Raw genomic sequence first — 252652 nt, 5'->3', positions numbered from 1 at the left:
TATTCCTGAGTGCAGAGCCAGAAATGATCTCTGAGCACAGCCAGACCCGAAAACAACCCCCCCCCAAAAAAGGTGAAAAATAAAAACAAAGAGTTAGACCCCTAATGAGCATGTGTGCAAGCACTGCAGCTAGCAACCAGAGGGGCCTGAACAATAAATAGTACAGTGGGTGGAAGGTTTGCCTTGCTTGCAGGAGACTCCAGTTCAATCCCCAGCATCCCATATGGTCCCCCAAGCACCTCCAGGAGTAATTCCTGAGTGCAGAACCAGGAGTAACCCCTAAGCATTGCTGGGTCTGACCCAAAAAGCAAAAAAAAAGAAGAAGAAAGAAAAGAAAAGAAACGCAACCAAAAATACAAGCAAAAGAACTTAGACTTAGGTCAGAGATGTAGACCCCGTGGTAGAGTCAATGCTTTGCATGCATGAGGAGGCCCTGGGTTTGGGGCTAACTTGGGTTTTGTAATTAGAAAGACATGAATTTAAACCCCAGTTTTCCTCTTCAAAAGCACGGGACCTCTCACAAATCACGTGAATTCCTCTTCATCTGTAGATGGAGTTCTTTCCTTTCATTTACTTATTTATGTCTCAAGCATTTTTGAGCACCTGCTGTGTTTAATGAAGTCACTGCTTAGTTCCTTGGGTTTTGCTTTGTTTTGTTTTGGGGCTACACCCAGAAATGCTCAGGGGTTACTCTTGGAAGTGCTTGGGGGACCATATGGGATGCTAGGAATGAACCTTGGTCAGCCACTCCAAGGCAAACACCCTGCATGCTGTACTAACGCTCCAGCCCCACTGCTTAGTCTTGATTTGATTTTATTTTGTGTTTTGAACCATATCAGGCATCACTCCTGGCGGGTCTCAGGTTAGGGTGGGGACCATATGGGATACCAGGGATCAAACCCTGGTTAACTGTTCAAGGCAAGTGCCTTCCCATTGTACTATTGTTTCGGCCCCAAGGGTCACTCCTTGAAGGGACTGAGGGACCATAGGTGGTGCCAGGGATTCAATTGGGATTGACTGCAGGAAAAGCAAGCACCCTGCCTACTCAACTATCACTCTAGGCCCTGAAATCAGTATTAAATGAAGGTGGAGTCCCATTGACAGTGATGAAATGTCTTGGAACTCTTTCTGTTTTTTTGTTTTGTTTTGGAGCCACACCCAGCAGTGCTGAAGGGCCATTCTGGGCTCTGGGCTCAAGGGTTGCTTCTGAGAGTTCCCAGGGGACTATGCAGTGTTAGGGACTGAAACCAGCCCCCTGACCCCTGTATGTAAACCAAGGGCTCAGCCTGTGAACACTCACTCTGACCCAATACCTTTATTTTGGAACTAAATAAGATCTTGATGATGCTTTCACAAGACTAAATTTTCTAACCGTCTCAAACTTGTATCCTTTTTAAAAAAAATTTTTTTTTGCTTTTTGGGTCACACCCAGCGATGCTCAGGGGTTACTCCTGGCTCTGCACTCAGGAATTACTCCTGGCGGTGCCTGGGGGACCATATGGGATGCTGGGGATCGAACCCGGGTCGGCCGTGTGCAAGGCAAATGCCCTACCCGCTGTGCTATCGCTCTGGTCCCATTGACTTGTATCCTTTTAAAGTGTTTTTTTCTTTTTTGGGGGGGAAGGGGAGTGATACAATAGGTAAGGTGTCTGCCTTGCATGCAGCAGACCTGGGTTTGATCCTTGATATCCCATATGGTTTCCTGAACACTGCCAGGAGTGATTCCTGAGTGCAGAGCCAGGAGTCACCTCTCAGCATTTCCAGGTATGCCCTTCTACCTGCCCCCCAAAAGTGATTTTTTTAATAAAAAGAGTCAGAAGGATAATACATGGGTTAAGGCACTTGCGTTGCATGCAAATGACCTGGGTTTGGTCCCCTAAGCCCCTCCAAGAATGATCCTTGAACATGGAACCAGGAGTAGCCCCGAGCACTGCCAGGTAGCCCTGTCCCCAAATCCAAATTAAATAAGTAAATTAAATGGTTCCTTTTTAAATATATTTATTTATTTTTGGTTTGGGGGCCACATCTGCCAATGCTCAGGGCTTACTCCTGGCCTCTCACTCTGGGATCACTTCTGGAAGGCTCAGAGGACCCTGTGCAGGATGCCAAGGATTGAACTTGGGTTGGCTGTGTGCAAGGAAAGCACTCTACCCACTGTACTGTATCTCCAGCCCCTGAGGTGATTTCCTTTATCTGACGTGACTTTTACCTTAAATTCTTTAAGCTTCGGGGCTGGAGCAATAGCAGAGCGGTAGGGCATTTGCCTTGCACGTGGCCGACCAGGGTTTGATTCCCAGTATCCCATATGGTCCCCTGAGCACTGCCAGAAGTAATTCCTGAACCAGGAGTAACCCCTGTGTATCGCCAGGTGTGGTCCAAAAAAAGAAATAAATAAGGAAATAAATAAAAATAAAAATAAAGTTAATATGTAAAAATTTTTTTTTCTAAGGTTCTTTGGGGAAAGCAGAGATTCTGACAGCAGTCGTTAGAATGAGGGAGGATGGTGTTTCCAAAGAGGTAGCAATGTTTAGGGGGAAGAAGAGGTTGTTCTGTCTTTTCTGAAGGGAGCCTGTGGGCTATGAGGGCAGGGATTGGGAGGGAGAGAAAGTAAACCTAAAAGGTCACAGGATTTTGTTCTGAGATGAAATTCCCACAGATGAGCAGCTCTGAAGAGTGGGGGCAGGAGGGACCGAAGCGATAGTCCAGCAGGAAGGGCGTTTGCCTTGCACGCAGCTGACCAGGTTCAATCCCCAGCATCCCATAGGGTCCCCCAAGCACTGCCAGGAGTAATTCCTTAGTGCAGAGCCAGGAGGAACCCCTAAGCATCATCGGGTGCGACCCAAAGAAAAAAAAATAATAAAGTGGGGAAGGGGGACATGGGTCTCAGGACTTTGAAGATATGCTACAGTTCTTCCCTCCCAAGTGGAAATATTGCCAATCTGAAAACAGAGGTGAGGTCCCACTCAAGAACAGAAACGGGGGCTGGAGTGGCCCAAGACGCTGTGCAGAGCTAAGGTGCTTGCCTTGCCTTCTGCGGACCCTGGTTTGGATCTCCAGTGCCTCATATGTTCCTTCCACCACCAGCAGGGGTCACTCCTGAGCAGAGAGCCAGCAACTGACCGTTAGCACAGGGAGGTGTGGGCCGCCGTCGCCAATCCCACAAGACTGTCACCAAGGAGTGAGTGAGAAGGAAAGAAACGGGAAGCAAAGACTGAGTCCCAGAATCCTTCAATATTAAAGTGCCCCTAAAGAGGAGGAAGAAACAGCAGAGGAAAGACAAAAGATGGGGCTACCAAAATAGGAAAATTGAGCGGGGAGTGGGGCTGGAGTGATAATACAGTGGGTAGGGCATTGCCTTGCACACAGCCAACCTGCATTTGATACCCAGCATCACGCATGGGCCCCTGAGCACTGCCAGCTGCCAGGAGTAATAATTCCTGAGTCCAGAGCTAGGATTCCAAAATGCCAACCCCCCCCCAAAAAAAACAGAAAACAAAACAACAATAACAAAAAGATTGAGGAGAAGGGTGCCTGGGGAACCCCAGGGGAAAAAAATAACTAATGTAGAGGAGGTGTTTGTTTGTGACTCTAAGTTTGGAAAACATGAGGGTCAGTCATTGACTATTGGACTATTAGAGTAATGACAACCGTGGAAATAATAAATGGGGTCCACCAGCGAGTCCAGTTCTGATTGCTGGACTGGAGGACAGGGGCCAGAGAGATAGTATAATGGCTAGGGCGCTTGCCATGTATGCAGTCCAGCTGGGTTCAATTTCCAGCACCTCTTATGGTCCCCCGAGTGCCACCAGCAGTGATCCCTGAGTACAGAACCAGGAGCAAACCCTGAGCACCACCAAATGTGGCCCCCAAACAAACACATAAACAATAAGAATAGAATGTTAGCCTTCGAAGTTAGGGGACGTGGCTTCGGAGGCCTCATACATGCCAAACCTGTGTCAGGTCCTGGGTTCCATTACCAGCATCATTCACATTGCCCCCCTCCACCATACACACCCATTGACTGGGTGAGGGAAAGAAGTATCAAAGATAAATGAAGGATTTCAAGGTTTTGTGCTTATTTATTATTTATTTGGGTGTGGGAGCTGCACATGACATGCTCAGGGCTTTCTCAGGGCTTACTCCTGGCTTTGTGTCCGGCGATCACTGGGACCATTAGCGGTGCTGGGGATTGAACCCAGGTCAGCCGCATGCAAGGCAAGCATGTTCCCCACTGTGCTATCTTTTCTCCAGCTCTGAATAATTTTTTTTTTGCTTTTTGGCTCACACCCAGCGATGCTCAGGGGTTACTCCTGGCTTTGCACTCAGGAATTACTCCTGGCAGTGCTTGGGGGACCATATGGGATGCCGGGGATCGAACCCGGGTCGGCCGCGTGCAAGGCAAACGCCCTACCCGCTGTGCTATCGCTCCGGCCCCAGCTCTGAATAATTTTTTTTTTACTTTTTGGGTCTCACCCGGCAATGCACAGGGGTTACTCCTGGCTCTGCACCCACGAATTATTCCTGGCGGTGCTCAGGGGACCATATGGGATGCTGGGAATCGAACCCAGGTCAGCCGCTCGCAAGGCAAACGCCCTACCCACTGTGCTATCGCTCTAGCCCCAGCTCTGAATAACTTTGATCTGAGCACGTTTGGAATTGATCCCAGATACAGTAGGAAACCAAAGGGAAATGCTGAGGCTGTGGGGAGGGAGGGTCATGGAGGGACAAGAATTACTAGCAGGAATTAATCTAGCAGGTACTAGATTCACCAAGCTGGAGAGATAGTTGGAAGGGCTGGGGTGCTTGCTTTGCTCCATGGACTGGAGATGTAGGTTTGAGCTCTGGCATCTCCACAAGCCATCCCTGAGCCCTAAGTTGGGAATAGTCCCTGAGCACCCCCAACCCAAAGCAGAAACAGATGCTACATTCACTCAGGAGGAATCCAGGACCCAGAACCCGGGCCTGAGACAGGAGTCAGGGGCGAATCCAAGCCCCTGCGTTAGATAAAACACTAATTTGGGTGCTGGTCAGACAGCCTAGGTGTCAGGGTGCATGCTTTGCCTATGCAAGGCGCTGGTTTCAATCTCTGGTACTTCATGACCCTCGAGCTCTGCTGGGTAGAAAGCTGGAGGCTCCTGAGCACTGTCAGGTGTGGTCCCAGTGGCCTCCATCAGGGCTCAAGTACCAGGACCTCCCTGGCCTGTGCTCTTGTTGGCCCAGGATTGCTGGGACTGGCTCCTGGATACCCTGAGTACATCTTGGGAGGCCCCCACTGAAAAAAAAAATAGTTATCTGACTCTCCATTTCCTCCACCCTACAAAGAGGCCAGTCATGACAGGGTGCTGGAGAAAAACTCAGAGACCCAAAGTGCTTGCTTTGCAAGGACCAGGCTGCAAGCCCTTAGTTGGATGCCCAGTGCTGCCCACATGAGCAGCGCAAGGTACCAACAACGCTGCTGTCTGGGACCCCCAGCACCACAGTGAACCATGTGACCCCTGTGAACATCAGAGCTAGAGGTGTGCACCCACTGCCGCTCCTCACAGTAGCCATCAAGAGAAGGTAGGGGAGAATAATTCAGAGGGAATTATAGGGAATAATGACTCCTCAAGGTCCTCTTAGCACAGGGAAATTTGATGCAATATTGTTGGGGGTTCGAATATCCTAGAATCAATGGCATCCTCCCCAAAATCCATCCATGGTTCTCACTAGTCAGGGGACAGAATTTCCCTGCTCTCGGGACGGGATGGTGGGGGTGGAGGGGCGGGGTTCTTGGGGATGGTGGCGGAAGCAACCAGTCTGGTTTTTGTCGCTGTTCATTTTGGGACCACACCTGGAGAGCTTCCCAGGGTTCACTCCTGGCTTTATGCTCAGAGAACACTCCTGGCGGGGTTTGGGGGGGATAAATGAATGCAGTGTGAGGGAAGAACTGGGGTCTGCCACATGAATATCAAAACAGCTTACATCCTCTACAATCTTACACACACATACTTTTTTTCTTTTTCAGTTTTGTTTTTGGGTCACACTTGGCTATTCTCAGCGCTTACTCCTGGCTCTGTGGTCGGGGTTCACTCCTAGTGGGGCTCAGGAAACCACAGGGGGTGCCAGGGATCAAACCTGGGTTGGCGCAGAGAAGGCAAATGCCTGGACCTGCTATACTATTGCTCCAGCCCCTCTCCAAAGCCCTGTGCCATCCACTACCAGACTGTGCCCTGCATTGCTTCTCTCTATAACAAGTGAGCTCCTGAGGTCAGGAAAATTGTGATCATTTTGTTCATAAAATGCTGAGGCCCTGGTGCCAGATGCCTAGTAAGTGTTTAGTAAAGACGTGTCTAATGGATGCTGACAATTCATGTTTTGTTTTGGTTTTGGTTTTGGCCACACCTGGTGATGCTCAGGGGGTTACTCCTGGGTCTACACTCCGGAATTACTCTTGGCAGTACTTGAGAAATTATACAGGGTTTGGGGATCAAACACGGGTCATTAAGGCAAGCTCCCTACCTTCTGCACTATCACTCCAGCCCTAGGCCCAGCAGTTTTTACACGCTCAGTCATCACCAGTTAGTGGACTGTGAAATCAACCAGCGCTTTTTTTTGTTTTGTTTTGGTTTGGTTTTGGTTTTTTTTTTTTTTTTTTTGGGTCATACCCAGCGATGCTCAGGGGTTACTCCTGGCTTTGCACTCAGGAATTACTCCTGGCGATGCTTGGGGGACCATATGGGATGCTGGGGATTGAACCCAGGTCAGCCGCATGCAAGGCAAACGCCCTACCCGCTGTGCTATCGCTCGCTCCGGCCCCTCAACCAGTGTTTTGCAGAGACAAAATCAGGATCTGTGCAGTGTCCAGAGAGCTTACAAATGAAGGTCTAGGTGAAGAATGACGTCCTGAAACTCATCCCTGCTTTCCAGGAGGCATCAAACCCTGCCACAGGCCTCTCCCCCCACCCATTTTTTTTTTGTTTTGGGACTACACCCAGGGTCAAGGATTACTTCTGACTCTGTGCTCAGGGATCACTCCTGGTAAAGCTCAGGGGATCATATACAATGCTGGGAACCCAATCCGGGTTGTCTGCCCTCGAAACAAGCACCTTCCCACTGTGCTATCACTCCTGCCCAGGCAGCCCCATGCAGGTTATTTCTCTTGGTTGGTTGCTTGGGTTTGGGGTTGGGGACCATGCCCAGTGGTGCTCAGGGTTTACTCCTAGCTCTGTGCTCAGTAGCCAGTCCAGGATGTGCTTGGAAGACCCTATGCAGTGCTGGGGATAGAAGCAGTGTGAACTGTTGTAAAGCAAGCACCTTCCCTGATGCAAGATTTCTTCAGCCCTACTGCTGGTTCTATTTCTTTTCTTTTTTTCTGTTTTATTTTTTTCATACCCAGCAGTGCTCAGGGCTTACTCTTGCTTCTAGTCTCAAAGATCGCTCCATATACTGGGGACCATATGGGGTGCAGGGGATCTAATCTGAGTAGGCTGTGTGCAAGGCAAGTGTCCTACTCACTGTATTTTTGTTCTGACACCCCCTCCCCCCATTTCTTCCTGTGGATCAATAGAGCTGGTGTAACCTGGACCTACCCAGGCTCCCTTCTGGTTAACCCTAGACCGCCTGGATGGCTGATATTCACATCAGCTCAATTTCTCTGTCTGCTGGTTCCCACCCCAAAGGGTCTGATCTGCTCTGGTTTGGAAGTTCTCACCATACCCCAAGCACCCCTATAATTTCTTGCTGGCAGATGGAGAAACTGAGGCTCAGGTTGCCTGGCTGGGCTGCAAAGAGCAGTGCTGGGCGCCCACCTAAAGCTGCTTCTTTTTTTTTCTTTTTGGGTCATGTGCTCAGGAATTACTCCTGGCGGTGCTCGGGGGACCATATGAGATGTTGGGGATGGAGCCCAGGTCGGCTGTATGCAAGGCAAACGCCCTACCCGCTGTACAATTGCTCCAGCCCCTGAAGCTGCTTCTGAGCATGCCCACTTGGAGCATGCCCACTTGCCCCATTTCCCCCTGCCCCTCCCAATCTTCTCCCCACCTACACAGGATGTTCTTGGGGGACCAGCCTGATCTCTGAGCCAAAGGCAGGCTACTCCCAGACCTTCCAACACCCCAGCCGGCAGGACTGTTTTGACTCCCGTTCTCCAGACTGCTAATCAGAAGTTTGAAAACTTCCCCAAAGCCCTGCACCCCCATTTCATTGCCTCTCTCCAAACTTTGCCCTTGGAGAGGCAGCAAAGAGATCATTTAAGGACGGATCTTTGCGTAGGTTTAGATTCTCAGGCTTCATACTCTAACGGGGGATCCTGGGCCAGTCCTGTGCCTCTTAGTCTTTTTTGTTTTGGGGTCACACTCAGAGGTGCTCAGGACTTACTCTTGGCTCTGAGCTCAGGGATCATTCCTGGCTGTGCTCAGGGGGCCATCGGGATTTCGAGGATTAAACCCAGAATGGCCGCATGCAAGTGCCAGCTGTACTATTGCTCCAGCCCCCAATCCCTGTTTCTCAGGACTAGTAAGACCCTTGCCATGACTAGGACTGGGCTAGGGAGAAAAAGCAGGTTGAGATGTGCTTTGGCTCCAGGCTGATCTTGGAGGGGGTTCTTGTATCGCCCCTGCCCAGCCTAAGGTGGTCTCTTCCCTGAAGAGTCTTCGGTTGGGCTATTGGGGTGGCGTGGCTGATGACAAGGGGTGCACCAGCCCCTTCCACTGGCCTCTGATTGGGGCCCTGCAGTCCCCCAGGATTTGATGCTTAGAAAGCTGACGTTGGGTTGCTATGGCAATCGGTTTGGGGCGGTTGCCATAGCAGCAAGACTAGCCTAGGTTTAAAAATATCTAGGAGGAGGTTTGTGTTTGTGTGTGAGTGTGAGTGCGTGACCGACCATGCTGTTGTGTGTCCAAATGGGAGCACTTGGGCCAGGAGCGGGGAGTTGAGCTGGGGCCATAGACAGGACTGTGGAATGGGGTATGGGGTGCTGAGCAGGGCCTGGGGTTACATGTACGTTAGGTGTGTCTTGAGGGAATCTCGAGGTCCCACGCAGTGTGTGTGTGTGTCTGCGTGTGTGTGTGTGTGTGTGTGTGAAAGAGAGAGAGAGAAGTGATGGGCAGTGATGGTAATGTTTCTAGTTGTCCTGTCTGTGGGGAGGGCCTGCGGGTCCTTCAGTTATGCTCACATGTCATTGGTGTGTATGCATTATGTAACAGACTGTGTGGGCTCTGTGATCGTGTCCTCGTAAGTTGGGGCAGGGGGGGTGTGGCCATGGGTGGCGTTGTTTGGGCTCTGAGTCTCTGCCCCTGGGACAGTCTCCAATATTGAATACGTGTCTGTTTCCTCTGTATGTGACAGTCTGCGGTGTGTGCGCGCGCACACGCGCACGTCTGTGTGTGTGTGTGTGTGTGTGTGTGTGTGTGTGCCTGTGCACGCCTGTCCCCTCCTGCTCTGGGTCTCTATACATCAGTGAGTACCTCAGTAAAAGTAAAAGCCTCCAGGAGGATCTGTGAACCCTAGGGAAGAAACGGGGCGAACTTTGTGTCTATGGAGATGTTGTACCTGCGTGATGTGGACGAACGTGCCTCAGAGGCTCTAAGGTGTGGCTTTCAGACTGACCCTTGTCTCTGTCTGCATCCCGCTTGCCTCTTCCTGTCTCCATGGTAACCAGCTCCTCAGCTCTCTTCAGAAAGATGGAGGGGGAGGATCCAGACCGCAGTGGACCACAACCCCTTCCCATCCCCCTTGACTCTAGGGACAAAGAGGGGGGAGGGGACAGATGGGAGGTCACCCCATCCACCCCAGGCCATCTGCTACCCTCCCCATCTTGGGGACCTGAGAGTCAGGCAAGGGAGTGGCACGGAGCAGAGGGAGGAGCCCCCCAGCTGCTCCCACAACCCCCATCCTAGCCCCCTCTTGGAGTCTAATCTTGTCGCAGGCTAGCTGACCTGGGATGGAAAGAGTCTTTGGAGAGCAAAATGGGTGGATCCAGGAAGAGCGCCGGTTAGCAATGATCCATTTCTAGGAAGCCCGCCCCCACCCACCGCCCCCGACTTTTAGCAACTTCAGGCTCTGAAATTGGGTTCTCCCTGTGTTCACATTCCTGGGTCCTTGAATGAGCACCCTCCATATCTGGGGACCTCCAGCTGATCAGCCCAAGCTTGCGTTTCCTTTGTGTGTGTGTGTGTGTGTGTGTGTGTTTTCTTAAGGACACGAAGAGAAGAATAAGACATATCCTATAAGGGTCCAGAAAGCTTTGGTTTTGCTCACCCGGTGTTGGAGGCTGTGGTGACTGAACTTAGGAGGCAGTCCCTGAGCATTGTTGGTTAAATGGAGCCAGTTGTGTGTCAGGCTCGGTACCATATGCTTTCATTTCCCTTGGGTGCTCACTGAATCTCCCCCCCCACCCCACCGCCCCGGCTCTAGCAAGAACCTTCATGGATTCTTCAAAGGAAGGGGGACTGATTAGCAGGGAAAATTCTCAGCATTCTGGATCGGTGAAGGATTTCTAGTCTACACCAAGGGATGTCAAGGTGCTGAGATTCTGTCCTAGTCTGTAAAATGGGGGCGACTAAGAATACCTTCCGAGAACTTGCTCTGGGGAGTTAAATGTGATAACGTCGGTGAAATTCTTCCCTTAGAACCAGCTCGGGCACATAGTAAATGCTTATGAAACGTTGATGATGGATGAGGGCTAGGGAAGAAAAGAAAGAATCCCGGGTCATTTCCTCACGGTGCAGTGCGTGAGTATAGGGGGGTAGCCAACCAATTCTCCCAGGAGTGGGACGGGGCAGGGCCATCCCGAAGGGCGTGGTCCATGCTTCAAGGTCAGGCCAATAGGGGCTCTGAAGGGCGTGGCCCTGTCCGGCGTGGGCGTGGCCCTGTAGGTGGGCGGGGCCAGGCGCGGTGGGAGCCTCCGGGAAGATGCTCGGGCCAGCAGCCACCGCCAGCCCCGCCGCTGTAGCCACCCGCGCTGGCCGCCCCCCGGCTCCCCACTAGCGGCCGCTCCGCCTCCCCCGACTCCGGTCAAGGCTCCTCCGGCCCCCCGCCCCCAGCAGGGTCTGGGGGGCTCGGCCCTCTGCCCGGGGAGAGCAAAGCACGGGGAAGGTGGGGGGGTCTCGTGCCCCCAGAGCCCCCCTCGCAGTGGCGCGGCTAGTCTCTGATCTCGGTGATCTAGAGAGAGATCCTACCTCTTAGTTCTCCCCCGGCCCGGCCCAAGAGCCCCCCAGTTCCCTCCCATACCGTTCACATCCGCTTTCCAGCCTCTGTCAGCCCCCCCACCCCACCCCAACGCGCTCCCTCCCTCCTCCCCTCGCCGGGGCTCCCCCTCCCCCACCCGCCGCCGCCCCCTCCCCCTCCCACATCCCCTCCCCGGCCCCCGCCCCCCCACCATGAGGATGATGGCCGCCGGCGCGGTGCACGGCCTCTTCACGGCCTCCGCGGCCCCGCAGCCGCCGCCGCCCCCGCCGCCGCCGCCGCAACCGCAGCCGCCCCAGCAGCCGTCGCCGCCGCCCCAGCAGCCGCCGCCGCCGCCGCAGCCGCCGCAGCAGCCGCCGCCGCAGCAGCCGCCGCCCCAGGCCCCCCCCATGGAGCCCGAGGCCCCGGATTCCCGCAAGAGGCCCCTCGAAACGCCGCCCGAGGTGGTCTGCACCAAGCGCAGCAACACGGGAGGTGAGAAAGGGCTGCGGCGGGGCGCGAGGCAGCGGGCCCGGGGCCTCGCCTTTCTCCATCCTCCGCCCTGCCCCCCGCGGACGGCAGGTGCAAGGGCCCCGGGGAGGGGACGGGGCGCCCCTCCCCAGCGCGGGGACCGGAGAGGGGCGTCGGGGAGGGGGTCGGACGCCCTTCCCCTCACGCGCCGGGCCGGGAGCTTTGTCTGCGTGGAGAGGGGCTGGGGGGAAGGGGGGGTCAGTGTCCTTGGGGAGGGGCGCCAAGGATGGGGGGGCGTGGGTACCCCGGGCGGGCGTCTCTGTGTCCTTGAGGGTGTGTGTTGTGACCCTCTGGGCCAGGGGTGTTCCCCGGGCCGGCGTGTCCCGGCCGTGGGGGAGGGGAGGGCGGAGCGAGGCCTGTGGCCCCGGAGCGTTCCAGCCTGGCTCCCCCGGGCTGTCTTGGGCCAGGGTTGTCCCCGCGCGCGCGCAGGACGCGTGTGTGGGCCACGGGCTTGTGGCGTGGTGCGTGGGACCGAGCCTGGGGCAGTGCGTTGGGGGGAAAGGAGGAGAAGATGGGTGTGTAGAACTGGGTGGGAGAAGGTGCCGGCAGAGACGTACCTGCGTGGAAAAGGGTGCCTGGGGATTGGGGGGCCCTGTGTGTCCTGGGACGGGGACATTAGGGATCGTGGCCGTGACAGGGAAGAGGGGGTGTGTGTATGGGGAGAGAGTCAGGCCAGGTGAGAGAGGCTCCGTTGATCAGACCCTTGGCTGACAAGGGGCCGTGTGTGGCATGCCAGGGTGTGTGGGGGTCGCTGAGCGGTGGCTTCGACGGACTTTGACAGGCAGAGGGTGTGGGTATGCCTCCGGGGAGGCTGACCTATGGTGGGACACCCGGAGGTGTGCAGAGGTGACATCAGGGGGGCGTGTGCGATGGGGGGAATAGGGGGAGGTGCCAAGGGTGTGTCGCGGGGAAAAGGACAGGGACCTGAAAAAGGAACCCAGGGGGTGCCTGTGTGTGACCCCCAGGTGTGGGCATCTGTGTCCAGATGGGGCTGCCCAGGGGGCCCCTTACTGTGGCTGTTGAGGAGGTGTGCTGGGAATCAGATGCGCAGCATGCAGGGGCTGCTCAGAGCTGTGGGGTTTGTTGGGGTCCTCCGAGCCCAGCCCTTTGGCTGCCTGGAAGGAGGGAGACTCCAGAGCAGCCGGCCTCTCTCTCGCCTCTCTCTCCTGGCGGCGGGCGCTCACCTTGGCCGAAATCTTCGCTTCCTCCGGCCCTTTCCTCCGGATGGGGAGGGATGGGCTGGAGGGATGGGCTGGCCTGGGCACTCCTCCACGCCCTGTCTGCACAGGGAGCCAGAGCTTGGGGGAGACCCCCCAGCCCCTCCCCTTCACACAAGCCCAGTCTATTCCTCCCCTCTCAGTGCCCCTGCCCCACCAGGTGGGAACAGGAATAGGGACCCCCCTGGCCAGTCTCCCAGGGTATCCAGCAGAAATTGGAGGAAAGGGAAGTGGGGGGAGGGGTGGGAGGGAGTTTCCTGTCCTTTCTTCCTGCTCCCCCACCCCCAGTGCACACATGAGTCTGTCCCTGCAGATTTCCTCCCTCCACCCTGCCCCACTGCCATTCCCAGACCTGCCAGAGGTCCCTAGAAACCACGGGACCCAGGTTTCTGAGCCCCAGTTCGCTGGGGGATTCCATCCTTCTCTTAAAGGGGCGGAAGTGCTCAGGATCCCAGAATCTCCACCGCGGGGAGGCTGCCAAGGACAGTCCTGTCCAAGTACTTGGCACCGCCTGCCAGTCGGGTGCTGAGATATGGGTTAATCTCCCAATACAGCTCTCCTGAGAGCAGATCGGGGCTGCTGCTTCCGATGAGGTAGACGGGGTTCAGTAAAACGCCGAGCACTTGCTGAGGTCATGGAGGAGGGCTGAGAATCTGTGGAATCCTGGGGTTCTCGGCTTCCCCACTGTGCAGACTCTCACCTCTGGACTCTCCCATTCCCCTCCCGGGGCATTCATGGGGAAACTGAGGCCTGGAGATACACAGGGGATTCCCTTCCTTCCCAGAGACCCTCAGGGTGCAGAACTGGACCAGGGTTTGGGATGATCAGCCCCAAACTACAGGCTCCTTCCACTAAGGATGCCTGGGTACACCCCACCTTTTTTCTGAGTCTCATTCTTACCACGAGGGACAGTTGCCACCACCCTCGCGCTCAGTGGCATGCATGTGGCACTTCAGTGAGCTCGCGCTGCAACCTGCGTGTAAGAATGATCAGTTTTGGGTTTGTTTGTTTTTTTCCTTTTCAGGTCACACCCAGCAATGTTCCCGGGTTACTCCTGGCTCTGCACTCAGGAATTACTCCTGGCAGTGCTCGGAGGACTCTGGGATGCTGGAGATCGAACCCAGATCAGCCTGGTCCAAGGCAAATGCCCTACTCATTGTACAATTGCTCCAGACCCTTGTTTTGTTTTTATGGGGCCACAACCAGCATTGTCAGGTATCACGCCTGCTCAGGAGATCATCTAGGGTGCTGGGAATTGAAGCCAGGTCAATTGTGTGCAAGGCAAATGCCCTACCTGCTGTACTCTCACTCTGGCCCCAAGAATGATCAGTTCTTACTGTGGTTGACATTGACAGCGTGGCCCAGTGCCCAGCTGGATTATGGAGAATGCAGGGCAGGGGCGTATCTTTAAGCCCTAAGGACCCCATCCTGTGGCTCATCTTCCCCATGTAAAAGCGAGGCCCAGAGAGGTTCAGGAACTGGCCCCCAGTCAGTCAACCGACAAAACACAGCTAAGTGATGGCTTCCACCCCAAGGAACGGGGTCCATGGTCTAGGGAACACTCCAGAGAGCTTTACTTCCTGGTGGTTAAAATGGGGCCCTCAGGGGTGAGGGTCTTGCTCAGGGTGTCGAGGTAGGTCATGTGGATGAAACTCTTGCAGCTGCTGATGCAGGAGGGAGTGCTAGGATCTTCAGGGCACCGTGACAGGCAGGCAAAGGCCGTGGGGAGTACCACGGAGAAGGCCACGGAGTTGAGGCCACAGGAGGGCCATGGAGGAGGCCACTGGGCGTGCCTTGGGGATGGAAGAGCGTGCTGTGCCCAAGATGGCTTGGCTTAAGAGTTGATTGGAAAACCCAATTGGGAATAACTGGGAGCAGTCAGTGACCCAGTCTGATGGGACAGAAATGTCCCCCCAGAGTACAGAGAACTCTTTTCTTTCCTCTTTCTCTCTTTTTCTTTCTTTCTTTCTTTCTTTCTTTCTTTCTTTCTTTCTTTCTTTCTTTCTTTCTTTCTTTCTTTCTTTCTTTCTTTCTCTCTTTCTTTCTCTTTCTTTCTCTCTCTCTTTTCTCTTTCTCTCTCTTTCTTTCTTTCTTTCTTTCTTTCTTTCTTTCTTTCTTTCTTTCTTTCTTTCTTTCTTTCTTTCTTTCTTTCTTTCTTTCTTTCTTTCCTTTCTTTCTTCCTTCCTTGGCTTTTTGTTTACCATACCCAGAAGTACAGAGCTACTCCTGGCTCTGTGCTTGGGGATCTCTCCCGGAAGTGCCCTGGCTACCCTATGGGTACCCTATGGGATGCCGAGGATTGAACCTGGGTTGGCTGGCTGCAAGGCAAACGCCCTCCCCACTGTACTTTCACTCCAGCCCTGAGAACTCTCTTTTTTAAAAAAGCAATATTTATTCTATGTTTGGGGGTCCATACTCAGCAATGCTCTGGAGTTACGCCTAGCTCTGCACTCAGAAATTATCCTGGCAGTGCTCAGGAGAACCATATGGAATGCCAGGGACCGAATCAAGGTCTGTGTGCAAGGCAAGCATCTTACCCGCTGTAACACCCCAGCCCTGGGAATTCTTTTAATGGGTGGGGGTCTCCTAAGCAGGGCTCAGGGGGCCTGGGCACCCTTTCTGGTGATACTTGCCCGGCTCTGCATCCCTGAATGCTTGGTGCTCCAGCCTGGTCTGCAGTGCTGCTCAGATCCTGCTGTCTGTGGGATGACCAAGCTAACCCCTGGCGGTGCTTAGGGGCGGGGGCTACCTTGAGGTGCCAGGGATTGAATTTCAGTTCTTACATGAATAAGTCATGAGCTCCAGCTTCCAGCTCTCATCCTGTACCTGGTGAGAACTCTTTGAGGGGGGTGCGTGTGCAGGGACTCCTAAGCAGTGCTCAGGGAACCAGGAGAACCACTGAGCGTTTCATAGTCAACACAGTACTCAGTACTTGGTAGCAGGGATCAAACCAGGTTGGCCGCATACAAGGCATGTGCCTTACCCCTTGTATTATCTCTGTGTCAGTCCCCCCGACACCCCCCTGGCGCCCCCCAACACCACATGGCTTCGGTGGCTTCATTACCCCGACTCCCCATACTTCTCTTGTGCCCCTCCCCCCCGTTACCCCTGTATACCCAGGAATAGCAACTCACAAACATCCACCCCCAAGCATAACACAACCTCCAGGTCCCACCAGGTCCTGGTCCCAGTGCCCTTTATGGTACTTGCAGGCACATGAGGCAGTACTCAGGGCTCACTCTCATTGGTGCTCAGAGAACTATATGCGGTGCCGGGAATCGAACCAAGGTCAGTGACATGTGAGGCAAGCGCCCTACCTGCCGTCCTAGCTCTTGGAACCTTAGTGTCCCTCACTCTATTTTCATTTTTTCGACTTTTGGGGTAACACCTGGTGATGCCCAGAGATTCCTCCTGGCTCTGCTCTCAGGAATTACTCCCTGGCATTGTTCGGGGGACCATACGGGATGCTGAGGATTGAACCCGGGTCTCCAGTGTGGAAGGCAAACACCCTATCCACTATGCTATCACTGTCCGGCCCTGTCCTGTTCTCTTGAGGAAAACCAGTACCACAGGTGTGATGGCCCTAGAGAAACCGTCTCCTTTCTGGTTAATAGGAGGGAAACTCTGGCAAATAATTTCACTGCTCTGAGCCCCATCCCCCTCCTTTGCAAATGGGGCCCCTAAGAGCTAGCTCCCTGGGGGCTCTGTGTGGACTCTGTGGGTTTGTGTCTGTGAAGTGCACGGCTCCCAGCCGGGCTCGGGATGGTCCTGGAGGAACAATGGTTGTGGTTCTTATTACTGTTAGTTAAGGCAGGGGACACCACATCCAGTGGTGTTCAAAGCTTATTCCTGGTTCTCTGCTCAGGGACCCCTCGCTGTGGTGCTCAGGGGATTATACGCAGTGCTGGGACTGGACTCGGGGCGGCCCAGTGCACGGTCAGCGCCTTAACCCTAGTGCTATCCCTCGGGCCACGTTGTCACTATTCTTCCCCGGGCTGCTGAGGATGGCAGAGTTGTCTCGGCCGCCAGTGACCCTTCCTTCCCCAGAGGCCTTCCTCTCACCCGGAGACAGTGTCACAACTTCAGGGCAGGGTCACACCTCCACCATGGTGTCCCTGCACCAGCTGAGGTTGTATAGCATTTCTCACACCCAGCTGGGTGAGACCTCACGCGCTGACTTCACTGGCCCGGCGGGCCACGCCCCCGCCACGCCCCTGCCACGCCCACACCGCCTCCTCTTGGCTCTCTGAGACCCTGGTAACTGAGCACAGCCCGCAGACCCCTCTTGTCCCCCACCCCTCCAGAACACAGACCACGAGTCCGCCGCCCCCCCTGCACGAGAGCAGGCTGTCTGCACATTGCACCCCAACTCTGGTTCCCCCAGATAGACTGTCACTTGGAAACACCTCTACCCCACTGGCTCTGGACTACGGGTTAATGACCTCTGTGGGATGGGAACTACTTTCCAGGGGCCGTTCTATGGAGCGATAGCACAGCGGATAGGGCGTTTGCCTTGCACGTGGCCGACCAGGGTTCGATTCCCAGCATCCCATATGGTCCCCTGAGCACCTCCAGGGGCAGTTCCTGAGTGCGGAGCCAGGAGTGACCCCTGTACATCGCCAGGTGTGACCCAAAAAGCAAAAAAAAAAAAAAAAAGCAGATACCACAGAGATTCCAGGGGCCATTCTGAATCAAAAGCAACGCCCCAAATCTGACAGTGAGGTAGAATCGTGTTTTTGTTTAGTTTGGTTTTGATTTAGTTTTGGGGCCCCACCCGGCAGTGCTGGTGGGGGGGCTGTCACTATCAGGCTGTGTTCTGGGGACATTGCATGCAAAGCATGAGCTCAGCCCTCTGAGCCGTCTCCCTGGCCCCTTTTGTTTGTTGGTTTTTACTGGGTTTGGGGAACCACACCCAGTGGTGCTCAGGGGCTATTTTCAGTTAGGTGGTTTTTGGATTGTTCCTGGTGGGGTTCAGGGAACTGCAGGATGTGGGAGATCACAGTCCAGCATGCAGAGCCTGCTCTCCAGCGCTCCAAGCCACCCCAGATCCCCAGGTCCCCAGAAGCATTCATTCCTGAGGGGCTGGGGGCAACCAGAAGCAGAGGGGACAAGGTCACCTGTGCGTGGGAGCTGGAGTTGGTATCTTCACTTTGGGGTGGCCCTTCATGGATCACAGGGACTTCCAGGACTCTAAGGGGTTTGAGGGCAGGGGGAGGAGCAGGGATGATTGCCGGTAAGTTCTGGCTTAGGCGGGAGGCGAGCCTTGGTCTGGGTTGGAATGCCAGTCTGAGTCTGGGGGTTCCGCTGACGTGTGTGAGCTTCGGTTGAGGCCTGAGAACTCAAGGCCTGAGGAGGGGTGGGGGGCAGGGGGTGCACGTGGAAGGAAGTGCCCCCAACCGGGAGGACAGAGAGAAGATTTTTATTTTACTTCTTGTTAGACTTGGGGGTCACACTTGGCAGTGCTCAGGGGTTACTGCTGGCTCTGCTCTCAGGAGTCACTCCTGGCGGTTCTCCCAGGGACCCTGTGGGATGCTGGGGATTGAGCCCAGGTCAGCCTCGTGCAAGGCAGACCCTCCCTGCTGAACTATTGCTCTGGCTCGTCAGACAGGAGAGTCTAGAGAGTCTAGGACACCTTGGCAGCCACAGCAACATGACAGAAACCCCAAGTTCTGGGCTACTGTGGGCGGAGACCCCATTGCTCTCCTCCGGACCAGCCTGAAGAGCTGGGGACAGGGCCCCCCGAACACCCAGGGAGTGCTTTAGGAGTTCACAGCCAGGCTTGTTGCAAAAGGGGTCCTCCTCAGCAGTGCTCAGGGGACCCTGGGGCCATTCCCCGTGTGATCCTCGGCCCACCGGGCTGAGCACTTCAGTGCTCGGGTTAGAGCGTTTGGAGCTGTTCAGTCCCTGCAGTACTCAGGGGCTCTCCAGCTTACACCTAGCAGCTCTTGGGGCGGGGGTCCTTGTGGGGCTGGGGTTCAAACTCAGTGGTTCCTGCAGAGCACATGCCACAGACACATACCCACACACACACACACACACACACACACACACACACACACACACACACACACACCCCTCAACTACAGTCCAAGGACAGAGTTTTGGTTTCATTTTTGCATTGGGTTGAGAGCCACACCCCGTGGTGCTCAGGGGCTACTTGAGTCACTCCTGGCGAGGCCCAAGGAGCACTGTGGTGCTGGGGATCAAACCCGAGTTGCCCCCGTGCTAGCACGCACCTTACCCCCTGGACTATCTTTCTAGTCTCAGACAGGTTCTTCCTTTGGAGAGGAGCCACACCTGATAGTGCTCAGGGATCACTCCTGGCAGGTTTGATCCTGGGGGACCTGATGGCATGGCGGGGATTGAACCTGGATCAGCCGTGTGCGAGGCAAATGCCCTTGCCCCTGTACTATCGCTCCAGCCCCTCAAACTCCAATTATTCACAATTGTTTTTCTTAGTTTTGGGTGCCAGACCGAGCAGTATTTTGGGGCTATTTCCCTGCTCTGTGCTCCTGGCGATGCCTTTAACCGGATCACCCCCAGGCCTGCTGCGGTGAGGTTTGAGAACATTCCTAGACTTTCAGGGGTTTCACTGGGGGGGGACGCACGTGATGTAGTGCTAGAGGGTGAGGGTGGGGGGAGCCCAGGGCCTCACACACGTGCCTGGCATGTGCTACACCACTGGAGGGCCCTCCCCTCACCTCTCTGATGGCTTCGAAACGCCCTCTTGAAACAGATGTTTTTACGTGTTCAAAGTGAGTGGGTTAAACGCTTGATTTAATCTGTCTTTTTTCCTGCCACATCCCCAGATCCCTGAAACTAGGTGTAGCACTTGGTGGGGGTTGTTCAGGAGGTTTTGCAGAAGGGAGAGAGGAAGGAGGGAGAGGAGAAGGGAGTGCACACGAAGGAGACATGGGACCGGGGTGGGAGAGAGTACAGTGGGGAGGGCACCCGCCTTGCATGCAGCACCCCCAGGTTACATCCTGGGATTCCACAGGGTCCCCCGAGTACCTCTAGGAGTAATGTCCTAGCACCGGCTAGGTGGCCTATAGACAGACAAACAACCAAAACCAGATATCCAAGGACGCATGAATGGGTCAAGAAGCTGTGGTTTATGTTAGCACTGTCACTGTAGCACTGTCATCCCCGTTGTTCATCAATTTGTTCGAGTGGGCACCAGTAACATCTCCATTGTGAGACTTCTTGTTACTATTTTTGGCAGATCGACTACGCCACGGGGAGCTTACCAGGCTCTGCCGTGCGGGCGGGATACTCTTGGTAGCTTGCCGGGCTCTCTGAGAGGGACGGAGGAATCGAACCTGGGTCGGCTGCGTGCAAGGCAAACGCCCTACCCGTTGTGCTTATGTTACACAGTGGAATATTTCTATTTCCATAGAGCCATGAGGAAAGATGAAATGTTTCAGTGTGCCACTGGGTGGATCGAACTGGAGCCAAACAAAACAAAACAAAAACAGTGGGGGGGAGGTGGGGAGCAGGGAGTTTGAGGTATACCCAAGCGGGAGGTGGAGGAGGATTCATCTCTGTGAGAGAGAGCCCACCGACCTTAAGAAACAGGGGAAAGCAAGCCTGGGCAGGGGCTGGAGTGATAGAGCAGTGGGTAGGGCGCTTACCTTTCACGCTGCCGACCTGGATTCTATCCCCAGCCTCCCATAAGAGTCCCTCCAAACTGCTGGGAATGATCCCTGAGTGCAGAGCCAGGAGTAACGCCTGAGAACAGTTGGGTGTGTCCCCAAAGCACCCTCCCCACATAGACACCAAAAAAATATATACATATATCCAGCTTGGTCAGCTCCCAGGGTGAGGATAATGAAAGGAGGTTTCCCAATAGAATCCCAAACCCCAGAGATTCACTTCTCCCCACAGAACCTTCAGTGCCAGACACCGATGGTGAAAATCTTACTTGTATCAGGCCGGAGAGATAGTTACAGCAGAGATGGCACTTGCCCTGCACGTGACAGACCCTCATTCAATCCCTGGTACCCCATATAGTACCCTGAGCCCCACCAGGAGTGATCCCTGAATGCAGAGCTAGCAGTAAGCTCTGAGCACCACCAGGTTACCCGCCTCCCGCTCTGAAAAGAAAAGAAAAGAAAAGAAAAGAAAAGAAAAGAAAAGAAAAGAAAAGAAAAACCCACAACAGAATCTTGTGTGCATGATTCAATGGCTTGAGCACAGGGTTTGCGTTCGGGTGGCCCAGGACTCTATCATTGGCATTACAAGGTCCCCCAAGCACTTCTGGCTGTGGCCCACCCAAACCCAAATAACAGTAATAGTTGTGAGAGTGAGGATGAGGGCATCAGACATTTGTCAAATGTTTCTACGCCCTAAATCTGAGGTTTTCAAATGCAGCTGTATACACAGGCATTGTTGCATGAGGATAAGGGTTGAAACTGGGGCCAGGGAGGTGGCTTAGAGGGTGGAGAGTACAAAGCCCCAGGTTTGATCCCTGGCATTGCATGGTTCTGAGCACCATCAGGTATGATCCCTGCCCACCCAAAATTCAAGAGCCATTTCCCTGGCCCATGCAAAGTACTTGACAGTTCATAGTTGACTGAATCATCAGTAACCCTGAGAAGGTGTGTTAGCTTGTCCCCATTTTGCAGGTGGGCAAGTGGAGAGATCCAGAAAGGTTCCATGACTTGCTCAGGGCCACCCAGCCTGCCATGACAGAAGACTCACTCGGTCTCAGGCTGGTACTGCCTTGTCCTGTAGAAACCCTCAGACAGTACTGGGGGGAGCCCAAGAAAGCCAGAAATTGGATGGGGGCACCCCTAGTCTTCTTCAGAGGAAATAAATGTTTCTTGTATTCAAAAAGGACCAGGAGGTGGGCAGTGACGAGATGGTATAGCAGCAAAGAAGGTGTTTGACACTGCATATGTTCCCTCGAACCTGGCCAGGAGTGACCCCTGAGCACCACTGGGTGTGACCCAAAATCTAAAAAAATTTTTTTTAAAGAGATAGCAGGGGTGGGGGTATGGAGCGTGGAGCTACAGTGCAGCAAGCTGGGAGGACGTCTGCCTTGCATGTGGCTGACCTAGATTCAATCCCTGGCACCCCATCTGGTCGTCTGAGCACTGCCAGGAGTAATTACTGATGTAACAGCCGGGAGTAACCCCTGAGCACTGCCAGGTGTGGGTTTCCCCCTAGAAAAAAAGATACTGGGGTAAAGTTGTGAGGGGAAGGAGAGTGTCCCCATGCCATCTCCTTCCCCATATTTTTGTTTGTTTGGGGGCCCACCCAGTTGTGCTCAGGACTTACTCTTGGCTCTGCATTCAGGGATCACTCCTGGCCGGCTCGGGGGACCAGATGGAATGCCGGGGATCGGACCTGGGTCAGCTGCATGCAAGGCAAGCACCCTCCCCGCTGGACTATCTCTCTGGTCCCTCCCTGCTCATCTTATTGAACGTTCAAGTGGTAGAAAACTGAGCCTCCATTTCAGTAACAGGTTTTGGGGCAGGGCCGGGCAAGGGGTACCTCTGTGAGCAGGAAGGAAAGTGAGCTAGGAGCGGGAGCAGTGAGAATGAGTGATAGGAATGTGCCCTGGATGTAATGATCTTAATGGGCTTAATGGGTGGATGAGGAAAGTCTAAGAGGATTGAGGGAAGCTCAGAGCAACCCCTTAATTCTGCACCCCCCATGCCTCCCAGCCATATCCTCCCCCTCCCCCTAAACCCTCCATTTAACACCTCAGGAAATCTAGAACCTTTCATCTTAAGAGATCAGGTGGAGATGGGCAGAACACCCCCCACCCCCACCCAGTCAGTTGCTCCCTGATCCATTCTGTATGTTGCAGTAATGGAGGGTGTTGGGGGATTGTTTGTTTGGGGGCTACGCTGGGCTTGATGCCCAGAGAACTGTGTGGCATTAGGGATCGGACCCAGGGCTCCCACATGCAGATTCTGTCCACCAGTCTTTTGAGCTATCTCTCTGGCTCCTCGACTTTTTTGGGGGGTTTGGGCCACACTCGGTGGTACTCAGGGCTCACTGCTGGCGGGGAATCCCGTGCAGTGCCGTGGAATCATAGTAGGTTTGCCCATGTACAAGGCTACACTCTCCCTCTAGACTCAACTTTTTCTTCTAAGCAGATAAAACTTTTGTTTTGATTTGGGGCCACACCTGACTATGCTCAGTGACTATTCCCCCGTTCTGTGCTCAGGAGTCACTCCTGGCAATATTCAGGGGATCAATTCGGTGCTGGGGTTTTAGTCTAAGGTTGGCCACATGCAAGGCAAGCAACGTATCTCCTATTCTACTTCTTTGACTCATTAAATATCATCACTGTCACTGTCATCCCATTGCTCATTGATTTGCTTGAGCGGGCACCAGTAACGTTTCCATTGTGAGACTTCTTGTTACTGTTTTTGGCATATCGAATACGGCACAGGTAGCTTGCCAGGCTCTGCTGTGGGGACGAGATACTCTCGGTAGCTTGCTGGGCTCTCCGAGAGGAGCAGAGGAACCAAACCCAGGTCGGCTACATGCAAGGCAAACGCCCTACCCACTGTGCTATTGCTCCAGCCCACTCATTAAATAAATAAATATATATATAATATGTAAAATACACATATGTGTGTATATATATACACACACAAATATATATATATACATGTATATATATTTAGGAACTGGAATGATAGTACAGCACATGCGGCTGACCTGGGCTCTATCCCTGGCACCCTCTGTCCTCCCCTGAGTGGAGTGATCCTTCAGGAGTGATCCCTGAGCACCGCTGAGTGTGGCCTCCAAAATAAAACTATTCAGAGAAAAACAATTTTTCGTTCTTGTTTTGGATCACACCGAACTGTGCTTAGGGTTCCAGTGGTGCTCGGGGCCCTGTAGTCAGGGATTAATCTGGAGGGCTTGGGGGATCATATGGGGTGCCAAGGATCGAGCCTGGGTTAGCTGTATGCAAGCAAATGCCCTCCCCACTGTACTATCACTCTGGCCCATGGACAACAATTTTTAATGTCTCACATGAAACTCCAACATATAGGCTGGGGAGATGTCACAAAGCCCCCTGAGTTTGATTCTTAGCATCACATACTATCCCCCCCCCCAAGTACCACTTGCCGTAGCCCTGGCATCCCGCAGCGTAAGCAACAATGTGTCACCAGTTCAGACACTGAAAGGCCAACCTACACAGTCAGCACAGCCTGATGGAGTGTCACCGGACATATTCCCCAGGCCCCTTAAACACTGATCAGGAGCATGTGAACACCCCCGAGTGCACACACACACATGCATACACAACACAAACACACAAAAAGAAAAAGTTGTAAAACCACACAGTGGTCAGAGAGCCTCACCTTTCGTTTTTTGTTTTTGGGCCACACCTGGCAGTGTTCAGGGCCTCACTCCTGGCTCTGCACTCATCAATCAATCCTGGTGGGGCTCAGGGGACCCTGTGGGGTGCTGGAGATCAAACCTGGGTGAGCCACGTGCAAGGCAAGTGCCCGCCTTACTGTGCCTTGAACCAGCCTGAGGCTTCACTTTTGGGAGCAGAGTGGCCTCACTTCCCTCCTTTACCTCCCTGTAGTGGGCACTGCCAAGGGACTCCGACCCACGTGGCTCTCTCTGCTACATTGTTCAAAGGTATAAAATGATAAAATGGGGACAATCTCCTTCAGATGCTTGAGGAAAACTTTATTTAAGGAGGGCCTAGGAAACATGAGGGATGTTTTGGGAGAGAAGTTCAGGAATAGGAGAATGTGCAAAGGCCCTGAGGGTGTGTGTGTGTGTCGGGGGTGGGGTTCTGGAGAATAAGAGGAAATTGTGTCTAGAGCTCCTCCAGGAAGACGAAGACTCACTGGGTAGGTGGGTGGAACCAAATTGAATGTAAAGGTTCTTCTAAAGAGAGCACTGTAGCACTGTCGTCCTGTTGTTCATCGATTTTTTCAAGCGGGCACCAGTAATGTCTCCATTGTGACTGTGTTTAGCATATCGAATATGCCACGGGTAGCTTACCAGGCTCTGCCATGTGGGCGGGATACTCTCGGTAGCTTGCCGGGCTCTCCGAGAGGGACAGAGGAATTGAACCAGGTCGGCCTTGTGCAAGGCAAACGCCCCACCCGCTGTGCTGTCGCTCCAGTCCAGGCACTAGAATATCTATTCTGGAAGGATTTAGGACCAACTGTGTTAGAGGATTAGGTTAAGGCAGAAACATGGTCCACCAAGTAGGGCAGGCACAACAGGAAGGGCGATTGCTTGCATGTGGCCAACCTGGGTTTGATCCCCAGCACTTCATATGTTTCCCCCAAGCCCACCAGGAGTGATCCCTGAGTCAGAGAAAGAAAAACCCTGAGAATTGCTGGGTGTGGCCCAAAAACAAGCAGAAAAAGAGTTCAAGCACAGAATTTGCATGTGGGAGCCCTAGGTTTGGTCCCTGGCACCGCACAGTCCCCTGAGCACTGCAGGAAGTGAGCATTGGCTGGAGGGATGCCCAGGTACCCTCAAGAGGAGAAATAAATAGGGTCCAGGCAGATGATCAAATGGCCGGGGATCGTCCTTTGGCATAGCCCAGAGTCTTGGTTCTATCCCTGGTAATGCATGGTCCTATAAGTGTAGCCATGAGTCGCCCTGAGCACTGCTGAGTGTGGCCCAAAAACAAAAAAGGAAGAAAAGAAGATCAGGGTCAGAGCAATAGTCAGCAGGGAGGGTGTTTGCCTTGCATACAACTGACCAGGTTCAATTCCAGCATCCCATATGGCCCCCTGAGCCCCTCCAGGAGTAATTCCTGAGTGCCGAGCCAGGAGTGACCCATGAGCATCACCAGGTATGACCCCAAGCCCCCCCAAAAAAAATCAGTGTCAGTTGTGATCTCAAGGCTAAAATACCAACCCAGGGCTGCATTGCGTCCTGCACTGTCCTTGAGCCAGACGGTCCTTGACTGCCAGCGCAGAGGCAGTTAACAAAGAAGGGCCAAGGAGGAGCAGAATTGCTGCCGGTTCTGGAGCCCTGGGATGGCCAAGCGGTCAGTGGCCTTGCACGGTGGCCCTCTGTGCCTTCAGGTCCTCTTGGTCAAAGTGGAGGCCCTGGGACTGGCGTGGTAGTGCAGTGGGGAGTAATTCCTGAGTGCAGAGCCAAGAGCAAGCTGGGTGTGGCCCCAAAGTGAAAAAGTGGAGCTCATTTCCCCCCACCCCAACTCCCAGCTAACCCTGGAGGTTGGGGGAGAGCGTGTGACTGCATATGCGGGAGCCTGAGTTCCATCCTGACGCCTTCCACCACCACCCGCTGCACCCTGAGAACCTCAGCACCACGCCCGAGCACAGCCCTCACTTCTTCCCCTCACCCGTAGCTGCTTCCCCTGAGCATCATCACCTCTGGCCTGGATGTGGCAGCCCCTGCTCTGCACCCCTAGCTCTTGCTTGCACCCCTTGCTTCTCAAAGTCCACTCCCTTGGGTCCGTCAGAGGGATGGGACCCACACCAGTCACTTTCCTCTGCTCTGCACCTCCTGTACTGCCCCCAGACTTAGCATAAGAGCCTGAGATCGAGGAGAAAGGTGCTTGGGGGTGGGGTGGGCCACAAGCCTACCTTGTGTGGTCCTTCCCTCTCCCCTTCTCTCTCACTCAACCTCTTCATCACCTTCCAACCACCAGAGCTCACTCTACCCCAGGGCGTTTGCACTGGCTCCCTTCGCCCTCCGCAGTTGGGCACAGGTGTTAATAGGCATTCAGAGCATGGACCAGGATGGGCTATCTCAGACCTATCTCCTACTGGCTGTATGATCTTGAGCAGCTTCTTCACCTTTGTTTCCTCATTTATAGAATTTCTATAGGGGTGATGGGGTAAAGGATGCTAGTGATTCTGGGGCCTGAATGTGCATGCAGGAGCTCAAGCCCAGGACCTCACACCTCCAAAGCATGTGCTTGCCAGGTTGAGCCACCTGCCTGGCCTCAGAATGTTTCCCTCCTCTATTCTGTTTCCTATTGGGAGGGGTTGCGGACCACAACCAGCTGTGCTCAGGGAATCACCACCAGGAGCTTGGGGGCCCCTGTGCAGTGCTGGGACTCAACCACGGTCCACTGTGTGCAAGGCAAGCGCCTTACCTGCTGTACTATCTCTCCAGCCCTCTTGCATTCTTTCTTTCTTTCTTTCTTTCTTTCTTTCTTTCTTTCTTTCTTTCTTTCTTTCTTTCTTTCTTTCTTTCTTTCTTTCTTTTTTTTTTTTTGCTTTTTTTGGGTCACACCCAGTGATTACTCAGGGGTCACTCCTGGCTTTGCACTCAGGAATTACCCCTGGCCGTGCTCAGGGGACCATATGGGATGCTGGGAATCGAACCCGGGTCGGCCGCGTGCAAGGCAAACACCCTACCAGCTGTGCTATCACTCCAGCCCCTCTTTCTTTCTCTTTCTTTCTTTCTTTCTTTCTTTCTTTCTTTCTTTCTTTCTTTCTTTCTTTCTTTCTTTCTTTCTTTCTTTCTTTCTCTGTCTTTCTTCCTTCCTTCCTTTCTTCCTTTTCCTTCCTTCCTTTTCCTTCCTTTCTTTTCCTTTCCTTTCTCTCCTTCCTCCTCTCTGTCTTCTTTTCTTTTCTTTTTAGTTTTTGGGCCACACCTGGTCATGCTCAGGGCTCACTCCTGGCTCTCTGTTCAAGGATCATTCCTGGCAGGCTCAGGAGACCATATGAGGGTCCAGGGATCAAACCCAAGTCAGCCACATGTAAGGCCCTCCTTGCTAGGTACTATCGCTCCAGCCCGTCTTCTTTTTTTTTACAGTACTTCCCTTATATGGTCCGTGTTAAAATGACGAGCACTCTTCTTTGGGAAGTGCTAAGCTGAGTCAGAACTAGCAGAAGTGTTGGCTCAGCAGCGATGCTGTCCCCTGCATCCTTCTGGACGTCTGGCCCTGTCGCTCAATTTCCCTCCACAGCCACTTCTGTCACCCCACATCCTTTGTGGGGTTTTTTGTGCTTTTCATGCTAGGACATAAAACATACAGCTAGGCTCCATTAGAAGCAGGTAGCTGAACCCGCTCTTGGCGGAATCACTGTCACCCTTGTCTGCCCTCCTGGGGCAGGCGTGAGGTCTGTCTTTTCGGTGACTGTTTGGAGGAAGCGTTGCCAAGCATGTATCCTGGAGCTGGGGTTTGTGGCTAGGAGGAGAGAAGGATGAACAACATTTGTTCTCACTCTCTCTGGCATTTTGGGCCATACCTGGTGATGCTCAGGGGTTATTCCTGGCTCTGCACTCAGGAATTACTCCTGGTAGTGCTCAGGGCCATGTGGGATACGGGGGATCAAACTTGAGTCAGCAGTGTGCAAGGCAAGCGCCCTTCCCACTGTATCATCACTCTGGTCTCCTTCCTTCCTTCCTTCCTTCCTTCCTTCCTTCCTTCCTTCCTTCCTTCCTTCCTTCCTTCCTTCCTTCCTTCCTTCCTTCTTTCTTTCCTTTCTTGTGTTTCATTTTGTTTTGGGGCCACACCTGGCTATGTTCAGGAGTTACTCTGGCTCTGCATTCAGGGATCACTTCTGGAAGTGCTGGAGTTGGGGGCCTATAAGGTGCCGGGGATCAGACCCAGGTTGGCCACATGCAAAGCAAACAGTCTCCCTGCTGTACTATTGCTCGGGTCCTTCAGAGTTTGGTTTCTTTTCCTTACCCTTCTCCTCATGCTCCACTGTGTTCCCATGGCCCCAGTGGGGTCCTTGGTCCACTCCATGCCTGTGGCTCCCTGGCTGGTGGGGCGCATCCGAAGAGAGAGAACCCTCAGGGCTGACCGATCTCTCCGGTTGGTGTGCCCCGCAGAGGAAGGAGAATACTTCCTGAAGGTGCTGATCCCCAGCTACGCGGCGGGCTCCATCATCGGCAAGGGCGGCCAGACCATTGTACAGCTGCAGAAGGAGACCGGAGCCACCATCAAACTCTCCAAGTCCAAAGACTTTTATCCAGGTGAGTCCCAGCCTGGGTCCTCAGTGAGCAGGCAGGGCGGCCCCAAGGCCAGTGCTTACCAGTGGGTTGTGAGGAGGGGGGGCTTCCCTCCCCAAAGTGGACAGCACTGCCCTCAGCCCCAGGGCCCAAGCCTGGAGCAGATGGGTGGGGTGGAGGTAGGGCCAGACAATGGGCTGCTGCATATTCATGAGCTCATTTGCATGATGCTCTGGCAGATGTGCCCCTTCCCACACACCTGCCTCTGTGGGGCGGGGGAGGGGAAGGAGAGGCAGGAGGCAGGTGTCAGGGTGTCCCTTGGGGTTGGAGGGAGGCAGCCATCCGCATCGTGACACCCTCCCTTCCTGCTCTTTCCCCTTTGCGTCTGTCTGTCGTCCACCTGGTGGGGGGGAACAAGGCTTCACCCTGCATCTTTCTCTGAGTCCTGCTAAATCCTTCCCTCCTTCTCTCCACAAACACACTCTCTGCTCCCCCCATGTCTCTGCTCCTGTGCTTCTCTTTCCTCCTCTTCTCTCTCTCTCTCATCCCACTCCCCGTTCTCTCATTTTCCCATCTTTTCCTCAGTCATCCTCTCCTCTCTCTTTCTCTTTTCTCTCATCCTTTTTATTTCTTTTGGGGGGGGTGTTGGGGTCACATCCAGCGGTGCTCAGGAGTTACTTCCGGCTCTGCACTTAGGGATCACTCCTGGTGAGACTGGGGGACTGTATATGAGGTGCTGGGGATCAAACCTGCGTCGACCATGTACAAGGCGAACTGTTTTCTCTCTCTGACCCTCTCACTGTCTTTTTGACCAGGACATGGCAGCAGCCCTCCTGGGGTTAGTCTGTTCAAGGACACCCTCATTTCTGTCTGCTGTTGCTCCTCCGTCTCTCCCTTTGTTATTTCATCTTTCTCCAAAGTCTTGGTTCCCTCATGGAGAACCATCCCCCGCCCAAACCTGGCTCTTTTATCATGCCGGTTCTCCAGCTATTAAGTACACACACACACACACACACACACACACTTTGGGTCATTGGTCCTTGGGGTCTGTCTCTGTCTCCTCCCCGCCCCCCTCTGGAGACCCCTGCCTGAGCTTGGGCACCAGGAATCCCTGGGATGCCCCTGGAGCTGGTTTGAGCTCATCCTTAATCCTTTTGGATTATTCTAGGCCAAGCCCCAATGCTGTAGCCTGGCTCAGGACACTCATTTTTATTCTCTCTGTCCCCCTACTCCCCTCCCATCTCACTAAGCAGCTTTGGCAAGAGGTTTTATGGAAAAAACAAAGATCTAGGGAACAAGGCACGCGCGCGCACACACACACACACACACACACACACACACACACACACATACATACACACCCTTTCTCTTCCTGGCTCAGTTGCCCCCAGCCCACCCCTTTTGCCCCTGCAATACTTGTGAGCCCTCTGCTTGGAGCATTCCTTCAAAGACACTTGGTCCCTGGGGCTGGAGTGATAGCACAGCGGGTAGGGCGTTTGCCTTGCACGCGGCCAACCCGGGTTCGAATCCCAGCATCCCATATGGTCCCCTGAGCACCGCCAGGGGTAATTCCTGAGTGCAGAGCCAGGAGTAACCCCTGTGCATCGCCAGGTGTGACCCAAAAAGCAAAAAAAAAAAAAAAAAAAAGACACTTGGTCCCTCACCCCTAAGTCACGGTGTGTGACATGGACAGTGACATCCCCTCCCAGACCAGAGTCACACCCCAAGGTGAGGCAGCTGAGAACCCTGCTGAGGATGGGACAGTCTTTAGCTCTCCTGGGCCTGACTCTGTTTACACCCACAATGAGAGGCCCCCTGCTTCCACTGAAGATCCTGCAGACTATCTCAGAGCCCCCCAGCATCTTAGTGCTGTCCCCAATTTCCTGGGACCCACAGGAACCTGGAGATGTGACTGCTTGGGCCAAAGAGAGTATTTCCCTCTGCCCCTGACTGGCATCCTTTCACCCTTCCCGTCCTTCAGTGACCAAGACACCTTGGTCTATTTTTATTTTTTTGCTCTTTGGGTCACACCAGTGATGCTCAGGGGTTCCTCCTGGCTCCACACTCAGGAATCACTCCTGGAGGTGCTCAGGGGACCATATGGGATGTCGGGGATCAAACCAGGGTTGGCCTCATGCAAGGCAAATGCCTAACGCGCTGTACTATCACCCCAGCCCTCATGACATTCTCAGATGTCTGAAGCCTCCTGGGGAGATGGACCAAATGTCAGTGATCTGCAGCCCAGTGGGGTCAGCTCTGGGGCAGGGACGCCCCCAATCCCATCTGGGGAGGTCAGGAAGGAGAAGGTGCCTAGGATAATAAGAGTAAGCTAGGTCAGAAGCATAAGCAGGGCTGCGGTGATAGCTGAGGGGGTGTAAGGCCATAAGTTTGATCCCTGGCATGGCCAAGTATGGCCCCAGGCACCACCGGGCACCAGTAGCATTGCTTCCAGGGACTGAGCCTGGAGCTGCCTGGCTTGGTTGGCTGAGTCTCCCAAGAGTGGCCCCCCAGCACCATTTGGGAGGACTCTAAACCCATATTTCATTCATTCATTTATTTTGAGGCTTTCTAGGGGCCACACCAGACTGTGCCCAGGGCTTATTTCCGGTTCTGCGCCCAGGATCCTTCCTGGGTGGGTTTTGGGGGCATCATATGAAGTGCCAGGGATTGAAACCAGGTCGGCCACGTGCAAAGCGAATGTCCTGCTTGCTGTACTATACTATTGCTTGGGCCCCCGAAATTTATAGTTTTTAAAGACCCCAAGGGAACCAGAGCGATCGTATAGCAGGGAGGGGTTCTCACTTTGCACACAGCTGACCCAGGTTCAATTCCTAGCACCCCATATGGTCTCCCGAGCACTGCTAGGAGTGATCCCTGAGTGAAAAACCAGGAGTAACCTCCAAACATCACTAGGTATGACCCAAAAAACAAAGAAAAAGTGCTTGAGGAGTTGTGCAGGGGATGTGGCTCAGTGGTCTTACATATCCCGAGCTCGTGTAGTGCCCCGGGTTTGATCCCCAGCCCACATGCTTCCCACCCAGCACAGCCGGATGTGGTGACCTCTGCAACAATAAACAAAGGCCACGAGGGGCCCCTGGAAGGGGAAATAGCATGTTCAAAGACTGGGGGGATCGTTTGTTCAGTGCAGCTTATGCATAGAGAGCAGAGACTTGGGAATGATGACATGGGCGTGCCCTCTGCAAGCCCTGGGCTCACACACACACATACACACAGAGTCACACTCACACTTAACATAGACATTCACACATAAACTCACAAGCACATGTATCAACAGAGCTACACACACACTCAACCTACACACCCAACACACACATTCACACACATTCACATACAATACACACACTTGGTAATGCCGCACATTTACACACGATACACCCACATACATGCATTCACACATGATTCATGCTCAGATACACGTACATATGGATAATACACACGCACACATCCACACAAATGCATCACCGAGGAACACAGTATACGTGCAGGTGCATTTCCTACACACCTGCAAAAGCATACATGTACACATTTCCAACATCTGCACATGTGCACACACATTCTGCACACAGCCCCCGGAGCAGAAAGAAACCTGGATCTCTCAGCACCAGCTGAATGAACGTGGGCGGAGCCCCCACAACTCCGTGCCTCAGTGTCCTCAGCCAGGAGGCAGAAATAACAGCTCTGCTCACCTCATTGATGCAGCGCAACCAGAGGCTGGGACCTGGCGCTGGGTGTTATGTAAACACCAGCCGTTGTACGGGACATTTTTCCCAATTCCCTGGAACCCCTCCCCAAAACCTGTGTGTATGGCCCCCGGTTAAGAGCTCTGTATGCCTGCACTGGAGGGAGCCTCCAGAGGTGGCCGGCCTGGCTGTCCCAGGCTCTCCTTTGAGCCTTCCTCTCCCTTCACCCGGCCCCCCTAGTTCCCACCCTGACCCACACCCCTTCCTATTTACACCCAGACGCAGGCAGCAACTCGCTGACTCACTCTTGGCTCAGACTGAGCCATTGTTCTGGGGTGGGGGGAGTAAGAGTGAGGAACGGCAGCCTAGAGGAGATGGGGGGCTCTGTCAGCGGCACAGGTGACCCAGTGCCATGCTGACACCAGCTTACCCACTGAGAGGCAAGCGAAGGCTCAGGGCCATAGCACAGCAGGCTCTGCAGAGAGTCCCAGGGCACCAGACACTTAGTCCAGGTCCCAGACAGGACCATGAGGCTGGCACACACCCAGGTCTTTCAGACTCTGATGCTCACGGCTCTGCGCTGCAGACAGCCTGTCACCCGGGGACACACACACACACACACACACACACACACACACACACACACACACACACACACCGAGATGTGCCAAACACTCACCTTCCCCTCAGCCTGTTCTGGGAGAGCTGCCTCCAACCATGATACACTCACAGACACACGTCATACACTCAGACACACACTACATACTCACACTCTCACACAGTCACTCTTTCACACACACACACGCATATACACTTCTCCAGTTTTAACATGGAATCCTGTCATTGCGCACCATCAGTGTCCATTGCCAGACATCCGGGTGTCCACATCCGGGTACCCTTCACACTCACACATTCTCCAGTTCAGGCTCACAAGTGGTCTTCGTGGCTTTGATCATCACAGGGGTGCCCTCCCCACACCCCTCTGTAGGTCTTTCCAACAAACAGGGGGTCTGGCCAGCATCCAGACCAGAGTCCCAGCCAGGCTGCCATCCTGAGCTCTGGCTTTCCTGCACACACCAGAGGATCTGGATAGCCCTGGCCACACGGGTGCTCACCATTCTCCCAAACCACATCCCAAGCCACCTGTCACATTGTCACCCAGACTGTCCCGCATACACACATCACAACCCCATCCAAGTGAGCTTGTCTCCCCCCTGCCCACTCGAAGTAACAAGAAAAATGCCCAGATCTCCAGTTTCTTTCTTTTTTATTTTTTGGGTTTTGGGCCACACCCAGTGGTACTCAGGGGTTACTCCTGTCTCTGCACTTGGAGATCACTCCTGACAGTGCTCAGGGGACCATACAGGATGCTAGGAATCGAACCCAGGTGGGCCACTTTCAAGAAAAGCGCCTTACCCGCTATACCAAATTCTCCAGCCCCATGATCTCCAATTTCTGGAGAATTTACTGCATCGGCACCCACCCTCCCTTCTGGGTGCTCCCCCCATCCCCGCTCTTCCACGAATTGCCTTCGACCCTCTCTGCTCTTCCGCCAGCACTCGGCCAGCCCCGCCCCCTTATGGCCCTCCATCTGGTGGGTCCAGGCAGCCTCTAGACCTCTCTCCTGGCTCCCCCATCCCCCAGCCCTTCTCCATCCTCTCCAAAAGCCTAGAGGCCTTCGCTGCAGGCTTTCAGGAGTTGCCATGGCAACGGGGCCTCGTCCCTCGTCCCCCTGGGGGTGGGCTGAGGACCCGGCCAGCCAGACCGATAAGGGGGTTCCAGTTACTGTGGCAACCGCTGCAGTCCTGAGCTCTCCATTCTAGAAGGAAGGGGGGAGCGACCGAGTGAATGGTTGCCAAAGCAACCGGGAGCCAGCCAGCGCGGAGAAGAGGCAGCTGAGCCCTGTCTGCCCTACCCGGGCTGCTGTGGGCATCGCAAAGCACTTAAGCATCATTCTTCCATCCCCTGGGGTGGTTCTCGGGGAGGGCCATGAAGTGCAGATTGCCAAACAGCCATGCCACGCTCTCTCCCAGCTACCCAGCCTGGGCCTGGGAGCCCCTGCCAGCTGGCCTGGGGCTTCCCTGGTGATCTGGGGCCATCAGTCTGCTGTGTGGACCTCTGTTCTCTTTTCCATTAAACGGAGCCTCTCTCTCAAGAGTGTCCCCATTCCTGGAAGCTGGAGCAATAGCACAGCAGATGAGATGTTTACCTTGTATGTGACTGACCCGGCTTCTATCCCCGGCACCCTTTAGGGTCCCCTGTGCACCCCCAGGAGTGATTCCTGAGCACAGAGCCGGGAGTAAGCACTGAGAACCACCGTGTGTGACCCCAAAGCCAAGGGAAAGAAAGTGTCCCTATTCCTGCCTGATGTTTGCCCTTTCTCTATTGTTCAACAGGAACGACAGAGCGAGTATGCCTGGTGCAGGGCACGGCAGAGGCCCTGAACGCTGTGCACAGCTTTATAGCCGAGAAGGTTCGAGAAATCCCACAAGCAATGACCAAGCCTGAGGTGGTTAACATCCTTCAACCCCAAACCACGATGAACCCCGACAGAGCCAAGCAGGTCAGCGCTGGGTTTCAGTGGGACCCTTACTCTCAAATATATAGTCCTGGTTACTATTGTTGGGGAGACAGCCCAGGAAACTCTTGGGATGCGCTTGTGGCAGAGAATGATGGTCAATTAGGGCCGTGGCCCCTTATTTATTCCTCCATCCGGGAATTCTCTAAGTCCTCTCCTTCCATTTCACCCCATTGTCTCTGAGCAACCTGCTCCCATTTCTTGTACCCCCAGAAGTGACCTCAGTGACAGCCAGGCCCCAACCAAATGGGCCCAGCAATGGCCTCTAAGACTCCCTTTCTCTGGGAGTAAGAGCAGAGCCACCACAAGGGAGAAATCGGATTTTTCTTCACGGGAGAGAAGGTGGGGCAGGCGCCGCGCCTGCTTTGCCCTCTCCAGGAGAGAAGGAAAGAAGGAGGAGGGCAGCCCCTTGCCGGTTGCCTTGGTTACAGGGAAGCCGTGATGATGAAGGGGCGTGGCAGAGAACGGACCAATGGCTGTCGGGTCCTCTCCAGTTGCCATGGCCACGGTGCGCACGGGGGCAGGTGGGCTTGCAGCGAAGCCCCCGGCAGCCCTGCCCTGACCCAGATAGGGGGGCAGAGATGCGGGGGACGCATATCTGGCTGCGCACTCAATCCCCGTCCTGGTGCCGCGCAAGGAGAGGAGATGCCCCCAGCCCTTGAGAGGCACCCCAGAAGCCACAAGAGGGCCCTAGTGAAAGGGAGATGGAATATCAGGGAATCCTTGTTGCCCATGGGAGGGATTTAAATACCCCACCCCCAGCTCTGAGAGAAACGGTGGTCGAAAGCCCCTGCAAGAATGCTGCTCTTTGATTGGTGGGTCTCCCCAAAACGGCTGAGGGCTCTGGGCGGAGCGGGGCCGCTGTCCGTGGTGCTGAAGCGTCTGCCCGCCGCGGTCCCAGTCTCGTCTCCGCCTTGGGTTCCAGGGCAGCCTTGCCTCTTCCTATTGCCTTGGTAGCACCCACGAGGGGACAGGGATCTTCAAGAACTTGTACGTGTCACAGGGAAAATGGGGTCAACACCTAAGCCTGAGCCTCTTGCCCCTCCCCTTCTCCGCCCCACCAATCCACAGTGACGCTGGTGAGGAATGACAGAAGCAGGATTTGTTTCCCACCTTATCACTGGCAGGTTAGAGTTCCAGAGGTGAGGTGCTGAAGGGTCAGGCTCATGAGTGAGATGTTGAGTTGATTCTTACTCTGATGCTTCTGACCTGTGTGCTCCTAGACATGTAGCCCCCTGTGACCCCCCCCGGATGTTCCAAAGGGGATACAGATGAAAGTCTTATAAAGGGTCTCATAGCATGAGACTAGGGGGGAAATTGATAGGATGGGATGGAGGGTACAGGAAGTAAGCAAAGTCACACATGTGCCACAGTCAGAAAAAAAGGTTGAGAAATGTTGCTTTAGACTGATTTTTTTTGGTGGGGGGATTGTTTTGGGGGCCACACTTGACAGTGCTGCAGGCTTACCCTGGCCCTGTGCTCAGGGATTACTCCTGGAGAGGTTCAGGAGAACACATGGGGTGCCAGGGATCAAACCCAGGTTGGCTACGTGCAGGGCAAGCACCCTCCCTCCTGTACTATCATCCGGCCCTAGAATGAGTGATTTGGGGTTTCTCTTATCCCCAAACAAGAAGCTTCGTGTTAGCTGCCAGCAGGCAGTGGTGAGTGGCCTGGGATGTTTGAAAAATCACCCGATGCCTAGAAAGTTCTCAAGAAATGCTGTGATCCTGATGGTCCTTTGGCATGCAGAGACTCCCTGCCTGCCTCCCCGGGCTGGCTTTGTTACTCTGAGGTCCCTTTGCTTCTGTGAGCCTCAGTTTCCTTTTCCTGGCAGTGTGGACACAAGGCCAAAACAGAGACGAGAAACTGCAGTACCACTCAGGGAGGAAAGATGCCAGCTGGGGGCCCATGGGCCCACAGGGGAGAGACAGAGCCCTCCCCAGGGCAGCTGCTGTGCAGCTCTACGTTGCTCTGGCCCTTTGGGAACATGGACATGGTATTTCCACATCTTCCCAGTATCTTAAATGAAGCCAGAGACATTAGAAATCGACTGATAGGGTTTTATTGTTGTTTTGTGGGGGGTATTGGGGGGTTTTGAGGGGACAGAATCAAACCAAGGATGTGTGCAAGGCATGTGCCCTATCACTTGAAACACACCTGCAGTCCCTGAGATTAACTGCATAACTTCTGTAACTTTCACACGTTAGCCTTGTGCAGGAGCCCTGGTAAGCTCCTCTTTCATTCCAGCTTTAGTGTATGTGCTGCTAAAGCAAGCACCAGTTGGTTAACTTTATTTAAAAGCACTTTGTTGGGGCTGGAGAGATAGCACAGCGGGTAGGGCGTTTGCCTTGCACGCGGCCGACCCGGGTTCAAATCCCAGCATCCCATATGGTCCCCTGAGCACGGCCAGGGGTAATTCCTGAGTGCAGAGCCAGGAGTAACCCCTGTGCATCGCCAGGTGTGACCCAAAAAGCAAAAAAAAAATAAAAAATAAAAAAAAATAAAAGCACTTTGTTTCTGTGGCTTTGGGGGCCACACCCAGTGATGCTCAGGGATCATTCCTGGCTCTGCACTCAGAAACCATTCCTGGAGGTGCTGGGGAATTGAACCAGGTAGATTGTGTGCAAGGCAAGCGCCCTACCCACTGGACTATCTCTCCTGCCCCAACTTTTTAAAGACTTTTAGGGAGCCTTCTAAGTGGTACCCACAGGAGCTGGGATCCAACACTAACAATATTCAGCCAATCAGACCACGGGGCTAGGACCCAACGATATAGTGCCACCCGGGCCCTGCAGTGCCAGGATTTATCTCAGCCACTCTGGTATTTCTGGAGGCCTCCAGGATTACAGCTAGTGATGCTCAGAGGGGACCATGCTGCGGATTCAACCGGAATTGGCCACAGTGGCCTTGCATGCACGCTGACCCTCTATGATCTCCTTGAGCCTGAAGTGAATTGTTTATATTTTGTTTTGTTTGTGGGGGCACACCCAGCTGCTGAGGACTTACTCCTGACTCTGTGCTCAGGCATTATTCATGGTGGGGCTCAGGGAACCTAACAGGGTGCTGGGGATCAAACCTGTGTTGCCCCTTTCAAGGCCAGCTTCTTCCCCACTGTGTTACCACTCTAGCCTTGCTTTCACCATTTCTTGGGGAACACAGACACTTCCACAGGCTCCTTCTCAGGCTCTGTGGCCCAGGCCAGACCTCTCCTTCCTCCTTACGCTGTCCTTCCCTCCCCCTACTAGTTTGCCCAACATTTCCTGCCTGGGAATTTTTGTGTTATTGGGGATTTGAGAGGCTCTTTTGGTTTGGGACCCACACCCAGTGGTTCTTGGGGGCTACTCCTGACTCTGTGCTTGGGGGTTGCTCCTGGCAGTGCTCAGGAGACCACGTGGAATCTGTGATGAAACCTGTATGCAAAGCTGGCGCTCCAGCTCTTGAGCTAGTTCCCTGACCCCTGATGTCTTTTTTGCAGGGGTGGGGAGGAGGCTCGCTCAAGTGGGTGGACCCCCGTGATTCTTAGCTAACCGGGCCTGCCAGTCGGTTCCAGAATTCAAAGATGCCATGTTCTTTTTTTTTTCTTTTTGGGTCACACCCGGCGGTGCTCATGGATTACTCCTGGCTCTGCACTCGGGAATCACTCCTGGCGGTGCTCAGGGGACCATATGGAATGCTGGGGGTCTAACCCAGGTCGGCCACGTGCAAGGCAAATGCCCTACCCACTGTGTTATAACTCCAGCCCCGATGCCATGCTCTTGAAGTGCTGAAGTGCCAGGGAACACTCAACGCTCCCCCCAGGAATTCTCCAGGCCCCCACCCAGAGGTGCCACTTCTGGTTCTCATGCCGGTCACTAGCCTAGTTCCAACTCCAGTGTCCAGGATGTGCTTTGTAGAAGCGGCCAGACAAGGGCTGGAGCAGGGAGAGGACTGGGTAGAGGAGTTCCGTTAGCGATTGCGGGGTGACAAGGCCATTCAGCAGCTGTTCTCTGGGTGGATGTTAGTGTGTGGGTGGCCGCGGGGGAATCTAGGAAATAAAACGGAAGGTCTGATATTGTAGTGGTCAGGGAAGGCCTGTCTGATACGATGGGCGAACAGCAGCAGTGGAGTCTCTGCATTGGCTGGGGGTGGAGGGAGGCGACCACCCCAACTCACTGCCACGCCCACTCAATGTTACCATGCCCCCTCAGTGCTGCCACGCCCCCTCGGTGCTGCCACGCCTCCTCAGTGCTGCCACGCCCCCTCAACGTTGCCACTCCCACTTTTCCCTCATCCCATCCTTTCCCACGCCAGCCCTGCTCTCAAACTCAGAGCAGTTGTTTAGGACAGGGCTGCTGCTTTCAACTTGTTCCCATCAGAAATGTGAAATGTAGTGCAGTTGAGTGCTGCCGGAAACACTTCGGTTTCACGATGTGGTGGGTTTTTTTTTTTCTTTTTGGGTCACACCCGGCGATGCACAGGGACTACTCCTGGCTCTGCACTCAGGAATTACTCCTGGCGGTGCTCAGGGGACCATATGGGATGCTGGGAATTGGGGATTGAACCCGGGTCGGCCACGTGCAAGGCAAATGCCCTACCTGCTATGCTATTGCTCCAGCCCCCTCAATGTGTTGGATTTCGAAATCATTTTTCATTTTTGATCATTCAGAAACTTTTTACTGGGACCGTATGGTACAGTGAATAGGGCATTTGCCTTGCACGCAGCCGACCCGAGTTCAATCTTCAGTACTGGGTCCCCTGACCACCACCAGGAATGATTTCTGAACACAGGGCCAGGTGTCATTCCAGAGCATCGCTGGGTGTAGCAAAAGAAAAAAACAGAAACCTTTGGTTAAAAAAAGGAAAAGGGGTGGGGGAAGAAAAGTAAGTTGTCTGCCACAAAGGGAGACTGAAGACGTTGGTCCATGGAGGGATGGGTGCCCAAATACTGAATGACTGAAACTCAAGAAAAACTTTATGACTTTGGATTTCAGGGCGATTCAATTTTAAAAGAAAATTTTATTGTGGACAGATTTTTCCCCATCTTCGAGGGGGCCATAACCCACAGTTTTAAAAGTTTGGGTCGGGGCTGGAAAGTACTATGCCCACTGTACTATCCAGCTCTGCTTCCACTATTAGGAAACACGCTCCTACTCAAGCTTTTGCACGTGGCCAACCCAGGTTCAATTGTGACATCTCATATGGTCCCCTGGACTCTTCCAGGTGTGGTTCCTGAATACAGAGCCAGGAGTAATCTCTGAGCATTGCCGGGTGTGACACTGTAGCACTGTAGCACTGTTCATAGATTTGCTTGAGTGGGCACCAGTAATGTCTCCATTGTGAGGCTTGTTGTTACAGTTTTTGGTATATCGAATATGCCACGGGTAGCTTGCCAGGCTCTGCCATGCAGGCAGGATACTCTCGGTAGCTTGCTGGGCTCTCCAAGAGGGACAGAGGAATTGAACCCAGGTCGGCCACGTGCAAAGCAGATGCTCTACCCGCTGTGCTATCGCTCCAGTCCTGCCGAGTATGGCACCCAAAATAAATAGATAGGGTCATCAACTTGGTCCGTTCCCCATATGGTCCCCCAAGTATGCCAAGAGTAATCCCTGAGCACAGAATCAGGAGTAAGTTCTGAATACCGCCGGTGTAGCCCCAAAACAAAATAATTTTTTTTCCTCCAGGGTCCAGCTGGAGAGAGAGCATTGAGGTTAAAGGGCTAGTCTTGCATATAGCTGACCAGGATTCCCTGGTACCACATATGGTCTCCCAAGCACCACCAAGGGCCATTCCTAGCAAAAAACTCAGGAATAGCCCCTGAGCACCGCTGGTGTGGCTCCTGGCTCCTCCGCCCCCTCTCCCCCCACCAAAACAGAAGGTAGGGCCTAGGATATGGGATCTACCTGAAACCAAAGATGTTCCTATTTGATATAGTTTGTTCCTTTCTGTATCTGGGAGGACTCAAAATTTCATTGAAACTTATATATCAGTGTATTATCCAACATACTAAAATATTTGGGGTGGGGGTGGGCTCCACTAGGCTCAACTTGGTCTGACCCCTGGCTCGTGCTCAGGGGACCATGAGGTGTTTGGTATGGAAACTGCCTTCTGCGTGCAAAGCATATGCTTTTGCTCCCTGGGCAACTTCTCTGACCAGTGATTTGTTTTTAGAGTTTTATTGAGCAGTAATACACAGAGATCCAATGCCCCACTGAAAGCATGCCATCTGTGCCAGGCATGCTCTGTGGGAAGCCAGGGTGCTCTCTCTGGTACTGCCAAAACATAAATAAATCAAAAATAAACTGAAGTGTGCATATCAGTGGCTTTCATTATACTCAGAGCAGTGCCTCCTCACATCTCATCACTTCGAGAAGGAACCTCGTTGGGGCCAGAGTGGGCTGAGCATTTGCCTTGCATGTGGTGGACCCATGGGGGTTTGATCTCCAGCATCCCATAGGGACCCCCAAGCACTGCCAGGAGTAATTCACGAGCACAGAGCCAGGAGTAACTCTGAGTACTGTCCAAAAAGACAAAAGAAAAGGACCCTTCAGACTAGGATGGGACTCAGTGGCAGAGCATCTGTCATGTGTGTGTGTGGGAGACCCTGGGACCAATCCATGGCATCACATGTACAATAAAAAGAGACTTCGATGCTCTTAGCTCCCACCCTCAATGCTCCCAAGTCACCACCGCCCCCACCAACCTTCGTCCTGTCCCTATAGATCAGTCTTGTTTTGTTTCTGAGGGACACCTGGTGATGCTTGGGAGCTTCTCCCAGCTCTGCTCGGGGTCACTCCCATTGGTGCTCAGGGGAGAGCCATGCGATGCCAGGGGTCAGATCCAGCCCCACTACATACAAAGCCTGGGCTCCACTCTTTTGAGCCTAAAACTTAAATGTTTACCAAAGTAAGCAGTACCTCCCCCTGGCCGGGTGCTGTCGGGATGAAAGGGGCGGCAGGGCAGTAGCCTCAGAGGCAGCTCGGGGAGAGCCTCTTCCGTTGGTTCATTCATTCTTATTATTTCAAAAGGTAGATTTCGGGGCTGGAGCAATAGCACAGCGGGTGGGGCATTTGCCTTGCACGCAGTCGACCCGGGGTTTGGTTCCCAGCATCCCCTGTGGTCCCACAAGCAAGCATCGCCAGGAGTAATTCTTGAGTGCATGATCCAGGAGTAACCCCTGAGCATCTCCGGGTGTGACTCAAAAAGTAAAAAACGAAAAAAAAAAAGATGTCCAGGCTGAAGAGAGTATCACGGTAGGGCATCTGCGTTGCACATCGCCGACCTGAGTTCAATACCCAGCACCCGCAGTTCCCCCGACCATAGTCAGCAGTAAGCCCTAAGCACTGCTAGCTGTGCTTATCCCCCCGCAAAAGACGGTAGAGTTGCATGGTGGAGCTGAGTAATTTTTTTTCTGAAAAGGGGGTGGTAGATTCACCCACTTCTGCTTTGCATCTGGGATCTTCCATCCGTGAACTCTTAAGCTCTTCCAAGTCTGGCCCCTTCTGTTGTCACTCAGCACCAGGTTTGCCCATTTTGTCCAGGTGGGATCCTGAAATAGCACGTCATTTATTTAAACTGAACACCGAATGATATTCCTTTGTATGGGGCTGGAGAGATAGTACAGGAGATAGGGCCCTTGCCTTGCATGCAGCTAACCCCGGTCCAAATCCCCAGCACATATGGTGCTCTGAGCACTGCCAGGAGTGATCCCTAAGTACAGAGCCAGGAGTAAGTCCTGAGCACCACTGGATGTGGTCCCCCCCACCAAAAAAATTAAAAGGCAGCTGGAGAAATAAATGCTACTAAAAAAATCAGGGACTGAGGAGACGCTTGCCTTGCTCACAGCCAACCTGGATTCAAATCCTGGCACCACATATAATCCCCTAAGCACTTCCAGGAGTGATTCCTGCGCACAGAGGCCCCCAAAATGTGAATTGATTTTTTTTTTAAAGACTAGGACAGTAAGGTAGGTGTGCTGTGGCTCCTGTCACAGCATGTGACCATCAAGGGAAACCTCTGTCACAATCGGGCTGTCAAGGGAGCCGGTTTGCTTTCTTCCGGGTCTCTCTAATCTGCAGTGAATGTCTGTTTTCTCCTACAGTTCACCTTTTTTTTTTTTTAGAAATTTTATTTATCTTTTTTTCTTTTTGGGTCACACCAGCGATGCTCAGGGTTTACTCCTGGCTCATGCATTCAGGAATTACTCCTGGCGGTGCTCGGGGGACCATATGGAATGCTGGGAATCAAACCCGGGTTATCTGCGTGCAAGGCAAATGCCATACCCGCTGTGCTATCACTCCAGCCCCTCCTACAGTTCATCCTTTACATGCCGTGATCACTTTTGTTTTATTTGGGGCTTTGAATCACGAGGGTACCCAGGGCCTACTAAGTAGACCCAGGGGGTGGAAGGGTTTGTAGCCAGTGTTGTGGGGGACCATGAAGTGCCAAGGATCGAAGTCAAGGACCCTCACAAGGCACACAGAAGCTCTGTCACTGGGGGCACCTCCCCTGTCCGTCGTCTCGTCTTATATAGACACTGGTCTTCCTGGATTTGGACAACCCCCTCCCCCCTTCATGAACTTAACCTTTTCTTTTTTTTTCTTTTTGGGTCACACCTGGCAATGCACAGGGGTTACTCCTGGCTCTGCACTCAGGAATCACTCCCAGCGGTGCTCAGGGGACCATATGGGATGCTGGGATTTGAACCCGGGTTGGCCGCGTGCAAGGCAAATGCCCTACCCGCTGTGCTATCACTCCAGCCCCGAACTTAACCTTTTCTTTCCTTTTTTTTTTTTTTTTTTTTTTTTGGTGGGAGGGTTGGTTGGGACCACATCCAGAGAGACTCACGGCTTATTCCTGACTCTGCTCAGAAGTGATCACTGTTGGGGCTGGAGTGATAGCACAATGGGTATGGCGTTTGCCTTGCACGCAGACAACCTGGGTTTGATTCACAGCATCCCATATGGTACCTCGAGCACTGCCAGGAGTAATTCCTGAGTGCAAAGCCAGGAGTAACCCCTGAGCATCGCCGGATGTGACCCAAAAAGCAAAAAAAAAAAAAAAAAGAGCTGACCACTTGTTGGTGCTTGGGGGACTATATGTAGTGCTGGGAATCAAACCAGCGTCCTCCACATGCAAGGCAAACACCTTACCTGCTCTACTATTTCTCTGGCCCCACTTTGCTTTACCTTAATGAACTCTTTAAAGACTAGGTCTCTAGGGCCAGAGAGATTAGTGGGTAGAGCACTTACCTTACGGGCAGCCACCTCAGGTTCAATCCCTGGCACCACATATGGTCCCCCGAGTCCTACCGGGAGTGATCCCTGAGTGCAGAGCCAGGAGTCAGCCCTGAGCACTGCTGGGTATGGCCCCCATACCAGTGAAGACTCAGTCTCGAAGCATAGCCATAATCTGGTGCTAGAATTTCCCTGGAAGTAGCAGGAAATATCTAAGGTGACAACAGAGAGGTGACGGGTGACCCTGTCTCAGGGAGGACCAGGAGGATCAGGTCCCCTGAGCACCGCCAAGAGTGCAGAGCCAGGAGTAACCTCAAGAGCCAAAAGGGAAAAAGAAAAGCAAGACTCTGGGCCAGAGTGGACAGTACCTCGGGGGAGGGCATTTGCTTTACATGTGGCCAAGGGGGGGTTCGATCCCCGGCATCCCATATGGTCCCCTGAGTACTGCCAATAGTGAGTCCTGAGTGCAGGGCCAGGAGTAGCCCCTGAGCATCACCAGGTATGATCCAAAAAGCCAAAAAAGAAAAAATTGAAAAGTGAGACTCATGGTGCGTTATGCAGGCCTGGGGGTTCTATGTGGATGATATGAGCCCCGATGCTGGTTTGGAGTATGGATATGGAGGCTGTTCCCCGAGTCTGCCACTAACCCTTGAGAATTGAGTTCTGCCTGTCAGGGAGTTCTCAAAGGTCCTAGAAATAGAAAAGGGACCTGGAAGACCCCTGCAGGAACTTGGTGTCCCAGCCCTTAGACTAACAACATGGGAGAATTTATATGTATATTGGAGTGGGGGCCTTGGTGCTCACGTTCACTGGTGCTCAGGTGCTATTTCTAGCTCTGTGCTGGGGTGGGACACATGTGTTGGTCACGCCCAGTGGTGCTTGGGGGCCCATACTCCATCCCGGGGATGGAACGAGAGTCAGCTGCCTCCAAGGCCCAGGCTTCATCTTCTGTACTATCTCTCCAGACCTATAATATATATTTTTATTCTTTTTGGGGAGACTCTCAAGCAGTGCTCAGGGGATCCAAGGGCCCACCAGCCAAACAGTTTGATGCTAGGCCCAAAGAAGCCGTGCTGCATGGCCTTGTGCTCCAGGACCCTCAGGGCTGCAGCTGGGGGTTCTGGGGGACCACATGGTGTTTGGGATTGAATTTGGGTCCTTATGAATGCAAGGTATGGGCCCTGGCTGCTGAGCTAACACTCTAGCCCCTAAAAATACATATATATGTATATTTATAGAATTGTTGTAGGTTTTTGGGCCACATCCAGCTGTGCACAGTGCTTACTCCTGACTCTGCACTCAGGAATCACTCCTGGCCATGCTCAGGGGACCCTATGGGGTGCCGGGGATCGAATCCAGATCAGCTGTACTACCTGTTTTTTTGTTGTTGCTGTTGTTGTTTTTGCGGATGGCCCCACACCCAGCAGTGTTCAGACCTTACTCCTTGCTCTATGCTCAGGAATCACTTCTGGTAAGCTCAGGAGACCATATGGGTGCCCGGGATCACACCCAGGTCAGCTATATGTGAGGAAGCACCTTACCCGCTATTTTATCTCCCTGCCTCCTGGCCCCCATTTTTTTTTAGCCACATCCAGCAATGCTCTGGAGTCACTCCTGACTCTGCACTTAGAAATTACTCCTGGTGGTGCTCAGAGGACCATATGGGATGCCGGGCATTGAACCTGGGAAGACAGTATTCAAGGCAAGCTCCCTCCCAAGTTTTTTTTTTGTTTGTTTGGTTGGTTTTTGGGTCACACCTGGCGATGCACAGTGGTCACTCCTGGCTCTGCACTCCAGAATTACCCCTGGTGGTGCTCAGGGGACCATATGGGATGCTGGGAATCAAACCCGGGTCGGCCGCGTGCAAGGCAAACGCCCTACCCGCTGTGCTATCTCTCTAACCCCCCTCCAAAGTATTTTTAATTTTTATTTTAGTCAACAGAATTTTCTTCTCTCTCTCTCTCTCTCTCTCTCTCTCTCTCTCTCTCTCTCTCTCTCTCTCTCTCTCTCTCTCTTCTTTGATAAGGGAGTGATTTTGAGCCACACCTAGCAATGCTCAGATTTTACTCCTGGTTCTGCACTCAGAAATCATTCCTGGCCGTGCTCCGGGGACCATATGGGATGCCAGGGATCGAATCGCAGCCGGCCATGTGCAAGGCAAACGCCTCCCACTGCACTGTCTCTCCCGCCCTAATCACCGTGATATTCAGTAGTGTTAATCAGTGCTGTATGGTTTTGTGGTATGAAACTCAAACCCCAGGGCTTCACACCTACGGGCCAGTGCCCTGGCGCTTGCTCCTGCTCTGCTGCCCTACTATTGGCACCTTTTCCCCACTAGCAGGACCCAGCGGGGACTACCGGGAGGCTCAGATCTGGGGCAGTCAACACCCGGGAAACAGGACAAGGTTTGCAGACTCATCCCCTTGGACACTCACCACGCCTCGACCCTAAAACTCTTCCTCTCGCTCCCCACCCCACAGGCCAAGCTGATCGTCCCCAACAGCACGGCGGGCCTGATCATCGGCAAAGGGGGCGCCACGGTGAAAGCCGTGATGGAACAGTCGGGGGCCTGGGTGCAGCTGTCGCAGAAACCCGAGGGCATCAACCTGCAGGAGCGCGTGGTGACGGTGAGCGGGGAGCCCGAGCAGGTGCACAAGGCCGTGAGCGCCATCGTGCAGAAGGTCCAGGAAGACCCGCAGAGCAGCAGCTGCCTCAACATCAGCTACGCCAACGTGGCGGGCCCCGTGGCCAACTCCAACCCCACCGGCTCGCCCTACGCCAGCCCCGCCGACGTGCTGCCCGCGGCCGCCGCCGCCTCTGCCGCCGCCGCCTCGGGCCTGCTGGGCCCCGCAGGCCTGGCCGGGGTGGGCGCCTTCCCCGCCGCGCTGCCCGCCTTCTCGGGCACCGACCTGCTGGCCATCAGCACGGCGCTCAACACGCTGGCCAGCTACGGCTACAACACCAACTCCCTGGGCCTGGGCCTCAACTCGGCCGCCGCGTCGGGCGTCCTGGCCGCCGTGGCCGCCGGCGCCAACCCCGCGGCCGCCGCCGCCGCCAACCTGCTGGCGTCCTACGCGGGCGAGGCCGGGGCCGGGCCGGCGGGGGGCGCCGCGCCGCCGCCGCCGCCGCCCCCGGGGGCGCTGGGCTCCTTCGCGCTGGCCGCCGCGGCCAACGGCTACCTGGGCGCCGGGGCGGGCGGCGGCGCGGGGGGCGCGGGGGGCCCGCTGGTGGCCGCGGCCGCCGCGGCGGGCGCCGCCGGCGGCTTCCTGACGGCCGAGAAGCTGGCGGCCGAGAGCGCCAAGGAGCTGGTGGAGATCGCGGTGCCTGAGAACCTGGTGGGAGCCATCCTGGGCAAGGGGGGCAAGACGTTGGTGGAGTACCAGGAGCTGACGGGCGCCCGCATCCAGATCTCCAAGAAGGGCGAGTTCCTGCCCGGCACCCGGAACCGGCGGGTCACCATCACCGGCAGCCCCGCGGCCACGCAAGCCGCTCAATACCTCATCAGCCAGCGGGTCACCTACGAGCAGGGAGTGCGGGCCTCAAACCCCCAGAAAGTGGGATGAGGCCCGTGGCGCGCGCGCCCCCCTGCTCCCCGCCCGCCCCCTCGCCCTCCCCCTCTCCGCCCCCCGCCCCCCACTCCTGACCTCGGCTCGGCTCTTCCTGCGCCTCTTGGGACAGGGCTGGGGTAGGCCTGACTGCACCCCCACTTCTGGTAGCCATAGGCAGGATTGAGTGCTGGCTGGGGAGGGGGCCGGGAGGGACCCCCTTTCCAGCCCGGAACTGCCCCCTCCTCCCTCCCTCCCTCGCTTGACTGGGCCAGTTCCCCCCCCAGGGGCCCAGGTCTGTGTGATATTTGTATATATTGCATTTTGTTGATTTTAATAGAAAACAAAGCGTTATTTTCTCTTTCTTTCCCTCCTTTTTTTTTTTTCCAGGAAGGCTTTTTTGGGGTTTTTTTGGTTTTTGGTTGTTTTTTTTTTTCTTCCTTTTTTGGTTGTTGTTGGTTTTTTTTCCCTTCCCTTTTCTAAGATTTTGTTTCCACATGGGAGGAGGGGAGGGAGCCTCTGGGTCATCTAGAAGGGGTGACTTCCCCCAGGGCACCCCATCTCCCCCGCTTGGAGGTAGCAGAGGAGAGTAGCTGAGCTGGGGCATTTGGAGCAGGGCCCCAGGGTTCCCAGTGTTTCTCAGCTCCTCTCCTGCCCCCACTGCTGCAGGTACCCTTCTTAGGGGGGCGCTTTCACTCTTCTTGTCAGGCTGGGGGGGGCGGCATGGGGGAAGGTGTGGTGCCTCTGGGCTTGAGGCTGGTGGCTTTGGGATCGGGCCAGTCCCGGGGACAAGACTCTTGTGAAGCTGGAGCAACTTCCTGTGGCATCTCCTGGGGTTCTTTTCCTAGAGAAATGGGAACCCAGTGTCTGTCCCCACGGGGATGGCCCTAAGTCGTGCCCTTTTTCTGGGGTGCCTTCGGCACTTCGGATGTCACAGGAAGTAGTTTCCCAGGGGTGACCTCCTGGAATGCCAGGAGAGACAGGTACTTCCTATGAGGCCTCCAAGCGCCTTCCCTGAAAGTCACTTCCGCGACCTCCTGGAGACAGACTTCCGGTAGCGTTTGGGTCACTTCCGGTGATGCCATTGGAATGAAGCAGGCACTTCCTGTATTGGGTCCTGGCCCGCCCCCTGCGCTCCTCCTCCACCTATACCCCACCGAGTGGGTGGGTGGAGGGTCTTCCCAGGAAGAGAGTAAGGAGAGAGACCCCAGATTGTGGGTAGAGCCCACGGAGTCTGATCTCCCCAGTCAGGGATGGTGAAACTAGCGAAGACTACTGTAATGCAGCCCTCCCCCCCCACCCCGCCTTTCGTGTGCATGCTTGTGTCTGCGTGGCTTTGTCTCCTTGAGTCTGGTCAGGCCAGTGCAGGCCGGTGTTGGGGTTCGGGGAGCCACGGTCAGGTTCTCTGTGGCCATGGCATTCCCTGTGGTCTCAGGGGTGAGATTGGTTTGGTGGCTTCTGGCGAGCTGGAGTCCCAGAATGGCGTCTGCTGGATCAGAATGTTTTGGTGCTTTCACCATCGGCTCTGAGGATCTAGAATGTTCTGCTAAGAGCCTGTGAAGCCAGGCAGCCCCGCGAGATGGTTTGGGGTGGCTCCCGAACCACTGCGGCCGTGGTCAGCTCTACTGAGGTGATTTTTAGGATAGCTGAAACCCACCTCGATCCCCATCCATCTCCCTTCCCCCAAGAGACCACCTTTACTTTCTCCAACCCAAAGCAGGGCACACCCCACACCCCGTGTCCTGGTTGTCCATCATCAGCATCTCTGGGGGAGGGGTACCCCATGCCCACCCTCTCCCCTATTTGTCCCTCTCCTCGGTCTTCCAGACCCTTCTCTTCTCCCTGGCTTTGGGGGAAATCCAGCCTCCTCGTTTCTCTCCCCCGCGAAAAAAAGGAGGGAAAGAAAGCCAGAGACAAATCCCATCCCTAAAGCCCGGGGGAACCCTGCCCTTTGCTAGAGAGCCACCCCCAAATGAAAATGTGAAATCCCTAGAAAGCAATAGCCTTCAAGGTACCGTGCACTGAATTTCCCACCTGCTTTTCCTTCCCCCCCCCCCCCAGGCCTGGAGCTGGGGCACAATGGTGACTTTTTCCCATGCCCTTTGCACTTCCAGGGTTGGGGGCACAGGCCCCCGCCTCCCCCTCCCATCGCTGCTGCCCTGCCCCGATCTCCAGGCTGAACCTAGTTGGAGATCTGAGTGCCAAATCAATTCTTCACTTTGGACTTATCTTCTGCAGATGGGGGCGTGGCCCCCTGGGCAGCGTTTCCCTGCACCTCTCAAACTGACCGTACAGTATTTCACACTCTCCCCACCCACACGTGGGTGTTGCAGTATCTAGCTGGAGTAGACCCCCCCCATTACCCCTCACTCCCTGCCCAAGCCCCCAAGAGAAGGGGAAGAAGCCAGGGAGAAGACTAGTAAGGTCTGGGCCACAGGAGCTGGGGGCTGGATGGAGCTCATTTGCATCTCATTTGCATCCTCCCTGCCCTGGGCTCGGCAGATGTTTTGGCGGATGGGGTACCCCCTCATCTGAGTCTGGGTCCCATTCAGCGGGCTCCAGTACTCCTCTCACACAGATGCGTCTCTGGAGGCTGGGCCTCCTGGAAGGTTTTCCCTTGGGGAATCTGTGTGTCATACCCTCCCTGTCCATATTTCAGGGGACCCAACCCCACCAGCCAGGGCTATCTGAGAGGTAGTTTGCTAGCTCAGCGAGCTAGTTCGCCCACCATGTCGGTGGGTGCTGAGCCACACACATTTCCCCAAACTCACTCTCCTTTGCCCATCCCTTCTGCAATCGGACCTCAATGTTTTGTGCTACGGTTTGTCCAGAAGGGACGCAGGTGTGGAGTTAGGGATGGGGGATCATGGAAAAAGAAACCATCACCTCTTTTCGTCCCGCTCCTCGAGCTCCATCAGCCAATCAGATCTCAGAGACTGAATGGCCTCCTCCCAGCCTGCTCTCAGCACCCAATCGGTGCTTAATCAGTGTTTGCTGCATTGTTTCCCATTTATTCCCTTCCCATCTGCCCTCCAGCTCCCAACAGCCCCCCTTTTTCTGCCTCCCAAAAGACACCCCCCTTCTCTTCCTCCTGCCCCGCCCCTGTGGCCCCCTTTGTTATTTGTCCAGTCTCTGTCTGTGTCTACTCCCTTCTCAACTTTACCCCCCCCCAACTCCATTTCCCCACCTATTAAAAAAAAAAAAGTGCCAAACTTCCTTGGAACTGAGCCGCTCTGGGGGGAGGGAACCTCAGAGAGAAGAGGGGAACCAAGAAACCAGGACCCCCTCCCTCTGAGGAGACCCCTAAGAGGCATTGCAAAGGTCTGTGGACACTTAGCTCATTTGGGTGCCCTTCCTCAATTCCTCTTGCCCCAAGTTTTTCTTAGAATCTTTTTAAGAAAAAAAAAAGACAGAAAAAAAACCCTTTCCTTCAGCTAATCCCTAACCTTTTGGATCCCCCAAATTCCACCAGCCGGGGAGAACCCCAGTCACTTCCTTTGGACAAATCTATTTTAAAAACGGGGTGGGGGAATGGAAACAAACTCAACCCCTCCTCTGCTAGTGAGGGATGGTGCCAGCTGCATTCCAGACAAGAGCCCCCAAGCACTTAAGAGACGGGGTTCAATGTGCCAAATTCACCTTTCTCATCCCCCGTCTCAGAGGGGGCTCTGAGCCAGCCTCTCCCAGCTACCTTCTTTTGTCAGCCCCAGCCATCTCTGCATGGGCTGGGGCGGTGGGGAGGGGGGAGAGCCTCACTGCAATAACTATTAGGGAAGTAGAGGTGGACGTGCCATCTTGTTCTGCCCCACCGCCAGCCCCAGCTGGAGGTGGGAGTGAGTATTTTAGAGGGAATTGCTAGGAGTCGACTTGGAGCTGCTTGGGGCACCTGTATACTCAAAATAATACGGTACCACTTCCTTCTGGGTGGTATTTCTTCTTTCCCCTTGTACCCCAGTCCCTTAACATCCCCCCCACCCATCACCCCCATCTCTCACTTCCGGCTTGCTTTCTGGTGGGCGGCCTCCTGTTTAGAGAGTGGGAGGGGTTGCTGGGATGCTTTGGTGATGGTGTTGGTCAATTTCAGGTGGGCACTGGAAAGAGCTGTTGGCGGCGGGTGGGGGACAGGATCTCAGAGTGATGGAGAAGATGGAAATGTGGGCATCCAGGCTGCCCACGGGGGAGGGGGGTCCCCCACCCCCACTTGCTCCTGAAACTGGTGCTGGAGTTCGGTGGACCCCAGCTTAGGCTCTGGTGGAATTGGACCCCCCCACCGCTAGCCTTGTCAAGGCAACCCCAGGCCCCTGCCATTCGTGGTCTTGCTGCCACGGTGGAGAGGACTTCTGGGGAGCAGATGGGGGGGGCCCATGGCTTTGGGGGGATCTTCCTTGTGTTGAGAGGGAGACCCGGTGAGTCTAGATGGGGAAGTCTGCTGGTTTTTAACCCCTTCTCTGCCAGTCAAGGACACGCGAATCTCCCAGAGATAACTGGGGGGACCGTCTAACCCCCTTCCCTCCCCCCTTCTCCACCCCCTTCCCCCCACCCCCCAAAACCACCAACCTTTCATCTTCCAAGTGACTCCATCACCACTGGCCATCAGGAACTGCGGCCTCATTGCCCCAGCCCCACTCGACGTCAGACTCGCTCATCGAACTCTTTTTAATTAACCCTTTCTGTGTCCATCCCACGGAAAACTGTGTGTCCGGCAGGGGGCAGGGGGGAGGCGAGGGGCCAAAGCTGCCTCTCCTCCATCTCCTCCCTCCGCCCCTGCCTCCCCACCTGCACCCCATCCCATGCCCCATCGCCTCCCTCCCCTCTAGGGCCTCTCTTTCCTTTCCCCAGGAGAGAGACCCAGTAGAAATCTGCTGTTTGGCTTTGGACCTTTCAGAGACGGGGCCAGGGGCTCAGCCTCCTGCCCCTGGAGTGCATCCTCTGGCCCCTCTCCTTTCTGTGCCCACTCCCCACCCTTTCATTGTAAATACTCACTTTTGTACTGGGTTTGAGCCGGGGACGTGGGGAGTCATTTTTCGCCCCCTCTGTGTTGGCATCTCAAGGCCCCTGGAGGCATGGCCCACAGCCCGGTTTGATTTGGGAGAATCCCAAGGTGGGTCCCCTCACCTGTGGAGGGCACCCCCCCACCACTGCTCAGGACCGTGAGATAGCAGTATTACTGTTGGAGAGATGGGGTGCAAAGACCCCCCTCCTTGGCTGGGAACAGGGGAGAAGTGTGGAGACGGGTGGAGTCTGGCCTGAAGACTCCGTTTTACCCATCCCTGAAATGGGTTTTTCCTCCAAATTCCCTGAGGAGACTCTGAGATTGTGGGAGAGGCGGGGCAGTTCAAAACCGCCTAGATTCTCTCTCCCCACTTTCTGTGGGATGAACAAACGGGGGGGGGGGCAGGAGAGGAATGAGGTGGGGGTGGTGGAAAGGTGAGAAAGGGATGGTTTTAGAGAACCCATGGCTAAACCCCGGGGAGAGCTGCAGCTAGAGCCTCTTCCAGGCTGTGCGCTGTCTCTTGGACCCTTGGGGGACAGCAGGACTGCTGGGGGCCCACGGGCATCCACAGCTCCAGGAGAAAAAGGCCCAACCAAGTCCAGGGCTGGGCTCCTTGCCTGCTGCCCTGTGCCCATTTCTCGGCCCCAGACCATCGAGCTATGGCCATGCCTCCACTGCCTCCATCCAACCCCCTAACTGGTTCCTTCCATCTGCGACCAGCGACTCGCCCCCCACCTCCAGGAGCTCCGGCCGCCGCCCTCTCCCCCTCCCCGCATCGCCATGCCTGGGCCACGCCCACCCCCAGTGTCCGTGTGTGACCTAGCCGCACCATGTAATAGCTTCCATGGCCCCCACCCCACCCCCGGCCCCCCACCCCCTCCTCCCTCGGCGACTTCACCTTTTTTGCCGCGATAAACGCCATCCTAGCATCCGTGTCTAATGTTGTCTTTTTTGCTTGGACATCACACAATCCTTCTTAACCCATTCCCTTCCCTCGCCCACCTCTCCCCCCACCTCCACCCTCATCCTAAATTCTTTCCTCCCTTCCCCCCACCCCAGAACTCTGGGCACGTAGGGGAGGAGGGTGGGAGGGGGTGTGCCCCTGGACTCGGCTCCAAGCACTCTGGGCTGAGGGAGTCCCAGAGCTGGTGGGGGGGTGTTTTGTGTCTCCAGGAACAAGCTTGGGGGAGCTCCAGCTTGAGAGCAAGATCAACAAGATCGCCTCACCCCACACAGACCGGGTTCCACAACGCCCCACTTGCCCCACGCACAGCACTGCACCTGCACCCCCTGGGCCCAGGGGGGGCGTCAGTGTGGAGTTCAGTGAGGCCCAATACCTGCCCAGACTAGGTTTTAGGATCTCTGAGGAATGCTTTCAGGAGCTAATACTGTTACTTCTGGGGACAGAGTGGTGGTAGCATCAGAGACACCAGCCACTTAATGTTCCTGAAGGTTGCAGAGAAGCTTCAGGAACAAAGGTACTTGCCTTGTGCGTAACCAACCCCAGCTCAATCTAAAGCACCTCCTAGGGTCCTCTGAGTATGGCCAGGAGTGACCCCTGACCACAGAGCCAGAAGGAAGCCTTGAGCGCCGCTAGGTGTGGCCTAACCATACCCCACCCCACCCCCAAAGAAAATTAACTGAGCACTGCACCCAAGTTACTAGGCTGGAGAATACAAGGGGAGAAATACTTCCTTGCACACAGCTAACCCCAGTTTGATCCTGGCACCTCATGAGTATATGGTCCCCTGAGCACAAGGCCAGCAATAGCCCTGCACATGGGTATGGCCAGTGGCACAGACTATCCCCGGGTCAAATGTCAGGCAGGAGATAAGAAACCCACAAGGGTCAGATACTCCACGGGCAGAGTGCTGGTCCTGCAGGTAGACAACCCAGTTCAACTGCCAGCTCCACCTATGGTCCCTGAGCCCCCAGGCGTGATCCTCAAGTATAGAGCCTGGAGTAAATGCTGAGCATTGCTGGGGGTGACCCAAACCCACCCCGTCCCCCACAAAAAGAGGAACAGACACAGCAGATGTTTACCCCCAGCGCCAAGAGCACATTCCCCTGGTATGGATGGAGAAGGGCCCTTAGCCCAGAACAGGCCCTCCAGGGTCCAAGCAGCTCCAAGGTGTCGCCCCATCTGCCCAGGCAGGGGGGGGCACGGCTGGGCACACACCCTCTCACTTGGCTTCAGCCATGTTTGCTATGAGTTTGGGGCCCACTTACGCCTTGGGAGACTTCCCCTGCAAACACTGGCTCCAGGTCCTCTTTCAGACTTTGGGGTGCCTGGCAGAGGCAGGGCTCCCTAACCAGGCCTGGGCGGAGCCCCCCAGAGCCCAGTGGTAGTTCAGGCCTGGCCTCCAGGGTGCCCTGGACCTTGAACCCTGGCAGGAAATGGGCCTGCTGAGAGCCTGCCATTAGGGAGATGGCCGGGAGGGCCCCGGCAGGACAGCCCTTACAAGCAAACCAAGTATGAGAAAGATGGTTTAGGGTCCAGAGACAGGCGTGGGAGAGAAGGCCAGATGCACAGATTCCTTCTCTCCGGGGGGATCTCCATCTCCACCTGCAGAACACACCCTCCCCCAAGCTCTTCTGACCTTCTGGAATGTTCCAGAAGGATTCCACAGTCCAGTCACTTCATCGATGTCTGACACAGGGGAGATACTCTGCACAAGGTGGTCTCTGGAGAGGCCCCTCCCATCAAAAAATGACAAATGACAATGACAGGATGATAGAGAAGGTCGGGAACAATGGCGTAGGCTGGGAGAAAACAGGAGCCCAAGGCTATTCATTCATTCATTCCTTCATTCCTTCATTCAGCAGCATTTGGGCACTGATATGGTCTGGGGCCTAGGGCCATGGCAGTGTCCTTGGCAAGTGCCTGTCCTTCTCTTTACATGCCCTGAGCCACTGTCCCAACTCCTGGCACTTAGTAGTGGCTCCAATGGTCCCAGATGCCATGGGACCTGGCCTGGGAGTCTCAAGCATTGTCTGGAATTCAGCAACGTCAAGCAAAGGCATTTTCAGGAATCGTTGGAGATGCCGGGAAACTCGGACTTGGAAGGGAGTCGGGCTGTCAGCGGCATGGAGGTTACACTCTGCTGTGTGACTGTGGCAAACTCACCTGACCTCTCTGGCCCCAGGAATGGAAAGGAACAGAGACGGGGTGAGGATGCAGGTGAGTGGAGAAGGACTCCCAGGTCTCACAAACCCTCTTCTGGGAGGCACAGAATTTCAACTGGGGCGGGGGGAGCCTGCCATGAGGGTGACGAAGAAAGAAGGAGGAGAGGCCAGAGCAATAGTACTTCGGGGAGGGCACTTGCCTTTGCACACAGCCCACCTGTGCTCAATTGCCAGCATCCCATGTGGCTCCCCAAGCACTGCCACGTGTGATCCCTGAGTGCAGAGCCAGGAGTAACCCCTGAGCATCACCGGGTGTGACCCAATAGCACTGTAGCACTGTCATCCCGTTGTTCATCGATTTGCTCGAGCGGGCACCAGTAACGGCTCCATTGTGAGACTTGTTATTACTGTTTTTGGCATATCGAATGTGCCATGGGGAGCTTGCCAGGCTAGACACTCCAGGGTCCCCTGAGTACCACCAGGAATGAGCCCTGAGCACAGTCCGTGGAAGCCCTGAGTATTGCCAGGTGTGGCCCTAAACTCCAGAAATAAAGACATTAAAATTTAAAATAGGGGCCGAAGTGATAGTACAGCAGGGAGGGCGTTTGCCTTGCACACAGCCAACCCAGGTCACTCCCCAGCACCACATATGGTCCCCCCATGTATTGCCAGGAGTAATTCGTGCAGAGTGAAGATCCAGGAGTAAACCCTGAGCACTGCCAGATGTGGCCCATTTACAAAATAAAATTAATGAAAAGACAGAATAGAGGGGCTGGAGTGATAGCACACCGGGTAGGGCGTTTGCCTTGCACACAGCCAACCCGGGTTCGAATCCCAGCATCCCATATGGTCCCCTGAGCACCGCCGGGAGTAATTCCTGAGTGCATGAGCCAGGAGTAGCCTCTGTACATCACTGGGTATGACCCAAAAAGAAAAAAAAAAGATAGAATAGAAAAGGTGGAGAGGAAAAAAAAAGAAAGAAAAGGTGGAGAGGGACTGGCAAAGAGAAACAAACAGGAAACAAAGGTCAGAAACTGGATGGAGAGGGATAGAGAGTTGTCAGGCTCAGAAAATGAAAATACAAAAGCAGGTAAGAGAGAGAGTATGGCAGGAAAGGCACTTGGAGTGATCCCTGAGCACAGAATCAGGAGTAAGCCCTGAACACTGCTAAATGTGGCCCAAAAACCCAAGACAAAGATAAAAGAGGTGTTGGAGCAATAGTAAAGCAGCTAAGGTTTGCTTTGCACGTGGCTGACCTGGGTTCGATCCCCGGCATCCCATGTGATCTCTGAGTCCACCAAGAGTGATTTCTGAGTGCAGTCAGGAGTAACCCCTGAGCACCGCTGAGTGTAGCCCTAAAACCAAACCAAAACAAAACAAAGGAAAACGAAACAGTACAGGGCCACAGAGAGAGAGAGAGAGACCAGGGATAAGGCACTTGTTTGGCATCACTGCTGCCTGGGTTGGAACTGGAACTGCCTGCAGAAAAAAAGGGAAGGGCACCAGAAAGCACAGCAGGGAGGGCACTTGCCTTACACGAGGTCAACTTGGGTTGCAACTCAAGTAACCCCTGAGCATCACCAGGTGTGGCCCAAAAAGAAATTAAAAAATAAAAAGGGAAGTGAGGAAGGAGAAAGGGAGGGAGGGAGGAAGGGAGGAAGGAAGGGAGGAAGGAAGGAAGGAAGGAAGGAAGGAAGGAAGGAAGGAAGGAAGGAAGAAGGAAGGAAGGAAGGAAGGAAGGAAAGAAGGAAGGGAGGGAGGGAGGGAAGGAGGGAGGAAGGAAGGAAGGAAGGAAGGAAGGAAGGAAGGAAGGGAGGGAGGGAGGGAGGGAGGGAGGAAGGGAGGGAGGAAGGGAGGGAGGGAGGGAGGGAGGGAGGAAGGAAGGAAGGAAGGAAGGGAGGGAGGGAGGGAGGGAGGGAGGAAGGAAGGAAGGAAGGGAAGGAAGGGAGGGAGGGAGGGAGGGAGGGAGGGAGGGAGGGAGGAAGGAAGGAAGGAAGGGAGGGAGGGAGGAAGGAAGGAAGGAAGGGAGGGAGGGAGGGAGGGAGGGAGGGAGGAAGGAAGGGAGGAAGGAAGGGAGGAAGGAAATTCCCCATTTCTCATATGTTCCCCTGAGCACACCAGGGTTACTCCTAATTCCTGAGCACAGAGCCAGGATAGCGCCTTAGCCCTGCCAGATGTAGCCCCCAAACAAATAAAAAGGATGTCGAGGCTTTGGAACATGACTCAGTGTCAAGGGCACAGGCCTGTCCTGTGTGAGATCCTGGGCTCAATTTCCTATGCCACAAATAAATAAATAAATAAATATATCCAGTGAGACTTGAATATTAGATTAAACATTTTTTTTTAGGCTGGAGAGATGGTTCAGTGGCCTAGAGTATATCTGCTTTGCATGCAGGAGCCTGGCTTTGATCCTTAGTGCCCTAGGGTCCCCAGAATGCCATCAGGAGCGATCCCAAGCACTGTCAGGTGTGGACACCAAATCTCCCCTAAAAAATAAAAAATAATAGGGGCTGGAGCAATGGCAAAGCAGGTAGGGCATTTGCCTCATACTCGACCAACCTGGATTCAATTCCCAGCATTCCATATGGTCCCCCGAGCACCGCCAGGAGTAATTTCTGAATGCAGAGCTAGGAGTAACCCCTGTGCATCGCCGGGTGTGACCCAAAAAGAAAAAATATATATATATAAATCAATTTTGGGGCTGAAGCAATAATAGTACAGTAGGTAGGGCATTTGCCTTGCACACAGCCAACCCAGGTTCCATCCTGGCATCCATATGATCCTCCAAGCACTGAGTGTAGCCCTAAAACCCAAACCAGGAGAGATCCCTGAGTACAGAGCCAGGAGTAACCCCTGAGCATCATCGAGTGAGGCCCAAAAACTTAAAAAAAAAAAAGTGATTCCAGAGCACAGAATCAGGAATAAGCCCTGAGATGAGTCTGCCCTGCCCTGCCACATCCCCACACTCCCCCCAAAAAAGGGAAAAAATCTGAGGGACAATAATAAAGCCACAAGAGCAAGTCAGAGGTCCCAGACACCCAGGATTGGAAACCCTGAGTTGCAGCGCTCTCCCATGGCACCCAATGTGCCCCTGCCTCTCCCCTCTCCCTACCCCCCAGCCATCTTCTCTCTGCATTTCTCCTCTCACCATTCTTGCCCACTGTTCCCCCTTTCTGTTCCTCAGTTGCCCTCCCTTGGGAGACCCTCCTCGTTCCCTTCCCTTCTCTTTGCTCTCCGCTCAGCAAGTCTCCAACACCCGAAGGGGCAGGCAGGGGCTGGAGCAACAGCACAGCAGGGAGGTCATTTGCCCTGCACAAGCCAACACAGGTTCCACCCCCACCATCTCAGAGTGCCCCCCCGGGCACCACCAGGAGTAATTCCTGAACAAGAGTCAGGAGTAACCCCTGAGCACTGCTGGGTGTGGCCCCCCAAAAGAAAAGAAAGGGTCCTGGCCTAGCTCTTCCTTGGAAGCCAATGACAGGTGATGGTGGGCAGGTGGCCTGGCACAGAGAATGTTCTACCCTACCTGGGCCTGCTGATTCTGGCCCGCCCCATCCTCCTGTGTCCAGCAGTCCCGAATGAGTCCTCTCTCCTAGCACCCCGACTCCAGCCTTCTGGGGTGCTCTCTGGGACAGTTTCTGGCCACTGCTGGCACTCCTCTCTGCCTTAGTATACCTTCTGGGCTTCCTGGGGTGTCTCTCATCAAAACTTGGGTCCCGCCCTCTCCATCCCTGCCCCTCTCCATCCTTCTCCATCCCTACCTCAGTCTCCTGGTCTCTGTTGGGGGGGTTGAGGGTGTCTCTGGTTCACTTCTCTGATTCTGCCCACTTCTCTGATCCATCAGCCAAGGGGCACCAGAGCCTGCCAGAACAGACAGGGCACCCTACCTCAGCCCCTAGAAAGACACTGGGGCCCCCCCTGCAGCACCACGACGCCGAAGGTCCAGCCAGAACCATCCCACTCCCTTACCAAGCCTAGAAATTCAAGCTTCCCGCGAAGACATTTAATTGGTGGAAACCCCGCCGCACGGCATTCTGGGAGTTGTAGTTGTTACTGCACCAGCCTCTGTAGTAGCGGAAACCGGCGCGCTCCATAAACCTACACGGGATAAAGGCTGAAGGATTCATTTGGCACGTTTTCTCCCTATCCCCTTTCTTGCCTTGTTTCTTCTGTCTGGGGTTGTGGTTATGGTTTCTTTTATTTGGTTTTGGTTTGGGGACACACCCAGAGATGCTCAGCGGTTATTCCTGGCAGTGCTTGGGGGACGATATAGGATACTGGGCACCGGAACTGCATGAGCAACCTGCGAGGCAAGCGCCCGCCCCTCTGTACTCTCTCCAGCCCCTCGTGGTTATGATTTAAACCCTTTCGTCTCTGTGACCTCCTACATCCTCCTTATTTGTCATTGGCCAAGCCCTGTGATTATCTCCCACCTCCCTCCCAAAGTCCCATTCCCACTTGCAGCTGCTATATTGAGGAGTCGCCCTGTCCACTTTCATTACATTCTCAGATTAAACAGAGGCTCTAAACTGGCAGGCATGGAAAACAGGGGTGTCTCCGGGTCCCCAGATGAGCCATAAAGGGAACCCAAATTGCCATTTCTCAGCCCCTCTCCTTGCAGGTGGGACAATCCAGGTTAATATTCAGCTAGAGGGGCTGGAGCCATAGCACAGCTGGTAGGGCGTTTGCCTTGCACGCGGCCGACCCGGGTTCGATCCCCAGTATCCCATATGTTCCCCCGAGCACCGCCAGGAGTAATTCCTGAGTGCATGAGCCAGGAGTAACCCCTGTGCAATGCCGGGTGTGACCCAAAAAGCAAAAAAAAATTTTTTTTAATTCAGCTAGAGCTGCAGGAACAGAGGTAGATTGGAGGAGAGGAATAAACACCCTCCCCCCCCCCAGACTCCACTGGCCAAATGTAATTGAACACAATTCTTTTTTTTTTTTTTTTGGTGGGGGAGGATCACACCTTGCAGTGCTCAAGGCTTACTCCCAGTTCTGCCCTTAGGAATTACTTCTGGCAGTGCTTGGGGAACCATATGGGATACAAGGGATAGAACCCAGGTTGGCGGCATGCAAGGCAAACACCCTCCCTGCTGTATTGCTCCACCCCCTGAATACAATTCGTGTTGTCCACCCGGGCCTCCCCTGCTCCTTCTGCCAGGATATTACAACAGTTGGGAAAAGAGATCTCATCCTTTTCTAGAAACACGTGGTCATTCAAAAGGAAATACTGTCTTGAGCTCCTACCATGGGTCAGGCACTGTTGGGTACACTGGAGAACAGTAGAAATAATGAATTTCTGGAATGATAGCACAGAGGATAGGGCGTTTGCCTTGCACGTGGCCGACCGGGTTTGATTCCCAGCATCCCATATGGTCCCCTGAGCACCGCCAGGGGTAATTCCTGAGTGCATGAGCTAGGAGTAACCCCTGTGCATCGCCGGGGGTGAGAAAGAAAGAAAAGAAAGAAAGAAAGAAAGAAAGAAAGAAAGAAAGAAAGAAAGAAAGAAAGAAAGAAAGAAAGAAAGAAAGAAAGAAAGAAAGAAAGAAAGAAAGAAAGAAAGAAAGAAAGAAAGAAAAGATTTCCCTCTCCTGGGGAACTAATGCTCCACTGGGGAAAACAGACAATAAAGATCGATAAGTAACTATACCACACAGGAAATGATGCATTTCATGAAGAAAAATGAGGCAGAGTAGAGACACTGCAATTATCTTTGTTTTTTATGGGGCCACACCCCAAAATGCTCAGGGTTACTCCTGGCTCTGCACTCTGGTACTGCAATTTTCACTACTGTGGATAAATGGGCTTTACTCAAAGAGGAAAGGTGGCAGTGAGCAGGCAGACTGCAAATGCAAAGGCCCTGGGGTGAAAGTGCTATGGTACTACTTTTTTTTTTCTTTTTGGGTCACACCTGGCGATGCACAGGGGTTACTCCTGGCTCATGCACTCAGGAATTACTCCTGGCGGTGCTCAGGGGACCATAGGGGATGCTGGAAATAGAACCCGGGTCAGCCACATGCAAGGCAAATGCCCTACCTGCTGTACCCGATGGCTCCAGCCCCAATGTTGTTAGCCATTAGGGGTCTGGGGAAAACTTGGAGAAAAAAGCCTGAGGTGTGTTCCAACCTGGGCTTTTACAGGCTCCCTCTGGTGGCCATGTGGGGAAGAGTCACAGGGCATGGATACCAGGACAAGGTAAGAGGAGGAACAATTGAACCTTGAATGTCTGCGGCTTAGGGCAACAGTTGGCTAGTTTCTGCTCACACAACAGTCCAATGTGGAGGGGCCGGAGCCATAGTAGAGGGAGGGCATTTGCCTTGCATGCAGTCAACTCACCTTTGAGCCTCAGCACCCACCATGGTCCCCTAAGCTTGCCAGGAGCAATTCCTACTCATGCAGACCCAGGAGTAAACCCTGAGTGTGGGTGTGCGTCCCCCAAAACAAACAAACAAAAAATCAGTCTAATATGAGTCAAAAGCAGAGGTTCCTAGGGGCCGGAGTGATAGCACAGTAGGTAGGGCGTTTGCCTTGCACACGGCCAACCTGGGTTCAATCCCCAGCATCCCATATGGTCCCCCAAGCACCACCAGGGGTGGTTCCTGAGTGCAGAGCCAGGAGTAACCCCTGAGCATCATCGCCGGGTGTGACCCAAAAAGAAGAAAAAAAAACAAGCAGAGGTTCCTAACTGTGCAGGAAAGGAGTGTGTGCGGAGCATCAAAACACAGGGTCTGGGGGCTGAAGGCAATGGTGCACAGTAAGGCACTTTCCACGCAGCCAGCACAGGTTCATCCCATATGGTCTCCTGAGCACTGCCAGGAGTAAGCCTTGAGCACTTCGAGGTGTGGTTACCCCCAAAATACAAAACAAAACATGGGGTCTCATACATGCGAGACATACACTCCACATGTGGTGCTACTATTGGGCTCGAAGATGGCTGTGTGCTGCTGTCTCTGCCACAACTAACACAGGCTGCACAGGGAAAGGCCTGGAGAAGCCATTCCTGCCTACGTACCTGCCTTCCTGTCATCCTTCCTTCCAGTCTGCCTGCCTTCCGGCCTTCCCTCCTTCTCTCTCCCTCGCTCCCTTCCTTCCTGGGGCCATACCCACCAGTGCTCAGGCGCCATTCCTGATTCTGCTCAGGAGAGAGCACAGAGCTATCCTCAGGCGACCATCGGTGGTGCCAGGGATTGAACCTAGTAAGCTGCAAGCAAGTGCCTGCCTCCTGTACTTCCAAGAAACCTTTCTAACAATCATGGACCCCAAAGTAACCCGGGACCCCTCTGTTAACCTCCCATTCACAAACTGAAATGACCCTTTGCAGTGACACCGATGGGACGAGAGGCGTGAACTCACAGCCTGAAATCAGGGAATGATGCTGGAGGACTGTGAAGGGCAGGGGCATCCGAGTAACTCACAGCAGAAAACCTCCTGAAAAAGAAAAATGCAGGAGGGGCTGGAGCGATAGCACAGCAGGGAAGGCGTTTGCCTTGCACGCAGCTGACCCGGGTTCGATTCCCAGCATTCCATATGGTTCCATGAGCACCGTCAGGGGTGATTCCTGAGTGCAGAGCCAGGAATAAGTCCTGAACACTGCAGGGTGTAGATCCCCCCCCTCCACATACTCAAAAATAATAGAAGAGAGAAAGATCTAGAAGGATGGGAGTCAGAAAGATCCCCAAAGAGAGAAACCCAGGAAGGCTGGCAGGAAGTGGTGCTCAGAAGTCTGCCTCCTTCACTTTAATTGGCCTTTTCCCTCCTTCCCTGGCAGCAAGTGATACCCAGACAGAGTTCCTGTGTTGATAGAGGAAAGTTATGTCTGCTTTTCCTTCCTATTGTTTTTTGTTTAGTTTTCGTTTAGGGGGCACACCCAGCGGTGCTCAGGCTGCCCTCAGCTGAGTGCTTGGGGTACTTTCCTAATGGTTCTCAGGGGAACCCTGTCTCCCGTATGCGAAGCCTGCACTGCTGCCCGTTGGGCTCTCTCCAGACCCTCCTGAGGTTTCAGAGAAAATGAAAGGAAAGCCCCCAATTCTGACCACTGGCTTTAAAGAAAACAGCCCGGAACGCTTGCTTTCTTTCAAGCTATAGGTCCCAAAGACATAATTGTGCTTGGAGGATCATGGGAGCAAATATGCCTCATTTGACAAAGGATAACTCACATCACCCCAGGTGCCTTCTCTTCTCTCTGTTTCGGTTTTGTGAATCTGGTTTGTGCTCAGGGAGCACTCCTGGAAGGTGCCAGGGATCGAACTCAGGTCCATCGTGTGCCAGGGAAGCGCCCTATCCGCTGTACTATCACTCCAATCCCTGCAGCCAGGATGCTTCCTCACACTACATTCCCGTTCCAAGGCGGGGCGCAGCGCAAGCCCCCACCCGGCAGGAGGCGGAGCTACACTGAGAGAAAACGAGGCGTGGCCAGAAAGGACTGAAGGCGAGGAGTGGCCTTGGTGGGAGGGCGGGCCTGGGCGGGCCTTGAAATAGCGAAGAGGCGTGGCTAAGGAATCTGGAGCTTGGGATTGGACGAGGGCATGGGGCGTGGCCGCAGCCTTGAGCACAAGGTGAAGGGCGCAAATCTCAGTGAGAGTAAACTAATACTCTCCATTTAGCAGGGATGAGAGCCCCCCCCCCGCCCGTTATACCAATAGGTTTGCTTGGACATAAAAAACAGAAGAGGGCCAGAAGAGGGCCGGAGAGCCAGTATGAGGAGAAAGGCTCTTGCCTTGAACTTAATCAATGCTGATTCGCTCCCCAGCATCATGTGCACAGGGGCAGAAGTAGTCCCTGAGCACCAATAGGTGTTGGAAAGAAAGAAAGAAAGAAAGAAAGAAAGAAAGAAAGAAAGAAAGAAAGAAAGAAAGAAAGAAAGAAAGAAAGAAAGAAAGAAAGAAAGAAAGAAAGAAAGAAAGAAAGAAAGAAAGAAAGAAAGAAAGAAAGAAAGAAAGAAAGAAAGAAAGAAAGAAAGAAAGAAAGAAAGAAAGAAAGAGAAAGAATTTTAAATAAACAAGAGCGGACAGATCTGAGAGCATACGCTTGTTCTGGAACATAGGCTACAACCCTGTTTCTAACCTCTAGGGGGCTCCGCTCTCTGTTGGAGAAATCGCAGTCTTCGGGGATGGTGGAGGGAACCCCAAGGATGCTCTAGATGCCCTGTCAACTGCCCTTCTAGCACCCAACCTCATTTAAATAGGTCTGTAGATGAAAGTTCATATGAGTCCTGACTCCCGTTTGGGGTGCCTGTGTAGCATTACTGAGAACCTGCAGGTACAGAAGCTTTTGTGAGGCTGGAGTGGAGAAGTCCTGGAGAACCTCATATATCGGTGTCTGCCTCCTGTCTCTTCCTTCCAACTCTTGGGAAGTTGGGAACAGCCTTGGCTGAATCCAAGAAGTCAAAATTCTGCCCTTTCCACAGCTCTGTGTTCTGGACAGGGAGGTCTGGAAAGAGGATGTCAAAAAGCAACCCTGCAGGGTCAGAACATCACACAGAGCAGATAGGGAGGCCAGCTACTCCCAGCATGTCTGATTTCAGTCTGAAGCCTGAGAGATAGTATAGCTGGAAGGCTTCTTGCCTTGCACGTGCGGCTAATCTGGGTTTAATCCCTCAGCATTCCATATGGACACCCAAGTACCGCCAGAAGTAATTCCTGAGTGCAGAGCCAGGAGTAAGCATTGAGCACTGCCGAGTATAGCCCAAATGACAATCAATCAATCAATCGATCAGAACTAAAGCCAAGGCTAAGTCTGCACAGGAACCCACTAGTCTCTCTCACCTTTTGAGTCACAAGCCTCCTGAAACAGGAGTCATGCTCTGGCCTCTGAGCCTTTGTATTAACTGTCTCTCCTGCCCCAAGAAGTCTCTACCAGGCTCCCTCACCACCTTTAAGATGCTCCTCAAGATAACAGAGCAAGGGGCTGGAGTGATAGCACAGCGGGTAGGGCGTTTGCCTTGCACGCGGTCAACCCGGGTTCGAATCCCAGCATCCCATATGGTCCCCTGAGCACTGCCAGGGGTAATTCCTGAGTGCAGAGCCAGGAGTAACCCCTGTGCATCGCCAGGTGTGACCCAAAAAGCAAAAAAAAAAAAAAAAAAAGAAAAAAAAAAAAGATAACAGAGCAATATGGGGCTGGATCAATAACACAGCGGGTAGGGCATTTGCCTTGCACGCGGTCAACCCAGGTTTGATTCCCATTATCCCATATGGTCCCCTGAGCACCGCCAGGAGTAATTCCTGAGTGCATGAGCCAGGAGTAACCCCTGTGCATTGCCGGGTGTGACCCCAAAAAAAAAACCAAAACAGAGCAATAGTAAAGCAAGTGGGGCATTTGCCTTGCATACAGCTGACGTGGGTTCGATCCCCAGCACCATATATGGTCCCCTGAGCCTGCCAGGAGTGATCCCTGAGTGCAGAGCCAGGAGTCAACCCTGAACACCACCGGATATGAACCCCAACCCTGCAAAAAAGATGCTCCTCAAGGGATGATTTCTAAGCATAGAGCTAGGAATAAACTTTGCTCCCATCTCGGTGAGGCAGAAACAAACAACAAAAAATCGGGGCTATTAGGGCTGGGGTTATAGCTCAATGGGCTCAGCAAACAAGAGACCAAGGTTCAGTTCCTGGTATTGCATGATCTTCTGAGCACTGACAGAAGTCACCCCTGCGCATTGAGTTGGGAGTAGCCCCTGACCACTGCTGGGATGGCCTAAGCCGTCTTCGCAAATTAAAAAAGGCTGGAAGATCTCTGGTATGGAATGGTCCCTGAGCATTGTCAAGTGGCCCTGGAAGGTCAGAGAACTATCAGCATAGCCCAGTCACCCCTGGCACTACAGGGCCAGAACTGGCCTGTTGAGCCAAATATTGGCAGTGGGAACCCCACCCTCGCCAGCATCCTGAGCACTGCTTAGGAGCACCTCCCCAAAATAAAAAACAAAATAAAAATGGGGATATTAGAAAACTACTTGACAGGGTTGCCAGGAGGGTTTATCTTCTTTTGTTTTCATTTTTTGTTTGGGGCGGGGCACACCCAGTTGTGCTCACCAGATCCTCATCATTCTCCTGCGGATAATGCTCAGGAACCATGTGGTGCTGGGGACTGAACTGGGCATGCAATGCATACACATGCAATCTCCCAGTACCCTCCAGAGCGGTATGGGAGGCAGGGAGGCAGGGTTAGTTCTGGAAACACTCCCCATCGTGGCACTGGCTTGACAGTTCATTATCAAGCTTGGGGACCACCAGGGCTACACCGAACCCGGGGGTCACGCTGTGTCAGGGATCCAACTGGGGACTCACACAGGCTAGGCATATGCTCTACCACTTGGGCTATCATCCCTGTCATGCATGAGAAACCATGGTCTGCACTCTCGCCCACTTCCTAGTCACTCCAAGTGCTTCCTTCAGCGACTCAGAGAGTCCTGGCAGCTCCTTTATTTATTTATTTATTTACTTACTTAGCTTTTTTGGGTCACACCCAGCGTTGCTCAGGGGTTACTCCTGGCTCTGCACTCAGGAATCACTCCTGGCAGTGCTCGGGGGACCATATGGGATGCTGGGAATCGAACCCGCCGACCGCGCGCGCAAGGCAAACGCCCTACCCGCTGTGCTATCACGCCAGCCCCCTGGCGGCTCCTTTAAAAGTACCTTTCTCCCCACGCCCTTAGCCCTCCTTGTCCATCTCAGGGACTCCCACCCTTATAAGCTGAGTTCCTCCGGACCCCCAAGATGAGATGGAAATTCACAGTAAACAAGACCAGTCTGGGCTGCGGAGGATCGAGGATCCAGCGTGTGGGTGGAGTTCCACTGGAAGCCAGTAAACACGCACGCGCTGATGAATTTCTCATCAGTATCACTCCCCTCTGTCCAGCACAGCAATGCCCAGGGGCTCTTAGCCCCTTCAATTCCTCGCCCATCCAAAAAAACTGTGGAGGGTAGGGGAACTGTAACCCCCTCCGAAAGAATAAAAAAAGTCCTGGGGAAAAAAACAAGTTGGGGAATAGAAAAACATGGTATTTAACTGTACCTCATGGTGAGTTATCAAAAAATTTTAAAAAAAGAAAGAAAAAAGGAAAAAAGAAAAACATGGTATTAAAAGCAACAGTCTGGGGCTGGAATGATAGCACAGCGGGTAGGGCGTTTGCCTTGCATGCGGCCAACCCGAGTTCGATTCCCAGCATCCCACATGGTCCCCTGAGCACTGCCAGGAGTTATTTCTGAGTGCAGAGCCAGGAATTAACCCCTGTGCATCACTGGGTGTGATGCAAAAAAAAAAAAAAACCCTGAAAGGAAGAGATCAGAGACCCAGCCTGACCTCAGTCCCTCTCAGATACCTGGTTGAAGACCCTAGGTCTCTGGTCCTCATTCTGCCACATCCATCCTGGTTCATACGGGTCCCCAGGAGGCCTGGTCTTCCAGCACTGGGTCCTGATCCCGCTAGTCATCAAGTCTGTCCCACACCAGAGATGAGTGTCATCAGTTTTCTCTCTAAAGATCTGCCACACTGGGGCCAAAGAGATAGTACGGAGATTTAGGTACTTGTATGTGGTCAAACCAGATTCGACCCCCCCCCCAAGGGGTGTCCTCTCAAAAAATACCACCAGGAGTCATCCCTGAGCATAGACCCAGGAGTAACCCTGAGCACTTCTGGGTGTGGCCCCCAAACCAAAATAAATAAAAATAAAAGGGAAAAGCTGAGGCAGTATAGGAGCTAAGGTGCTGACCTTCATGCGGTAGTCCGGTTCCCTCCCCAGTGCTGCATAGGGTTCCCTGAGATCACCAGGAGTGACCCTCAAGCACATAACTGAGGAGACCCTGCGCATTACAGGGGGCTGACCTCCCTAATCAGTGTCACAGAGACCCCTACCCCTCCTGCTGTCCCCTTCCTTCCATCCCACCACACTCCCACCTTCTGCTAACCACTTTGGGGGAGGAAGGATGTCCAGGGTCAGGATCAGATCATCCCTAGCTCTAGCTCTGATCTCCCAATCACATCAGGGCGTCTTGAAGAAACCTCTCTCCCAAGCCCCTATCACTCATTTGAAAAACAGGGTTTCTTTTTTTTTTTTTCTTTTTTGGTCACACCTGGTGATGCACAGGGGTTATTCCTGGATTTGCACTCAGGAATTACTCCTGGCGGTTCTCAGTGGACCATATGGGATGCTGGGAATTGAACCCGGGTCGGCCGTGTGCAAGGCAAATGCCCTACCCACTGTGCTATCGCTCCAGCCCCGAAAAACAGGGTTTCTGATGGAGTTTCCTGTACTGGTCCTGGCTCTGTGCTCTGGGATCATCCCCTCAAGCTCGGGGGACCCTATGGGATGCTGGGAATCAAACCCAGGTTAACCGCGTGCAAGACAAGCGTGCTCTCCACCATACTGTCTCACTAGGCGGAGAAACACGTATTTGGTTCAGAGAAGGAGTGCATGCAGTGCGGGAGCCCATTCCATCCAGGGGAAGCCCTGAGCACGAGTGAGGGTGGATCCATAACAACCACAAATTTTTATTTTGTTTTGTTGTCATCCCTGGTGGTGCTCAGGGATCATTCTTAGAGGTGCTCAGGGGACCCTATGCAGTGACCAGGATTAAATCTGCTGTGTGCAAACCAAGTTATTTGCCCTTTGTAATATCTCTCTGGCCCCAAGGCTCTGGCATTCTGTGTTGGGTTGTTTTTGATTTTGTTTTTTTGGTTGTTTTTTGTTTTTTGGTGGGGGGCGCACACCTGGCGGTGCTTAGGAGTTACTCTTGGCTCTGTCCTCAGGAATTACTCCTGGCACTGCTTCGGGGACCATAGGAGATGCTGGGGATCAATTAAACTGTACTGTTACTCCAGCCCTACTCTGGACTCTGTGGAGGGAGGCTGGCCTCAGGCTGGAGCTTGGGAGAATGGATGGAGGGCATTAATAGTTGTGGCACTTGATGGCACAGATGGGGAAACTGAGGCCCAGAGTGGGAATATCAAAGGTCACAGAGCCCTTTGGAGGTCCAACAGGGCTCAGAGACTGAAGGAAGGATCTTTTCCAGCCCTGAGTGAGGGATACAGATGCTAGGGGCGTCCTGGGAAGGGAGCTGGCCCTTTAAATAGTAAGCTCCACCTTTGCTTAGAAGGGGCTTTGGGGGGAGTATAAAAGGAGGGGTGCAGCTCTCCTCTGCTCCAGAAGCCCTTCTCCTGCTGTTGCCCCAGGGGGGCCCCCAGCTCTGGCCTCTGTCTGACTGCCCCAGCCTGGGGACCATGCAGCTCCCCCCCTTTGATATGTGGAAGGACTATTTAAATTTGAACCAGGTGCTGGTGGCCCTGATCCATGCTGGGAGGCCAAGGCCAGAGGCCCAAAGGGTCGAGGAGGAGCCGAGGGCTGAGTCTGAGGCCCTGGGGCCGGCCAGGGGTTCCGGAGAAGATCTGGGTGCCCTCTGTAACTTCTGCAAACACAACGGGGAGTCGCGCCACGTGTATGCGTCCCACCACCTGAAGACGGCAGAGGGTGTGGTAGTGTGCCCCATCCTGCGGCACTACGTGTGTCCCCTGTGCGGGGCCACCGGTGACCAGGCGCACACCCTCAAGTACTGCCCCCTGAATGGGGGCCAGCAGTCTCTGTACCGCCGCAGTGGACGGAACTCGGCTGGCCGCAAGGTCAAGCGCTGAGGACCCCGGGGGGCCTCTCCCTTCCCACCTCTCCTGCTTCAAATCCCCCCCACCCCACGCCCCAGTCCACAGGAGCCTTCACCCTCCATCTCAATCCTGGGGACCCGCCGCACTGCAGAACCCTCGGGGGCCCGCTCGTGCACTGCGCAGACCTCAGACTCCTGTTTTGGAGTTTTCACGCTTCTGGGATGTGGCGGGGACAGTCGCTCTGCCCTTGGCGTCCACAGCCAAGGGGCGACTGTGTTCCGGCCAGATCACGACCCCAGTGTGGAACTCCACATTCGGGCGGCAGAGAGCAAGGCTGGCTCCGACTCTCCAGCCCCCCAAAGTTCAGGACCTCCAGGCCGGCGTTCTTCATGCTGTGATGTCATCCAAAGACCTGACTCGGCGACGATGTCACCACAGACTGGCTGGCGCCCTGAGGAGCCCTTCCTGGTCATCGGAGGAGAGAGGGATTTGCATAGAAGATGGGGCCTCCACAGACTTCTCAGGGGGCGGAAAAGCCTTGGGGTGAGCTGACCCCCTTCAGCTTCCAGACTGTGGGTCCCTGTTGGTTCTGTTTCCCCACATCCCTGCCCCCCAGCAAAGGGCTCCTTCCTCCCAGAGAGGGGCCAAGGGCAGGTATCCCTCAAACCCCCCAAATCATCCTTGTTTGTTCTAACACTTGTAGTTTACCTCCTCCAGCACTGAAGCCCATGAAACTCCTAAAAAAATTGCCAGGATGTGAATGGCAAACCCCCAGATTTTATTTTAGCAACAATTAAGAGCCCCAGCCAGATTTTTAGTTGTTTAGTTTGGGGCTCCAGGCTTAGGGGCACCCCACCAATACTGAGCCCTGGTGAATAAAGAGCATTTCCCGTTACCTTTGAAATCACTAGTGTTTTTTTTTCTCATGGGCCCCATCAGGAGGGTGGGGGGTGCCCATATTGGCCCCATCGCAGAGGAAAGCAGGGTTCGGAGCAGGAAAGGATCCTGAAGCTCCCGGATGGCAGTGCTCCCCTAAACATCCTCCCGCACTGATTCTTGAGTCTCTCCCCAGCCCCCACTTTGACCCCAGACACCCCCTTTTTTGTTTTTGGGCTACACCTGGCGATGCTCAGGTGTTACTCCTGACTCTGCACTCAGGAATCACTCCTGGTGGTGCTCAGGGACCATGTGGGACACTAGGGATCAAACCTTTGTCTGCCGCGTGCAAGGCAGGCGCCTTACTGTCGCTGGGGGCCCCTCTTTTTTGTTTTGTGGTGCCATACCCAGCAGCGCTCAGGAATCACCTCTAGCAGGGATCAGGCGATTGTATGGGGTATCGGATATCAAACCCGGGTCAGCTGTGTGCAAATCAAGTGCCCTCATCACTGTCCTATCACTTGGATGCACGAGCAGAGCCCTTTATCCAACCTTGCCCCTCCGGCAGGAATAGAGATGGTCTGAACTTATTCTTTGGGCAGTCTTTTAATTGAGGGCACCCAGGGCAGATGGAAAGTGACGGAAAAGCCCTCCCACACACACTTCAAGAGAAATACCCATGCCTGCTGTGTTGTTCCTCATTTTGCTAACATTTCCTGAGCACTGGACTGGAGCAATAGCACAGCGAGTAGGGCGTTTGCCTTGCACACAGCTGACCCGGGTTCGATTCCTCCGTCTCTCTCAGAGAGCCCAGCAAGCTACCGAGAGTATCCCGCCCACATGGCAGAGCCTGGCAAGTTCCCCGTGGTGTATTCAATATGCCAAAAACAGTAACAACAAGTCTCACAATGGAGACGCTACTGGTGCCCGCTCGAGCAAATCGATGAACAATGGGACGACAGTGCGACAGTGCTACCCAAGCATCATTCTCATTCCAGGTACCACTCAGGCTGAATGTGTGGTGTGATGGTGAGGGACAGTGGCAGCGATCAAGGCTGACCCCTGCCTTTGTGCTGCTGACTTTCCGGGGACACGGGGGTGCTCTGACATCAGTCGGTTCACACGTGACATGGGATCAGGTGGGTGGAGAGGGCTGTTCAAAGGGGCCTGTGGCTGAAGCAATAATACAGGATGTTTGCCTTACATGCAGCCAACCCTGGTTTGATCCTTGGCACCCTGTGCCCTGCCAGGGATGATTCTTACGTTCAGGGCCAAGAGTCATCCCTGGTCCCTGGTGCCAGAGAACCCAAACTGCTCCACAGACGACCAGTCGCTTCTGTCCTGTATCTGGCCTTTCTTGCCTACCGGAGACCACAATCCCAGCAATTATCTCCTGTTCCCTCAGCAGAACCCCCCCCCACACACTTCTGGGGACACCCAGCAACACACAACACACAGCACCTCTCCCATCTTCCTACGAAGTGCTGCCTTCCAGACAAGTCATTTTTCTCTGCCACTGTTCATTCCTTCCCCACCCGCTCACGGCCCCGCCCTGCCCTCCCCCCCACTCACTAGTCCAGGGGCTCTGTCCTCAATCTTCACTGGCCTTCACCTGCAGGCAGTGATTTTGTTGCTGCAGACCCTTTCTCTCTGTTGGATCTGACTCTCCCAGCTTCCCCTACTTGTCTAGCCACATTTCCTGCTCCCTTGCAGGCCGCTCTCAGAACCACAGTCTCAAGGACTCTTCTATCATAGTCCCATAGACTTACAGGCAACTGAGTCAGATCAGCACCAAACCTCTCTCAAGTCCAGGCAACTGCCCAGGCTGTTTATTTGGTGTGGATTTGGGGAACACACCCAGAGGGGCTCAGGGCTTACTCCTGACTCTGTCCTCAAAGATCACTACTGAGGACCCTGTGCAGTGCCAGGGATCGAACCAGGCTTAGAAGTGTGTCAACCCAGTGATTAATCCCTGAACTTTCTCTTTGATTTATTTTGGTGCTGCACTCAGCGGTGCTCAGGGCTTACTCCTGGCTCCGCACTCAGGAATCACTCCTGTTTTGTTCTCAGAGCACCATATGGGATGCCAGGGATTGAATCTGGGTCAGCCTTGTGCAAGGCAAGCCCCTTACCACTGTACCCTCACGCTGCTCCCATAATTTACTTTTATTTTTTTTAATTTTTTAAGTTTTATTAATGACAGGTAAGACATGATTCTTACCATAATGAGATCTAAGTATAAAATAAAATTTAATGCAATATATTTTATTTTTATTTATTTATTTATTTATTTTTTTGCTTTTTGGGTCACACCTGGCGATGCACAAGGGTCACTCCTGGCTCTGCACTCAGGAATTACCCCTGGCGGTGCTCAGGGGACCATATGGGATGCTGGGAATCGAACCCGGGTCGGCAGCGTGCAAGGCAAACGCCCTACCCGCTGTGCTATCACTCCAGCCCCAATGCAATATATTTTAGATTCTAAAAACTTACTTATGTAAATGAGAATTGGCATTTTGCTATATTGTATTAAATGGTTTTAATTTCCCTATTTGCATAGGTCAAAATCATATAGCAATCAAAAATTAGCTTTTACTAATTTATTTTCTGATAATTCTGTTTGCCATTTCTTTTTTTTTGCTTTTTGGGTCACACCTGGCAATGCTCAGGGGTTACTCCTGGCTCTGCACTCAGGAAGTACCCCTGGCGGTGCTTAGGGGACCATATGGGATGCTGGGAATTAAACCCGAGTAGGCTGCGTGCAAGGCAAACGCCCTACCCACTGTGCTATCGCTACAGCCCCTGACATTTCTTTTTTTAAATGTTTAAAAAAAATTTTTTTTTTTTGCTTTTTTTGGGTGACACCCGGCGATGCATAGGGATTATTCCTGGCTCACACAGGAATTACTCCTGACATTTCTCGGGGGGACCATACGGGATGCTGGGAATTGAACCCAGGTCGGCCGCATGCAAGGCAAGCGCCCTACCCGCTGTGCTATTGCTCCAGCCCTAAATGTTTAAAACTTTTTTTAAAAAATTTATTATTTTAATGTAGGAGTCACTGTCACTGTCATCCCGTTGCTCATTGATTTGCTCGAGCAGGCACCAGTAACATCTCTCATTGAGAGACTTATTGTTACTGTTTTTGGCATATCCAATACGCACGGGTAGCTTGCCAGGCTCTGCCGTGCAGACTCCATACTCTTGGTAGCTTGCCGGGCTCTCCGAGAGGGGCGGAGGAATAGAACACGTGTCTGCCGAGTAAAAGGCCCAACCACTGTGCTATCGCTCCAGCCCCTAATGTAGGAATACTGCTACTTATTCAGTCATTGATTAAGCTGATTGAATTGGACATGAACTCTACTTTTTTTTTTCTTTTTGGGTCACACCCAGCGATGCACAGGGGTAACTCCTGGCTCATGCACTCAGGAATTTCTCCTGGTGGTGCTCGGGGGACCATATGGGATACTGGGAATCGAACCCTGGATTGGCCATGTGCAAGGCAAACACCCTACCCGCTGTGCTATCACTCCAGCCCCTGAACTCCACTACTTTTATTTTAATTTATTTTAAATTTATTTTTGGTTCTGGGGGCTGGAGCGATATAGCACAGCGGATAGGGCATTTGCCCTGCACGCGGCCGACCCGGGTTCGATTCCCAGCATCCCATATGGTCCCCCGAGCACCGCCAGGAGAAATTCCTGAGTGCATGAGCCAGGAGGAACCCCTGTGCATTGCAGGGTGTGACCCAAAAAACAACAACAAAAAAGCTATTTTTGGTTTTGAGGTCATACCCTGTGGTGCTGAGGGCTTAGTTCTGGCTCTTTGCTCAGGGACCACTCCTGTGGGGCTCAGAACCACCCGATGTAGTGCCAGGGATTGAACCCATGGTGGCCGCATGCAAGATAATAGCGCTACTATCTATGTTATCTCTCCAACCCCTCTGGTCTCTTTTTTTTGGATTTTTTTTTTTGGTTGACTCAGGGGCATCTCGGGTTTGGGTAAAATAGATTCTGAAGCCCCTTGGCAGCCCTAAGCATCTTTGCTTCTGCAGCTACAACCTTCCCATTACTCAGGCCAAGGACTTCAGAGAGATCTGGGACTCCTCTTTCGTAGAGCAAAGACACACCTGGCTGGTGATGCTCAGGGACCAGGCAGTGCCAGAATTGACCTTGGGGGCCTCAAGCATGCCAAGCCTGCGCTCTGCTCAGAGCCATCTCCCTGGCCTCTCAACTTTTTTTTTTTTTGGTGGCTTTTTGGGTCATACCCAGCGATGCTCAGGAGCTACTCCTGGCTGCACTCAGGAATTCCTGGTGGTGCTCGGGGACCATATGGGAAGCCAGGGATAGAAGATGAATTGATCACATGCAAGGCAAACACCCTCCCCTCTGTACTGTCGCTCCTGCCCCTCACCTCCTTTTTTTTGTCATTCTCCACGCCCGCTATTTCACTTAACCTAACCGCCATGCTCCCTTTCCCCGCTGGGAGATACCTGCTCTACCTGAGCCACTGTCACTTTGGTCCACCCCCAACTGGTGCTCAGTGTTACTGGCTTTATGCTCAGGGATCACTCCTGGCAGGACCCGGAGTGCTGGGACTTGCACCCGGGTCAACCACGTGCAAGCCAAATGCCCTACCCACTGTACTATCACTCTGCCCGATTTTCTATTCTTTTTAACTTCTCAAGCAATGCTCATGGGGCTAGTGGGAGCCACTTCTGGCAATACATGTCCAAGAGCGCTCGAGGCATGATTCAGTGCCTCCCCCCAGGGCTGTTCGCCATCTTATTTTAAAGTTACACACACACCCCCCTAAGAAAACCACACTCCTCAGCCCTTTTCCTACTTGCCTGTTCGCTGTAGTTATCCCTTTCTTACACTAGCTCCTTTTGCTAATACCCTGGTCCTCCCGAAACGAGTTCCACGAGGGTAGAGATTTGCGTCTTTCCTGCAACCTGAACTGTTTGGGCGGTCAATAGGCATTTGAGACCAAAGCGGCACCGGGAATGACCTTGAGGACAGACACGGGCTGGATGCTAAGCTATACATTTCTTGGTCCAGCTAAACTCCATCCTCCTGCTTCCCAGCTCACCCAACCCGTGCTAGAGATTCTTTTCTGCTGCCTTGGATTTGCTGGACGTCTCGTTAGAGCTAGGGTCGCCCACCCTCCCCGCCGAGCGCTCCTCCTCCTCCTCCTCCTCCTCCTCCTTGCTCCGGGCCAGAAATGTATGGAGGATGGAGACCGCCGAGGTTGGAAGGTTGACAGTTGTCATGGTTACTGCTCCCAACTGGGGCGGAATCTCCCCAGGGTGTCCCATCACCGAGGGGAAATAGGTGGTAAGCACCTCCGAGCTGCGCCGGGTGGGTCTGAGGGGGCGGGTACCCAGGTGGTACCCGCTTCCCACCGCAACCCGCGGTCGTCATGGAGACGAAGCCCCTGCCCTCTAGCGCCACCTTTCCCTGGGGACCCCCGGAGAAACGAGGCAGGTGTATAGAGCTAAGAAGCTGGTTGAGCATCCGAATGGCCCGGACACCCCTTGATTCCACCGCGCTCTCCATCCTCTCCCGGGTGGCCCCTCAAGCACTGCAGAGTGCCCCGCAGCGTCGCGGGTCCCGGGTCCGAAGACCCGCGCAGGGCGAGGCGCGCGCGTGCGCGGGGCCGAGTTCGCGCGTGCGCCTTGGTGGCGCGCGGCGGCTCCGGGGTCCCCGCGCGGCGCTAAGTGGGCGCTTGCGCAGCTCCGGCCACTCGGCGGGGACGGTGAAGGGCGAGTGTGCGCTTGCGCCGTGGGCCGGCCGCGCACCCCCCGCCGTCAGGGCGTTGGGGGGCCCGACGGGCTCCGGTTGCGCCTGCGCCTGGGCTCTCCGAAAGGCCGGGGGCGGGGCCGAGGGGTGGGGAGAAGGGGGGAGGGAAGAGGCCGCAGGAGCCCGGGACTGACAGACGGGCAGGCGGGGGCTGCGGCGGCGCCGGTGAGTGACCCGCGGCCCGACTCGGTCCCCACCCTCAGCGGCCCTTATTTTTCCCAAAGACCCCCGTAGTCTCCGGAATCCCTTTTTAGTCCAGAATCTCCCCTATGCCTCCCAAGCTCCTTTTAATTCCCGGTAACCCCCAGAGCCCCCACAATCCCGCAGACCATAATCTCCCAGTATTTTAGAGTTGCAGCCCCTCCGCTGTCGTAGGAGCCTCTAAGTCCTCTTTGATGCCTGGGCATCCCCTCCGAGGGCCCCTTGTCATAGCGGTCCCGATGCCCCGGAGCCCCCCGAGCGCCCCTATGCTCCAGATACCCCCTTCTTGCTGCATCTCCCCTTCAGCAGCTCGTTACCCCGCTCGCCTCCATGCTTTTTCGACTCCCGAGACACCCCCATTCTCTTTCCTTCCCGCATCCTTCTGTGCCCCTAGTCTCCAATTCCTGCACACAGCCCCCCCCCCCCATCTCCCTCGTTTCCCTCCGCCTCTCCCGACCCTCCCCCGCCCCGCGCCCGCCGCGTTTCCATCAACTCCTCGAAATGGTACTTTGCGCCGCTCGGCGCCCCAGATGAGCGCGCGCCGGGGTCCGCTATTAATAGGCTACATGACTCCCCCCCACGGTTCAGCGCCCCCACCCGGCCCCGGGGACGTAGGAGCCGGTGTCCGGGCATCCCGGGTGGGGCGGGCGGTGGTGGGACGCCGGGGTCCCCCCGCGCCAGAGCCGTGCGCCCTGTGCCCGCAGCACCGGCGCCCCCCATGCGCCAGGCGGCCGGACGGCGGCGTCGGGGGGCGCCATGGCCTCGGCGGCGGCGGGCGAAGCGGAAGAGACCACCCGGCTGCGCAAGCCGCGCTTCTCGTTCGAGGAGAACCAGATCCTGATCCGCGAGGTGCGCGCCCACTACCCGCAGCTCTACGGCGCGCAGAGCCGTCGGGTGAGCGTGGCTGAGCGGCGGCGCGTGTGGGACGGCATCGCCGCCAAGATCAACGGCATCACCAGCTGGAAACGCACCGGCCAGGAGGTGCAGAAGCGCTGGAACGACTTCAAGCGCCGCACCAAGGAGAAGCTGGCGCGCGTGCCGCACTCCACGCAGGGCGCCGGGCCCGCCGCCGACGAAGCCTTCTCCGCCGAGGAGGAGACCATCTTTGCCATCCTGGGGCCCGGGCTGGCGGGGCCCGGCGCGGGGGCCGGGACCGAGCCGCCGCCGCCGGCGGCAGCCGCTGCCTCCCAGCCGACCGCCCCAAGTGCCTGCGTCCCGCGCTCGACGTGCTCTGAGGACCGCAGGGCGGAGCGCCGGGCAGGTGAGTTCCTCCCGGGCTCCCCTTCGCGCAAAGGGGCAGTCCCCTCGGGTCCCCCGGGACGCTGCTCCTCCACCCTGCTCTCCCGGGAGTGAGCGCTGCCCTTCCTTAGCTTGGGGCCACCCCAGCGCTGCTCAGGGTTGACTCCAGGCTCTGCGCTCAGGCTTCCCTTCTCGCAGAGGCTCGGGGGACCCCGTGGGGGAGTCCGGGATGGAACGGTGTGTGCTTTTTTTTTTTTTTCTGCCTTCCTTTGACCTGGGGAAACTCAGGTTCCAAAACATGAGGCGACGTTCCTTGGGTCTACGGCTAACTCTGTAGGGTTGCAGCAACCCCCCCCCACACACACACCCCAAAGTCCCATCGAGGACAGAACCCCTGGAGGTGGGAAGTAGGAACACAGTCTTCCCCCCTCCCCCCCAGCTGGCAAAGACACCGCAGGAAAAGGGGTCTGGGTCTGGAAGGTAGTTCCAGGGCTGGAGTACATGCTGGTTCAGGCCAGCTCTGAGCCCCCTCGCCCCCTCAGTGCTGGGAGGGACCAAAGCAGTGCAGGGGGCGCCCCACGGCAGCAAGAAATCAGAAATAAATGAGGGTGGGGGGCTGGAGGGTGAGGAGAGACTGAAGATTTACCCTTCCCAGACAGCGGTGAGCAGTGTCTCTGCGTACCACCCTCTCGCCCCAGAGGCTGCTCTGGACTGACTACTCCCACCACAAGGCTCCCGGTTTCACTATTTAAACACACACCCGAGGCTTGGTAACTCTCCCAAGGTCACCACCCAAGTGGAGGAGGATGCGGGGCAGAGGACACAGACCTCTCCCTGTGCCTGCGCTCTGGCTTTTTATTCCTTTCCCCCCACTCCCACCCGCCTCTCAACCTGACCAATGCAGGGGTAGTGTAAGGGGGAACAGCCCTGCCCTCCTGGGAATCACAGTTCAGTGGGGGTGGGGCGCACGATGCTGGAGGGTTGGGCCACGTGCCCCTCCCTATCCCAGTCCAGCTGGGCTACCCTATCTCATCTGTGGAATTCCAGGAGGGCTTCCTGGAGGAGGAGGCAGAACTGTGCGACCAACAGGGAGGAGGCAGATAGCTGGGGACAGTAGAAAGGACCAGCCTGGGTAAAGGCTAAAAATCCAGAAAGCTGGCCAGCTGAGGGAACTGAGTAAAGTTTCCCAGTTGGGGGGAGTAAGGGCAGGGAGAATGGAAAGACTAAGAAGATGAATGGGTTTTGTTTTGTTTTGTTTTTCTTTTTGGGTCACACCTGGCGATGCACAGGGGTTACTCCTGGCTCTGCACTCAGGAATTACTCCTGGCGGTGCTCAGGGGACCCTATGGGATGCTGGGAATCGAACTTGGATTGGCCGCGTGCAAGGCAAACGCCCTACCCGCTGTGCTATTGCTCCAGCCCCCAGATGAATGGTTTGAGCTGGGGTCAGACAGGGCAGGAGGGCACAGGTGCTTTTCAACTAAACTGTGGAGTGTTTTATTTTTACTTTTTTTTTGGGGGGGGGGAATCACACCTGTTGTTGCTCATGAGTCACTCCTGACTCTGTACTCAGGAATTACTCCTGGTGGGTATGGGGGAACTGTACGGGATGCTGGGGACTGAAGCCAGGTAGGCTGCATGCAAGGCAAGCGCCCTCCCTGCTGTGCTATCACTCATAAGTGTGATTCTAAGTGTGTATTGGGGGGGAGGGGGGTTAGGAGGAAGTGTGGTGCCACGAAAGAGCCCCATGAGAAAGGCAGGGAGAGGGAACCGTGGACATCTGGGCATCATCCAGCAAGCCAGCTCAGGCACCAGTCCTTCAGAGAGGCCCATTCACCCAGCCGAGGGCACACAGCAAGGGCACGGGAGAGCTGGAACACAAAACACAGGTTGTGTCCAAATCACATTTCAAGAGGCCTGGGAGGGTACTGCCGGCCCGGGTCTAGTTCCTGGCACCCCATATGGTTCCATGAGCACAGAGCCAGGTGTGGCCCCAAAACAACAAGCAAAAAAGCCCAGTACAATCTCCTATTTTTCCAGCCATCCATTCAATACATAGTCATTGAGTCCCTGTTTGAAGACAGGCACTTTGGTCCACGCTGGGAAGCTGATGGAGGAAAAAAACATTTTCTTGGTGGAGCTGACATCAGCGTTAGGGGGACAAAGCCCAAACAAGCAAACTCTCCAAACAGACCATTTTCCAGGAGGTGAGAAGAAGGAAGAAGAAAAAGCATGTTGAGGTGGAGATAAGTAGAAGGAAGTGGGGTGTGAGGCTGCTGCAAAACAGGCTCTTCCGGAGGGCCTCTCTGAGCAGGTGGCTGAGCGCAGAGATTATGCCCAGAGGGCATGGAAAGGGGAAAGAACACTTACTAGGACAAGCAGAAACAGTTTGTGCAAAGGCCCTGGGGCAGGGATGATGATTAGACTCAGGCAGGGATTACCCCCTTTCCTGTAGAAACTGCTGAGCAGTCTGAATCAGAGGGCCTCCTGGGGTAGCCCACTGGATGGATGGATGGGCTCTATTGCTTCTGGTCCAGTATTATTTGAAAGAAAAGGTACACTGGGCGCTTCCAGTGTGCTGGGCCTGGTTCCAGATCCTGCCCATGTAGCAAATGCCTCCCTGTAATACTCCATAAGGCAGTGTTCAGGCGCTGGTTCCCTTGGTTCAACCCAAAGACATACCCATTTACAAGGTGGGCAAACTGAGGTCCAAAGATGTTGACCTCTCAGTGGCCTATGTGGGCAGGAGGCCCGGAGACCCTCTTCATAATTACTCGGTAGACAGGAGTAGTCGTGTTTTCAAGCGGCTTTCCCCATGCAAGAGATTCAACACAGTCCCACAGGCCATGGTCAAGAAACAGTTAAAAACACAGCCTCGGGCTGGAGCAATAGCACAGCAGGTAGGGCGTTTGCCGACCAGGGTTCGATTGCCAGCATCCCATATGGTTCCCTGAGCACTGTCAGGAGTGATTCCTGAGTGCACAAGCCGGGAGTAACCCCTGTGCATCGCCAGGTGTGACCCAAAAAGCAAAACAAACAAACAAACAAAAAAACACACAGCCTCGGCTCAGAGCCATCATACAGCAGGAAGGGCTCCGGCCTTGCCTGCGGCCGACCTGGTCCGATCCCCGGCATCCCTCATAAAAAGTCCCGGAGCATCACCAGGAGTGATCCCTGAGTGCAGAGCCAGGAATAAGCCCTGAGCATCACTGGGCGTGGCCCCCAAACAAACATGGACTCAGGGCCAGAGAGAGGCTCCAAAAGGCTGGAGTGCAGGCTTTGCATGCCGGACTCAGTTTGGATCCCTGCCAAAGGATTGTCCCTGGACACCAAGCCAGGAGTAGCTTGGTATCCAACCAACCAACCTAAACAGGCAAAATAAAGCATCTGGACTCTGGCGCCTGCTTGGGTTCAAAGGCCTCTTCTGCCATTCCCAACTCGGGCATCCCCATTCGAGCCTCAAGTCACCTTTCTGTAAAATGGGCTGATACTGATGGCACTGACTCCCTACACCTGGCCAGAAGGCTTTGGAGGACGGAAGGGCATAGCCCACCTTAGGTCTTGCTGGGAAAGGTGGCCGTGACCCTGCCTCTCCATCCTCTCAGCTCTGCCCACTCCTGCAGTCCAGGGATGCTGGACCCCTGGCCTTCAGGGCTGGAGAGGCCCAGCCTTCTCTAAATCCCTAGAGGCAGGCCTCCACGTAAGTGTTCAGGTGGGACATGGAGGGGTGGGAGGTGAGGGCAGGTTGGGGGGGGGCAAAGAGTTGATAGAAGCTGGACTGTTTTGGGGGGGAGGGTGTTTGTTTGGGTCCTTACCTGGCAGCGCTTAGGGCTTTGTCCTGGCTCTGCTCAGTGGACCATATACACTGCTGAGAGAAACACAGGGTCAGCTGTGTGTCAAGGCAACATCTCTCTGTCTCTCTGACCTGAGTTTTTGGTTTTTATTTTTGAGGGGGGCAGGGAAGTGGTTGGGCCTCACCGTGTTCCGGGGCTCTCCTGGTGGTGTGGGGGGTGGGGGGCAGGCAATGCGGGATTAGACAGGTAAGGGCTTGAAAATCTGTCCTGGGCTAGAGCGATAGCATAGTGGGTAGGGTGTTTGCCTTGCACGTGGCCGACCCGGGTTCGATCCTCGGCATCCCATTTAGTCCCCCAAGCACCACCAGGAGTGACTTCTGAGTGCATGAGCCAAGAGTAACCCCTGTGCATCACCGGGTGTGACCCAAAAAGCAAAAAAAAAAAAAAAAAAAACTGTCCTGTTTCTCCAAACCCTAAATCTGTTTGGATTTGGGGCCCTGCGGTGCCGGGAACTGCACCCTGGTTTACAGATAGTGCTCCTGAGCCTCTTTCCTGGGCCAGGAATAACTTACCTGCAGAGGTGCCCCCTGGGGGAAAAGGAGGAACAGGTGGTCAAGGTAGCTCCAAGGATGTGGTCACTGTCAGCAGTGGGGGTGCCTGAGCCAGAGCCGGCTGGGGGAGGACCAGCGGCTGTCAGGGACGGTGAGATGGTGGCAAATGAACCCTTGGATGGGCCAAGCTGACCACACAGCTGGTCCGAGATTCAGCTGCCCCCAGCATCTGGGCCCTGGGTGCAAAGACTTTCCTCCTGATTTAGAGGTCACCCAAGTTTCTCCCCCAAACAAAACCAAGAAATACTCGTGCCTGAAGAGATGGGGAACCCCAGGGAACACCCCTGTTCCCAGTTTCCCAGCCATGTGCCTCTCCTGAGCCCCTCTATACTATGTCTCTGGTCCAGAGACTTCTAGAATACTGCCTCTAGGTATGAATCAGGACAACACACATACACACACACCCGGCACTTCTGGGATGCTGGTTGCCCCAGCCTTTCCCAGCCCGGTGATTGCTGAGTTGCTGAGTTGGCTGTTGTCCCTGGGTACCGCTCTGACATCCCAGCCATGGATCAGATCCTTCTTAGGCACGGGGGCTTTGGGGTTCCCCCCTCCCCGCTGGGTATAAGTCGCTCCGGGTAAATTGGACAATCGTGGGGTCACTCACCCTGTCCCCTCTTCTCTCCTGTACAGATACACCAGCCCACAGCAAGGGGGGCTCCAGGAGCCCAGATCCCTGGGTTCGCCCTGCAGCCAGGCCCCACGAGGGGGTCTGCTTACCGGTCAAAGAGCGCGAGACCCCGCCCCCAGCCCCCGCGCAGGGCCCCGCCACCGCAGGCCGGCCGGCCCCCAGCCCCCCGCCGCCGGCCGCCCCGTCGGCCCCCGACCCCGCGCTGGACTTGCTGCGCGCGCAGCAGGAGACGGCCGATGCCATCCGCGAGCTGGCGGGCACCCTGCGCCAGGGCCTGGCCAAGCTGAGCGAGGCCCTGAGCGCGCTGCTGCCGCTGCTGCCCGGAGCCCCCAGCGACCCGCCGCCCCCGCCGCCGCCGCCGCCGCCGCCCCCGACACCCCCCAGGCCGCCCCCTCCCGCGCCCGTCCCCAAGGTGGAGATGACCCCCGAACCCGTGTCCGTGGTGGCCGCTGTCGTGGATGGGGCCGTGGTGGCGGCCAGGGGTGTGATCGTCTCCCCGAGGAGCGAGGAGGGAGGGGCCCGGCCCCCCCTGGCCCCGCTGCCGCCCCCCGACTCGCCCCCCCACAAGAGGAGAAAAGGGTTCCCCACGCGCAAGCGGCGGGGGCGATGGAAAGCGCCCTGACACCCGCCCCGGTCCGGGCTCCAGCTTCTCTGCACTCCAGCCTTCGCCTTCTCCCCACAGCTTGCCGACGGAGGAGCGCCCCCACCCTGGCTGCACCCCGGCTCCCTGCTGCAGGGGCGCGAGCACCGCCCTGCCCCTGTACTAGTTAGTGCCTGATTCTCGGTGGGGGGCGGTCCAAGAGTCCCCCCGCCCCCCCCACTCCCCCCCCCCCCGCCTCTCCAGTACAGCGCTGTTCGCCTGGCTGCTAACCCCACCCCGACTTTGAAGCCATCAATTTGATGTTATTTATTATCGCCCTTTGCGGGTTGCACAGGGGACCCCTCTCGGGTCTGCACACCTCCCTTCCCAAAAAAGCTCCTGGCCTTGACTTGAAGAGAATCGACCCCGCGGAGGGAATTGGGGGGAGGGGTTGTGCCCCACCTGGACTTGGGGAGACAAATCAGGACTCAGGAGATCAGAACGGGGCAGAGGGGTGCCTGTGGGAGAGAAGCGACTCTCACTGGCGTCCAGGGAGCGCCCTCAGCCTCCCAGGGCTCCCCAATGGTGATATCAATAAACTTATTTTTCATACAGTTGCTTGGGGCGCAGTGTGGGACAGACCTGGATCCCCCCACAATCTCTCCAGTGCCCCACCCTTGACTCCCCTCCTGGGTTCCCAGTGGCCCCTGTCACAGCGTCTCTAAAGCAACAAATAAGTGCCAGAATAAGTGCCCCTCACCAGCTGCCACTGGGTCTCCCCCACTTTTCAGGAGTGCTGGGAGCCACTTCTCCCTGAAGCCCAGCCCGCAAAGCATGGCGCAGTGAAGCTGACAACAGCCAGAGTGTGTCCCTACTGGGCCTCCCTTTTCCTCATCTGTAAAATGGGCACAAAGATCCAGGTGCGTTTACCTCCCCCCTGGGAAGATTCTAATCAATCTCTGGGTCTCAGCTCAGTGACCCAGCCTTTCCTCATGTCCCCTCGAAGTTAGTAACCACAACTGTGTCCCACAAAGGAGAAGGGCAGCTTAAAAAGTACCACCATGGGTTGCCAGGGAACATGGTTCCATGCCGCCTGCCCACACAGCAGTTAAGTGTTTTATACTCGTGTTTAAGTCTTACCTCCACGTGGCTGGAGAAGACACCCTGGGGTTCTCGTTTTCATTTTTTTGGGGTGGTGTCCAGGATCGAACCCAGGACCTCATACATGCAAGTCAAATACCCGCCCACTGAATTGTACCTCGAGTCCCCCTTGATTTATTTCTTGGGGCCATATCCAGTGGTGCTCAGGAAAATGAAGCACACTCTCCATCTCCCTGGCCATTAGGTTTATTTGCCGTCCTGGTTATTTGGTATGTGATGTCACATCCCTGGCCTAGAGGGTCTCCAGTTCTCGTGCCTCCCCACTGAAGCTTCTGGAATCGCTTTAAACTTGTTGGGACTAGTTCACCAGAGCCCCGATGCTGGCAGACACTCTGAACTCTCACCTGCACCTCTAAAGAGAGGCCTAAAGGCAATTGTATGGAAGCGATCTGCACATAATGGTTCACATAATGGTTCAATATGTAGCTACATACTCCCCCTTGTGTGACTGGCTCGTAAAATCCTTAACTCTGCGTGCGTGCAATATTGCACGATTAAGGGAAAAAGATACACTCTGGCATGCTCGTCCAATTTGAAGTTGTACAGGGTCTGGCGTGTGGCTCAACACGGGTTAGCATGCAAGGGCACGTGTGCAGTCCTCAGCACCATAAAACCCCACACATACACTCTAGAGGCGCAAGTAAAATGGCAGAGTTGAGATTGAAATGGGGGTAATGAAGCTGACAGTAGTGGGGTAGGGGTTGTGGGGGGCAGATAGGCCCCCATCCGTTTGCAAAACGCTAATCATTGCAATACTGGCATTTCCATTCAAGTAGCTCTGAGCAATGCGTGGCCACCCAACCCTAGGAAAAGGCTGATGCGGGCCAGTAATCCAAAGCCCATGCAGCTCCTTCCACTTCCCCCACACCCGCACATTAGGCTTGCACTGTTACAGGCACCGCCGGGGAGAATAAAAACTGGGGGAGCTGGGGCGGGAGCAGCAGAAAGGGCGTTTGCCTTGCACCTGGCTCACCGGGCTTGGAACCCCAGCATCCCATTAGGTGTCCCAACCCACCAGGCGTGATCCTGGAGCGCAGAGCAAGATGCAAACCTTGAGCACCGATGGGTACGCTCCCAAAGCAAAACAAAACCAAAAAGCCTGGGTGACGGGAGGGAGGGCTCTCAAGCCCACTTGGGCCTATCAGGTGGTCAAGACTCAAGGTTGCAGGGGGTGCTCTGTCACTTCACCTCCCCGGAAACGACCCCCCACCCGTTCTTGTCGTCTCTGTTCTCATAACACCAAACGGGCGGCATAAAGGGGGAGGACGTCTCCCCTTACATTTTCGTGCTCAGAAAGCACGGAGAGACCCTCCGAAATTTGGGGGTGGATGGTTGAACGAAACAGCGGAAATCTGGAAGGCCTCCCCAACCCCCCCCCGGCGGCGGAAGTGCGTCATCTCATCCTGACCGCAGAGCATCTTGGGAAATGTAGTGCCCGGGAAGAGGGGGCTCCGGTGATAGCCGGCGTTGTAACCCTTTGGAGCCCGGGGCGCGCCGGCTGAGCGGGAACCCAGTTGGCTGGCACTCGACGACCTTAGCCAGAGGCAGCGGAGGCAGGGGCCAGGTTCGGACGCTTCGGTCCTCTCCGCTCTCCCGCTGTGGCCGGCTGCAATCAGAAGCTGCAAACACGGGACGGGGGGACAGGGGGAAGAGGCGACTACGGACCCCCCAGCGCCCGAACGGAGCTGATCATTGTCCCATCTCGAGGTCCTCCAGTCAGGGGCCGCCCAGCAACGGCGGACTTGCTAACCGAACATTAGCCCACCTTGGATGGGCGGGGGACGAAGCCTCAGAGACGGTTGGCCTCGTGCCCGAAGCTGCACAGCAAGAAAGTGGACGCTCAGGAGCCAGTCCATTTCCGAAACCACCTGTGATCCCGAGGTAGCTCGAGCCGTTCGAGCTGCTCTTCGTCTCTGGTCCCCCAACTCTCATGCCCAAGCACCTCGACGCGCGCCGGACGCCCGGCCCGGTGGCGTGGAGCGTTAAGAGGCGCGTGGCGCCCAGGCTGCAAACCGCCCCGCCGGCGGCGGCCCGGCCCCTTTAAGAAGCAGCCCCGGCGGGACTACGTTTCCCAGAAGGCTTTGCCGCGTGTTATGTAACTTTCCCTGCGAAGCGGCCTCTGGGGCAGAAAGAGGTGGAGGCGGCGGCGGCCGTTGCAGCGGCGGCGGCGGCGGCGGCGGCGGCGGCGGCGGCGGGAGCGGCGGCGGGACCGGAGGCGGCGGCTGCCCGCGGCCCATCGCGGCGCCGGAGCTTGTGCGTCTCGGCCCGGAGCCCGGCCCGGGCGGCGGCGCCGACGTGCCTCTGCCAGCTTTTTTTCAAGGAGGCGGGAGTAAGGAAAAAGGCTTAGGGCCCAGGGGGCGGGGAAGGGGGGCCGGGCCTGGATCCGGCGGGGAGGCCGAGCCCGAGGCCCGACCGTGGCTCGCGCGGGCCGGGGGACACGGATCGAAAGGCGGCGGCGGTGCGGATCTCACGGCGGCGGCGGGTGGGGCCCGGGGGCCCGGGGGCGCGCGCGCGGGCACCATGGCGTCGGTGCAGGCCTCCCGCCGCCAGTGGTGCTACCTGTGCGACCTGCCCAAGATGCCGTGGGCCATGGTGTGGGACTTCAGCGAGGCCGTGTGCCGCGGCTGCGTGAATTTCGAGGGCGCCGATCGCATCGAGCTGCTCATCGACGCCGCTCGCCAGCTCAAGCGCAGCCACGTGCTCCCCGAGGGTCGCTCCCCGGGGCCCCCGGCCCTCAAGCATCCGGCCACGAAAGACCTGGCCACGGCCGCCGCGCAGGGGCCCCAGCTGCCGCCCCCGCAGGCCCAGCCCCAGCCTTCGGGGACGGGCGGCGGCGTCTCGAGCCAGGACCGCTATGACAGGGCCACCTCCTCTGGCCGCCTCCCCCTGCCCTCTCCCGCCTTGGAGTACACGCTGGGCTCCCGCCTGGCCAATGGGCTGGGCCGCGAAGACGTGGTGGCCGAGGGGGCGCGCAGGGCTCTGCTTGGCTCCATGCCCGGCCTGGTACCCCCCGGGCTGCTGGCAGCTGCGGTGTCCGGCCTGGGGAGCCGCGGCCTGACCCTCGCACCCGGCTTAAGTCCTGCCCGTCCAGTCTTCGGCTCCGATTTCGAGAAGGAGAAGCAACAGAGGAATGCGGACTGCCTGGCCGAACTGAACGAGGCCATGCGGGGCCGGGCAGAGGAGTGGCACGGGCGCCCCAAGGCGGTGCGGGAGCAGCTGCTGGCCCTGTCCGCCTGTGCCCCCTTCAATGTGCGCTTCAAGAAGGATCACGGGCTGGTGGGCCGGGTCTTCGCCTTCGATGCCACCGCCCGCCCGCCGGGCTATGAGTTCGAGCTGAAGCTCTTCACCGAGTACCCCTGCGGCTCCGGCAACGTGTACGCAGGCGTCCTGGCTGTGGCCCGCCAGATGTTCCATGACGCCCTGCGGGAGCCCGGCAAGGCCCTGGCCTCTTCGGGCTTCAAGTACCTCGAGTACGAGCGCCGCCATGGCTCGGGCGAGTGGCGCCAGCTGGGCGAGCTGCTGACCGATGGTGTCCGCAGCTTCCGCGAGCCCGCGCCGGCTGAGGCCTTGCCCCAGCAGTACCCAGAGCCGGCCCCCGCCGCCCTGTGCGGCCCGCCCCCTCGAGCGCCATCCAGGAACCTGGCCCCCACCCCGCGCCGCCGCAAAGCCTCCCCCGAGCCCGAGGGCGAGGCGGCGGGAAAGATGACCACGGAGGAACAGCAGCAGCGCCACTGGGTGGCACCCGGGGGGCCCTACTCGGCCGAGACCCCTGGCGTGCCCTCCCCGATTGCGGCCCTGAAGAACGTGGCCGAGGCCCTGGGCCACTCGCCCAAGGACCCCGGTGGCGGGGGTGGGCGCGCTGGGGGGGCCAGCCCGGCGGCCTCGTCCACTGCCCCGCCCCCCACACCCCACCGCCTGGTGGCTCGCAATGGTGAGACAGAAGTCAGCCCCACGGCTGGGGCGGAAGCGGTCAGCGGCGGGGGCAGTGGCACCGGAGCCACCCCGGGGGCCCCCCTGTGCTGTACCCTCTGCCGGGAGCGGCTGGAAGACACCCACTTCGTCCAGTGCCCCTCGGTACCCGGACACAAGTTCTGCTTCCCCTGCTCGAGGGAGTTCATCAAGGCGCAGGGCCCCGCGGGGGAGGTTTACTGTCCCAGTGGGGACAAGTGTCCGCTGGTGGGCTCTTCCGTCCCCTGGGCCTTTATGCAGGGTGAGATCGCCACCATCCTTGCTGGAGACATCAAGGTCAAGAAAGAACGGGACCCCTAGGCCACCCCTGCAACCATTTACTCTGCCCTGGCCTCCCTCCGCCACTGCGGATAACTTATTCCCCCTCCTGCCCCGCTCTCCCCCTCCCTCACTGTGTACATACCTCTTCCTCATCCCCTTGGGTCCCCGGGGTAGATGCATCGAGGGTGGGGGGAGAAAGCTTGTGGCTTCTGTCCGAGGGGGTATTTGGGGTCCCTCGACTCCTCCAGTGTCCCTCTCCCCTCCTTGGCTTGGCTTGGCTGCTGCTTGTAGTTGAGGGAGAGTGGACCCCTCCCCCTGGCGATGGGGCCTCCAGAAATCTCGCTCTTTATAAACGAAGCAAAAAACATTTATTACCCCTCCTCTCTCTCTCCCGCCCCCTTTTTCCTCCTTCAATAAACCGAAAGATGGTTTTGGGTTTTTTTTTTTTTTCCCTCCCGCCCTCCTTGGTCCCCGAGTTGTGTGTGAGCGGCTACACCCCCTGGGGGACGGGACTGGTCCTGCAGGGGAGCGGGCGCCGCCGCGCGGCCGGCAGGTGGCGCCCTCCGCCCGCGGCACGCGCGGGCCGCTCGCACCCGCGCCGTCTCGGGGCAACCCTCCAGCCGCCGGCGCGTTCGCCAGACAGTACCGGGGCGCAGAGGGGGGCGGCTCCGGGCTGGGGCGCTCGCCTTCCCTCCCGGCGCAGCGCGTCAGTCTCCAGGTGGAGTGTGGGATGCTGGGCGGTCCCGAGGGACGCGTGGGGCAGGGGGTGCCGGGAGAGGTTGGGGGCACGGTTGCTAGGAGTCCCCAGATGGGGAGACAAAGTCGACCTTCGTGGGTCCGCGGACCGGGTCCCGGGGAACGAGGTGACCGCTCCAAACCTCCCGTGCCGGGGCGCTGAGGGCCGACGTGCGGGGAGCCTGGGGCCCCCGGGGCCCGGGGCCCGGCGGCGTCAGAACCGGCCCCCGCCCCCACCCCCCACCCCGCGGCCGCCGTCTGTGATGTGTGCGGCCTTGCCCCGCACCTGTCGGCGAGCTGATCATTAACCAGGACTTCCTGCTAGCTGGCGTCACGGGGCGGGGCCTGGGCGCGCTGCGGCGAAGCAGGGGTTAAGGGGGAGGGGGCGACCCTCCGCAGCCGCGACCCCCGAAGTGGAGATTCCGGGAAGTAGAGCGGCTTGGGGAGGGGCACGGGGCAGCTGGCCAGCAGCTGGATGGAGAGAGGAGGAACGGCGGCGTGTGTGCGGAGCACCCCAAGTGACCCCGATGTCCCAAAGCCAGGTGCTCCCCCAGCTAAGTCTGGAGGAGAATAAAAGACCAACCAGGTCCAGCCTCCCTCGGGGCTTCCCAGGTGCCCTACCCACAAGCCTCACAGCTCGGGGGCCAACTGCCAAATGTTAGGGACCCCAGGAATTGAGTCCCCCAAATTTGGGGGGCTCTAGCTGCTTAAATTTCCCAGTTCTTGAACAAAAGGAAGGGTCGTCATCCCTCCCCACCCCCCGCAGTCAGGGCCCAGACCTCCTGCCACCCTGGCACTGCCAGCCTGGGCTCTGGGCAGGGCTGGGAAAGCCACCCCTGATTAAATACACGAGCGATAAGCCTGGAGCAAGAGAGCCCTGGACAGGGCTCCCCCCCCCCCAATCTGGTGACCTCTCCAACCCCAGCTCTGCAGTCCCACGAACGTCGCCCACCTGACCCGACACACACACACAGGGACCCCATGCCTGGGACTGGAGGCCTCCAGTGCCAGCACCTTCGTGCAGAACAGGGGAGGTGAACTGGTGCTTTAAGAACAGCTGGTGGGTGGGTGGGGGGCAGGGGAGTCACCCCCAGCCTGGCCCTGTGTATTCTAGATAGAGGCCGGGTTAACCATTAACCTCGCAGAGGCCTGACCTGTGTGGGCGTGAGGGGCTCTGTCCCCTTGTCCCCTTCCCCCCCCCAGCACCAGGGTGGGGTCGGGGAAAGGGGATCTGGGTTTATTTCAGGATGGGGCAGAGGGGAAGAGGATTTGAGTGACCTCAGCAGAGAGACCCCTGGAAAAGCAGGGACACACAGAAGTGGGGAGACCAGAGACAGCAGGGTCACGCAGGAGGTCCACCTGGCCAGAAATATCCAGAAAGGTTCAGAGAGGGGAAGAGAACGGGAAGGCAGCAGAGTGCTCACAGCTCCTGCGGGCCACCCGCGCTCGGCCCAGACCAGGGCTTGTCATCAGTGTCCTAGACAGCACCTGGCTTACTCCTCATTCTCCAGGTCTCAGCGCAGCTGACCCTTCATCCAGGAGGCCCGCCCTGCCCCCCTCCCCACCCCCAGGCTGCGTCAGGTGCCATTTCTGGGCTCTCCCAGCCTGGCCAGTGGAACGGATTACAGGGCACTGGACAGTAAGCCTTGTGAGGGCAGCCCCAGGGCTGTCCCCGTCGCTATGGGGTCCTGGGGAGCACCACAGGGACATCGTGCAGCCCTTCCCGTTACATGACAGAGCCAGTAAATATGACGAGTGCAGGGCAGCAAGCCCTGTGCTGGGAGATAAACCGAAGAAGGGGGACAGTGTGGGACGAGGTTAATCCTTGGATTACATTGTTCATAGGGGCCACTCAAGGCATTACTTGACCCAGTGGTTCCATATGGGGGAGTCGGGGCAGGGGGTGTGAGTGGTGCTGGGGATTGAACTCAAGACCTCACGAATCCTAGGCGTGTGTTTTTATCACTACAGCCACATCCCTGGCCCCTGAGGTTGCCACAGAAAGAAGTGCAGAAGCCAACATGGAGGGAACATGTAGAACTGTGGCTTAGAAGCAGGCAGGTGGCCAGTGTCGCTGCGACCAGACGGCAGTGGGGAAAAAGGTGGTCAGAGGGCTAGGAGAGTCCAGGGTGGAGCTAGAGGTCAGGGAAGGAGTTTGGATTTTGGAGAGGGTGGGGGGCAGTGCTTGGGGGCGACTTACAGCTCAGGGCCCAGAACCAACTGGGGCGTCCCTCTGATGAGCCCTCTCCCCAGCCCGGAGCTTCGGGTTTTATTTGAAAGGGACCCAGTGATGCATGTCGACCCCTGAGTGAAAGGATGGAGCAGAGAAGGGAGAGCTGGTGGGGGCACTCCTCACCCAGGAGGGCTCAGGGCCTGGCACAGCACGACCCTGAGGGCGCCAACCAGTACGACCCGAACCCGCAGAGAAAGCTGGGTGTCAGCCTGCCCGAGAGGCGCAGAGAGACAGCAGGCAGCCGAGCCGTGGCGTTCCTGGCACTGCCCTCAGCACCCAGAAAGCATCCGTGCAGCTGGAAAAGTCCCCTGGGCCCCCCTGCCCGCCTGCCCGTGGCGTGCCCGCTCACACCTCGGGCAGAGGAAGCTGGCAAGGCCCACAGGAACCTTTCTGTGTGGGGGGAGTGGAGCGGGCGGCGGCAGGGACGCAGGCAAAGGAGTGGCCGGCAGGCAGCGCGGCCACTGCACAAAGGCCCCAGTGTCTGCCCCGCTGTGCTGGGACAGATATAAATAATAAGTGCATATACCTTTATAGATAGACCGGCGGGCTGGGCCGCCCACGGCAGCGCGCCGCGCCTGGGGGCTGAGACCCAGAGGCCGGGGCAAAGCAGCAGCTTACAAAGGGTCAAAGAAGGCTGGGGAGAGACGCTAAATGAAAGCCAGGAAGGGCCCAGAGAGAGCACGGTGTGGGGGGCAGGGGGAGGGGAGGAAGACACTTGCCTTGCACAGGGCCAGCCTGGGTTCGGTCCCCAGCAATGCACAGGGCGCCCCTGAGTTCCACCAGGAGTGAGCCCTGAGCACCCAGCCAGGAGTCAGCTGCGAGCACTGCCGAGGGTGGCACCCACCCCAAAAGCAAAACTAAAGCAGAGAGAGGTGGAAAGAGACCGGGAAGGAGGAGAAAGACCCACCTAGCCAGGGCGAGAGGCCCGAGGGGCAGAAAATCCCAGACATTAGCCAGCAGCCTCCCAGACGGGACCCGTGGGAAGAGGGCAGGTGGGGGGCTCGTGGGCAAGACTGGTGACCTGGCTGGGCTGTGGGTCAGGGCGGGGGAGGGGCAGGGGGGCACCGCCCAGGGGCCCCGTCCAGTCCAGCCCGGTGGAGGGCAGGCCGCAGGGCCCAGCAGAGGTGAGGGAGGGGCCCTGGGTGCCGGATCCTGGTGTTTACCTGGGGCTGGCGTGGCAAACAGGCGCCCGGCCTGGCCTGCGGCGACAGGAGGGTGGGATGGGCCGGGCCCCAGCACTGGCACCAGGGGGCCGGGCACACCCACCTGTGGCCTGGGCGGTGAGTAACATGGTGACACCTGGGGAGATGTGACACACAGGGACAGATATAGGCTGACTTGGAGAGACAGACGCATAAACACAGCCAGAGTCTGGGGACAGAAGCCCACTGTGACTCGCACGACAGACACGGGGACAGGACCCAGGCAGGCCTGAGGGGACTGGTGTGGGCGACACGGGGACAGTGAACCCTGTGGCCACACCCCCTCCCCAGCCCTGGCATGGTGGCGGGGACACAATCCATCCGGAAGTCACCCCTGAGCCCCAGAACACCCCGTGACAGGATCACGACCCCCTCAACTGCAGCCTCAGAATGCTGGCTTTGGGGGTGCCCTCCTCCCTGGGACCACTGGAGGGAGGGCTCGCATCCCCGGGGCTGTAGGGTGCAACTCTGGGGTTCCCGTCCCCCATTTCCCCATTCAGCTCAGACTGCAGCATGTCTCGGTGTCAGCAAAAATAAAACGGGGTGGGGGGAACCCCAGGAACTGGAACACCGTCCTCTCCACGGTCGTGGTCGCCTCATGCCTTCTGGCACAGACAGACCAGGAGCTCACAATCCTGGGGGAGCCTCGGGTCGGTCCCCCCGCCCCCACCCCCTCTGGTTGTCCCCTGGCACCCCCCAGGCCCCGGTGTCCAGCAACCCTTCCACACGTCCCACGTCTGCCGTGGTACTTTTCCACGCTGGCCATCTGCCGGCTGTCCTGGGGGTGGGGGGTCACACCTGCCCATGCCAGCGGGGCCGCGGCCACCAGACACCCGGGAGGAGGACCCCCAACACCCCGCCCCACTGGCCACCTGAGGTCCCCACTGGGGCGGCCTGAGGCCCAAGCCGGGGGACAGGAAGCCCCAGGCCTGGCGGCCCTGAAAGCCTCTTTCAGCCCCGTCTCCTCCCCGCCACCAGCTCCTCCCGCGGAATAATATTTGGGCTGTTGGCCGGGGGCGGGGTGGGGGGGCGGGGGCCAGATCCGGAGGCCACCGGGCGCAGCCAGAAACCACAGCGCTTCCTGCCTCGGGCCGCCCCGCTCTGGGAGAGACCCCCGGGCCGCGGGGAGACTGAGGGCCTTTCTCTCGGGCCCAGTTGTTTTTTCCAGGAACCGGGAGGAATTCCCCGTCCTGCCCAGGACAGAGGCTGCTGGTCGGACGGGCTGACGGGGTGGCCCCCCCCTCTCCAGTGCAGGGGGCGGGGGTGACACGCGGCCGGCAGGGCGGGCACAGCGACAGAAATAGAGGGCCTGGCTGGCTGCGAGGTGGCAGGTAGAGCTGGGAAAACCGAGGGGCCGGGAGCGGGCAGAGGAGGCGGCGGCGGCCCGAGGGAGGGACGGCAGAAATGGGGTATTGGGAGGAGACGGGGTGTAGGCTGACGGGAGAGAGGGCGGTACGGAGAATGAAGGGGGGCCTTCTCCAGAGAACCGAGGGGCAGAGATAAAGGCCCCCCGGCCAGGTGATAGAAGACAGTGAGCCGGACACGTGGATGTAGGTGCTGGGAGGGCCATTGTCTCTTACACACACACCTGGACATACAGATACTGGGACACACAGACGCATGAATCCACAGACACGCATCCAGGCAGGCACATGCACAGCAGGGCCAACAGGCGAATCTGAGGGCATAGCCCTCACTCCGCTCCCACCTGTCCACTCTCTGCCCCTCCCCCCCGCCGGAGGGCTGTCCACTGGGTGAGGTGAGGGACGGGGAGGACAGTCTGCTTGGTGAGCCAGGCCCTGAGGTGAGACACTAGGCCTGGCCCCCACCCCGCCCCACGAGCAGTGGACCCCTTTCCCAGACACACGCTGAGGTCGCAGGCCATCCACACGTACATGCACACACGTGCGCTCACATGTGGGACGGACGCGGCAGAGACAGTTGGAGACGCAGGCGGACCCACATACTCGGAAGTAGACCAGTGCCCTGGATGCATGTGACACACTGTCGTGTCGGACCAACAGCCACTGGACACATGTGCAGGGAGGACACGACTCAGAGCAAGCCAGAGGGGCCCGGGGCTGGAGTGGGGGAACAAAAACCATAGACGCATGCAGGGGGGTCCGCTGGTGAAGCTGCTGGGGAAGGGCAGTGCGATGGCCAGAGACTGGGGGCCACATCCTGGATGAGCACTGTTGTGTGAGCACTGCCTTCTTCCTGTCTCCTCTTCCCAAACTCAACTGACACTTGAGAGGCCTCCCAGGCTACAGGCTGTGGGAGCCCAAGCCTGGGACGCAGGTCTGGGCAGTAGGGACAGGGAGATGGCCTTGGTCACCTGCCGAGTCCCCTCCCCCGGCTGCCCTGGCGCCCCTGCCGCGGGGGCTGCTATCTGTGAGCAAACTGTCCTGGGGTCAGGGACAGCCAAGGGCCAAAGGTCAGGTCGATGCCTCCCCGGGCCCCTCCTCCCAGGCCGCCAGCTCTTGGGGGCAGGAAAGAAGGGCCAGGCTGGAGAAAAGAGGTTGGGGTGTCCTGGCACAGCCCCCCTGCCAGGGTTCCCCTGCCAAAGACAGGAGACATTGGCCAAGAGGCAGAAACGGTGCTTTAATGGTCACACACAGCCTGTGTCCTGCTTACTGGGCACTCGGTAGAAACTCCCCACCCCCCAGCCAGTCCTGGTTCCTCCCAGAAAAGGGGAGAAAAAAGTGGGGGTCGGGGGGTGCCTGGAATCTACCGAGGCGCATTCTCTGTGCCCCCCACCCCGAAAGAGAGCGACGACTTCAGTGTCACAGGGCTCAGGGGGCCGAGTGGTACTTGGGCACACTGGCGCCATCCGCCCACCCAGGTGGGGGCCTGGGACAGTCACCCACTTAGCATCTACTCTGCCAACTCCAGAAAGGGACGTGGCCTGAGCAGATGGAACGGAGAGCCTGGCAGAGGTGCCCCGCCCCTGCAAAGGGTGGACAAGGGGCATGCGTGTCCATCACAGCGCCGCAGATGCAGCCAGTGGGACCCGCCAGCGATGCCAACCAACATGGGCCATCTCGAGGGATCCACTCACAGCACCTAGGGGCTGGGCACGCCACCTGCCAGGACCCACCCTCTAAGGGGGTTATCTCGGGGACCTGCAGGGCACCCCCAGGAGGCTCCCAGCGAGCAGAGACCACGGGCATGAGCTCGGCCAGCAGCCTCGCTCCCTCCGTCCTCCGTGCTAGGATGCATTAAGCAGAGAGCGGGGGTACAGGCTCTGGTAGTACCCTCCCGGCTCGGCCCCCTCGGCCCCGTAGGCCCCAAACCCCACGTCCAGCTTGGGGGGTGCCGGCGTCTGTTCCGACATCAGGTTGTTGATGGAGAAGGGGTGGTTGAAGTTGTACGGAGGGTCCAGCTTAAGCTCCCCGGGGAGCTCCAGGCCAGTAAAATAGGGTGTGGAGGAAGGCGGGGAGCCGCAGTCCAGCGCCCCCACTTCATCCCCAGTCGGGGCCTCGGGCTCTGGGGCTGGCGGCTGGGGCGGGGAGGTGACGACGGTGGCTGCGGCGGGGGTGGCCGCCACCGCGGCCGCGTTCCTAGAGGCCGCCGGGCTGCTGGTCCCTTTCTTAGCTTTCTCCTCCAGCTTGAAGCGTTTCTGGCGGCGCAGGTAGCAGCCGTTCTCGAACATGTTCCCGGAGCTGGGGTGCAGGGCCCAGTAGGAGCCCTTGCCCGGCTTGTCGGGGGAGCGGGCCACCTTGACGAAGCAGTCGTTGAAGGAGAGCGAGTGGCGGATGGAGTTCTGCCAGCGCTGCTGGTTCTCCCGGTAGTAGGGGAAGAGATCCATGATCCACTGGTAGATCTCGCTCAGCGTCAGCATCTTGCCGGGCGCCTGCTGGATGGCCATGGTGATGAGCGAGATATACGAGTAGGGGGGCTTGGCGTGGGCCAGGGGCCGCCGGTACCCCTTTGGCATCTCCTTCCCGGCCCCCAGTCCGGCTCCCGGGCCCCCGTACCCGGAACTGCTACCTCCGCCACTGCCGCCACTTAGGCCTGGGAAAGTGGGACCCAGCGGGGCTGTGGCCGCAGTGGGCGCTGGAGGTGCCAGGGGTCCTGAGGGCAGTGGGGATGCCGGGAGCCCCCCAGGGGGGTAGGGAGAGCTCAGAGGGTTCAGAGTCATGTAGGAGTTGAGGGGGGCCATGGTGGGCACGGGGGTCACGGGGGAGTAGACCTATGGACAAGAGAGAGATGGGGAGAGGTGAGTTTCCAGGCCAGGCAGCAGAGGGTCACTGAACCCAGTGTCCCTCTGTCTGTGCACCACCCAGGTTTCCTTCCATCCTCCCTGTGGCGCCATAGGGATGCCAGAGATCGAACCCAGGCCCGCTGCTTGGTAGGCAAGTGTCCTCCCCACTGTGCTATCTCTCCGAGCCCCGATCACCCTTTTTGTGGGAGGGGGTTTGGGTCACACCCGGTGCTGTCAGCACTTGCTCCTGGTTCGGGGATCACTGCTGGTAAGGTTCAGGGGATCCTAGGTGGTGCCAGCGATTGAGCCCAGGTTGGCAGCATGCATGGTGAGTGCCCTGCCTGCTGCCCAGATCACTCTTCCCCTTCACCATACCTCTCCCAGTCCTCTCCCCCAATATTCTGGAGCCCCCTTTTGAGGCTCCCTAACTATAACCGGAACAGTTTGGAGAGTCCTTCACGGCTGTCCTTGCAGCCTAGTGGGAGAATAATTAGCCTTCTTCCCTCGTCTTCTCTCTGGATCATGCAGTGGAGTTTTCCAGAACCTTCCCGACTTAAGGTGTTGCAACAGACTAAGCCTGGAACCAGCTGTGAGTAGCCACGGTCCCACGTACCCTGCACCGCACCCCCTCATGGCACGTACTCTCGGAGACGGGGTAGGGCCCCCCGGAGCACTAAGGTTTACAAAGACAAGCACTGTAATAAGAATACATTCTAGGGACTGGAGCAACAGCACAGCAGGTAGGGCATTTGTCTTGCACGCGGTTGACCTGGGTTCGATTTCCAGCATCCCATATGGTCCTTCAGCACTGTCAGGAGTAATTCCTGAGTGCAGAGCCAGGAGTAAACCCAGTGCATGGCCGGGTGTGACCCGAAAAGCAAAAAAAAAAAAAAAAGAATACGTTCTATTTTTTGCAGTGGGGGTGGGGAACACACAGTGATGCTCCTGGCATTACGCTTAGGGGTCACTCCTGGTAGTGCTTGGGCGGGAGTGATCGTACAGCGGGGAGGGCGTGTGCCTTGGACACAGCCGACCTGAGTTCAATTCCTACTCTCCCACATGGTTCCTCAAGCACTGCTGTGAGTAATTTTGGAGTGCAGAGCCAGGAATAACCTCTGAGCACCCCTGGGTGGTCCAAAAACAAAACAAAACAAACAACCCCCCACCATCCAAACCCTATTCCTGGTGCTCAGGGGGAGGTGAGTTTCAAGGGTGGGCAGCAGAGGGTCATTGGACCAACCATCCATCTGTCTGTGTAGCTCCCCCCACCTGCGTTCCCTTCTATGCTCCCTGTGGAGCCATAGGGGATGCTGGGATCGAACCCAGGTCTGCCATGTGCAAGGCAAGTGTCCTCCTCACTGTGCTGTCACTCCAGGCTCCAATCACCCTTCTTTCTGGGATGGTGGGGTTGGCCATATGCAAGGCAAGTGCCCTCCCCACTGTACCATTGCTCTGGCTCCCGCAGTGAGAATGCATTCTCTTGTGGGGGGGGGCACAGAGTGGGGAGGGGCACACCTAGCGATGCTCAGGGGTTACTCCTGGCTCTGCAATTAGGAGTTACTCCTGGCGGTGCTCAGGGAACACTCTGGGATGCCAAGCATTGAGTCTGAGTTGGTCATGTGCAAGGCAAACACCCTGCACACTGTGCTATCTCTTTGGCCTCGAGAATACATTCTTTACGGGCTGGAGAAAGAGTATAGGGGCGGGCGTTTGCCAGCTGACTCAGGTTCAATTTCCGGGATCTCATATGGTCCCCCTAAGCCCAGTCAGGGGTGATCACCCGGAAACACAAAGCCAAGAGGAACCACTGGGTGTGACCTCCCAGAAGAGAGGGATATATTTTGGGGAATGGAAGGATGTGGCTCAAGGCTAGAAACCATGATCAAACCTGAGTCAGCCATGGGCAAGGCGAGTGCCCTGATCACTGTTCTCTCTCCAGCCTCTCAGCTTTCAGGTTTTCATTCTGGGACCACAACAACTCGGTTTTGGGGGTCATTCCCCATGGGGCTCAGGGAATTGTATGATGCTAGGGATTGAACCCAGGTCTCCTGCATGCAAAACCTGTGCTCAGTTTAATCTCCCAGGCCCCCAAACCTTAATTCTTTTAACTTTTGGGGAGGACCACACCCAGCAATGCTCAGGAGTTACTCCTGGCTCTGCACTTGGGGATCACTCCTGGAAGTGGTTGGGGACCATATGGGATGCCGGGTATTGAACTGGGGTCAGCTATTTGCCTTCCCTGCTGGATTATCTTTCTGTCCCCTGATTCTTTTCACTTAATTTATTCAGATTTCTTTCACACGTTTATCTGCAAAACCTTTCTTCTTCTATGCTAGTCATTAACAGCCAACCCTATTAATATTCTTTGGTTGTTCCCCCACCCTTCGGTGCTGGGGCTCAAACCCAGAGCCTCACACATACCAGGTGTGCTACATCTGGGATACTGTTAGTTTTAATTTCCTATCTGGTAATTTAGTAATATGAGAAAAAGTCTTTGGAGGGGCCTGGAATATATATATATATATATATATGTATATAGATATAGATAGATTGATTGATTCACCATGAGGTACAGTAACAAAGCTTTCATGTTTGAGCTTCAATCATAGAGTCATCAAACACCCATCCCTTCACCAGTGCACGTTTTCCACTACCAAAATCCCCAGTATCCTCCCAGGTCCTGGAATACTGCTCATTAGTAGAATGTGACCCTCAGATATGTGTGGTGTGTGGTACTGAGTTTAGTTCCCAGTACACCTCCTGGGGGAGAAAGAGTAGGAGTGAAAAGAGAAAGAAAAAGAGGAGAAAAAAAAAGGCTGGAGAGATAGTACAGCAGCGAGACACTTGTCTCGCATGTGGCCAACCTGGCTCAATCCCAGATCTCCCACATTGTCTGAGCGCCCTCAGGAGAGATTCCCGAGCACAGATCCAGGAGTAAGTCCTGAACATCAATGGCTACAGCCACCCCCAAAAGACCCCCAAAATTTTTTGAGGGCCTCAATAATTTGGGGGGATAGGGACCGGAGTGATAGTACAGTGGGTCTTCCTGGCATGCGGTCGACCGGGGTTTAGTCCCCGGCATCCCATATGGTCCCCTGAGCACCGCCAGGAGTAATTCCTGAGTGCAGACCCAGGAGCAACCCCTGTGCATCACTAGGTGCGATCCAAAAAGGCAAAAAAAAAAAAAAAGAATTTGGGGGTTCCCATGCTGAGCTCAGGGGGCCTGGGGGCCACTCTTTGTGACATTGGGTTCCTACCAGCCTGGCAGTTCAGTGCTAGGTATGTAATGCACCGGGAGGTGAGGCTGCTTGGGACCTCAATGCTGGGAATCAGACTAAAGCCCAGGACTAAATCTCTGATCCCTAGTTCTTAAGTTTGGGGGTCACATCCAACGTTCAGCAGTCACTCCTGGCCGTACTCATGCAACCATGTGGTGCTATGAGTTAGCCACATGCAAAAGCTGGTGTCTCCCCTACCCCGTACAAAGTCTTTAGCCCTTGATGTCAATTTTTATTTCTTTCTCATTAAAATTTGTTTTTCTGGGGGCTGGAGTGATAGCACAGCGGGTAGGGCGTTTGCCTTGCACACGGCCGACCCGGGTTCGAATCCCAGCATCCCATATGGTCCCCTGAGCACCGCCAGGGGTAATTCCTGAGTGCATGAGCCAGGAATGACCCCTGTGCATTGCCGGGTGTGACCCAAAAAGCAAAAAAATAAAATAAAATTTGTTTTTCTGGACCACACCTGGTGGTGTTCAGGACTTAATCCTGGATCTGCACTCAGGGATCACTCCTGGCAGGCCTCAGGGTGCTGGGGATCAAGCCGGGCTCAAGCGCCCTACCCACTGTACTATCTCTCCAGTCCCCACAGTTCTCAATTTTTAAGAGCAAGGGTTGGGGAGAGAGCGCTCAAGCTTCGCACATGAGAGCCCAGGGTTCAATCACCAGCACCACATGCTCCCCCCAACACTACTGGTATCCCCTCCCCCCAAAAAAGAGATCATTATTATTATTATTTGCTTTTTGCATCACACCCAGAGATGCACAGGGGTTACTCTGGCTTATGCACTCAAGAATTACTCCTGGTGGTGCTCGGGGGATCATATGGGATGCTGGGACTCGAACCTGGGTCAGCCGCGTGCAAGGCAAACGCCCTACCTGTGTGCTATCGCTCCAGCCACAAGAGATCATTTTTAGAGTGTAAAGAAGAGGTTAAGAAGGTAACTCGGGGAGGGGGGTGCTGGAGTGATAGCACAGCGGGTAGGGCCTTTGCCTTGCACACAACCAGCCCAGGTTCGATTCCCAGCTTCCCATATGGCCCCCCAGCACCACCAGGAGTGATTCCTGAGTGTAGAGCCAGGAGTAACCCCTGTGCATCGCCAGGTGTGACCCAAAAAGGGAAAAAAAAAAAAAGAAAAAGAAAAGTAACTCAGTGTTAAAGTGTTTGCCTAAGTCAGGCCTTGGGACCTCAATATTTTCTTTTAAATGTTCAAGAGATATTTATGGGTAGGACCTGAGCAGTAGCACAGTGCAGAGGGCACTTGCCTTGCACGTGACCGACCTGGGTTCAATCCCCAGCATCCTATATGGTCCCCAGAGCACTGCCAGGATCAGTGATCCCTGAGTACAGGGCTGACAATCTGGCAGGAAGGGAATGAGTGGCAAACAAAGGCCCCTGGGGAGGGGGGGGCCGTGATTTCTCTGTCTGTGATTTCACTTCAGTCTGCAATCCTCCTGCCTCTTCCTCCCCACATGGGGCGGGTGATCTGGCCAGAACCACCAGTTAGGGGCCAGTGGGTGCCTTGTGCTCAGGGCATCTGCGGGCCTCCCCGTACAGAGCTGAGCAGAAAACAGGGCAGGCTGCCTTGAATGCAGCTGACCCCAGCTCAGTCCCTGGTTCTCTGAGTACCACCAGAAGCCCCCAAGTACTGGATGTGGCCCCCCCAAACAAACAAACAAACAAGCAACAAAACTCCAAATCAAAGATTCAAAAGACCACGCTGTGGGGCAGGAGCGATAGTCCAGTGGGGGGTGGGGGGGCACCTGCCTGGCGCATCTTCAACCTGGTTCAATCCCTGGCACCCCATCAGATCCCCCCTGAGCACCACCAGGAGTGACCCCTGAGAGCAGGAGCAACCCTGAGCACTGCCGGGTGTGGCCCCAAAGCCAAATAAGAAATAAACCAAGATGCAGAGAGCCAGGGAACGCCCAGAAGCTGAGAGTGGCAGGGACCAGGGACCAGGGGCAGCCCTCCCGGATGTGTGTTCCCACAAAAACCCTCCACCGTGTCCCTCTTGGCTCCATGCATCCACCTCTGTCCCTCCTGTCTCCGCCCCTCCTCCCCACTGTCTCCCGCACCCCTTCTCTCCCTCATCTCTCCCCGAATCTTCCTCTCCAGTGGGACCCCCATCTCTGATTCTGCTCCAGTCCCCCTGCTTGGTTGATCATCCCCCTCGCCCCACCCCCAGGTCTCTGGAACCCTAGCCCCTTCCCCTGCCCTCCCCGTCTCCCCCAACCCCCCTCCCCCCTCCCCCACATGGCTGGAGGGTCAGGGAAGGGGGTCTTGAAGATGTAGGGAGAGAGATTCCTGAGGCTCCAGGTTTGTTCGGCTAAGTCAGAACTCTGGGGTAGCACGGGGGAAGTCGGGGCGGGGGATGGGGGTGGGGAACCCCCTCCTTCCCCGGGTCCCCACCCACCCGGAAGTCCTCCTGCTGCCCTCCAGCTCTGCAGCTGCCCTAATCCACCCGAGGCTTTCCCACGCCCCAAGCTGGGATGAACCCCCAGTGTCCGGGTCTGAGCCGGATCTCCCCTGCCAGGGCGGGGCTGGGATTGAGGGGGGGAAGCCCTCAGGGGACCTGCACCCCCACCTCAACAGCCTGGAATTTCTCCCTTTTCATTTCCTTATTGTCACTGGAGTGTGTGTGTGAGGGTGTAGGAGGGAGGGAGAAGACTCCTTTCTATTCCCAGCAGCGCCCCCACCCCACCCTACCCCAGGCAGCCCCCAACCCCCACTGCTCCTGGTTTCCCCATCTCAGAATTGGCCAAGCAGCTGGGCCAGCTGAACTGCAGGAACCCGGGAATGCTGCACGGTGAGAGTCCTCCAATTTCCTCCCAGCCCTGGTGTGGGGTGTGTGTGCGTGTGCGCGCCCGCGCGCCCGCACTAGTGCATACCACCCTGCCCTGCTGTGTGTGTGTGCACACCACCGTGCCTTAGGGCACTGCAGGTACCAAGCAGTGGGGTCCCTCTAAATCCTTGCGGCTCTGATCCAAGGGCAGGAGGCTGGAAGACCCCCGTTTCTATTTTCCATCCATTTTCATTTCTAGCCCCCACAAATCAAATTCATCAAAAATAACCCTCGATGCGATGCTAATTATCTCTAAACTCTCCCTGGGACCCCGAGACAGAGCAAAGGTCTGGAGCTCAGAGCCACCCGCCCCCGCCCCAGGCTCAGCCCCTGCACTCACATGGTTCTCTAACTTCCTGAGCACAGCTCTGGGAATGCCCCCTCGGATTCAGCCCCTCAATAAACTGCCCATTCATTTCTGATACAATTTCCACAACAAATGAGCCCTGAATTTCAGACTGAATCCCCCCATCACAACTCCTCCAGCCTTGACCCCCCCAGAGCAATTTTCAGAGATGCCTCTGAAAATTACCTCTGATTAGCCCAGGGTTCCCCGAAAACCCCACAGGACTTGGTCACCTCCTTCTGCCACTGCCCACCCCGCTTCACAAAAGACACCTCTAGCCGCCTCCCCCACATCTCTCACTACCCCAAAGCCTCTTTCCACTCAGCCTGCCCTACCCCACCTGCACCTCACACCTCCATGGCCCAGGCGGGTGCCCCCCCCCCCCCCCGGGCTCCATGCCAAGACCTGGAGGCCTGGGGAGGCGGCAGGCATTCCCCCCCTCTCCTGCTTCCATCGCTGAGGCTGTGCCCCACCTCTTTGGAAAATTATCCTTCCACTCCACCACCCCCACCCACTGGGGCTGGGAGCTCCAGGGCCCAGACCCCCATAACTCTCCCATTAGGATCCCCACCTCCCTCTGCTCCCCCACACACTCCAGAGGCAGTAACTGAGAGTTGGACTTGGGCAGGATTCTCGGAGGGAACGTGGATCGCCCCATCCCAGCTCCAGGACCTCCAGAGGAGGGGGGCGCCGCAGAGAGCTGGCTGGAAGAGGGGTGGGGGTGAGAAATCTTCCACCCTCCCCTCCTCCAGTCAGGAGGAACCCTGCTGCGGGCTCTAATAACAATTAACCCCCTGAAGTTCAGCCGCCAGGGGTGAGGGTCACGAGTAGGGATGGGGGTGGGGGTGCAAAGGGACCCCTCTTGGGCTAAACGCATGGCTCAATCACGTGTCCTCATCTCTGACTTCCCAATTCTGATCCCCTCGGCGCCCCATGTCAGGGCGCCCCAGTTCCAAACTCACCTGTTATTTCTGGCCCCTCCGCGCCAACCTCTCATCCCTGCACATCCCCATTTCGAGCCTCCCCTAGATCGCCACGCCGGACCCTCATCCTGAACCTCAGTTCTGACTTCTCTCTGGAGAAACACCCGTTCTTTATAACACCGCTCTCCTCCAGCCTTCCCTCTGCCGTCTCTTTCCTCAATCCGGAACCCTCTGGTTCGGTCCCCGCAGTCCGCGCTCTCACTTCATTGGTTTGCCAGTTTCTTATTCCTTGGGACTGGGGTTCCCAACACCCAGCCTTGACGATTCGGCCATGACCTTTGCCGAAATTTTCCGACTCCCAAGGAGCAGCTGGCCCTCGGCCGGCCGGCTCAGAGCCCGCGCCCGCGTGCCGCGTCCCCCCGGGCCCCCTGCCTGCCACACCTGGCCCCCGTGGGTCCCCGCTCCTCCGCTCAGCTCCCAGCTGGGGCGCCCATTCGGACGCACGCCCCGGTCCTCGCCCGCAGGTCCGCCCGCCGCGCCGCTCCTGCCTCCCACTTCCCGCTCCACCGTCCCCGAGGACACACCTCGCCCGCCTCCGGGTAGTAGCTCCATTCGGCCAGTTCATGAGACTCCATCTTCACCGAGCCCAGCATCCCCCGGGCTGCGCCCCCAGCCGCCCCCGCCCCGGCCCCGGGGGAAATCGAGCGCTTGGGATCTCTCGGTGCGAGTCCCGCCCGGCGCCCGCCCGTCCAACCGCCCGGGGTCGCAGCCGTCCGGGGCGCCGCGGGAGGCGGCCACGCTTTATAGCCGGGACACCCCCCCACCCCGCCCCAGCCACCCCGCCCGCCCTGGTCCGCCCCGGGCTCCCCTCCCGCCTCCCCGAGGGAGGCGAGCTCGGGTTGGGGCGCCCCCTGCAGGACTGCGGGGAGATTGACCCCCTCCAGGCGCCGGGAGCCCCAAGTGCCAAGACGCAGAGGGGGCTGGAGTGGGAGAGGGCCGGGGTCGAGACCCCTGTTGACACTGAGGGATCCCCTGCTCGTACCCCAGGGGGTTCATCATCTCAACAGGAAAGGGTGAAGAAACAGAGGCCAGCATGACCGTCGCGCAGGGAAGGCAAAGGGGCTCCGGGCACAGTGGACTCCAGCGGTGCGGGCCGGCCACGATCGGGACCGCTAAGGGACCTTCGAAAGCGCTTTTCCGTTGGATTGCATTGAAGAATAAAGCTTCCGACAGCTGCAAGCTGTGTCAATAGTGGGACCCCCCCCAAGGGCGAAAGGGACGGAGTCTCTGCTCAGACTCCACTGGAGCGAGCACGTCCAACATCCCAATCTTTCATTCTCTCTGAACGAAGCCGTCCAGGGGCTCGGCATACCCTGAACTTCATTTCCCAGAAGCCTCTTGGCCCCGCCCGGCCCAGGGCCACGAGGACTCCATTTCCCAGAAGCCTCGCGCGCCAGCGCCGCGCCGGGAGGACTACATTGCCCAGCAGGCGGCGCTTGCGGGGCGGAAATGGAGGATGGTCCCGCCGATTTCTGGAGACTGGAAGGCCACCCGCGCGGCAAAGGTAGGGGCGTGGTCGGGCCGCGGTGTGGACTCCATTTCCCGGCGGCCCTGCGTAAGTGGCGTGTGCGCGGTGTCCCGGCGGCGAGCGGAAGATGGCGGCGGCAGCGTCTGTGAAGAGGCGCTGCTGAGGGGGCGCGAGGGTCCGAGGTCAGAGCCGCGGTGAGCGGGACGGGAGGCGGGGGTGCACAGTGCAGCGCGGGGCCCGGGAACGACGGGAGGAGAGTCTTAAGAAGAGGCTCCGAAAGGGCGGGAGATGGCCGCCAAGTGTCGCTCGGTACCCCACTCTCTTCCCTGTCCCGGACCCCCTCTCCGTGGCCCTCCGGCTGAAGTACCGAGGTGGCTCCCATGGCGCGTCCGCCCCCGCGTTGGCGGGGGCCGGCTGGGCCTCTCGGCGCCTTCCCGGCCTCGCAGGCTGCACTGCCTTTTGGGTTGCGCTGACCCTTCTTGGCGCCTTCCCGCCGCACGAGTGAAGCCCACGCCGCCCTCCCGGCCCGCCACAGCCTTTCGCCCCATCTGCCGGCCTAGCTCCCATTCATCTTTTGGGGCTCGGCGCTAACGTCACTTCCTCCGCGAGGCCCAGCTTTCCCGCCCTGTTTCGGGAAGCCTCACTCTCATTGGCTCCGCGGCCTGTCCTTCACGTCACGTGACCTCTCATTTGTTGATGGACCTGCAGGAACCGAGGGCTGCGCGGGCCCGGCGCTGCGTGCGTGGCGGGGCTCCTCCAGCTGTGTTCTCAGCCCGGCTCCTGCCACCGAAGACGTCCGCACTTTGCTCTTTGTGGGACGAACAGAATAAGAAAATTTCCCCCCCCCAGGAGAGTCTGCCTGCCGCATGGCAGTTGAGCTATGCAACCTGGACCGGAATCCACCGGTGGGAAGGGGAGTGATCCGGAGTCAGAGCAACAGCTCCCGGGCGCCCCAGATGTACCTCTATAGGGAGTCTGGCGTGGCGGAAAAGAAACTGGAGCTCCATCCTAGGACCAAAATGCTGTTCAGATGTGAAAAAGCGGGGTCGAGAAGGAAGGAGGAAAATCTCAGTGCTCTCCCACACCCCCATACTGCTAAATTTGCAGGACACTAGCAGTGAGCCTGGGGGGTTTTAGCTTTGTGGCCCTCACACCTATGAAGTGATTGTAGCTAGTCCGTACTGGTTGGGTGCTTGGCTTGCACGTGGCCGATCAGGGCTTAATCCTGGGCACCTCACATGGCTCCCCCCCCCCCCAAGCCCTGCCAAGAGTGAACCCTGACACCCCAGAGCCAGGAGTCAGTGCTGAGCACCAAAAAATAGTAACTGCTGTATTCCCAGAGGTGGGCCTTATATTCAGTACATCTAGGGGTAGCCCTAACCCTTGGTGGCCTTTAGTACCAGTGATTCACTGAGTGCCACACTAAACCAACTGCCTGTTAGGGCAGCTTGGGAGGCCCCTTCTGAAACTAGTAGATAAGTCCAAAGAGCGATGATGTGAGGTTACAATGAATTAAGATGTGACTTCCGGCTGGATAGTGCTTGCATGTGGATAACCCCTATTCAGTTCCCAGCACCATCAGGTGTGACCCAAAAGACAAACCCAAACAAAATTTCTTTTTTCAAAACCTTAAAGGTTTTTTTTATAAACACTAGTGTTTTGTTTGTTTGTTTGTTTGTTTGTTTTTGGGCCACACCTGGTGATGCTCAGGGCTTACTCCTGGCCCCTCGCTCTCAGTAAGTACGCCTGGTGAGCTCAAAACCATATTTGATGCCAGGAATTAAACCCATGTTGGCCACGTGCAAAGCAAGTGCCCTGCCTGCTGTACTCTTTCTCTGGTCCCAATATGAGTGTTTCTGTTCATTTTTTTTTTAACTTTTGGGGCCACACCTGGCTCTGCTCAGAGATCATTCCTGGCCTAAACCAGGGTCCAACACGTGCAAGACAGACACCTTAACCACTGTACTATTTATTTCTTGCCACTCTCTTTTTTTGCATTTTGAGCCATGGAAATGGTACTTAAGAGAACCTTGGGATGGTGGGGGGTGGGGGTGATTGACCCCTAGCTTCCAGCCTTGGAAGAGGGTACTATGTCCCCTTTAGCTCTACAGTTCTAGCTCATGTGTTTCAAGCTTGAAAACCAGCAGAGATGCTGAGTTCAGCAGTGGCAGAAGCCTCCTGGGTACTTAATGATTTCGAGCAAACACCCTGACCTGCTTCATGCCGGGGGTCTAGACAACATACACCCCTACCAGCACCCCTCCCTCTCAGATTTTGCGGAGTTTGTTCTCTGTGTCGAATATGCACTGGGGATGGGGGTCAACAGAAGAGGGAGAGGAAACTGACCCTTGAAATAGGGTGATCAGGGAAGGCTATTGGGGTGCTGCAGGGATAATCATTGGATCATTCTTGAATAATTGCAATGAATATTTTACTTTAAGTGTTTTGGCCACACCCAGTTGACTCCTAGCTTGTTGCTCAGGGATCACTCCTGAAGGTACTCAGGGGACCCCATAGGGTGCTGGAGATTGAACTCAGGTGGACCATGCGTAAGGCAGTGTGCCCTGCCCGCTGGACTCTCCTTCCTCTGTTTTCACCTGCTTCCAAGGCTTGTCCCCAGCTTTTGTAGTATCTTTCAAGTGTTTCCCCACAAACATAGGAAAGGCAGCTCTGCCTCCCAGCTGGATTCTGACAGCCCACTCAGTAGTCTGGAGGTGTGGGGGACCCTAACATTTCTGTCCACTTCTTGCCTGAGTCTGTTCTGTGACTGTTACTTAAAACTTTAGGGAAAAACGGTTAAATTATAACTCTGATGCAAAAGGCTGTGGTGGTCATTTCATTTAATTTTTTTTTTTTAAACTGTACCCGGCTGTGCTCAGGGATCACTCCTGGTGGGGCTCAGAGGATGTCGAACCCGAGCTGGCCGTGTGTAAGGCTAGCACCCAGCTAAAAGAGATAAAGGAACAAGGCCGAAAAGAGAGGACGGCATTTTGGTATTGCCGAAAATGGCAAGAGCAGACTGGGTTTCCCGAGGATTTCCCTCTGATGGCCTGGGGTGTGCCGTGCGCGTGGCTCACCCTGGTGTTTCTGGGAGCTGCACGTGGGCACGTGACCTGCTGGGGACACACGCTGAGACCACTGGGCAACCTCCTGCATTAAGTCCTCCAGTCTGGGAGTGAACCCGACACCTTCCCACTCACCCAGCCTGAGACCCAGGGGTGGGAAGGGGTTGCAAAAGACCCAACACAGCCCCTTGGGCTGGGAAGCAGGGGCGCGGGTGCAGGCCGGCCTTGCTCTCTGCTGAGCCCTGAGCTGGATCCACGGTTTTCTCTAGGGAGAGCTGGCCGGCAGCCATGGCGGGCAGCAGCGGGGACAGTGTCACGCGCCGGAGCGTGGCATCCCAGTTTTTCACGCAGGAGGAGGGGCCGGGCATTGACGGCATGACCACCTCTGAGCGAGTGAGTGTGGGGAGTGGGGCGCTTTGGGGTGAGGGGGAGGGGGGGCGTGGGGTTGGCAAGACGGGCCTCCTCACCTCCCTCGGCCCCTTTGCAGGTGGTGGACCTCCTGAACCAGGCAGCACTGATCACCAATGATTCCAAGATCACGGTGCTCAAGCAGGTGAGGGCTGGCCCGTGTCCAGCCGGCCCCTGTGGGCCCACCAGCTGTGGCTCAGACAGCACTTCGGGAGGCTGAGCAGAGGCATTGCATCCGGGAGGTCTGGGTTCCAGCCCCAGCCCCACAGGGTCCCCCAGCATGGTCAGGTCGGGCCCAGAAACCAGAAAGATGAGGTCGAGCAGGTCCCCCATCGGCTCAGTGTGTAGCCTTGGGGCCCAGTCCCGGGTAGGACCTTCCTGCAGCGGGGCCCCCTAGCCTGTGGGCCTCCCCCTGATGGTGGGGCCAGCTCTGGGCTCAGCAGAGATGCATATGGAGCGCCGGCGCCACAGGACGCCCAACACTCTGCCCTGTCACCCGTGTCGCGGCTCCCAGAGCCACTGTCCACCACTTGCTGCCACTGAGGCTCTTACTGGGCCTGGAAGTGGCTCTGTGAGTGCGGGCTGGAACAAGACTGGTACCCTGGGGGAGCCTTCTGGCAGTCCTGCTTGGGAGGAAGAGTGAGCTGGGGTGTGTCCTCTTGTCCCCACTCCTGCATGGCTCGTGTGTCCCCTCCACCTGCCGACCCTCACCCCCGGCTCCTTCGCCTCCCAGGTCCAGGAATTGATCATCAACAAAGACCCCACCTTGTTGGACAACTTCCTTGATGTGAGTGGAGGGGAAGTGGTGCAGGGGTGGATGGGGGGTGGTACGGTGCTCGCAGCTCCCGCCTGACCCTCCCCTCCCCTGCTTTTGGCAGGAGATCATTGCTTTCCAGGCTGACAAGTCGATTGAAGTGCGGAAGTTTGTCATCGGCTTCATCGAGGAGGCCTGGTACGGCCGGCCACTGAGCGCCCCTGCCTGCCTGCCTGGCGCTATGGTGACCTGTAGACACAGTCTCACCCATGAGGGTGATGCAGGCATTCTTCCTGCCCGCCCCCACCTCTGCGCGTGCATATCCATGCAAGGGATGTGACTTGGGGCAGTGTGTGCTCTGGGTTTTTGTCTCAGCAACACACACAAACCCCTACCTCAGACACACACACACACCCCTACTTCAGACTCCCCTACCTCAGAAACACACACACACACACACACACCCCTACCTCAGACTCACATTCCTACCTCACACCACACACACTCCTACCTCAGACACACCCCCCTACTTCAGACACCCTCACACCTCTACCTCAGACACACCCCTACCTCAGATACATACATAAACACATACACACCCAACCTAGATAAACACACACACTCCTACCTCAGACACACACTTACACCCCTACATCTGGGACATACACTCTCTCTCTCTCTCCCTCTCTATCTATCTCTCTGCCCCCCCCCCCCCCCGTTCCCTTCTGCTAATGTGCTCTTGATTTTTTTTTTTTTTCCCCACACCTGATGCTGCTCAGGGCTTTCTCCTGGCTCTGAACTCAGGGATCACTCCTGGTGGGCTCAGGGGACCACATGTGGTGCCAGGGATCAAACTCAGGTTGGCAGCTGCATGAGAGGCGAAATCCCACCTGCAGTCCTGTCGCTCCTCCCCTGTGATATTTAAAATGAATTTTTAGGGAGGGAGGGAGCAAGCGAGCGGTAAGGTGTTTGCCTTGCACTCGGCTGACCCAGGTCCGATCCCCAGCACCCCATAAGGTCCCCCCCAGCCCTGCCAGGTGTAATCCCTGAGCATCACCAGGTGTGGCCCAAAACAACAAAAAAATTAACCTAAAATAGGTGTTTTTTTTTTGTTTGTTTGTTTTTTTGTTTTTTTGCTTTTTGGGTCACACGCGGCGATGCTCAGGGGTTACTTCTGGCTCATGCACTCAGGAATTACTCCTGGCGGTGCTCAGGGGACCATATGGGATGCTGGGATTTGAACCCAGGTCGGCTGAGTGCAAGGCAAATGCCCTACCCGCTGTGCTATCACTCCAGCCCTAAAATAAAGTTTAAGTTAAAAATAAATTGGGAGAGGAGAAGGGAGATAGCACAGGGGTGAGGCACTAACTTTGCATGCAACTGACCCAGGTTCAATCCCCAGGAGCCTGTGTGGTCCCCCAGTTCCTGCCAGGTGTGATCCCTGAGTGCAGAGCCAGGAGTCAGCCCTGAGCACCACCGGGTGTGGCTCAGTGAACTTTTTTTTTTTTTTTTTTTTTTTTAATAATAAAAAAGAGTGATCCTTTAAAATTTTATTCTTTTTCCCCCCTTCCTCTTGGTTTTAGGGCAGCACCCAGCGGTGCTGGGAAGGCTCTGGCTGGGTGCTTGTGGGTACCTCACCCAAAACCTGTGCCCCAGTTCTTAGCACCTGCCCATCTGTACAGCCGGCCTTTGGGACACGAATGGTTCAAGACATGTGATGTCTTCACCATCTGCTTCTCGAATTTTCACACACATCCCTGCAGGAAGCACGACCCCTCCCCTGCTGTGCCTCGCCCTCCCCTGCCTCCAGCCCTCAGCAGCCCCCAGGGCCCCTTCCTCCCCTCAAGAGCCACTCGGGGCTCGTCACCACAGCCCCCATCAGGACCCCCCTTTGCAGCCTGTCCCCCAGGGCATGCAAGAGCCCTGACCCCCCCCACAGCCTCTACCTCACTGCCCCCCGCGCGAGCCCCTCCTGCTCACCCCAGTGCCAGGACATGGGCCCAGGGTGCCAGCTGGAGCTCTGGGCTTACAGGCGTGCTGGCCAGCCAGAAGGGCAGGCCCTCCCTGCCCTTGCTTCCTCTTTGGGGCTCCTGACCTGGAGCCTGATCGCTCTGCTCATGCGACCCCACTCTCCCCTCCGCCCCCCAGTAAGCGCGACATTGAGTTGCTACTGAAATTGATCGCGAACCTCAACATGCTTCTGCGGGACGAGAACGTGAATGTGGTGAAGAAGGCCATCCTCACCATGACGCAGCTCTACAGGGTGGCCCTGCAGGTGGGCCCGCAGCCTGCCCGCCCCCTGGCCTGGGCCTCGCTGCTCCCGGGAGCCCGCAGTGCAGTGGGAGACCCCTGCTGCTCGGGCACGCTGGCAGGGGGTTGCTGGAGAGGGGCCGCAGGGGGCCACCGGGGGCCAGCGCTTGCCTTGCTCGACAGCCAAGTCTGGCTTCAGCCCTGCCAGTGGCATAGGGTCCCCTGAGACCTGCCGGGTGGGACCCAAAGCGCCCCCTCCCCAAATAGGGAGCAAACAGCACCCTGGAATGAGGGTCTTCAGCCCCGGGTGAAATGACCCCCACAGTGGTCATGGGCACTGGAGTGCTGGCTGCCCCTCTGGGCCACAGGCCTCCTGACACCCGACAAGGTCTGTCTTGTTCACCCTGGGATCTGTCCCCAGTGTCACCCAGCACAAGGTGGGGATTAATCAGAGTCAGCCCCCAGTAAATGGGCTCTTGCCCCTCCTCTGACTCTGGGTCACAAGGTCAGCCACTGACTGTGCATCCCACCTGGCATTTGCCGCCCCCCCTACAGTGGATGGTGAAGTCGCGTGTCATCAGCGAGCTCCAGGAGGCCTGCTGGGACATGGTGTCGGCCATGGCGGGGGACATCATTTTGCTGCTGGACTCGGACAATGATGGCATCCGCACTCATGCCATTAAGTTCGTGGAGGGCCTCATCGTCACCCTCTCACCACGCATGGCTGACTCGGAGGTGCCCCGGAGGCAAGAGCATGACATCAGCCTGGACCGCATCCCCCGGGACCACCCCTATATCCAGTACAGTGAGTGCCGCCCTCCCCCCAACCTGCACCCCTCCCTTTCCTGTCTTGCCTGGATTCAGATCTGGCGGCCCCCCTGAGCCGAGTGTGTGCTCAGAGCAGCAGCTGCTTGGGGAACTTTGTCTGGAGCCAGGAGAGGAGAGGAACCCCCCCTTCTCCTGGGGGCATGGGGGGGTGGGAGCCCTCAGTCGATGCTTGTATCCTGGATCGTCTGCTGCCATGGACTCTGCATACCGGCATGACGGCCCGAAGTACGTGACAGGGCTCCCGGGCAAGCCACCTCCCTCTGCTGGAGTGGGGGGACAGGCTAGATTCCCTGCGCTACCTTTAGGCCGGGTTGTGGGGTGGGGGGCGTCTCTCTCTTTCCTGACTGTCAAATTGGAGTCTGTTTCCTTTCCTTTTTGGGGGTGGGTGGGGTTTGATGCAGGTGATCAAACCTAGGGTCTCAAACGTGCAGGGGAAGAAGAGCTCCACCGCCGAGCCTCATCCCTGCCCGAGGGGTCATCATTGTGGCCTCTGATGTTGGGGTGGGCATGGGCATGGATGCAGGGATGGCTGGCAGAGGAAGTCGTTCCCTGGGCAAGCTGTGGGGTGAGCTGCACACAGGGGTAGTAGTTTTATGCTTAGTGACCTGTGAGCCCCAAACCACATCATTTTGGTGTTAGTTTTTGGCTCCCCCCTCCCGCCACCCCGATGCTCCAGGGATTCTCCCAGTTCTGTGTTCTGGGGAGCAAACCCACACCTCGGGCACGCAGAGCCTGGCTCAGCCCTGTAAGCTCATGGGATCTTGCCCAGGCCGGGTCAGGTTGAGCACAGACTCTGCATGCAGGAAGACCCTGTTCAGTCCCTGGGTGCCACAGGGTCCCCCAGGACTGCTGGGAGCAACCCTGAGCATTGTCGGGAGTGGTCCCCAAACCACCCCACAAATAAGGAGCTCATTTGCTAAACAAAAAGGACTCCGTGATTTTGAATTTATCAAACATTCTATTTACTCTTCATTGATGGTTTAAAATAATTCAGCATTTGTCATGCTTTTGCTGATACTAAATAATAAGATTCACTAGCATGTTAGGAGTTATGGAGACTGGGTAGAGGAGGAAGGAATGAAGTCCTTTGAATTCTAGAGTTTGAGATTTTTTTATTTATTTTGGTTTTGGGGGGCACACCCAGCGATGCTCAAGGGTTACTCCTAGCTCTGCACTCAGGAATAACTCTTGGCTGTGCTCAGGGATGCCAGGGATCAAACTTGGGTCAGCTGTGTGTTGGATGAGCACCCTCCTGGCTTATACTATCTCTTTAGCTCCTACTTATTTTTGGTTTGGGGGCCCTACTTGGTGGTGCTCAGGGCTTACTCCTGGTGCTGTGCTCAGGACTGAATTGGGGTCGACAGCATGCAAGGCCAGTGCCTTACCTCCTGTGCTATAACTCCAGCCTCATCACCATTTTTTTGAGGGTGGTGTCACACCCAGTGATACTCAGGGGTTACTCCTGGCTTTGCACTCTTGAGGAATCACTCTTGAGATGCCAGGGGTCAAACTTGGGTTGGCTGCGTGCAAGGCAAACGCCCTGCCCGCTGTGCTATCGCTCCAGCCCCATCACTAGGTTTTGATACCCTCCACCAGTGCCAGAGTCACTGTGTCGTGGCTTGTGGGGGGCTTCCTGCTAATCAACTCTCTCCTCCCCAGATGCACTGTGGGAAGAGGGCAAGGCCGCCCTGGAGCAGCTGCTGAAGTTCATGGTGCACCCGGCCATCTCTTCCATCAACCTGACCACAGCGCTGGGCTCCCTGGCCAACATCGCCCGCCAGAGGCCCATGTTTATGTCAGAGGTGATCCAGGCCTACGAAACCCTGCATGGTAAGTCGGGGGACTCCCTTCCCCCAGCCTTTCCTCTGCGCTGCCTGGTTGCTTGTGCCTAAGGAAATGGGAGACTCGTGGTAGATCCCAAGGGACCCCCACCAGAGCCCAGCAGTCTGCCAGAAAGGATTGTCTTGACGGGGTCTTAAGTGGGAGGCAGATGCTGACGGCTTTCACGTGTGGGTGTATTTTGGGGGTGGTGTTCGGAAATCTTGCCCTCATTGGTGGGTGGAAGGTGCGTGATTTGGTCGAATCTCTGACATTGCATAGGAGACTCTGAACAGAGGCAGTTTGGCTCCCAACCCCTCAAAGTGAGTAAGATGTTCAGCTCTCTGTCCAGTAAGAGAGCTCAGCGGCTGCAGGCAGGCCTTGCATGCAGGAGACGAGGACTCCTGGGTGCCACGTGGTCCCCCAACATGCTGGGAACGACCCTGCAAGCCCCAAGCTGGGAGTAGGCCCTGAGCATCGTCAGGGGTGGCCCCAACCCAATCCCCCTGCCCCCATTATCCTTCTCCCACAAAAAAGCAGTAAGGGTAGGTGAAACAGACAAGCAAAATGTTGAGGGTTACGCAGTGTGAAGTTTTTTTTTTTTTTTCCTTTTTTGGGTCACTCCCGGTAATACACAGGGGTTACTCCTGACTCTGCACTCAGGAATTATTCCTGGCGGTGCTCAAGGGACCATATGGGATGCTGGTAATCGAACCCGGGTCAGCCGTGTACAAAGCAAACACCCTACCCACTATGCTATCGCTCCAGCCCTGAAGATTCTTTTTTTGTATGTTGGTCTTTTGGTGTTTTGTTTTGTTTTGTTTTGCCTCACCTGGTGATGCTCTGCACTCAGGAATCACTTCCAGTGCTGCTTGGGGCAGCATATGGGATGCTGGGGATTGAACCTGGGTCAGCCTCATTCGAGGCGAGCACCCTCCCTGCTGTCGTGGTAGCCCCGGCGCTGAAGATTCTTTACTCTGTTTTCTCTCCCTTGCTGCGTGTGTGGAAATAGAATAGTCTGGGGTGGAGGTATGGGCTTGTGGCTGTTCTCCAGATTGGCTTCTGTGTCTGTCTCTTTCCTTGAGGGCCCAGAGATGGCCCTGAAGAAGTCCAGGCTGCTCCATCCCCTAGACAACCATAAGGTCCGAGGGTGGGTGCTCATTGTTTCTGATTGGCTGAGAAGAGATTAGGAGCCATCCTCTAAGCCAATCACAGTAGCCAAAGGAATTGCCACGTTCTTACGGGCCCAGAGGCTCTTGCTCAGTTGGGCTTAGGTTGAGCCAGGGCGGTTTCCTCCCCAGAGAATGAGGGTAATGTTGGCGGAGGAAGGGGGTCAGGACTCGGGGCAGGCAGAGTTACAGGCATCCTCTTACTGTCTGGAACAGGGTGGGCGTGCTTGTCCAGGTGACTGTTAGTCGTTAGGGGGGTCGTTCCAGTGCTGGGAGCCCAATGCCAAACTGTTGCCGTGGTTCACTTGGAACATTCCAGAAGTGAAAGCAGTGACTTGAGCCTGTCCATGGGTTGGCACAGTGGAATTTCCCGACCAGAGATGAAGGGAAATGAGACTTGATATCGAGTAGAAGGGAGGGTGAGTTTTCTGTTTACACGGGGCACCAAGATAGACGGAAACCTTGTGGGTTCCCAGCCTGGGGCGCTGGTCCCGATGGACAGTGGAAGGCCCCAGGGTCCAGCCTGCTCTCTGCTCTCTGCGGTGGTGGGGCAGGGCAGGGTGGCAGCCGAGGGGGAGCCAGCAGGGCCCTTGCGGTCAGAACCCAGCTCCCAGCCCTGCTTCTCTCCTCACAGCCAATCTGCCCCCCACACTGGGCAAGTCCCAGGTGAGCAGTGTGCGCAAGAATCTCAAGCTGCACCTGCTGAGCGTCCTGAAGCACCCCGCCTCCCTGGAGTTCCAGGCCCAGATCACCACCTTGCTGGTGGACCTGGGCACCCCGCAGGCCGAGATCGCCCGCAACATGCCCAGCGGGAAGGATGCCCGTAAGCGGCCCCGAGACGACTCAGACTCTGCGCTCAAGAAGATGAAGTTGGGTGAGTGAGGGCCGGGCGGCGCGGCGCCACTGTGGGCTGCGTCGACCAGGACTGTCACTCCCGTCACGGACATGACAAGTCACCCGGTGTAAATCCAGCGACAGTCAGGGAGACCAGCACAGGGTTACAAGAGAGACTTGAAAATAATAGTGAAGGGGCTAGAACCAGAGTACAGTGGGGGAGGGCGTTTGCCTTGCACACGGCTGACCTGGGTTTGATATCCAGTACCCTCTATGGTATGGTCCCCCCTGAGCACTGGGTGTCAGTCACCCAAAGAGGGAAAAGAAGAGAAGAAAAGGAAAAGAAAATACTGGTGGGGCTGGAGCAATAGCACAGTGGGTAGGGCGTCTGCCTTGCACGTGGCCGACCCAGGTTTGATTCCCAGCATCCCATATGGTCCCTTGAGCACCGCCAGGGGTAACTCCTGAGTGCAGAGCCAGGAATAATCCCTGTGCATTGCCGGGTGTGATGACAAAAAAAAAAAAAGAAAAGAAAAGAAAATAATGGTGAGTAATTCAGGATCCACGGGTCGGAATGGCTAGAGAAGAATCTCCTACTTTGCTCTCCCCCCAAACGAACCATGCTTCAATTATGTTTTCCTTCTGAAAATCCTGTGGATGTTGAGTTTCTCTTCTTTGTTCCATTTATAAGTAGGGTGTGTGTGTGTGTGTGTGTGTGTGTGTGTGTGTGTGTGTGTGTTGGGGGAGTACCTGGCAGTACTCAGGGCACACTCCTGGCTCTGTGCTCAGGGATCACTCCTTGTGGGGCAGGGGGAGCCCTATGGGATGCTGAGGGTTGAAACAATTGGCCACAGGCAAGGCTTTACCCACTGTGCTGTCTCCTGGCCCCAATTTTTTTTTTTTCTTTTTGGGCCACACCTGGCGATGCACAGGGGTCATTCCTGGCTCTGCACTCAGGAATCACCCCTGGCGGTGCTCAGGGGACCATATGGGATGCTGGGAACCGAACCCGGGTCGGCCACGTGCAAGGCAAACGCCCTACCCGCTGTGCTATTGCTCCAGCCCCTCTTTTTTTCTTTAGTTTTAGTAAATACGGGGCATAGAGTTGGGTTAGGGGTGAAACTCCCCAGCTGACCTCAGGAAGCGTTGGTGCTTGAGGGAACATCTTTGTATTTCAGACCTTTTCTTGGTGTGGCAGTTCTATACTTGCTAATATTTCCCATACTACGCCTCCACCCATACCCTCACTGCTGACTCTTTTATTTTTTGACCTTTCCCCAGTGAGGCAGAGTTGGCTCAAAGTTGAGATTTTGGGCCTGGAGCGATAGTACAGCAGGGATGGCTTTTGCCTTGCATGCAGCTGACCTGGGTTCAATCTCTGGCATCTGTAGGATCCCTGAGCATCTGAGTACAAAGCCAGGAGTAACCCCTGAGCGTTGCCGGGTTTGGCCCAAACTGCACCCTACACCCCCACCCTCCACCCCCACCCTCCAAATGACAACGTTATAAATAGCAAAGCTTTGAAATTCTTTTTTTTTTCCGACCCGGGTCTGATTCCTCCGTCCCTCTCAGAGAGCCCGGCAAGCTACTGAGAGTATCCCGCCCACACGGCAGAGCCTGGCAAGCTACCTGTGGTGTTTCAATATGCCAAAAACGGGGGCTGGAGTGATAGCACAGCGGATAGGGCATTTGCCTGGCACTCGGCCAACCCAGGTTCAATTCCCAGCATCCCATGTGGTCCCCCGAGCAACACCAGGAGTGATTCCTGAGTGCAGAGCCATGAGTTAGCCCTGAGCATCGCCGGGTGTGACCCTAAAAAAAGCCCCCCCCGCAAAAAAAAATCAGTATGCCAAAAACAGTAGCAACAAGTCTCACAATGGAGACGTTACTAGTGCCCATTGAATAAATCGATGAACAATGGGACGACAGTGCTACAGTGCTTTTTTGCTTTACTCCTAGTTCTGCACTCAGGAATTATTCCTGGTGTAATTCCTCAGGGGGAGTGAAGGGGGACCATATGGGATGCTGGGGAATTGAACCCGGGTCGGCCGTGTGCAAGGCAAATGCCCTATCCGCTGTGCTATCGCTCCAGCCCCAGTTTTGAAATTTTTTTTTCTATGTTATTTTTTAATTTTTTAAATTATTTTTAATAAGTGAGTCACCATGAGGGTACAGGTACAAATTTACCCATCTTCATCCTTGTGTTTCCCTCATACAATGTTCAAGATTGTATCCCTCTACCAGTGTCCATTCTCCACTACCAATGAACCCAGTATCCCTCCCACCCTCCACTCCTGTCCCCCACCCCCACCCACCCTGCCTCTGTGGCAGGGCATTCCATTTTGTTTTCTCTCCTTTTGGGTGTTGTGGTTTGCGATAGGGGTATTGAGTGGCCATCGTGTTCAGTCTCTAGTCTACTTTCAGCACGCTTCTCTCTTCTTGCGCGAGATCCCCAACCACATTTTAATTGGTGTTCCCTTCTCTATCTGGGCTGCCTTTTCCCCCAGCATGTGAGGCCAGCTTCCAAGCCATGGAGCCAACCTCCTGGTATTATATACTGGTATTCTTGGGTGTTAGTCTCCTACTCAGTTATTTTATATCCCACAGATGAGTGCAGTCTTTCTATGTCTGTCCCTCTCTTTATGACTCATTTTACTTAGCATGATACTTTCCATGTTGATCCACTTAAATGCAAAGTTCATGACTTCATCTTTTCTTACAGCTGCATAGTATTCCATTGTATAGATGTACCAAAGTTTCTTTAACCAGTCATCTGTTCTCGGGCACTGGGGTTTTTTCCAGATTCTGGCTATTGTAAACAGTGCCTCGATGAACATATAAGTGCAGATGTCATTTCGACTGTACCTTTTTGTTTCTCCGGGGTATATTCCCAGAAGTGGTATTGGTGGATCAAATGGAAGCTCAATTTCTAATTTTTTGAAAAGCGTCCATATTGTTTTCCAAAAGGGCTGAACCAGTCGGCATTCCCATCAGCAGTGTAGAAGGGTCCCTTTTTCCCCACATCCTCTCCAACAGTGGTTGCTTTTGTTCTTTTGCATGTGTGCCAGTCTCTGTGGTGTGAGGTGGTATCACATAGTTGTTTTGATCTGCATCTCCCTGATGATTAGTGATGCAGAGCATTTTTTCATGTGCCTTTTGGCTATTCGTATCTCTTCCTTAGAAAAGTTTCTGTTCATTTCTTCTCCCCATTTTCTGATGGGGTTGGATGTTTTCTTCTTGTAGCGTTCAACCAGTGCTGTATATACCCTTGATATCAACCCCTTATCAGATGGATATTGGGTGAATATCCTTTCCCATTCTGTAGATTGCCTTTGTATTTTGGTCACTGTATCTTTGCGGTGCAGAAGCTTCTTAGTTTAATATAGTCCCATTTGTTTATCTCTGTTTCCAATTGGTTGGTCAGTTGTGTATCATCTTTGAAGATACCTGTAGCTTCAATATCATGGAGGGTTTTGCCAACCTTGTCTTTGACCAGCTTTGAAATTCTTAACACATTTTTTGTCTCTTTTATTTTTTGTGTGTGGAGGTGGCATTCAAGGATAGTTCTGCCCCAGTGTAGGACCTTGTAGTGCTGGGGGTTGCGCCCCAGTGTTCTGACATCTTTCCTGGCCTCCAACCATCAGCCTTTCCTCCTCTTCCAGTCTCATGGGCTCCTACTAGACCAGTGCCTGGTTCCCAGGGGAAAACCGGGCCAGCTGTAGGCGCCAGGCTCTCAGGGCGCTCCAGGCAGGCCCAGGGCCACAGCCCAGCTCAGCGCTTTCTGTCTCTGCCGCTCCTGGTGGCTGAGAGATGCCTGCATTCCCAGGAGGAGGGGGCAGGCCCAGAGCATCCTCCTTTGCCTTGCAGAGCCCAACCTGGGAGAGGACGATGAGGACAAGGACCTGGAGCCAGGCCCCTCCGGGACGTCAAAGGCTTCAGCCCAGATCTCAGGCCAGTCAGACACCGACATCACCGCTGAGTTCCTGCAGCCTCTGCTGACGCCCGATAATGTGGCCAACCTGGTGAGCAGCGGGGGGCGTCTCCCACAGGGCAGGACACGGGCGCCACCATCTTTTCCTCCTCCAGATGATACCAGTCTCCCAGGACAGCCTGGACCTCAGAGCGAGGGTCACCGCAGGCCTCCCCTCATCCAGGGACACCCCTTCTTGGGCCCTTCCTTCCCCTGACGGTGCTGGGGGACTGAGCCTGTCCAGACCCATCCCCTCCTCTCCTTTCGGAGCTAATTTTCCATCAAAATCCCACTTTAGCCATGTCCCACATGTTTTGATTAGCGTGGTTTCATTTAGTTTTTTCCTATTTTGTTCCACACCCGGAGAGTGTTTGCAGTCTCCTTTTCAGCTCCTAACGGCCACGTGTTCAGAGAAAGGTGAATTTTTTCCCAAAGTCCCTTCCTGGTTCCTTGTGGGACTCTTCCCTGCACCGCCCTCCACGTGCTCCCCAGGGCCACCCCCAGCCATGCGGGCACCTTCCGTTCTGAGGCTCCTTGTCCCCCTCCCCTCCGGCACCAGATTCCACCCTGCGCCCTCACGCGTGGGGCCTCCAGCCCTGCCAGCAGCCTGTGCCCTGAGCACGGGCCCAAGCCTCCCGCCCCCCGGCTCTGCAGGTCCTCATCAGCATGGTGTACCTGCCCGAGGCCATGCCCGCTTCCTTCCAAGCCATCTACACCCCTGTGGAGTCGGCGGGCACCGAAGCCCAAATCAAGCACCTGGCCCGGCTCATGGCCACGCAGATGACGGCGGCCGGTCTGGGCCCAGGTGAGTGTCCCGGCGGTGGCACAGCGGGAACCAGGTCCAGGCTCTGGAGAGCTGCTGGCTCACACCCTGCCGTTTGACATCCCAGCACACCTGGGGCAGAGGGCATGAAGAAAAAACAGGTGGCAGGGGCCGACGGCGGGGAGGGTGTTTGCCTTGCATTCGGCCAACCCAGGTTCAATTCCCAGCATCCCATATGGTCGCCCAAGCACCACCAGGAGTGGTTCCTGAGTGCAGAGCCAGGAGTAACTCCCTGAGCATCTCCTGGTGTGACCCAAAAAACAATAAAACCAAACCGAGGCACGTATGCTGCTGAGCCCATGTGCTGCTTGCGCCCATGTGGCCGAGCACTGTGGCTGGCGCCCGAGCACACGTGTCGCCCACATCTCCCCTCTTGAGATGTGTACTTTCATGCTTTCCTGTCTAATGCGGGGATGTGTGTAGGGGCTCTCTCCGCCCTTGAAGAAGCGGGGGTTCTCTCTTGAGCACATTACTCTCCACTCTCTCCCACTTTCTCTCCTCCTCTCCTTTGAAACCTCCAAATAAAATCTGCTTTACTTAAAAAGAAAAAAGTAGAAGAAAACAATTGCTAGGGGTTGGGTCCAGGGCTCAGAGCTACAGTTGACCTGCTGTGTGTATGAGGCCCAGGGTTCCATCCCCAACACTGCACAAAAAGAAAGAAAAGAAAAATGGCATCAACCGATAAATAGCTGTGTGACTTTGGTCAACTTACTTAACCTTTCTGAGCTGCACTGCTTTCCCACCTTCATGGTACTGCTGAGGTGTAAGTTGCACGCATTGAGCTCACCCTGTGAACCCATCTGGGTCATCATGGGCATCCCGGGGAGAGACCCCCTCCACCACCCCAAAGCAGTTTGGTCAGTTTGGTCAGGAGTCCTGTGGGGGTCTGGCTGTTCGCTGAGCAGACATTTGTGAGGTTCATCTGTGCTGCATTTCTTTTATTTTTATTAGTCTTAGTAGTTCCTTTGTGAACCCACACTTCTGTTGACAGATCGGCGGGTTGGCCCCCACGCTTGGCTGTTGGGCCACACCTGGCTGTGCTCAGGGCTCACTCCTGGCTGGGCTCGGACCACGTGGGGGTCTGGGATGGAGCTGGGGATGGCCATGTGCAGGACGAGTTCCCTCCTGCTGTACCTTTGCTCCCGCACCCCAACTTCTTTTTTTTTGAGGGGAGTGTGTTTGGGCCACACACGGCAGTGCTCAGGGGTCATTCCTGGAGTGACCTGGGCTCACACTGGGAGCACTGCAGGCACGGCCAGTGCCTTGCCCCTGCCCTGTCCCACTGACCCCCGATTTTCATGCCTTGAGCAGAGCTGCTGAGGAGCTTGTGCCGGGGGGTTTCTGCGACGCCCGAGCCTCCGTCTCCAGAACAGAAGAGTTGTGGGTATTGAAGTAGTGCAGTTTTCCTCTGCTGGGCGGGTGAAAATCATATAAGTAGGGGTGAGGAGTGGGGTGACAGCACAAGATGCCAGCCAGTAGCAAGGGGGTAGCAGGGAGGCACAGGAAGGAAGTGAGGCCAGAACAGGCCCCAATTGGCCCAAGATTCAGATGCACAGATGAGCTTGCTGCTGTTAAAAATGGCTCATTTTGGGGCGGGAGTGATAGCACAGCAGGTAGGGCTTTTGCCTTGCACGCAGCCGGACCCAGGTTTAATCCCCAGCATCCCAGGTAGTCCCCCAGGCACTGCCAGGAGTAATTCCTGAGTGCAGAGCCAGGAGCAACTCCAGGCCACGAGAGCATTGCTGGGTGTGAGCTGGAAAAAAATGTTTTTTTTTTTTTTTTGGAGAGGGCAAGGGCACTTGCTTTCATGTGGCTGACCAGGGTTCGATTCTGGGTTTCCCAGATAGCTCCCTGAGCACAGAACCAGGAGTAAGCCCTGAGCATAGCCGGGTGTGACCCCAAACTAAAAATAATAAGAAATGAGGGGCTGGTGTGATAGCACAGCAGGTAGAGTGTTTGCCTTGCACGCGGCCGACCCGGGTTCGATTCCCAGCATCCCATATGGTCCCCTGAGCACCGCCAGGGGTGATTCCTGAGTGCAGAGCCAGGAGTAACCCCTCTGCATCACCAGATGTGACCCAAAAAGCAAAAAAAAAGAAAAAGAAATGTCTCTTCCCTTGCCGGGGAAGCGAGGCCAGGCCTGTCTAGTCAGCGCCTCAGTCATTGCACGAGGATGGGGGACCCGCGTCACCCTGGGCCTCTCTAGAGAGGTGCTGAGTGAGTTCTGCACTCAGGAGACGCAGCGAGCCGGGCACCCGCGGGGACGGGCGGGGGTGTGACCAGGCCGCCTCTCCCCAGGCGTGGAGCAGACCAAGCAGTGCCGCGAGGAGCCCAAGGAGGAGAAGGTGGTGAAGCCCGAGAGTGTCCTGATCAAGCGGCGCCTGTCGGCGCAGGGCCAGGCCATCTCGGTGGTGGGCTCGCTGAGCGCCATGTCCACCCTAGAGGAGGAGGCCCCCCAGGCCAAGAGGAGGCCAGAGCCCATCATCCCCGTCACGCAGCCCCGGTGAGTCCCCGCCCAGGTCAGGCTGCCGTCGCCCCACTCCTGACCCTGAGCGGGGCCCTTTCTTGCCCCGAGCTTTGCCCAAGAGTGCAGGTCTCAGGCTGGGGTGGGGTGGGGGGTGATGTCAGACCCCCAGGATGGCTGGGGCACTAGATCATCGCTCCTGGGGTCTCAGGTGGCCACTTCCTGAAGCCACTGGGGGCTCCCTAGCTTGGAGATGCTGCGTTGCCCCCTTCCGCCCCCGCTACGCCGGGCTGCCAGTTCCCATGGGGGCGGGAGAGCCCATGTGTGCTCCTGCGTGTCAGGAGGGGACCAGGGACGGGGTGGTCGAGGTTGGGACGGTGTCCCCTGGGCGACCTGAGCTTCCTGGCATGCGCCAAGCCCTTCCCTGGCCTGGCTTCCAGACTAGCAGGCGCTGGCGGGCGCAAGAAAATCTTCCGTCTGAGCGACGTGCTGAAGCCGCTGACGGACGCGCAAGTGGAGGCCATGAAGCTGGGGGCTGTGAAACGCATCCTGCGGGCCGAGAAGGCTGTGGCCTGCAGCGGGGCGGCCCAGGTGTGCTCCCGAGCCCCCACCCCCCCACCCCCCACCCCCCATCCCGCTTCCCTCCCCCAGTTCAAGGACCTTGCCGGCCATTTGGCGTCTCAGTCTCTGAAGTTTGTTTCTGGTGAGGCAGCTCCCACATGAGCACCGTCGCTCGACAGACCCTGGCCAGGCCTCACGGAGTCTCCGAGCCTGTAGGGGGCCTTCACCCACCCCCAGCTGCCTCCCCGGAGGACCCCCATGCACCCATCAGGGAAGGCCTTAAAGACGCCGCCTGGGGTGTGCAGAAGGCCCTAGAAACTCAAGTTTGACTTGGGCGTGATTTCTTTCTGTCTGTCACCTCCCCACACACAGATGGGGCCTGTCGGGCATCACGTGCTTCCTCACCGCCCCCCCCCCCCCGCCCCGGCCTATAGGGCCCCCTGCCCCTAGCCTGGGCTGGGTGAGGGACACTGCCGCAGGTGCCTGCCCCACAAGCTTCCTGTCCCGGCAGGTGCGCATAAAGATCCTGGCCAGCCTAGTGACGCAGTTTGACGCGGGCCTCAAGGCTGAGGTCCTGTCCTTCATCCTGGAGGATGTACGCGCCCGCCTGGACCTAGCTTTCGCCTGGCTCTATCAGGAGTACAATGCTTACCTGGCCGCTGGGGCCGCAGGCACCCTGGACAAGTATGAGGACTGCCTCATCCGCCTGCTCTCCGGCCTGCAGGAGAAGCCAGACCAGAAGGATGGGTGAGGGCACAGCCCCCAGAGCTCTGTGCTCGGGGGAGCCCCCCCTTCCCACTCTCCCTCTGCCTGCCTCCGCCCCGGCATCTTATTTGTCCGTCCCTCCTTCATCCCTCCACCCGCCCATCCATGTCGACCTGCCCATCATCTGTCCACCCATCCACTCTCCCATTCATCCTCCACCAGTCCATCACCCACCCACCCACTCTCCCATTCATCCATCCACCTGTCCATCACCCACCCACCCACTCTCATCCATCACCCATCTGTCTATCTTTCCATCCATCTGTCCTCCCACCCATCTCTCTATCCTCCCACCCATCCGTGGTCCCGCCTCTGCACACTTCACTCCTGGCTCCCAGAGCACCCCTGCTCCGACCTTGGAGGCTTCATGGGGAGATGATCTTCCCTCCAGCTTTTCCTGCCATTCTCCCCACACCGTCCACAGCTGTTGCCGTTGCAAAGCCCAGAGGCCTGTCCCCTCTGCTTTGGACCGCTGATGCCTCCCCTGCCTGTGCTGGCATCGTCTCCGAGGGGCCTTCAGTGGCCACCATGCCTGGAATAGTCCCTCCAGGTGGCTCCCTCGCAGACCTACTGCAGCCCCCACCCTCCTCTTGGCAGGGTCTTCACTAAAGTGGTGCTGGAGGCCCCACTGATCACGGAGAGCGCCCTGGAGGTGATCCGCAAGTACTGCGAGGATGAGGTGAGAGCAGGAAGGCGGGGGTGCGGAGAGGCGCCAGGGACCCGGGAATTCGGCCTGCAACCCCAGGACCCAAGTGGGCCGCAGGCGGCCTGAGGTCAGCTCTCACCTGCACCCCCACAGAGCCGTACCTACCTGGGCATGTCCACCCTCCGGGACCTGATCTTCAAGCGCCCGTCCCGCCAGTTCCAGTACCTGCACGTCCTGCTGGACCTCAGCTCCCACGAGAAGGACAAGGTGATCACGTGACCCCAGCGCAGGCGGCCTTGACGCTCTGCCAGGCGGCACCCAGCCCTTCCGGCCTCCCTGCTGAGCTCTCCAGCCTGGCTCTGCAGGGGCACAGGGAAAATGCAGCCTTTGGCTTGCGGGGTGGGGCAGGGAGCTCTGGGGCACACTCGGGACCTGAGACCAGAAACACGAGCAGACACGTGTGCAAGCGTGATCGGGAGGCCCCTGGGGCCTGGGTGCCTTTTGTGCAGTGTCCATGGCGGTCCGGGGTGGAGAGGCATTGCCAGGGGCAGCGGGGCAGGGGGTCCCCAGCGTTAGCCAGGCCGTGTCCCACCCCCCAGGTGCGCTCGCAGGCGCTGCTCTTCATCAAGCGCATGTATGAGAAGGAGCAGCTGCGTGAGTACGTGGAGAAGTTCGCCCTCAACTACCTGCAGCTGCTCGTGCACCCCAACCCGCCCTCCGTGCTCTTCGGCGCCGACAAGGACACAGGTGTGAGGCGGCTTCCTTGGCCCCCCGCATCTCCTGGAGCCCCGGGCGCTGCCTGGCCCGGCTGTGGGGGCTGGTCAGGGAGACCATCCTGGAAGTGGGGCGTGCGGGGGGCTGGGGTAATTCATAGGGGGTCAGAGCCAGATGGGTTTGTAGGGGGCTTCAGAGCAGGCAAGATTGCAGTCCTTCCCCTCGGCAAAAGGCAGGTCCCCAGGATTAGAGATGGGGCATTGTGGCCCACCCCAGCAGCATTTCTTGTTCCGTGGGAAGGCTTGGGCCAGGCCAGGAAGGCTTCCGGGGGAGGCGCTAGTCGCATAAGTTGGCAGGGGAAGGGGTCCGGCCCTGGGAGGGGAGAGTGAACATAGGACCTGCCCAGGAGCACAGACTGGGGAGCCCAAAGAGTGGGAACAGGTGGGGCAGAGCCAGACCCCATGGCGCTGAGGGCTGTACTTCCTGTTTGGGGCACGAGGGGAGGTGCCCCTGACCTGCCTGGGGTGCGAGGGGGTGCCCCTGACCGGCCCTGCCCTGCCCGCAGAGGTGGCGGCGCCCTGGACGGAGGAGACGGTGAAGCAGTGTCTGTACCTCTACCTGGCACTGCTGCCGCAGAACCACAGGCTCATCCACGAGCTGGCGGCTGTGTACACGGAGGCCATCGCCGACATCAAGCGCACGGTGCTGCGGGTCATCGAGCAGCCGGTGAGTGGCAGTAGGGCAGCCACGGCGGGGCCCGCAGTGGTAGTCAGGAAGGTGCCAGCGATTGAACCTGGCTCTTGCCTGCACCACTGCATTACCTGCTGCCGTGCCAAGAGGGAGGTGGTCTGTCCTGCCCCGTGACGTGTGGGTAAAAGATCACAGCAGCGCCTTCTCTGCGTCCCCGTCGCTGAGCCCCTAGAGCAGAGATGGCCAGTCCATGCCGCACAGGAGCCCCGGGGCCCTGCAGGCAGCAGGACAGGCCACCCTGTGCCAGGGCTCCCGAGGCCGCCAGACTGTCTCCAGCAAAGGAAACGGGGTGGCTGGGGCTAGACATGGGAGGCAGGAAGGCCCAGGAGGCTGCAGACGCGGCCTCTCAGCCTGACAGCCCTGTCCAAGGGCGCACTGGCCTGGTGGGTTTGTCACAGGCAACGGTGACTTCACATCGGTTCCTCCCACGGTCCCCTGGTCCTGTGGTGAGGACGTGGCCGGCCCTGCCCGTGTCTCCCGCAGATCCGTGGCATGGGTATGAACTCACCGGAGCTGCTGCTGCTGGTGGAGAATTGCCCCAAGGGTGCCGAGACGCTGGTCACGCGCTGCCTGCACAGCCTCACAGACAAAGGTGTGCACCCCCGGTGGGCGGGGACAGAGCTTCTGGGCCCCCGAGACCCCAGCATCGCTCCCCCCACAAACCACCTCTCACCCCCGCCTCCCCTGCTTCTGCCTGCAGTCCCGCCCTCCCCGGAGCTGGTGAAGCGGGTCCGGGATCTGTACCACAAGCGGCTGCCAGATGTCCGGTTCCTCATCCCAGTGCTCAACGGGCTGGAGAAGGTGGGCGACCACCGCCAGAGGGAGGGGGGCACACGAGGATACCAGGGCAGGTCCCAGGGTGCGGTGTCAGAGCTGGGGTCCCCCAGCCCTTCATGACTGCCAGCCTCCTCTCTGGCACATGATCCACGCAGACACGCATGGACACAGACACGCACCCAGCACGCTCCTCCCCGCAGGCCGGGGGCCTGGGCACGCCCTGTCTTCCCCTGCACCCCTTCCTGGGGCAAGCGGATGGGGACTGAGCTACGCCGCCTCCCTGCCCCCCGCAGAAGGAGGTGATCCAGGCACTCCCGAAGCTCATCAAGCTCAACCCCATCGTGGTGAAGGAGGTCTTCAACCGCCTGCTCGGCACCCAGCATGGTACATGTCGTGGCCCCCGGTACAGGGGCTCCGGCCTCGGGCCCTCCGGGCCCCGGCCCTGCCCTCCCCCCCCCCCCCCCCCCCCGTTTGGAGATGGCTTTGGTTTGAGCGGTGGGAAAAGAAAGGCTGAGAAAACCACAGGCCAGAGCATGGAGCCCACCCCCTCCCTCATAACCTGGACACCATGGCGAGGTTGGGGGGTGCCTGGCTCCATGAGGAGGGCAGGGCCTCCAGGGACTCAGTTACCGTGGCCTTGTCCATCTGCTTCAGCCTCCTGCCTCTTTCCCACGAGTCTCCTTGGTCCTGCCACCCCCCCACCCCCGCCCTCCAGGCAGCGGGTGTGCTGTCTGCATGCACTGCCGCCCCCTGCAGGTGAAGGGAACTCAGCCCTGTCCCCCCTGAACCCCGGAGAGCTGCTCATCGCATTGCACAACATTGACTCGGCCAAGTGCGACATGAAGTCCATCATCAAAGGTGAGGCCATGCAGGAACCCGCACCCAGGGGCCCGCACACACGCACATACAGACACGGCCTGTCCTGCTGGTGCCCCCGAGGCTCCCTCCCTCAGGGAACACCCTCCACTTCCTGGGGGCCCTCCCTTCTCTCACAGACCACTGCCCCAGGGGTCTGCCTCCTCTCACAGCCCCGCTTCATAGCAGCCTGAAATGGCCGGGGAGGGGCTCCCCAGGCTGCCATCTGGGCCCCAGGGTGCGCCCTGGTGTGAAGGTGAAGCGCATGGGGTGGGGGACCTGCCTCCCCGCCCCCACCCTCCTCCTGTAGGCTGGCCCCGTAGGTGAAGCACTGTGTGTGACCCCTGAGCACCGAGCCAGGAACAGCTCCTGAGCAATGCCAGGTGGAACCCAAATTTAGAGGGCTCCAGTTTCATGCTTTATATATATTTGTTGTTGTTTGGGGGCCACAGCTGGTGGTGCCAGTGATTGAACCATGTTGCCATGTGCACAGGCAACCCTTCCCTGCTGTCCTTTCTCTCTGGCCTCTGATCCCGTCTGTGATATAAACCTGATTGAATACAAGCCTGGCCACAGTGACCCCAGAGCCCAAAGTTGGGCCCCTGGCAGTCCAGCCCTCAGAAGACCCTGGGGTCTTCAACCCTGGCCCCCAGCTCTGGAACTGAGCCCTCCTCCCGCCACCCAACACACACACTGCACTAGCCTGCCCCCATCAGCCTATCCTGGTTGTAATCCTCGTGTGCCCAGGCACTGCCAACCCAGCCCAGTGTACAGTGCCAGCAGCCTCAGGCCCAGGCGTTTGCCCCCTTCTGCCCCTTCTTCTCCTGACGTGCTTTTCTGTGATTAGCCCCTTGTTCGTGCAGAAGCTAGGGCAGTGCCCAGTGCCCTTGGTCATGCTAGGGACACAGTCGTGTTGGAGAGCACCCAGTCCCGCCCTCCCCCAGCCCCTTGGCCATCCATAGCAGTGACCCAGAGCTCACAGGCCAGACAGGGCAGCCCTGAGGCACCAGTTGACAAGGATATGGAACATCAGGAAAGGCTTCCTGGAGGAAGGGGACACCTAGCCCTCCCACTACAGGACAAAGAGCAGGGGCAAGGTAGCAGAGGAGACCCTCTGTTTCTGGAACTGAAGGGCTGACCCCGGGCCATCTTGGGGCTGGGAAAGAGCACCTGGTCAAGAGTCAGGCCTTGGGGTTGGGGCCATAGGACAGCAGGGAGGGCTCTTGCCTTGCACGTAGCTGATCCAGGTTTGATTCCCGGCATCCCATATTATCCCCTAAGCACTGCCAGGAGTGATCCCTGAGCGTTGCCAGGTACGGCCCCAAAACAACAACAAAAGTCAGGCCTTACTTTGGGGGAAGCAAACCAGCACGCAGCCCATCCGAGTTCAGGGTCAGGGCTGGATCCGCGCTGACCTGGGACCAGGGTCTCTGCGTCGCGCCGTGTGGATCCCACAGGCCACCTGTTGAGGGAGGGACACTTCTGGGGGGCACCCTGGAGTGGAGGCCACTAGACAGGGCAGCTCTTCCTTCGAGGGGACCTGGCAGGGATCTGGGTGGGTCCTCCCCGGCCCTGGGCCTGCTACCATCCTGTGAGGCTGGAACACCCCTGCCCTTCCCATCCTCCTGGGCACCCCCAGCCCCCAGCGTCAGCCTTTCCAGGACTTGGGAGGGGTCTCTTCTGGCTCAATAAAGACTTCTTGGTTGATCTGCTCATATCGCACGTGGTGTTTGGGGAAAAGGGGGTCTCGAGGCGGTTCCTGGGGTCTCCCCGGGCCATTGCCAGGCCCGCGGGTATGGGGTTACCGCCTGGCCACTCCTGGCTCTTCTTTGGTAGAGGCTTTCTCTTCGGACCCTGGCTCTCCCAGAGGGAGAGAGGCAGGAAGCTGGGGGGCTTGTCCACCCTGGCCCCCTCCTCTCCTTGCCCTTCTCTTCCTTCCAACCGACTGTCTCCACATCACTTTGACCTGACACCCCACGGCTCGTCACGGCCATTGAACCTGTGCCCTGTTCAAGCTCTGGGCTGGTGGGCAGGAAGGCAGGGGTCTCCGCCACTCTGTTCACCAGGCGCGCCGAAGGGCACGTGTGTGTCCCCCCCCACACACACTGGCTTTTGGGGTCCAGGCCACAGGACTCATCTGAGAGTGGCCCCTGGGGCGGGCTGGGCGGGTCAGCCGGGGTTGGGACTGTTCTTCCCTCCCCAGCCCCCCCCCGGCCCCCGGGCAGCAGGGCCAGAGGGACAGACACGTCTCCACCCCCTTGCAGCCACCAACCTGTGCTTCGCGGAGCGGAACGTGTACACGTCGGAGGTGCTGGCCGTGGTGATGCAGCAGCTGATGGAGCAGAGCCCCCTGCCCATGCTGCTCATGCGCACCGTCATCCAGTCCCTCACCATGTACCCACGCCTCGGGGGCTTCGTCATGAACATCCTGGCCCGCCTCATCATGAAGCAGGTAGCCCGGGCCGGGCGGGGGCGTCTCCTGCCCCTCTGCCCCTGGCCCAGAGCTGATAGAGCCTTGGAGTCAGGGTTGTGGTTTTGGTTTTGGTTCTTTTTTTTTGGGGGGGGGTGGCATCCAGCATGCTCATGGGTTATTCCTGGCTCTGCACTCAGGAATCATTCTTGGCAGTATTCGGGGGACCCTACGGGATGCCAGGGATCTAATCGGGGTCGGCTGTGTGCGAGGCAAACACTCCCCACTGTGCTACTGCCCTGGCCCAGAAATCGGGTTTTCTGCAAGTCCCCCAGGCTGGACTCTGCCTTAGGGCTGACCCCCTCATTCTGCTCCAAGGACCTGCCACCTGTCCCCTGCTCCTGGGGACACTTGTTTTTTTTTTTTTTCCCTTGGCCAAGCATCCCTGGGGACCCCACTGCCTGGAAATGGAAGTCAGGGCAAGGTGGGACCCCAAGGCTGCTGTGGGAAACAGGGCACGCAAGGGTCCCCCAGCAGCCTCTGGGCTTCAGTGCTGGGGCCCCGCCTCATGCCGACTCGCCCCCCCCCAGGTGTGGAAGTACCCCAAAGTGTGGGAGGGCTTCATCAAGTGCTGCCAGCGAACCAAGCCGCAGAGCTTCCAGGTCATTCTGCAGCTGCCGCCGCAGCAGCTGAGCGCCGTGTTCGACAAGTGCCCTGAGCTGCGTGAGCCGCTGCTGGCCCATGTCCGCTCCTTCACCCCGCACCAGGTACCCTGCAGCCGGGCCGGGCCGGGCGGGGGCTGAGGGAGGGTCAGCAGGGCTGAGGTGGCACTCATGGCCCCGTGCCCTGCCTGCAGCAAGCACACATCCCCAACTCCATCATGGCCATCCTGGAGGCCAGTGGCAAGCAGGAACCAGAGACTAAGGAGGCACCCGCAGGGTCCTTGGAAGAGGTGAGAGCCCCCCGCCCTGACTCGCCCGCCAAGAGCACCCTGGGCCCACCCACCCTGTTCTCCATCTCCTTGGGGGCTCAGCCTCGCTCCTCACATTCTGTGAGCTGCGAGATGGTGAGGGCCATGCCTGGGCCCTCCCTCTGAGAAGTTGCATCCCCACCCCTCTGTGCCTCAGGATGACCTAGAGCCTCCGGCACCCGCCCCCCGCGCCCCCCAGGACCTCATCGGCCTGCGGCTGGCCCAGGAGAAGGCCTTAAAGCGGCAGCTGGAGGAGGAGCAGAAGCTGAAACCGGGGGCGGTGGGAATGGGGGTAGCGGCCTCCACCACGCCCCCAGCCTCCTCCTCCTCGTCCGCCTCGACCTCATCCGCCTCCTCCCGGCCGGGCCCCCCCCAGCCAGAGGAAGCCATGGATTTCCGAGAGGAGGGGCCGGAGTGCGAGACCCCGGCCATCTTCATCAGCATGGATGACGACGCGGGGCTCACTGAAGCCGCCCTGCTGGACTCCAGTCTAGAGGGGCCCCTCCCCAAGGTGGGGGGAATGGCGGTTGGGCGCGGGGGTGGGTCGGGAGGACTGCCGTGGGTGGGGGGAGCACCACAGGGGAGGACGACAGGGGGGGAGGTGCAAATCTGCTTTAACTGGACTCCCCCTTTCCTGGCCTGTCACCAGGAGGCAGCAGCGGGCGGCCTGACCTCCAAGGAGGAGCGGAGCCCTCAGACCCTCACCCCAGCGGGGGAGGACACCGCGAAGACCCCCAGCCCCTCTGCAGAGGACGCTGGAGAACTGGAGACCAAGGGGAACAGCTGACGGGGGCGGGGCGGGGCGGGGCGGGGGCGGGGCTTTGTCTAAAGATGATTAAAAGAGGCGGGGCCGGGCGGAGTCTGTGTTTGCGCCTGCGCACTTGAGCCTCTTCCCTCGCGGACCTGCCCCGCCCGCCCCTGGCAACGGCCCCACCCCCTCCGCCCTTAGAAACCGCCTGGGCTCCAGGCAGCCTTCCTCTCACTAAGGTTTCCGCGGAGTCCAACTCCCCTGAACCATGGCCGACCCCCCACCAGACCCTGATCCGCAGGAGTTCTCGGGCTGGACAGTATCCCAGCCCCCGGAGCAGGGCGCCGATGCAGCGCCGGCCCTGCCCACACAGGAACCCCTGGGGCCCTCGGACATCACGCAGCTCCCGGGCATCCCCCAGGGAGGTCTGGACACCTTCCAGACCTGGGCCCCCGGGGGAGGCTTGGTCCCCGACGCAGGGAGCCTTCCGGTGTTCCAGATGCAGGCACCCGGGATGGGGGGCACCGAGTACCCGACCATCAACACCCTCTATGACCCCCAGTCCCAGCAAGCCTTCCTGGACGAGCTGGGCGAGGATGACGACGAGGCGGACAGCTCCAGCTTCATGCTGCAGCGGCTGCAGCAGGACGAGCGGCTGTACCAGCAGCTGCAGGCCGCCTACCAGCCGCCCACCTCAGAGCTGCTCAACCAGCTGAGCAGCCTGTACCAGACCGAGGAGCTGCAGTTCAGCGAGGATGCGCAGCACGGGCCCTACCTGAGGGACGACCCTGCCATGCACTTCTCGCCCTCTGAGGTGGGCTTCATGCCCTTCGGGCCGGAGGTGCCCGAGCCCCAGCCGCGGGAGCTGGCCATTCAGAACGCTAAGGCCTACTTGTTGCAGACGAGCATCAATGGCGACATCAGCCTGTGAGAGGGGCAGTGTGGGGAAGGGCAGGGCGCGGGCAGGGGGTGCCCAAAGGGACCCAACAGCTCGTAGAACACCCGGGTTGTTTCCCAGCATTGCAGGGACTGGTCTGGGAGCACAGAGCTGGGAGTAGCCCCTGGGTGTCACCGAGTATGACCCCAAATCCCCATCCCACCACCACTGTACACACACTGATATAAATACAAAATGAATGGGACTGCAGGGGCTGGAGTGATAGGACAGCAGGAAGGGCATTTGCCTTGCACTTTGCTACCAGGATTCAATCCCTGACACCCCACCTGGTCCCCCAACCCTGCCACAAGTGATCCTTGAGCACCATCAGGTATGGCCCCAAATACCAAAAATTAATGGGCCACAGAGAGCTCAAAGGACTTCAGATGCAGGGGACCAGGGTAGTCCCCACCACCAGAAGGGCCTGGGCAGGAAGTTCTCCCTACTCTGTTGGGTACAGTCCTCAAAAGCGTAAGGGGCTGGAGAGAGGCTAGAGCAGGGTGGGCATTTGCCTTGCAAACACAGCGGGCCCCGGTCAATCCCTGGCATCTCATATGATACCCTGATTTCGGGCAGGAGTGATTACTGAGAGCCAGGAATAACCCTTGAGCATAGCCAAAGAGCAAGAAAAATTGATGACAGCCCTGGGTGGGGAAGAGGGAAGGTTCAGAGGCTTAGCACCCACTGAGGGGCCTGAGGCTTCTGCTATGGAGAAACAGGGCAGGCAGGAAGCTGGTCACAGGAGATCTGGGTCTTTGGGGAGCTTCCAAGCAATATGGAGCCCCTGAGGACCCTGTGATGCTCCCCGCCCGGTGTTTCAGGGTGCTCTTGGGGTGCCAAGGGTACCAGGCCTTGGATGAAATCCAGGCACCTGCGCACAAAGCCAGTTCTCAGCCCATTCGCTGAGCCCATGGCCCTTCCCCACAGCCTTTCTGGCCCGAGCCTGTTCCACCTCTGCCACTTTGGACCTTTCAGCAGCACCTACCTCAGGCTTGACGACTCCTTAAAATAAACCCCTGTAGGGGCTGGAGCAATAGCACAGCAGGTAGGGCATTTGCCTTGCACACGGCTGACCCGGATTCAATTCCCAGCATCCCATATGGTCCCCTGAGCACCACCAGGAGTAATTCCTGAGTGCACAGCCAGGAGTAACCCCTGTGCATCGCCGGGTGTGGCCCAAAAAGAAAAAAAAAACTTATTTTTCCAGCCCTCGGGGGCTCCAAACACCAAGCACACCTGCATCTTCAAAGCCCAGGACCCTCACCCTGTCCTGTCTCCGCCAAACAAAACTGTTTATGGCAGGTGGCAGAGTGGTGGCACAGCCAGAGAGGAGCTTTGCCTTGCACGTGGCCAACCAGGTTCAATCCCTGGCATCCCATGTGGTCCCCTCAAACTGTGCCAGGAGGAAACCCTGAGCATCATTGGGTGTGGCCCCCCCAAAAAAAAACAATTAATGGGGCTGCATAGCTCAAAGGGCTTCAGATGCAGGAGGCCAGGCACAGTCCCTGCTTCCCCCCCACCCCAGATGGGCCCCACCCCAACTCTGCATGACCCTCAGAAACAAGTGATCCCAGCCATAATGCAACTGAGAGGGCCCTTGCCTTGCATGCGGCCAACCCAAGTTCGATCTCCGGCACCCAATAGGGTCCCCTGAGCCCCACCAGAAAGGATCCCTAACCACAGAGCTGGGAGGAAGCCCTGAGCACCTGGTGGTGCCACTCGACCCCAAACTTTGAAAATGGGGCCAGAGAGATGGGACAGTGGAAACACTTGTGCTCAGCATGTGGTCAGTCTAGGTTCAAGCCCCAGCATTCCATGGTCTCCCTGCCTGAGCCCCATGAGGCTGACCACCAGGTGTAACCCAAACCACACCCTCTGGACAAACATGTAGCACTGTATCACTGTCGTACCGTAGTTCATCGATTTGCTCGAGCGGGCACCAGTACCGTCTCCATTGTGAGACTTGTTGTTACTGTTTTTGGCATATCGAATACACCACGGGGAGTTTGCCAGGCTCTGCTGTGTGGGCGGTATACTCTCCGTAGCTTGCCGGGCTCTACGAGAGGGGCGGAGGAATCGAATCTGGTTCGGCCACGTGCAAGGCAAACACCCTACCTGCTGTGCTACGCTCCAGTCCTGTAACCGAGAAGAATTAATTATGTTTCCCCATTAGCCATCGGCCTCATTCCTGTCATCCCAATTCAGTCATGGGTTCATCCGTTCTAGACATCTGCACATGCTCACTTAGGTCTCAGCCTCATATTTCTGAGGTCATCATGGAATTGCCCTTTTTGGGCATTGGGGTTATGCTAGACCTAAACCCATAGGGCCCATGTGCCCATCATTCTCTCTGCCGCTCACTTAATTTTTTTTAATTTTTATTTTATTTTTTTTGGGTCACACCCGGTGATGCACAGGGGTTACTCCTGGTTCTGCACTCAGGAATTACTCCTGGTGGTGCTCAGGGGACCATGTGGGATGCTGGGAATCGAACCCAGGTCGGCTGCGTGCAAGGCAAACGCCCTACCCACTGTGCCATTGCTCCAGCCCCCTATTTTTATTTTATTTTTATCTTTTGCTTTTTGAGTCACACCCAGCAATGCACAGGGGTTACTCCTGGCTCTGCACTCAGGAATTACTCCTGGTGGTGCTCAGAGGACCATATGGGATGCTGGGAGTCGAACCCGGGTCGGCCGCGTGCAAGGCAAGCGCCCTTCCCGCTGTGCTATCGCTCCAGCCCTCTGCCTCCCACTTTGTTCAGATCTTGAATGTCGGGGCTGAGGAGAGACTACAGCGGGGAGGGTGTTTGCCTGACACTCAGAGGACCCATGTCTGATCTCCGGCATCTATTCTGCCCGCCCCCCCAGCACCACCACCTTGCATGTGGCTAATACGGATCATTTGTTCACCAGCACTATCCAGGGTCCGCTACACCTGGCCCTGAGTGTTGTCAGAATACAGAGCCAGGAGTAAGCCCCAAGCACTGCCAAGTGTGCCCCAAACCACAGCCCCTTCAAAAAAAAGGAGAAACAGTAGAGGATTCTGGCTCTTACAGGTTCTGATCCCCAGGGAGTCATCCTGGGCACCCCAGTGTGTGGTCCCAAACCCCCATGCCCCACCCTATGCCAAAAAAAAACATGTGACCATAGAGAATACACCAAATAAGACTCTTGCCTTGCATGTAGCTGACCCAAGTTCCCCACAAATACTTTCAGGAGTAAGCCCTGAGCACCTCCAGGTGTGGCCCAAAAACCAAAATGAAAAAGAAAGGATCTTCCCCACAGTTTTGTGCTGTGCACACTTGGCTGCCCCCCTCCGCCCCCACCCCAGCAGAATATTAGAATATTACCCCACCAGGGGCCTGAGTGATAATCCAGCAGCTAGAGATCTGGCCTTGTATGTGGCTGACCCGGGTTTGATCCCCAGCATCCTGTATGGTCCACCAAGCTTGCTAGGTGTGATCCCTGAGCACTGCTGGCTGTGACCCCAAAATAACAAAAATGTTACCCCCGAAGGCGGGAGCCATTGTACAGCACCTAGGGCATCTGCCCCACATATGGCCGACCCAGGTTCGATTCCCATCATCCCGGATAGCTCCCTGAGCACTGCCAGAAGTAACCTCTGAGCACTGCTGGGTGTGACCCAGAAACAAAGCCCCCCAAATGTCACCCCTCCACCAAGGGAGGGCTCCCCTGGGGCCCGCTTAGCACCTCACCCCACCCCCTGCAGAGGCGTGCCGAGCTGAGCGCCCGCTGTCCCCCCTCACACCGCAAATGCCGGCGGCAGGTATGAGCACCTGGTGAACGTCCTGACCAAGATCCTGAACGAGCGGCCGCAGAACCCCCTGTCCATCCTGGAGTGGCTGAACCACACCGTCCGGACGGAGTGGTTCCACCCGAAGCTGGACACGCTGCGGGACGAGCCGGAGATGCTGCCCACCTACGAGATGGCTGAGAAGCAGAAGGCCCTGTTCCTCCGCCAGGGCGAGGGGGAGCAGGAAATGGAGGAGGAGATGGTGAGTGGGGCACAGGCAGGGGCGGCGGGGGCCACAGAGGGAAGCTGGAGACCCCAACAGTGTGTGTTTGTGCGCACGTGTGTGTGTGTGTGCGCGCGTGTGTGTGTGCTGGGAGGAGGGTCCTAAGGAGGTAAAGGAGGGCCTCCAATGCCAAAGGCAGGAACTGGGCCTGCTGAGGCCCCGGGGAAGCCATGGGAAGGAGCAAAGGACCCAAAACCAAGCAAGACCCAACCCGCCTCGCGCTTCGTTCCTATTCCATTCTTGGGCCCGAGCGATGGTACAGTGGGGATGGGGCTGGAGCAATAGCACAGCGGGTAGGGCATTTGCCTTGCACACAGCCAACCCGGGTTCTATTCCCAGCATCTCATGTGGTCCCCTGAGCACCGCCAGGGGTGATTCCTGAGTGCAGAGCCAGGAGTAACCCCTGAGCATCGCTGGATGTGACCCCAAAAAAGCAAAAAACAAAAAACAAAAAGGGGCTGGAGCAACAGCACAGCGGGTAGGGCGTTTGCCTTGCACGCGGCCGACCCGGGTTCGATTCCCAGCATCCCATATGGTCCCCTGAGCACCGCCAGGGGTAATTCCTGAGTGCAGAGCCAGGAGTGACTCCTGTGCATTGCCAGGTGTGACCCAAAAAGCAAAAAAAAAAAAAAAAAAAACCAGCAGGGAAGGTGTTTGCCTTGCATGTGGCCGACCTCAGTTCAAGCCCCAGAATCCCATATGGTCCCCCACCAGTAATAATTCCTGAATGGGAGCCTGGAGTCAGCCCTGAGCACTACCAGGTGTGCCCCCACCCCAATAACAACAATAAAAAAACCCAAGAAATTCTATCCGTGAAGTGATAACACAGCGGGTAGGGCACTTGCCTTGCATGCAGCTAAACTGGGTTTGATATGGTTTCCATGGGACTGGAGCGACAGCACAGCAGGTAGGGCGTTTGCTTTGTACGTGGTCAACCCGGGTTCGATTTCTCCATCCCTCTCAGAGAGCCCGGTAAGCTACCGAGAGTATCCCACCCATGGCAGAGCCTGGCAAGCTACGCGTAGTGTATTTGATATGCCAAAAACATTAACAAGTCTCACAATGGAGACGTTACTGGTGTCCACTCAAGCAAATCGATGAACAGCGGGATGACAGTGACAGTGCTACAGTGCTATGGTTTTCGTATGGTTCCCAGAGTCCACCAAGGAGAATTCCTAAGTCTCCAAGCCAGGAATAGACCCTGAACACCACTAAGTGTGGCCCCAAAACGAAACACAAAAATTCTACCTAGAGGCCAGAGACAGTACAGGGAGTAAGGTGTTTGTCCTGCAGGATGGACAACCCCCAACACTACATATCTTCCTCTGAGCACTGCCCAGAGTGATTTCTAAGCACCGTCAGGTGTGGCCCAAAGCCCTACTTCTTCCCCAAAAAGGGATTTCAGCCAGTAGCTGGAGATAGTACAAAAGTTAAGAACAGGGGCCGGAGCGATAGCTCAGCGGGTAGGGCGTTTGCCTTGCACACAGCCAACCTGGGTTCAATCCCCGGTATCCCATATGTCCCCCAAGCACCACCGGGAGTAATTCCTGAGTGCAGAGCCAGGAGTAACCCTTGAGCATCACTGGGTGTGAACCAAAAAAAAAAAAAGTTAAGAACATTGCCTTGGGCTGGAGCAATAGTACAGTGGGTAGAACACTTGTCTTGCATGAGGCTGACCTGGCATCCCATCATGTACGGTCCCCTGAGCACTGCCAGGAGTAATTCTTTTTTTTTTTTTTTGCTTTTTGGGTCACACCTGGCGATGCACAGGGGTTACTCCTGGCTCATGCACTCAGGAATCACCCCTGGCAGTGCTCAGGGGACCATATGGGATGCTGGGATTCGAACCCGGGTCGGACGTGTGCAAGGCAAACGCCCTACCCTCTGTGCTATCGCTCCAGCCCCCCAGGAGTAATTCTTGAGTGTAAAGCCAGGAGGAGTAACTCCTGAGCACCACCAGGTGTGGCCCAAAAAGTCCCCCCACCCCCAAAAAAAAGTTGCCTTACATGCAACTAAACCTGGTTTGGAAGGAAGAAAGGAAGGGAGGGAGGAAGGTGGGGGAACTGGATCGATAGTACAGGGCAGAGGGGAGGCACCTGCCTTGCATGCGGCTAGCCTGGGGTTCATCCTGGGTACCCCAGATGGTTCCCTGAGCCCCACCCGGAGTGATCACTGAGTGCAGAGCCAGGAGTAAGCCCTTGTGCATCGCTGGGTGTGGCGGTTGCCTAGAAGCACCGTAGCACTGTCGTCCCGTTGTTCATGGATTGGCTTGAGCGGGCACCAGTCACGTCTCCATTGTGAGACTTGTTACTATTTTTGTCATATCGAATACGCCACAGGTAGCTTGTCAGGCTCTGGCGTGCGGGTGAAATACTCTCGGTAGCTTGCCCAGCTCTCCGAGAGGAACGGAGGAATCAAACCCGGGTCGCCCGCATGCAAGGCAAACACCCTACTCGCTGTGCTATCGCTCCAGTCCAGGCCTAGAAACAAAACCAAAAACAAAAAAAGACCAAGATTTGCCTTGCACACAGCCAACATGTTTTTGGGTTTTTTGGGTTTTTTTTGGCTTTTTTTTGGGGGGGCGGGTGATGCGCAGGGATTACTCTTGGCTCTGCACTCAGGAACAACTATTACTTGCATTGCTCAGGGGACCATATAGGATGCTGGGGTTCAAATTGTATTGACTGTGCAATGCAAATGCCCTCCCAACAGTACCCAGCCCCAGCCAACCCTTGTTTGATTCCTGGTGTGGTCTTTGGCCCCGGGGCATGGCCAGAGGTCACTCACGAGTGAGCACAGAACCCCAGAAATAATAACCTCTGAGCAGCAACGGGTGGGTCCCAACACCCGCCCCCCGCCGCCTCCCCAGGCGAGAAAGGGCCTGACACCCTGCACCCCCATCCCTCCGCAGGGGGACACGGCGGTGCCCAACATCATGGAGACGGCCTTCTACTTCGAGCAGGCGGGCGTGGGGCTGAGCTCGGATGAGAGCTTCCGCATCTTCCTGGCGCTGAAGCAGCTGGTGGAGCAGCAGCCCGTGCACACGTGCCGCTTCTGGGGCAAGATCCTGGGGCTGCGCCGCAGCTACCTGGTGGCCGAGGTGGAATTCCGCGAGGGCGAGGACGAGGAGGTGGAGGAGGAGGTGGAGGAGACGCAGGAGGGCGGCGAGGCGGCCGAGGGCCACGACGAGGACGAGGGCGAGGAGGACGAGGACAAGGTCCCTGACGTCCTCCCCAAGCCCACGTGGAAGCCGCCGCCGGTGGTCCCGCGCGAGGAGAGCCGCAGCGGCGCCAACAAGTTCCTGTACTTCGTGTGCAACGAGCCGGGCCGGCCCTGGACGCGGCTGCCCCACGTCACGCCGCTGCAGATCGTGCAGGCGCGCAAGATCAAGAAGTTCTTCACCGGCCACCTGGACGCGCCGGTCATCAGCTACCCGCCCTTCCCGGGCAACGAGGCCAACTACCTGCGCGCGCAGATCGCCCGCATCTCGGCCGCCACGCTCATCAGCCCGCTCGGCTTCTACCAGTTCGGCGAGGAGGAGGGCGACGAGGAGGAGGAGGGCGGCGGCGGCCGCGACACGTTCGAGGAGAACCCCGACTTCGAGGGCATCCCCGTCGTGGAGCTGGTAGACTCCATGGCCAACTGGGTCCACCACGCGCAGCACATTCTGCCACAGGTGGGGCTCGTTAGGGCGAGGAAGAGGTGGCCTGGCCCGGGGTGGGGGTGGGGGTGGGGGTGGGGGTGGGCTGATTCTGGGCACTTAGTGAAGAACACGGCTCCTGGATGGTATAGTACAGCGGGGAGGGCGTTTGCTTTGCACGCGGCCGACTTGGGTTCGATCCCTGGCATTCCTTAGGGTTCCCTGAGCACCACCAGAAGTGATTCCTGTGTGCAGAGCCAGGAGTGATCCCTGAGCATCGGGTGGTTTGACCCCCGCAAAAATCAAAGGAGATGGCGCAGGAGAGCCCTCAGCCTGCAGGGGGCAGCTTTAGGTCCCTGAGCATCCGTCCAGTTGTGGTCCTCCCTGGCCCTTGGCTTGGGGTAGGGGGGGCAGGAGGCTGTTTCCCTCAGGAGGTGCCGACTGACTTGTCCCCCACCAGGGCCGCTGCTCCTGGGTGAACCCTTTGCAGAAGACGGAGGAGGAGGAAGAGCTGGGGGAGGAGGAGGAGAAGGCGGACGAGGCCCTGGAGGAGGTGGAGCAGGAGGTGGGACCCCCACTGCTGACCCCGCTCTCAGAGGATGCTGGTAATGCCCCCGCTTCACACTGCCAGCCTCGAAGGGGGGACTGTGGGGTACTTCCCCAGAGCTCCAGTGCACCCCATGGGTACTCCTAAGGCCTCCCCCCACCAACCCGAGACTATGGAAAAGTTCCTCCTCTTAAGCCCCAGGGGACCAAGAGGTGGGCTGGGACCACGGGCATTTGAGATCCAAGTGGACTTGGGGTGCAGAAGGACGCTGGGAAGACTTGAACTGGAGACTGTGGGCTAAGGGCTAGGCTGGGGTTTTGTTTGCAGGAGGCCAGGGTCAATCCTTGGCCCTGCACCAGCAGAGGCATTCCAAACCACAGCAGCACCCACCCTTTCCTGAACGTTGGGTTCCAGCCTACCAGAAGAAGGGAAGTGGAGGCAGAGAGTGGGAATGTGCCAGCCCAGACAGAAGCTGGTTTCCGTGTGCCAGCACTCTCTCCTCGATCCAGGCCAATGCTTGATGTGGAAGGGAAATCTCAGCAGCTCTGCTATTCAGGCTGGAGGGCCCGGGGTTCCCTGCCATTCTGCGAGGGGACCCCCACATCTTCGGTGTGGTCACTGAGATCATGTGAGGCGATCCTCTGGGGTCACACAGCGAGGGCACCATCCCGAGCCCCAGGGTTCAGCAATTGGGGTCCCAAGTCCAGGCTAAGTCTCCCTTGTTTTCTTCCCACTTCCTTTGCTTTCCTCTCCGCCAGTGGGTGTGGCCTCTCACTGCCCTGGTCCCCCTGATTTACCTGCAGAAATCATGCACATATCACCCTGGACCGCCCGGCTGTCCTGCAACCTCTGCCCCCAGTACTCCTTGGCTGTCGTGCGCTCCAACCTCTGGCCAGGAGCCTATGCCTACGCCACCGGCAAGTAGGTCTCTTCCTGGGCCCTCCCAGCTGATGATTCCCTGAACTTTCTCTCCCAGCTGGGAAACTCAGCATCAAGACCCAAAGTGGGAGGCAACAGGATGTGAGGGGATGAACAAAGAGGTTAAGGAACCAGCCCAGGTTACACAGCTTGTGCAGGATCTGGACCCGGCTCTGACCCCTAGCCCAGGCATTTCGTCTGTATAACTCAGGCAGCTGGTCATCCCTTTGGGGCCAACTCTGACAGGGGCAGACTTGTTTGGGGGAGGGATACCTCCCCCCAGGTCTTCGGATTTGAACATTCTGGAACAGAATCTTCCCTACCAGTTGCTCCTGAAATATTGGGCGCGAGAGGTCTGGGCCCGGGCGTTGCATACGGGAGGCTGGGTTTGTAAGCACAGAGCTGGCAGTAGCCCCAGAGTATCTCTGTGTGGCCCAAACAAAAAGATTTGGCAGCCAGATGTCACTCCAGCATCCCACCCTTCAAACCGCTTAGCCACCAGAGGGCGCTGTATGATGCCTTGTTCAGGCAAGGCCGCATTTACCAGTTCTGTCCACCAGATGGCAGCATTGTGTTTTGGTAAGTTTTTTAATTCAATTCGGTAACAACGGCCCTGTGTTGTCTACTACTGTCTTTCACGGTGGCATGGCAGACGGAATTCATGTCATCTATATACTTTACCCACCTTTTTGGCAATTAACTTCTTATTTTCTTGCTCCCCCAATTGCATAAGGGAAACATCCTTGTTTTTCCCAACTCCCTTTTACAGGCCACCCCGAATTTGCCAACATCCATCTGAAAGCAAAAAAATACGACCTTGGGGGCCAGAGATATTACAGCAGGTAGAGGGGCTGGAGCGATAGCACAGCGGGAAGGGCGTTTGCCTTGCATGCGGCCGATCCAGGTTCAATCCCCGGCATCCCATATGGTCCCCTGAGCACCACCAAGAGTAATTCCTGAGTGCAGAGCCAGGAGTAACCCCTGAGCATCACTGGTGGTGACCCAAATATTTGAAAATAAACAAAAAACCAAATTAGTTAATTAATTAATACAGCAGGTAGATACTATAGCACTTACAGTGCACATGACCAAATCAAGTTTAATCCCCAGCCCCCCATATGGCCCCCTATCCTTGCCAGGAGTGATCCTTGAGCTCAGAGCCAGGAGTCAGCTTGGACCACCACTGCTGGGTGTAGCTCCCAAACAAAAGAAACAAGAAGTACAATTTTGGGGGCACCCTTCTATCTTCTCCCCTTCCCCACCCCTCTAGCCACCCCCACCACCTCATCATTCATCTCTTCTTCCATTCAACCATTATTCACATTGCAAAAGATTTGAATGTGGCAGATGTGTGCAGAGCATTAGACTCTTAGGTCTACAGTTGCTGGGGTTGGGGGATTCCTGGGGTGACTTTTGCAACAGAGCAGAGAGTAAGAAGGAAATCTATTGCTTTTTTCTCTCCTACCTCTGTCACGGGGAAGCATCTGGGAGATTTAGGCCTAGTAAAGCTTGCTGTGAGCCCCTACCGGGCGGGCATGGACACTTATGTCCTGTGAGCTCCACAGGCAGCAATCAAGCTGTGCCTGACGTCCACCTGTTTTGCCCAACATGGGAGGTTATTCCTACCTCTCCAGGTTTTCAGGGAGCCATGGATTCAGGCTAGAGCCAGGAACTGCTATTTGCAGGAAAGGGATATTGTTCCTACTGGATTCATCTTCTTTCCCTCCCAGCAAAGAATTTTAGGAGGAGACATCGAAGTGTCTATGATGTTTACTGTGAAATAAACAGAGAGGGGAGGGGCGTGAGTTGAGTTGAGCTCGGGAGAGAACATGAACTTCTCCAGAAAGGAGAGAGCTGGTCCACATCCCAGCATTCAAGTAAGAAAGTACAGGCTGCAAAGGGGTAGTTATGCGGGGGGCACATGGCAGGGTACTGCGTGGGGGAGGGCGCCGGCAACATGCGTGCTGGCAGCATATGTGCCCTTCCTCTGTCCTAGTTTACATGCACCTTTCTCAAACTCCTCCCCCCCACCAGTCCCTTGCTAGGGTGCCAAGGGGAGGTTTGGGGGCAGCTGCTGATCTTCTTTTGATCTTCTTTTCAGGCCTTTGTTCCAGGCATTGGGGCCTTTCTCCCTGGGCCTGAAATTTTGCATCTCAGTGGTTTCTCAGACCCCCAAGATGGGCTCTTTCTGTCAGAGGCATGGATCTGATTCAGATTTAATTTAATTTAATTTATTTATTGCTTTATGGGTCACACCTGACAATGCACAGGGGTTACTCCTGGCTCTGCACTCAGGAATTACCCCTGGTGGTACTCAGGAGACCATATGAGATGCTGGGAATCGAAGCCAGGTTAGCCGCATGCAAGTCAAATGCCCTACCCCCTGTGCTATTGCTCCAGCCCCTGGTTCAGATTTTAGACTCTATTTCCCCTTAACACACCTTACTGGGACCCCCCCTGCCACACACACTCACACATGCACACCTGCCTGCAAGTGTAGAGAAGGAATTAATGCCAAAGCAAGCAGACAAGCTTATGAGCTCACTGTACTCTGGGTACTTCGGGAAATGGCACAGGCCTCTCCAAATGCCGGCCTTCCATGTGGCTGGCTCCAGTTCCATCCCTGGCATGGCATATGGTTCCAGAAGCACCACCGGGAATCCCTGGTAAGCACAGAGACAGGAATAGCACCCCCCCCCCCAATTTCTTTAAGTCTGGGGTCACATTCGAGCTGTGTTGCAAGTGCTCAATAGCTAACGAGAATTATCCACACATCCTGGTACTTGGTTGAATAGCTGAACGAAGAAATGGGGGGGCACACTCCCCCCACCTCAACTTTGCAAGACTTCCCTGGTTCCTGCCAGGGCTGTGGAGACTGGGTTTCCTGATATTTCCTGCCTCTTGCAGGAAGTTTGAGAACATTTACATCGGCTGGGGCCACAAGTACAGTCCCGAAAACTTCAACCCGCTGCTGCCACCGCCCATCCAGCAGGAGTACCCCATGGGCGCTGACACCCTGGAGATGAGTGACCCCACGGTGGAGGAAGAGCAGGCCCTCAGGGCCGCGCAGGAGCAGGCCTTGGCTGCAGCAGAGGAAGAGGAGGAGGATGAGGAGGATGAAGAGGACGAGGAACCCGATGACTGAGGCTGGCGGCGCCCTTGGGCCCTTCCTTCAGAGTTATTGCTAGGACCTTGGGTCCCTGCTGGTGGATTCCTGCCCCTGACACCAGGGGCCACAGAGGAAGCAGCAGCTCAGAATAAAATGTTCCCAGAGCCTTTTGGCCAGTTATTCCTTGTCCTTTCCCACTTTCTTTCTTCCTATTTTATTTTTGGTTTTGGGTCACGCCCAGTGGTGTCCCTGGCTCTGCACTCAGGAATCACTCCTGGTGGACTGAGAAGGAGCTTATGGAACCCACATGCAAGGCAAGTGCCTTCCCCACTAAATGATTACTCTGGCCCCTCTTCCTTGCTTTTTAATTGATTAATTAATTTTTGGTTTCTGGGACCACCTGGTGGTGTTTGGAGTTATTCCTGTCTCTGCACTCAAGAATCACTTCTGGTGGGCTGAGGGGCCCTTATGGAATGCTGGAGATAAAACCCAGGCCAGCCACAGGCAAGGCAAGTGCCTTACCTACTGTCCTATCTCTTGGGCCCCCTCTTTTTTAAATTTTTTTTTGTTTTTGGGTCACACCTGGCGATGCTCAGGGGTTACTCTTGGCTTTGCACTCAGAAATTACTCCTGGCGGTGCTCAGGGGACCATATGGGATGCTGGGAATCGAACCTGGGTCAACCGCATGCAAGGCAAATGCTCTACCCGCTGTGCTATCGCTCCAGCTCCCCTTCTTTTGAAATGATCACCACTCTATTGTGGGGGAGGTTCTCAGGGATTACTCCTGGCTCTGTGCTTAGGGATCATCCCTGGCTGTGCTCTGGGGACCCTAGGGGCTGCCAGGGATCAAGCCTGGGTTAGCCAAGTGCAAGGTAAGAGCCCTCCATGCCATACTATTATTCTGCCCCCTGGAGAGAGCTCTTTTTGGTTATTGGGCCTCCCTGGTGGTGCTTGGGGGGTGCTTTCTAGCTTTGGCTCTGCGCTCTGAATTCTCTCCAAGTGATGCTGGGGGGGGGCCAGCATGGTGCCAGGATCAAATGGAGTCATCTTGTGCTCCAGAGAGAGCACAGCCTCATATCACCCGGTTTATCTCAGCCCCTTCTGCCATCTCTAACTCCTCATACTGTGTCCCCAAATCGAGGTTAGTGAGAAATGCGGGGTGTTTGGGGTTAGAATTGGTCAAGCAGTGGTCAGATAAGCTTTTTGGCATTGCATGGTGAGCCCGAGGTTCAGGATGATTGGGAGGTTCATGGAAGGAGTAGGAGGCGATGGTTAATAGTTGAAGATGCTGTCGTCTGCCCGCAGGGGTGTCATGGAAACAAGCTCAGGAGCGTGGATGCTGGAATCTGAGGATTCACCTGGTCTGTGATGTCATGGGAAGGCCAGGAAAAGGATGAGACCTTTTTATGGGGTGGAGGAGGGTACCCAGAAGTGCTGGGCCAGCAAGACAGTGTGGAGACGGGACGGTTAAAGAGAGCCAGAGATGAAACCTCAGGCTCTTGTGCATGCCAGGCAGGTGTGCCAGCCGTTTGAGCTGTTTTTTTTTCTCGTGTAGGAGACCTTTCCTTTTGGGGGGAAGAGGGGAGCGGCTAAATGTGTGTGCGTATTCGTGTTGAAGGGCTAGTTGGTGTTTGGAGACCATATGGTGCTGGGCCAAACCATGCGCTCAGGCCCGCTGAGCTCTCTCCAGGGTCACAGCCCTCTCTTTGGGGTCCCTCTGTTACTAGGCAAACGGTTTCCCAGCAACGATTGCGCCAGGGAAAAGCACCAGGACCAGAGAATTTAACGGCCACGCCTCTTTCCCACAAGCGCCACGCCCCCACATCCAACCAATCGCCGGTCTCAGCCGCGAAGGCCACGCCCCTGCCGCGCGCCACACCCACAGCGCCAGAACCGTTACCCGAGCGACAGTCCCGGTTTGTCCCACCCCCACTCCAGCCTGGTGCCAATCGAAGAGGCGTCGCCCAGGCGACGGCCCCGCCTCTTCCGGCGCGGCGGGCGTCTTCCGTCTGGGGCCCGGCGGCTGGCGGCGGTCCGGCAGCGGCGGGGCCCCGGGGGGCGCCCAAGATGGCGGCGGGCGGCGCGGAGGGCGGCTCGGGCCCCGGCGCCGCCATGGGGGACTGCGCGGAGATCAAGTCGCAGTTCCGCACCCGCGAGGGCTTCTACAAGCTGCTCCCGGGCGACGGCGCCGCTCGCCGCTCGGGTCCGGCTTCCGCGCAGACCCCGGCGCCGCCGCAGCCGCCGCAGCCCCCGCCCGGCCCGGCGTCCTCGGCGGGTCCCGGCACCGCAGGCCCCGCGTCGTCCCCGCCGCCCGCAGGCCCCGGGCCCGGGCCCGCGCTGCCCGCCGTGCGCCTCAGCCTCGTGCGCCTCGGCGAGCCCGACGGCGCCGGCTCCGGGGAGCCGCCCGCCACGCCCGCCGGCCTGGGCGCGGGCGGCGACCGCGTCTGCTTCAACTTGGGCCGCGAGCTCTACTTCTACCCCGGCTGCTGCCGCCGCGGGAGCCAGCGGGTGAGCGAGGGGCTCCCCAGGGTGTGATGGTGCCTCCTGGCAGAAGGGCTGCTTGGAAGTGATAAGCAGGAGCCTTGAGAGGTGGAGCAGGGCCCGGGCTGCTGGCTTCCCGGAGGACAGGAAACCTTGAGATCAGGTGTGAGCCCCGTGGCTCGGGCCCTCGGGATGATGTGCGCTGGAGGTGATGGAGAACCTGGATCGATAGGGGCATCTCGGTGGGGTGGGGGTGGGGGTGGTGTAGGTGAGTCTTAAGGTGATGCAGACTCGGGTGATGGAGAACCCAGGGGTATGGCCATCTGGCTGTGGGGGAGAGGGGCTGTCTCAAGACGTGGGGAGCCCAAAGGTGAGGATGGTTCTTGAAGGGATGGGGTGGGGGCCGGCACAGAGGTCAGGGGAATCTGGGAGGTGAATGGGATTCTAGAGAAAACTGGCCGTGCGCTGGGGAAGGTGGGGAGTGCCAGAGGGGCCAGGCTGGTGGTGACCTGAGGTCAGAGGAGATGAGACCAAGGCTTGTGGGAAGTGATGAAAAGACTTCAAATGTAGGACCTGTTTAGGCAGGTCCCCAGACGGTAAAGGGGATCCCCGGGTCTGGGGATTTCAAACTGAGGGTGACTCCGGGTCCTTTTTTGAGTAGCCCCAGGTAACTAGACCAGGATGAGCCTTGGGGTGCGTTCAGAGGGCTTTTGCTGCAAAGTCAAGGCTGGTCTGGCAGGAAGGCTTAATCAGTGATGAGGGACCCCACACCTGGCTGCTGTGGGCCAGCTTTGGGGAGGGTCTGACTTTGGGTGGACACGGACTCAGGAGGAGAAGGGAGGCCTTTCCTGTCTGGGTCTCTTTTTCTGGTGTTTTGGGTCTTCCTGCCTGCGGTCACACCCTCCCTCCCCGCCACCCTGGGGGAGTAAAGGCGCTTCCTCTTCGTGGTTTCCCCACAACCTCAACACCCTCTTCCTTCCTCATCGTGGGCACGTGCCGTTAACTCCTTGTCTCTCTCCCTCAAGTCCATCGACCTGAACAAACCCATCGACAAGCGTATCTACAAGGGCACCCAGCCCACCTGCCATGATTTCAACCAGTTCACAGCGGCTACGGAGACCATTTCCCTGCTGGTGGGCTTCTCTGCCGGCCAGGTGCAGTACCTGGATCTCATTAAGAAAGACACCAGCAAGCTGTTCAACGAAGAGGTGATTTGGGGCCCCGAGGCTGCAGCCTCCTGGGGGTAGCCGTGTGGGGTAGGCCTGAGGGGTGCCCGGGGCTGGAGTGACGGATAAGATAATGGGGGTGACAGCTCGTGACAGCTGTACTTGCAGTGCCGAGACTCTGGGCTGAATGCTCCCTATGGCTCTGTGGGTTGGCAGGTGAAGGACCTGGTGCCCGTTTTGTAGATTACAGAACTGAGGCTGGAACTGAGTGAGGCCACTGGTTGGAACTGATTTGAAGCCTGAGCCCTGACTGTTCTGATCCCAGGCACTCTGGGCCTTGCGTTCCAATCCTGCAGCGGCCCGAGAACTGGCTGAATGCACTGGAGCAGGCATAGGACTGAGGTTTGATCCTTGGCACCTCATGGTTGGCTGAGCACCCAACCAGGAGTAGTCCTTAATCACTACCTGGTGTCCCCTGCCCCCCCAAAAAAAAAAGAACCCCCCAAACCAAACCAAGACCTTGCTATCTTGTTTACTCTGTTGCTTTGGGGAGATGCAAAACTGAAGCTCTCTCTGCAAGCCTTAGTTTCTTCCTCTGCAGCAGGGGAGCCTCATCCCTACCCCCCAGCCCTGCTGGCCACTCAGAAGGGTCCTGATTGGACTTGGCACTGAAGAAAAGGCTTAGCCATGGGCAGAGCCTCCCCTTGTCCAGTAAGTCTCTCCTGGGCCAGAGGAGGTGCCCAGAGACGCAGAACCCGTGAGTGGCTAGCAGGAAGGCGCAGAGCAGAGAGTGGATGGGAAGGCAGCAGCTTGTCCATTCCCAGAGTGGTGGATGGACACCAAGTTGGGCTTTATTAGTTTCTCCTATTTATTTATTTATTTATTGGTTTTTGAACCACCTGGCGATGTTCAGGACTTACTTCTGGCTCTGTAGTCAGGAATCACTCCTGGCAGGCTCAGGGGACATGTGAGTGCTGGGGATCGAACCTAGGTCAGCCATATACATGCAAGGCAAGTGCCCTGCCAGCTATACTAGCACTCTAGCCTGGGCATTGTTGTAAGTGGTGATTGGATACTGGGCTGGGCCTCCTAAGTGGTGATTGGACACTGAGCTGGGCCTTGTGCTAAACACTGGTTGTTTGCAGCCAGTTAGGAAGCCACCAGAGCGTCAGAGAACCCTCTGTGGGCAGCGGGGAGGGGTGGGGGCATTGGACTAGGTACCTGGGAGGCAACTCGCTGGATTGAAGCAGCAGCTTTTCCTGTTGGAGGCCGGGGTCCATCTCCAGCACCACATGGGCCCCTGAGCACTGTGCAGTAGTAGCGGCCAGGACAAAGGCTTCAAAGCACAAGCCCCAAAAGGCCGAAAGACCAGAGCATTTAACAGGGGTGGGCAGGGGGTGGGGGTAAATGGGCCCCTGAAATAGCTGGCAGACCAGCAGGAGATGTTGGCTTTGGGGACCTCCCTGGGGCTCATCGGAAGCAGAGAACAGAAATGAGTCACCCTGAGATGCTGCTGTGTCTCGGGGAAGGGCTCTGGGCGGAGCTGGGCTCAGGGCTTCAGGTCTGGTGACTGAGAGTGGCTGCTTGGACAAGAGTGGGGTGCTGAGCGGGTGCCAGCAACCAGTTAGTCTGGGTCTCTCTGGCCTGGGGCCCTACTGTGGGTCTGGGAGCAGGAGGGATGGATGGGATAGTGAGCCGTTGGAGAGCAGACGCGTGTGAGTCTGGAAGGGTGTGACCTGGGAGGAAATGGGCGCTGCCCTGACGTCAGAGGCAGGGGCCTGCCAGTGCCACCTGTGGGCACGGCTCTGTGCGGGCTGGAGTGGGCAGGTGGAGGCGGCTCCAGGGAGGTGTCGGTGCTCAGTGGTCCGTGTCTGGGGAAGCAGGGACAGGACAGTTGGAGAGGGGGGAGCGCGGCGCCAACTGCTGGGGCCTCCTCCCATCGCCGCTGTGCCCCCCTTCCGGCAGCGGCTGATCGACAAGACCAAGGTGACCTACCTGAAGTGGCTGCCAGAGTCCGAGAGCCTGTTCCTGGCGTCGCACGCCAGCGGCCACCTCTACCTGTACAATGTCAGCCACCCGTGCGCCTCTGCGCCACCGCAGTACAGCCTGCTCAAGCAGGGCGAAGGCTTCGCCGTCTACGCAGCCAAGAGCAAGGCGCCCCGCAACCCGCTGGCCAAGTGGGCCGTGGGCGAGGGTCCCCTCAACGAGTTCGCCTTCTCCCCAGACGGCCGCCACCTGGCCTGCGTCAGCCAGGACGGCTGCCTGCGCGTCTTCCACTTCGACTCCATGCTCCTGCGCGGCCTCATGAAGAGCTACTTTGGGGGGCTGCTGTGCGTGTGCTGGAGCCCCGACGGCCGCTACGTCGTGACGGGTGGTGAGGACGACCTGGTCACCGTCTGGTCCTTTGCCGAAGGCCGCGTGGTGGCTCGAGGCCATGGCCACAAGTCCTGGGTCAACGCCGTGGCCTTTGACCCCTATACCACTCGCGCAGAGGAGGCGGCGGCATCCGGAGGGGATGGGGAGCGCAGCGGGGAGGAGGAGGAGGAGCCGGCGGGCCCGGGCTCAGCGCCCCTGTCCCCGCTGCCCAAGGCGGGCTCCATCACCTACCGCTTCGGCTCGGCTGGCCAGGACACGCAGTTCTGCCTGTGGGACCTCACAGAAGACGTGCTGTACCCGCACCCACCGCTGGCCCGCACCCGCACCCTCCCGGGCACCCCGCCACCGGCCACTGGGCCCTCGCGGGGCTGCGAGCCGGGTCCTGGGCCCCTGCCCCGCTCCCTGTCCCGCTCCAACAGCCTCCCGCACCCAGCGGGCAGCGGCAAGGCGGGCACCCCCAGCACCGCAGCCGAGCCAGGCACGCCCTTCAGCATCGGCCGCTTCGCCACGCTCACGCTGCAGGAACGCCGTGACCGCGACCGCGACCGCAGTGCCGATAAGGAGCACAAGCGCTACCACAGCCTGGGCAATATTAGCCGCGGTGGCGCGGCCGGCGACAAGCCCAGTGGGCCAGCCCCGCGCAGCCGCCTGGACCCCGCCAAGGTGCTGGGCACCGCGCTGTGCCCGCGCATCCATGAGGTACCGCTGCTCGAGCCGCTGGTGTGCAAGAAGATCGCACAGGAGCGCCTGACCGTCCTCCTGTTCCTCGAGGACTGCATCATCACGGCCTGCCAGGAGGGCCTCATCTGCACCTGGGCACGGCCTGGCAAAGCGGTGAGTGCCCCAGGGAAAGGACCAAGTAGCTGTTTGGGGGCCACACCCAGCAGTGCTCGAGGGCTGCTCCTGGTGGGGCTTGGGGAATCCTGTGAGGCGCCAGATCAAACCCAGGAGGACCCTGAGCTTGTCCTGCCCTCTGTCCCCTCTCTGGCCGCCAGAAACAAATGTTTCAGGGTGACTGACAGGTGTTCAGTGCAGTCCTGCACGAGCAAGAGGTGAGGGCGAGCCTGGGGACCAGGTCTTCCAGTGGGGTACTAGGTTGCCCCCCCGGGGCTTTTATAACTTCTTAGCACAGGGAGGCTTTCTGGGGGCTCCATGTGGGGCCTGGCAGGGGAGGCCCAGCCCAGCACCTTGGAGCCCGGGCTGGAGGTCCAGGTGCGGTGGTGGGAGCTGCAGGGGTTCCTCGCCAGAGTCCCCTGGGAATCACAGCATCCCAGACGGTGTAAGGGAAGAGGTGGGCAAGGCTCTCAGAGGGGCTTCAGATGGAGAGGAAGTCAGCCCCAGGCTGGATCCCAGAGTCTCAGGCCCACCCCCCACCCCCTCCCCTGCCTTTCCTGCCCCACCCCACATAGACTTGGCCCAGGACGAGTGGAGTGCTTGTGTTGGGTCCAGCTGCCGGGAAGGGCTGTGCCCTACACCCCGAGTGAGCTGGGCTAGGCCGGAGGGAGCGGCCGTGGGGGCTGCGGGCAGGCAGTACTCACCCCCTGTCCCCTCCTCTTCCCAGGGCATCTCCTCCCAGCCCGGCAACTCCCCGAGCGGCACAGTGGTGTGAAGCCATGGATGTTGGGGTTCCCCACACCCCCTGCCTCCTAGCCATGACCCTCCCTGCAGACCGCAAGGATCACCGTTACTAACAAGACTGACCGTGAAGGAGGGATTGCCCCCCTGCACAAATCTAGGGGGACAGAGGGTCACCAGGACTGGCCCGGATATGGGGGAGGTGGCCCTTGTGTCTGGGCTCTGTCCCCTCTACTGCCAAGTACCACGAGCCCTTCCCTGCGCATCAGTGTCCCTGCCCCGGCATGCGCCCTGTCACTGGGTCCGGCCCCGCCCTTGACGGCCCCCGCTCTATGTGCCCCTGAGCCTGGGCAGGGTGGGGGCGCCCCCTCCCTTGCTGCCGTCTGTGCTTTTGAAGAGTGTTAAATTATGGCCGCTCCTTGGCCCCCCCACGCGTATTTATACTAAAGCTCCCGTTTTCACTGAGTCTGTTCTTCCGCCGCACTTGGGAAGTGGGGGCGGGAGTATGCATGCGTCAGCCGTATCCCTGCAGGGTTCCCCGAGATAGCCCCTCCCTGACCCCTAGGAGGGGAGGGGAGGCCATGGTTACTGGTGTCTGGGCTGGGGACCCCAGTCCTGAGCAGGGGGCCTCTGTGTGGTGACACCCCTGCTTTCCACAGCCGGTCAGTCTTGGGCGGTCAAACCAGACAGGCCCCTGACTGCTCTGACCCGCTGCTTGTCCCCAGCACCTGCAGGGGGACATGGCTACTTTCCAGGAGAACTGTCCCCCAAAAAGAAGGGGAGACGCATGCCCCCAACCCCCCGCTGTCCCTGGGCCTCCCCTCCACTCCCCACATGTATCTGTTTCTAATCCTAGCCTGGGCAGGAATGTGGTTGTGCTGCCCAGGGCCAAGGAGCTATTTTGGGGGCTCCTTTGCCTCCCCCAGGCGTTGGCTAGCGGGTCACCCCTTCCCAGACTCCTGCCAAGAAACCATCCCGTTAACAGAGGGCCTGGGGCTAAATTTAAACCTTCCCGGAGTCCAAGAGAGTGCAGGCTGAGTCACTGTGCCCTTCTCCCCCCTGGCACCTCCATTGGCCCATCTAGGGGTGGGAGGGCCCTGGCCAACCTGTGGCTTCCTCCTCTCCCTCCCTGGGGGGCAGCAGGGAGCTGCGAGTTGAGATTCTCCGCCCTCACCTCACACTGAAACCCTCTGAGGGGGCCCTAGGAGGAGGGAGTTGGGGGGGGCCTGGCTCAAGAGGGGTTAAGGCTGGGAGGCGGGAGGGGGGCTGTCCGGGAGGTGGGGAGAAGGCGGAGGCAGCAGCAGCCAGCCGAGAAGTGGCCAGAGAGGCCTAGGGGACAGCCAGGGACGCTGGACATGCGGCCAGGGCCCTGGGGCCTGTCCAGGCGCCAGCGGGCCCCGTGACGGGAGGACCCCGACACCCTGGCCCGGGGAGGGGGCCATGGTGCTGTCTGGCCGATATGTCAGCCGAGGTGCGGCTGCGGCGGCTCCAGCAGCTGGTGCTGGACCCCGGCTTCCTGGGGCTGGAGCCCCTGCTCGACCTTCTCCTGGGCGTCCACCAGGAGCTGGGCGCCTCCGAGCTGGCCCAGGACAAGTACGTGGCCGACTTCTTGCAGTGGGGTGAGTGGCTGCCTGCTGGGCACCTCCGTGGTGGGGCCCCACATCCTTCTTCTGTCTGCGCCACCGGGGCTGGGCTGGGTACAACCTTTCAGGCCCCCAACTCATTCCCCAGTCTAGGCCGAGGGTTGGGACCCCCCCAGAGACCCCCCCCAGCACAGGCCCTGTAGCGCCTGCTTCTTGGGGTGCAGGGCAGCTGCCAGGATAGACACAGCCGGGAGCAGGTGTTGGGCGCCAGCTACAACCGCCGCCCCACAGGTGCCCAGACCCTGGGGCCAGCGGGGCGGGGGTGGCGGTGCATGACTCAGGCCGGCCCCCAGGGTGTGCCATGCTGCACCCCTCCTCGGGTTGTGGGTGTGCACTTTGTGGGTTCCTTGCCCTCGGCACCCGTCCGGTATGCCCTGCACCTGTCAGCATGGGTGGCCCCGGCCTGCCCTCCATGACCTCTCCAGGGCTTCCCTCAGGGACAGAATGAGTCCCCCCAAGACTCAGGGTCTCTCTCCGACCCCCCTCTCACTCTGTTTGTCCCTCCGTGGCTTGCTGTGGGGCACTGGGCATCTCCAACTCCACCTCACTGTTGTGGGATGCCCCATCTCCCCGCTTTCTGCTCCCTCTTTTCTTCTTTCTCCAGCACAGCTCTGCATCTTCCTCCCATTTCCCAGATGGAAAGTGGAGGCCCAGGCTCAGCCTCCAAAGACCCCAGCCCTGCACGGGGGAAACAGACCTGGAGTGGGGGCAGGGGTCCGTGCTCCCTTGGGAGCGCTCCTTTTGTGGCCTGAGCCGCATCCCCGTGGGCCCCTCCCCTGTCAGGCCGCCTGGGGGGAGGGGGCCCCCTCTTCCCGCTGCCTTAAAAGGGCTCAATGTCTTGGCTCTCTGCTCCCTCCCCCAGGCTGGGCCCCGGCTGGTCCTCCCCTGCTCTCCCCAGCCCGCAGGTTCTGGTCTCTGCTCAAACCCGCACTCTCCTCTCCAGCCACCTACATCCCAGCTGCTTTGAGCCCTGGGGGGTCCTGGCCTCCTCCCTCTCTCCAGGTCCCCAAAGTCTCCAGTCTTCATCCCCAGCTGCCCCTTCCCCCGACTGGAAATGAGGTGCCTCCTAGGAGGGGAGGAGGAAGCATCCGTATAGGACCCTGCCCCCAGCGGCGAAGGGCCCCCTCCCCCCCCGCCCCCTCCCCCTTCCGCATCATCCTAGATAAGGGCTCTGAAACCCGGGAAGCTCCAACATCTCATTTCTTCAGCCTTTGAGCTTCAGTTCGGTCCTCCTTTCAGCTATGTTACTCTCCTTTCCCCCTGCCCCCACAGCTTTGACCCAATGCCTGCTCCCTAAGGGGGGGACCTCCCCCCTCCCCGGCACTTTCCAGCAGGGCCACTTCCAGATGTCTCTGGCAGCACAGTCCTAAGGCTTGGAACTGGCCAGGGGCCTGAGCAATAGTACAGCGGGTAAGGCTCTTGCTGGGCCTGCATGCAGCTGAACGGGATTAGATCCCGGGCAGCCCATCTGGTGCCCTGAGCCCACCAGGAGTGATCCCTGAGTGCAGGAGTCAATCCTGAGCACCACCTGGTGTGTCTCAAAAATTCCCCCCAAAAAATGGGGTGCAGAGGGTGGGACTTCCCAAACTGGTCCCGTGACCCTCGGCTCTCCCTTCCTGGCCCCCAGTGGAGCCCATCGCGGCGAGGCTTAAGGAGGCCCGATTGCGGCGGGATGACTTTGAGATTCTGAAGGTGATCGGACGCGGGGCGTTCAGCGAGGTGAGCCGGGCAGCGAGAGCTCGCGCTGGGCGGGGCTTAGGAGAGGCGGGGCCTTAGAAATTGATGAATGAGTTTAGGACTCGGGACCGGTCGAGGGGCGGGGCGAGGCGCCTGGGGGCGTGTTCCAACAGGCTCCGCCCCAACCCCGCCCTCGCGCTCGCCGTTTCAGGTAGCAGTGGTGAAGATGAAGCAGACAGGTCAGGTGTTTGCCATGAAGATCATGAATAAGTGGGACATGCTGAAGAGAGGCGAGGTGAGGGCGGGGCCGGGTCTCGGGATGCTGAGGACACCTCCACCCCATGCCCCACTTAAGCGCCCCCCTTGCCCACCTCGTGCCCCGGTCACAGGTGTCGTGCTTTCGGGAGGAGAGGGACGTGTTGGTGAACGGGGACCGGCGCTGGATCACACAGCTGCACTTCGCATTCCAGGATGAGAACTACCTGGTGAGCCCCAGGCGGGGACTGCAGCCAGCTGGGGTACAGGGAGTCAGAAATGTCTTCTGACTTGGCATGGAAAAATGTCCCCTTGCTGCTGAGGGAAGGCAGACAGATGCCAACTCCTTCTGCAAAGGATCGCGACTCTGGGGTCCCCAGTCGGGTCACTGGGTTCTCCCAAACACGTGTGAGGTGTGAACCTGCTGAAGACCTATGAGGAGAATTGTTTTTAATTGCGGGAGGACTGGGGCGGGAGGGCGTTGTGTGTCTCTGATTTGACCTGGGAGGCGTCTTGGCACCGGGACTGCGGGTCTCTGCCCAGGGACGGGCTGTCTCTGGAAGCCCCCCGGGCTGTCAGCCACTGGCGCCCAGGGGGGCTACAGACCCCCCCATGACGCCCCCTCCAGTACCTGGTTATGGAGTACTACGTGGGCGGGGACCTGCTCACGCTGCTGAGCAAGTTTGGGGAGCGGATTCCGGCCGAGATGGCGCGCTTCTACCTGGCCGAGATTGTCATGGCCATCGATTCGGTGCACCAGCTGGGCTACGTGCACAGGTGGGCACCGCGCGGGCTGAGGGGTGGGGCCTGCGGAGGCGGCCTGGAGGGTGGAGCTTGGAGAGGGCCCGAAGCTGCGGCAATGCCCAGAGGGAGCCTCAGGTGGACGCGCTGCCCCCGCCCCTTTGCCCAGGGACATCAAACCTGATAACATCCTGCTGGACCGCTGTGGCCACATACGCTTGGCTGACTTTGGCTCCTGCCTCAAGTTGCGTTCGGACGGAACGGTGAGCCGGTGCTAGTTTAGGGGTTCAGGGCGGTGATGATAAGGGGAACCCGGATTTAGCCGCCTGGGGCACAGGTAGAATTAAAACTGGCGGGGGCGGGACTAAGTGAAGGGGCGGAGCCAGTGCGCGGATGGGCGGGGCCGAGCCCTGCTCTGGTCCTATTGGCTCAGGTGCGGTCACTGGTGGCTGTGGGCACCCCAGACTACCTGTCTCCCGAGATCCTGCAGGCCGTGGGCGGTGGGCCCGGGCCAGGCAGCTACGGGCCTGAGTGCGACTGGTGGGCGCTGGGCGTGTTCGCCTATGAAATGTTCTATGGCCAGACGCCCTTCTACGCCGACTCCACGGCAGAAACCTACGGGAAGATCGTGCACTACAAGGTGAGCGGGCCCTGGGGCCCCCTCGCTTGCCGCACCCGCTCCTGGGCTGACGCACCCCCACCATTTCCCTCTCCTCCGAGCAGGAGCACCTGTGTCTACCACGGACGGACGCAGGGGTCCCTGAGGAGGCTCGCGACCTCATTCTGCGGCTACTGTGTCCCCCGGAGGCGCGGCTGGGCCGGAACGGAGCCGCCGATTTCCAGAAGCACCCCTTTTTCTTTGGCCTCGACTGGGACTGTCTCCGTGACAGTGTGCCCCCCTTTACACCAGATTTTGAGGGTGCGACTGACACATGTAACTTCGACTTGGTGGAGGACGGGCTCACTGCCATGGTGAGCGGGGGCGGGGTAGGTACATGTTTTGCTGCTTGTCCAGGGTATGCCCTCCTCCATAAATAGGGGTAGATAGCTCCCATTTGGGGTCCCTGAAATCATTCCTTCTCTTGAGCACCAAGGGAGCCAGGGCAACCTAGACTCTCAATGTTGAGGGGCCTCAGACTTCCTCCAAACCCTGGTGTCTTAGGATGGAAGGGCCTGAAGGGCTTCCTGGAGCAAGGAGCCATCTGAACTGAAATCTAGAATGAGGAGAGGTGATGGCAGGAGCCAGGAGAGCACCCCACAGGACCCTCTCTCAATCACTGCCTGCATTGTCTGGGTACCCTGATCTGGACACTGCTGGAGACCCCTGGAAGCTGGCTCAGCCCTGGTCCCTGCCCTCATGCATTCACGATGGTGAATGGAGTGAAGAGAGTGAGGGAGAGACCCAGGCTGGCTGGGCTGGGTGGAGGCATGTTTCAGCACCCCAGACTGAGGTGCGGAGCAAGCACTAATGCAGGCACCCTCTGCTCCACGCATGCCTCGAACAGGAGACGCTATCGGACATGCGGGAAGGCATGCCGCTGGGGGTGCACCTGCCGTTCGTGGGCTTTTCCTACTCGTGCATGGCCCTCAGGTAAGCCTTGCCTCTGGGAGCTGGGAAGCCTGGCAGCCCTGCCCAGCCCTCCCCTGAGAACTGCAGGAGAGTCTCTTAACTATTGGGACTCCCTAGATCCCAGAGCTGTCAGCCCTGACTGGGCATCACAGGAGGAGGGCCTGGTCCACCAGCGGGCAGGGGGTTCCCTCTGCTCTGTTCTCTCAGATCCCAGACAGCCTTTCGGGGTGGGTCTGTGCTCCAGGCTCACTGGCTCCAGGGCCCTGGCTCACTGCCCCTAGGGAGTCACTGCCTCCAGCTCCCAGTTTTTCCCCTCCCTGGGACACCAAGTTCCCTTGGGGATCAGCACCTCCAGCTCCCAGATCTTCCCCTCCCAGGGACAGTGAGGTCCGGGGCCACACACCGATGGAGCTGGAGTCCAAGCCTGCACCTGCTCCTGGTCTGGCGCCCCCAGTGCCCTCTGCGCAGGTGACCATGAATGATGGAGGCGACACGGGAGGTTCTGGGACAGGCTACACAGCGCTGAACATTGGGCAGGTTTAGTCACTAGTAGAGGAACTTATTTTGGTGTAAATATGGGGGCTTTCTGAGGGCGGGGGGGGGGGAACCCAGCCTAGGAGCAGGGGGTACCTGGCAGCAGGGGAGCTGGCAAGGATGGAAAGCAGGTGGCGGCTGGGATTTGGGTCACAGCAAGAGCTGGGGGATTCCAGAAAGATCCAGTGGACAGGGGTGGGGGTGAGCAGAGGACAAGGAGGGTCCCAGGCTTGAAAGGGAAGTCCCAGACTCCAGCTGGCTGGCCCTAAACCTGGTCCTGGCCCCCAGGCTAAAGTGACAGTTCCAGAAGCCATCGTGGCAGAAGCCATCCCGGTAGCAGCCATCCCGGCAGAGGCCATGGCAGAGGCCGTGCCGGCAGCTGCCCTCCCCATAGTGGCCATAGCGGAGGCCGTTCCGGCAGTGGCCATGGCAGAGGCGGCAGTAGCAGAGGCGGAGGTGACCCTGCGGGAGCTGCAAGACGCCTTGGAGGAGGAAATGTTTACCCGGCAGAGCCTGAGTCGGGAGCTGGAGGTCATCCGCACTGCCAACCGCAACTTCGCCAGGTGTGGGACCACAGGGACAGGGCGGACGCAGGGGCCTGAGCCACCCTGTATAGCCTCTCACCTGTGCCCTGTCTGTCCTGGCAGTCAACTCCGGGAGGCTGAGGCCCGGAACCGGGATCTGGAGGCGCTGGTGCGACAGCTGCAGGAGCGGATGGAGCTGATGCAGCCCCGGGGAGCAGCAGGCGAGTCCCCCCTCCACCCCTTTCCCGAGGGTGCCCGTGGGGCGGTGGGCCCAGCGGTGCGTGTGGACACCTGGGGGAGGGCGAGGGGCCCAGGCTGGGGCACGCCGCGCCACGCGCCCTATGCCTCTCTCTTCTCCTTCCAGCTGTCACGGGGGTTCCCCCACCCCGGGCCACGGATCCACCTTCCCATGTAAGACCCCTCTTTTTCCCCTGCCTCAAGCCTGCTCTCCCCTCTGCGGACCCCCTCCCCGCCCCCTTTCAGACTCAGGGCTCACCAGCCGACACCCTCCACTCAGCCCCACATCGACCCTGGTTCAAGCTTCTTATCAAATGCTCTCCGGGATCTCCCCAGATTCCCTCCCTGCCCGCCACTTCCACTCACTCTGGCCACCCTAATCCCCTGCCGAGGGCAGCCTAGCAGCTCGGGCTCCGATCGGGTCACCTGTCCCTTCTCTCTCCAGCTAGATGGCCCCCCGGCCGTGGCTCTGGGCCAGTGCCCGCTGGTGGGGCCAGGCCCCCTGCACCGCCGCCACCTGCTGCTCCCTGCCAGGGTATGTCGCGCTGCTCACTGCCCCCCTCTCCCGTCCCCCGCCCCAGCCTCGCTCCGCCCCCCAGAGCCGCTTGCGCTTAGCCGCGCCTCCGCTGGGGGCGGGATGATGTTCGGGCAGCCAACCAGCACGGGCCGCAAGGGAGCAGCCAATAGCAAGTGTGGACGAGCCTTGAGGCCCGCGAGCCGACCAACCACAGCTGCCCGCGGGGGGGCGGGGGTTCGTGTTCCCACTGCGGGCGTGGGCGTGGGCGGACGCGCATCACCAGCCAATCGGCGCCGCCGTGCTCATCCCGCCCTGTCGCCCGCAGGTCCCTAAGTGTGGCCTATCGGAGGCGCGTGCCCTGCTCCTGTTCGCCGCTGCTCTGGCTGCTGCCGCCACCCTGGGCTGCACTGGGTTGGTGGCCTGCACCGGCCAACTCGCCCAGGTCTGGCGCCACTCGGGAGCCGTCTTCGTCCCCCGAACCCTAGACCCCAGTTTGTCCTCGACTTGTGGCCCACTAGAGGGATGAGTGACTCGGCCACGGCCCAGGTTTCCGCCCCCCTCTCCCTCCGCTGCAGCCCTGTGATCCGGGCCCGCCCCCTGGCGGCCGGGGAGGGTGGAGCCGGGGCCTCGGCCCGAGAAAAGGGGTTCAAAGGAGGCTTGTAAACTAGGAATGCTGCTACAGTAGCCGGGAGGCTCGTGCGAGTCCTTCTTTTCAGCGGCTACGCCGAGGCCCCGAAGTGCACGAGCAAACTGCCGTCTATAAAAGACCGCAGAGCCAGGGCTCGGCCGGCCGTTTTGCACCCTCCATGCACGCTCCCTTCTCCCCACCCAACACACACCAGCTCACCGACCACAAATTCTTTTATATTAGGCTCTGCTCACCCGGGAACGTTCTTTTCTCTAGCGTGATCTCTGCCTGTTTTCTTGGAAGCTCTCGGTTTTTGTTTTTTGCCTGTCTCGCTTTTTCGGGGACCTCCCCCCCGCGCCCTCCTCACGCGCGCTGCTTTCCCGCCTTGGCGATTTGCTCCGTCCGTCCGCCCTGGCTGTTTGGGTATTTATTGACCTGTCCTCCGACTCGCTGACAGGCTTCAGGACCCCGGTACCCTAATCCACGTTTTGGATGCACTGAGATCCCGACATTCCTCGGTATTTATTGTCTCTCCCCACCTAATACCCCACCCCCGACCCTCGCAAATAAAATGCCTCTTGTCTTGCCCTAAGCTCCCAAAGCCTCGTCCGAACTGTTTGCGTTCTGGGTAGGAGGCTGCTCAGCCGGCCAATCAACAGGCGAGTGGGAGGCGGCCAATGGCTTGGCTGGGAGCTAGCAGGATTCCAGGCAGACGAATCAGGGCTGAGGGGAAGAAGGGGGCGTGCCTTAGGCCCCCCCGGCCAATGGAAGAAGGCGAGTGGCTCACCCGGAGGCACCGCCTCTTGCCCAGCTGTGGCCCAGCTGTGCCGCCGGGTCTCCGGGACGAAGGGGGCTGGGCGGGTCGTGCGCTCCGCCCTCCTTCTAGCACTGCGCCTGCGCGCGCCACGCGCATCCGTTCCAGGGCCTTAAGCCCGAGAAAAGTTGCTGCAAAACTTTCTAGCCAGTTTCCTCCGCCCCTTCTCCCGGCCAGACCCGCCCCCCTGCGGCGCCGGGAATTCCGAGGGGCGGAGCGCGGGCCGAGATGGGGCGTGGGGGGGGACTTCAGAGGACCCTGGAGACAGAGGCATGCAGAAGCTCTGTCTCGGGGCGGAGGTGACTTCGCGCCCTTAGCCTTCCCGGACGGCCCGTTACCTTCTCCGTTGTCCCGATGGGGAAACTGAGGCCCTGAGCCAGAGAGGCACACGCTGGGGGAGGCAAAAAGCGCGGCCTGAGGCGGAGGGAAAACAAAGGGAGAATCACGGACAGACGGGGAGGGGGGGCGGGCACACACACACACACTGGGACGGAGACCCTGGTGGAGAGCTGGGGCGGCGCTGCGAAGGAGACGCGGGACAGGCCGCGGGAGAAGATCGGGAAGCGCGAAGTGGGGGGGGGGCGGTGTGGAAAGGGGGGACGGGCGGGGGAGAGGGCAGGGGAAAGCCCGAGGGAGGTGGAGAAGGAGGGAGGAACTTCCCAAAGTTGCAAAACATGGCTACCTTGCCTGCCGAGCCGAGCGCGGGGCCCACGGCTGGGGGGGAGGCGGTGGCCGCGGCCGCGACCGAAGAGGAGGAGGAGGAAGCGCGCCAGCTCCTGCAGACTTTGCAGGCGGCCGAGGGTGAGGCGGCGGCGGCAGCCGGGGCCGGGGCGGGCGAGGCGGCGGCGAGAGCAGAGGGCCCGGAGTCCCCGGGCGTCCCAGGGTCGCCCCCCGAGGCCGCTGCCGAGCCGCCCACGGGCCTCCGCTTCTCGCCCGAGCAGGTGGCGTGCGTGTGCGAGGCGCTGCTCCAGGCGGGCCACGCCGGCCGCTTGAGCCGCTTCCTGGGCGCACTGCCCCCGGCCGAGCGCCTACGTGGCAGCGATCCGGTGCTGCGCGCTCGGGCCCTGGTGGCCTTCCAGCGGGGCGAGTACGCCGAGCTGTACCGGCTGCTCGAGAGCCGCCCGTTCCCCGCCGCCCACCACGCCTTCCTGCAGGATCTCTACCTGCGCGCGCGCTACCACGAGGCCGAGCGGGCCCGCGGCCGCGCGCTGGGCGCAGTGGACAAGTATCGTCTGCGCAAGAAGTTCCCGCTGCCCAAGACCATCTGGGACGGCGAGGAGACCGTCTACTGCTTCAAGGAGCGCTCCCGCGCCGCGCTCAAGGCCTGCTATCGCGGCAACCGCTACCCCACGCCGGACGAGAAGCGCCGCCTGGCCACGCTCACCGGCCTCTCGCTCACGCAGGTCAGCAACTGGTTCAAGAACCGGCGACAGCGCGACCGGACCGGGGGCGGCGGCGCGCCCTGCAAGAGGTGAGCGACCTCGGGCGGCGCAAGGCCCCTTTTCCTAGGGACAGGCTCTTCCCCAGCCCCGCACCCCTGCGCGCCGACTGCTGCACTCAACCCCCGCAACCCCAGCCGACACCGACCCTCAGTGCCCGCCGAGCGCCCAGAAGACAGTGCCGGGCGCGGCGCTCGTCCCGGCCCCTTTCCCCAGACGTCGCGGCTGGAGCTCTTGCCTGCGCTCCACTCCCGGCCGGGTTCCAGACCCTTAGCCCCGCGGGCTCTGGATGGGGGAAGACTAGGGGAGGGGTCTCTGCCCCCGACCCCAAGAGAGGCTTGGTTCCAGCCCCTTAGCTGCGTGGCGTGCCCCGAGACCGTTACTTGCCCTCTCCCCCTGGCTCCCCCCTCGGGGCGCGCACGGCGTGGTCCTCGCTTGTCTTTGTTGTGAAACGTGAACCTCGCCGGCTCTGGTTTCCCTGTAACCCTAGAGCCCTTCCCCTCCCACCCGGCGCGCCGACCTCACGCTCCGCGGTGGCTATCTGGGGAGCCCGCAGGGGGCAGGGCTTCTGCACTCAGAACCCCGATATCCGAGCCCCCCATCTTCCCGGAGGTGGGGGGCTTAGCTTCTTGGTTCTGCAGGCCAAGAACAGACAAAGAGGGGCCTCTGCTGCCCCCATCTCCGGGGATAATCCTGCAGGGCTTCTAGAACTTCCAGAGCCTGAGGTCCCTGGGTGGTCCCAGAGAGGTTTCCTCCCGCCTGTGACGTGGGCAGGGGAAGGGGGAAGGCCGAGGCTAGCCTCTGCTCCTCAGCGGTCTGGCGACCCGGGACCTAACATTTGGGGCCACAACTCAATCCTTTTTCCGGACAGCGAATCCGATGGCAACCCCGCTACTGAAGATGAATCCAGTCGCAGCCCCGAGGAGCTGGAGAGGGGGCTGGCGCCCGCAACGGCCGAGGTGCCAGCTCAAGGTTCCATATTCCTGGCGGGGACCAGCCCCCCGGCCCCGTGCCCAGCCTCCTCCTCCATTCTGGTGAACGGCAGCTTCCTGGCGGCTGGCAGCTCCCCCGCAGTGCTCCTCAACGGCAGCCCTGTCATCATCAACAGCCTGGCCCTGGGGGAGGCCTCCAGCCTGGGCCCGCTGCTGCTTGCCGGGGCAGGAGGGGCCCCCGCTCCACAGCCCAGCGTCCAGGGCAACAGCGAGGCCAAGACCTCGCTGGTCCTGGATCCTCAGACTGGGGAGGTGCGGCTGGAGGAGGCCCAGCCTGAGGTGCCCCTGGAGACCAAGGGGCCACCGGGAGAGGAAGTGCCCGGCCCTCTGCCCCAAGTGGTGCCGGGCCCCCCACCGGCTGCCACCTTCCCACTGCCTCCAGGCCCGGTGCCTTCTGTGGCAGCACCCCAGGTGGTGCCACTGTCCCCACCCCCCGGGTACCCTGCAGGCCTGGGCCCTACCTCTCCTCTGCTAAACCTGCCTCAGGTGGTGCCCACCTCCCAGGTGGTGACCCTGCCTCAGGCTGTCGGGCCCCTGCAGCTGTTGGCAGCTGGGCCGGGCAGCCCTGTGAAGGTGGCAGCAGCAACGGGCCCTGCCAACGTGCACCTGATCAACTCCGGGGTGGGCGTGACAGCCCTGCAGCTGCCTCCGGCCACCGCGCCAGGTACCGCCTTGCCCTCTGGCCTGGGCCAAGAGTGGCACAGTTATAAGGGGAGTGGGGGTGCCGACAGTGGTATTGGGTGACAGTGCTCTACTGACATGCCCCAGAACCTTCTGACCCTGGGGTTTAGGCCAGACTTGCTATGTCTCCCTAAGGGGCTCTATGGGTTGCTGGCTGATTTCCATGCCGCCTCCCCTGAGCCCCCAGCCAGCTGTTGCCCTAACATGCCTGCATCCCCTCTGTCCCCACAGGAAACTTCCTTCTGGCCAACCCTGTGTCTGGCAGCCCCATCGTGACAGGCGTGGCCGTGCAGCAGGGCAAGATCATCCTTACGGCCACCTTCCCCACCAGCATGCTGGTCTCCCAGGTGCTGCCCCCTGCCCCCAGCCTGGCCCTGCCCCTCAAGCCAGAGACGGGCCTCTCGGTGCCGGAAGGGGCCCTCCCCGTGGCCCCCAGCCCAGCTCTCCCGGAGGCACAAGGCCTGGGCCAGGTGACAGCAGCGCCGGCCCCGCAGCCAGCCCCGGCCCCTGCCAGCCTGCCCTTCCCGCCCGACTCCAGCCTCCTGCCCACCTTCCCAGCGGCCCCTCCTGAGGGGCTCCTGCTGTCGCCAGCTGCTGTGCCCATCTGGCCTGCCGGCCTGGAACTGAGCGCAGGCACCGAGGGGCTGCTAGAGGCCGAAAAAGCACTGGGGACACAGGCTCCTCACCCCGTGCTGCGGCTGCCGGACCCTGACCCTGAGGGGCTGCTGCTGGGCACCACTGCCGGGGGGGAGGTGGACGAGGGGCTGGAAGCCGAGACCAAGGTCCTGACACAGCTACAGTCGGTGCCCGTTGAGGAGCCCTTGGAACTGTGACCTGCGGCTCTGCGCCTCTCCTGACTATGGTGCTCGAGGTGCAGGGGGACCCCAGCGAGGGGCTGCTGCCAGCAAGATCCCACACTGGGCCCCCCAGCCGCCTAACCTCGCCAAGCCTGGGGCTGCCCAGGCCCCATCCCTCTGGCCTGGAGGACTCCTGTTACAGTGCCCCTTTGCCCCTCATATATATATGGAGAGATTAGGGGGTTCTGACTCAGGGGCTCTGTCCCCCTTGACCTGGTACTAGCTGTGAGCTGAAACCCTGCCCAGTGGCTGGGTTTTCATCCCCTTGAGCCCTCGTCCTCTCCCTCCCTGAAACACTATTAATAGCACCACTGACACCCCGGGTTCTCAGAACCAACTGGAATCCCAGGGTGCCCCGCGGGTGCCCTTGGCCCAGAGACTGACGAAACCTCCAAACTGGGCCCTTCTGGTGGAGGAGGCCTGGTAGGATCCCCTGTAGCTCCTCCAGACAGAAGCCCTTCTGCCCACGTCAGCCCCAGACCAAAGACACCTCACCCCAGGTGGGGGTGGGGGCAACCCTGACCCTTGTGTCTAGTTTGTACTCTAAATCGTTTATTTTTCTAGGGTATGTTATGCCTCCGTTTCAATTAAAGTTAACAGACAACTAGAGCCTCCGGGCCGTGGGTTACATTCTAAACCACTTACCGCAGGCTTGGATTTGGGTTTGGTGTGCACGGGAACTTCCTTTCCAACTGTAGGCCTCGGGGACACCCCACCCGCGAGCACTCTCCCCCCACCGTCTACCAAAAGGAACCCCAAGGGCTGAGAGACATGACGGGAAGTTGCTTTTGTCTCCCTTGCTGGATACAAGGGCATCAGTTGCTTTATTCTGCTGAACACCATAAATAACTATAAATAGAACAGGGGAGGGAGGGGAAGGTGAGGCTAACTGGGGTGGAAACCATTTGATTCTGAGGGGCAGGAAGGACCAGAGGAGCCCCTTGGCATAAATGCGTCGGGCCTGTCATCCAGGGCGTCCTTCCTTCTGCCCTGCGGCTCTGCTGCACCCAAGGCAAAAGCATCTTGGGGAGGTGGGGTACGCGCGGGTTATCAATGATAGGGTTCCCTCGCTGGCTGCCAGGAGGGACACCTCTTCACTCCAACAGCATCTTCAGGAGCTGTCTGATGGGAGGGTTGCCCTCACTCCTGGGGCAGAGGCAGCCTTTAGGGATTCCCTGGGACACCCTGGGCCTTCTGGGCCTTCTCGGCCAACAGCTGGTAGAAGGGCTTGGGAGTGTCCCCGTAGTCGTCCTCGCTGCTGGAGTGGACCTGCTTCACGTTCCTATTGTGCTGGCGGCTGAACCTGCGGGCTTTGATGCTGGGGGCAGGGAGGGGGCCACTGAGCTGAGGGGTGGCCAGGACACCCAGGTTCTAGGCTGCTCCTTAGGATAGGACTGGGCCCAGGGCTCGTGGGTGAAGCCCTGCGCGCCTGTGCATATCCGGGGCCAATCTGCCCTGGGAGAAGGCTTCAGGGGGGTTGGAAGGGGACCCGGATGGCCAGGAAATAAGGCCCACTTTCTTGCTCTGAGCAAACCAGAGTGAGCACAGGGAATTTAGAGTAGCAGAGTCCAAAGCCCCTAGTAAGCCATCTGGTCTCTAAACTTCAAGGCAGAGCGCCTCTCCGGATCTTCCATAAAAGTTTGCAGTAGCACCCAAAGCAAGCGCTCCCAGAAACACGCAGCCTGTGCCCAGGGCTCTGGAACCCCATAGGGTGCCCTGTTCCAGCCCCACCCTCCTGCACACTGGACTCACCAGTACGGTCTCTGCTCCTGCGGGGTCATCATGCGCCAGAGCTGGGCAAGCTCCTTGGTGGCAGCCGTGGACGCAGTCCCAGGGCAGGCCCTGCGAAGGGACAGAAAAGAAGGAAGGAGAGGCATGGCTGGGTCTCTCCTGGGGTTCCTGACCCCTCTGAGCCCTCTTCCCATCCAAAGAGTGAGGGGGCTCTCCGGGGTGACTCGAGCCAAGCATTGGCCGAAACGGAGAAGGGCTGTCTGGCTATAAAGAACAGAATACTGGCCTCACTGCAGGTCACTGGCCTTTGTCAGGGCAGCTGCCCGTTACCTCCCACCCTCTGGCTTTATTTATTGGGGGAAGGAGAGTTTGGGTCACACCCAGCTGTGCTCTTACTCTTTCCTGCCTCTGCATTCAGGGATCACTCCTGCCTGGCAGGCTTGAGGAACTGTAGGGCGAATATCAAACTCAGGTCGGACATACAAGGCAAACACTTCACCCTCTGGACTATCTTTCTGGCCTCAGCCCCAGGAATTTCTGTGTGAACCTGGGGCTGCAGGTAATACAACAGGGAGAGGGCTTTCTTGTTCTCCCTGAGCTTCATGGGGCCCCTGCCCCCTGTCCTGCACGCAGCTGACCTGGCCTCAATCCCCGGCATAATGGTCCCCCAAGCACTGTCAGGAGTAATTCCTGAGCAAAGAGCCAGGAGTAGGCCCTGAGCACTGCTGGGTGTGGCAAAAAAAAAAACCAAAAAACCACAACCCCAAGCTTTTCTACATGAACCATCACTCCCACAGGCCTCCGGGTTGGGGTGCAGAGTGGGAGGCTGGGTTGGGGTGAGGGGGCACCCTGCACGCACCAAAGGTGCTTTACAGCCTCTCTCCCCTTTTTATTTTATGGACCCCACCCAGCGATGCTCAGGGCTGACTCCTGGCTCTGTGCTCAAGAATTACTCCTGGCAGCATTTGAGGAACCACATGGGTATCAAACCGGATCAAGTGAATGCAAGGAAAGCACCTTCCCCTGGGTACTATTTCTCCCCCTATTTTAAGCTATAGAAACAAATACCCCTTTTTTCTGAAGTTTGAGTTGGAGTTCATAGCTTACACTCCCAGAACCTGACTCAGGCTATGGGGCCAGGCCAGAGGCTGTCAAGGAGGGTCAGTGAAGGCCTGGGAAGTGGCAAACGCGTTAGTACTGAGAACTTGCTGTAGGGGTGGACAATGAAGGTCCAAGCCAGTGTCCAAGGGGACTCCCACCCACCGGATGTACTGCTTCCGGTTCATCCTGCAGAACATGATGAAGCCATTGACGCACTTCTTCTTCAGGGCAGAGCAGGAGGCTTTCTTGTTCTCCCTGGGCTTCATGGGGCCCTTGCCCCCCTGGTCCTTTTTGGCCTTCTTCCCAGCTGTGGACACAGTTGAGGCCCTCCGGGTAGGGGTCCAAGTGTAGTCCCCATCATCACTGGAGGATGGCAGGCCCTCAGGCGGCTCGACGGGTGCCTCCTGGACAGGAACAGAGAGCTAAGAGTGGCCCCCTGGCGATGGGTCCCAACTCCAACCGCGGCCCCTCACACCTCCTGCTGCTTCCACACCGAATCTGTATCTGTTTCTTCTGAGCTGGAGCTGGACGTCTTGCTGTTGTCACTCAGTGACAGGTAGCAGTGGTCCAGGGTCACGGAGGACTGGAACCTGCTCTGGAGGTCAGGAGAGTCCTCAGGAGTCCCAGGGGGCGTGTCCTGGGGAGTGAAGAGGGAAGCTGGGAGGGCAGGCAGGAGCCCTCCTCGTCCCACAAACTGCTTTCCTGGGCTGTAATATGAGTATCAGAGTGATATGATACTCATATGATACCTGACTGAGGCCTGGAGAGAGAGCATAGGGGAAGAGCACTTGGCTGAACCATCCATGTTTGGTCCCCCGGAGCCACAGAGGGTCTGCTGAGCACTACCAGGAGTAACCCTCGAGCACAGAGACAGGAGTACTCACTGAGCACAGCCAGGTGAGGCCCAAAATTAAATATATATAACTGGATGTCTTGCGACAACTTCATGCAAAGAAACCTGGATGTCCATGCAAATAAGTGTTCGCACAGTCCCACAGGGAACTGAGAAGGGCTGGAGGGAATGTGGGCCATCTGTCTCCTTTCTGAGGGGTGGTGGTTGGGGCTACAATGAGCAGTGCTCAGAGGCTTTTCCTGGCTCTGTGCTCAGGAGTGACCCCTGGCGGTGCTCAAGGGAACTTATGTGGTGGCAGGTCAATGACCTGCAAGGCAAAAGAGCCTTAGCGCCTCTCTCAGGCAGCACTTGGGGGCTACTCCTAGTCTGGTGCTTGGGGATTGCTCCTGGTTGTGCTCGGTAACCATGTAGCACTGGAGATGGAATCCAGGCCTCCTACAGGCAGCGTCTACATTCCAGAGCTCTCCTTGGCCTCGTATTTTCCTCCAGTGCCTGGGATCAGACCCAACATCTGACACAGGCAAAGCAAGTGCTCTAGGACTGTAGCACATTCTTGCTCGGCTTTTTTTCTCTTCTGGGTCTACTGCATTTTAGAAAAATCGTTTTAAAACATTTTATTTATTTATTATTATTATTTTGGGGTTTTTTGGAGACATTACTGGTGCCCGCTCGAGCAAATCGATGAGCAACGGGATGACAGTGACAGTGACAGATTTTGTTTTTTGGGTCACAACTGGTGATGCTCAGGGGTTACTCCTGGCTCTGCACTCAGGAATTACTCCTGGTGATGCTCAGGGGACCATATGGGATGCCGGGATTGAACCCAGGTCACCTGGAAAGCAAATACCCTACCCGCTGTACTATCGATCCAGCCCTGAGTCTACTGCATTTTAAGTGGCCAGCACATTGCCGGGACTGGCCATTAGTAAGTATAATGAGGAGGCTGACCAGAGACAGGAGCAGATGGACAGGTGAGTGTGGGAGCCAGTGACCAGTTGAAGCGTTGGATGAATGATGGTGAAGCAAAGGTTATGGCAAGAGGACAGATGTGTCTGTGGACAGATAGGCAGACAGATGCTTACGTTCTGGGGGACCTCGAGCTTGCAGGTCATAGGCACAGTCACAGGATCAAGTAAAGTATCTTCAAAAAGGGCTGTTAGGAAGAAGACACAGGGGGTAGAGCAGAAAGGCCTCAATCCCTGACCCAGTCCTGGCCCACCAGCCTGCCTGCCCCATTCTCTCCTCTGGCTTTCTGGTTCAGAACCTCCTGGGTTAGCCTGCAGGCCCCACCACAGAGGCACTGCCACCTCAGACAGAGCAGTGGGGCTGCTACTGTGGCCTCTTAGAGCCTTCCACCTCCGCACTGGCCAGGGCCATTCTCCACTGAGCAGCAAGCTCAAGGCAGGCCATGCTGGGCCTATCCTGGTAGACAGCCCAGATGTACACTCGGTGAGCATCACCCATTTGCTGCACAGACCAAGTGTCTTGGCTAGTCCCAAACTTCACCTCTTTGTTTTTTTTTTTTTCTGGGGGGGGTCACACCTGGTGATGCACAGGGGTTACTCCTGGCTCTGCACTCAGGAATTATTCCTGGCAGAGCTGGGGGACCATATCAGATGCTGGGGATTGAACTCAGGCTGGCTGCCTGCAAGGCAAACACCCTACCTACTATACTATCGCTCTAGCCCCTGACTTCACCTCCTTGGGTCAGGTACTCGGTGTCATCATCCAGGAGCTGTTTGGGTGGAAATTTCCCCGGATTGCTGAAGAGGGAAGGGCTAAGGTTTAGGATCTCCCTCGGGTGTCTTGTAGCATCCCAGTTGTCAATCTGAGGAGGGCCCAATTTCAGTGGGCTCCCTGAAAAAAGACATAGCAGACTCAGGATCAAACTTAACCCTCTCCCCCAACAGAGCATCACGCTCTGAGGAGAGCGTGTCAGACCCAGGGGCAGTGACTTTTCCTGTCAGGTCCTCACTGTGAGGACTCAGTAGAGGAAATGAATGGCCATGATGCCTGGGATTGTCAGGGGACACCCCCGCCCCCCAAACAAACCAACACACAATATCAAAAAGTGTTTGTTCTGATAGGGTGATTGCAGCTTTCTGGAACTCTGTTAAGCAAGAATCTGAGGGGGGCAGGAATGTACCTTAGCAAGAGAGTATGTTTGACATGTGCCAGACCTTGGGCTCATCCCCAGCTCTGCAACACCCCCCTTCACACACACCGACAGACATACACACACAGAATCTGAAGAGCCAAAGATTTTGTGACTCCATGAAAAGAGCAGTGGTTGATGAGCACATCTGCCTGACAAGCAGGTTTGAGGATGGGGTGCTACGAGGCACACATGGGGGCTACCTCCTGTGCTCAGCAAATCCCTTTCTACTCCCCACAACCCCTTGAAAAAGAAGCCATTGAGGGGCTGGAGCAATAGCATGGCTGGAGGGCACTTGCTTTGCATGCGGCTGATGCGGGTTTGATCCCCGGGACCCATAAGTTTCTCCAAGCCCGCCAGAAGTGAGCTCTGAGTGCAGAGCCAGGAGTAACTCCGGAGTACCGCTGGGTGTGACCCCCAAAGAAACAAATAAAAAAGAAACCACAGGGACAACCCTCAGAAGCCCCCCCAGGAGTGAGACAGCTGCAGTGACCTTGGGGGCTGTCCACAGAGTTCCAGGTGGGGAGCCAAGGATCAGCATCTGGGAACTCCTTGTTCACCTTGTCCCTGGAATTGTAGCGCAACAGCTTCTGACTGCAAGAAGTAGAATTCAGAAGTCAGAGTGATAGTACAGAGGGTAGGGTGCCTTGCACGCGACTGACCTGGGTTCGATCCCCAGCATCCCATATGGCCCCTTAAGTACTGCCGGGAGTGACCTCTGAACATCGCCGGGTGTGGCCCCAAAAAATTAGGCGGGGAAAGAGTGGAATTCAGACGAACAGGGCATCCTGCGGGATCTGGGGGTGGAGTGTCTCAGTGCCGCCCCCACTGGCGGCTGGGGGAAGCACTGAAGGCAAAAAGCTTAGCTGAGATCCTGAATCAGTTACACACAGCGGTAGGGCGTTTGCCTTTCACGTGGCCAACTCGTGTTGGATTCTTCCGCTCCTCTCGGAGAGCCCGGCAAGCTATCAAGAGTATCGTGCCCGCACTGCAGAGCCTGGCAAGCTACCAGTGGTGTACTGGATATGCCAAAAACAGTAACAAATAAGTCTCACAATAAGAGACGTTACTGGTGCCCGCTCGAACAAATCATTGACCAACAGGATGACAGTGACAGTGACAGTGACAGAGATCCTCAAAGGGCTGTAAGCATGATGAGTGGGGTGACCTGTTGGGACACCTAGTGCTTCAGGGAGAACAAGGGCTGGGAGGAGGGAGCACAGCATGACATATCCCCCCACCCCACCCCGTAGAATCAGTAGAAGTTTCCAGGTGGACCAGGGGTACAGACTTATCAGGAAAAGGGATCAGAGGGTACCCAGAAGGGGTGTGAACCTTGCCAGGGGAGCTGCAAGTATTGTGGTACTAAAGTTAACCCTTACATGGACTGGAACAATAGTACCATGGGTAGGGCACCTGCCTCACACACAGCCGACCTGGATTCAATCTCCGACATCCTAAATGGTACCTTGAACCCTCCTGGGTGATCCCTGAGCACTGCCAGATATAGCCCCCAAACAATCTCAGAGGGCTGGAACACATGTCTTATGTGTTCAAGGCCTAAAGCTTGATCCCCAACACAGAATAATTGCCTGATCAATGCTGAGTGTAGCCCCTGAGCACTGCCAGGCTTGAGCAGTGCTGCATTACAGGGCCAAACACTGGGCCCAGCAAAGGACGTAAACAACCTCCTCCATCAAAATGTGATGCATATTCTGATGGTGATGCATGGCTAGTCCTAGAATTGATGGGAGTGATCCCCTGGTCCCAAAGTTTTGCTCCATAAGAAGAATCAGGCTGGGGAGATAGTTTAAAGGTTGGAGCACATGCTTTTCATACCGGATCCTTGGGTTCAGTCCCCAGCAACACAGGATCCCCTAGATACTGCCAGAATAGTTCCTGAGCATAGAAAGGTGTGCCCCCTCTAATAAAAATGATATAAATGTGCAAGACGCAGAGCATATGCCTTGCACAGGTGACTAATGGGCTTGGATCCTTGTTACTAAAGTCCCCTCTCATCAGAATATCACTGGATATGGGTATTTCCCCCAATTTTTTGGGTATTCCCCTCAAAAAAATTATAGATGAGGAGCAGGAGAAGGGGCTAGCAGAATGAGCTGGAGCCAGAGGAGTTTGCAAATGCCAATTACAAACTCTACCCTAGAGGCACTGAGGGAAAACGTTTTGGTTTTGTTTGGGGGTCTCATGCAGCAGTACTCAGGACCCATTCCTGGCTCTTTGCACATGACTGACCCATGGTGGTGCTCAGAGGATCATGTGTGGCACCAGGGATGGAATCAAGATCAACCATGTGCAAGGCAAGTACTTTATCTCCTAAACTCTCTGTCCAGTCCAACTGACGGAGAGCTCAGTTTTGAAGTGGTTTAATTTTGGGGGGGTTTTGGGTCATACTCAGCAATGCTCAGGAGTTACCCCTGGCTATGTACTTAGGAATTACCCCTGGTGGTGCTCGGGGGACCATATGGGATGCTAGGGATTGAACCCGGGTTGGCTGCATGCAAGGTAACTGCCCTCTGGGCTGTACTTTTGCTCCAGCCCCTGAAGGAGCTTTAAGTCACAAATTGACAGGCCAAGGGTTGTGTATCAAAAGAGTCAGTTCACCCAGTGAGGGTGGGCTGGGAGCTGGAAAGAAGGAGACCTGAGAGGAGGTTACATCAGGAGATAGGAAGCCAGTTGTCCTTGGAGTTCACAGTGCCAGGCACAGAGCCAGGCCCGCAGCAGTGCTCAACAACAGCAGAACTTGGAGCTATAGAACTTCGGGTCAGGCACTTGCTTTGCATGTGGCCAACCCAGGTTCAATCCCCAGCACCCCCTATGGTGCCCTGAGCTCCGCCAGGAATGATCCCTGAATACAGAGCCAGGAGTAAGCCGTGAGTGCACCAGGTCTGCCACCTCCCACCCCCGACCAAACAATAAACCCAGAAGCAAGAAGGAGCTAAACAACCTCCTTTCTCACTGCTCCTCTTTTTTTCTTTTCTTTTTTTTTTTTCTTTTTGGGTCACACCTGGCAACGCACAGGGGTTACTCCTGGCTCTGCACTCAGGAATTACCCCTGGCTGTGCTCAGGGGACCATATGGGATACTGGGATTTGAACCCGGGTCGGCCGCGTGCAAGGCAAACGCCCTACCCGCTGTGCTATCTCTCCAGCCCCTCACTGCTCCTCATTGCTTCCAAATACTTCAGCCTCCCTGATTCAAGTTTCCTGAGGTTCCCTTACCTGAGATGGTTCTGTGTCCTGGTGAGGAAGTGGGTGCTCTCAGCCCCAGTCTGGGCCTCCCACTCAGTGTGCGGCTCCGCGGGCAGGGCGCTGCTTCTGCAAAAGCAGCCTAGGGGGTGGAATCAGATATCACTCGTGACTGTACTGGCTGCAGAGTCTGCCATAGGCTTCCTTCCCTTATCCTGGGGCCTCTGTGAGGGTCACCCCAAGTCACCTCCAGGTTTCTAGAATCCCACATCCTTATTAGAAGCCATAAGGGAGATGACATTATTAAGTTAGGGCTGGGGAGACAGCTCAAAGGGCTGGATGCCTTTATTTGGTCTCAGTTTGATCCCCAGTACTGCATGGCCCCTCCAGCACCCTTTTCCCCACTGCCAGAGGAGCCATGGGGGTCCCAGCATGGCTGGGCCCAAGCAGCACTACATCACCAGGCTCCAATGGCCGGGTATGCTGGGGGTCATGCCTCCCAATCATTATGTGAAACAATGAAGATGATGAGAGAAAATAATTCTATCATATTCTCCACAGCCAGTGTGGCACCAAGCATCCTCCCTCCTGCTCCGTAGCCTTTTGTGAAGATACATGATTATGCTCTTTTACAGTGGAGAAATTGAGGCATTGACAATCAGATTGCCCCCAGCCACCATGAGAGGCTCCCTCCACAGCTGCCCACATGCTTCACTAGGTCATCTTGCCCTTGTGCCATCTCTGGAGCTGGATTTCCAACAGGAAAGCCCTCAGATCTGGAATCTTCCAGCGACATCTCAGGAAGGAAGAACTGAATGAATTGCCACACTGAGGGGGGAGGGGGTCAAGGCCTTGCCTCCCAGTCATGCCAGCCATGCAGTTCATCATACCCTTTCAAGCTGGGGCGGATATGGGGAACCCCTACCCCAGCCTCAGATCTTCAACCTGAAACTGCACACCAGTGGCACAGACTGGTCCCACCCAGGTACCCACCTCCCAAGCCTGCAGGGGAAAATAAGCCAGTGAGAGGCCATCAGTTGGAGATCGTATCTCTTCCTGCTCCAACCCCCACAAGCCCCCAACTCCTCACACTGTGTCTGGTCCAAGGTGGGAGCCCCAGATGTAGGGTGTGAGTGATCGGCTGAGGGGAAGTAGAGAGGAAGCCCACCTGAGATGGTACAGTGGACTTTGTTCTCAGCCACATCTGGCAGCATCTGCGGGGATCTTCCTTCCTTCCTGTCACCTTGAGACTTAGGGAAATGGCATAAGTCGGAGCTGCTTAAGGGGGTGGCGAGCCCCATGATGCTTCCTCCCTGCTGATCTGGACACGAGAACTCTTCCTTCTTGAGCTTGCCCAGAACCAGGCAGCGGCGAGGGCTCTGAGTCCGAGTCCGATGCTCTGCGGGGAGAGAGAGAGATGGCGTCCATGTGGGGGTCTTCTTTGCTTGAGGCAAACAATCTATTTCTAAACTTTTGTTTGTTTTTGTTTAGGGGCTACACCTGGCAATGCTCAGGGTTTACTCCTGACTCTGTGCTCAAGGATCACTCCCAGTGTGACTCGGGGGACAATACGAGGTGCCAGGAATCAAACCCAGGTGGGTTGCATTCAAGGCAAGTGCCCTCCCTGCTGTTCTGTTTCTCCAGCCCCCTGTTTCTAAGCTTTGCCTAGTGGCCCACTCTGAAGTCCTCCTGCAGGGGCTCTCTCCCACTCTCTCCCAGCCCCACGTTAAACTCACCCTGAGCACTCTGGAAAGATGCTGATATCACAGGTCCCAGCCAGGTCTAGGAAACCTGATGTGTGAGTAGGTGGCACAGGCCTGGGTGGCTTTTTTTCTTTTTTTTTTCTTTTTTGGCAGTACCAGGGATCAAACCGCAGTCTCATGGCCTTGCATGCACTTTACCATAAGCTATACCCTCGCATAGCAAGCAGAGCAATTTCAGAAACACCCCAAAAATTTAGATGTTCAGTAAGGGCTAGAAGCCAATGCTTAGGTTCAACTTCTGATTTTAAGACATAGAGGGGCCAGAGGAATAGCACAAGGGTCCATCAATGCTGAGGTGCAAGGCCTGGAGAAGGGGCCCCTCCTGTCTGACTGCCCCTCTGGCCTCTTCCAGCAGCTTGTACCTGGTGCCCGGATCAGCTTCTTTTTCTGAGGTTTACGACAACCTCCTCGGAAATGGGACTGAGCAGATAATGGGGAGCTCGAAGGCGTGGAGTATCTCGGTCTGGTTGAAGTAGCAGCTGGGTTCTGACCCAGCCCTGTGCAGGATGAAGGAGACAGATGAGATACTCACCCCCACAGGCCATCCCACACCCCCCACACCCCATTACCAGGGCCAGCCTGGTTTTGAACATGTTCTGTACAACACATTCAAACTTTGCAGGATTATGGTCATCATGGAGCAAACAGAAGCATTGACAGATCAAGTAACATGCACATGACCAGCATGGGATGCCCGCCCTTCCCCGACAGTGCCAGACAATGCTTCCCAAGACTGAAGGTGGCGGGCAGTCATGGGCCCCAGGTTGACTTTACAGATATGGCTGTGAGGACTCACCTGGATTTGTCTCAGATGGCAGAGGTTCGTGTGAGTCTTCTCTAGCCTTACTGAATCTTTATCCATCCCTAATCAGTCCTTTTCTGGAGGGCTCCACCACCCACTGGGGCTCCCAGGCTTTCCCTCCATCTTCTCGATTTTTCCTCATGAAAATCACCCCATTTACTGAGACTGGGCGCTGGCACAGCTCCCACACCACAGTGGGCCTCACCATCACCTGTCTGAACTCATCCTAAATTGCCCTTCCCTGGGCCAATCAAGTCCAGTTTCTGCTGGAGAATCTCCTCCTCACTAGATCTCAAGGGCTGCCTCTGAAGAAGTTTGATCCTGCCTTTCCCCACTGAACGCCCTTCTGCAGTTCTCATCCTCCACTTCCTGCTTCAGCAGGTACTCAAGCCCTCCAGGACCTTGCCTCAGACTATTCCTGCCTATGAACCCTACCCACCTGTGTGTGTGTCACACAACAGTGACAGACAGTACCCTGCACTCCTGGGTGCCTGGCATGGAGTTGGCACTGTTTCAACTCTGTGTGCAGTCACTTAATCCTCACGACAAACACATAGAGGGGCACAAGCAGTGCTCTGGGCTTGCAACTGAAGAAATGAAAGCATTTAGAGGCCAAGGGGACATCCATGTTCCTGAGTCAGTGCCTGGCTTCTGAGCCTGTGCACATCACACACCCAATGGTCTGCCCTTCACATTCCACACGTGTCTTCTCATGCCCGCAAGTCTGTGGTTCAGACGGTTCCTTTACTTGGCAAGGGCTCCCCTTCCACTGTCCTTGAGGGCCCCATTCCCAGGCCTCTCCCTGCCAGTCAAACACACACCCTTTTCCTCCACTGTTTATGGCCTCTCGCATCTATTTGTTCCCCGCCAGGCTCCAAGGGCTGGGAAGGTCTGGTTGAAGCTTCTCAGTGTCCCTTTGCCACTTACCCCCATCAAGCTGCACTTACCTCCCTGGGCACCCTCCCCATCTGTCATGTAGAAGCTGAGCAAGCCCTTGGCCACATTGATGCTTCTCTGCAGGAAGTGAATGTAGTTCAGGATATGCAGTAGAATCTCCTTCTGCTCCCAAAAGAAAGACAGGGTCAGCAGATGAGTGGGGCCCGGCTGGGGAGGCAGAGAGGCCCTTCGGGGCCCTGTCCCCCTGCCCTAACTCCTCCTTCATGGGCAGAGGTGACCCTTTCCTTTTTGTTTTTGGGGCCATACCTGGCAATGGTCAGGGGTTACTTCTGGTTCTGCACTCAGAAATTACTCCTAGTGGTGCTTGGGAGACCCTATGGAATGCCAGGGATCAAACCCAGTCGGGCACATGCAAGGCAAGTGCCCTCCCTGCTGTCCTATGACCCGGGCCCCCAGAGATGACCCTTTCCTGCTGCACAGTCCTCACTTCACTACAGCCTGGTGAGCTGTTGGTGCCAGCTCAGGAATCTGGGGTCTGGATGCCAAAGGAACTTGCTAAGGCTTTAGTGATAAAGGGGTTGAGCTGGGATCTTCCACCAGCTATGGCTTCCTCCTGTGCAATCTTCCCTCCTGGCCAGGCCTTGTGCTCTCATTTGGTTCCCCATTTGCAAAGCCCCCTTTGCTCCCCGTTTACTCCTTCACCTGGATCCCCCTTGCTCCAGTTTAAATACCAGTGATTGCTTCTCTGACCCCTCTCCCTGGGCTGGGCTCCAGGCACTACTCACTCTGGGCCTGTTTGTACCAAAGTACTTAGTACACTGTTTTATAATGATCTGTATACCTGCCGTTCATCCCCAGTGACCTTGAACTACTAGAGGGTAGCGACTGTAGTAATTATTTCTGTAGCTCAGTGCACGGAATGGAAAGGCAGTTGAAATAACGATGACTGAAGGAATGGCTTCCAACAGCACTGAGCACAATGCCTTCTGGCAGTGATCATAAACCATATGGGGGATACAGGATCAAATCTGGGTCAATCACATGCAATGCAAGTGCTCTACCTGCTGTATTATTTCTCTGGCCCTTTAGTAACTTTTTTTAATTTTTGAGAGACTGCATCCAGTGGTGCTCAAAGCTTATTCCTGCTTCTGGGTTCAGGGATCACTCTGGTCAAGGTTTAGGGAACCATATGTGGTTCTGAGAATCAAATTCAGGTCAGCCATATTTAAAGTAAGTGATTTACCTCCTGGACTTTCTCTCTAGTCCCTTTATAAACTATTTATAATAGTATTATATAGCGTATAAAAATTATATAAGTTCTGTCTTTTTTTTTTTTTTTTGCTTTTGGATCACACCCAGCGATGCACAGGGGTCACTCCTGGCTCTGCACTTAGGAATTACTCCTGGCAGTGCTCAGGGGACCATATGGGATGCTGGGAATCAAACCCGGGTCGGCCGCCTGCAAGGCAAATGCCCTACCTGCTGTTCTATTACTCCAGCCCCTAAGTTCTGTCTTTTATAATTTAATATTTCCAACACCAGGTTTGGTACATGATTGGCATTTTCTAAGCTGAAATCCTTTCTTGTTTAAATAAAGGCCACACCTAACAGTACATGGAAGCTACTCCTGGCTCAGTGCCTAGGAGTTTCTTTCAGCAGTGCCTGGGGTACCATGTGGTACCAAGGAGCAAATCTGGGGTTCTGGCATGCAAAAAATGCACTCTAACCTTTTGATAAATTGAAGTCTTACAGGGGGCTGGAGCAATAGCTCAGCGGGTAGGGCGTTTGCCTTGCACGCAGCTGACCCAGGTTCAATTCTCAGCATCCCATATGGTCCCCTGAGCACCGCCAAGGGTGATTCCTGAGTGCAGAGCCAGGAGTGACCCCTATGCATCGCCGGGTATGACCCAAAAAGCAAAAAAAAAAAAAAAAAAATTGAACTCTTATAAACTGCAATGTAAAAGTGATTTTCAGTAGTCTAAAGACTTATATGGGGGCTGGAGAGATACTAAGGGAGATAAGACACTTGCGTCAGGGGCCAGACCAGAGCAATGATAGTACAGCAGGTAGGGCATTTATTTGCCTTCGATGCCGCTGACCTAGGTTCGATCCCTGGTACCCCATTTGGTCCCCTAAGCAACACCAGGAGTAATTCCTGAGTGCAAAGCCAGGAATAGCCCCTGAGCATTGTGAGTGTGACCCAAAAAAACAAAACACAATAAAAAAGACACTTTCTTCACATGTCAATAATACCAGTTCAATCCTTGGCATCCCACATGGCCCCCTGAGTACCAACAAGAAGCCCTCTTGAGCACAGAGCCAGAAATAGCTCCTAAACATTGTTGGGTATGGCCCAAACTTCTCCCCCTTTTTTAAACAAAGATTTTATGCAAAGGCAATTGGATATCATTCTTCCAATTGTCAGATTTCATGATTGAGTTTCCATAATAGATATTTCAAGAAGGTTAGCCTGGGTCACATTCCAGAGACTTTCCAGAGGTAAGATTGACAAGTCGCATAATGGTTTCCACAGAGGGATTTCATTGATTAACAAACATCTCTTGAGCATCAAGTGACAAGTGAGGGTGCAGCATCTGGAATGAGGCACAGCTGACTCTCCCCCTCTTTCAGCCACCAGCCTGCTGGGGCTCTGTGCAAGACCCCTTATGTTTTGTTTCCTCAAGTCAAACAAGTGAATGCAGCTGTCTGTTTCTCACAAGCCTGGGATGTGAGACACTGGGCACTCAGGGTCTGCCAGCTAGCAGTCTGGCTCATCAATGGAGAGCAGTTGGTATCTGTTCTACACTAGTACCAGAGGGCACTGGGCATAGCAATTTATCCATATGATCTTTATCATTCCAGAATTCTTTATCTAAAGGTCAGGGACCACGGATATGTGAAGGCTCATTTGCATACATGAGTGTTTGTATGCCCTCTCTCACCCCCAGCACTGCTGAGTGTGGCCTTGGTGGCCCCTAGGAAATCCCAGTTGACAAGGCTGGAGCCATAGTACAGTGGGTAGGGTATTTGCCTTGCATGTGGCCAACCCTGATTTGATCCCCGGCACCCCATATGGTCCTCTGAGCCTGCCAGAAGTGATCTCTGAGTACAGAGCCAGAAGTAAACCCTAAGCACTACCAAAGCCTCCCAAAACAAAACAATAATAATAATAATAATAATAATAATTCCCAGATGTAATAGTAAAGGTGCCAGAAATCAGAAAACCATCACGGCATGTGATACGCAGAGAGCTTTAGTGATCACAGGGAGGAAAAGCCAAGGTATCAATAGGGAGGGAGTGGTTCCAGGATGATAATGAGGGTGGCCCTGTATTAACCTTCCTCCCAAATTTCAAATACAGCACTGAAGAGAGTACAGAGAATTGGGTGCTTGCCTTGCACAGGGACAACCTGGGTTCAATTCCCAGCACCGCATATGGGAGTGAGTCCCACCAGAAGTGATCCCTGAGCATAGAGCCAGGAGTAAACCCTGCGCACCACTGGGTGTGGCCCCAAAACAAATCAACAAGACCCAAATGTCAAACCACACGGGAGAAGCAATATATCACAGTTCCCACAGGTTAGCCGAGCCCAGACCAAGCACTCACACAGTGCTAGGGACAAGAAGGCTGGATGCACTTCAGGGAACCTGACACAGGCTGGTTGAGGACCAACAGGGACACAGACCAGATGTAGAGCAGGAGGCTGAGGATTGAACCAAAACTGAAAGAAGGACAAAGCTGAGAAAGAAGATCATTAAGGCAGCAGAGAATCAAGTGGGGAAGAAAGTAGGGAGAGGCTGGTGGAGAATTCCATAAGATCTGTGGTCAGTGAGGAAATATGCCCAACTCTGGCTAGATAGACTGTCAATCCTCCAGGGCAGAAACAGAGTCTCCCCCAAAACTTGTTGCACTGGGACTGGAGTGACAGTACAGTGGGGAGGGCATTTGCCTTGCAAGCAGCCAACTTCGGTTTGATCCCCGGAATCTCATAGGTCCCCTGAGCGTCACCAGGAGTAATTCCTGAATGCAGAGCCAAGAGTAACCCCTGAGCATCACTGGGTGTGACCCAAAAAGCAAAAAACAAAAACAAAAAAACTTGTTGCAGCACCTGTGCACTCCAGCTAAGGAATTTGCCGAATTCCTTAAATATCTGTATATCTGTGAGCACCATGGCAGGCTCCTAACAATGACCTATGGCCAGGACCATGTTCCCCGGTCCCAATAAGAACAGCTAGGAGAGGCCCACCCCAATCCCCTTGCACTGAGCTGAGAGTAGCCCCTAAGCACTGCTGGGTATGGCACTCAACCAAAGAATTCCTTTGTTTTTCCTTTCTTTTTTAAGTTTTTAGGTGACATTTGGCGATGCTCAGGAATTACTCCTGGCTCTGCATTCAGGAATTACTCCTGGCGGTGCTTGGGGGGCCCTATGGGATGCTAGGGTTTGAACTGGGTCTGCTGCATGCAAGGTAAGTGCCCTACCTGCTGTACTATCTCTCCAGACTGCAAAAGAATTATTTTTAAATATTAAAGAGGCTTTAAAAGGAAATGAGCCAAAGAATAGAGGTGGTTTCTAAAAGTTGGCAAAAGGGAAGGAAATTCATTCACTCATGGCATCTCCAAGAACCAACTGACATCTTGACTTTAGACCAGTGAGACCACTAGTCCTGAGAGAACATAAATTTGTTGTTTTCAGCCCTTAAATATACTACAACAACAACAGGCAACTAACATAGTTGACCATGATTGAGAAACATTTCAGAGGGACAATTGATAAGACTAGTGATTCACACAAAGTGCCAGGCAGGGAAAAGTCTAAGGTTAGGGTCAGGCAAATCTCTCTAAGGTGCCCCCTCCTCTGAACCTTCTTGTAGGCAAGTTGCATATTCCAGGAGGATCAGCTACTGCTGTGTTTCAACCTTTCTCTTGATCACATTCTAAGTTCTGAGAGGGTGAGAACTGGGTTTCACGGCTCACATACTGAGGCATCCGCAAATGTCTGACATGCCCGCAGTCTTTCCACAAGTGCCTATGAGTAAATAACTGAATGAAAGGAGCTAGCACAAGAGAACAGTCACACGAAGCCTCCAAGATCTCCAAGTTGTTCTCACTGGAGAAAGGTGTTAGCTCAGCAACAAATACATTGGTTTGCCATTGGGGACAAACAGCGAAGCTCTAACTATACCCACTTTTTGTTTTTGGGCTACACTCAGTCATGCTCAGGGCTTACTCTGGGCTCGGAAAAGCTTGGGGGATCAGATGGGGTGCCGGGAATCAAACCTGGGTCGGCTGCATGCAGGGCAAGTGCTCTACCCACTGTGCAGTCACTCTTGCCCTAGCTATGTACACTTTGTGGGATTATTGTCATGGGTCTCAAAACAAGGGACTCAGGCAGAAAACTGGCATTTATCCAGGCCAATTTGGCTTTTATATTTTGTTTGTTTGTTTGTTTTTGCTTTTTGGGTCACAACCAGCGATGCTCAGGGGTTACTCCTTGCTTTTGCACTCAAGAATTACTTCTGGCGGTGCTTGGGGACCATATGGGATGCCGGGGATCGGGGATCTAACCCGGGTCGGCCGCGTGCAAGGCAAACGCCCTACCCGCTGTGCTATCGCTCCAGCCCCGGCTTTTATATTGTTTTGGCTAAGCATTTGGGGCAGTCATCCCCTGTTGCCATACCCCTGACCTCTAGCCTCCATTTCACAGCTGAGAAACTGGAGGTTGAGTAATTGGGTGACCTGCCCAGCTGCCTTGAACTGGAAGGCTTACTCTTGAGGCTTCGTAGTTGCCAAAATGATGACCTTTCCCAATCCCTTGCCCGCTTTCCCCTGCCCACAGCTGAGGACCCCCTCCAGTCCCTACCTTGGTAAGTTTCTTACTGCTGATCTTCAACGCTAATGGCAGCAGCAATGCCAGTTCTTGCAGTTTGCTGGTGTGATTTTTCTTCTGCTTCCTGTTTTAGAGTAAGAGTATTGGTTAAACAGAATTTGGTACACCACTCCCAAAGTTCTGTGACCCCCATCTCAGGATCACTGCCCACCCCAAGCTCCTGAGATGGAATCCCAGGCGTTATGTAGACTTGTGGAAGTCCTTTTCCCCTGTCCAGTCCAGTCTGTCACCAAATCTTGCCCACTGTACTCTAATCCCTTCTTGCCCCACCCTGCCCTAGTCCATGTAATGACACCCTACAAGGTCTCCTCTAAATCTGACCACGGGGATTTCTCATCTGTGCAATGGCAACGAGGATATTTATTCAGGCTCAAAGAATCACTAAGAAAACTGAAAAATTAGTGTGGACTAAGGAACCAGAGAGATAGAACAGAAGTTAAGGTGCTTCCCTTGCACGTGGCCAACACCAGTCTGATCCCTGGCACCACATGGTTTCCAGAGCACCACCAGAAGGAATCCCTAAGAACAAAGCCAGGAATAGTCCCTGAGCTCCTAAGCACAGAGGATGAGTGACCCAACCCTTCCTCATCACTAAATATGAGTGTGTGTTAAATCACCTAACACAGAACCTGATAGATTAGTTGCCTAATAGGTATCTCAAGGCTCTCAATGCCATTCTATTATTAAGGACCAGGGTTTTGGGTTTAATTTTGGTTGGGGGGGGCCACACCCAGTGGTTCGGGGGTGGGGGGGCTTTCTCCTGACTGTGCTCAGAAGTCACTCCCAGTGGTACTCAGGACCATGCAGTGCTAGGGATCAAAACTGTGTCTCCTTGGGGCTGGAGAGATAGCACAGCAGGTAGGGCGTTTGCCTTGCACGCGGCCGACCTGAGTTCAATTCCCAGAATCCCATATGGTCTGCTGAGCACCGCCAGGAGTAATTCCTGAGTGCAGAGCCAAGAGTAACCCCTGTGCATTGCTGGGTGTGACCCAAAAAGCCCAAAAAAACCCAAACAAATTTGGTCTCCTGCACACTGTATTTTGTCCCAAGGAATCAAGATTGGTGTTTTTGTTTGTTTGTTTAATTGGTTGGTTTCATTTTGACTTTTGGGCAACATCTGGCAGTACTCAGGGGCTACACCTGGCTCTGCATTCAGGGATGCAGATCCCTGGCGGTGCTCAAGGGACTATATGGGATGCCAGGGAACGAATCCTGGTCGGCCACGTCTAGGGCAAATGCCATGCTCAGTGTATTATCTCTCAGGCCCCCAGCTAACCATTCTTGTCTCATCTCTCACTTCCTTTGGTTCTCTCCCAAGAGTTGAATCTCATACCACAGGGCAGGTGAGGGGCCTCTACTCAGGTTCCCTAGCACTTGTGCTTCTCAGATTTCTGCAGTGGGTTGTGAGCTGGGTGGAGAGCACCACTGTGTCTCTAACAGCTAGAAAAGCCTGGCACATCTCCAGAGCATTCACTGAATAGTTGCTAAATGAATGGATAAAATAGGGGCATGAAAGCAGTTGACTCCAGAGCAGCTGCAGAACTTCCGGGACAGAATCTCTGAATTCATAATTCATCATGTAGTCACACACATACACACACCTCCGCCCATCTCCTAACAGATGGAGACACAAAGCAGTTGGCGCCTCTCCCAAATTACACACCACTGCTGCTGCTCATCTTACACTTTTGGGGATGCCCAAACACCCCAGTCTCCACTGGGCCTTATCTCACTCTGCTTTCAGCCCGTTCAGTTGGCCCAGAAAGTTTCCCCTGACCTCCCTTGCCAGCCTCCCTTCCTCTAAAGCCCTTGGCACTTTGTCTACCTGCAGCCCAGCCAAGTTAAAGTACTCTTTTGATTATGGATATATATTTAGTTCCTACCCACACCCCATGAGCAGACACCTCCTCTTGATCTGGCTCTGTATCCAACACCATAGAAAGGGGCGAGGGTCAGAGTCACTGCTTTGAAGGAGAGGAATTCAATGTGGGGGAGTCTTACGTCAAACCAAATCTTGGAACTGGAGAGATAGTACAGGGGAGAGGGTACTTGCCTTGCATTTGTCCAACCCCAGTTTGATCCCTGGCACTGCATATGGTCCCCTGAGCACTGCCAGGAGTGACCCCGGGCACAGAACCAGGAATAGTCCCTGAACCAATAGTTGTGACCCCCCCAACAAAAGATACTCTATCATTCTCATTCAACATTTATGTTAGACTCCTAATGTATGCCAGAAACTGTGGTGGATGATAATGATAAAATCACGTAAGAAAAGAGGGCTTAGATAAGGCTCAAGTGATAGAGGATATATTCTATATGTACACGGTTCTGGGTTTGATCCCTGGCACTGTGCAACCCCAAAAGCATGACTAGGTGTAATCCTGGTGCCTCACCCCAGCACTGGCAGGTATAGTCCACATAATAATGGGAGTAAAGTTTAAAAAACATACAACTACTTCTAGAACCCACAGTACATTTGGGGACAAAACTATTAATCACATCATCACATTAACTTTGAGCTAGAATCAGAACCAGCGATACACTTTCTGGGAAAGAGGAAGATTAAAAATTAAAATGTGGGGCTGGAGCGATAGCACAGCGGGTAGGGCATTTGCCTTGCACGCGGCCGACCCGGGTTCAAATCCCAGCATCCCATATGGTCCCCTGAGCACGGCCAGGAGAAATTCCTGAGTGCAGAGCCAGGAGTAACCCCTGTGCATCGCCAGGTGTGACCCAAAAAGCAAAAAAATAAATAAATAAATAAATAAATAAAAATTAAAATGTGTGTTGGGGGCCGGAGCGATAGCACAGCGGGTAGGGCGTTTGCCTTGCACGCGGCCGATCCGGGTTCGATCCCCGGCATCCCATATGGTCCCCCAAGCACTGCCAGGAGCAATTCCTGAGTGCAAAGCCTGGAGTAACCCCTGAGCATCGCTGGGTGTGACCCAAAAAAGCAAAAAAAAAAAATTAAAATGTGGGGTTTGGGGCTGGTGTGATAGTACAGTGGGTAGGGTGTTTGCCTTGCACACAGCTGACCTGGGTTCAATTTCTGGCATCCCATATGGTCCCCAGAGCACCACCAGGAGTAATACTCAGTGCAGAGCCAGGAGTAACTCTTGAGCACCACTAGGTGTGACCCAAAAAGAAAAAAAATATGAGATTCCTTGTTCAAAAATTAAAAATTTCAAGGTGGTGAGAGCAGAGTATTAAGTATTATAAAATATTACATCAAGTTCTTCAGTCTATGAAGCTGGTCTTTATGAGGACAAGAGAGGTGTTACAGGGGCCGGAGCGATAGCACAGCGGGTAGGGTGTTTGCCTTGCACGCGGCCGACCCGGGTTCGATCCCCGGTATCCCATATGGTCCCCCAAGCACCGCCAGGAGTAATTCCTGAGTGCAAAGCCAGGAGTAACCCCTGAGCATCGCTGGGTGTGACCCAAAAAGCAAAAAAAAAAAAAAAGAGAGGTGTTACATAGCATTATGGAAATTTTTTTTTGGGAGGTGAGCACATCCAGCTGTCTCAGGGATCACTCCTGGCTCTGCATTCAGGGATCACTCTTGACAATTGGGGGACCATATGGAGTGCCTGGGATCAGCCTGGTTCAGAAGCATGGAAGGCAAATGCCCTACTTACTGTTCTATTGCTTCAGCCCAAAAATTTCTAATAAGAGGTTTTTATTTTAATCTAATTAATAGGTTTTCTATTATTGGTGCCTGTCTAATTAATGAGGAAGTGAATTTTGCATGAACCTGCTCTGAAAGATGAGAGGCTGAAAGGCAATGTATAGGTAAGAGGCAAAGAGAACACCTCAGATAAAGGAAATATGTGCAAGTACCCTGAGACATCAGGGAGCACAGAAGATTCAAAGGAAATAAAACTGGAGAGTCTGGAGCAAGAAAGCAAGGAGATTTGGGGACAGATGAGCTGGTGTGACAAAGGCCAGAGGAGGTAAGATTTATAGGTTTATAAATCTTTGCCTGTAGATTTGCCTGTATCCTATGACATGAAGAGTCATTAAATAGCTTTATGGGGGAGAGGGAGCTGGCTCAATGAGGTGAGGCAGATACTATGTGTGTGGAATGCCAGGTTGATTCCTGGAACTGCATGGATCTGTAAGTGGCACTGGGAGCAGTCTCACAGTACCACTGGGTGTGGCCCAAAGCCAAAACAAAATAAAAATTAAATTAAAAGGCTTTATGCAGAAAATTACATCATTTCATCCCCTCATAACCACTCTGAATGGTCCAGAGTGATATTACAGCGGGTAGGGTGTTTGCCTTGCACTCGGCCAACTCAGGTTCGATACCAGGCATCCCATATGGTCCCCCGACCACCGTCAGGAGTATTCCTGAATTCAGAGCCAGGAGTAACTCCTGAGCATCGCCAGTGTGACCCAAAAAGCAAAAATAAAAACAATACAAAAAACACTGAAGGGGCCTGAGCGATACAAAGCAGCTAAGGAGGTTGCCTTGCATGCAGCTGATCTGGTTCAATCCTTGGCATCCCATATGGTGGTTCCCCAAGCACTGCCAGGAGTGATTCTGAGTGCAGACCTACAAGTAACCCCTGAGCATAACTGGATGTGACTCAAGGGGGAAAAATACCCACTATGAAAACAGGAAACTAGGGCCGGAGCGATAGCACAGCGGGTAGGGCGTTCGCCTTGCACGCGGCCGACCCGGGTTCGATCCCCAGCATCCCATATGGTCCCCCGAGCACTGCCAGGAGTAATTCCTGAGTGCAAAGCCAGGAGTAACCCCTGAGCATCGCTGGGTGTGACCCAAAAAAAAGAAAAAGAAAACAGGAAACTAGACTATATAAAGTCAACTGAGTGAGGGAATAAATGGGGAAAAAAATCCATTTTCCTGGTCAAAATCACAACTTTTGTTGTGGTAAGTGGTACAGTGGTACAGGAGCAATGGTACAGTGGGAGGGTGCTGGCCTTGTACATGGATGGTCTGGGTTTGGTCCTCAACATCCCATATATTCCTCCGAGCCCACCAAGAGTGATGTCTCAGTGTAGAGCCGGGAGTAAGCCCTGAATACTGCCAGGTGTGACCCAAAAGCAAACAAACAAATGAAAAAATCACAATTGTGGTGCAAGACTGGGTGTTAGGGTTCTAACTTTGGAGAAAAACTAGTTTGGTGGACTTTCAAAGCTCTCTCTAGCCCCGATAATGTTTTCATATCACTTTCCATGAACCCTTAAAAACCTCAGCAAGAAGCTACACAGAAAGGAAGAAAAAGTACCCAGGCCCATGTCAGTGCAGCTGTTATTTCCTTGTGTCAAAAAAAAAAGGGGGGGGGGATAGGGCGTTTGCCTTGCACGCGGCCAACCTGGGTTCGATTCCCAGCATCCCATATGGTCCCCTGAGCACCACCAGGGGTGACTCCTGAGTGCAGAGCTTGGAGTAACCCCTGTGCAACGCTGGGTGTAACCCAAAAAGCATAAAAATAAAATTAATTAATTAAAGGGGGGGCGCTGGATATCAACTGCAGTTGCAGTCCCTGGGTTTGCAAAACACCAAGAGAAACTTCTGTACAGACACGAAGTCCCAGAAAAAAATATATATGGAGAAGAGTGAGTAGGAATCAGAGTCCCAGCTTCACCTGGGCAGCGGTTTGAAAGGTGTTCACAAGGGCTCCCTCCCTCCCCAGGTTGCCTGGAGAGTTGTACTAGATGGTTCTGGTTTGAGCAAAGTTCTGTTCTCAGAGTGTCTGTGATTGCCACCCACCAATCCCCGCTGCACCCTTTCAGCCTGCAGGGAACAGGTCAGTTCCAGTCACATGGGTACTTTTCCTGCTTTCTCTAAACTGTCAAGTTCAATTCTGCCAGGGGGCCATTACCATTCCTTCCAACTGGAATGTTCTTCTGGCTGAATTTCTGCATGACTGGATTTTTTTTCTTTGCTACTCAATGCTTTATTCAAAAGTAACCTCCTGGGGAAAAAAATTTAAAAGGAGGGGCCTACAGCTGACTCAATACGGAGCCCAGGCTTTGCATATAGGAAACCCATTTTCAATCTTTGGCATGGCCTGGTCTCCTGTACCCAGTCAAGAGTGGCCACTGAATACAAAACTGGGGAAAGCACCCAGCATTTCCAGGAATAGCACCAAAAAATATGTACATAGAATTATATAATATTTTTGGGGGGCTGGGGCCATACTAGGTGGTGTCTAGAGGCTACTCCTGGTTTTGTGCTCAGAGATCACTCCTAACAGTGCTCAGGAGACCTTATGTAGCACTGGCTGAATTCCAGGCAAACACCTTAGCCCTTGTACCATCTCTCTTGTATTCTCCCCAACCTTTTTCTTTTTTTTTTTGACCACACCTGGCTATACTCAGGAGTTACTCCTGGCTCTGCACTAAGGGATAAATCCTGATGGTGCTTGGAGGACCCGATGGAATGCCAAAGATAAAAGCCAGGTCAGCCATGTGCAAGGTAAGCATTCTACCCAATTACTATCACTCCGACCCTCCAAAATTTTTTTTTCTTTTTGGGTCACACCTGGCAATGCACAGGGGTTACTCCTGGCTTTGCACTCAGGAATTACTCCTGGTGGTGCTCAGGGGACCATATGGGATGCTAGGAATTGAACCCGGGTCAGCTGCGTGCAAGACAAATGCCCGACCCGCTGTGCTATCACTCCAGCCCCAACCCTCCAAAATTTTTTAATTAAAAAAAATAACCTCCTAGAGTCAGGAAGATAGCTTAAAGAGCTAGAATGCAAGCTTCGCATGCAGGAGTCTGGGTATGAACCCTGGCACATGGTTCTAGAGTACTCCCCTAAGCACTGCTGGACCAAAAATAACATAATCACTTAAAAACCAGATCTTTCCTAACAACATTTTTTAGTCATTTTTCCATTTCCTTTATCAGCATCTGAAATCATATTTCTTTATTAAAAACTCAAGGTGGGGGCCGGAGCGATAGCACAGCGGGTAGGGCGTTTGCCTTGCACGCGGCCGACCCGGGTTCGATCCCCGGCATCCCATATGGTCCCCCAAGCACCGCCAGGAGTAATCCCTGGGTGCAGAGCCAGGAGTAAGCCCTAAACACCACTTAGTGTTGCCCAAAATTAAAAAATAAAAAATGAGAAATTTAAAGCATTTTAAAAAGACAGAGAAACAATGCATAAAAGTACCTAGAGCTGATCTTTGCCAACACCTCAGTTTTCTCATCTTGAAAATTGGGAAATGAGAGGGTCAGAGTGATAGTATAGTGAGTAGAGTGTTTGCCTTGTACACCGACCCAGGTTCCATCCCCAGCAGCCCATATGGTCTCCTGAGCACTGCCAGGAGTAATTGCTGAGTGTAAAGCCCTGCTTACTGCTGGCTGTGAACCCCCAACCCACCCCCCCCCCCAAAGAAAGATAAAAGAAAGGGGCTGGAGCGATAGCACAGCGGGTAGGGCGTTTGACTTGCACGCGGCCGACCCGGGTTCGATCCCTGGCATCCCATATGGTCCCCTGAGCACCGCCAGGAGTAATTCCTGAGTGCAAAGCCAGGAGTAACCCCTGAGCATCACTGGGTGTGACCCAAAAAGAAAAGAAAAAAAAAAAGATAAAAGAAGATATGGTTGGGCTGGAGTAGGGCATTTCCCTGCAAGCATCTGACTCAGTATTTTTTTTTTTTTTTTTTTTTGCTTTTTGGGTCACACCTGGCGATGCACAGGGGTTACTCCTGGCTCTGCACTCAGGAATTACCCCTGGCGGTGCTCAGGGGACCATATGGGATGCTGGGATTTGAACCCGGGTCGGCCGCGTGCAAGGCAAACGCCCTACCCGCTGTGCTATCTCTCCAGCCCCCTGACTCAGTATTTGATCACTGGCACCCCATATGATTCTGAGAACTGTCAAGAATGATCCATAAGTCTAGAGCCAGGAGCAAGTCCTGAACACTGCCATGTATGACCCAGAAACAAAAAAACAAAAATGGGGCTGGAGTGATAGCATAGTGGGTAGGGTGTTTGCCTTGCACGTGGCCAACCTCGGTTCGATTTCCGGTATCCTATATGGTCCCCTGAGCACCAGGAGTAATTCCTGTGTGCATGACCCAGGAGTAACCCCTGTGCATCACCGGGTGTGACCCAAAAAGAAAAAAGAAATTTTTTTTTTTTGCTTTTTTTGGGTCACACCCAGCGATGCTCAGGAGTTACTCCTGGCTTTGCACTCAGGAATTGCTCCTGGCAGTGCTTGGGGGACCATATGGGATGCCGGGGATCGAACCCGGGTTGGCAAAGCAAACGCCCTACCCGCTGTGCTATCGCTCCGGCCCCGAAAAAAGAAATTTTTAAAAAAGAAAATGGTGGTGATATCTGCACCTACTTCCTTGAGGAATTATAAGGATTAAAGAATATCATATGATCAAAAGGACTTAGCAGAGAGTCTGGCCAGTAGCAAATGCTCTATAAACATATTGCTGTCATTATTCATCTAGAATAGGTAGGAGGTAAAAGAGAGAAATTCTTACCTCTCATCAGGACTCTGGGCTCTGGATTGCTCAGGGGAGCGCAAGAATTTGCTGGAACTCCACATCTATAAAGAAGGGGAAAAAAATATTAGTGACCTCTGAGATGCCAACCAGAACAGGTAGTATGATTGGCAGTCTTTATTGTTTTCATGAGTCACCTTTGAGACCTCAGAGTTTCCAAAATAGAATCCCTGAAGCCAGCAGGACAGTACAGGGGTTAGGGCATGAGCCTTGCACCCAGCTGACCCAGTCTGATCCTCAGCCCTGTATATGCCAGAAGTGGTCCGTGAGCACAAAGACAAGAGTAAAAAAAAAAAAAAAGTCCTAAACACTATCAGGTGTCTCCACCCAAACACCCTCCTTAAAAAACAAACAAACAGGGGCTGGAGCGGTAGCACTGCCGGTAAGGCGTTTGCCTTGCAAGCGGCCGACCCGGGTTCGATTCCCAGCATCCCATATGGTCCCCTGAGCACCGCCAGGGGTGATTCCTGAGTGCAGAGCCCCTGCGCATTGCCAGGTGTGACCCAAAAAGCAAAACAAACAAACAAACAAAACCCACAGAAAGCAATATAGAGTCCCTATAGCAATGTAGCACTGTTGTCCTGTTGTTCATCAATCTGCTCAAGTGGGCACCAATAATGTCTCTATTGTGAGACTTGTTACTGTTTTAAGCATATTGAATATGTCACGGGTAGCTTGCCAGGCTCTGCTATGCAGGCGGCATACTCTCGGTAGCTTGCCGGGCTCTCCGAGGGAGGCGGAGGAATTGAACCCGGGTCGGCCAAGTGAGTGTAAGGCAAACGCCCTACCCGCTGTGCTATCACTTCAGTCCACAGAGTCCTTAATCCAACAAATAAGGCCTAGAGCCCAAATTAAGCCCTGAGGTCCCAACTGAAATACATGAATCCCAAACTGCAAACATGATTCCTTAAATTATATCGAAACCTGAAATGAAAGGCAAGGGATTGTCAAACCTGGACTTCCAAACATCATACTCAGTATTGCGATATTAGCCCCTGAAATGTCAACCACTTAGTCTAAAATCCTTGTCCTGAAATCTGTAAAGAGCAATTATGAAGATACTAATACTTGGGGCCAAGAGGTGGCCAAGGGGCTAAGGTGCTTGCCTTGCAGGAGATCAAATCCCTGTTTGATCTCAGCAGCACAGGTAGTCCATGAGCACCACTAGGGGTCACTCCTGTGTACAGAGCCGGAAAAGACTTGGTGCCCCACAGGAGGAGACCCCAAACCTCCTAAAATACTAACACTTCCCAGCACTACGGGAGCAGAAAGGCACAAGCCTTAAATTTTGGGTTCACCGGCAGTAGTCACTGGGAGTCGGCCCACAACTCCCTTAGCACTGCTTAGGAGCCCCCAGTAAAAACCCTGATATTATTACTTTATTATTATTATCATTTTTACTTTGGGGCCACACCCAGCCATCTTCCCATCTTCCTGGTGGGTTGGAGTGTGGGGGGGGAAGGGACTGAACTCTGGTCAGCCACGTGTAAGGCAAACACCCTACTTGCTATACTATTGCTTCGGTCCCACAAAAACTGATTTTGAAATCAGAAGATCAGAAACTCAAAAAAAGAAGCCCTCTCAATGTTGTAAAGAGGGGCCAGAGCCGTACCACAGTGGGTAAAGTAGTTTCCTTGCCAACCTGGTTTAGATCCCCAGTATCCCATATGGTCCCCCGAGCATCACCAGGAGTAATTCCTGAGTGTAAAGCCTGGAGTAAGCCCTGGGTACAGTTGAATGTGGACATGCCCCTTTCCCCCCAAAGAAAGAATAAAGAAGATGATGGTGGGACCAGAGTAGGTCCTTAGCCTCGTACGTGTCTGACAAAGAAATGATGAGACCCCCAAATTATTAACTTCTGATTCCCAAACATGCGTCCAGGCAGAGATCGCAGACCACAACTTCCTTAATCCAAAATCTAAAGCCAGAAACCCAAGCTTCTCCACAGCAAATCTCAACTGGCTTGAGAGCCCCCAAGAAAGCCCTCCAGGCCTCCAAACTGCCATTTCATTCCCTCAGCATGTGACCTCCCCCCACCACGCCTAAAACTGAGATCTGACCTGGGAATCCTCCCCTTCTAGACTCCAGCGTTTCAAACTAAAGCCCCCCCCCCCCACCTCACTGTGGGAACTCCAGAACCTAAAACTCCGTTCTCAGGGGAGACCTCGACTGCGACGCCACACCCTAAATTCACCCCTCAGACTCTCCCTGAAAAGTGCTTCATTCCGACCTATTCTGAGACGTCAATCCCTCAGACTCCACCCCCCCCCCCCAGGTCTCTTCGTTCTTTCCAGAACGCAAACCGTAGGCGTGGGGGTTGGGACTGAGGCCTCAGAACTGCTTTGGAGCCCCCAGTTAGGGTCACTGGATTCATCCAGCCCAGTTTCTCATTATAGTGCTCCCCGCCCCCACTCAACTTTTTTCAGATTTCCAAACCAGTTCTATTCCCGACTCAGATCCCAGGACACGCCCCCAACCCTGAGACCCCAGATGTGAGACCTCCAACACTAATCAAAGCAGTCCTTTCACCCTTAGGGATCCCCCAAAATACGTCACTCTCAACGCCCAAACTTTGCTTCAGGGGACCTCCACGCCCACCCTCGCCCCCAGAGACGCTGGAAGCGAGTCCTCGCTGGCCAGTGCCCAAGGGGGAGCCTCCTGACCCGGCCCCGCCAGCCTCCAGCACAGGCCTTGGGACGTGTAAAAAGACGTGAGCCCCGCGGCCCCCTCTTGTGTCGCGCCAATTCCACACCAGGGCACGGGAGCCCACAGGGTCTCACACTTGTCCAGATTACGGTCCTGGAAGGGTGGCGAGGCGCCCGCGAGCCCCAGGTTACCTCGGCCGTCGCCTAGGACGAAGCGCGAGTCTCGAAGCTTCTGGGCGTCTGGAGCGCTGAGGCGACAGCTGAACAGGAACTCGCGCCAGGGCCGGGCCACGCCCCCGCCAGTTCCCGCCAAAAGCTGGGCTACGCACGCGCGAAGTGTCCCTGAGATTCGGGTACAGTGACAGCCGGACCTCGAGCTCCTGACAGGCCTTCGCGTGCACGCGGGAAAATGCCAGCCAATCAGCGCCTACTTCGTTGCCGCCTTTTTTTTGCTGGCCTATCCTGTTCCACTGGGTGTATTCCTCCTGGCCACGCCCTCTGCTCGCTCTCCCCTCCCTCCAGCTCCTGGATTGGTGGATCTGAGGGAGAAGGCGTTGCCTCTTAGCCTTTCAGTTTTGGGAGGAAAGATCTGGCTTGTCTGGGCACTCAGGAGCATTGCTGTCCAACCTTTTCCTGCAGGGGGAGCCTACGGTGGGCCAAGCAGGAGGCTGAAAGTTGGTAATTTGGTCTTGCCAGTGTAGTTGCTCACAGCCCCAAAAGATTGAGTGATGGCCAAGAACCTACAGAGCAATGAATTGTGAAATGACGCAAAGAGGAGGGTCCTTGGAATTGAATTTAACTCCATTAAATGTTAATTCCATAGAATGAAATCTTATGTTTTAGAAATCTCATTCTCATGAACTGTGAGGATGGAAACTACAGCGTAGGGAGAGAGGGGAAAACTATTTCAAGATCTAGTAATGTCTTACACATTTCAGTAATGTCCAACAAGTTTCAGTCCAAATCACTCTTGCCCATTTGGGAAAGAGGATTTGGGAAAGAGGCTTCATCTCTTCATGCCTTATTATTTTAATTTTTATTTTTTGGTAGAAGGCGCTGGTTTGAGCCACCCCCAGCAGTGCTCAGGGCTTCCTCCTGGCTCTGTATTCAAGTATCACTCCAGGTATGGCTCCCCGAACAGTGAGGCTGAGGATGGACTCTGATTGGCATCGTGCAAGGAGAACAGCTTATCCACTGTACTATCTCTGGCTCACCTGCCTTAAGGACAGGGTGATCAATTTTAAAAGAGATGTCTTCAGGGAATCTGGCAGATAAGCTAGCATGCAAAAACTATTCAACCTTTATTTAAACTGTTCTGGGTGTGTAAAGACGTTCGAAGATGACTGTGCTTATAGAGCTCTATTTCAACGATGAGGCACACTAGTTCTCCCAGTGCACAAGTTTTCCCTCTATTCTCCTGAAGTTTTGTTTTCTCATTCTCAAATGAGGTGACAGTGCTAAGAACACAAGGTGACAGAAATATGAGATAGGGTGTGAGAAAATACAAGGATTAGGAATTCTGATCAGAGGAAAGGGAATTTGGGGACACAGGTGGAATGAAATTGATACTGGGAGCGGGGTTGGTGATGGAACAATGTTTGTCAAAAACCCAAGTATGAATAATTTTGTAATTCATGGTGCTCTATCAAAACAAAAGTTTGGGAAAAAATAAGCATTGCAAAAAAAAAAAGAATTCTGTTCATCAGGATAAATAAATCAGTAAAGTTGTTCTTTTCTCAACTTTCCAGCCCTTCCAAACGCCTCGGGGTATCTTTTATCTTCAATCCCCCAAGAGCCTCTGGCCAAAATGGAGTCTGAACGCTTATCTCCCAGCGCGCCTGCCGGGGGCGCTCTCTGCGCCTGCGCTGCCAAGAGCCCTTTCGCCTACTGGGAGTTAAGACTCGGTCTCTCGCTCTCTGCCCATCTAGTTTGTTTCCTTCTTCTCGTCCCCTACCACCTCCTCCCCCTCCTTTCCTACAAGTCTGACCGCACTGCCTTCTGGGAAATGTAGTCCGTCACCAGTCGAACTCCAATTCCCAGTGGGCTTCGGGGCGGGAACCCGGAAGGGGAGGCTGGAAAGGAGCGAGTGGGGGAAACCCGCGTAGCCGAGGAGCTGCAGCGCGGGGAGATGGTGAGAACCCGGAGCGGGGGCTCGGGTCGCATGAGCGCCAGTGGCGGGGGGGGGTCTGGACCAGGTGGCGAGAGCGAAGAGGCAGAGGCTCAAGAAGGCGCCAGACGAGGGGCGATCGCTTAAAGGGGAAGGGATTGGGTGGAATGGAGCCGGAGGGAGTAGTGGAAGAATGGGGGCTGGGGAGGGGTCTTGAAGGTGGGAAGGGAGTCGAGCTTTGGGATTTATTATAAGGATGCTGAGAGCTGGGTAGAGGCTGAGGGGTCCAGGCGAAGGCCCTGAAGGGGGACTTATTCTCGAGAGGGTTCTCCTGGGGTAACGTGGAAAGACTTGGTCGTGGCTAGATGAATTGAAAGAGGTCTGGAGACTCAGAGAAAGAGTCCAGCCATGGGTGCGAGGTGTGGGGGCCGCCGGGTTGGATTGCTGGCAGGAGGACAAGTTGAGCTGGTGGGAGAGAGAAATCAGTGGTAGAGTAGTGTGTGGCTGAGGCTCTGGGACTGATGCTAGTGGCGAGTTGGACTAGGGGCCTGGATATAGCCATAGTTTGCCTGGTCCGGCCAGCAGTTCCCTGGTCACTGGACAGTTCCAGAGCCGGAGGAGGAGTATGTCTGAGCGGGCCCCTAGAGACAGACTTTTGCTCTCATTTCCCTAGTGGAATTTAGGAAAGTGTATCTGTCTATCTGTACGGGCGTCCAGCGCTCAGATCTCTTATTCGGCCACTCCCTTGAGACCGGGCAAGCCTCTGATCTCTGTAACAGGGCGGGTGGGGGTGGGGGCTTATCAGTACTGTGGGAACAACCTGCCACTCCGGATGGTCCCTCCTGCCCATGGCAGAACCCTTGCAAGTTGTCCTCGGATTCAGAGCTGGTGGTGACAAATGTCTCCCACTCAGGAATGTGACTGAGTCACAGGTGTCAGTGTGTTCCCTCCTTTTCAGTCCAGCCCCGGGGCTGTTTTCTCCAAGTTTGGCAGGGATGTGGGGGCACACCCCAGCCCAGGAGCATAGAGGGGGTCCTCAACAGTCAGTTACAGACAGCTGACGGCTCGCAGATGAAACTCCTTGAATTCTGACAACATCCCTGAGATGGAGGTGCTGTTGTTATCTCTGTTTCTACAGAAAGGAACCCGAGGCACAGAGAAGTTGGGCGGCCTTCCTGAGGTCACCCAGCATTAAAAGGGTCAACTCAGCAGCCCTGGGTGGCCTGGCTGAGAGTCTGGGCTCTGGCCGCAATAATTGAACGCTCTCTCCTTGTGCCGAAGTCTAATGTCATGAGGGGGGTGGATACTTGAGAACAGGCACAGTCTTCAGTTGGAATTCTATTTCCACCACTTGCTGGCCGCATGACCCTGGGTAAGTCTTTTGGTCTCTTTCTCAACTCTCCGCGAATTGAGTTCCAGGGCAGATCTGAGCGCTCAGGGAGAGAAAGGGGACAAAAAAGGGCTCGGTATAAATACAGTGTATCTAGCTGGGAAACAAAGCTGGAGAGAAGGCAGTTGGCAGGACAGTGAGAGACTGGCAGGCATCAGCTGGACTGCCTCCCCTTTTTCTTTTCTCTGGGCTTACTCTTGGCTCTGCACTCAGGGTTCACTCCTGGTGGCTGGTGGGGCTTTGGGGACCATATGAGGTGCCAGGGATTGAACCCAGGTCAGCTGCATGCAAGACAAATGCCCTCCCTGCTGCACTGTCTCTCTGGTGCCGCCTTTCTTCCCCCCACCCCCCTGCCTTTTGGGTCACACCCGGCGCCTCACAGGAGCTACTCCTGGCTCTGCACCCAGGAATTAGTCCTGGCATTGCTCAGGGATCATATGAGATGCTGAGGATCGAACTAGGGTCAGCCGTGTGCAAGGCAAACACCCTACCCGCTGTTCTATAGCTCCAGCCCCATCTCGGGCGCCTTCTTTTTCTTTTCCTTTCTCTCCCAGACCACCCCATTTCCCACTCTTCCCTCCAATTTGGGACTCCCCTGGCCCAGGGTGACCTCCAGAGGGGATGCTCAGAAACTTAGTCCTTCCCTTTTCTCATCTCTGTCCCCAGCTGAATATAAATAATTCACTTGCTGTGACCCTGCCTGGCCCAACGCCAGGTATGTCCGTGAATAAGAGATATTTCTAACAAGTGTGGGTGTGCCGCCCTTCCCCCCAAACCTTTTGGTCATATCCAGTTCTTACTGGGCAGTTTGACAGCTTTATGATTCATCTTTTTGTTGGGGTGGTGGTGGTGTAGGCATACCTGGTAGTGCCTAGGTCTGGGCTCAGGGATCACTCCTGGCGGGATAAATGAGGGACCATGTGGGGCCTGGGGATTGAACCCAGGTTGGCTGCCTGAAAAGAAGCACCTTACCACCTGTACTATCCCTCTGTCTGCCTGGTGTGATTCGTCTTGAAAATTTCTTTCTGGGGCTGGAGCGATAATACAGTGGGTAGGGCGTTTGCCTTGCATGCAGCTGACCCGGGTTCAATTCCCGGCACCCCATATGGTCCCCCAGTACTGTCAGGAGTAATTTCTGAGTGCAGAGCCTTGAACATTGCTGGGTGTGAACCCAAAAAGCCCCCTCCCCCCCAAACAAAAGGCAATTGTTTCTTTCCTTTGTTATGAAGTTTCCTGGGAGTTGATCTGGAATTGTTCAGGAATCCGAACGTCGCTGGTTAAGGGCCTTGATTTTAGAGAGATCCAGGATCAGGTCCCCGGCTGTCATTGTGGATCCTTGGCCACAATGAAACTGAGGTGTTCCCAGGTTGGATCTCAGTTTCTTCTTCTTTTTTTTTTTGGGGGGGGGGTTTGGGTCACACCCAGCGATGCATAGGGGTTACTCCTGGCTCATGCACTCAGGAATTATTCCTGGGGGTGCTCGGGGAACCATATAGGATGCTGCGAATCGAACCCGGGTCGGCTGGGTGCAAGGCAAAACGCCCTACCCGCTGTGCTGTTGCTCCAGCCCCTCAGTTTCTTCATGTCAATGGGGTCATGTTCCAGCCATGAGGCTCTTATGAGTTGATGAGGTGATGTGTATAGGACCTCGATAAGGATGAGGTCTCTGTGAGTTTCTTGTCTTTATTTTCAGTTTGGGGGCCATGCCCGGTGGGGCTCAAGGCTTAGTCCTGGCTCTAGTCAGGGATCACTCCGGGCAGATCTGGGGACCTTCTCAGGTGCTGGGATTGAACCAGAGTCAGCTGTGTACAAGACGAGCACCTTACCCCCCATGCTATTTCTCTGCCCCCCCTTTTAATTTATTTTTTTAATTTCTTTCAGTTTGGGGACCACAACCACACCCTGCAATGTTCAGGAGCTGCCCTCAAATGAGCACTGGGTGGTGCTTAGGGGACCATGAGGTGTCAGGGACTAATCCTGGATTTCTGGTGTGCAAAGCACATGCTTAGCTCTGAGCTGTCTCCACAGCTGATTTTTTTTTTCTTTCCAGAAAGTTCTTGCATGAGTACCCAGGTTTGAGTCCCAGCTCTCCCAACTGCTGTGGGACTTTGCACAGGGCACTTTACCCCTCTGCACATCAGTTTCCTCTTCTGGAAAATGGGGGAGTTCGTTCCTCAAGGCACCCAGAGTGTTGCTAGAGAAGCTTCTCTGTGTGAGGGTCTGTACCCTCTGTCCCCAGGCCCACTGCCTACCCTGGGGAGCACGCTGCCCTGGCACAAAGGGGCCCTTTTGCAGCCCAGGTGACTTTTCTGTTTATTTTCCAGGTTTTGGTTTCTCTGTTAGTTTCTTTGTCAGACCCTCATACCAGCCTTTGTTTGTCATTACCTTTGTGGATTTTTTTTTAGCATTTCTCCAGTTGTCAGGGGCTCTGTGGGAACCTTCACTGGTTTGGAGCAGGGCTGGGGGCAGTAGCCAGCCCCTTACTTGTCCCAGCTCTTAAATGTCACCTCTAGGCAGGTGAACCCCTTGCCCCTTCCCCCACCTTTTCATTGTTTGTCTTAAAAAAAGTGTCACCTTTCCAAGTTGTTTTGCCTTTGCAAAATCCCTTAAATGGGCTCTCACTCATACAGAATGATATTTTTTATCAGTCTCAATGGTATATTCCTAGCAGTTGGGGTACAGCTGTCTTATTCCCCAGATCACAGACTTTAAAGATCTAAAAGGGTGTGGCTCGTTACTTGCTCCTTGAGACCCTTCTGACCCCTCCCCTGCTTCCTATGCGCCACACACACACACACACACACACACACACACACACACACACACACACACACACACACACACACACACACACACACACACACACACACACACACACACACACACGTAAGATCAGAACCACTCCAATCCCCCTAACTTGCCCTTGTTTCTCTCCTGGATGCATCACCTTGGAACTATCTGTATTTATTACTCTCTTCTCCAGGGGTGTGTCAACTGCATGAGGATCAGGAAGTCTGTTCACTCTGAATTCTGCTTCCTGCTTGTTCCCATTCCCCAGAACAGTGCCTGTCACCCAGTAGCCACCCACTTAAGAAGTGAGACCCAAGGAGAGGTTGGTGGCTCAGAGACAAATGTGAATCTTGCATGTGTGAGGCCCTGGGTTCAGCCCCCAGCACTGCAGAAAGAAAGGAAGGAAGGAAGGAGGGAGGGAGGGAAGGGGAAAAGAAGGAAGGAAGGAAGGAAGGAAGGAAGGAAGGAAGGAAGGAAGGAAGGAAGGAAGGAAGGAAGGAGGGAGGGAGGGAGGGAGGGAAGGAAGGAGGGAAGGAGGGAAGGAGGGAGGGAACATGGAAGGAAGGAAGGAAGGAAGGAAGGAAGGAAGGAAGGAAGGAAGGAAGGAAGGAAGGAAGGAAGGAAGGAAGGAAGGAGGGAGGGAGGGAAGATGGAAGGAAGGAAGGAAGGAAGGAAGGAAGGAAGGAAGGAAGGAAGGAAGGAAGGAAGGAAGGAAGGAGGGAGGGAAGGAGGGAGGGAAGATGAAAGGAAGGAGGGAGGGAGGGAACATGGAAGGAAGGAGGGAGGGAGGGAGGGAGGGAAGATGGAAGGAAGGAAGGAGGGAGGGAGGGAAGATGGAAGGAAGGAAGGAAGGAAGGAAGGAAGGAAGGAAGGAAGGAAGGAAGGAAGGAAGGAAGGAAGGAAGGAAGGAGAGAAGGAAGGAGGGAAGGAAGGAGGGAGGGAGGGAAGATGGAAGGAAGGAAGGAAGGAAAAAAAATCTTTGGGTACAGCTGCTACGGAGCTTGCCTTGCATACAACCGACCCAGGTTTGATCTCTAGCATCCCATATTGTCTCCGAGCCCTTCCAGGAGTGATTCCAGAGCACAGACCCAGGAGTATGTTCTGAGTACCACTGGGTGTGACCCAAAAAACAAATAACAAAAAAGTGAGATGCAGGGGGCCCCTGAGCTTTTGCCTGGTATGTGATCAATCCCAGTTTCATCCCCAGCACCACTGGGATTAACTTCCAGGCATCGCTGGGTGAGACTCAAACTATGCCCACCCACCTCCGGCCCCCCAAGTGAGACCCAACCCACAGTAGAAGCAAAGAAATAACCATATTGGGCTGGAGCGATAGCACAGCGGGTAGGGCATTTGCCTTGCATGCGGCCAACCCGGGTTCGAATCCCAGCATCCCATATGGTCCCCTGAGCACCGCCAGGAGTAATTCCTGAGTGTAGAACCAGGAGTAACCCCTGTGCATCGCCGGGTGTGACCCAAAAAGCAAAAAAAAAAAAAAAAGAAAAAAGAAATAACCATATTTGGGTTATTGTGAGCCTAAGATCTATTTCATTTCAGAATGTGAAATACGGTCCCCAGTTCGATTCCCAGCATCCCATATGGTCCCCTGAGCACCGCCAGGGATAATTCCTGAGTGCAGAGCCAGGAGTAACCCCTGTGCAGAGCCAGGTGTGACCCAAAAAAAGAAAAAAAAAAACAGAATGTGAAATACGGGGCCCCGAGAGATAGTACGGTGCATAGGACACTTGTCTTGCAAGTGGTGGATTCAAATTCATTCGATCCCCAGTATTCCATAGAGCCCCCCAAGCACCACCAGGAGTAATTCCTGAGTGCAGAGCCAGGAGTAAGCCCTGAGTGCTGTCAGGTGTGGCCCTCACCCAAAATAGAGGGGAGAAGTGGTTGGCCCAGGCCATCATTTTCAAATGCTTGGGGGTCTCATCAGGCTCTGAATATGAGTCTCAGCTGGGTTGGACTTGGTGAACTCATTGTGAGTGGGGGCAGTTACTGTCTGCGTTTTACTGTTGGGGAAACCTGAGGAAACTCAGATTTCCTCAGTGGGCTAAACGTCCTGCCTGAGGTCTTGCCCCTAAGAAGTGAAGAAGAGGCCCTTGTCCTAGGATCTGTAGCTCCTTAGGGTTTAGAAAACTTTATTTTGGGGCCATATCCAGGCATGTTCCCAGCACTCAGGGATCACTCCTGGCAGTGCTTAGGGGACCGTCTGGGATACCAGGGGATCAACCCCGCCAGCCTCTAGCAAGGCAAACAGAGACACCTGCCACCTGCCATGTGCTGTGTCTCTCTGGCCCCTGTCTGCTCATTTTCATCTCCTTTCTTCTTGGTTTCTTTGGTTGTTTCCTACTTTTTTGCTCATTTGTTTGTTGGTTTGCGGGGGCCACACCCAGCAGTGCTCCGGGCTTACTCCTGGCTCTCCTCAGGGGATGCGGGGATTGAACCCAGGTTAGGTTCAGTGCCAGGAGCAAGCAAGTGCCTCCCACTTAAAAGGAAAAAACAAATAGTAAACTATTTGAGCTATAGATAACATCACTAAGTGATGTTATCTATAGCTCAAATAGTTTACTATCACAACACTTATTACACTTATCTGTAGCCCTAGATAACATCAATGAAAATAATAGAGCCTTAGCAGAGACTTTTTCCAAGTCACGCAGTGTATTTACTCCTGTTGTTCCCACCTTCTTTTCTACCACTAGTGCATCTTCTGGCTTTTTTTTTTATCTTAATTAATTAATTAATTAATTAATTTTATTTTAATTTTTTTTCTTTTTGGGTCACACCTGGTGATGCTCAGGGGTTACTCCTGGTTCATGCACTCAGGAATTACTCCTGGTGGTGCTCGGGGGACCATATGGGATGTTGGGAATTGAACCCGGGTTGGGCTACGTGCAAGGCAAACGCCCTACCTGGTGTACTATCACTCCGACCCAAATTTTTTTATTATTAGTGAATCACCGTGGGGATACCGTTACAGACTTACAAACTTTTGTGCTTGTGTTTCAGTCATACAATGATCAAGTACCTATCCCTCCACCAGTGCCTATTTTCCACCGCCAATGGTCCCAGCATCCCTCCCCATTACCCCCGTTCCGTCCTCCACCCACCCCACCCCCCTCTGTGGCAGGACATTCCCTTTTGCTCTCTCTCTCCTTTTTGGGTGTTGTGGTTTGCAGTAGAGGTATTAAGTGGCCTTCATGTTCGGTCTGTAGTCTACTTTCAGCCCGCCTCTCCCATCCCAAGCGGGCCCTCCTAGCACCCTTTACTTGGTGGTCCCTTTATCTGAGCTGCCTTTTCCCCCAGCATGCGAGGCTGGCTTCTGAGCTGTGGAGTAATCCTCCTGGTACTTATCTCTACTGTTCTTGGGTGCTAGTCTCACATTCTGTTACTTTACATTCCATAAATGAGTGCAATCTTTCTATTTCGGTCCCTCTCTTTCTGACTCATTTCACTTAACATGATACTTTCCATGTTGCGCCACCTATATGCATATTTCATGACTTCATCTTTTCTAACAGCTGCATAGTATTCCATTGTGTAGATGTACCAAAGCTTCTTTAACTAGTCAATCTGTTCTCAGGCACTTGTTTTTTTTCCAGATTCTGTCTATTGTAAGCAGTGCTGCAATGAACATTGTAAGTGCAGATGTCATTTCTACTATACTTTTTTGCATCTCCGGGATATATTCCCAGAAGTGGTATTGCTGGGTCAAATGAGAGCTCGATTTCTAATTTTTTTTTTTTCTTTTTGGGTCACATCCGGCGATGCACAGGGGTCACTCCTGGCTCATGCACTCAGGAATTACTCCTGGCGGTGCTCGGGGGACCATAGGGACCTTATGGGATGCTGGGATTCGAACCTGGGTTGGCCGAGTGCAAGGCAAACGCCCTACCCGCTGTGCTATCACTCCAGCCGTGCTATCACTCCAGTCCTTTTTTTTTTTTGCTTTTTGGGTCACACCTGGCAGTGCACAGGGGTTACTCCTGGCTCTGCACTCAGGAATCACCCTGGCAGTCCTCAGAGGACCACATGGGATGCTGGGAATCGAACCCGGCTTTTCAGTCTTGCCAGCAGCGTGCAAGGCAAATGCCCTACCCGCTGTACTATTGCTCCAGCCCCCTCGATTTCTAATTTTTTTTTTTATTGGTTTGTTTTTTGTGTGTGTTTTGGGTGACACCTGGAGATGCACAGGGGTTACTCCTGGCTCTGCACTCAGAAATTACTCCTGGCGGTGCTCAGGGGACCATATGGGATGCTGGGAATCGAACCCGGGTCGGCCTCATGCAAGGCAAGCACCCTGCCACTGTGCTATCTCTCCAGCCCATCGATTTCTAATTTTTTAAGAAGCGTCCATACTATTTTCCAAAAGGGCTGAGCCATTTGGCATTTCACCAATAGTCTGTGCGTGGTTGACTTCTATCTTCAGTACATCGTGGTTTGCAAAGGTAGTTGATACAATTTCTATCTTCCTGATTCCATTGAGGTCTGGCTTGTTTTTAAGCACTTCTCCTGCATTTGAGAGTCTGAAGAGGCGGGCTCTGCCCAGCCCTGCCCAGCAGCCGTCCCATGCATTCCCTTTCCCCTCCTTTGGAGAATGTTGACCTGGCTTCTGGGCCAGGTCATGTTCCCTGGCTCTGATAACTTCCCTTCCCTTTTCTCAGTTTTCTCCTTCACTGAGGTGAAGCAGATCCTTCCTGAGAAATGCTTCCTGGCGATTTCTAGCTGCTCAGATTTGTGCTGGTGGTGGCCAGCATGCCCCTCTCTTGGGAAGGACCAGAAGCAGAGAAGGGCCGGGATCCTTGGGTGTTTGCAAATATCTCTTGGCTCTTGGCGCTGCCATGGAAAGATCGGAGCAGGAGAAAGTCCTAAGAGGAAGAGACACTGGTGAGCTTGGGAGGGCAGTGGTGGGTCAGCTCCTTGAGGCGATGGCATCCTGCTGGCATCTTGGGAGCACAGTTTCCCCGGGTGGGCTTGGCCGGAACCAGCAGCCTGCACCAGCGGGGCCCGGAGCAGATGCACAGAAGCCTGCTAGGGTGGCGTGGATGGCGTGTTCATTCATCCAGTTGAGCAGAGAGGTGTCCCCCCCCACCACCACCACCCAGTGTGTCAGTGCCTGGCATTTGGCACTCAGGGTTGCCACCAATCCTCTTGAGCTGTGTTCTGCTGCCTTCTCACACCTGCAGACTAGCCCTTTGCCAAGGACTGGCAAGTTCACGGCCACTGCTTGCTGATCCTGGGCTTTTCGGTCTGTCCTGCACAGGTCCAGGGACGGGGGGTGTTGAGAACAACTACCCAAGAGATCTTGCCAGAGACTCTTTTGGTTTTGTGTTTGGGCCATACCCAGTGGTGCTGAGGGCTGACTCCTGGCTCTGTGCTCAAAGATCATTCCTGGTGGGGCTCAGGAGACCATGTGGGATGCCGGGGATCGAACCCGGGTCTGTCAAGTGTAGTCTATGTGCTAATGCAGCTGGCAGAGGGCTGGGTGGGCTTGGAGACTTCACAGTCACTTCCTCTTCCCGGCTCTGCCCCTCAGTGAGGAATCACGTTTAGAGAAGCCAGATGCTTGGTACTGTTCTCAAGGCTAGGGACAATGGGGCTGGAGAGGACAGCGGGTAGGGTGTTTGCCTTGCATGCGGCTGGCCCGGTTTTGATCTCCGGCATCCCCTGTGGTCTCCAGAGCACCTCTAGGAGTAATTCCTGAGTGCAGAGCCAGGAGTAACCCCTGAGCATCTCCAGGTGTGACCCAAAAAGCAAAAAAAAAAGTGGGGCTGGAGTGATAGTACAGTGGATAGGGCGTTTGCCTTGCACGCGGCTGACCCGGGTTCGATTCCCAGCATCCCACATGGTCCCCTGAGCACCCCCAGGAGTAATTCCTGAGTGCAAAGCCAGGTGTGACCCAAAAAGGAAAAAAAAAATTAAAGCTGGGGACAAGGAGGTTGAAGAGGTAGTATAGCCATTGCCTTGCTCCTGGCAGACCCAAGTGTGTGATCCCCAGCACCCCACATGGTATGGTCCCCTGAGTCTGCCAGGAGTCAGGAGTGACCTCTGAGCACAGAGCCTGGAGTAAGTTCTGAGCACTGCTGGCTGTGGCCCCAAAACAAAACAAGCTGGGGATAAGGCAAGGAAAGACTTAGCAAACATCAGCCGGAGAGGCTTATGTTTTAGTGGCCGGAAAACAACACACTTTCCACATTACAGTCATAGTGTTCTATAGTGAAATATGCTGAGGACAGCAAGGAATCAGGAAGGCAGAAGTAGAGTCCGGACTGGGGCTGCAGTTCAAAATCAAGGAAGCAGAGGCTGGAGCAATAGCACAGCGGGTAGGGCGTTTGCCTTGCACGCAGCTGTCCGGGTTTGATACCCAGCATCCCATATGGTCCCCTGAGGACCACCAGGGGTGATTCCTGAGTGCAGGAGTAACCCCTATGCATTGCCAGGTGTGACCCAAAAAGAAAAATAAATAAATAAATAAATAAATAAATAAAATAAAATCAAGGAAGCAGACTGGGGCCAAAGCAGTAATACAGTGGGGAGGGCATTTGCCTTGCACACTTTTGACCTGGGTTCGATCCCCAATGCCCTATATGATCCCCTGAGCACTGTCAGGAGTGATTCCTGAGTAGAACCAAGAATAACCCCAAGCATCATTGGGTGTGAATCCCCCAAAAAAGCAAAAAAGAAAAAAGAAACAACCAAAAAATCCAAAACCAAGGAAGTGAGCTGGAGCGATAGGACAGCAGATGAGGAGCTTGCCTTGGGAGGAAAGCAGTGCCCCAGGTTCATCCGCTGGCATCCCATGTGGTTCCCTGAGCCCTGCCTAGAATGATCACTGAGTACTGCCGGGTGCGCGTAAAAATAGTCAAAAGATCAAATCAAACCTCCTAAGGTCTGGGTTGGAGAGAGAGTGCAGGCTCTGCATGCATGACCCCGGGTTACATCCTCAGCACTGCATGGTCCACTAGCACTGACCAGGAGCAGCCCTCGAGCATTGCCAGGAATGTCCCACGGAGCAGAAAAATAAAATAAAACCAGGAACTGTCATGGAAATGGTTTGAGGTAATGAGGCACTCATGTGGCTTCCTGAGGAGGAACATTCTCTTTTGGGGGGTGGGTGGGGCTTTGGGGGTTTTTTGGGATCACACCCGGTGGTGCTCAGGGGCTAATGCTGGTTCTGCGCTCAGGAATTACTCCTGGCCTTGTTCGGGGGACCCTAGGCGAAGTCAAGGATTGAATGTGAGTCAGCCGCATGCAAGGCAAACACCCTCCCCGCTGTCCTATCGCTTCAACTGGCCCCTAGAGCATTCTCAATGGGGCGGGGGGGGGGGGCACGCAGAGTGTGCACCTGTGTTGAAGAAGGAACAAAATGATCCCTGCGAAGTTCTGGGTTTGCTCAATCAATGAAGCTTTTTATTGCCTCATGAGCTACTTGGCGTTCTGTTTGCTTCAGAGCTCTCTCCGAGAGTGTTTCTGAGGGCAATTTCTTTCTGTTTTGTTTTTTTTGCTTGGGGACCACACCCGTTGGTGCTCAGGGCTAACTCCTGGCTCTCTACCCTCAGGGATCATTCCAGCCAGCTTCCGGGACTCAAGGTTCCCGAGATCAAACCCTGGTTGGCAGCATACAAGGTATGGGCCCTGTTGCTGTCCTATTGCTCTGGGCCCTGTAGGGCAGTATCTTAGCCCCAAGGTGCCTCCATTCTCTCATCTTTGAAGCTAGCTGAGAAAGGATCCACTGAAGGCTGGGCAGGAGTTAACATCTGGGAAGTGCTGAGAACAAAGCTTGGCTCCCAGTGAGGGCCCGAGTGTTAACTGCGCTTGAATCTCGCTAATAGATTCATGTGGGTTGTGATTGTTTATTTGGACGTCTGCCTCCCTTCCCACGAGCTCTTCCTGGTGAGCTCAGTGTCATCTCTGTGTCTCCATCTCATGGAGGGCTGCTGGGTGCCAGAAGCAAGTTGTGCCAAAGAGCTCAGGAGACCAGGGACTCTAACAAGACCTTTCGCCTTGGATATTGACTGTGTAGGTTTGGGCCCTGACTCATTTATCTTTCCAACCAATCTCTTACTGATCTGTGTATCTGGGTTTTGTGCCACACCCAGTGGCCCTCAGGGCTTACTCCTGGCTCTGTGCTCAGGGAACCATATGTGATGCTGGGAATTGAACCAGGATCAGCCACATGCTAGGCAAGTGCCTTAGTGCCTTACCCATTGTACTCTCTCTTTTTTTTTTTTTTTTTTTGGTTTTTGGGGTCACAGCCAGTGACAACAAGTCTCACAATGGAGACGTTACTGGTGCCCGCTCGAGCAAACCTATGAGCAACAGGATGACAGTGATACAGTGATACCCAGTGATGCTCAGGGTTTACTCTTGGCTCTGCATTCAGGAATTACTCTTGGTGGGACCAGAGTAATCTGGGGGCCATATGGGATGCTGGGGATAGAGACCAGGGATAGAATCCAGGTTGTGGCTACGTGCAAGGTAAACGCTCTTCCCTACCTGCTGTACTATCCTCTGGTTGCGCCCCTTCCTTGCCCCCCAGTTGTTTTTTGTTTGTTTGTTTGGGGGCCACACCCATCCGTGCTTAGGACTGACTCCTAGCTCTGTACTCCTGGAGTGCTGGGGGATCATACGGGATGCCGGAGATCATATGGTCAGCCCAAGGCAAGGGCCCTCAGGCTGTACTGGCCCTCCAGCCCCTCGGCCCCTTGCATCAGTTTGTCTATCATCTCTATCAAAAGACCTTCCGCTTTCATCATGTTTTTTCAGTTATGTCACTGCCCTGCTGTCTCCTGTTTTTGACTTGCCTGGGCCATCTTCCCCCTCATCCCCCATCCTTTTGTTTTCTGGACACACACCTTGAATAAAGGTGTTTTCAAGGAGTATTACTGGGAGACTGATGGAGTGTCCCTCACAGTGCCGGACCGGACCGGTAGTACAGCCTCCAGGGCTCTTGCCTTGCACGCTGCAGGCCCAGTTTCCATCCCCACCGAGTAAGCCCTGAGTACCGCTGGGTGTGAACCAAAACCAAAAAAAAGTAAAAAGAACACTCTGCCACAGTGACTGCTGGGTGTGAAACCGTCTATACACAGCCAGGAGTCCGGAGGTCGGGAATGAGGAGTCCCAGGGACAAGAGCTCTAATCTCAACTTTCAGTCCCATCTTGGGCTGCAGAGCTGGGAACACCAGGAGATTCTGATCAGTCTGGCTCTGCTTTTGTCCCTCCCTTGGGAGTTCACCATCCAGCCGCAGAGACAGAACGGGTCCATACCCCAGACTCAAAGTGGTTGGGGTTGAGCCAGGGGAACCCAGAGGTGCCCCTTCACATAGGTGGGGGCTGCCAGGCAGGGTACTCGTTTGAACAAAGACCTGAGTAAAGAAAAAAGGTAGGAGCCGGAGTGATAGTACAGCGGGTGGGGTGTTTGCCTTGCATGCTGGGTTCGATCCCCGGCATCCCATAGGGTCCCTCAAGCACTGCAGGGGTGTAATTCCTGAGTGCAGTCAGGAATAACCCCTGAGCATGCTGGGTGTGACCCAAAAAGCAAAAAAAAAAAAAAAAGTAATAGGACCGGAGCCATAGCACAGCAGGTAGGGTGTTTGCTTTGCATGCTGACAACTCCAGTTCGATCTCCAGCGTCCCATAGGGTCCCCTGGACACTGCCAGGATCGAAACCTGAGTGCAGAGCCTGGAGTAAATCCTGAGCATTGCTGGGCATGACCCCAAAACAAACAGAAAAGTAAGATAAGCTGGAGAAATAGTACAGCCAGTAGAGTGCTTGGCTTGTATCTGGCAGATCCAGGTTCAATACTTGGTTATACATATATCCCCTGAGGCCAGCCAGGAGTGGTCCCTGAACTCAGAGCCAGGAGTAAGCCCTGGGAACTGCTGGGTATGACCCAAAACAAAAACAAAAAAAGAAGGTATTGAGCATTTATTTTTGGGGGGGAGGCGAGGGAGTGGAGGGGAACATTTAAGTCCAGTGGGGACAGCAAATGCAAAGGGAAGACTGTGAGGTGACCAAGGCAAGAGATAGAAGGGTGACCAAGGCAAGAGATAGAACCTGACCCAGTCTTGGGGGGAAGAGGTGCTGGCTTCTTGAAAGAGGGGATGGTTGAGTAAGACTTCAAAGAATGGGGCTGGAGCCATAGCACAGCAGGTAGGGCGTTTGTTTGCCTTGCACGTGGCCAACCCGGGTTTGATTCCCAGCATCCCATATGGTCCCCGGAGCACTGCCAGGGGTAGTTCCTGAGTGCAGAGCCAGGAGTAACCCCTGTGCATCGCTGGGTGTGACCCAAAAACCAAAGACTTAAAAGAATTGGGACTGAGAGATTTTTTTTCCAGGGTCCATGGTGCTTGCCTAGCATGCAACCCTTTTGATCCCCAGAACTGCAGAACTGCATATGCTCATTGGAGGAGCCTCAGTGAGTCTGGAGTAGCTCTCTGAGCATCTTCTAGTCTGGGTTCAATCACACACACACGTGAGCAGTGTTTGAAAGTCATCATTTTGAGGTCTCCCAGATTCTCTTCTTGGAAAGTCTGAATGGAGTGGTCCCTCTGGGCATACATAGCCTAAGCCTTGAATGTCAAGTGCAGAGACTTAGGGTCACCCAAGCTTCTCACTCTGCCTTTCCTCCCAAACCCAGAGATCATACTGCACCCCGCTTCTCACTTCCCACCCCCTCCCCCACCTTTCACTGATGCCTGCATCTCCCCTTAGCCTGGACTAAGTCCGTAGAGCCAGGGTTCCAAAAGAGAGGGTGTTTTTTTCTGCTTTTTGTTTTTGGATCAGGGTGAGGGCTTAGTCCTGGCTCTGCACTCAGGGATTACTCCTGGAGGGCCGTGGGAGGGGGGGCATGGAGGATGTCGGGAACCAAATCCGAGTGGTTCGTGTGCAAGGCCAGCACGCCCTCCGCTGTACCCCCAGGAGCCTCTGACCGCCCTGACCTCTTGCCTTGGCCGCCTCCTCCGTTCCGCAGAAAGTTGGGCATTGTTACACACTCCCTTACTCTCAGCTGTTTCCACACCCCCTCCGTCACCTCGCACCTACTCCTCCCTCTTTCCAGTGGGGCCCCTTCGCCAAGGCCGCTTCCTTTTATGGGCATGGCCCCGAACGGCCGGCGCTCATTGGCTGGGAGCGTCACGCGCGCGTCTGTCAACAAAGGGGCGGAGCGAAACTCGGGCGCCAAGGGGGCTGGCCGCGGCCTCCCGATGCGCATGCTCGCCACTGCCTCCACGCGGTGCCACCGCAAGGGGTGGGCCCGCCGGTGTCGGGCTCTTGGGGGCGTGGCTAGGTTTTCCTGGGTCCTTTGAGAGGGGAGCGTTCAGGAGCGGCCGTGGGCAGTGGAAAATGTGTGGGTTCTCTTTGTTTGTAACCTCTTATAGCAGCCCGAGTGTGGAGTTTTTTTGCGTGGGCTGCAGCGGGTACTTGGGGTCGAGTTTCTGTGGTGGTGGCTGGGTCCTTTATATTTACAGGGGTCTGGGTGACCGTAGAGTTTGGAGAGCGCACGCAGAGAATTCCTGCAGGCAGGAAAAAAAAGAATTGCAAGAGTTATCTACCACATTTGAAGCCCGAATGCGGGTGCTTGGTGCCTCCACTTCCCGGTACCCGTCTGACTTCCAAAGATGGGTTTCAACCTTTGTGGGCCTCATCTGGGAACGGGGACTGGGGCTGCCTGCTACAGAGAAACCCAGGACGATTAGCAAGGACTTGTTAGAACAGGACTCAGTAAGCGCCCAGTGTTTTGTGCATAAATCAGACGCCTGTTGTTACAATACTGTGCATCTTCCTGAGTGATTCTGATGGGCTTTGAGAAATATGTGGTTTGAGATGAGGCTTATGTGTTAGGGAGGGTTGTGGGTTGGTTGGTTTTTGGGGGGGGGTTGTTTTTTTGGGGTTTTTTTAGTAGCTCTTTTGCAACCAGGGTGCTTCTGAGAACTTAGTACTTGAGGTTTCAAAAGAGTTTGGGATGATACTGTGATTTGGTAAGCATTACTCGGGGGTGGGGGGACATCAGGGTGTAGTCCAAATTGATTAAGTAAAAGAATAGGGGCCAGAGTGATGGTACAGTGGGTAGGATATTTGCCTTGCAGGTGGCCCAGCACCCCATATGGTCCTCTAAGTACCACCAGGAGTAATGCCTGAGTGCAGAGCCAGGTGTAACCCCTGAGCACTGCCGGGTGTGGCCAAAAAAACAAAAAAAAAAAAAAAGAGAGAGAGAGAAAGTGGTCATTATTAAGAGAGCCATGAGTAAAAAGGCCCAGAAACCAGTGTTCAGGAGCTGATTTTGTGCTGTGGCAGGCTTCTTCCTGTGAGCCTCAGTTTACCTGGCTGCCACATGTGGAAGTTGGACAGAGTAAGAGAGTTAACTGCAGATTGTGGCAGATGTCTTTCCGAGGGGAGGACACGAAGCCTTATGAGAGTCTCAAGGGAGTCCCATGACCTGCAGATCGAGTTTCTGTTTCTTGTTTTTGTGCCCACCTGGCAGTGTTCAGTGGTGTGCGGGGACCATACCAGGCCAGGGCTCAAACACGGGCCTCTCAGCATGCACAGCTGGATTGCAGGTGCGTGGCCCGGTGAGCTAACTTTCCAGCCTGTCTTTCTTTTGAGGGGATGGTGGACCTGAGCAGTATATAGGAGGTCGGGGGTGGGGGGGGGCCCTATTGGCAATTCTTGACCAATAAGCCAGTGATTCGTTACAAGGGTCCAAGGATGTCCTGTGGTGCTAGGGATCCCTGGGCCTCTCCCAAAGTGCTGGAGGCTTCCAGGGCTCCACCTGGCAATGTGCAAGGCACCTGGTAGTGCTGGGGAATCCAAACCAGGTTAGGGTGTGCTGGACACACACCCTTACCACTGTGCTTTCTCCCAGGCCCTGATCTTTCTCATAAAAACTTAAAGGGCCCAGAGCCATAGTACAACAGGTAGGGCATTTGCCTTGCATGTGGCTGACTCAGGTTCAATCCCCAGCATCCTGTATGGTCCCTTGAGCAGCACCAGGAATGATCCTTCAGTGCAGAGCCAAGAGTCAGCCCTAGATGTACTGGGTGTGCCCACCTCCACACCGGTGTGCCCACCCCCACACCGGTTTTATTTCAAATACATTAAAACTTTTTTTAATGTATTTGCAATCTTGAGGTTGTATTGGGGGGGTTAATTGTTTTGGGTTCACACCCAACGATGCTCAGGGGTCACTCCTGGCTCTGCACTCAGGAATTACTCCTGACAGTGCTCGGGGAACCATATGGGATGCTGGGATAGAACCTGGGTTGGCCATATGCAATGCCATTGCCCCGCTGTATGCTAACTCTACAACCCCTATTTGCATATTTTATAGGGGTCACCCCAGCAGTGTGGGGGGGAGGGGTGTGGCTACTCATCTCTGCCATTTTGACCCATCTCTAAGTACCTCTCGTGTTTTTCCTAGTGAAAAAAAAAATGTTTTCCCCTGTTTTTTGTTTGTTTGTTTGTTTTTGGCTTTTTGAGTCACACCCAGCAATGCTCAGGGCTGACTCCTGGCTCTGCACTCAGGAATCACTCCTGGTGGTGCTTGGGGAACCATATGGGATGCTGGGGATCGAACCCGGGTCGGCCACGTGCAAGGCAAATAAATGCCCTACCCGCTGTGCCATCGCTCCAGCCCCTTCCCCTGTATTTTTGTGTGCTACTATTTTATCTTTCTTTGTGAGAGTGGATTTATTTGGCACTTCGTGTTCCTCAGGCCCAGCCCACCCCGTTTCTGCCTCTGTGGGCTCCAGAGCCAGAACTGTGGGCTGGGAATTCTTGACTTTTCAGGAACTGGCCACTGGGAGAGCAGCGGAAGGAGCCGTCTGCTGTTGGCACGTTCTCTCGGTTTAAAGGTTATGGCAGTCGGAGCCTCTGGGTTGGCGGCGAGGGCTGCTGGGCCATGGAATTTGATCTGGAAGGTTGGAGCAGGCTGCCAACTTGGGGTGTTCGAAGAGCAAGTTCCGGCCCCCCTGCAGTGCCCCTTCCGCTCCCCAGCGCCTGGGGGGTGCAGGACGAGTTCTTGGTGCTCCCCTTTGGAGAGGTGGAGGCTGTTTACCGGGGGCAGGGGCACGGGCCTGGGACAGCTAGTGTGTCCCCCGGCTGCCCAACCTCCTCTTCCCTTTGTCCAGGTGGTCCGTGGAACACGGCATCTCCCTGCAGATCCGGCCATGTGGTGAGCTCCTGCCAGCCTGCCCCAGGATGGAGCGCGGCAGCCTCCTGCCCTTCCAGCTCTGGTGCCCTCGGCCCTTTGGCACCTACTCTCAGAACCAGCCGCGCCCTCCCTCCGCAGCCCTCAAGCCGCCGGCCTGCCCCGAGCCCAGCAGCGGGACCGAGCCGGACCTGGAGCCGGTGCTGTCCGAGAACACCCCACCCGCCTTGGCCTCCGAGGCCCCCGCACCCCAGCCCACCCCCCTCCTCTCCACCTCATCAGCAGGTGATGAGGGACGGGTGCTGCTGGACACGTGGTATGTCATCAAGCCTGGAAATACTAAGGAGAAGGTGGCTTTCTTTGTGGCCCACCAGTGTGGTGGGGGTAGCCGGGCCAGCTCCATGAAGGTCAAAGGACACTGGGGCAGTGACAGCTCCAAAGCCAAGCGGCGACGGCGCTGTCTGGAGCCCACGAAAGCTCCCCCCGACCCAGGGGGCCAGGAGGGGCCCCCCGCTGCTGAGGGGGCCCCAGGTTCCGCTGCAGATGACGTGGACTTGCTCTCGGTGGCTGAGATGGTGGCCCTGGTGGAACAGCGGGCAGCCTTGGCCCTGCAGAGCTACCCACGGCCTGGCACGCCGACGCCTGTGGTGTACGTGTCTGCAGAGCAGGGCGGGCCCGCCAAGGGGCTGGGCGCTGAGCGGCGCCCGGGCGGCGGGGACTGTAGCCGGGTGGCCGAAGCGGTGGCCCATTTCGAGGCCCAGCGCGACAGCCCCCCAGCCAAGGGTCTCCACAAGGAGGAGCGGCCGGGCCCCGGCCCCGGTGAGGTGCGCATCGCCTTCCGCATCTCCAATGGCCGGGACACCCGGGCCCCCGACGGCTCTTTGCCCAACGGTGCTGGGGGCCGGCCCGGATGCACCTACCCAGGCAGCCCCGGCCCCGGCGCCAGGGCCAAGGACAAGATCACCTGTGACCTGTACCAGCTCATCAGCCCTTCCCGGGATGCCCTCCCCAGCAACGTGGAGTTCCTGCTGGCCCGGGCAGACGAAGCCAGTGAGGGAGACAGCACGGCCCCCGCCCGGCCCGAGGACACGCCCCCGGCGCCCCCGCCGCCCCCGGCCCGAGACTGTGGCGGCGCCGCTGGCTTCCACGTGGACGTGGTGGTGACAGGGGTGGTGGACGAGTGCATCTTCTTCGGCAAGGATGGCACCAAGAACGTGAAGGAGGAGACGGTGTGCCTGACGGTCAGCCCGGAGGAGCCGCCCCCGCCAGGCCAACTGTTCTTCCTCCAGTCCCGAGGCCCCGACGGGCCCCCTGAGCCGCCCCCGGCCGCCGCCGCCACCGCCGCTGCGGCGCCCACCGCCGCCACCCCGGGGCCCGATGAGGCCGAGGGGCCTCTGGACACGTCCCTGTGTCGCCTGTACCGGCATGTGTCGCACGACTTCCTGGAGATCCGCTTTAAGATCCAGAGGCTGCTCGAGCCGCGCCAGTACATGCTGCAGCTGCCTGAGCATGTGCTGGTCAAGATCTTCAGCTTCCTGCCCACGCGGGCCCTGGCGGCGCTCAAGTGCACGTGCCACCACTTCAAGGGCATCATCGAGGCGTTCGGTGTGCGCGCCACGGACTCGCGCTGGAGCCGCGACCCGCTCTACCGCGATGACCCGTGCAAGCAGTGCCGCAAGCGCTACGAGAAGGGCGACGTGTCGCTGTGCCGCTGGCACCCCAAGCCCTACCACCACGACCTGCCTTACGGACGCTCCTACTGGATGTGCTGCCGCCGAGCCGACCGCGAGACCCCGGGCTGCCGCCTGGGGCTGCACGACAACAACTGGGTGCTGCCGTGCCACGGGCCCGGGGGCGGGGGCGCGGGCCGGGCCGGCCGGGAAGAGGGCAGGTGAAGCCCGGGGAAGGGGGGGCAGTGCCCGCCATGCCCACCCCCAGGCACCTCCAGCCCTCAGATCGCTTCCAGCGCTGCTCGCTCTCCTGAACTGAATTGGAGTTTGGGGTTCAAGGGGGGACCCCCAGAAAGCACTGATGGCCTGACAGCCCCCCAACACACACACACACACAGAGACACATACATACACACGGGTTTTCTACTCCCCAGCAGACCGTGGCCCCTCCAAGGAGGGCATTTTTTTATCAGCATCTCAATTTCTTCTACAGTCAGCTCTGAACCACCTCCCCTAACTCCCTGCCAATGCTTGAACCCCCACCCCACCCCGAGGGACCCCCCAGCTGGGAGCAGATGGCAGCTAATTTTAATCCTTAGGATTGCCCAGCTCTGGTCCCCTTCCACCCTAGCCCCCAGTTCTGCCTCTCAGGAGCCCCAAGGTGGGACATCTGTGCTAACCTGCCACCCTAAGGCCTTGCCTCCTCTTGGGGAACCGGGGGGAAGAGCGTCGTTGAATCCCAGATCAAAGCCTGACGCTTCCTGAAAGCCCCCACACATACACCCTTTCCGGATGGTTTCCACTGTCCCAAAGTAAAAGTCACTGTTCTCTTTCACCTCAAGTCCCCAGTCTCTGTGCCCTGAAGGGAAGAGAACAAAGTAGAAATACAGATTCCTCCCCCCCTTTATTTAAACTGTTGCTGTCATCACTCTCCCCTCCCCACCCCCCAAAACAAGCTGTGAAGCCCTTTGCCTCGCTCCTGACAGCGAGGGGGCCACTGGGCAGGGACTGCGGGCTGGCAGTTCTGAGTTGATTTCCTTCCACTCCGGTTCTTCCGTTGAGGCGGTGGGTGCCTCGCCCCTTGGCCACTGTGTTCCGTCCGAGCCCTCTGATCAGCTGAGACCTTGATTTTCAGGCTGTATGGTCTGGGGTCTTTTTGATTGGGTTTTTTGTTTTCCTTGTGGTTCTGGAAACTTCTAGCGTGTGGCATCTGACGAATTTTGAATTGGTCCTTTCTATAAAATCAATATTTATAAGGCTGGGCCCAGACTCCTTTGTGTGTTACTCGGGGAAGGGTTGGGGACACAGGGGCCCTGGGAAGTATCTGGAAGGAAAAGGAGATAAGGGCCCTTTTTTTTTTTTTTTTTTTGCTTTTTGGGTCACACCCAGCAACGCTCAGGAATTATTCCAGGCTTTGTACTCTGGAATTACTCCTGGCAGTGCTTAGGGGACCATATGGGATGCTGGGGATCCAACCCGGGTTGGCTGCATGCAAGGCAAATGCCCTATCCACTGTGCTATCGCTGCAACCCCGAGGGACTCTTTTTTTGTTTTGGAGGGGGCGCGAACCCCAGGGGCTCAGGGGCTGGCTCTGTGCTCAGACATGACCCCTGGTGGTGCTCAGGGAACCATATGTGGTGCTGGGCATTGAACCAGGTTCCCCCCAAGTGCAAGAAGATCCATTAGCTCCTGTACTATCTCTAGGGCCCATGAGAAGGGTCCTTAACCAAAGATGGTTCTTGACTTTTTTTTTTCATCTGTGCCAGTATGGAATCAAAAACCTCAAAATAGGGGCTGGAGCGATAGCACAGCGAGTAGGGCGTTTGCCTTGCACGCAGCCCACCCGGGTTTGATTCCCAGCATCCCATGTGGTCCCCCAAGCAGCTCCATGGAGTAATTCCTGAGTGCAGAGCCAGGAGTAACCCCTGTGCATCGCCAGGTGTGACCCAAAAAGGAAAAAGAAAAAAAAAAATCTCAAAATAGTTGTAGTTTAAATCAGTGGTTTTTCACACCTGCAGACTTGTAGGTGAAAACCACTGATTTAAATAAGAGTTCTTTTTGTTTGTCTTTGGGCCACACACTGAGATGCTCAGATCTTAGTCCTGGCTCTGTACTCAGAACCCTGGCGGTGTTCTGCTCAGGGGACCATATGGTTGGTGCTAAAGATCGACTGCATACAAGGCAAGCACCTTGCCCATTGTCTTATCTTTCTGGCTCCCAGAGTTCTTATTTCTTTAGAAACCCAGAGGTGAGCCCAAGAGTTGAGAGATGGTCCCGGGGTTCAGCATGTGCTTCACATGCAGGAGCCCAGGTTCCATCTCTGACATCACACGTTGCCTAAGCAGAGAGTGGGGAGGGGACGAGAATGGCCCCACTGCCACCTGGTGTGGCCCCTTAAAAAATAAATAACTACATAAATATAAACAAGAGTCTATTAGCCCTGAATTCATCAGACCCAAGTCCTAGCTCATATTGACGGTGGCACAGGGTGGCAGCCAGACATCAGCCCTCCACGCCGAGGGAGCTGCTTTCTCCTAGACATGCGACAGACATGCCACAGACACTCTGGTTTGCTGTACAGCTCACTGGTCAGAACGTACCAAAGGAGAGGGGAGGGAGGTACAAGGGAGATACCCCATATGCCTCCCCAAGTGCTCCCAGGAGTGGTCCCTGAGTGTAGAGCCAGGAATAAGCCCTGAACAATGCCAGGTGTGTGCCCCCCCTCATTCACCCCATCCCCCCACCCCATCAAAGGAAAAATTCAAATATGAAAGGAGAGGGTAAGATGTGTATTGAGATGTAGAAGCCCTGAGTTTGATCCCTAGCACCACCCACCCTGGAAAACTTTGAAAAGCTACTAGTATGTGAGCACCATAACCCCAGTCATCACACTGGCCCTGCAAGTCGGCCAACCCTGGTTTAATCCCCCACACCACATATGCCTCCCCCCCACCCGCCCCCGGGGTTCAGGGATTACTCCTGAGCACTTACAGTTAGAGCCCAACCCCCAACCATTTCCCCTCCCCTAAGAACAAGATAAATGGCTAACAGGTGGTGCTTGTGTGTGAGGAGGGGTAGGGTTTTGGGGTCACACCATTTGTGCTCAAAGCTTACTCCTGGCTCTGCACTCGGGAATCACTTCTGGCGGGCTTGGGGGGCCATATGGGGTGCCAGGGATCGAACCTGGATCAGCCACATGCAGGGCAAGTGCCCCACCCATTGTCCTATCTCTCCAGCCCTGTGGGTAGTGGCAGTCTTATAAAAGTCTATTTTCAGGGTCAGGAGCAATTTGGTCCCCTCCAAGAATGACCCCTGAAGTCAAGTTCTGAGCATCACTGGGTGTGACAACCCCCCCACCATTTTCTTTTCCAAGACTAGGATACAACAGTATCGCTATTGAATGCTTCGATTTTAGACTGAGAGTTGGTTTTGTGGGTCCCCGAGTGCCAGCGAAGACTAGTGCCTATACTTCGAATGCTGGAGCCCAGATTCTAACCTTGACACCAGAGCACAGAGCCAGTATTCCCTGATCATTGCCAGGTATGCCCCCAAAATCAAGAGTTAGTTTTGTAGGACTTCCATTTCCTGCGGAGGGTAAGTCAGGTTAACTGGGCTCCCCCCACAAAACTGAAAGGTGAAAATCCAGGACCCAGTTCAGGAACCCAAAATGGAAGAGAAGGGTATTTGGGGCCCAAAGCCTCTTTGTGACCACGAATAAAACTGGCTTTCCTGCCGCAGCCTCACTGGGACAAGCAAGTGTAGGTCACGGCCAAAGTCCTCCCTCAGAGCCAGACCTCACAGAGCTGCGAACTCCAGGAAGAAGAACCCAGAAGACTTCTGAGAAAATGTTCCAAACTGAGAGCAGGGACTGTAGACACGTCTCAGGTGGGAAAGCACAAATCTAGCACATGCGAGGCCCAGGGATTCGGGCCCTGACAGACCAGCATCAAGCCACGGCATGGTGAAAGGCGGCCCCTGAGAATCTACGGCCAGATATTGGCACTGCTCTAGTCTGACTCCCACAGACTCACTAACAGAGAACTAGCTCCCAAGCAGCACTGGGCCCAGGGAGGGGGGTTGGTGGCAGACCGCTGGACTCGCAGGTGTGAGTCCCTGGGTTCCATCCCTGGCACTGAAAAAAAGGGGCACGGGGAATGGAATACATGCTTTGCAGTCAGGAACCCCAGGATCAATTTCTGGCACTTCATGATCCTCTGAGCACCACTGCGAGTGACCTGAGTAGCCCCCCAGCACCATTAGCTATGCATCACCCTCCCCCCACCAAAAAAAAAGGGAAGGAAAGTGGCAGACAAAATGTGAATGCAGGGGCTGGAGCGATAGCACAGCGGGTAGGGCGTTTGCCTTGCACGCGGCCGACCCGGGTTCGATCCCCAGCATCCCATATGGTCCCCTGAGCAACGCCAGGAGTAATTCCTGAGTGCAGAGCCAGGAGTAACCCCTGTGCATCACCAGGTGAGACCCAAAAAGCAAAAAAAAAAAAAAAAAATGTGAATGCAAGGCTGAAGAGACAGTACAGCAGGGAGGGCTTTTGCCTTGCACGTAGCAGACCTGGGTTTGATCCACAGCAACCCATATCATCCCCGGGGTCTCACCAGGAGTGATTCCTGAGTACAGAACCAGGAGGAAGTACTGAGCATGGCCAGGTATGATCAAAAGTGGGGAAAAAAATCTTAGGTATGGGGGAAGGCACTTGCCATCCACTCCACTCATCCTCTGATCCTGGTACCACACACACGGTCCCCCAAATACCACCAGGGGAAATATGAAAAAGATCACAAAGAATAGAGACCGTCTTAAGACATTTAATCGGCATTCTAGAATCAATCAGAAAACAGAAGGGTGCCCCTGGCACTTGTCAGGGGGTGTTCAATGAAGCCCAACTGGGCTTTGGGTTTCTTCAGAGCTCTGTGCCCCACCCCCTAGATGAAAATTCTGATGGTTCCTCAAAGGACAGATGCTGACCCCTCTGGCAGGTCACACGCTCAACCCATTGCTCATCAGCTATGTCCGGCAGCCCCCACAGTAAAAACTCTGGAGAATCCCTGAATCTGGGGGACAGAAGGATGCCAGGGAAACCAGGGCCAGACTGAGCAAGCCGCCACCACCACATATTTAAATCAGAGTAAAAAACCCTGACCCCAGATCTAAGCTCAAACAACCCAGCTGTCCTGCAGGGTGGGGTGGAGGTGGGGGGCAGCCATGAGCCTGAATCCCCCACCCTAGCTGAGCTCTGATGAACTGGGATGACTGTGAGGCCCAGAGCTGGGGGTCCAGGTACCCACGAACATGTCAACATATCTGCCACCCATGAGACCTACCAGCTGCCTGTGGCCAGAGTCCTCGCCAGCTGGCTCGGGGGTGATCAGGAACTTCCATTTCTGGGCTCTGAGCTGAGACAGTTATTCCCAAAGGTCAGCAGGCCTCACCCCCAGGCTGCTCCACCTTGCAGCGACCCCCAGACCTTTGTAAGCCATCCAGTAGCCACCAGGGCCTTCTAAGGAGCAGAGGCCACCAGTTCCCGAAGCACCTAGCTCAGATGCCCTCCCGGAGGCTGGACGCCCTGCCAGCACACCTGGCCGATATGCTGCCTCTCTCTGGAACATTCATACAGACAGTGGACTCAGGCTTCATTCCACTCTCGGCTTTCCCGCCCTGGCCCAGGGTGTTGGCTCTGTGGAATGTTCATGGCTGCGCAGGGGGTCCTCAGTTCTGGCAGAATCTAACATCCCAGTGCTGCCTGGTTGCTAACTACCAGCATAACTTTGGCCCCAGACGGTTTCTCAATGTGGGAACTGGCCAGGGGCTGGGGCAGGAGCTGGGGAACAGACACCACCTGCTGTTGAGGAAGGCTCGTGGGCGCGGGCATCCACCTGGTTTGCTGGCTCAGAACAGCATTTGTGCCATGTCCTCCACATCCCGGCTGCCCTCAGGATGCAGGCCCAGCTCTCACCCCTCAGATCCCCCACCAGGGCCTCCTCCTCTGCATCTCTGAAGACTGGCAGCTTAAAAGCCCAAAGGGCCCCAGGGATTTGGGAGGCCCCTGGGGCAGGGCGGGGAACCCCAGAGGTGAGCAGAGGGCTAGAGGCCCAGGTATTCCGCCAGGAACACTGCGAGGATGCGGCTCAGGTTGTGCACTGTGGGCGGGTGGAGGTTGGCCTCCGAGTCCTCAGGCGTGTGCCAGACTGCCGGGAAGGGCGTGGAGATGAGGTGCAGCACAGGGACCCCTGGGGAGAAAAAAGCCCTGGTCAGGCCCACGCTCCTGGCTTCACCTTCCTGCCATGGAAGATGCGTTCTGGAGTATGAGATGATTAGTGCTTGTCTGTTTGCAGGGGTTGGGGGGCCATGCCCAGCAGTGCTTAGGGCTGACTCCTGGCTCTGTGCTCAGGATCACTCCTAGTGGGTTCATGGGACCATATGACGATTGAACCCGGGTCAGCTGCATGCAAAACAAGCGCCCTCTCCGCTGTACTATCTCTCCAGCTCAAAAGCATTTTTAGGCCTTAATTTGCTGCACATTGCACAGCTAAGTTTTTCATCTGCCTAATCTCACCCGGGATCCTGAATATACAGACACACGTATGTGTAGACAACTTGTGTAGAGCTTTGTTTTCCAGAAGAAACAAGACCTGAGTTAAGTAATTCCTTTTGGGTTAAGCAGTAGTAAGGCGCAGACCCCAAAACGGAGGCACACCTCAATCCCAATACCTCTCTTCTACACCCCTCTTCCAGAGACAGTCCTGGTTGAGCAGCAGAACCATCTGGAGCCTTGTGAAAATAGCACAGATACATGAACCAACCAGGGTTCAATGACCAGCATTGCTAGGGGTCATCTGAGCAAAGAACCAGAAATGGCCTGACCACCCCCAGGTGTGGCCCTAAAACCCAACCCCCCTTTCCCTCCCACAACAAAAAAAGACGGAACTAGAGCAAATGTCTTGCACATGGCCAATCGTTATGATTCCTGGCACCCTGAGCACTACTGGGTGTGGCCAACACCCCCCCAATTTTTTTTTTTTTTTAAATAAAAAGAAAATAGCAGCTAAAGAGAGCTCAGGAATTAAGGCACCGACCTGTCTTGCCTGCAGTCACTTTAGCCAACCCAAGTTTGAATCCCCAGCTCTGCAAATGGTCCTCTGAGCAACATCAGGGGTCACTGCGGTGCACGGAACTAGAAAGAGCCCCTGAGCACTGCTGGGCATAGCCCAAAAAGCCTCCAATGGGGAGAGCAGAGAGGGTGCTTGCCTTATGTGTTCAACCCAAGTTCAACTCTGGACACCCCATATGGTACCCCAAACATGCTAGGAGTAAGTTCTGAGTGCAGAGCCACTGGGTGTGGCAAAAAAAAAAAAAAAAAAAAAAGCCCTCCAAACAAGAGAAGAATGGAAAAGAAAATAATGCAGAGATAGGACTGGAGAGATAGTCCAATGGGTAAGGTAATTTCTTTGCATACAACCAACCTGGGTTTGACCCCTGGCACTGCATATGGCCCCAAAGCCCCACCAGAAGCGATCCCTGAGTGAGAGCCAGGAGTAAGCCCTGAGCACTGTCAGGTGTGGCCCAAGGGACCGGAGCCATAGTACAGAGATAAATAGCATTTACCTTGCATGTGGCTGAATAGGGTTTGATCCCTGACATCCCATATGGTCCCCTGAATATCACCAGAAATAAGTTCTGAGTGCAGAGCCAGGAGTAACTCCTGAGCATTGCTGGGTGTGACCCAAAAAGCCAAAAAATAAATAAATAGAAAGGTGAGGTCCTAAATTTTTTTTTTTTTTTTAAAGAAGTAGGGGCTGGAGGGGCTGGAGTGATAGCACAGCGGGTAGGGCGTTTGCCTTGCACGCGGCCAACCCGGGTTCGAATCCCAGCATCCCATATGGTCCCCTGAGCACCGCCAGGGGTGATTCCTGAGTGCATGAGCCAGGAGTGACCCCTGTGCATTGCCGGGTGTGACACAAAAAGCAAAAAAAAAAAAAAAAAAGAAGTAGGGGCTGGAGCAATAGCACAGTGGGCAGGGCATTTGCCTTTCACATAGCCGATCTGGGTTCGATTCCCAGAATCCCATATGGTCCCCCGAGTACCACCAGGAGAAATTTCTGAGTGCATGAGCCAGGATTAACCCCTGTGCATCGCCGGGTGTGACCCAACAAGCAATAAAAAATAAAAAGAAAAAATTAGAAAGAAAGTAAAAGGAAAATAATGCAGGGCTGGAGCAATAGTACAGCTGGTAGGACATTTGCCTTGCATGCAGCTGACCCGGATTTGATCCCAGGATCCCATATGGTCCCCTGAACACCACCAGAAATAATTCCTAAGTGCAGAGCCAGGAGTAAGCCCTGAGCATTACCAGATGTGACCCAAAAAGAAAAAAAAAAAAATGGAAGAAGAATGCAAAGGCTCAGGACTGTGGTTTGGTGTGCCCAAAACGGTGACGAGGCATTTTTAAGAACTCTCAGGTGCTGCTAGGGCTGCCAGGGCCTTGGAAGGCAGGAGGGGAAGAAACTATAATCCTCAACACATAAACAAAGACTTCTACATGCTGTTGTGAGCTATCACTGGTGTAAGGTTCGGGCTCATACCTGGCAGTGCTCATGGGTTGATTCTGGTGCTGCTCAGGGGACCCTATGATGTTAGAGATCGACCCCAGGACACCCACAGGCCAAGCCTGTGCTCCAGCCCCCACAACCATCTCTCTGGCTCTGGCTCCAGATCTTTGCCTATATGACCACCTTCAATCACCCACCTCCCCTCCATGAGCCAGGGGCCAGAATTATCCCTATTTTACAGATGAGAAAACTGAGGCACAAAAGGTGCGGCAAGTTGGCCACCAATTCCCAACTCTGGGAAGAGCCAGAAACAAGTCTCATCTGTGGCTTCCCGGGGTCCCCTAAACCCCTCCCTGCCTACAGCCAGTACCTCGGCGGAGGAAGGGGATGTGGTCATCCTCCACAGAACCCGGGGGCTCCCCGGGCTGGAAGTACAGCACTTCCTGCGGATGGGACTGCAGCAGTTTCAAACGGTGCAGGCGCTTCTCTGGAAGCAGCAAAGGATAGTCAGTGGTCAGCCCCTCTGGAGTCACAGGTCCCATCTCCACGCTTCCCAAGCTCCCAAACCAGAGGCAGACCAAAGGGGACTGGGTCAGATCCACTGGGTTCCCCAACAAGAGTGAATGCACGTCAGTGGCTCCCTTCCCTGTGATTTGCTGCTCATGAGCAGTGCCACCACACCATTTTACAGAAAGAAGACTGAGGCCTGGGGAGAGGAAGCCCCGGGATGAGTACAAAGGGGAACTCGGGCTGTAAACTGCTCCAAGTGGCCTCAGGGGGCTCTTTCTGCTGGATGACCACTGAAGACAGTGGGGGCCTATCTGCTCCCCTCCCCTTACCAATGCTCCTCAGGCGGTGGAACCAGCGGGCCGTGCGCGGGAAATGACTGTAGAAGGTGGGATAGGCTGCACCCAGGAGGTCCAGGAGCACGAAGAGCTCCTAGGGACAGAGGCCGGGACTGCAGAGGCCAGCACTGGGTCTCCCTGAAGGTGCCTGTCCCCCATAGCAGCACCCCCCGCCATGCTTACGATTGCGTGGATTCTGGTGGGGCCGGGACTGTGGGGTACAGCCTCCATGAGCTGAGCCAGGTGCCGGGAGCCATAAAGGGAGTCCAGGGGTCCCCACTCCTTCAGCGCCTCTTCTCCATCCAAGAAGAGCAGCTGCAGCGTCACAGGGGCGGCCTGTGGGAGCCAGGGGTCAGGTGACAGGGTGGGGGTGGGGGAAATGCCTATGGGAGGGAGGGGGTCAGGTGGGGGGTTGGCATCAGGTGACGGGGGTGGGAGTCAGCCCAGGGGTTAGTTAGCTGGGGCTGACTCAGCCACAGGACTGCTGCCATATCCCCCTCCTCATGCTGGTGGGTGCCCCGGGCTATACCCAGCAGTACCTGAAGGGAACCAAAGGGGCCTGGGAGCAGACTCCAGCTCCCCGTGCTCTCTCCCCAGCCCCTCAGCTGCTTGGAAGTCCAACAGGCACGAGTAAGTTTGCACAACTTTGATTTCTGGCCCGAGAAAGGCAGCTGAGCACGGAGAGAATGACAACCAGACGGGAAGGGACAGAGTGGGGTTCCTGGGGCTGGAGCGAAAGCACAGCAGGTAGGGCGTTTGCCTTGCATGCAGCCGACCCAGGTTCGATTCCCAACATCCCATATGGTCCCCTGAGTACTGCCAGGAGTGATTCCTGAATGCAGAGCCAAGAGTAACCCCTGTGCATCGGCAGGTGTAACCCAAAAAGAAAAAAAGAAAAAAAAAAAAAGAAGAAGGAGGTTCCTGGGCATGCTGGGGTGGTAGAGTGTCGTAACTTGTACATTAAAACTCTGAAACTTAAACATACTCTCACCATAATCTAAAAGGAGGGGGCTTGGTTACAAGCCCCCTTTGTTCTAGGTGAAACTCAAGTTCAGCTCACCTGCCACCATAGAGTAAGGCTGGTCTTGGCGGCAAGAGAGACAGTACAACAGGTAAAGTGCCGGCTTTGCATAAGCCAGACCCAGGTTTGATCCCCACCACCCCATGGGGTCGCTCCTTGAACTCTGCCAGGGGTGATCCCCGAGCACAGAACCAAGAGTAAGCCTTGAGCACTGCCAGGTGTGGCCCCCCCAAACAAACAAAACCAAAGGTGCTGGCCTTGCAGCTGGCCAACCAGAGTTCAATGACCGGCACTGTCACGAGTCATTTCTGAGCACTGCCAGGTGCGACCCCCCCAAACCTAGCTCACCTCTCCCGCCACCAAAAAAAAAAAAAAAAAGACAGGCCTGTGCTTTTTATGATGTGGAGGCAACAGGAGGTTCCAGCACAGCGGAGAGACAGGATCTGACATTGGGGGGCAGAAAGCTCCCTATCACTGGGGATGTGTGGTGGGAATGCAGGAACTGGGGGTCCTAGGGCCTGCTCCTCACCTGCTCCTTGGCTAGACTCAGCTCCTGGTCCAGGGCATGCACCAGCTCCAGCAGCAGGGCACAAGGCACAGCTGAGTCCGTGGCACCCACAAAGGGAGCCGATTCAGATGGCATGAGCTTGGAGTCGTAGTGACAGGCAAGGGTGAGGTGTCGTGCAGCCCCAGGGTCCAGTGTGGCCACCACATTGCCAAAGTCCAGTGGCCCCAGGGGTGTCGAAGCTGTGAAGGGGTCCAATTCCACGTGCCAGCCTGCTGCCAAGGACCGCAGGGAGGCCTCCAGGAACTAGTGGAGAGGGGGGAGGGGCACCAGGTGAACGTTGGTAAGACCCTGAGACCTGAGTCACGCGAGAAGGGTGAGTTGACCCCCTAACGTGGCTGCGGGTTGAGCAATACCATAGCGGGGAAGGCGCTTGCCTTGCATGCAGCTGACCTGTGTTCTACTCCTGGCACCTCACATGGTCCCCCTAGCCTGCCAATAGTGATCCCTGAGCACAGAGCCAGGAGTAAGTCCTGAGTGCAGCCTGGTATGTCCCAAAATCTCCCCCAAAAAACCAAAAACAGGTTGGAGGGATAGCACAGCGGGTAGGGCATTTGCTTTGCACGCAGCCGACTCAGGTTCAATACCCAGCATCCCATATGGTCCCCCCAAGCACCACCAGGAGTAATTCCTGAGTGTATGAGCCAGGATTAACCCCTGTGCATCGATGAGTGTGACACAAAAAGCAAAAAGCAAAAAAAAAAAGCGATAAAGCCACCCCAGGGCTGGGGAGGGGCTGGGCCATAGAGCAACTGCCTGGCAGGCATGAGGCTCCGAGCGCCCTCATAGCACTGCAGTCAGTCAGTCATCCCCTTGACAGCCTGTACTGAGCACCAGCCTAACTCAGCTGAACCGAGACACAGTACAGTGGGGAGGGCGCTTGCCTTGCACGTGGCCGGCTGTGGTTCAAACCCTGGCACCACCTATGGTACCCTGAGCACCACCAGGAGTGGTCCCTGAACACAGAGCCAGGAGTAAGCCCTGAGCACAGCTGCCTGTGCCCCCAAATCCAAATCAAAACAAAACCCAATTTTGGGAACCAGAAGTTGGCCCAAAGGGTTGAAGAACAGGGGGCTGGAGCGATAGCACAGCAGGTAGGTTGTTTGCCTTGCACGAGGCCGACCCGGGTTCGATTCCCAGCATCCCATATGGTCCCCCGAGCACCGCCAGGAGTAATTCCTGAGTGCATGAGCCAGGAGTAACCCCTGTGCATCACCGGTGTGACCCAAAAACCAAAAAAAAAAAAAAAAAAAGGGTTGAAGAACAGGCTTTGTAAGCAGGAGTGCTGAGTTTGATTCCCAGAATGATATTGTCCCCTGAGCATTACCAGACGTGGCTTCCAAATTAAAAACAACAACAGAAACTGAAGTGATAGTACAACTGGTAGGACGTTTGCCTTGCATCCAGCCAACATGGGTTCAAACACCGGCATTCCATATGGTTCCCCAAAGACCACCTCAAATCATTCCTAAGTGCAGAGCCAGGGGTAACCTCTGAGTAATGCCAAGTGTGGCCAAAACAACAAACAGAAAACAAACTAGCTCAAGAGTCAGAGGTCTGAACTCAGGCTGCCTTCAAGTGCCTCTGGATTCGTTCAAGGAAGCAGAGAAATGTCTCACGGGGTGCTTAGCCAGCTAACTCCATCTCCTCTCTGCTGCGTGGGGCTCTCCTGCAAAATGCCTCCTCGCCAACCGGGGAGGTCTGGAGGGTCTGGGGCTGTGGTAGGTTTTGGAGGTGCGGCCCTGTCCCGTGTACCTTTCGGACTTGGAGATTGCCCTGGCTGCCCGGCGTCCGCACGACCAGCAGGGGGCGCAGGTAAGCGTTCCAGAGCCGCTCTGGGTCCAGCTGGCCCACGACCCTCCGCAGCCGGTCCTCGGCGAGGTTGGCGACCAGCGCGGTCTGGGGAGGCAGGTAGGAAGAGAAGAACGCAGTGTGAGCGCAACGCCTTACCCGGACCACATCACCCTTTAGAGCAGCCACGGCTCGTCTGTAATCGCGCCCCACGGCCCCCCTCCATCAGAAATCCCCAGGACCAGTTCTAGACCCAAGAAAAGTTCTTCCGTGTCCACCCGGTGCCGCCCCAGCCCACCCCACTCCCACTCTCCTCAAGGAATCGAGGCTCAGGCAGGAGGAACGGGGCTCTTCTAATTAGCTGGGCTTTAGAATTAGAATCTCGCAACCCCGAACTCTTCTTACAGAACGAGCCCCACGCCTCATTGGGCGGGCAAAGAGCCCGAGACGAGCTGAGTGGGACCCCCGGGAGGGAGAAGAGTAGACCGAAAGCCCGCACCTCCCGACCTCACCCGCTGAGCCGGACCCCGCGGCATTTCCTCCGTCCGGCCGTGCCAAGTGCTCCAGACGATGTACAAGGCCGAGGCCACGGCCAGCGCCAGCAGCAGCAGCGGCAACAGCTGCGCCCGCGGGAGCAGGCGGCGCTTGGCCGGCGAGGGGGGCTGCAAGAGGCCGCGTTCCGCGAGCCGAAGCCGGGACCGGCCGCGGCCCCCGGAACGCATGGCAGCTGCGCCCTAAAAGAGCCGGTCGCCCACCGAGTTTAGGCCCAGTCAAGTCCCAGCCCATGGAGTCGGCCGGCCAATGAGCGGCGAAGAGCGGCGGCACCTCCCGCCCGCCCGCGTCCCCGCGGCGCTCCGAGCTCGCTGAGGCCCGCGCCACCCCGGCGGGAGCGCGAGAGGCGCACCCCGGTTCCCGTGGCCTGAGCGTAGGTCGGGGGACGGAACGCGCCGCAAGCGATCAGGCGAACACTCGACTTCCCGGGTGCTGGTGCACGCCCCTCCCGAGGCAGGCAAAGGATTGGCCACGCGGAGCCCGAAAGCTCCACAGACACGTAGACCCAAGGCGGCGTCCCGCCCCGCAACGCGGAGCCGATTGGCCCCGCGGAGGCCGCGCCCCCGGAGGCAGGCCCGGCGGGCCTTTGGAAACGGTGTCTCCTCGCCCGCCTTCAGCCCGCGCCTCTCTGCCACAAAACGCTCGGAACCCGATCCGCCTCCCTTTCCCCTCTATCTTCACGAACGCCCGGCCCGGAAGCTTCGGCATGGCCTCGAACCAGCCCGCCCGATTCCTCTCCCCGCACCGTGGGAGCGCCGGGCGGGGATCGCTATGGCGACAGGCCACGCCCCCTCCCGGCGTGGGTTTGCGCAGGCGCCGCCGGAAGCGGGGCCGGAAGCGGAAGTCCCGCCTCTCCCGCGCGCTCTCTTCGGCGGCTGCAGCAACGCGGAGCTAACGGGGCTGATTTGAGGACCGTACCGGCGCCACCATGTGAGTCCGGCTGTATTTGGGCCGTGGGAGTGGGGTTTTGGCTGTAAATGTGGCCACTTGCGAAGGGAAGGAGCTGGGTGGGCGGAGGCAGGCTGCATACTTTTCTGCCAAAGTGTTTCAGGACCGGCGCGGGCCCTCTGACGGTTCCAATTTACGCAGGAACGGGCCTGGCAAGAGAGGGTACCAAATAACTAGTTTTGCTTGATTTTAAGAGGAAGTTTTTTGAAGGTCTTCCTCTTAGGAATGACGATTTGGGGTTCGTCTCCATCATTTGGACCGGAGACGGTTAACGTTACGATCGAGGGTGATTTTGAGGGATGGAGACCTCCCAGCCTGATTTTTGTAGTGCGTTCAGCTATGATAATCCTGTGCTCGTGTATATCGGGCACTGCTTTAGATCCAGGGCAACGGAGGGGCCGCTTCTCCCCGTGCTTGCAGGTATGGCGAGCAGGTGGTGGGTGTATGGATCAGAAGCGGGGAGTTCGGTAGGTGGCCGAGATTGTGAACAAAGAAGCAATAGGGCAGGGTCAAAATAATGGAAGGATGTCAGTTTGGAGAGACCGTAACTAAAGAACTGGGTAGAAAGCAGAACAAAAAGTGAAGGAACCTTCTAGAGACATGGGGACGGCTGGAGAGATAGTACCAGTTTAAGGCACTTGCCTTGAGTGTGGTGGAGCTTATTTCCATCCCCAGGCACCGCCAGAGCAGACACCTGAGTGCATCTGGGTGTGGCCCAACTCCCTCCCCCCCCAAAAAAAAATAAAATGAGATACCTGGGGTGTCCAAGGGAAAGAGCAAATGAAACCGCCCAAGGTGAAAGCTTGATGCTCTGGTGGGGCAGAGTGAGACAGCATAGATGAGGTGCCTTGTAGAACTTGGGCATTTAGGGATCTGAGCAATATAATTCAAGGCACTTGCCTTGCATCCTGCCAACTTGGATTTCAGTTTTCAGCCCACCAAGCCTACCAAGAGTGATCCCTGAGTGCAAAGCCAGAAATAAGCCCTGAGCACCACCAGCTGTGGGCGCCCCCCCTACCAAGATTGGGCAATACCTCAATGAACTGGAGTGTATGATTTAAATGCTGGAGCCCAAAAAGGGAGAGGGAAGTGCCTGCCACATTTCCTGCCCTAGAAGCAGGCAGGGCGTGATGGAAGGGAACCTGGGACACTGGTGCTGGGAAATGTGCACTGGTGGAGGGATGGGTGCTGGAGTACTGCATAACTGAAATCCAATCATGAACAGCATTGTAAGGGTCTATCTCACCGTGATCCGAAAGTTTTTAAAAACATTTTTTTAATAAAAAAAAATTAATAAATGCTGGAGCCCGGGGTTTGATTCCTGGTAGCTGGGAGTGAGCACCCTGCCAGGAGTAGCCCCAGAGCACAGCTGGGCATGGCAGAAAAGAAACTAAAATGCTCGGGACTTTTAATGCTGAATTGGGGGCTTTTTGTTTATGTTTTTGTTTTTGGGTCACACCCAGTGATGCTCAGGGGTTACTCCTGGCTCTGCACTCAGGAATTACTCCTGGCGGTGTTTGGGGGACTGAATGGGATGCTGGGGATTGAACACAGGTTGGCTGCATGCAGGGCAAACACTCCACCCACTATACTATCACTTCGGCCCCGAGTTGGGGACATCTTGTAGTGTGAGATGGTGTCATGTTGGTCTTGGCACAGCCCAGGCCCGCCCTGTGAAAACAGGGAGCCCACGAGAGAGCAGGTGCAGATATAGGGAAGTGTTTGGTCAGGTTTCATGGACCAGAGCTCAGGCACAGGCTTTGCCCGCGGGGAGCCCTGGATTTCAGTCCCTGGCACCACACGGTCCCCCATGCCCCTAGCACTACCAGGTATGTCAGAGCTGGAACGAAAATGCTCAAAAGCTGGGTAGAGGTGGAGGCAGGTGGAGCAGCGGAGGGTGAGGGATAGGGATTGGCATCGAGGGGGCCCCGCCAGGCCCTGAGCACCGGCGGGCGGGCTCCCTGCTTGTCCCCGCAGGAGCCTCCTCAACAAGCCCAAGAGCGAGATGACCCCCGAGGAGTTGCAGAAGCGGGAGGAGGAGGAGTTCAACACGGGCCCGCTCTCCGTGCTCACGCAGTCGGTCAAGAACAACACGCAGGTGCTCATCAACTGCCGCAACAACAAGAAGCTCCTGGGCCGCGTGAAGGCCTTCGACCGGTAAGTGCCCTCCCGGGGCTGCTGGCTTGACCCCTTGGAGTGTCATGGGGTGGGGGCGTGTCTGACATCCAGGATGTTGTTAGTTCCACACCTGGCGGTGCCCAGACTTGAACAGGGATCAGCTGCATGCAGAGTGCCTTAACCCCTGTACTATATCTCCCTGGCCCCATCAATCTGTGTGGGGGGGGTGGTGTTGGGGACGGAGATGGGGCATTCCATGGTGCCCAGGGCTTGTGGTGGGGCTCTGGAGACCCTGTGCGGTTCTGGGGATCAAACCCAGTGTGGCCAGGGGCTGGAGCGATAGCATGGTGGATAGGGCATTTGCCCTCCACGCGGCCGACCCGGGTTCGATTCCCAGCATCCCATATGGTCCCCTGAGCACCGCCAGAGGTAATTCCTAAGTGCAGATCCAGGAGTAACCCCTGTGCATCGCTGGGTGTGACCCAAAAAGAAAAAAAAAAAAAAAAAAAACGGGTTGGCCACATGCAAGACAAGCGCCTTAACCCCAATCCTATCTCTCCAGCTCAGTTTTGTTTTTTTTTTTTTGCTTTTTGGGTCACACCCAGCAATGCTCAGGGGTTACTCCTGGCTTTGCACTCAGGAATTACTCCTGGCGGTGCTTGGGGGACCATATGGGATGCCGAGGATCGAACCCGGGTCGGCCGCGTGCAAGGCAAACGCCCTACCCGCTGTACTATCGCTCCAGCCCCTCAGTTTTATTTTTGTTTTTTAAGCACAAGCATACTGTTGCCCCACCCCAAGGACTGCTCTGAGTATCTCTCCCAAATGCCCAGTTGATTCTGTTCAGCTTCTCAGGAGCCCTGTGCGGTTAAGCACACACACCCCTCCCCAATCATGGGCTCCAGTTTGGAGAGGTGAGGGGGGTGGGGGTGCTCTTCCCAGGCCTCCTCCTGAAATCTGGCCGAGGCAGAAGCCCCAGGTGGGGCATGGGGAGCAGTGAGAGAAGGGTCACTCCACTCATGCCCACTGCCTGCGCCCCAGACACTGCAACATGGTGCTGGAGAACGTGAAGGAGATGTGGACCGAGGTCCCCAAGAGCGGCAAGGGGAAGAAGAAGTCCAAGCCCGTCAACAAGGACCGCTACATCTCCAAGATGTTCCTGCGTGGCGACTCGGTCATCGTGGTCCTGCGGAACCCCCTCATCGCCGGCAAGTAGACGGCACCTCCCCATCCCTGAAGACCTGCCCTTGTGGATGGAATAGTAAAGTCCTTTTTTTAAAAAACAAAACAAAACAAAAAAAAACCTTGTGGCATTGTTTTTTCCTGGGGTCTGGTGTGTGGGTGGGAAGGCAGCCCCTTGTGCACCTCCAGGCGCCACTCCCTTCCTCTCAGCTCCCGGAAAGGGATGAGGTGGGACCGAGAGCACTTTTTTGCCCTCTCGTTGATTTCTGTATTTGCTCGAGTGTGTGTGTAACCCTTCTCTACCCCCTTTTTCTAGCTTACCGCTTTCCCTCTCCCTTCTCTCAATAAATGTGTCTCTCTCAGAATTTCTTGGTGGGGGCAGGGGGCACACCTGACATTGCTGAAGCCAGAGCGATGGTACAGCAGGGACGGCCCTTGCCTTACATGCAGCTGGCCCGGGTTCGATCCCTGGCACTCCATAGGGTCACCCAAGCCCCACCTGGAGTGATCACTGAGAGCAGAGCCAGGAATAAGTCCCGAGCACCACCAAGTACAGCCCCCAAACAAAAACGACCTGCCACTGCTCAGGGGCCCTTGTGGCACCAGGGAGTCTTCCCCCCGGGCTGGGATGCAGGATCAAACCCAGGCCTCCCACCAGCCCCTCAAATTTCTTTTGGTGAGTTCTCTAGAAGAATTTCTCTTTAGGAAATAGGAATGTTTCACCTGCCTGACAGGCTGGCAGCAAAGATTCTAACATAGGGCACTAGTTAATGCCTCTTTGGGCACTAACCTGAATCTGCAGGCTTGCCCCTTTCTCCTCTGCTGCCCAAACACTGGACATTTTTTGTGATGGGAGTGGGCCTACCAGCAGTGCTCAGGAGTCATTTCTGATGATACGCAGGGGATCACATGCTATGCCAGGGATGGGGAGGTACCCGGCATTGCTCAGGGCTTACTCCTGACCGCACTCAGGAATCACACCTGGCAATGCTAGGGAGACCATATGGGGTACTGGGGATCCTAGTTGGCTGCACGCAAGGCAAGTGCCCTCCCTGCTGCTGTACTGTCACTCTGGTTCCATCACACACACATATAGTGCTTTCTAACCACCTTTTCCATGGCGGGGAGTGAAGTGAGGGGGTGCAGGAAGAGCCCTTGCAAATCGGTCATGTCCACATCTGCACCTGGCAGTGCTGGAGAGAAATACGCCCGTGTGTCAGGCTACAGGAGGAACAAGGGCCACCACCATCTTCCAGAAGTGGGAACCAGCACAGAGAGGTCGGGAATTTTCTGCAAACCACACAGCTAACAGTGGCCAGATGAAGGCTTGAGCTGCAGTGCCCGCGGCTTCATCTACACCCCACTTTCCTGGAGGTCACATACACGCACACACACATGCACACATAGAATCAGCAAGGTGTCTGCTGCTTGGAGTGGCTGGGCTGCCTGTGATTGGTTCCAGCAGGGGCATCTCTGGTACCTGGCAGAGGGGGAAGCGTGGCTGCCTGGCACCCCAGTTCTCCCAGCCCCAACGCCAGCCTCAGTCCTTTCCCTCTATCCTGCCCCGTGAATACAAAAGCCAGCGGTGTATCTCAGTTTATTTACAAGATCCCCTGCCCCCCAGAGCCCGCCCTGTGGCCCAGTGACCCCATGTGCTCCGGGGACTGGGTTCACCAAGGAAAGTAGTACCAGCTCCCCAGTACTTAGTCTTAAGTGTCTGAAGGAAGAATTGGGGAGGAGAGGTGGGGCTTCTTTGAGGGTGGTCTAGCCCAGAAGATGGACTGTCACCCCCGATCCCCAGGGGCTGCCCAGGAGGGTAAGAAAACATCCAGTTCTAGCTGCACGTAATGTTCCCGCTGAGGCCTGCCCCTGCACCCTAAATCCCCTTGAGACGGGCTGCTTGTATCTCTCTTGCCAGCCATTCCCCAGATCCTTGTCCGCAGCTTAACCCATCCAAAGAGCACCTTGGCTCTCCCCACCTGGAAGTGACCTCCACCCCGACCCGCCTCCCCTCTATCCCAAATGGGGGACTCTTTCTAGGTGCTTCCCGCCTTCCATCAGCTCCTCCGCTCAGCTATACTATCGCAGCTGCTCTCGCTCTGCCCTGTGTGTCTTGTGGGTTCAGCCTCCCTATTCCTGTGCTCCCAGTTCCCACCTCTGAACCTCATCCTTTGTTCCCCTTCATAGCAGGGATCTGTTTCAAATATGAGCCCAGACATCACTGCTCATACCCAATCTGAGTAGCCCAACCACTTCTCCCTCCACAACTGTTGGCTCTGCTCACACATTGCTGTCACCACAGGTCTCAGCTCATTATGCTGGCCATGCCCCTTCCTGCCCCAGGACTTTTGCATATGCTCTGCCTCCGCCCAGTACATGTTACTTGATGTACTTTCATCTTCACTATTCCTTTCCCCACCCCCACCTACTCAGTTGTGATTCTTAGAAGACCAAGGGCCTGCCATCCGTTTCCTTTTGCCACTTTCCCTAGCGCTTTCCACACCAAGTCCGGTATCCAGCTAGCGCTCAATAAACACTCTAACAAATGGATACAGGCATCCTGCCTCCTAGCAGTAACTTTCCATGACCCGGCTGGCCTCATCCGCAGGCTTTGGGAGGGGGCCTAAAGACAGGACACGGCCGGTGGGGACCTGGCCCGGGTCGGAGCCCAAGGGCAGGGTCCCAGAGGCGCGCTCCGAGGGCCGGCGTGACCCCTCACCGAGGCTGCGGTGCAGGCGACAGAGGTGCCAGGCGCGGCGGATCTCCGACTGCACCTGCCACCAGAAGGCGCTCAGAGGCGGCGTCCAGCGCGCCATCCCCCGCGCAGCCACCAGGGGGCGAGCGCGGCCCTGCCTACCTCCTTGGTGATGAAGCAGTAGAGCACACCGACCAGGAAGCCCTGCGGAGGAGAGGCGTGGGGTTAAAGCCGGGTTCTCTGGACAGCATCACCTCCTCCCCCGCCAAGGAGCCCTGACCCTTGTTGGCACACACAACAACCCCTTCCCCTGTACCTTGCCTCCTGCCATCCTCGCCCTAGGTTACCACAGTCACCTCCCAGCACCAGGGTCCCTCCTTAACCACTGAGCAATTGGACTTGACCAGTTAAGAACTGGGACACCGGCGCTGGAGCGATAGCACAGCGGGTAGGGCATTTGCCTTGCACGCGGCCAACCCGGGTTTGATTCCCAGCATCCCATAGGGTCCCCTGAGCACCGCCAGGGGTAATTCATGAGTGCATGAGCCAGGAGTAACCCCTGTGCATCGACGGTGTGACCCCCCCCCAAAAAAAATAAAACAGGACACCTGGGGCTGGAGTGATAGGACCACAGGGAGGGTGATTGCCTTGCATACAGCCAACCCAGGTTCAATCCTCGACATCCTATATGGTCCCCCAAGCACTGCCAGGAATAATTCCTGAGTGCAGAGCCAGGAGTAAGCCCTGAGCATCGCCAGGTGTGACCCAAAAAGCAAAAACAAAGCCAAGACCCTCATCAAATGACCTCTGTGAGAACTGAGTGATTCCTATTCTAGAAGCTGGTGCTTAGGGAAAGGGTTTTCTTTTACTTGGAGGGTGAGGGCAGGTAATTGGGGTCACACCCTGTAGGCTTCCAGCTGGGTCTCCATCCTAGGGGTGCCCAGAGGACCCCATGGTGCTGGATACCAAATCTAGGCTCCAGTGTACAAATCATATACTTCAGCCCTTTGAGTCATCTCCTGGACCCTCTTTATCTTTGTTTTGTGTGTGTGTGGAGGGGGGGCGTTGTTGTTTGTTTAAGGACACACCCAGCACTGCTCAGGAATTATCCCTGGCAGTGCTCAGGGGACCATATGTCAGGGGACTATATGTGATTCTGGGAATAGAACCCAGGTTGCTGGTCATGTGCAAGGTTAAGTGTCTTACCTGTTGTCCCCAGCCCCAACCCCTCTTTATCTTTTCTTTATTCTTGGGGAACTGGGGGGGAGGTGGCCATACCCAGGAGTGCTCGGGATGTACTCCCAGCTCTGTGCTCAGGGATGACTACTGAGGGTGCATGGGGGACCATAGATAGTGCCAGGGACCTAACCTGGATTGACCACAGACAGGCAAGACTGTCTCTGGCCCTTTTTTTTGTTGTTGGTTTTGGGGCCACAATGGGTGGTGTTCAGAATCTATTCCTGGCTCTGTGCTCAGGAATCACTCCTGGTGAGACTCAGGGGACCCTATGGGGGATCGAACCCAGGTTGGTCGTGTGCTAGGCAAGATCCTGACCCGCTGTACTATCTCCAGTTCCAAGGCTTATTTACTTTTACCATCTTTCCTATATAGCTTGCTTATATAGCTACTTATTTATATATCTACTTACATAGCATGCTTATTATAACTTGCTATATAAACAACTCTTTACTTACAGCTTGCTCAATGTCTCTCTCCCACAGAGAGTAGGGACCCTGTGATTTCAAGGGCAGGAAAGCCTGGGAAAGGGCTTTGCAAGAACCATGGATACTAGCTGGGTTGAATGAATGAGCGGCCTTGTGGAGTGTGACTAGTTTTTCCCCCACTTTATCTTTTTTTTTTGGGGGGTCACCCCCGGCAGCGCACAGGGGTTACTCCTGGCTCTGCACTCAGGAATTACCCCTGCCGCTGCTCAGGAACCATATGGGATGCTGAGAATCAAACCTGGGGCGGCTGCGTGCAAGGCAAACGCCCTACCCACTGTGCTATCACTCCAGTCCCTTTCCCCACTTTAGAGATGAGAAAACTGAAACCCAAGGAGCTAACACTGAGAGAGATCTGGAGCCAGCAAGGGTCTCAACCTCGGGGTAATTCCTGAGTGCATGAGCCAGGAGTAACCCTGTGCATTGTCCGGTGTGACCCAAAAGGCAAAGAAAAAAAAATTTGATCCCAGTCCCTGTCAGGCAGTCGGACAGGACGGGGTGCTCTCCAGGCCTTCCCAGCCCACCACCCGCAAGCTTAGTATTTGGTGCAGAATGAATGAACCAGGTTCCCTCCCACACCCCATACTAGGGATACCTGAGACCACACCTACATCCCATAAAGCCATATCCACAGAACCAATGCCACACCCACAGGACTGATGCCATCCCCCTGCGCCCCTGGTGCAGTCCTGCACTGGTTCGAGGCTCTGGGGCAGAAGAGAAAAGGACTAAGTCAAAAGTCTGGGCCCTTATACCGTGGAAGCACCTGAAAGGAGCTGAGGAAGATCTCAAAGGCCAGCTTGGCGAAGCGCAGGGTCCCCTCGGCCTGTTCCTCTGTCACTGGAGCAAACACCACCTCGTGGACCCCTAGCAGGGGCACTAGCGTCAGCGTGGAGCGGGCCAGCCTGGGGGTAAAAGAATGCAGGTGATGCCCCTGCCCCCACCCCATGATCGCATCCTGCTCCTCTCCCCTGCAAGTCCCCACCCCTCCCTCACCTCAGGCGGTAGTCGGGGTAGCGCATCTGTCTTGTCCTCAGTTTGGAAATGAGGATGCCGAGAATGCGGATGAAGATGAGGAAGTTAATCTGCAGAGAGCAAGAGCGGTTGAGCTGCAGGTGGGGCAGATGGACGGTGAGCGCCCCCATCCCTCCGGGTTCCCGGGAAAATCCCAGAGGACAGCCTGCAGGAGGCAGGACCGGCTGTACCAAGATGGTCATGAGAATAGGAGTGCGTATGATCCACCAGATGGCCTTGACGTCGTTCCGCTCCCAGCACCTGGGGGTGGGGGAGTAGAGCAAGAGTCCAAAAAAGGTCTAGACTCTGGAGAGCGCCCTTTCACACCCCCCGGCCCCGCCCACGGCCGTAACGCCACACCCCCACCCTCAGGCCCCGCCCCTCCGCCCGGGCCCCGCCCCGCCCCGCCCCGCCCCGCCCCTGGGGCAGGCCGGGTTTCCCTGGCTCTGCTTTCCTTTAGACCCCTCCCAGGTACCCGCCACGCCCCTCAGACTCTCCCCAACGTTTCCATCACGCCCCACACACCCCCAGGCCCCACGACTCACTGCGTGTTCTCGTACAGGTACCTGACGATCACCCAGGGAATGACGAAAAGCGCGGGGGCCCCTGTGCAGACCCCGACCCCCGCCCCCCACCCCGCCGCAGCTGTCAGCGCGCGCCTACCGGCACCGCCAGGCCCAAGACCCGCGGAGACTTGTCCCGCCAGGGTGGGGAGGTCGAACGCCGGGTGCAGGGAGGAGGCCCCCAGAGGGGGACCAGCAAGGACCATCGGTGTGGATGCGGAGGCGTGCTGGGCGGGGCGGGGCGGGGACCGGGGCGGGGCTCACCCCAGCCAAACAGCAGGTAGCAGCGGAAGTGACCCCCCTCCGATCCTCCCACCAGCACCAGCAGACTATGCAGGTACACGCCCTCCACCAGCAGCCACGTGTAGTTGGCGCCCACGCAGTACTGGGTCACGATCTGGGCCACGCGGCAAGCAGCGAGTGTCTAAGGTGTGACCAGAGCAGGGAGGGGTCAGTCAGGACATCTAGGGGTGAAAGGTATCGTCCAGTCTTCCTCCACCTGCTCATCCTATCCCCGTTCCTTAGAGGATCACTTCAAATCATCTCACATTCTCCCATTAGAGGTAATACAGGAGTGGCCCCTGGCCGCGCTGGGCATAGAACCAGAGACCAAGGCATGCAAGGCAAAGCCTGTTTTTTTCTTCCCCACACACTGCGGTTCTTGGAACTTACTCCTGGCTCTACGTTCAGCGTCACTCCTGGCCTACTTGGGGGACCATGTGGGGTGCCAGGGATTGAACCCAGGTCTGCCACGTGCAGGACAAGTGCTCTGCCAGCTGTACTATTTCTTCGGCCCCTATGAAACCATCTTAACCCCTGCACTATCTCACCAGATGGAATGAAAGGGTTCTTTTCTTCCATCCAAATCTCTTCCCAAGTACAACTCTTTAACAACTGGTGTCCAGTTGGGGCCAGAGCAATAGTACAATGGATAGGGCATTCGCCTTGCATGTGGCCCACCTGGGTTCAGTCCCAGCACCACACAGGGTCCCCCGAGCCTGCTAGGAATGATTCTTGAGAACAGAGTCAGGAGGAAGCCCTGGACATCACTGGCTGTGACCCCACACACACACCAAAATTTTTTTTTTTTGTATCCGGTATCTTGTCCCAGATATTCAAATATAGGCGACCACTATCCCTTCTCCTAAGAACCTGATCTTAATTCCACCAATCAGGGAGTTTCATCATATAAGAATCAGTATTGGGGGCTGGAGCAATAGCACAGCGGGTAGGGTGTTTGCCTTGCACGCGGCCAACCCGGGTTCAATTCCCAGCATCCCATATGGTCCCCTGAGCACCGCCAAGGGGTAACTCCTGAGTGCAGAGCCAGGAGTAACCCCTGTGCCAGACACTTGTTTTATAAGTGACTGACCCTGGTTTGATTCCCGGCACCATGGGTGATCTCCTGTTGATGGACAGGAGTCACTCCGGATCACAGAGCCAGGAATAGACCCTGAGCCCTGCTGGTTGTGACCCAACTCCTCCCTAGCTAGTCTCTGGCCCCTTGTCTATGAGGACACCTGAGTCCCCGCACCAGTTGCTTGCTCTCCACCACTCATCTCTAGCAGGAGGATAGCCTCCTGGGTGGAAAATCCCCCAAATCCACCTACTGGAAAGGGGGAGAAAAAAATCCAACCAGAGAGGGCCATGGAAGAAACGGCTTGGGAACCTCCTCACCCCATCAGAGATCACGGATCGCCCACTTAGGAAGCCCGAGATGGAGCGCACCTGGGTCCCTGGGGTCGGAGCCCGGTCCCCAGAGTAGGGTCGAGGCGGGGAGAGCAGCCGGTCTCGCGAGAGGATGGCGGCAGCCCGCAGCATGAATGACACGAACAGGTTGATGTGGATGTAGTTGCGAGTGCAGCGCAGTCTCCTGGGAGGCAGGTGGGGGCAGGATGGTGGCAGTGGGGAACAATCTAGGGACCCCTGAGAGTTACACTTGGCTTTGGAGAACCCTGCAAGCCTAGACCCTCTGACGGCAGCCCCACCAGATGCTCCTTGCTGCGGGAGTCTGAGCGTCCCTGTGTTCCACGCGAACAAAAGCCCAGTACCTAAAGCCCTGCCCAGGTCTGGGGACCCCACCTGAGGAAGCTCAGGGTGAGCAGGGCCAGGAGCAGCGTGACAAGGGACAAGGAGTATCCAACTGTGTACACCACCTGCAGCCGCTCCAAGATCCGCCTTTGGTCCTGGGGAGCGGGAAGGAGAACACAAGGGATATGCTCAACGGTTTCCATGAAAGGATTTCATACCCAGCCCCCAGTTTTCTCTCCTGGCGTCATCTACCTTGGCTGGAGTGCAATTCACGTCTCCCTTTTTGTGTTTGTTTTAGGGCCACCTCCGGTGGCGCTCAGGGCTTTCTCCTTACTCTGTGCTCAGAAAGTACACCTGGCAGTGCTCAGGGGACCATATAGAATGCTGGGAGTGGAACCTGATTGCCTCCGTGAAAGGCAAATGCCCTACCCACTGTACTCTGTCTCCAGCCCCCAACTTCTCTCCTTGAAATCTGGGGCTGGAGATGGAGCTCAGCCAATCAGAGCTATCTATCTAACATGTCCCACCCATATAGACACAAGATTGGTTTAGGGTTGCTAAGGACCCAAGTCAGACCAATGAGCGCCAACCCTGAGACATTATTTTGGAATTGAGAATGAAGCTCAGTCTCCTGATAGCATTCCTTGCCTGGCTGGACAAAAACCTGGGGCTAATGGATCATCTTTCCCCTTCACCCATAACATGAGATGGGGGATGGGGCAGGAAGGGCTGGGGCAATAGTACTCTAGGTAGGGCACTTGCTTGTATGCAGCTGACCCAGGTTTGATTCTCAGCACACCATATGGCCTCCTGAGTCCTACCAGGAAATTATCCCTGAGCACACACCAGGAGTAATCCCTGAGCACTGCTGGATGTCTACCCCTCCACCCCCTGCCAAAAATAATAATGAATCCAGCACAGAGAAAAATAAGGCAAAATTAGGTGAGACACAAAGAAATTCCCAGCACATATCTGAGCACCTAGATCCAACTAAGCTGTACATTTGTACTTTTTTTTTAATCTCAGAAGTTAATGCACATATTTTTCGCTTTCTTTCTCCTTAAAGCAGTTGGAGTTGAGTGCCTAGTTCTTGGGACCTGAGCAGTAGTTATGAATAGTATAAGGGGGTATAAGCTAAGCTTGAGTCTTTTTAACCTCTCTCCAGGAACCATAACCCGAATGCCTTTCTTCTTTTTACCTGAAAGGTCCCATTCTTCTCTGGGTTCTCGCACTGGGAATGGTCTCTCCAAGGTCCCCACTGGCCATCAGCTCCACAGTGGCGGAGGACATAGCCCGTGGCCACTGTGAGGGAAAGAGAGAGGGAATCTGAGCACAGAGACAGCCAGATCAATGCTCTAAGGCACAACTAGTCTTTTTTTTTTTTTTTGGCTTTTTTTGGGTCACACACCTGGCGATGCACAGGGGTTACTCCTGGATCATGCACTCAGGAATTACTCCTGCCAGTGCTCGAGAGACCATATGGGATGCTGGGAGTCAAACCTGGGTTGGCCGCGTACAAGGCAAACGCCCTATCCTCTGTGCTATTGCTCCAGCCCCCACAACTAGTCTTTTTTTTTTTTTTTTTTGCTTTTTGGGTCACACCCAGCGATGCTCAGGGGTTACTCCTGGCTTTGCACTCAGGAATTACTCCTGGCGGTGCTTGGGGGACCATATGGGATGCCGGGGATTGAACCCAGGTCGGCCGCGTGCAAGGCAAACGCCCTACCCGCTGTGCTATCGCTCCGGCCCCTACAAAACTAGTCTTTAAACTGCATTGTAGGGAGAAAGCTGAGCCACAAAGAAATGAAGCATCCTACTCTAGATCCCATAGCTGTTTAAGCATCAAAGATCAAGATGCCCAGAAACACTTAACGCATTCAAGGAAAAAGAGAAACCTCAGAGAGACACAAAGACAGAAGCACTGAGGGAGAGGGATGGTCAGGGTGACCCAGGCCAGGTTGCATAGACAGAGAGACCCCAGCCAGTTAAATGGAGGAGCAAGTGGCTGGGTGTACCAAGATGCGTAGGGGCCGGAGCAGTAACACAGCGGGTAGAGCATGCAGACGACCTGGGTTCAATCCCCAGCATCCCTATGGAGTAATTCCTGGCAGGCTCAGGTCGTGCTGCGTGTAACTTAAAAGCAAAATAAGAGGGGGTGGGGGTGTGGAGCAGGGGAAGGAGATGTGAAGGGAGAAGCCCAGGTGAGGAGCTCTGAGTTCTGGGGTCCTGGAATCCCTGTGCCAACTCACCATGGCGGTGCCACGGCAGGTACCAAGGGCAGGATGCACGGGCAGTGGTATTGGGTGCAGCATAGTTCCAGCAGACATACATATCGAAGGATCCGTTACAGGCGAGCCCTGGAGGTGGATGTTAGGAGTGGATCCGGCCCGAGGCTTCTCTGCTTTCCAGAGGCAAACCCGGCCCACCAGGCTTGGTCCCGCGAAAGCCACGCCCACCCGCCGAAAGCCACGCCCACGGAGGCACAAAGTAAGCTGCCCGGAGGCACTCATCTTCCCCCAAGCCTCCTTCTCGCCTTTAAGTTTTCCCACTGGTTTCTTCCTAGGCCCCGCCCAAGCCAAGCCCCTTCACCACTGCCCGGTGCTCCTGATTGGACCCGCGGACCCGCCCTCTGCTTTCCAGTCTCTTGCAGGAGAGCTTTCTAACTCCAGTCCCCACTGCGCTAGCCTCTCAGGCCGGATCCACAGCTACCCCAGACTCTTTTCAAGTCCTGTCCGTCATTTCTGGGTGCGCCCGAGCCCACCCTCTCAACCCCCAACCCCCATTGCCAGTCCCACCTGCTGGAGGCTCCGCGTCCTCCAGGAGTGCCTGGCACTCGCTGCGGTAGCGTTCCCAGCGCTGGTACAGCTCCCCCGCCGTCTGCCCCTCAGAGCCTGTCTGCGGAAAAAGAGAAGGGAGGACCTCCTCGTACACCCCCCCCGCCCCCCCCACAAACACCACTCCCAGGCTGCACGGTTAGTGAGAGCTGAAAAAGCCTGCACTTGTTTTGCCCAGAGAGTCATAGATGGCTCTGAAACCCCTAAGGCTTGAGAGGTGCCAGAAACCACCAGGGGAGTTGCTAACCAAGCACTTGTATCTGAGGGACTGAATTGATAGTACAGCGGGTAGTTCGCTTGCCCTGCATGGTTCGATCCCCAGCACCCAGTATAGTCCCCTGAGTGCACCAGGAACGATGCCAGAGTGTAGAGTCAGGAGTAAGCCCTGAACAAATTAAAAAAAAAAAAAAAACCAAACACTTGCATCTGGGGGAGCATATGCTTGCATAACTGTGCCCCGGGTTGGATTCCCTGCACCAAATGATCCCCAGCATCATTCTTGGGAGTTGTTCCTATGCACCACCAAATATTACCTCCCCCGGAGCTGGAGCAATAGCACAGTGGGTAGGGCGTTTGCCTTGCACACCGCCGACCTGGGTTCGATTCCCAGCATCCTATACGGTCCCCTGAGAACCGTCAGGGGTGAGTCCTGAGTGCAGAGCCAGGAATAACCCCTGTGCATTGCCAGGTGTGACCCAAAAAGCAAAAAAATATATATATATATTACCTCCCCCCTCTCTCTTTCCCTCCCTTCCCCCTCTCTCTCAAATCCTGACAAGTGGGGTGGCCTTCAAACCTAAAACACCACATACAGTCTCCCGAGACTGCCAGGAGTGATCCCTGAGCACAGAGCCAGGAGTAAGCCTTGAATCAAGCCAGGTGTAGCCCCCACCAAAAAAAAAAAAAGTCTACTTTTTTTTTGTCATGTGGAAGACTTAAAAACCACCCCTGGCATTCCTCAAGCCTTGGAGCCCTGTGTCCCTCTGGTCCTTACCTCCGCTCTGGGGGACACAGACCCCCTCAGGAAAAGCATCAGGAACAATATCCAGAGCTGGGAGCCCCTCATCACCAGGTTGATGGGGCATGGGGCGAGGGTGGGGGGTGCAAAGAATCTGGTCCCTCTGAGGCAGCTGGACCTGAATATTTTAAGAGCAGAATCAGGGGCCTTTGGCCTTCATCATTCCCATCCCAGGGCACCCCAGCTGGAGATTCACACCTACAGCCTTCATGACAAACACCCTCCCACACACAGCTCTCAACTTGTGATGGTTTAGGAGGAGAAGAGAGGCATGAGATTTGAGACCCAACATATGATTCTTGGGGCCACCCCCAACTGGAGCTCTCCAAGCAGTGGTGGAAGGGGGGGTCGGTGTTTGCCAAGGGCTCAGTTGCCACAGAGCTTCACTGGCTGGAAGCTCTAATGTCACCCGGAGTCTAGAGCTACACATCCCAGAAACCTGGGGGTCCACTGTCTTGGAGAAGAGGAATGAGAAGCCACGGCCACGGTGCTTGAAACGCCATCGGGCTTCCCCAACTGTGGATAGGAACCCCCAGCTCATATCACTTTCCTGCTCTGGCCAAAATCCAGGGGAACAGAGCACCCCATGACTCAGGGAGCAGAGAGTACAGACCCTGCAGGGGAGCACTGTAGCACTGTCCTCCCGTTGCTCATCGATTTGCTCAAGCAGGCACCAGTAACGTCTCCATTGTGAGACTTCTTGTTTACTGTTTTTGGCATATCGAATATGCCACGGGGAGCTTGCCAGGTTCTGCCGTGTGGGTAGGATACTCTCGGTAGCTTACTGGGCTCTCCAAGAGGGACGGAGGAATCGAACCCGGGTCAGCCACGTGCAAGGCAAGGGCAGGGAGCAGATGCCAGAAATCAGTCTCTCCTCCAGCCCCCATCGCTGTCCCCTCCATGGTACCATGTAGGCAAAGGGTTCAGACTGAGCCCCACAACGAAGACATAAAGGCGGGGACCCACAGGGCAGAAATACAGAAGCTGAGAGCGACACAGGCAGCGGGGGGGGGGGGAGGGGGGGAGCGACACTCAGAGATCACAACAACAGACAGAGACATGTGAGCCGAACGAGACAAAGAAGAGAGGAAGACGCGGAGAGACACGGAGGAGAGGAGAGAGAGAGAGAGGAGTCCCCCTTCCCAGCGGATTCTAGAGTCTCAACAGAGACGCCCCGAGAGAAAAGCCAGACGTGGGCACAGACAGACGGAGACCACGATGAGAGAGACCACGGGGAGAAGGGAAGGAATCCAGAGACTAGAGGGGGCCTCGGGGACAGGGGGAAGAGACGGGAACTGGGAGACTCTCACCTGCCTCCAGCTGTGCTCGGGATCCAGGTTCCTGGAGCAGCTGCCTCTGCTGCTGCTTATCTGCCAGCCTGGGCTTCGGAGAGGTGACAGCCTGGAGGGGGCGGGGGGCGGGGGCGGGGCCACTAACGGGGCGGGGCCTGGGAACCCAAGGGAGGCGGGGCCTGGGAACCCAAGGGAGGCGGAAGCTCTGGGCCCAGACCGCGGCCTGCAAGCTGTGGGAGGAGGCGTCTGGGAGAACCGCAGGCATTAAGGTCACGTGACAGGGCTGTCGCGGAGTTAGGGTCTTGATGCTTCCCTCGCCAGGTCAGGGTCTCCCCCCGCCAAAGTCCCCCGATCACCACACCCAGTTTCTCATCCGCTGTGGTCCTGAGCGGTTTTGCAGAAGTTACTCCTGGAGTCCCATCCTGGTACGACCCTCAGACACAGCTGGATTGAGCCCCTCCACTCCATAGAGTCGCCCGAGCCCTGTCGGGAGTGATCCCTGAGCTTAGAGGCAGAAGTAAGCCCTGAGCACCGGTAGATGTGGCTCAAAGGAAAAAAAAAATAACCACTCACGAACCCACAGGCACAGGTGGAGAGCTGCCTCACCCCCGGGGGGGGGGCGGGGGGGAGGGAGAGGGAGGAGCAGCCATCTGCTGGGACATGACACTTCCATCGCACCAATCACTCTGGCCTTCACACACACCTTCTCAGGATCACCAGATCCCACATTCCAAGTGATCACCTTTCCCACTGCTGGCCTGGGCCCTTCACTCTGCGTTTATGTGCGTTTGTTTGCATGTTTCTCGCTTTGGGGACACACCTGGCAATGCTCAGGGCTTACTCTGGCTGTATGCTCGAGAATTACTGCTGGCGGTGCTCAGGAGACCATCTGCGATGCCCAGGACCAAACTCAAGATGGCTGAGTACAAACTGCTGTCCTGTCTCTCCAGCCCCTGGGTGCCTCATTCTGAGTTCCCAAGCATCCCATCTGTCAGCACAGTTTGGGGCATAGTGGGGGGCTCCTGGGAAGTCCATGAAAGCAATGACACAACCATTCATGATGTTACAGCCCCACTCATGAGCACTCTCACATGCAAAGTCCATGAGCTTTGCAGAATTGCCCCCTCCCTCACTGTGTTCCCCTGTCACCCAGCACACCCTAGCTATACTCTGTCACTCTCACAAACTCCCCCTGTCACCCAGCACCCCAGTGTCCACAGTCATGCTCCCCACCCAAATCAGAGAAAGACACATGCTGAGGCCAGAGCCAAAGTACAGTGGGGAGGGCGTTTGCCTTGCATGTGGCCAACCCGAGTTTGATCCTCGTCATCCCATACGATCCCCAGAGCACTGCCAGGAGTATTTCCTAAGTGCAGAGCCCGGAGTAAGCCCTGAGCATTGCTGACATGGCCCAAAAATTAAAAAGAAAGAAAGACACGTGCTGCCCATCACAGCCTCACTGGCAAGCCACACACACACACACACACACACACACACATACACGCTTGTTTCCTCCCTCGGTCCCGTGTGATTCCCACCTCCTGGTCTCCACTTCCGCTCCCTCCCTTGGCCCTAAAATGGGGGGAGGGCAGCAGAGGGGAGCAGCGCAGCTGCAGCGATAGACTTAGACTATGCTGCGCATGCGCATGTGTGGGTTTGATTCCTGCCACCTCCCAAACGTGGGGCCAGGCTTAGGCACCAAGCTGTGGCTCTCAGCACCGTCACCCCACTCCAAGACAAGCCACCGACGAGGCCACACCCATGTTCCACACTTCTCAGTCCCCCCCCCCCCCGGGGACTGAGAAGTAGGATAGAGGCCAACGTGCAGCAGAGAAA

The 252652-nt window shown here is 56.1% G+C and overlaps 15 protein-coding genes and 1 long non-coding RNA gene across 25 annotated transcripts; 11 read left to right on the top strand and 5 right to left on the bottom strand.

The window, feature by feature from the left end:
• The first annotated feature begins 11431 nt into the window (after positions 1-11431).
• NOVA2 (NOVA alternative splicing regulator 2) lies at positions 11432-48164 on the top strand. Its single transcript, XM_004607809.2, has 4 exons — positions 11432-11637; positions 28650-28793; positions 34867-35033; positions 46741-48164. The coding sequence occupies exons 1-4, from the start codon at positions 11553-11555 to the stop codon at positions 47821-47823; spliced, it is 1479 nt and encodes a 492-aa protein (XP_004607866.2). The 5' UTR covers positions 11432-11552; the 3' UTR covers positions 47824-48164.
• A 21980-nt stretch (positions 48165-70144) lies between these two features.
• On the top strand, positions 70145-70552 carry NANOS2 (nanos C2HC-type zinc finger 2). The gene has a single exon (XM_004607720.1). The coding sequence runs from the start codon at positions 70145-70147 to the stop codon at positions 70550-70552; it is 408 nt and encodes a 135-aa protein (XP_004607777.1).
• Positions 70553-77203: 6651 nt separating this feature from the next.
• Positions 77204-84869, top strand: MYPOP (Myb related transcription factor, partner of profilin). The gene is made up of 3 exons (XM_055145413.1): positions 77204-77361; positions 78102-78658; positions 83675-84869. The coding sequence occupies exons 2-3, from the start codon at positions 78154-78156 to the stop codon at positions 84292-84294; spliced, it is 1125 nt and encodes a 374-aa protein (XP_055001388.1). The 5' UTR covers positions 77204-77361; positions 78102-78153; the 3' UTR covers positions 84295-84869.
• Positions 84870-87565: 2696 nt separating this feature from the next.
• IRF2BP1 (interferon regulatory factor 2 binding protein 1) lies at positions 87566-90075 on the top strand. Its single transcript, XM_004607723.3, has one exon. It carries the CDS (start codon positions 87934-87936, stop codon positions 89680-89682), a length of 1749 nt encoding a protein of 582 aa, XP_004607780.1. The 5' UTR covers positions 87566-87933; the 3' UTR covers positions 89683-90075.
• Positions 90076-96434: 6359 nt separating this feature from the next.
• On the bottom strand, positions 96435-106118 carry FOXA3 (forkhead box A3). Its single transcript, XM_004607722.2, has 2 exons — positions 105995-106118; positions 96435-98005 (listed from the first exon to the last, which is right to left on the bottom strand). The coding sequence occupies exons 1-2, from the start codon at positions 106061-106063 to the stop codon at positions 97022-97024; spliced, it is 1053 nt and encodes a 350-aa protein (XP_004607779.2). The 5' UTR covers positions 106064-106118; the 3' UTR covers positions 96435-97021.
• An 873-nt stretch (positions 106119-106991) lies between these two features.
• Positions 106992-134582, top strand: SYMPK (symplekin scaffold protein). 3 transcript variants are annotated; one of them, XM_004607721.2, is made up of 27 exons: positions 106992-107120; positions 110273-110396; positions 110491-110556; positions 111145-111198; positions 111290-111363; positions 113314-113440; positions 113971-114220; positions 115903-116073; positions 117865-118104; positions 121932-122086; positions 122689-122839; positions 125156-125360; positions 125762-125912; positions 126394-126629; positions 127245-127326; positions 127447-127560; positions 127893-128040; positions 128573-128733; positions 129241-129349; positions 129458-129558; positions 129828-129918; positions 130291-130392; positions 132654-132841; positions 133390-133566; positions 133656-133751; positions 133927-134280; positions 134419-134582. In XM_004607721.2, the coding sequence occupies exons 2-27, from the start codon at positions 110292-110294 to the stop codon at positions 134554-134556; spliced, it is 3846 nt and encodes a 1281-aa protein (XP_004607778.1). In that variant the 5' UTR covers positions 106992-107120; positions 110273-110291; the 3' UTR covers positions 134557-134582. The 3 variants fall into 3 exon arrangements, with proteins under 3 accessions (XP_004607778.1, XP_055001932.1, XP_055001933.1); XM_055145957.1 differs by having other exon boundaries at positions 106992-107132; XM_055145958.1 differs by lacking the exons at positions 106992-107120; positions 110273-110396; positions 110491-110556; positions 113314-113440 and having other exon boundaries at positions 111142-111198.
• Positions 134583-134785: 203 nt separating this feature from the next.
• On the top strand, positions 134786-147740 carry RSPH6A (radial spoke head 6 homolog A). The gene is made up of 6 exons (XM_004607810.2): positions 134786-135444; positions 139241-139469; positions 142402-143166; positions 143591-143735; positions 144481-144598; positions 147503-147740. Exons 1-6 carry the CDS (start codon positions 134786-134788, stop codon positions 147738-147740), a joined length of 2154 nt encoding a protein of 717 aa, XP_004607867.1.
• A 1965-nt stretch (positions 147741-149705) lies between these two features.
• On the top strand, positions 149706-155764 carry DMWD (DM1 locus, WD repeat containing). Its single transcript, XM_055146164.1, has 4 exons — positions 149706-150213; positions 151212-151394; positions 153318-154562; positions 155290-155764. Exons 1-4 carry the CDS (start codon positions 149773-149775, stop codon positions 155335-155337), a joined length of 1917 nt encoding a protein of 638 aa, XP_055002139.1. The 5' UTR covers positions 149706-149772; the 3' UTR covers positions 155338-155764.
• An 836-nt stretch (positions 155765-156600) lies between these two features.
• On the top strand, positions 156601-164201 carry DMPK (DM1 protein kinase). Of its 4 annotated transcripts, none has more exons than XM_055146037.1 (15): positions 156601-156922; positions 158574-158665; positions 158835-158918; positions 159013-159108; positions 159507-159655; positions 159789-159882; positions 160053-160259; positions 160343-160591; positions 161125-161210; positions 161567-161657; positions 162012-162286; positions 162371-162468; positions 162612-162658; positions 162934-163019; positions 163327-164201. In XM_055146037.1, the coding sequence occupies exons 1-15, from the start codon at positions 156763-156765 to the stop codon at positions 163484-163486; spliced, it is 1974 nt and encodes a 657-aa protein (XP_055002012.1). In that variant the 5' UTR covers positions 156601-156762; the 3' UTR covers positions 163487-164201. The 4 variants fall into 4 exon arrangements, with proteins under 4 accessions (XP_055002012.1, XP_055002010.1, XP_055002011.1 ...); XM_055146035.1 differs by having other exon boundaries at positions 156602-156922; positions 162930-163019; positions 163327-164200; XM_055146036.1 differs by having other exon boundaries at positions 156602-156922; positions 160343-160606; positions 163327-164199.
• Positions 164202-164215: 14 nt separating this feature from the next.
• On the bottom strand, positions 164216-165216 carry LOC129406817 (uncharacterized). The gene is made up of 3 exons (XR_008631270.1): positions 165126-165216; positions 164782-164834; positions 164216-164352 (listed from the first exon to the last, which is right to left on the bottom strand). It is a non-coding gene; the product is annotated as an uncharacterized LOC129406817 (long non-coding RNA).
• Positions 165076-169004, top strand: SIX5 (SIX homeobox 5). The gene is made up of 3 exons (XM_004607724.2): positions 165076-165914; positions 166754-167538; positions 167787-169004. The coding sequence occupies exons 1-3, from the start codon at positions 165118-165120 to the stop codon at positions 168386-168388; spliced, it is 2184 nt and encodes a 727-aa protein (XP_004607781.2). The 5' UTR covers positions 165076-165117; the 3' UTR covers positions 168389-169004.
• A 572-nt stretch (positions 169005-169576) lies between these two features.
• Positions 169577-195348, bottom strand: MEIOSIN (meiosis initiator). The gene is made up of 14 exons (XM_055146457.1): positions 195284-195348; positions 186782-186872; positions 180971-181082; positions 179584-179718; positions 178627-178857; positions 178452-178460; positions 177492-177600; positions 174746-174846; positions 173796-173954; positions 173180-173250; positions 171738-171881; positions 171407-171645; positions 170165-170254; positions 169577-169730 (listed from the first exon to the last, which is right to left on the bottom strand). The coding sequence occupies exons 1-14, from the start codon at positions 195346-195348 to the stop codon at positions 169577-169579; spliced, it is 1710 nt and encodes a 569-aa protein (XP_055002432.1).
• Positions 178980-221324, top strand: FBXO46 (F-box protein 46). Of its 5 annotated transcripts, XM_055146225.1 has the most exons (3): positions 200022-200080; positions 201195-201428; positions 218373-221324. In XM_055146225.1, the coding sequence occupies exon 3, from the start codon at positions 218443-218445 to the stop codon at positions 220285-220287; it is 1845 nt and encodes a 614-aa protein (XP_055002200.1). In that variant the 5' UTR covers positions 200022-200080; positions 201195-201428; positions 218373-218442; the 3' UTR covers positions 220288-221324. The 5 variants fall into 5 exon arrangements, with proteins under 5 accessions (XP_055002203.1, XP_055002199.1, XP_055002200.1 ...); XM_055146228.1 differs by lacking the exons at positions 200022-200080; positions 201195-201428 and adding an exon at positions 178980-179053; XM_055146224.1 differs by lacking the exon at positions 201195-201428 and having other exon boundaries at positions 199959-200080.
• Positions 221325-224869: 3545 nt separating this feature from the next.
• QPCTL (glutaminyl-peptide cyclotransferase like) lies at positions 224870-234125 on the bottom strand. Its single transcript, XM_004607726.2, has 7 exons — positions 233361-234125; positions 232813-232956; positions 231022-231303; positions 229655-229807; positions 229466-229565; positions 228997-229113; positions 224870-226307 (listed from the first exon to the last, which is right to left on the bottom strand). The coding sequence occupies exons 1-7, from the start codon at positions 233568-233570 to the stop codon at positions 226162-226164; spliced, it is 1152 nt and encodes a 383-aa protein (XP_004607783.2). The 5' UTR covers positions 233571-234125; the 3' UTR covers positions 224870-226161.
• Positions 234126-234220: 95 nt separating this feature from the next.
• Positions 234221-237998, top strand: SNRPD2 (small nuclear ribonucleoprotein D2 polypeptide). The gene is made up of 3 exons (XM_004607728.3): positions 234221-234330; positions 236326-236505; positions 237508-237998. Coding segments are annotated over exons 1-3 (357 nt in total). The 5' UTR covers positions 234221-234328; the 3' UTR covers positions 237683-237998.
• Positions 237999-239111: 1113 nt separating this feature from the next.
• Positions 239112-250912, bottom strand: GIPR (gastric inhibitory polypeptide receptor). The gene is made up of 14 exons (XM_055145984.1): positions 250835-250912; positions 249501-249642; positions 248468-248567; positions 247922-248029; positions 246871-246974; positions 245724-245827; positions 245370-245514; positions 243906-244065; positions 243624-243684; positions 243270-243339; positions 243061-243149; positions 242831-242969; positions 240506-240547; positions 239112-240422 (listed from the first exon to the last, which is right to left on the bottom strand). Exons 2-14 carry the CDS (start codon positions 249570-249572, stop codon positions 240216-240218), a joined length of 1401 nt encoding a protein of 466 aa, XP_055001959.1. The 5' UTR covers positions 249573-249642; positions 250835-250912; the 3' UTR covers positions 239112-240215.
• Between the last annotated feature and the right edge of the window lie 1740 nt (positions 250913-252652).

Source organism: Sorex araneus, chromosome 8 (assembly GCF_027595985.1).
Source record: "Sorex araneus isolate mSorAra2 chromosome 8, mSorAra2.pri, whole genome shotgun sequence".
Lineage (NCBI taxonomy): Eukaryota > Metazoa > Chordata > Mammalia > Eulipotyphla > Soricidae > Sorex > Sorex araneus.
Note: the sequence above shows the minus strand (reverse complement) of the source record. Positions and strands in the feature narration are given on the sequence as shown.

What these genes read in the sequence shown, in the direction of transcription:
- SIX5 (XM_004607724.2), top strand. Translation starts at nt 165,118, where the DNA reads ATGGCTACCTTGCCTGCCGAGCCGAGCGCGGGGCCCACGGCTGGGGGG. An exon ending in GGCGGCGCGCCCTGCAAGAG is followed by an intron (nt 165,915 to 166,753) that starts GTGAGCGACCTC and finishes TTTTCCGGACAG; the next exon opens with CGAATCCGATGGCAACCCCG. An exon ending in GCCTCCGGCCACCGCGCCAG is followed by an intron (nt 167,539 to 167,786) that starts GTACCGCCTTGC and finishes CTGTCCCCACAG; the next exon opens with GAAACTTCCTTCTGGCCAAC.
- GIPR (XM_055145984.1), bottom strand. Translation starts at nt 249,572, where the DNA reads ATGAGGGGCTCCCAGCTCTGGATATTGTTCCTGATGCTTTTCCTGAGG. An exon ending in CCTGCCGTGGCACCGCCATG is followed by an intron (nt 246,975 to 247,921) that starts GTGAGTTGGCAC and finishes TTTCCCTCACAG; the next exon opens with TGGCCACGGGCTATGTCCTC. An exon ending in TACCTGTACGAGAACACGCA is followed by an intron (nt 243,340 to 243,623) that starts GTGAGTCGTGGG and finishes CCCCACCCCCAG; the next exon opens with GTGCTGGGAGCGGAACGACG.
- QPCTL (XM_004607726.2), bottom strand. Translation starts at nt 233,570, where the DNA reads ATGCGTTCCGGGGGCCGCGGCCGGTCCCGGCTTCGGCTCGCGGAACGC. An exon ending in GCAATCTCCAAGTCCGAAAG is followed by an intron (nt 231,304 to 232,812) that starts GTACACGGGACA and finishes CCTCTCCACTAG; the next exon opens with TTCCTGGAGGCCTCCCTGCG. An exon ending in CCACCGCCTGAGGAGCATTG is followed by an intron (nt 229,114 to 229,465) that starts GTAAGGGGAGGG and finishes TGCTGCTTCCAG; the next exon opens with AGAAGCGCCTGCACCGTTTG.
- FOXA3 (XM_004607722.2), bottom strand. Translation starts at nt 106,063, where the DNA reads ATGCTGGGCTCGGTGAAGATGGAGTCTCATGAACTGGCCGAATGGAGC. An exon ending in ACTACCCGGAGGCGGGCGAG is followed by an intron (nt 98,006 to 105,994) that starts GTGTGTCCTCGG and finishes TCTTGTCCATAG; the next exon opens with GTCTACTCCCCCGTGACCCC.
- DMPK (XM_055146034.1), top strand. Translation starts at nt 156,763, where the DNA reads ATGTCAGCCGAGGTGCGGCTGCGGCGGCTCCAGCAGCTGGTGCTGGAC. An exon ending in GGAAGATCGTGCACTACAAG is followed by an intron (nt 160,260 to 160,342) that starts GTGAGCGGGCCC and finishes TCCTCCGAGCAG; the next exon opens with GAGCACCTGTGTCTACCACG. An exon ending in CCATGGTGAGCGGGGGCGGG is followed by an intron (nt 160,607 to 161,124) that starts GTAGGTACATGT and finishes TGCCTCGAACAG; the next exon opens with GAGACGCTATCGGACATGCG.
- NANOS2 (XM_004607720.1), top strand. Translation starts at nt 70,145, where the DNA reads ATGCAGCTCCCCCCCTTTGATATGTGGAAGGACTATTTAAATTTGAAC.
- MYPOP (XM_055145413.1), top strand. Translation starts at nt 78,154, where the DNA reads ATGGCCTCGGCGGCGGCGGGCGAAGCGGAAGAGACCACCCGGCTGCGC. An exon ending in CAGGGCGGAGCGCCGGGCAG is followed by an intron (nt 78,659 to 83,674) that starts GTGAGTTCCTCC and finishes TCTCCTGTACAG; the next exon opens with ATACACCAGCCCACAGCAAG.
- DMWD (XM_055146164.1), top strand. Translation starts at nt 149,773, where the DNA reads ATGGCGGCGGGCGGCGCGGAGGGCGGCTCGGGCCCCGGCGCCGCCATG. An exon ending in GCCGCCGCGGGAGCCAGCGG is followed by an intron (nt 150,214 to 151,211) that starts GTGAGCGAGGGG and finishes CTCTCCCTCAAG; the next exon opens with TCCATCGACCTGAACAAACC. An exon ending in GCAAGCTGTTCAACGAAGAG is followed by an intron (nt 151,395 to 153,317) that starts GTGATTTGGGGC and finishes CCCTTCCGGCAG; the next exon opens with CGGCTGATCGACAAGACCAA.
- FBXO46 (XM_055146228.1), top strand. Translation starts at nt 218,443, where the DNA reads ATGGAGCGCGGCAGCCTCCTGCCCTTCCAGCTCTGGTGCCCTCGGCCC.
- MEIOSIN (XM_055146457.1), bottom strand. Translation starts at nt 195,348, where the DNA reads ATGTGGAGTTCCAGCAAATTCTTGCGCTCCCCTGAGCAATCCAGAGCC. An exon ending in GAAGCTGATCCGGGCACCAG is followed by an intron (nt 178,858 to 179,583) that starts GTACAAGCTGCT and finishes CTCTCCCCGCAG; the next exon opens with AGCATCGGACTCGGACTCAG. An exon ending in AACCGGAAGCAGTACATCCG is followed by an intron (nt 170,255 to 171,406) that starts GTGGGTGGGAGT and finishes GTCCCTTCGCAG; the next exon opens with GGCCTGCCCTGGGACTGCGT.
- RSPH6A (XM_004607810.2), top strand. Translation starts at nt 134,786, where the DNA reads ATGGCCGACCCCCCACCAGACCCTGATCCGCAGGAGTTCTCGGGCTGG. An exon ending in ATCAATGGCGACATCAGCCT is followed by an intron (nt 135,445 to 139,240) that starts GTGAGAGGGGCA and finishes TGCCGGCGGCAG; the next exon opens with GTATGAGCACCTGGTGAACG. An exon ending in TATGCCTACGCCACCGGCAA is followed by an intron (nt 144,599 to 147,502) that starts GTAGGTCTCTTC and finishes TGCCTCTTGCAG; the next exon opens with GAAGTTTGAGAACATTTACA.
- SNRPD2 (XM_004607728.3), top strand. An exon ending in CGCGTGAAGGCCTTCGACCG is followed by an intron (nt 236,506 to 237,507) that starts GTAAGTGCCCTC and finishes CCTGCGCCCCAG; the next exon opens with ACACTGCAACATGGTGCTGG.
- SYMPK (XM_004607721.2), top strand. Translation starts at nt 110,292, where the DNA reads ATGGCGGGCAGCAGCGGGGACAGTGTCACGCGCCGGAGCGTGGCATCC. An exon ending in CCTGCAGCGGGGCGGCCCAG is followed by an intron (nt 125,913 to 126,393) that starts GTGTGCTCCCGA and finishes CTGTCCCGGCAG; the next exon opens with GTGCGCATAAAGATCCTGGC. An exon ending in CCTGCTCGGCACCCAGCATG is followed by an intron (nt 129,919 to 130,290) that starts GTACATGTCGTG and finishes CGCCCCCTGCAG; the next exon opens with GTGAAGGGAACTCAGCCCTG.
- IRF2BP1 (XM_004607723.3), top strand. Translation starts at nt 87,934, where the DNA reads ATGGCGTCGGTGCAGGCCTCCCGCCGCCAGTGGTGCTACCTGTGCGAC.
- NOVA2 (XM_004607809.2), top strand. Translation starts at nt 11,553, where the DNA reads ATGGAGCCCGAGGCCCCGGATTCCCGCAAGAGGCCCCTCGAAACGCCG. An exon ending in GTCCAAAGACTTTTATCCAG is followed by an intron (nt 28,794 to 34,866) that starts GTGAGTCCCAGC and finishes ATTGTTCAACAG; the next exon opens with GAACGACAGAGCGAGTATGC. An exon ending in ACCCCGACAGAGCCAAGCAG is followed by an intron (nt 35,034 to 46,740) that starts GTCAGCGCTGGG and finishes CCCACCCCACAG; the next exon opens with GCCAAGCTGATCGTCCCCAA.